Source organism: Sus scrofa, chromosome 10, assembly GCF_054392235.1.
Source record: "Sus scrofa isolate SSC_HxYL_T2T_F1_AM1 chromosome 10, Sscrofa_HxYL_maternal_Yorkshire_Landrace_v2.0, whole genome shotgun sequence".
NCBI lineage: Eukaryota > Metazoa > Chordata > Mammalia > Artiodactyla > Suidae > Sus > Sus scrofa.
In genome coordinates, this window is record NC_139392.1 from 7,989,228 (window position 1) to 8,233,020 (window position 243,793).

At 43.2% G+C, this 243,793-nt stretch overlaps 3 long non-coding RNA genes across 6 annotated transcripts in view; all 3 read right to left on the bottom strand.

The window, feature by feature from the left end:
* The window catches only part of LOC146398777 (uncharacterized), an 82,380-nt gene extending 70,270 nt beyond the window's left edge, over positions 1-12,110 (bottom strand). Inside the window, exon 1 of the long non-coding RNA XR_014817291.1 lies at positions 12,006-12,110. This is a non-coding gene — a long non-coding RNA (uncharacterized LOC146398777). The remainder of the gene's footprint in view (positions 1-12,005) is intronic.
* Positions 12,111-71,810: 59,700 nt separating this feature from the next.
* On the bottom strand, positions 71,811-79,505 carry LOC146398778 (uncharacterized). The gene is made up of 3 exons (XR_014817292.1): positions 78,535-79,505; positions 75,596-77,756; positions 71,811-75,139 (listed from the first exon to the last, which is right to left on the bottom strand). It is a non-coding gene; the product is annotated as an uncharacterized LOC146398778 (long non-coding RNA).
* A 9,108-nt stretch (positions 79,506-88,613) lies between these two features.
* Positions 88,614-238,237, bottom strand: LOC146398779 (uncharacterized). Of its 4 annotated transcripts, none has more exons than XR_014817279.1 (3): positions 237,981-238,237; positions 237,741-237,826; positions 88,614-89,170 (listed from the first exon to the last, which is right to left on the bottom strand). It is a non-coding gene; the product is annotated as an uncharacterized LOC146398779 (long non-coding RNA). The 4 variants fall into 4 exon arrangements; XR_014817282.1 differs by lacking the exon at positions 88,614-89,170 and adding an exon at positions 101,078-102,905; XR_014817280.1 differs by lacking the exon at positions 88,614-89,170 and adding an exon at positions 147,529-150,357.
* Positions 238,238-243,793: the final 5,556 nt, after the last annotated feature.

The window sequence follows — 243,793 nt, forward strand, 5'->3', positions numbered from 1 at the left end:
GCTGCACCAATTTACATTCCCACCAACAGTGCACAAGGCTTGCCTTTTCTCCACACCCTCGCCGTTGTTGGTCATTCATGCTCTTTGTGGTGACAGCCATTCTGACAGGTGTGAGGTGAGATCTCACCGTGGACCTCATTTGCATTTCCCTGATGATGACCGATGTCGAGTGTCTTTTCAGAGGCATGAAATGTCTTCACTGCCCATAAGCAGTCAAGCTTGCTATTACCTGAGGTAAAGCATGGAAATTAACAATCTTTTTCTCTATTGAACTTAAATAAAAAAAAAACTGGCTTCCCTGCTGTCTTCATGTTCTATGTGAAGAGTTTTCATTGTTCTTCTCTGGTTTTATGGTATATGAATGGGAATTTGGGAGCTGTATACTTATTCATACATAAATAAGTCTCTCCTGCTACAGTAGAAGATCCACTGGGGTGAAAATTCTTGCCTGTCTTGTTTTTAACACCCTCTCAAAATCCTAGAACAGACCCTGGCATGAAGTAAGTCCTCAATAAATATTTGCTTACTGAATAAATGAATGAATCGACCAGCCAATCAGTCAACCAATCAAGTACTTTAGGAAGCATTAGCTAGATGTCATCTTAAGCTTGACGTCCCATCTTACACTCTTCTCTTGAGTTGCCATCACATAGACTATAAACAAAGGAGTAATATGAATTACCCAGACAACTGGGATGTGGAGACAAATTTTACAATCACAAAGATGACAGCATTTTCTCTGAAACACCCAGGTTGACCATATTTAGTGTACAGATACTCATCAATGTTTTCCTGTACCGATTTTCTACTATTTTTGAACATACGTTGGATATGACTATTATAAACTATATATAAACTATATATATATAGTTTCAGGTGTGTGTGTGTATATATATATATATATATTTTTCCTTTTTGAGACCACACTCATGGCATATGAAGTTCCCAGGCTAGGGGTCGAATCAGAGGTGAAGTTGCTGGCCACAGCCACATGGGATCTGAGCCATGTCTGTGAGCAACACCACAGCTCACAGCAACACCAGATTCCCCAATCCACTAAGCAAGGCCAGGAATTGAACCCGCATCCTCATGGATACTAGTCAGATCAGTTTCTGTGGCGCCACAAACGGGACCTCCCAGTACACTCATGTTTTGCTTTAGAGGCTTCTAGAACGTCAACTCAAAAATGACCTTACACTGATTCACACTGAATACAGTGGGCATAGCCCAACATCATGCACTCTGAAACCCAAAGTGGTCTCTGCCTGTCCTCTAAGTCATTTCCACAGCCAGAGGTAACGCGGGAACAGACAGATCTTCCGGGAATGCTCTGTAGGTTAACAGAGGTTGGCTCTGTCTAATGGAAGAGGAGAAATAAGTTTAAAGCTAATGGATCTTCAAAGAAGCATCTTCCTTCCATTGCTCCTTGGAGACAGCACCTAACACATGAGAGAGGATGGCAGGCTGGAGGGCAGGCTGGGTCACCAGAGAGAATACGTGGACCGCTGTGCCGCAATGAGCATCTCATTAATTAGAATCGTCATACCTGCCCAGGTGAGTCACCCCTCATGAGACACTGTGATCAAGTCCCCTTCTAGCCTGTGGGCAATTCTGAAACAAGTGAGCCTGGCTACATTAATCATGGCCTTTTGTTCTTGATTTTCCCCCAAAATGTTTTGGCACTTCTTCATCAACTCTCTCCACCCAGGCAGGAATCCACTTTCTAAAATATAAAATTTAAAATACAAACCACCCCAAACTTATTATTTTTAAAGGTGACAAGTATCAAGCTTTGGATTGGATTGAAGAATTTAGAATCTGGCATTTATGGATGCCTAGATTAGGGGTCTGGAATGTTTTGTGTAATTTCTTGGTAGCCAGTCAATTCTGGTTTTATACAGACCCAGTGACCTTTCAAGCCCTGCAATGATGTACGTCGGAGAAAATCCTCTTTAGCCACAGCCCGTGCTGTCGAACCTGGTGTTTACGCCTCTGCCCAGCTCTCTGCGGTGTCCGCAGGTCTCTTCACTCAGCGCTGACCCCAGGACAAACCACGGGGTCAGCAGAGTCTGTCTGGACACCCCGGCAACCCCCGCCTCAGCCCTGATTCTTCCTTCCCCATTAGCCCAGACTCTCAGGACGTGTGGGTTGTCTGTCAAAACCAGCTCTCAAGACAGGATCAGAAGCACAGTCAAACTGCACAATTATTTGACAAATCAGAGTTTCGATGGGAGGTCTTTCAATGAATCGAAATGTCAAAAATGCCAAGTTGGCACTGAAATCGCTACACAGAATTTCTGTTTTCAGCAAATTTCACCCTCACCCTCCCAGGCCCGCTATCCCTCTGCTCCTCGCCTCGCTGGTGGGAGAGTCAGGTGTTTGTGTCTGTGTGTGTTTGGAGAGTGTGAAAGTGTGGTGTGTCTGTGTTTACATGTGTGTGTGTGCATGCGCGCGTGTACAGGTGTAGCATATGGGGGTTGTGTGCATGTGTCACATACTGTGACACAAAGCGAGGGCTTGTTAGACACCTGAAATCGCACCAGGTAGAGCCACCACCTTGCTCTGGTTTTCACATCCATCCTGAAAGACAGTAAAAAAAAGAGCTGCGTAATTCTCCACATTCGAGAAGAGACTGGAAGGGGGTAATGGAGTGATGCTCGTAATTCTTGAAGGCGACGTAGTTCTGTGCTTTCGCCCTCTTACACGCCCTGGTTTCCTTAAGCCATCAGGTCTGTGGCGTGTGTAAAACACAACAACAGTTTTGCTATCTAGTCTTTCCCTGAAATAGAAACTCGCTGCTCTCAGGAACATGCTCTCGAGCATCCTAGCTTGTTCCACACCTTCCAGGGGCGAATCTGGCCTCACCTGTCTAAAGCCATGTCTGAATTGTCCCCTGGACCAGGTGGCAGGTCCTTCCAATCGAGACCTGTGCTGCTGAGGGCCCGAGTGAATGTGTCACCAAGTGATTTCCACACAGTGTGTGTGTGCAGCACGGGAGCAGCAGAAACGCTGACACACCTACAGAGGGAACGAGGATGTCGCAGAAACTGGAGGAAGAGAAGGACTGGCAGCCTTGTCACTCAGTGTTCACCTCTGAAAAGCAGCAGCAGCCCTGCCTGCTGCCATGTGTAGGACTTTCTTATTAGGTGTCAGAGGCAACCCAACCCCTTCCAGAAGACAGAAACCATACTGAGAAGTAGCTATGAGACTTTTAACCAGTAACGGTAGGGACGGAAAATATGAGGCAGATGGCAGAGTGGAAAACACCCAGTAGGAAAAGCGTTGGAATAAAACCAACCTGGATTTAAATCTGGGGTCTTCCACGTACAGGAGGAATGACCTTAAGCAAAGGAGCGACCTTCTATTGGGCTCGGTTTCCTTATCTGGAAAATGGGCACAAGACATCTGCTTGATACAGCTGTTGGGAAAGACGCATGAGGTGATACTGTAAAGGACTGACCCAGACGCTTTTATTTAAAGCCCTCAATACAAGGTCGGGAAGTAATTATTACTGCACATCCACCATGAGTCCGCTAGAAACATTCCACGTGATTGTCCCTGCAGTGCTGGTTCTAACCTCTAGCATCGTCATCAGTTTTCATGAATTATCTGCTTTTTATCTGTCTTAACCTCTGCGACTTACTCATGCTGCTATCCCCAGCTCCTATGGTGCATCCTATGGTGCCTGAAATGTAATGAAAAAGGAGACACATTTTACTGGATGTTTATTCACTGCCAAGCCCTAAAGCACCTGACATTAATTTTTTAAAGTTCTCACAAGAATCCTATTTATTACTGTTATCTTCATTTTGATGATCTAGACTGTCCATTGTCACAGAGCTAATTTGGTGGGGGGCACAGCCATAGCAACGCAGGATCTAAGCCACCACATCTGTGACCTATGCCACAGCTTGTGGCAATGCCGGATCCTTAACCCACTGAGCGAGGAACCCACATCCTCCCGGACACCATGCCAGGATCTTAACCCACGGAGCCACAACAAGAACACTGAGAGCTGATACCGTTCAAAGTCTGGATTCTCAACTGGAGCACCTGGCTCCAGATCTCAGCTTTTGATCCTCACACAGTTACAATGCAGAAGAGAGAGAAAAGGAAAGGAAAGAAAATGCCAATGAGGTGGCAGGGTGCCACCCAGTGATAAAGCCTTTGAATAGCAGTGAAGGAACCGGAAGTCTGGGCAGATGTGAGCAAACTGCACTAAGAATAAGAGGGAAGAAGGCTCCAGAGAGAAAGGAGTGCCTGAGGCAGAAGTGCATTTCTCACCAAGACACTGAGTCCTCAGTAGGGGTGTCCCATTGCCAAGGACTGTCTGGTTTATTTAACTAGGTTACTGGGAATCTGTACCCAGATCCTAGACCCGTGATCAAAAGTAAGTTCAATACCTGTAACATCAAAGAAAAAAGTCTAAGTAATGACAGATGTTCCAGGTACGAATAATCAGCCACACGGCAACGATCCATTTGCTCCCGTGAAGCACACTAAGTAATGGATCTCATTTTTCTGATCGAAAGATTCATTAGCGCTCTTTGGCATGAAACTCAGGGGGGAATTAAATATATATTGATTAATAATTAATGAATAGGCGTGTGAGTGGATCAATAGAAACGAGGCAATGTGACCGTGGTGTAAAGTGATTAAACACAGAAATTCTCCACCTCTGCTGTGTTCGGGAAGGATTTCGCTGTTCTCTAGGTGGCGGCGGCGGGGGGGGGGGTTCTGCTCAGGTACAATCGAGAAGTTATTCTTTCAGCCCAAAGGCCAGAGGCTTATACGACTCTTCTAAGCACTGCAGTCTTGAAGGACTACTCCTCAGTGTTCAAAAGACTGGGAGCTCGAGAGAGGACAGACGACATCAAAACACAGAATCTGAAGCCAGAGAGGCCCCTCCTCGATGCTTTGTAGCCAAGGCAGGTGTTTAAGATGCAGTGTTCTTAAGAAACACGGTTCAACAGAGGAGATAAGGCTTAGGTGTTGTCAGTCACGTGGACCTCGCTACCCCGCGTCTCCATCGGGGTACAGCTGGCACAGCTGGCAGGACACCAGGAGACCCTGAATGGGGCAAGCAAAGCCTAAAGACCCTGACTGCAACACAGCAATTTCCTTCCCCATCCACGGGGCACTCACTTCCCCACCTCGAAGCACCCCTGGTCCACCTGAGTCGACGTCGCTCACTGCACCGGTGTGCACGCGGAATGCCATCACGGTCATGCCAACGTCTAGTCTTACCAGGTCAGCTTTCCACTGTCCAGCGTCTATTAAGGACCACACTGAAAAAGAACCTGAGCCGTGTAAGGGGACCCCAGAGAGTGATTTCTATCCAGGCCTGTGTGCCCGTGCACGGTACGTGATGCTCGTAGAGCCCTCTCCTCCGGTCCGCCCGTCCAGCCGTCCATCTGCACCGGTGTTCATGAGAACCTAGCACTTACCGTGTGTCTGACATGTGAAGCGTTTTTCCCCCCAAAGTTCACCTTCTGTCATGAATGTCAAAAACCCTGTCACACAATCATGACAGATAAAGAAAACAAGGCTCAGAGATGGGAGGTGCTTGGACTAACGTCATCCAGCAGGTCCGTGTGAATGTCAGCACGTGAAACCTCCAAAGACACCAACTGAACAAGCCTTCAGGGTACAGGGACTTTGTAAACATAGAAGGTCAAGTTCAGGGGCAAAACCTGGAGACGGTAAAGGGGAAGACGGAGAAGGAAAACCAGGCCAAGGCAATGTATCCTAGGTTGTTTCCTGATAAAACCGAGCCCAGGAAGAGAACACAGGGACGCTAGAGAAAGGCGTATGTAACATACACACAATTCCCCACCACCGAAACACCCAAGACCAAACAAGGCTTTAGAAAGAACCGGATTCCCATCCAGGGAGGATAAAGTCGCCCAGGATAATTTCAGATATGATACTTTAAAGGGGACAAAATTGAGAGCTAATAAGCAATGCTGTCACAAACTCAGTCCTTTAACTAACTAAACAAACAAGGAAAGGAAACTGGGACCTTTAATCTTTCTGTTAAATAAACTTGGAGGGGTTCCCGTTGTAGCTCAGTGGTTAACGAACCCGACTAGGATCCACGAGGTTGCAAGTTCGATCCCTGGTCTCACTCACTGGGTTAAGGATCTGGTGTTGCCGTGAGCTGTAGGTCGCAAATGTGGCTCAGATCCCACATTGCTGTGGCTGTGGTGTAGGCCAGCAGCTACAGTTCCCATTTGACCCCTAGCCTGGGAACCTCCTTATGCCACAGGTACGGCCCTAAAAACACAAAAACAAATAAATAAATAAACTTGAAGACAGACATATGTTTAACCTACCCTAAAAAGTTTACTTCTGGGTAGCTATCCAAGGATATACATTATAAAAATAGAATATTCTTTCCTGAATTAAAATGTTCAGCCTAACGTTATTTATAACTATTTATGAAGATTACATGCAAAATGTTTTTAACTAACATTGCCAGATAAAACAGAAGTTACCCAGTGAAATTTGAATTCCAGATAAGCAATACATTTTAAGTAAAAGTATTACGTCATGCAATATTCAAGACATATTTCTACTAAAAATTATATCCGGGGTATTCATCTGGAATCCAAATAGAGCATCTTGTACCTTCATTTGCTAAATCTGGTAACCTACTGAGTTGGAAAGAAAGCAAGACCCAACTTTATATACAGATACATTTCAGCTAGGTGTTTAAGAATGTAGCATTTGCTGTTTTCATGTTGTTTACTTTTTAAAACAATTCTCTTTACTCCCATTTATTTCTTTAATATGTTTTACTATGCAAACTTAAACAATGAAAAATTTCTTTTGGAGGAAGAAATCAAAGCCACCGGTATTTCTGAAAATTAGGATACACAAAGTAGCCGATACCTCTCCACAGGGAGCTTAGCTCATTGAGCAGGGTTTTTAATGATTTTTAGTACAGTTTGATAATTATTTAACAAGTATATATACATAGGTATAATATCTATAGATAGATAGGTTTGTGTGTGTATATATATATGCGTATGTATGTATTTTATTTTTAGATTTCCATAACCACTTTAGTCTACTGTTCTGTAAAATTAAAAAATATATACCTGGACTTTCTTGGCTTATTCAAGAAAGTAGGAGTAACCTTTTTTTTTTTTTTTTTTTTTTGTCTTTTTAGGGCAGCATTGTGGCACATGGAGGTTCCCAGACTGGGGGTCAAATCAGAGCTACAGCTTCCAGCCAACACCACAGTCACAGCAAACTACACCACAGCTCACAGCAACACTGGATCCTTAACCCACTGAGGGAGGCCAGGGATCAAACCCGCATCCTTATGGGCACTAGTCAGATTCACATCCACTGAGCCATGATGAGAAGTCCAGTCTTAGCAAATCTCTCTTTTTTTTTTTTTTTTTTTGGTCTTTTTGCCTTTTCTAGGGCCACTCCTGCGGCATATGGAGGTTCCCAGGCTAGGGGTTGAATCAGAGCTGTAGCCGCCAGCCTACTCCAGAGCCACAGCAACGTGGGATCCAAGCCGTGTCTGCATCCTGCACCACAGCTCACGGCAACGCCGGATCCTTAACCCACTGAGCAAGGCCAGGGACCAAACCCGCAACCTCATGGTTCCTAGTCGGATGCCTTAACCACTGCGCCACAACGGGAACTCCAGCAAATCTTAATATGTAAAAGACTCTGCTCACTGAAAAAAATATATATGTGTACGTGTGTGTGTACACTCACATGTGTACATGTGTGTATATATACATATGTGTATATGTGCACATACACGTATGTGTATACACACATATGGATATGTGTATATACATATTGAGATGTGTGTGCATGTGCATATATGCATATGTGTGTATACATATATGTGTGTATACACATATGTATAGATGTGTGTGTACATACACATGTACACACATGGGAGGGGAAAGAGAAGGCGAACAAACGACTGCTTATGCTTTAGAAATTCTAAATAGAAGCGTCTTTTGTGAGTTCTGACTCGGTGCTGCAGTGATGAGCACACAGAGGGGCAAGCACTTCTCAACCCCGGTCTTTGAAACTCCTGATTCGATTTTAGGCCAGTTCTCTACTTGCCACACGGAGGAAGAGAACAGCCTCTCAAACAAAAACAGCAGTAAGAGAAGCTGCCTCCCAGCCCACCTCTGGGCAACCAGCCCGCTCATGTGCAGTCTGTCCACATGCATGCCTGGCTCATTACAATCCCCTCTCCACACTGTGGCAGTCAAGGCCCTTCCAGACAATTCCATCATTCTCCACACAAAGACCTCTTCCCAACACAGCCTGCAATGAGGGTGACTCCCAGCCCCTTTGCCACCTGTGGTTCTGGGGTCTTCCCTGGGGAGAGCTCCCTTTACTCTCCAAAGTGGCCCGGTTTGGGGACTACACCTGTCCTCCTGCCTGAGTAAACCCCCCCCCGCCCCCTCTCCGAAGCACGTGCTCTGCCCCTTCCCACTCCTAGGCTAATGCCTCCTGAAAGCTCTTTCTCATTCGTCTTTTAGCTCAAGTATCACTTTGTAGGAGGTGGAGCCCTCCTACTATTGATTCCCTCCGCATAAGACACCTCTGCATTTATCACAGAGGTGTGCCACAGTTGTACAGAATTATGTGATTAAGGAGCACATTTCCTTTTAAGTTTTATGATAGTTGATGGACAACGTCCTGTCCATTTCCGCTGTACAGCAAAGTGACCCGGCCGTCCATGTATATATATATTCTTCTTCTCATATTATCTTCTATCATGTTGCATCACAAGTGACTGGATAGGAGGTCCCGTCGTGGTGCAGTGGTTAATGAATCCAACTAGGAACCATGAGGTTGCGGGTTCGATCCCTGGCCTTGCTCAGTGGGTTAAGGATCCGGCATTGCCGTGAGCTGTGGTGTAGGTTGCAGACGCGGCTCGGATCCTGCGTTGCTGTGGCTGTGGTGTAGGCTGGCGGCTACAGCTCTGATTCAACCCCTAGCCTGGGAACCTCCATATGCCGCAGGAGCAGCCCAAGAAATGGTAAAACAAAATCAAAAACAAAAACTAACAAAAAAAAACAAGTGACTGGATAGAGTTCCCTGGGCTGCACAGCAGGACCTCCTTGCTTATCCATGCTAAGTGTCATAGTTTGCATCTACTAACCCCAAACTCCCGTCCATCCCACTCCCTCCCCCTTGGCAACCGCAAGTCTGTTGTCCATGAGCAACCACATTTTCTATTATACTGTATATTCCATGGGTATAGAAACAGGTGGATTTCTTACCGTTAGTTTCTTTGTTTCACAAGTCAGCCTACCCAATACCCATAACTGTGCCTGGCACATAATTGGAGCTTCCTATTTGTAGAGCCAATGACTGAAGGAGCTTCACAAACCTGCTGAAAGAACACCCACAGCCTCACCTACTTCAGCATGCCCGCTTCAAGGTGAGGTTATACTGTGGGTCAGCAAAAGGTTTGTGATGAGAGTTCCCATTGTGGCTCAGCAGTAATGAATCCAACTAGCATCCATGAAGATGCGGGGTTCGGTCCCTGGGCTCAATCATTGGGTTAAGGATCCAGCATTGCTGTGAGCTTTGCTGTAGGTTTCAGATGCAACCTGGATCTGGTATTGCTGTGGCTCTGGTGTATACCAGCAGCTGCAGCTCCAATTTGACCCCTAACCTGCTAACTTCCATATGCCATAGGTGAGGCCCTAAAAGGACAAATAAATAAATAAATAAGTTTGTGATGTTGGTTTGACTCTTTTCTTCTGAGGTCATTGGCCAATGGTCCTGTTAAAAAAGAGACCACAGGCCCCTGATGGAGTGCCTTGGGCTAATTCCACATCATCAAACTGAGACGTAATCCCTAACCTAACTGCAGTTTCCATCCTCCGCCAGAAGCAGAATCATAGCGGGTTTTCTAAACTTTCTTGGCCAGCGGTAGCAAGGGAGTCCGCGTGTTAGACCCCTCCCATGAGCCAAAGAAAGATGAGGTAATCCACTCTCTCCTTGTCCCCACCCCTCCTGCTCCTAAAACTCTGCTATGGGGCTCCTTTCTAACCGCCAGATGGGGTGTTGCCCAACTCACAAGCCAACCATTAAATAAAGCCAATACGATCTTTCAAATATCCTCAGTTGGATGTTGGATATTTAACAGGACATAGTTCCTATATCCACTAATTCAAAACTGTTTGTGACAATAGATTATATTTTATTGTCTTAGCTTAGTACCTAGAATATACTGCTCAGGCAATGAGCAAGCTTATCTTGCTTTTTATGAACGCCTCTCACTTGGCCTCTCATCTTCATGATAGTTTGTCAGAGAATACAGCCCCCATAAGCCACCCTCTTTCCCCTGGCGCACCACTGAATCCTAGTTCTACAGGTAAATCTCTATTTAATATTTAATCATCACCCCAGGCTTCATGAGCATGTCTCTCCAAAGCACTTTTGTTTTAAATGAGGTCTGTGAGTGGTTGGTTTTGCTATCTTAGTGCCTTTTTTTTTTTTTTTTTTTTTTTTTTTTTTTGCTTTTTAGGGCCACGCCTGCAGCATATCGCAATTCCCAGGCTAGGGGTCCAATGGGAGCCGCAGCTGCCAGCCTACTTCACAGCCACAGCAATGCCAGACCCGAGCCCCCTCTGCAACCTACACTACAGCTCACATAACGCTGGATCCTTAACCCACTGAGTGAGGCCTGAGGTCAAACCCACACCTCATGGATACTCGTCAGGTTTGTAACCCGCTGAGCCCCGATGGGAACTCCTTGGTGCTCTATTTTTATGAGAGGATTCGGGAAGACTCAAACCCTGCTGCACTCACCACCTTCTCAGATTTCCTAGTTTGGGTGTGCACTTCCAATATCTAACTCTCCACAGAGCCAGTGCTGCATTTCCCATCTTATTCAGAGCCTTCCAAACTAGTCAGCCAAAACAAACTTTCTAAATAGGAGTTCCCATTGTGGCGCAGCAGAAATGAATCCGACTGGGAACCATGAGGTTGTGGGTTCAATCCCTGGCCTCGCTCAGAGGGTTAAGGATCCGGCGTTGCTGTGAGCTGTGGTGTAGGTTGCAAACTCGGCCTGGACCTGGTGTTGCTGTGGCTGTGGTGTAGGCTGGCAGTACAGCTCCGATGAGACCCCTAGCCTGGGAACCTCCATATGCTGCAGGTGCGGCCCTAAAACCAAAAAAATAAATAAATAAAAAGTAAAATAAAAAATAATAGGTATTATTGTTCTTTAATAGTATACATGTATGAGGTGCTGCATGAGACAGCCGGCCTGTTAAGGGCCTGGCATGTATTAACTCAGGTCTCTATCAAGAGGGCCATAAAAAAGCAACATGGAGCAGAGCATTCTCAAGCAATTAGCTTGGAACAAAGCAAAGTGATTACGAAAACACAGATCCTGTGCCGTGGGGGAAGAATGCCAAGTCCTTGGTTCAGAGACAGAGAGAAATCGGGCAAGGGAAGGGTTTTAGGTACATTCTGCTCTTCGGTCTCACGCCAGGTTTCAAGGTGGTTAACGATTGGCCTCTAACATCAATATTCTTTGACCCTCTGGACACAGGGACTGGATGATGACAACAAACAGGTCACTTCTCTTACAGCTCTGTTTTTAGACTAAAGCTCCCATCCCCAAAATTTCTGCCAAGTGGGTTGAAAAGCACTGTGCAAAGGCTGCTCCAGTTCCCTCTGGCACAGACCCAAGATTGCATCAAAAGCTTTTTCCATCAGAAATTGAGAATCTCCTCAAGGACCTTAAAGGGCTCGCTTTAAATGTGGGAATCCTTGTGAAGAAAAGGTACGCTAACCACTTCTCAAAAGGAATCCCAACGCTGAGTAAGTTCTGATTAAAAGTCTACACATACACAAACAATACAGTGACATCATGAATAACCGTATTTGTGACACATCTGTAAAGGATATAAAATGTATCCAACCCAAATGGACCGACTTTTATAAACCTCTTAGCTTTACTCTGCGATGAGTGAACACGGCAACTGTTATGAACTCACGCATATTTTCCTTTCTTGACCAGAGCCGTGGGCACTACTCTTGTTGAGGTTCTGATCAGATGAGTAAGTGTTACTCAAAACATATCTGCGTTTATTGGTTCGGTGCTGTTGGAGAGATGTACAAAGTGAAATCAGAATTAGGTATTGATCTCACAGTTAATTAACCTTCATCCTGAAGTCAGTGTCTCCCTAATTAACGATGTCCACGCTAATAAAGACATTCTCCGTAATAGATGTGTATTTGATTCCTCTACATTTTACTCTAGGGGAAGAACCTGGCAAGCTAAATTTCTTTTCTCCTGGTTTCAAAAACCACCCCTCGTCTCATTCCTCAAGTCACTCTTAAAATGTACAACTTCTTTCTGCACCGAAAGCTACATCTTCAGTGGGCTATGTATCACAGTCAGTAGTGCCCCAAGTTTAGTCCTTTTGACTTGTATTACTTTGCCCACACCTATAGCATGTGGAAGTTCATGCGCCAGGGATCAAGCCCAGACAGCAACACAGGCCACTGCAGTGACACCACCAGGTCCTTAACCTACTGCACCACAAGGGAATGCCCCTTCCGGTTTTCTTTTATGTAACAAATCATTTATTCTAAGAGAAACCTGGATTTTTACCCCGTTTTTCTGAAACACAATATAATTCATGAAATGTTATAATTTCCTTTTCTCTGCATCTCAAGAGCTTAAGATATCAAGGTTTCAAACATCGTATCCATAGATTTAATTTAAATTGGAGTTCCTGTCGTGGTGCAGCAGTTAATGAATCCGACTAGGAGCCATGAGGTTGCGGGTTCGATCCCTGGCCTTGCTCAGTGGATTGAGGATCCGGCATTGCCGTGAGCTGTGGTGTAGGTTGCAGGTGCGGCTCAGATCCTGCATTGCTGTGGCTCTGGTGTAGGCCGGTGGCTACAGCTCCGATTCGACCCCTAGCCTGGGAACCTCCATATGCCGCGGGAGCGGCCCAAGAAATGGCAAAAAGACAAAAAATAAAAAAATAAATTGCAGTGAGGAAAACTGTTACTAATTTTTGAATAACTATATTACATATGAAAATGTCCCAAACTATCTGTATTTCCGAGGCATGCAGCAAAACAGATAAGTTGAATGTCCTGCTAATTTTAACTGGTGGCTCTCAATGGACTTGAGCCAAAAAAAGAGAGAGAGAGAGATTAAGGATTTTTTTAAGATAATTATTATTCTCTTGTGGCAACTAATTCTTGATTTGGACCGGCTATGAAAGCCTGGAATCCGCCTTAGGTTACGGGATTTGGGCACACCTGGGTTTTTTAATAACAAAGATCATGGGTCACCGTGGATAACAGGTGTGTTCACAGCACTGAGAGGGATACAGAGAGAATGAACACAGGAAATCGCTTCCATCTATGTACCGCCGAGGACAGTCTGCGGAATCAGATGACTTTGGATTTCAGAGTTAATTCGTTTTCCTTCGGTAATCATTTGGTGCAAATGCAACTTGAAGCACATACAAAATTTTCTAGGGCTTTCGCTTATCAAGTCTTGCCCATTCAGAATGCCAGCATCGCTGCAGTCGCGTAGGCTACTTCACAGCCATATATCAACTTACAGTAATACCATAGTGGGCTATGAACCCGTTCAATGAAAATTCGTCAGAGAGCATACCACCTGTTAGTTTCTATAGCATTATATTCCAGAACTACAGCTACCACAGAGACATGATGATTTGAACTTGTATATTATCATTTGGTGACTGGGTAGGAATCTGAGGCTAAGAAAATGTCTTTACTTTAGCTCAGAGTGGATTTCTCTTCTCTCGTTTTTGAAGTTTGACTACCTTTGCTACATAGGTCTCAAAATATTCCTTGCCCCTGTGGGTACTTTAGAAATTCCCCTGTGTCGGCATTTCCGTCGTGGTGCAATGGAAACGAATCCAACTAGGAACCATGAGGTTGCGGGTTCAATCCCTGGCCTTGCTCAGTGGGTTAAGGATGCGGTGTTGCCCTCAGCTGTGGTGTAGGTCACAGACACAGCTTGGATCAGGCACTGCTGCAGCTGTGGCCAGCAGCTGTAGCTCCGATATGACCCCTAGCCTGGGAACCTCCATATGCTGCAGACGTGACCCCAAAAAGATAAAAGACAAAAAAAAAAGAGAAGAAATTCCCTTGTACCGAGTACATAAATCACTACCTCTTTATTCTCAAAATTCATCTTTTAAATAGACATTATATTTATATAGAGAGATTATACTATAAAAAGAGATATCCAAGTTAAGTAGAGACACTACACCAATCGGCTACATGTGCAAGTAGTTATTTGCCCCATTGCCGTGGTCAATGCCCAGTAACAGCTATTTATGTTCTTGCCTTCATCTTCCTTTTGGATTTCCCTGTTTTTAGCCCTTTTGAAGGGCATGTGACACCATCCAGGTTTTCAGATGATGGTCTTAATTATTATAGAGCTGACATACCAGATGTCTAGCTAAGCATTTTAAATTCATGTTCTTTCTTTTTAAACTATTACAAAGCCCCATAAAGTAGATGTAATTACTTGCTCTTTATAGATTAGGAAATTCAGGCTCTGTGCAGTCATTTAACTTGGCCGAGTTTTTGTAGGTTGGAGACACAGCAGAGGCAAAATAAAATTTTAGGTATCAGAGATGTCGAGGGGCTAGTTTCTGGAGTGTCAACACAGAAGAGCAGTATGTACACAGATTCTAGAGTCAAAGTGTCTGCATTCAAGCCCTGACTCCAATCCTTTCCTAGATTTGTGAGCCACTGACATTATTTAACCGCCCTAAGCTTCAGTGCTTTCATCATTGTAATAGGCATAATGATCACCGCTTTTTATTATGGTAGGTGATTCACAATGTGGTGCCAATTTCTGCTGCAAAGTGAGGCAGCCATACACGTGTATATACATTTCCTTTCTTATATTATCTTCCATAAAGGTCTCTCCAAAGAGACTGGATAGAGTCTGCCATGCTATATAGTAGGACCTCAATGCTTATCCATTCTAAATATAATAGGTTGTATCTACTAACTACAAACTCCCAGTCCATCCCACTCCCTCACCCCTCCCCTTTGGAAACCACAACATTCTTCTCCGTGTCTTTGAGTCTGTTTCTATTCTGTAGATAGGTTCATTTGTGCCATATTTTAGATGCCACATATAAGTGACATCATATGGTGTTTGTCTTTCTCTTTCTGACTGACTTCACTTAGAGACTCTCTAATTGCATCCGTGTTCCTGCAAATCACATTATTTCATTCTTTTTAATGGCTGAGTAGTATTCCATTGTGTGTGTGTATATATATATATATATATATATATATACCACATCCCCTTAATCCATTCATCTGATAATGGATATTTAGGGGTTTTTTCCATGGCTTGGCTATTGTGACTAGTGCTGATATGGACAAACTTATCTTTTGGATAAAATCCAATATCCGTTCATGATAAAAACTCTTACAAAAGTGGGTAAAGAGAGAACATACCTCAACATAATAAAAGCCATTTATGATAAACACACAACCAATTTAATACTCAGTGGGGAAAAGCTGAAAGCCTTCCCACTAAAACCTGAAACAAGACAAGTATGCCCACTCTTACCACTTTTATTCAATGTAGTATTGGAAGGTCTAGCCATAGCAATCACACAAACAAGAGAAATAAAAGAAAAGCAGTAAAATTGTCACTATATGCAAATGACACGATACTATGTAGAGAAATTCCTCAAGAATCCACACAGAAACTACTCAAATCGATCAACAAATTCAGCAAAGTAGCAGGATACAAGATTAACATTCAGAAATTGGTTGTGTTTCTGTATACTAACAATGAAATGTTATAAAACAAGTAAAACAATATATTTTATAATTGCACCCCCAAAAATTAAATACCTAGGAATAAACCTGAACAATGAGGTGAAAGTCCTATAATGCTGAGAACTATGAAACATTAATCAAGGAAATTAAAGAGGATTCAAAGAAGTGGAAAGATATTCCATTATTGTGGATTGGAAGAATTAATATTGTTAAAATGGCCATACTACCCAAAGCAATCAACAGATTTAATGTGACCTGTAACAAGTTACCCATGACATTTTTCACAGAACTAGAACAAATAATCAAAATTTTATATGGAACCACAAAAGACTCAGAATTGCCAAAGCAATCCTGGTTGGGGGGGGGGCGGACAAGCAGGAGGCATAACTTTCCCAGACTTCAGCCAATATTACAAAGCTACAATAATTAAGACAGTGTGGTACTGGTACAAAAACAGACATCAATGGAACAGAATAGAAGGCCCTGAAATAAACCAGACTCCTATGGTCAAGCAATCTTTAAAAAAGGGGACAAGAATACAAAATGGGGAAAAGAAAGTCTCTTCAGCAGGTGGTGCTGGCAAAACTGGACAGCTGCATGTAAATCAATGAAACGAAAACACACTCTCACACCAGGCACAAAGATCAACTCAAAATAGCTTGAAGACTTAAACAAAACACAATCAAAATCCTAGAAGAGAACATAGGCAATACATTCTCTGACATAAACCATACCAATGTTTCATTATGTCTCCCAAGGCAATAGAAATAAAAAGAAAATCAAACTACAAGCTTTTGCACAGCAAAGGAAACCATGCAATCAAACTTACAAGCTTTTGTACAGCAAAGGAAACCATAAAAAAAAAAAAAAAGACAACCTATGGATTGGGGAAAATAGTTGCAAGTGATCAACTGACAAGGATTCAATATCCAAAATATACAAACAACTCATAAAACTCAACAAAAAAACCCAATCAAAAATGAACAGAAGACCTAAACAGACATTTCTCCGAAGACACATGGACGGCAAGTAGGCACCCGAAAAAATGCTCAACATCATTAATTGTTAGAGAATGTAAATCCAAACTACAATGAGCTACCACTTCCTACTAGTTAGAATGGCCATTGTTTGTAAGTCTACACATACCAAATGCTAGAGAGGGTGTGGAGAAAAGGGAACCCTCCTCCACTGTTGGAATGCAACTTGGTACAACCACTACAGAGAACAATACGGAGTTTCCTCAGAAAATTGAATGTAGAATGGCCACATGATCCAGCAATCCCACTCCTGTGTGCATATCCAGATAATGATCGTTTTTGCCTCAAAAGATTATTTTAAGGATTTGATGAGCTGATGCATATAAAGGTCTTGGCATGGTGTCTGGCGTATGGAAAATTCTCAAAAACTTTAGTTATTAGTCACTAATGTATTCTCCCACTAAATTGATAGGAGAGGGTTATTTTCCCTATACGTTTTGACAAAAAAAAAAAATATATATAGAACTTCCAGATTGAATCTGACTTCAAATCTTCCTCCAGTTCACAGAAACATGGGCAGCAGCATGGCAAGCTCCTTCTGGCTCTTCATTAGTCCATCATTTTATAAGAGAGAAGCCACCAGCATCTAGACGACCCAAGAAAAAGAAACCACAGTAATCCAACCATCACTGAATTGAAAATCTGCTTTCAAAGATTAGCCGTGTAAAAAACTGGACTCCTGTCTTATTTTGTTTTTCAACTGCTATGTATTGTGTCTTTGCCACAGGAAAAGCACTTGGCTAAGTTCCTTTGATGTAGCATCTACTTCTCAGAATAACATCAGGAAGCAGAGATTTTTATTACCATGCAGCAGACATGGAGACGGAAGCCCAGGTGGTTGCTTCACTTTCTGAAGATAATGCAGCCGTTACCCCACAGGGCCTGATGCGAACCAGGTCTTCTTTGTGCCATACTTCAGTGTCTCCTCTTGAGTCAGCCTATGTCACATAGTAAACGTCTCTATCTTGGCCTTTAGTATTAGTTGATGTCATCTCTGAGTCTTAGGGTGGAAAAATAGACGCCACAATCGTCTATATATTAAATTAATCCATAACTACCTACTCGGTGGCTAATTAATAATACAGCTAAAACCAATAAGAAAATGATAATAAAGGGAGTTCCCTGGTGGCCTCGTGGTTAAGGACTCGGCATTGTCACTGATGTGGTTCGGGTTCAATCCCTGGCCCAGAAACTTCTGCATGCTATGGGTGCCAAAAAAAAAATGACAATGGAGAAGGCAATTTCATTCTGAATTTATTGACCTCGTGAGATAGAAGTTTTATGTTCATACTATTAAAGTTTCCAAAATCCTGTTCCCCAAATTCTCTAATGCCCCCTTCTTGGATAACAGTCAAAGCATGAAAGACTTGTAAAGGTACATTTATCTTCTGTTATGCAGTGACATATTTTATTCTAGATTAATCCACCTCCCTCTCTACCCAGCAATTTCTGCTCTCCCAAGTTATCCCTCCTGATCATCATGTGTTATGGATGATTTAGGACTTCCTTAAAATAACCGTGATAAAATTTTAGGTATAAAAGGGATTTTGGAGATCACATAATTTAAAATTTTTACTTTAAGGATGTTGAAGCTAAAATGCTGAAATCAGGAATGGGCTGATCAAAGTCACGGACGTGAGATATACCCAAATACAGAATTCAGTTTCCTGATGTAGACAACATTCCTTCACCAACTACTCAGAGAAGACAGTGTTAGACCTGTAAGGAATCTGTCTCCACAAAGGAATTTGCAATAGAAATTGAAAGAGGCGGGAGGACAAGATGGCGGAGGAGTAGGGGGACACGCTCGCCCTCTCCCACAAACACAACAAAAAAAGCACATCTACAGAAGAAATGACTCGCACAGAACAACAACCAATCGCTGGCAGAGGAACCTAAACTCCAATAACGGCAAGAAGTTCGTGACATTATTGGGCAGAACGGGAGAAAAGAGGAGAGTGAGAGAAGGTGAATCCGAGCGGGACGGGCGCTCCCGAAAGGGAACTGCGGAGGAGAAAGGGATCCCGCACCCTGGAAAGTCTCCTACCGGGGGAAAGATCAAACGAACCGGAGGAATCTCCAGATGCAGAGAAGAGTGTAGCAGTAAGTCGGAGTACGGAAAAACGATCAAGAACCCAACGGACCATCTGAACTACGGGCACAGTCACCAAAAATTGAGACGCCTGGGTGGGGGCTGGGCACCGAATCCTCGGCTCCAGAGGTTAGTCCCCGGGAAAGGGCCGGGGGACGCCTGGGTGGGGGCTGGGCACCAAGACCTCAGCTCTGAAGGTTGGTCCCCGAGAGGGGGCCGGGGGACGCCTGGGTTGGGGCTGGGCACCGAGACCTCGCCTCCGAAGGTTAGTCCCCAAGAAAGGGCCGGGGGGCGCCGCCTGGGTGGGGGCTGGGCACCGAGACCTCGGCTCCAGAGATTAGTCCCCGGGCTAGGGGGGCGGGGAAGAGCGGAAACTGCTTGGGAGGTCTCTAAACCATTTGACGGGGCAGAGACTGCCTGGGAGACTAGAAAACAAAGCTGTCGCAGAGGAAGGGAGCAATACTCTAGGGGCGGGGAAGTGGAAAGCCGCCTCAGAGGGAACCTGGGAGAAGAGCCTGGTCTGCGCCCGTGCTGGGGAGGGGAGAGAAGAAGGGGTGGGTCCCCATAGAATACCCCCCACGCCACAGCAAGCTTACAGGCCCGCTAGCTAGCAGAAAGCTGTGCTTCCCAGTGCATTCCCTCCCCCCACCCCCGCCACCCCCTACGCTCTCGCCAAACCTGGGGCTGCCTGCCATCCAGGAGGGCTGGCCTCAACAATTGCCTGAAGCCTACCACCGCAGGGGCTCTCCCTGCACAGGCCTGCTTGCCCTTTGGAGGGGCTACACTTCCACAGAGCAGCACCAAACACCACCAGCCCCCTAGAAAAGGCCTGCAGCCCAGAAAAGCTAGAACAAGCCTAGCCAGGCCGTGAATAGATCGACCTAATTCTCCGACGGTTTTTCTGAGACGGGCTCCCCCGGGGAGGAGCCTCTTGAGTCTCCAAGGGCCTTGCTACACGCCCAAGACCCCAGGGGGTGCTAAGACCTAGGGGACCAGCTGCATAGGACTGCCAGCTCCAGGCAGGACCCCCTGCAGCCCAGAAAAGCTGCAACAAGCCTGGCCGAATCGGGAAAAGATCTCAGACGGTCTTTCTGAGTCGGGCTGTCCTGGGGAGGAGCCTCTTGAGTCTCCAAGGGCCCTGCTACCCGCCCAAGACCCCAAGGGGTGCTGAGACCTAGTGGACCAGCTGCATAGGACTGCCAGCTCCAGGCAGGACCCCCTGCAGCCCAGAAAAGCTGCAACAAGCCTGGCGGAATCGGGAAAAGATCTCAGACGGTCTTTCTGAGTCGGGCTGTCCTGGGGAGGAGCCTCTTGAGCCTCCAAGGGCCCTGCTACCCGCCCAAGACCCCAGGGGGTGCTGAGACCTAGTGGACCAGCTGCATAGGACTGCCAGCTCCAGGCAGGACCCCCTGCAGCCCAGAAAAGCTGCAACAAGCCTGGCCGAATCGGGAAAAGATCTCAAACGGTCTTTCTGAATCGGGCTGCCCTGGGGAGGAGCCTCTTGAGTCTCCAAGGGCCCTGCTACCCGCCCAAGACCCCAAGGGGTGCTGAGACCTAGTGGACCAGCTGCATAGGACTGCCAGCTCCAGGCAGGACCCCCTGCAGCCCAGAAAAGCTGCAACAAGCCTGGCGGAATCGGGAAAAGATCTCAGACGGTCTTTCTGAGTCGGGCTGTCCTGGGGAGGAGCCTCTTGAGCCTCCAAGGGCCCTGCTACCCGCCCAAGACCCCAGGGGGTGCTGAGACCTAGTGGACCAGCTGCATAGGACTGCCAGCTCCAGGCAGGACCCCCTGCAGCCCAGAAAAGCTGCAACAAGCCTGGCCGAATCAGGAAAAGATCTCAAACGGTCTTTCTGAATCGGGCTGCCCTGGGGAGGAGCCTCTTGAGTCTCCAAGGGCCCTGCTACCCGCCCAAGACCCCAAGGGGTGCTGAGACCTAGTGGACCAGCTGCATAGGACTGCCAGCTCCAGGCAGGACCCCCTGCAGCCCAGAAAAGCTGCAACAAGCCTGGCCGAATTGGGAAAAGATCTCAGACGGTCTTTCTGAATCGGGCTGTTCTGGGGAGGAGCCTCTTGAGTCTCCAAAGGCCCTGCTACTCGCCCAAGACCCCAAGGGGTGCTGAGACCTAGTGGACCAGCTGCATAGGACTGCCAGCTCCAGGCAGGACCCCCTGCAGCCCAGAAAAGCTGCAACAAGCCTGGCGGAATCGGGAAAAGATCTCAGACGGTCTTTCTGAATCGGGCTGCCCTGGGGAGGAACCTCTTGAGTCTCCAAGGGCCCTGCTACCCGCCCAAGACCCCAGGGGGTGCTGAGAACCAAGTGAAATCTGCTACCATCGTGGGGTGGACCTCCCAGTCCTGTCTGCCCTCAGGAAGTCCTCCTTTGCTTCAAAGAAACACTGTTAGTCCCATCAACACTCCAGAAAAGCCACACTGCCTCAAAAAAAGATTGACCAACAACGACAGCCCTCAGGAAATATTCCACGGCAGTGACAAGGCAAACACTACCCGATAACGGAGAGTACAACTCCCTCAGGAGAAAGAAGACAACAAGCAAGATGAAGAAGCTGAGAAACCACCCCCAGTCAAACCAACAGGAGAACTCACCTAAAACAGTCAACAATGAAACTGATCTCTGCAGTCTGACAGACCTGGAGTTCAAAAGAGAAATAGTGAAAATACTGAAGGAATTAAGAGAAGATATGAACAGCAATGCAGATACCCTCAGAAAGGAGCTAGAAAATATAAGGAGGAGCCAAGAAAAACTAGAACATTCATTTGCAGAGATGCAAACTGAACTAGGGGCAGTAAAAACCAGAATGAATAATGCAGAAGAACGAATCAGTGATATGGAAGATAGAATAATGGAAATCACTCAATCTGGTCAACAGACAGAAAACCGAATCAAAAAACTGGAAAGCAATATAAGAGACCTATGGGATAATATAAAACGAGCCAATCTACGCATAATAGGAATTCCAGAAGGAGTAGAAAAAGATAAGGGAATGGAAAATATATTTGAAGAAATTATCGCTGGAAACTTCCCAAATCTAAAGGATACTGGATTCAAGATACAAGAAGCACAGAGGGCCCCAAACAAACTGAACCCAAACAGACCCACACCAAGACACATCATAATAAAAATGGCAAAAGTTAGTGATAAAGAGAGGATCCTAAAGGCAGCAAGAGAAAAACAGAATGTTACCTACAAGGGAACCCCCATAAGAATATCAGCTGATTTCTCTACAGAAACACTACAGGCCAGGAGGGAATGGCAAGAGATATTTAAAGTGCTCAAAGGAAAAAATATGCAACCTAGAATACTTTATCCAGCAAGAATATCATTTAAAATAGAAGGGGAAATAAAAATTTTTCCCAACAAACAAAAACTTAAAGAATACAGCAACACAAAACCCAGGTTAAAGGAAATATTGAAAGGGCTTCTCTAAACCAAAAGAAAGGAAGGAAAGGGAAGAAAAAAGAAAAAAAAAAAAAAAAAAGAAGAAGAAGAAGAGGAAGAACTAGGACAGAGGAAGATACAATCAGAGAGCAGTCATTCAAATAAGCCAGCATACAGATTTAATCATGAACATGCTTCAAACAAAATAAAATTAAAAAGAAAAAAATAAAAGAGTCATCAAAACCATAAAATGTGGGCAAGGGATGTTAGGAGGTAAATAATCCTTTTTGTTTGTATGTATGTCTCTCTTCTTAATTTTAATATAATAATGAAGTGTTTGAACTTACAGGACCATCAGGCTAAAACACACAATTATGGGAAGGGGTTAGCATACTTAAAAAACAGGGCAACCACAAGCCAAAACCAAATATTGCATTTGCAAAAAATGAAAAAAAAAACACTCAAGCAGATAATAACAGGAGACCATCCAACCAAAAAAAAAAAAAAAAAAAAAAAAAAAAAAAAAAAAAAAAAGAGAAAGGAAGAATGGAGAACCATAGAATCAACTGGAACACGAGGATCAAATGGCAATAAATAATCATCTATCAATTATCACCTTAAATGTCAATGGACTGAATGCCCCAATCAAAAGACACAGAATGGCTGAGTGGATAAAACGGCAAAAACCTTCAATATGCTGCCTACAAGAAACTCACCTTAGGACAAAAGATACATATAGATTGAAAGTGAAAGGCTGGGGAAAAGTATTTCATGCCAATAGACATGACAGAAAAGCAGGAGTTGCAACGCTCATATCAGACAAAATAGACTTTAAAACAAAAGACATAAAGAAAGACAAAGAAGGACACTATTTAATGATTAAGGGATCCATCCAAGGAGAGGATGTTACTATCATCAACATATATGCTCCAAATACAGGAGCACCCAGATACATACAACAAATATTAACAGACATAAAGGGAGATATTGATGAGAATACAATCATAGTAGGAGACCTAAATACCCCCCTCACATCAATGGACAGATCCTCTAGACAGAAAACCAATAAAGCAACAGAGATCCTAAAGGAAACAATAGAAAAGTTAGACTTAATTGATATCTTCAGGACACTACATCCAAAAAAATCAGAATACACATTCTTCTCAAATGCTCATGGAACATTCTCAAGAATTGACCACATATTGGGACATAAAGCGAATCTCAATAAATTTAGGAGCATAGAAATTATCTCAAGTATCTTCTCTGACCACAATGCCATGAAATTAGAAATCAACCATGGGAAAAGGAAAGAGAAAAAACCTACTCCATGGAGACTAAACAACATGCTACTAAAAAACCAATGGGTCAATGAGGAAATCAAGAAGGAAATTAAAAACTATCTTGAAACAAATGATAATGAAGACACAACCTCTCAAAATCTATGGGATGCTGCGAAAGCAGTGCTCAGAGGGAAATTTATAGCAATACAGGCCTTTCTCAAAAAAGAAGAAAGATCCCAAATTGACAACTTAACCCTCCACCTAAATGAATTAGAAAAAGAAGAACAAAGAAGTCCTAAAGTCAGCAGAAGGAAGGAAATTGTAAAGATCAAAGAAGAAATCAATAAAATAGAGACTCAAAAAACAATAGAGAAAATTAATAAAACCAAGAGCTGGTTCTTTGAAAAGGTGAACAAAATTGATAAACCCCTGGCCAGACTCACTAAAAAGAGGAGAGAAAGAACCCAAATCACCAAAATTATAAATGAAAAAGGAGAAATCACAACGGATACAGCAGAAATACAAAAAACCATAAGAGAATACTATGAACAACTATATGGCAATAAGTTTGACAATCTGGAAGAAATGGACAATTTTCTAGAATCTTACAGCCTGCCAAAACTGAATCAAGCAGAAACAGACCAACTGAACAGACCAATCACCAGAAATGAAATTGAAGAGGTCATAAAATCACTCCCTACAAATAAAAGCCCAGGACCAGATGGCTTCACAGGTGAATTCTATCAAACATATAAAGAGGAATTGGTGCCCATCCTCCTTAAACTCTTTCAAAAGGTTGAAGAAGAAGGAATACTCCCAAAGACATTCTATGAGGCCACCATCACCCTCATTCCAAAACCAGGCAGAGATACCACCAAAAAAGAAAACTATCGCCCAATATCATTGATGAATATAGATGCAAAAATTCTCAACAAAATCTTAGCCAACCGAATCCAACAACATATCAAAAAAATTATACACCATGACCAGGTTGGGTTCATCCCAGGTTCTCAAGGATGGTTCAACATACGCAAATCAATCAACATCATACACCACATTAACAAAAAAAAGGTCAAAAATCATATGATCATCTCAATAGATGCAGAAAAAGCATTTGACAAAGTTCAACATCCATTCATGATCAAGACCCTCGCCAAAGTGGGTATAGAGGGAACATTCCTGAATATAATCAAAGCCATTTATGATAAACCCACAGCAAATATAATCCTCAATGGGGAAAAACTGAAAGCCTTCTCACTCAAATCTGGAACAAGACAGGGATGCCCACTCTCACCACTGCTCTTCAACATCGTTTTGGAAGTCTTAGCCACAGCAATTAGACAAACAAAAGAAATCAAAGGCATCCATATAGGAAGAGAAGAGATCAAACTGTCACTGTATGCAGATGACATGATTCTATACCTAGAAAACCCTAAGGACTCAACCCCAAAACTCCTTGAACTGATTAATAAATTCAGCAAAGTGGCAGGATATAAGATTAACATTCAGAAGTCAGTTGCATTTCTGTATACCAGCAATGAAGCATTAGAAAAGGAATACAAAAATACGATACCTTTTAAAATTGTACCTCACAAAATCAAATACCTCGGAATACACCTAACCAAAGAGGTAAAGGACCTATATGCCGAGAACTATAAAACCTTAATCAAAGAAATCAAAGAAGATGTAAAAAAATGGAAAGATATTCCATGTTCCTGGATTGGAAAAATCAATATTGTGAAAATGGCCATCCTACCCAAAGCAATCTACAGATTCAATGCAATCCCTATCAAATTACCCATGACATTTTTCACAGAGCTAGAACAAACAATCCAAACATTTATATGGAACCACAAAAGACCGAGAATCGCCAAAGCAATCCTGAGAAACAAAAACCAAGCAGGAGGCATCACTCTCCCAGACTTCAAGAAATACTACAAAGCCACAGTCATCAAAACAGTGTGGTACTGGTATCAAAACAGACAGACAGACCAATGGAACAGAATAGAGAATCTGGAAATTAACCCTGACACCTATGGTCAATTAATCTTTGACAAGGGAGGCAAGAACATCAAATGGGAAAAGGAAAGTCTATTCAGCAAGTATTGCTGGGAAACCTGGACAGCTGTATGCAAAGCAATGAAACTAGAACACACCCTCACACCATGCACAAAAATAAACTCCAAATGGCTGAAAGACTTAAATATACGACAGGACACCATCAAACTCCTAGAAGAAAACATAGGCAAAACACTCTCTGACATCAACATCATGAATATTTTCTCAGGTCAGTCTCCCAAAGCAATAGAAATTAGAGCAAAAATAAACCCATGGGACCTCATCAAACTGAAAAGCTTTTGCACAGCAAAGGAAACCCAAAAGAAAACAAAAAGACAACTTACAGAATGGGAGAAAATAGTTTCAAATGATGCAACTGACAAGGGCTTAATCTCTAGAATATACAAGCAACTTATACAACTCAACAGCAAAAAAACCAATCAATCAATGGAAAAATGGGCAAAAGACCTGAATAGACATTTCTCCAAGGAAGATATACAGATGGCCAACAAACACATGAAAAAATGCTCAACATCGCTGATTATAAGAGAAATGCAAATCAAAACTACCATGAGATACCACCTCACACCAGTCAGAATGGCCATCATTAATAAATCCACAAATAACAAGTGCTGGAGGGGCTGTGGAGAAAAGGGAACCCTCCTGCACTGTTGGTGGGAATGTAAACTGGTACAGCCACTATGGAGAACAGTTTGGAGATACCTTAGAAATCTATACATAGAACTTCCATATGACCCTGCAATCCCACTCTTGGGCATCTATCCGGACAAAGCTCTACTTAAAAGAGACACATGCACCCGCATGTTCATTGCAGCACTATTCACAATAGCCAGGACATGGAAACAATCCAAATGTCCATCGACAGAGGATTGGATTCGGAAGATGTGGTATATATACACGATGGAATACTACTCAGCCATAAAAAAGGATGACATCATGCCATTTGCAGCAACATGGATGGAACTAGAGAATCTCATACTGAGTGAAATGAGCCAGAAAGACAAAGACAAATACCATATGACATCACTTATAACTGGAATCTAATATCCAGCACAAATGAACATCTCCTCAGAAAAGAAAATCAATCATGGACTTGGAGAAGAGACTTGTGGTTGCCTGATGGGAGGGGGAGGGAGTGGGAGGGATCGGGAGCTTGGGCTTATCAGACACAACTTAGAATAGATTTACAAGGAGATCCCGCTGAATAGCATTGATAACTATGTCTAGATACTCATGTTGCAACAGAAGAAATGGTGGGGGAAAAACTGTAATTGTAATGTATACATGTAAGGATAACCTGACCCCCTTGCTGTACAGTGGGAAAATAAAATTAAAAAAAAAAAAAAAAAAAAAAGAAATTGAAAGAAAAGACACACAATGGTAAACTCAGTTGTAACAAGCTCTCTATTACAGAATGTAGCCATAGTGATAAATGGATACATACGTGCATATGCTAAGAATGTAGTTCTGAGAGTAGAAATAACATATAAAAAATGATATGGGGAGTTCCCGCCTCACTCAGTGGGTTAAGGATCTGGCATTTCTGCAAGTTGCCACTCAGATCTGACATTGCTGTGGCTGTGGTGTAGGCTGGCAGGTGCAGCTCTGATTCGACCCCTAGCTTGGGAACTTCATGTGCTGTGGGTGTGGCTGTAAAAAGAAAAATGATATGGCATAAAGTAACAATCCAGCATCTATGATTATCCCAAAATATAAGAGAAAGGTTAAGTTGGGAAGTTCCCATTACAGCTCAGTGGTTAACGAATCTGATTAGCATCCATGAGGACATAGGTTCGATCCCTGGCCTCTCTCAGTGGGTTAAGGATCCGGTGCTGGCTTGAGCTCTGGTGTAGGTTGCAGATGTGGCTCGGATCCCGCATTGCTGTGGCTGTGGGGTAGGCTAGCAGCTGCAGCTCTGATTTGACCCCTAGCCTGGGAACCTCCATATGCCATGGGTGTGGCTCTAAAAAGAAAAAAAAAAAAAAAGGTTGGAGAAAAAAAAGAAATAGGGGATGATGGGTCCCTGTGCTTGGTGCACTTCTGTGAGGAAACCTGCTTCACGATCTGTGGCTAAAGCAGAGGTGGCATCAGCTCCCCCAGTCTAACGACACAGAGCAGAGGAGACCCTCCCCCTTGACTCCAACAAGGGCTTTTGTAGCAGCAAGATGCAAGGGTTGCCTTAGGATTTAGGAGGGAAAACCAGGATTATGACTTTGTGGCAATGCAGCGACTAATGTGCAGCCAGATAATTATTAGAACAAAGTGACAAGAAACAGTAAATGTCTCCATTACCAATAAATGTGCAAAACTGAGGGAAACGCCATCCTGGAGCGGCTCCATCATTTCAGCGTTCCCGTAAGTGTGGCCTCAAGATGTGCCCCTGAGCATCTCTCACCTCCTTTGACAGCCTGACATGCCTCCGCCATCAATTACTTCATCTGCACTATTCTTGAATCTCTCTTTTAACATCATCACCTTTCTGGGAAAAGTCTTTCATGTGTTTGTGATCCCTTTCAAGTGTGAAAGTAACCCTTATTCTAGTAATTAGAGATCAAATAAGGACATTGAAAGTTACGATATGCACATCCTTCAAAATGATTTAAACTTCAATCATCTCCCCTCTCAGCTTTTATCTTCTGAGGTTAGAGTCTTTTTTTTTTTTTTTTTTTTTTTGGTGCATCATTTTATGGAAACTGGTCAATTCCCATTTTATCAGCAACTCTATTGAGATGTCCATTATCTTTTTAAAATGTCATCATTTACTGGAAAACTACTAACATCTATGAAAATCCCTTTTGAGACAAAAGCATGTTAAAACCCCCAAGTAATAAGATGTCTAGAAAGATCCAAGATACCTACTTTTCCTGTTTTCTGTTTTGCTTTTGAATATTGGATAGGCAGCTAGCAAAGAGATGAAGCAGAGTAATAAGCCAGGCTGAAGCAGTGCCATCTGCTCATGTGAATGTTATTCTCATCCCAAAAGAATCAATTCATCCCCATATTGTCCTGATCACTCATTCTGCTGCTATAACACTGGTGACAAGTTCTCCTAGTACTTTATGAGTACCTATTAAATGAAAATTCATTTTGAAAAAAAAAACAAGAGGCAACATCGATGGTGGGTATGATACTGATAGGATTACTGCATATGGTAATATTAATTTCTGTTTAATGCAAAATTTCTATCAGGATTACTAATTCTATGTCTTTTATCTCAAATTAAAATACAGCACTGAGTAGGAGGAGTTCTCTGGCAACTCAGCAGATTAAGGATTCAGCATTGTCACTGCTGCGGCTCTTGTTACTGCTGTGATGCAGGTTTGATCCCTGGTCTGGGAAATTTTGCATGCAGCAGGTGTGGACAGATATAAAAAATATATACATATTTATACACACACACACACATATATATATATACATGTGTTACACATATCACACATATCATACAGTTTTGATTTAGTATCTGTATCTATGGCACTGAGATACAGAAAACTAATTTGTTACCAAAGGGGATAGCAGGGGGTAGGCGAGAAAGATAAATTAGGAGTTTGGGGATTAACATATAAATACTACTATACATAAAATAGGTAAACAACAAGGACTTCCTTGTATAGCACAGGGAACTATATTCAGTATCTTAAAATAATCTATAATGTAAAAGAATCTGAAAAAGAATATATATATATATATATATATACATACACACATATATAAAACACTGAATCACCTTGCTGTACAATTGAAACTAAGACAACACTGTAAATTAACTATACTTCAATAAAAAATAAAAAAAATTAGCACTGATTCTATCTAGTCTTGTCAGGGGTAATTAGGGAATAAGTAGGCAGAGCCAAAGGCCTGACACATTGTAGGTATTCTTTAAATACGTTTGGCTAAGTGATCGGTTTTACGCAAGCACAAGCCATTCATTACATGCATAATAAATAAAGTTTTATTTGAAGAATTAAACTACTAAGCACTTTAAACACTAGTCAGGGACATTACATTGGTCAAGAAAAGTCCCTATTCTCAAACTAAAGGTTAGCATTGGTGATGCTGAGAATATTTTTCTACTAGCTACTAACTGACCCAGTAGAGAGAGAAAACAACCAATTATCTGCATTTCATGGTGACCCATAGAGAAGATCCCATGGACCTTTAATGCTTGTTCTGCAGATCACTGCCTCTGGCCTAGGGACCACCTGGAAACCTCTCTTTAAAACATACCATCTGATTTTTGCTTTTTTTTGGTTTTGTTTTTTTTGTCTTTTGTTGTTGTTGCTATTTCTTGGGCCACTCCCGAGGCATATGGAGGTTCCCAGGCTAGGGGTTGAATCGGAGCTGTAGCTGCCAGCCTATGCCAGAGCCACAGCAACGCGGGATCCAAGCCGCGTCTGCAACCTACACCACAGCTCACGGCAACGCCGGATCGTTAACCCACTGAGCAAGGGCAGGGACCGAACCCGCAACCTCATGGTTCCTAGTCGGATTTGTTAACCACTGCGCCACGACGGGAACTCCCTGATTTTTGCTTTTTGATAAAACTTGATTACATGACCAAAGAAATTGTGACCAACGAATATTTTGATTGTTCTCCTGGTTCCTATGAGTTTTAACAAATGCCTCACTATGGAAACCTCATTAAACCTTTTCAGGACCCTTTCAGACATGTTTATTAAATGGTTCCAATACAGTTTTAGTTAAGTGTCTTCCAAAATGGAAAGTAATAAGTATTACTTTTGATCATTCATCAAAGCATTCAATAAACACATTACGTAGTAACAGTTTTAGTTAAATGTCTTCCAAAATAGAAAGTAATAAGTATTACTTTTGATCATTCATCAAAGCATTCAATAAACACATTACATAGTAACTACGTACCAGCTGCCCTGAGAAAGAATTCATTCGAGCCATGGTCATGACCGCTTTGTTCGTAATACCAAATATTTGGAAAAATAACTTTAAATATTACGCTGCTTAAATAAACACTAGTCAATAGAATCTGTGAAACCAGTAACATTTTAACATTTTTAGAAATGTTTACACCTAATAAATTGTTGGTTTTTAATTGGAATAGCTGAAACACTTCGGGTAGAATATGGTTGTTTTCCTTTATAATTCTAATGCCACATATGTAAAGAAAGCAAGACAGGCACCAAGGCTCGTTAGCAAAATGCATATATGTTCATGGATTAGAATTTAAAATCAAACAAAATGTTTAAAATTAAACAAAAAAAAATTTTTTTTTTTTTTGGTCTTTTAGGGGCGTACCCACCGCACATGGAGGTTCCCAGGCTAGGGGTCGAATCAGAGCTACAACTGCCAGCCTACACCACAGCCACAGCAATGCTGGATCCTCACCCCACCAAGCGAGGCCAGCGATCAAACCTGCATCCTCATGGATGCTCGTCAGACTCGTTTCTACTGAGCCACAGTGGGAACTCCCAAATGTTAAATGTAGTTATACGGTTAGTGCACGGCTTTATTGTTTTCACGGTTTACCCACATCTTTGAGGACTATGTATTTGGCATTTCGAATACCTCCAGCACTCAGCAGGGACAGAGTGATGAAGGGGTCACCAACCCGAGGCTCCCAGGGCTAAAGTCTTGAGAGTCCTTAAATGTACTAACCCCATGTTTTATTAGGATGTGGCAAGACGGACAGGAGTAAAAGGTGTGTGGACAAGGGGCCTGAAATCGTGTCTTAGTCCATAGACAGTACTCAGCACATAGACAACACGAGGTCAGCGATGAATGTATCTCAGCACATAAATAACACGAGGTCGGCGTATATATTCAGAAAATATCATCAAGACTATGAAAGGACCGAAGAAAGAGCCTGAGAGCTTACATTCTGTAATCAAAGTCTGGGAGGTGGATTCAAGGACCAACCAAACAACTCATTCCATAAATGGCTTACGACGACTTCTGCAATAAAACCAAAATCCATTTTACAATAAAAGATAGAGATGATTTCTGAGCAGTTACCCCCGGGGATCTGAATTCCATCCTCAGCCCTCCATAGGGACTGCATCAGGTCCTGTTAGATGAAACGCTTAATCTTTCCAAAGTGCCATCAATCAAAATACCTTGACAGTAATTATATGTTAGGTCCCTGAGGGAATTTATGGGGATGAACTTAAATTTCATTCCTTGCCAAAATGAATAGATCAGAAGAAAATCTGCAATAATTATTTCATGTAAAAGATAAAGAATGGAAGTTTTTTCCCAAGAGCATTTCAGTTAAAAGTAAAATTCAATTTTTCAGGATTTTCAAAGTTCATGTAAGATGCCATGTACCCTTAATCTTTTCTGTATTAGTTTTGGTATGAAAAATATAAGATGCTTTTCTGGCATAGGTAGAGGCAAGTCTTTGGGAGACTTCTTAAGTCAAATCAAAGGAAGATTTCCATTTTTTTTTTTTCTCTTCGATGTTAATTCAGGATTTCTAAAGTATGGTGCTTTTTGAAAATGGGAAAATCATGTATTATTCCTCTGCCACAATTAAATTTGTATTTAAAATCCAGTTAAACTAATATTAAGCATGTTTTGAAACAGTTTATTATAAAGAAAAAACATAATTGTAATAGTGTATTTTAAGCTTGTACAGGTGAACCAGAATTATATCACACAATGTGCAGATAACATATGTTAAAAATACAAACACTTTCAAGTATTCGCCTTGTAGTGATATTTTCAATTTGAAAATATGAATCCATCGGTTCTCTCTTGAATAGACTCCTAGATGTTTGGGATACGGTAGGGAACTATTTTAGATATATTTACTTCATTTTATTAAGGAATAACTTGAAATCTCTAGACACTGTCTTGCTCAAGACTACGTTACTATTAGTTTCATGGAATACTTGCCAATAAGAGATCCTCGAAAACAGGTGTCCCATCTGACACCCAATGGAGGAGAATAAAAGGCTGATGACTTGAGAAACCCACCTTAGCATCTGATTCCTTTCACTTGATGGTCTCTCGGGTGTCCTATTCACCGGCATCCTTGCAAGGAAGGAAAATGGGTTAAGGCAATCTTTTTTGTGCTCTTTAAATATGGTATATGCAAATGCATATGCAATTTTTTGTGTTTGATTTCATGTTTTCTATTGAAGTATAAGTGAGTTACAATATTGTGTTAGGTTCAGGTGTTCGGTAAAGTGATTTATACATATTTTTTTCAGATTCTTTTCCTTTATAGGTTATTACAAAATATTCCCTGTGGTATACAGTAGGTCCTTGTTGGTTATCTATTTTGTATATAGCCATATGTATATGTTAATTCCAAACTCCTAACTTACCCCTTCCGGGCATATGCAATCTTTAAAACAAAGCCCCTAAGGTTGGATATACTCCTCATTAAGACGGAAGAAAAAACCAAACACAACTCTTCAGCTCAATGTCTAAATTCCCAATGCCGGAGACACTACTCATTTCTGAAGGTCATCATCTCTGGTGAGTAAATAAAAGAAGGTTAAAAACGGTGGAGACCAAGCCAGAGAGGAAGGAAAGTAACTGGCGTAGGAAAGCCATCACGCCACGGCCAGGAAGACATAAGGAACCCATTATGTCTACTTTGAAGATCCATTCTCCCATGTGGAAACGTATCTTTCAAGTTAGGAATTTTTTAATTTATGGGGGAAAGAAAAAGTTCTCCTCTAAAAAATTTATCTGGAGTTCCCATCATGGCTCAGAGGTAATGAATCTGACCAGTATCCATGAGGACGTGGGTTCCATCCCCGGCCTCGCTCAGTGGGTTACGGATCCAGCATTGCCGTGAGCTGTGGTGTAGGTCACAGGTGTGCCTCGGATCCCGCGTTGCTGTGGTCGCGGTATAGGCTGGCGGCTACAGCTCTGATTCGGCCCCTACCCTGGGAAAGTCCATGTGGTGTGGGTATGGCCCTAAAATGACAAACTAAAAATAAAGCTAAAAAAGTTTGGTCTGTCTGGCCTCCAGTCACCACTTCATCCCTCTCATATTCAGAACAGATGCTCTCTCTTCCATGAGATTGCTCAGAGCTCTTGATTCGATTCCCTCTCTTTTTTTTTTTTTTTGTCTTTTTGCTATTTCTCGGGCCGCTCCTGCGGCATAAGGAGGTTCCCAGGCTAGGGGTCTAATCGGAGCTGTGGCCACCGGCCTACGCCAGAGCCACAGCAACACGGGATCCGAGCCACATCTGCAACCTGCACCACAGCTCACGGCAACGCCGGATCCTTAACCCACTGAGCAAGGGCAGGGACCAAACCCGCAACCTCATGCTTCCTAGTCGGATTCGTTAACCACTGCGCCACGACGGGAACTCCCAATTCCCTCTCTTTAGTGCACATGCCTTGCTCCTCTTTGGCCTCCTCCCTCTTTCTCCTGCACGTGTTTGTGTTACCTTGTACTTGAAGCTCTGAGTACGAACGGATACGTATACCATTCAGACATCAGGTCATCCAGAAATCCTCTCTCATTTTTCTACTTCTTTCCATCCCACTGCCACCTGTCGGGGGCACCCTTTCTAAAGGCCCTGGCCTCTGCCATGTTTATCTCAACCATCATACTTGGGTGGCCTTTAGAACGGTGTGGCAGTCTCCTCTGTTAGCCTGGACCTCCTAGAGTATAAGCATTGGCTTTTTCATCTTTGCTACATTAACACCCAGCTCAGTACCTGAAAGGTAGGAGGTAGGTAATATCTATTTGTTAAATCCATACCTGGAACGTCAACAAATCAGCCTCAAAAAGTACAAGACTGAGTTATAGGGGCTACCTGGGGGGAATTGAACAAACTCTACAAGACACGGGTGGAGGAAAAAATGTTCCCCCGAAGTCGTTTTCCTTGTACTGTCAGTGGTCCAAGTCTCTCCTATGGAATCAGGCATTCAAAAAGCAACAGTTATAATGCAAATATGTTGCCCATGAGGCATAATCTATCAATTCATTAACGCCCACTCTCACATAACAGAGCGCTTGCTTGAGTTCCAAGAAATGGGCCTCAAAATAACTAAAGTTTAGATGATAGAATTTACCCAAGCATAAGCTACTGCTCCAGGGGGAAAAAGTGATGGGAGACCACAGGGAGAGCTAAATACGAAAAAGCTGAACGGGGTGGGGAGGGAGCCGTGAAAACTAATGTCATCGATTTTCAGAGGGTGTCGCACCTCGGCTGTAGGGGAAGCAAATGAGCTTTTGAAATCATGAACGGAGAATGAGGACTACTCTCTTAGAAGGCCAAAGAAGGCTTAGGGGAAAGTGTAATAAAATTAAAAGGATAGGAGTTCCCACTGTGGCTCGGGGGGTTAAGAACCCGACTAGCCTCCATGAGGATGCCAGTCCGATCTCTGGCCTCACTTAGTGGATGAAGGATCCAGCTTTGCCACAAGCTGCAGCATAGGTCACAGATGCAGTTTGGAGCCAGTGTTTCTGTGGCTGTGGCAGAGGTCTCAGCTGACATTCTGAATTGACCTCCTAGGCTGGGAACTTCCATATATCACAGGTGCGAGTGTAAAAAGAAAAAAAAAATTTTTTTTGAAAGGAAAACAGAAGGCTGGCCCTAAAGCGCAATGCAGCCAATGGAAGCTTTTGATTTTCCTTCTGTCCTTTCTTGTCACCCTTTCATATCTGTTTCCTGCTGCAACGTACGTGATCACAGAACCAGTCCCAGCCTCTTGTCACTGAGTAGCCTGCATCTTCCGCTAACCTGCTGGAGGCCCCTTGCTCATGTCAGCCTTCTCGGCTTGCTGTGAATAATGCCGGAGTGTCAGCCTCGGGCTTCTGGGCTCCCTGCCAGCTCCTCACTCGTCCTTCTCCCCCTACGACAGCGAGGAGGACACAGTGGCTCTGCCATGACCCTGTCACTTTACTCGCCTTCATTTTGCTCTTCTGTCTTAAAGCATGCCATCAGATCAAAACAAAACCAAAGCAATTTCTTCATCAGTGGCTACCCTGTTTCTTCTCCACCTAAAAATGCCAAGTGAGCATGCTGTAGAAGGTAAGACTGCCCTTGACCCTAGAAATAATGTCCCTCCCTGCTGGGGTGAATATCTAGACACTAAAATGTGGCTTCAGCAAATATCACCAGCATTTTCTGTTCCTGCTCTTTGCCTGCCCTTCCAATACTCACTCTTTTGCGGATGCATGGCTTTCACTCTGGGAGAGCCAACATAAAATTTGAATCATAAAAATAAAAGTTGATTTTTGGCAACCCCTAAGGTAGCTATGGAGGCAAATCCAAGGACAAACTGAATGAATTAAATCCCAAGCTCCATCACCTATCAGCGAGCACAACCCACTAGCTTGTGAAACTCACGTCATTTAATTTCTCCAAGTCTTTGTTGCTTGACGCATAAAAAGGCATTAAAAATCAGGGGCCATCCTACAGCTGCAGGGATTGTTCTTTGGCAAATACCAAGGAGTCTGCACAGTGTGTGGCACAAGGTAAAGCCACAACACATGTAAACTGGCACAAGTGGATTCGTCACGGTATCAAAGGTCCATTCCAGTCCCAGCTCCGTGATGACTTAACATGTAAAATCTGGCATGTCTTCTAAGAGTCTAAACTGACATTGCCCCAAAGACCATTCATAGATCACCTATTTCTTTACAAAGGACTTCAAAGGAGTTGGCATATAGAATGTTGGAAGACATTCTGAATTTTTGGAAAAAAAGTTTGCAACTATTGAAGTATCAAGAGAAATGGAGCAAATAATAGAAACGCATAAATCTTTGCTTCCTTTCATTTGCATCTATATTCTAGTTTTCCAGGTGTACAATGAGAATAAAATAAAATTAAAATTAATTAAATCCTACAAGTCTTTTAAAAATATCTTCTATGTGATCATAGACCAAAACAATAAGTAAGAGACTTCATTCTATTCAGGGAGATTATGTCCAACATAAAAGGTTGATTTTTAAATCCTGGTAGGCATAGGCAACACGGAGCATAGTCTCCGAAGTCTATCTGAAATCCTTACTTCATCATTTGCCAGCTCTGTGATCTTGGAAATACTTTATCATCTTTCTTGGCCTCTATTTTCTCATCTGTAAGATGGGGATGATTAAAAACATACCAACAGATGGGTGACAACGGTTTAACTTATTATTTAGTTGATACTTTCAAAAGCCTTATAGGAATGAGTACAGGTAACAAATATCAATGGATACCATAAATTTAAATTATAAAATTAATACAAGCCAGCCTTTGAGAGGATGCTCTAGCAAAATAATAGGGAGGGATAATGGAAACAGAAGACACACATAGAAGAAAACACATGCTATCAAGACAGGACAGATCACGTGAGTCCCCAAATTTAATAAAATGTTTCATAACAAGTATATTACTAATATTCCCATAGTATAAAGGGACAGATAATTTAAAAGGTATCAGTAATTATATTTTATTTAGTATAAGTCTTAAAATCCAGTGACATGAGCTTGGAGCTAAAAACACTTGCCATTTTCGATTTCTGTGACCTTGACCAAAAGCTACTCAAACTGTTTTTCTGTTTCCTTGGTTGAGAAAAGGCAATAATAATACCTGTCTCGAAAAAAGATGGAGGGCGTTAGGTACATTAATTCATGGAAAGGGCTTTGTAGAAGATCTGGAGCATGGTAAGTATTCCGTAAATGTTATTACAGGGTATATTTTCACGCACCGTTACAGAACCGTATATAAATCACTGGAACCACAGCTTTCAGTTCAATTCATTAGCATCTGTCAAGCCGTAACATGATCTAATTAGTATAAACTCACTATCTTGCCATTATCTATCCTCTTGCCAAGGAAAATGGGTGTGATCTCAAAAGGTAAGCTACAATTTACAAGGTTAGGAAACCTGGAAAAGTTTTACTGCAAAAACTAAAATGTATACAATTAAACATATAAACGTATATGCTTATATTCGAACTTACCTATATATAACTTCCATAGATATGATACATAGCATATATGTATATATACAAACATCCTCATGTGCCCTTCAACAAGAGAAAAATAATGCGTTTTCTCGTTAAATTGGCCCTAGCTGGAACTAAAGAAATGCGTCATCCTTTTACAACATTGAAGAAGTACCAACATACGGTGTGCTCTTTGACAGACTTTTGATGTGCCCTCACTCCACAAATATTTTTTAGCATAGGAAGAGTTTCAGTAGAGCCCTTACCAAATCCTACTCTATCTTCCCAATGTACAAAGACATAAACGGCATCTGTAGAGTAACCATCCTATAATTTAATTTCCCATTTCTACTTCGCACACTTTTCCCAGTTGATGTTTCAGTACTCTAAAACCACCACCAGTGTAGGGGTTTGTAGGTAGATTACATCATTCTACCTAATAATCCTATGCATTTAAACTTACTGATGCCCTACTTGTGTCAGACACTAACTGGAAGGAGGAAGTGTAGCTTGGCATCCACTTCTCAAGGGAGAAAATACCTGAGCTGAGTCTTAACAAGTGATGGGGAAGAATTCTGAGACAACGTGTGAGGACATAAAGTAAGGCCTCAGTAACATTCAGCTTCAAGAGAAATAGTCCAACGTCACTCAATTGCAAGGAAGGGCAGCCAGTAAAATTGAGGGAATTAACAGGGTCTAGGTCACATGTGTCCCCATACCTACTAAAGAACTAGCCTTCTACTCTGCAAGAGACCAGGAGTCATCAAAACAATGACACTGAACTGGAGCAAAAGCATGAAGATCTAATGCACGTGTTACACAGAGATCACTGTGTTACGAAAACAGAGCACAGAAAGGGGTGGGAGGCAAAATCATAGAAACAGATAACACTTCCCGGTAGCAAGAGATCCTGCAAAAAATGAGCATCTTAACTAAAGCAGTGGCACCAAGGATGGAAAGAAGGGGATTGCTGCTGAGAAGGTTTGTAGAGGCGAGACACTGTTAGTTGGGATGTAAACTGGTGAAGCCACTGTGGAAAACAGTATGGAGGTTTCTCAAAAAACTTAGAATGCAAGTGCCGTATGACTCAGCTCTTCCACAGCTGGGCACACATCTGAAGAAACAAGCAAAACGAAACACTAATTTAAAAAGATACATACACTCCAATGCTCACAGCAGAACTATTCACAATTGTCAAGATACAGAAGCAACCTAAGTGTCCATCAACAGATGAACAGATAAAGAAGATGTGGTATACACACATACACACAATGGAATACCACTCGGCGATAAAAAAGAGTGAAATTTTGCCATTAGTAGCAACACGGATGGACTTGGAGGGACTATGCTAAGTGAAATAAGGCAAACAGAGAAAAACAATTCCTATACAATATCACTTATACGTTGAATCTAAAAAATACAAAAAAAAAAAAAAAGAAAAAAAACCCCTAGTGAATAGACCAAAAAGAAGCAGCTTCAAAAATATAGACAACAATGGATTTCTGCTCATGGCTCAGTGGTTTACGAATCCAACTAGGAACCATGAGAATGCAGGTTCGATTCCTGGCCTTGCTCAGTGGGTTAAGGATCCGGCATTGCTGTGAGCTGGGGTGTGGGTGGCAGACGCGGTGTGGATCCTGCATGGCTGTGGGGTAGGCCAGTAGCTACAACTTCCATTCAACCCCTACCTGGGCTGGGAACCTCCATGTGCCGCGAGTGTGCCCCTAAAATAAAAAGACAAAAAAAATAAAGTAAAATTGAAGGTATGGCTGGATGGCTAACAGTAAATCCGTGGTGGTAGGGCAGAGAGTCGAAAGACTTCAAGCTGGGGGTGGAGAGCGTCTCACTGTTCTCAACAGGGTAGAAGGTCAGAGAGGAAAAATGGCCTTTGGAAAGCGTGGGACCAGGTAAGCTCCTGTTTGGGACCTGGCGCAAGCCAAGGTCAGCAAAACTTACGGAAGGCGTGGGGAGGGAGCGAATCAAGCCACGCCCACTTGAAATATAAAAATGAAACATTTATAGAAAGAGAAACACAACGTTGCCCCCCAGAAAGGCATTGCCCGTGACGGCAGCCGCATTTACAGAGGTCCCCCTGTGTTTCTGAATTATCGTTTTTCTCTTTTCTCACTTAAAAGGATGACCTGCTGCACAATTATACATTTTTCTTTTTTATTTTTTTTTTTGCTAATGATGTTTTCTAGTTCATCTGATGGTAAAGCCTTCTGTGTCAAACCTACTATAAAGATTTCTTGCCAGACTCTCTCCTCTGTGTATCGAATATGAACAAAAAGCATTGAGGGGTTCCCGCAGAGGCTCAGTGGCAACAAACCCAACTAGTCTCCATGAGGACACACGTTCGATCCCTGGCCTCGCTCAGTGGGTTAAGGATCTGGCATTGCCATGAGCTGTGTGGTAGGTGGCAGATGCAGCTTGGATCCAGCATTACTGTGGCCGTGGGGGAGGCCAGCGGCTGTAGCTCTGATTCAGTGCTTAGTCTGGGAACATCCAGAAAAAAAAAGACAGAAAAAAAAAAAAAAAAGGCATTGAATTTTCTTACCAACCTTTCTGAACTCTGGTTATCACAGTGATACTGGGTCTGGGCGTTTCTCTGCTCCTTTTCACAGTGCATTACCTTTAAAATAACATCGAAGTCCCCATCTAGCTGTTTTCACATTTTATTTTCTTCTATCGCCAGCCAATGATTTGTTCGGCTCTCCAGACTCTCTTTGGGGAGTCCACTTTCACTGACAATAAGAGTTATTAAGATCTGTGTAGTTGATTTTTATCCTCCCTTAGATCTGTTTCCGCCCCTTGAGAAACTTTTTTCTGTGCACAACTCCAATTACTTTATATCTGTACTGTTCTTTCTTGAGGCCAAAATTTGATCTTGCTCCTTCTTAATCTCATATAATGGATGCTCAGATTCCTTTTTATTTTTCTGTCATGGTTACTCACAGATGTTTTCTAAGGATTTTATGACCTGAGATTAAAATCGACTTGCAAGTTTTAAATGTATACATCATTTCTGGAGAAATGTGGGGTTTTTTTGTGGTTGTTTAGATTCTTCCACCTTGGAGGTTTCCATCACAGCTTTTCCTTGGATGATGCTTTTACTCATATATAAAATTGTATTTCATAAACATATGTAGAATTTCATAGTCTTACTTATATAAATATCACAATTATAATTTTTAAATCTTTCTCCTTTCAATTGCTTTTTTTTAATATGAAAAAGAGATTAGGTTAGGTAATTCACAAAATTCTTCACATCTTAAAAAAATTCTCTCAGAATTCCCTTTGTGACTCAGCAAAACGAATCTGACTGTATCCATGAGGACACAGGTTCGACCCCTGGCCTCATTCAGTGGGTTGAGGATCTGGCATTGCCATGGGCTGTGGTGTAGGTTGCAGATGTGGCTTGGATCCTGCATTGCTGTGGCTGTGGTGTAGGCCAGTGGCTGCAGCTCCAATTCGGTCCCTAGCCTGGGAACCTTCACGTGCTATGGGCATGGCCCTAAAAAGACCAAAAAAAAAAAAAAACCTGTCATAAAAATTATTTCTAAATTTATCTTTTTCTTTTTTTTCAGCTACCCCCACAGTATATGGAAGCTCCCAGGCCAGGGATCAAATCTGAGCCAGAGCTGCAAAATACACCACAGCTGTGGCAACGCCGGATACTTAACCCACTGCACTAGCCTGGGGACTGAAATGGTGCCCCCACAGAGGTAAGACGGGTCATTAGCCCACTGCAACAAAGCAGGAATTTCTCCTAATTTTATCTAGGTATTTTTTAAATTGTTTTTTATTAGCATATAGTTGATTTATAATGTTGTGCCAATTTCTGCTGTACAGCAAAGTGACCCAGCCATGTATATAGATACACATCTGTATATACACACACACTCTCTCTTTTTCTTATGTTATCTTCCATCATGGTCTAGCCCCAGAGACGGCAGCAAGTTCCCTGGGCTGACGGTAGCACCTCGTCGCTTATCCATTTATCTTGATATCTAGATTCAGCCTCTTTTTCTGGAATAAGTCTTAGGAGAGTTAGCAATTTTCAGTCAGCTATGATTTGAAGGCTCCCCAGGCTTAAACATGCCCCCCCCCCCCCCGCCGGCTTGCCTTGACACCCCCTCTCTCCAAAACTGGCCTGAAATGCACACCATGACTGTGATTCCTCAGATAATAAGAGGTAACCTCACACCGCTGCCACTCCCGGAGCTCTAGACAGCAGGTTACGACCCGAGCCCCAGAGTGAGAGATGCCAGGCAGTCAGGCCTTCCAGGAGGAAGCAGGCATGCGCCTGGAGAGTGTGGATGGGAACACACCAAGGCTACAGGGACCAACTGAGCCCGTGTTAGAGGAAGTCCAGGCTTAGCCCCTCTCGTGGGTTACAGATAGGAGTATCTATGGAAGGTTTAAGTTCAATATTCTTTTGGCTGTTAACTTGTCGACCAAATTCTACAGAAATATAAAAACACATTGTCTTTTTCTAGAGGTCAAATCCTTTCCCCCTGAGACAAAAGGCAAGTATATTTAGCTCTTCTATTTAAATCGCACTTCAACAGATTAGGGAAAGGTTTTTTGGTTTTTTTTTTTTAATGTTCTAAGTTTGTAGTAGAACATCTACCCTCACTTTAATAACAGAGGTCTCATTTCAATGTAAAAAGAAACAAGGGCATTACATTCCCCCTTAGCAAAGAAATGAGCTTTAAAAAAACAAACAAACAAAAAAAAACAAAAACAAAAAACAAAAAAAAGGCAACCACTTTTGCAGTCAACAGCAGGGACACGCGTGCCCTTCCCCCAAAATATATTTCTGAGCATTGAAAGCCATGAATTATCCCACTGCAAAAGATAAACTTTTCAACCTAAACACACATAGAATATTCAAGACGCTAAGACAGTCCCCAAAAGAGGAAGTAAACAGCAACTGAACTACAGAACTCACTATTCTTGAATAAAGTTCTCTAAAAAAGCATTTTTTTTAATTTTCAGAGATAGGTTATTGCAGTAGTTAAATCGTCTTTTTGCCCTGACAGTATTAGTTAATCAGATATTTAGTCCATTAAAATCAATATTGAATTGTTTAAATACCTGCTATGAAATATCTGTTGTCCAGATTTGATCTTTAAACAAGGGAAAACACTATTTGTACCTCAGGCTTAAGATTTATAATCTAAAATACATAATATCAAGTATCTGTGTATTTCAATTCCTATGGAATTCCCAATATTCCCCAGTGCCTTCCTGTGTTGTATACACAACATTTTTTTGACTTAAAAACTGACTGAGGGCGTAACTGTCCACTCATGTTTAAAATATCAGTTTTGGAGTTCCCGTCGTGGCGCAGTGGTTAACGAATCCGACTAGGAACCATGAGGTTGCGGGTTCGGTCCCTGCCCTTGCTCAGTGGGTTAAGGATCCGGCGTTGCCGTGAGCTGTGGTGTAGGTTGCAGACACGGCTCGGATCCCGTGTTGCTGTGGCTCTGGCGTAGGCCGGTGGCTACAGCTCCGATTCGACCCCTAGCCTGGGAACCTCCATATGCCGTGGGAGCGGCCCAAGAAATAGCAACAATAACAACAACAACAAAAAATAAAAAATAAAAAATAAAATAAAATATCAGTTTTTCCCTTTTACATTAAAATTCATGCTTTCTAATGTTTTCTTTCCATACTCTAATGGTCAGCCTGCCTTCACCCAGAGGTCCAGCTACATTCTATGTACATGAGCTAACAAGTCTTTATTTTTACATCTATTATTACGGGAAGGAATAATCTTTGGTGGCAATTTTACTACATGTGCAATAATAATATACAGATTTGTATGCATTTCACAGATACTACTGAAATACAGACTTGTGCGCACACAGCTCTTCTTCTGAAGGGTGGCACTATTTGCTGGAGTGTTACCTACAAATTGCAGCATGTTTTCAAAGTCCCCTTTCCTTTGGTGAGTGACGTATCCTGGTGCTCACCTTACCTAGAAGTAACATTCTAAAGTCAGTGCATAAAATGAAAAATTATATCTAAACAAAATTTCTCTGAAAACTAGCGTAGAAAGTGGTTACATGAGAGAAAGATACACCTCATCAGTCACCCCAGTCTCTCAGTACTGGGTGAAATGGTTTAAAGTAGTTGGCATGTCTTTGAGAGAGAGGCTCTAAAAAGACGTTGTTTCTGCAAACTTGAGAACCACAGAGGATGCAGGGGAATGCTAATGGTCTCTCCACGAGAGGCTGGGGATCACAGCAACACCCCAACTCCCAAGCCGCACTCGCTCTGGGGAACGGACTCCTCAGATAACCCATTCTTCAGATGAGCATGTTTCCCGGTTCTCATTCTTTCCTTCTTCTCCCCACCTACAGCTATGAACCCCTGGATTTTGTAATTTAAATTTTATGTGACATTGACCCCACGAGACCTCCATGTGCCCTCACAGCTCTGAGTCCTAAGACATGTCAACACTTAGCTTGAGTTACGGAGGCTCTTCCTCTTGTGAATAACACACTATCTTGGCTCAGAAAACAGTCGTCTGCCTTGCCTATAAAGCATCCAGTTGCAGGGTCAGCTGCCGTGAGAGCCTGCACCCCACGACGGTGATGAATCTTTGGAGGCTGTGCTAGAGTGTGATTTCATTCTATCCCCTTGCACCTCTCTGCCTTCATCTTGTCAAGCTGCAGCTGCTGACAAATCCCACTGTCATCCTAGAGAATTCATTGTTGGCAAGACCTAAAGAGCTTGACAGCTGCGTGCCAAACACTCTCTAGACTGCATATCTAGCCATTCACAGGGAGGGATCATCCGCTTTGTCTTTCGGTTCCTTCTCGGAAGGATTTTATCTTAAGCCTCTGCAGGTCAGAGCAATATACACTTAAAAATAATGCATCGCCACCCATCGCCCCCACCCTGAACACACAGAGGAAGAACAAATTTAAGTGGTATTGTAGCAGAAAAGATCAAAATGTGAGGCTTTTAAATTGCCAGTGTGAATAAAGCACAGAGCAAACACAAAGTCATTTTATACTTCAATTTTGCTTTTCCATTTCTCTAAATGGCATTATTCCCTAGATATCCCAGTATTAGGACAGGTACTATTACACTCAGCATCAACTGGACTTGACCCACTTAGATTGCCACTTCCAGACAAGTTAATATCATTCGTAACCTAGACCCAAAACAATTGGTAATTCCAGAGAATAGAATTTTCTATAGCGCTAGGGCAGTCAGATATTGCTCTCCTTGGGATTCTAGGCTGGCATCTGTTCCCCTAACTCATAAAGATTGTCATGGACTCTCCTCCTCCCTCTAGGCCGGAAAAGATCTCTCAACAATTTTGCTTATAGAAAAAAATGTCTGATGACGGGGATTGCATTGAAAATGCAATTTGAAATTGTGATAATAAAGATGTAAAAATCATTCGTCTACATCCCTGGACACTCCCATCTTTCTCATCTCTAAAATAATACTGATCCTAAGCAGAAAATACTCTTTAGAGAATAACCAGACATGTCACTAAATATTTCATGAGTTTAAAAAACAGCAAAAGCTTAGAGCTTTGAGGTTGCAAGAAGTACACATGCAGTAAGTTTTTTATTTAATGCCATGTTTGAAGTTTACTCTTATATAGGCTAATCTCCTTAATTCTTCCAAAGTAAACTCTTGTGTTTTTTTCATTAAATTTTGCTGTGGGTAAATTAAAATTTTGTGTGATGCTATTCAGTAGTCTATGCCACCTGATTCACCACGTAGGTATAATACAGGGAAATATATACAGACACATGTAACATGTGACTGGAGAATTCTAATGAGGTATCTAAAACAAAAACTCCAGAATGTTAGAAGACCGCTAGTCATACTATTTGCATATTATTTGCATGCATAAGTTTTGCTATTCAAAAGAAAGATATTATAAAAGTAATAGATCTGATGAGGCTACTTTGGTTGCCAAAGAGGAAGAAGAAAGAGAAGACTGGGGAGTTCCCATCATGGCTCAGTGGTTAATGAACCCGACTAGCATCCATGAGGATGAGGGTTCTATCCCTGGCCTCGCTCAGTGGGTTAAGGATCTGGCATTGCCTTGACCTGTGTTGTAGGTCGCAGTAGCAGCTTGGATCCCATGTTGCTGTGGCTGCGGCCAGCAGCTGCAGTTCTGATTCAACCCCTAGCCTTGGAACCTCCATATGCTGTGGGTGCAGAGCTAACAAATAAAAGAGAGAAGAAGGGGAGGGGGTGGGGGGAGGAGAAGAAATAAGTGACGAATTCAGGTAATGGTAATAAGCATAACCAGAAGATAATAAGCAAACTGAGAACTCTCCAAAATGTGTAAGGCCTAATGCAGCCATTCTCAGGAATTTGGGAGGAAGATGGGAGCAAGAGAGAGGGCATGAATTGAGGGTTGCTACGACAACATTAGCAAGGAGTAAAGGTAGGGATTTCATTCTCATTTCGTACCACTAAGTTGATTAAATTACATTTATATTGGCTCCTTTCTTTCCCACTAAAAGTAACGTCCTTCTCGTACCTCCTGATCCCTAACACTTCAACATATCCAGGAAGCATTCTACATTTTTTTAGGTGCCACAAGCTCTCCTGAACCACCAGCTGTAGCTCCTAAAACTGACTGCCAAATTCCTACATGTTTTTACTCAAACTCCTATTGAAGAACGTCTGATTACTATACCTCATTAGGTAATTTAGATCACTGGTTTACTGTACAACCTACATGTTAGTTGTTCTTGGAGTAAGTGCCTCTTGTTGGTCTAATTAGCTGTGGCCATGGAATTCATGGGACATTCACCAAGACAGATCATATTCTGGGGCCTAAAACACACTTCAAAAATTAAACAGAATAAAAATCATACAATGTCTGCATTCAAATGACAGTGGAATTAAACGAGGAACCAATATTAGAAATATCTGGAAAATCTCCAAATAGTTGGATTTTAAACAATGTATTTTTAAATAACACATGAGGCAAAAAGAAATATCAAGATAAATTTTAAAATATTTTGAACTTATTAAAATGTATGGCCACGCACACAGTGGAGGCAATTTTAAGAGATATTTACAGCAAAGAATACACATATCAGAAAAGAAGATCTAAAATCAATAATAAATGCTTGTAAATTAAGAAACCAGAAGAGTATATTAAACTCAAAAGAAGAAATAATAAGAATTCAAGCATAAACATAGGAAACTGAACACAGAATCAATGAGAGAGCAAGGAGAGAAGCCAAGATGGTCAAGTAGAAGGACTGAGCTCAACTCGTCTCACAAACACACAAAAATCACAACTACCAATCTGTCTTCAGCTCACTTATGTTTTCTTCTGTCTCATTTATTCTGATATTTATTCTAGTTTTTTTTTCTTTTCAGTTGTATTTGTCCCCTCTCTTTGTTCTTTAAATCTTCCAGCTCTTTTAAAAATAATTCTTGTATCTTCTCAGTCTGTACCTCCATTCTTTTTCTCAAGTCTTGGATTGTCTTTACTGTCATTACTCTGAATGCTTTTTCAGGTAAATTGCCTATCTCCACTTCACTTAGTTGTTCTCTTGGGGTTCGTTCCTTTGTCTGGAGTATTTTTCTCTGCCATCACATTTTTGTTTACATTTCTGTGTTTGTGATCTCTTTCCACAGGCTGAAAGGTTATAATTCCTCTTAATTTCTGATGCTAGTCCCCTGGTGGTTTAAGTTAGTTCAGGGGCTTGTACAGGCTTTCTGGTGGGAGGGACTTCTGCTTGCCCACTGATGGGTACGGCTGGGTCTTGTCCCTCTGGTGAGCAGGGTGTGTTTACAGGAGACTGTGGGCTCAGGATAACTTTAGGAAATCTGTCTGCTGATGGGTGGTCTGTGTTCCCACCCTGTTGATTGTTTGGCCTAAGCATCCCAGCATTGGAGACTCCAATGAGCCCACAGTCTCCTGTAAACACTTCCCTAGAACAGAATAAAGAGAAAAGAATGAAGACAGTCTAGGAAGGCTCTGGAACAATATTCAGTGCACAAACATTCACATTATAGGGGTCCTAGAAGGAGAAGAGAGATAGAAAGGGCCTAAGAAAATATTTGAAGAGATAAAACCAAAAGCGTCCCTAACATGAGAAAGGAAACAGGCTCCAAAACCCAGGAAACCCAGAGAGCCCCATACAGCTTAACCCAAGGAAGACCATGCCAACCCACATATTAATTAAATTCACAAAAATTAAAGACAAAAAGAAAATCTTAAAAACAATATGTTAAAAGCAACAAATAACATACAAGGGAATTCCCATAAGGTTATCAGCAGATATTCACCAGAAACTCTGCAGGCCAGAAGGGAGCAGCACAATACATTTAAAATGATGAAAGGGAAAAAATTACCACCAAGAATATTCTACCCAGCAAGGTTCTCAATTCATATTCAACAAAGAAATAAAAAAAACTTTACAGACAGCTAAATTTAAGAGAATTCATGCCACCAAACCAGCTTTACAACAAATGCTAAAGGAATTTCCCCTGACAACACTAGAAACAAGAGCATTACAAATGGGAAAGCTCACCAATACAGGCAAACATGCATTAAGGATAAGAAATCATCTACACACAAATATGACATCAAAACAAGAAATCATGAGGAAATCCTTCGAGGCACAGCAGGGAAAGTGTCTGGTTCTCATTGCTACGGCTCTGGTTGCTTCTGTGACACGGGTTAAATCCTGGGCCCGGAAACTTCCACATGCTGTGGGTGCAACCCAAAAAAGAAAGAAAACAGCAAAACAAGGAGTATACAAGTGCAGGATATTGGAAATGAATTTGAAATTAAGAGACCAGCAATGTAAAACAATCTTGTACATATATAGACTGCTATGCCAAAACCTCATGGGAACTGCAAATTAAGAAAACTATAATAGATGCACATATAAATAAGAAAAAGCAATCCAAACACCACACCAAAGATAGTCAAAAGAGAAATGAAGGAAGAAAGGGAAAAAAAAGACCTAGAAAAACAATTCTAAAACATTTAACAAAATAGCATTAAGAGAGTACATATCAATAATTACCTATAATGTAAATGGAATAAATGTCCCAACAAAAAGAAATGGGCAGGCTAAATGGATACAAAAACAAGACATTTATACCTGTTGTCTATGGGAGATTCACTTTAGATCTAGAGACACATACAGAGTGAAAGTGGGGTTGTGGAAAAAAGGTATTCCATGCAAAAGGAAATCAAAAGAAAGCTGGAGGAGCAATACCCATAATAGACAAAATAGATGTTAAAATAAAGACCATCATAAGAGGCAAAGAAGGACATTACATAATGATCAATGGATCAACGAAAAAGATAAAATAATTGTACATATATATACACCAAATATAGGAGCACCTCAATGTTAAAAAAAAAGGCAAATGTTAACAACTAAAAAGAAGAAATTGATAGTAATGTGATAATAGTGGGGGAATTTAACACCCCACTAACTGCAATGGACAGAGCATCCAGATAGAAAATCAGTAAGAAAACACAGGTCTTAAAGGACACATTAGACCAGAAGGATTTAATAGACATTTATAGAACATGCCATCCAAAAGCAGCAGAATACACATTATTTTTCAAGTGCACATGGAACATTCTCCAGGATAGGTCACATTTTGGGCCACAAACCAAGGCTCACTAAATTTAAGAAAACTGACATCATATCAAGCATCTTTTCTCACCAAAATGCTATGAGATTAGAAATCAACCATCCCCCCCCAAAAAAAAAACTGCAAAAAACACAAACGTGGAGGCTAAACAATATGTTACTATACAAACAATGGATCACTGAGGAGGAAATCAAAAAATACCTAGAAATAAATGACAATGATAACACTACCATCTGCAACCTATAGGAAGCAGCAGAAGAACTTCTAAGAGGAAGGCTTATAGCCATACAATCTTACGTTGGGGAATAAGAAAAAATCTCAAGTAAATTTCGACCTAGTCGTACACCTAAAGCAACTACAGAAAAAAGAACAAACAAAACTCAAAGTCAGTAGAAGGAAAAAAATCATGAAGATCAGAGCAGAAATAAATAAAGTAGAAATGAAGAAAACGGTAAAAAAAGATCAATAAAACTAAAACCGGTTCTTTGAAAAGATCAATAAAATTGATATATCCTTAGCCAGGCTCATCAAAAAAAATGGATATGGCTCAAATCAATAAAATTAAAAAATAGGATAAGCAATGAGATCTGGCTGTATAGCACAGGGAACTATATCTAGTCACTTGTGATGGAGCATGATGAAAGATAATGTGAGAAAAAGAATATATATGAATGAATGACTAGGTCACTTTGCTGTATAGCAGCAATTGACAGAACACTGTAAATCAACTATAATAAAAATTTTTAAATTATGAATGAAAAAAGTTACAGTAGACACAAAGAAATACAAAGGATTGTAAGAGACTGCCACAAAAAAAACTATAATATGCCAATAAAATGAACAACCTAGAAGAAATGAACAAATTCTTAGAATGGCACAATCTTCCAAGACTGAACCACGAATAAATGCAAAATATGAACAGACCAATCAAAAATACTGAAATAGAACCATGATTTAAAAACTTTCAACAAACAAAATCTAAGACCAGATGACTTTACTGGCAAATACTATCAAACATTGAGAGAAAGAAAAGTTAACACCTAATCTTCTGAAACTATTTCAAAAACTGCAGAACAAGGAATGCTCCCAAAGTCATTCTATGAGGACAGCATTACCTTGATACCAAAACTAGACACAGATACCACCAAAAAGAGAGAAAATTACACGTCAATATCACTGATGAACAAAGACATAAAAATCCTCAACAAAATACTAGCAAACTGAATCCAACAGTACATTAAAAGGATCATACACCATGATCAAGTGGGATTTATCCCAGGGATGCCAGATTCTTTAGTATATGCAAATCAATCAGTGTGATACACCATATTAATAAGGTGAGGAATAAAAATCATACAATCCTCTCAACAGATGCAGAAAAAGTTTTTGACAAAGTTCAATGACTTATGATAAATAACTCTCCAGGAAGTGATCATACAGGGAAACTTCCTCAACATAATAAAGGCTATATGTGACAAACCCTCAGCTAACATCATATTTAATGGTGAGGGCTGAAAGTATCTCCTCTAAGATGAGAAACTAGATGAGGATGTCCACTCTTGCCATTTTTATTCAATATAGTTTTGTAAATCTTAGCCATGGCAATCAGAGGAGAAAAAAAAAAAGGAATCCAAATTGGAAAATGAGAAGTAAAGGTGTCACTATTTGCAGATGACAATTATACAGAGAAAATTCCAAAGATGGTACCAGAAAACCACTAGAGCTCATCAATAGAGTTCACAAAGCTGCAGGAGACAAAATTAATACATAAATCTCTTGCATTTCTATACACTAACAATAAAAGATCCGAAAGAAAAATTAAGGAAACAGTCCTATTTACCACTGCCTCAAAAAGAAAAAAATACCTAGGAATACACCCAGTTAAGAAGGCAAAAGATCTGTTTTCTGAAAACTATAGGACACAGATAAAAGAAATTGAAGATGATACAAGAGGACAAAAAACTATACCATGTTCTTGGATTGGAAGAATCAATATCGTCAAAATGACTATACCACCCAAGGCAAAAATTCAGTGCAATTCCCAACAAATTACCAAAGACATTATTCACAGAATTAGAATGAATAGTTTTTAAATTAATATGGAGGAGTTCCCGTTGTGGCACAGTGGAAAGGAATCCAACTGGGAACCATGAGGTTGCAGGTTCAATCCCTGGCCTCACTCAGTGGGTTAAGGATCTGGCATTGCTGTGAACTGTGGTGTAGATGGCAGATGCAGCTTGCATCTGGCTTTGCTGTGGCTGTGGTGTAGGCAGGTGGCTTCAGCTCCAATTTGACCCCTAGCCTGGGAACCTCCATATGCCACGGGTGCAGCCCCCCAAAAAAGACAAAAAATAATAATAAATTTATACGGAAACACACAAGATCCTGAATAGCCACAGCAATCTTGAGATGGGAAAATGGAGCTGGAGGAATCAGGCTCCCTGACGTCAGACTCTACTACAAAGTTATCAAAACAGTATAGTACCAGCACAAAAACCAAGATATTGATCAGTGGAACAGGACAGGAAAAGCCCAGAAGTAAATCCACATACCTACAGTCAATTAATTTATGACAAAGGAGGCAAGAATATACACAATGGAGAAAAGACAATCTCTTTAATACGTGCTGCTGAGAAAATTGGACAGCTACACGTAAAAGAATGAAATTAGAACATTCTCTAACACTATACACAAAAACAAACTCAAACTGAATTAAAGACCTAAATGTAATAGATACTCTAAGACTCTTAGAGGAAAACATAGGCGAACACTCTTTGACATAAATTGCAGCAACATTTTCTTGGATTTGTCTCCTAGAGTAATGGAAATAACAACAACAAAAAAACAAGAGACCTAAATAAACCTAAAAGCTTTTGAACAGCAAAGGAAACCATAAACAAAACAAAAAGACAATCTACAGAATGGGAGAATATATTTGCAAATGATGTGACCAACAAGAGATTAATCTCCAAAATATGCAAACAACTCAGGCAGCTCAATACCAAAAAACAAACAACCCAATCAAAAAAATGGGCGGAAGTTCTAAAAAGACATTTCTCCAAAGAAAACACACAGATGACCAAGAGGCACATGAAAAGATGCTCAGCATCACCAATTATTGGAGAAAGGCACATCAAAGCTACAATGAGATATCACCGCACACCAACCAGTATGGCCATCATCAAAAAGTCTAGAAACAATAAATGCTGGAGAGGGTGTGGAGAAAAGGGAACCCTCCTACAATTGTGGTTAAAATGTAATTGGTACAATCAATGCGGAGAACAGCATGGAGGTTCCTTCAAAACCTGGGTGGCATCCACAACCGAAAGTTGTGGCACAGCAGAAACGATCCGACTAGTTTCCATGAGGATGCAGGTTCCATTCCAGGCCCCGCTCAGCAGGACAGGGACCCTGCATTGCCATGAGTTGTGGTGTAGGTCGCAGATGCAGCGCGAATCTCGCGAATCTCACGTTGCTGTGTCTGTGGTATAGACTGGCAGCAGTAGCTCCAATTCGACCCCTAGCCTGGGAATTTCCATATGCCGCAGGTGTGGGCCTAAAAAGAAGAAGAAAAAAAAAGGATGATGTTTGTACAAAGAAAAGAAAACACATTTATTTACAAATATTGATGCTAAAATAACTGGTAAATAGATTTCAAAAGATACATAAGGTAATTCTTTTCAGTATCAATAGGCAAGAATGAGGGCAGAGTTGCCTGCACAGTGACCAAATTCATCATTAGCCATTTTACCATTTATTTATATTCTTTCTTCTCCACATTTTTTTCCTATCAACTGAAATTATAAAAACGGTGAATTGTATTAAAAAAAAAGACTAATTTGAAGTTTCATCTATTTAGACCAAATTTTAATCACTGAAAAATTATGCTGTACTTTTGCAAAAATAAATGGATATACTTGGCTTTTTATGATTTTTTATACACCAAGTTAATTCATTACTTTCTTCACATTGAAATAAAGGATTACTTGTCAAAGGATAACATGACATATGGAAAATCAAATACTTATAACATCTGAATGACACTGCACTAGATGTAAGTTAGTGTAAAAGGGTCAGATAGCAGCTTATTTTTTTTTTCCCAAAGAGGAATAGTCTCAATAAACAAGGCAAAACAAAGGTAAATATTTTTCCTTTACTATTTATTTTAATGATTGTTTCTGTAAATCAGAGAACTTTGAATCTGACAAGGAAACAAGATTGTTGGAGTGAAAATTAAATCTGACAGAAAAGTTTCCATTGTTTAAATTAGGAGTTCATTTTGTACATGAAATATACAGCATCAATGGTGAAATAAGTAATATTATCAGCTGTCTGCCTTCACTGAAAAGAACTTTCATGATCATTCCCCTTAGACGGCTGATCAGAGACCCTGAAATCAGCCATGTAAAGACACCACATGAACTCTAAGAAATAGACTATTATTTACCCTTTGAACCTCCAAAGAACACTTAAGATATTACTAGTCCCATAGGCAGCCCCCACTGGCAGCTGGGGACTTAAACGCTCTATCTGCTATTCTCTCCTACTGAGGGCACTTTAGTTTGTGAGACTGGAGCTATATGGTTTGCAAATTAATGGTCTAAAGAACTGAAACTCTGAAAGACTTGCCAAGGGAATTGAAGATGTAAATGATCATGTTTTATTCAAGCACAAAAATGAAAGACAAAAAAAAATGAGCTAAGTATTTTCTTGTAACATACATATTCTGTATACTGTTGTATTAGTCAATGCTTGTAAAAGACTCTAAAGAGTCCAATTCTTTTATTGTAGCCAAAAAGAAAAAGAAGAAACTTGGCTAAAGGGGAAATTTTTTCTCTTTATTATTTCTAAAAAAAGGTGTTGTACTTCGCATTAATGTATACACCATTTTCTTAGAATCAGGACATGCATACATGCTCCCTAGATAATATATGGGAGACAGAGTTGAGTAGGAACAAAGAGTCCATTCATGTTTTGAAAATGATGGATGAAAATGATAACTCAAAGAAAAAATGGGTAACCCATGTTTCTGCCCCTCACCTTTTCATATTTCCAAGTGGAAGGATTTAGTATGTGAACACTTATCATTTAAACACATCACTCTTCCACTTAAGTGCCATTTTCTCTTCCACAGGGCTAATGGGAATTAGCAGACCAACTGCTGGGATAAACTGGCTAAAGGCAGCCAGCGAAATCTTCTAAATTGAAGAGGCAGTGTGGAATATGCTGAGGCAGCCATAATTGGAGTTAGATCAGAATGAGGTATAGTCTAACAACCTGCATGAGGAGAGATGAGGCATCTCTTTACTGAAAAGAGAAGTTGTGTGTGTCTTCATTACTCAAATCCCTAGTTTGTATTTCCCGGAATTACCCATGAGGTAATCTCTACAACTGTCAAGATATTTGACCTGTGGATTCACAGTCTCAGTCATCAGTAAGGTACCTTTGCCAGTGCAACACCATTATGTACCTGCCAAAATACCCTCCCCTTTTTAATGTGAAAGATGCGCAATTTTATAATTTTAAAGTTACTTAACTATATTATAATAATTCATGCCAAGAGAGTAAATATACAAATGCACAGAGAAAGCAGGGCAACAGAACTCTGATCCAAAATGTATCCAACTATCTATTCCAGGATGGAGGAAAGGATTCCAGGCTGGGTTCAGAGACCCACTGGGCCCACTGAGCCAGACCTGCTCCAAAACACCACTGATCACCTGGCTTCCACAAGCCCCTACTCTGACTGCAGGGCCACGGTGATATTTTAGATCTCTAGGAATTAGTGTCCAACATTCCCCCAAAGTCTTAATTATTCCCTTTTTCCCAGTGTACCCTGGTAAAAGGCCATGGGTCCCTTTGGAGAAAGATGAAAAGGCAACATCCAAGGGGCAAGAATTAAGGGGACTGGGCTCCTTTTCATTCAGGGGACATGGGTCTGTACACTGGCTCAAATCTGAGAATTGACTGAGGGGCCATGACTCTCTTTTATGACTTACGTTAGACATACGTTAGACTTACGTTAGGCCACTTGGCCTAAAACTTCTGGTTCTACACATCAAGTGAGAATGCAGTAGGCTTCCTATTTATTTCACTTCTAGGAGCACCTTGATGAACCAGCCAGCACCATAGGTCTGTGCGAGCCAGGCTTCTCTGATCACTGCTTTGATTCTGCTATCCACGACCCACCTTGCCTTTGTAGGTTGCATGTTGCCAACTGCCCCTGCTAACTTGGATCCAATTATTAGGCATTAGGCTTCCCAATTCAGAAACTGCAGTTTCCACTGTGAGATCTGGTTACACACAAGAACAATCATGAGGCTCCTCAAAGATGTCGAGGTTCCCCTTGAAAATGGATTTCCCATGGTCACCATGAAAGCTATCGGTCTTCTGGATGCCTCAGTGTGCATGAGCAGGTCTTAAATGACAAACACATGCGAACATTCCAGTCCCTTTAAGGCTTCAAATCCCCTCCTCTCCATTAAACCAAGGTAGGTTGAGCATTTCCAATGGATTCACTGTGGACCACTTGTAATCCGTGCTTTAGTCAATTAGTCAAACTGACACAGCCCTCTGGAACTGAGTTGCCCCACAAAACACAGAATCCTTGCTCAGTGATCCCCTATCAGTAAATTCGACGCAACCCAACTTTATATTCCTTCCGCCATCATTCTCACTCTCGGATATCTATTCCCACAAAGATTCCCCGGATTGCTGTTTGTATAAATGAGAAAACTCAAGGAGTTATTTTGCAATACGGTCCATCTCCTATGCGCCACACTCTACACCTCACCTTGGGACATGGTGGAGTCTAGCTGTAGGTGTAGAAGCAAAGGTGGGTGACAGATGTGGGTCCTGAGGGGGACCTACTGTCTTGCACAGCAAATGCCTCAGGAGGGGCCGATACAGTTTCCTCAGGCAGGTGGGGTGTAGAGGTGGCTTCTGCCGGGAGCAGACTCTTCCATTGGCAAAGACGACTCATTAGAATTTAAGGGCCTAACGTCCCCAGTTTCAGTAGGGTCTCCCTACATGTTTCCATTACAATCTTCAGGATCCCAATCTGCCCCAATTCATGCCCTCATTCAGCAACTGACACCCCATGAAGCTGGAGTTCAAGATGCGTTTGGCCACTGAAAGGCTACAAGAGACGAGCGTCTTCTTTCAGGCACACAGAGAAGTATTTAGGTCATTTATGCATTGCTTAACTGGAAATTCAAGTCCCTTAGCTCATCCTTTCTTTTCCAACTTTCACTGCCACATTAGGAGAAAGCAGCCAGTCTCATGTTTGCCTGTTTGAGAAAAATATTCACAAGTATTGTACACGCAGATATCAAGACTCTTGCTTCTTATAAGCAGTCAATTAGGAGGACCCTATGGAGATACACAAAGTATCAACATCAAGGACCATCAGTGCTCTCTTTACCGCTGGAAATAGAGTCATTAAGTAGAACTCTTAAATCCAACCATATTACAGGGCCAGTTCCAGAGACACCAGACCCAATTCATCAAGTTCTCCTTAAAATTCAGTTCCTCTAAAATCAGTCTCAGTACCAAAATCGGTCTTAGGGTTCTCCGGGGTGGGGCGGGGGATGGAGGAATCAAGAAGACCCAGGAGAGCTAATGCATTGTTCCAGACAAAGTCTGAAGGCCTGAGAACCAAAAAAGCTTATGGTATAGTCCATTCCAGAGGCACACAGCCTCCATGTCCAGGAAGAGTCAAAGTTTCACTGCGCGGTATATCCAAAGGAAGGACAAAAACCTATGTCACAACTTGAATGAAGGCAGGAGGGGTTTCCAACTAGTCAGGTGAGGATCAGCCTTTTGAGCTATTCATGCCTTCGACTGATTGGACAAGGCTCACCATATTAGGGAGGGCAATCTTTTTTACTCAGTCTATTGACTTAAATGCTAAATTCAGTGAAAACTATTGCATTTGGAGTGGCTAAGCAATGAGATCCTGCTGTATAGCACAGAGCGCTGTATCTAATCACTTGTGAAGGAACACGATGGAGGATAATATGAGAAAAAGAATATATATATGTATGTATGTGTAACAGGGTCACTTTGCAATACAGCAGAAATTGATAGAATATTGTAAATCATCTATAATTAAAAAAATTAAAAATAAACAATAAATGCTAAATCTCCCAATATTCTCACAGAAACATCCAGAATGATGGTTGACCAAATACCTTGACACCCTGTGTCCCAGGTGAGTTGACACACAAAATTAACCATCAAAGTTATTCCAAGAGGACTATTCCAAGGAATGGTAGATGCAGTGTTTGGCCATAAATAAGGAAAAATTGTATAAAAGAGAAGAACTCTTTAAAAGTCGATGAGATTTGTTAGTTATATGCCTACAGCAATGTTAATGAATTCTAATGCGTTACTATCTCATAGGATATATCATCATTGAAGAAGTCTTGGTGAAGAACCAAATAATATATATATTTTTCAGTAGAACATGGTTTCAGTAGGAGGAGGAAAAAGTGTATCATTTTCTCAATATAAATAGAATTGACGGTATTCATAAAATAGCTAAATAATTTTTCATGTGGAGACAAAATTCCCTGTAACACATTCAGCCAAATGTTTCCACAAGATGTTTAAAGACGCTATTGGAAGGCAGCTTAATAACTCCTGGGTTAAATTTAGGGCTGCACCCGCAGCATATGGAGGTTTCTCAGGCTAGGCGTGGAATCAGAGCTGTAGCTTCTCGCCTACACCACGGCCACGCTAGATCTAAGCCGTGTCTGTGACTTACACCACAGCTCATGGCAACGCCAGATCCTTAACCCACCTAGTGAGGCCAGGGATCAAACCTGCAACCTCATGGATACTAGTTGGATTTGTTTCCAACCAGGAGGATGGATACTAGGTGGAAGCTGTACCACAATGGAAACTCCCAAAAAATGGTTTCTTTTTTTTTTTTGCTTTTTAGAGCTGCACCTCTGACATATGGAGGTTCCCAGGCTAGCTGTGGGATTGGAGCTTCAGCTGCTGAAAAAAAGTTCTCTTTAAGCAAGACTCTAAGGGCCTTTGGTGTCTCCCTTAGCCTTGTGAATCTTCACCAAGAAGATTTAATGAATACCTTTTTCCAACTGTATTGCCTGGTCTTTCTGTCATGGAGCATTTCACAGTTTAGTGTCCTGTGAAACACAAGGGCTTCTCTTGGGTATTTTAAGTTTGAAATGTTTCTAATGTTCCTTTCAATTTAAAGGATTAAAAATATCTCGTTATGTGATGAAATGGTTATAATAATAACATCTTATATAAGTATAGCGCTAATTAGTTTCCAAGTGTTCTCACCACAATTACAGCATTTTACCTTCACAGGATTTTTGTAAGGCAGGTATAATAATTCTCACACAAGAACAAGAATTTAGGACAGAGGCAATTTAAGAGACTTGTTCAAGGTCACACAGCTAGTTAGGAATAGAGGTTGGGGTTGGAGTTTTTTTCAGGATACCAAGGCAAAAACTCTTTTCCTGTAATTCAAATGTTTCTGCAGCATTTATTTCTGCATTTATACATTGACGTCTATTACATTACTTGCATATGGAGTAGATTAGTCACTTCTGAAGTCTAGACAGGAAAATGACTTTTAGCCTTCTAAGATAGGGGTTCTACTACTATTTTTACACACAGATGATGGTCAAGTTTCTGGAGTACTTGGGCCTCAGTTTCCTTGTTAGTAAATGGAGGTTAGAAAAAATTCCACCATCCCTTTTCAAAAACCCTAGGGTCAGATGAATTTCTCAGTGCAACTGACAAGGGCTTAACTCCACAATATATGAGCAACTCATGCAACTCAATGACATATTATCTGGGGTAATTCACTCTATGTTCCTTATATTATATGACAACTACAGCGGTATGCATAAAAAATACATTTTCCCCCCAGTGAAACATATAAATATTTACACTGACTAGGTTTAGTTGAAGACCAAAGATTAACCTCAGGTCAATTCAGCTCAGAATTTTATCACCAAGCATATTTTGCCATAAAATGAATGAAAACAGCTTTCGGTTACCAGAAGCTGTCCCAGTCAGTTTGCACTGCTAGGACAAAATACTATAGATCAAGTGGCTTGAAAACAATAGAAAAGTATTTCTCACACATTTGGATCATAGATATGCAGATCAGAGTGGTTCTGGTCAGAGTCCTGCCTGGGGCTGCGGGTCGATGACCTCTCCACGCACATCCTCCCAGGACAGAGAGCACAGAAAGGAAACGAGCTCTCGCCACCAACTCTTTGAAGGGCACGAATCACATTCACGAGGGGTCCACCCTCATGATCTCATCTAATTCGAGTTACCTGCTCAGAGCTCCCACCCCAATAGCATCACACAGAGTGGGTAGCATTTCAACATATGCGTTTTAAGAAGACACATTCAGTCCGTCACAAAGATTCCTGGATATCAGAACTATGATAACAGATATAAGCACCCACCCTAAGGACTGTTGCAAAAATACAAAGACATATGCACGTTAGAGCACGTAGGACAGTACCTGGAACACACTGAACCTCCAAGGCACAAAAAATGCCAGCTATTCATATCATTATTATGATTATGAACCAAAATTGCTTTCATTACATTCTTCATAATTACACTTCTTTAAAAACATCCCCAGCCAACATTTCTACATCATGAAATTTAGGAATGAGCAAAAATGCCTGACATCGCATTTTGTGAACTCATCTGGAACTTCCATGTATACATACCTTTTGGGGTAATTAACTTCGTATTAATGTATAAGAAAAGGGAAGTAGAGGAGTTCCCCTTGTGGCTCAGCAGGTAAAGAACCCAACTAGTATCCAGGAGGATGCAGGTTTGATCTGTGGCCTCCTCCTTGGGTTAAGGATCCAGCTATGCTGGATGTAGGATGCAGGATGCTGGATGCGTTCAGATCTGGTGTTGCTGTGTCTATGACGTACGCCAGCAGCTGCAGCTCCAATTTGGCCCCCAGCCTGGGACCTTCCATATGCCACAGGTGCAGCCCTAAAAAGACAAAAAAAAAAAAGAAGAAGAAAAGAAGAAAGAAAAAAAGAAAAAGGAAGTAGAAATCACAATGAAAAGAAGTCTCCAGTGAATGATAATCTTCAAGATGAGGAGTTTTATGGTCACACTACCCTGAATGTGCCCGATCTTATCTGATCTCAGAAGCTAAGCAGGGTCAGGCCTGGTTAGTACTTGGATGGGAGACCACTGGGTGTAACAGGTGCTACAGGCTTTAAAAAAAAAAAAATTCAAGATGATGACACAATACTAATTTAACTTCAAAAAAACTCATGCAATATATTTTCATCTTTTCTCATTATAAGAGGAAACACTAGGGAACATTCTTACTCAACTCTGTGCATTCTAGTGCACTGTCTAGCACAGAAGAACCAGATGCCTACTTATTGCATAAACAGATTAATGAGACATGAAGCCCCACTATCTTACAAAGCTAATAGGTACTCAGACTTTCAAAATAGTCCTCACTGCTCTTACAGAATTGAGTCCCAGAATCATACATCTCTCACAGGGCAGCATGATGCAAATTTACTCCTGAAATATGTGGGCTTTAAAAGCCTTTATTGCCGAATTGTTCACTCCCAGATAAAGCCTTGGAAATCATGAAATAGGATGTGTAATTTACTGCCCCGACGGGTTAGCTAATCCAAATGATAAGGAGTCAATGCTCATAGGCTGGGATAAATGGGACTTGACACAGGAGGATCAGGAAAAAGCAGCCATTTAGTTTTTTTTTGTTTGTTTGTTTTTGTTTTTGTTTTTTTTTTTTTTTTTGGCTTTTTGGGGCCACACCTGCAGCATATGGAAATTCCCAGGTTAGGGGTTGAATCTGAGCTGCAGCTGCTGACCTATACTATGCCACAGCCACACAGGATCTGAGCCACATCTGTGGCAATACTGGATCCTTAACCCACTGGGCAAGGCCAGGGATGGAACTATATCCTTGTGGATACTAGCTGGGTTTGCAACCCACTGAGCTACAACAGGAACTCACGAGAATATGTTTAAAAAGGTCTAATTTCAAAATATTCATTATAACAAAACCATATTTATTTTTTAAGAATAAACATTTAAATTACTGAAAGCAGAGAAAACAAATAGTGCTCACCCTTTTCATTGAAATTCAACTGCTATATATCAATAATACATATATTATACACATGTGTGTGGCGGGTGGTGAGTGGGTGGTGTATGAAAATCACACATGCAACTGGCTTGAAAATAGTTTTTTTGCTGAAACTGGTAAGTATTTACCTTATATTAGCTGCACTATTAATGCTTTTCTCATTAAAGATTTTCTCAGTATATAAAGAAGAGTAACCTTTGTTACTTTTGTTGGCAGTTTGTTCTTCTGTTTATTCATGACCTTTTCATTTGCAGTGGATCTTGATTTGCTTGTTTTCTCTTTACAGTAGCACCTCTGACATGTGGAAGTTCCCAGGCTAGGGGCTGCATTGGAGCCACATCTGTGACCTAGGATGCAGCTTGTGGCAATGCTGGATCCTTAACCCACTGATCCAGGCCAAGGATCACAGTTAAATGAGTTTGAGTTTGTCTGTGGCATTGGCAAATTCAAAAGTAATCTTGTCAAACAGAGAAGATCAAGGGCTACATATATTGAGCCATTCAATTAGGGCTTTTATAAAATAAAAAAAATAGAAATGAAACATTCAACAGTGGAAGTTGTGTCACGACCGAACTGCACTGCAGCCTTAAAACTGTTTTCAGGAGTTCCCGTCGTGGCGCAGTGGTTAACGAATCTGACTAGGAACCATGAGGTTGCGGGTTCGGTCCCTGCCCTTGCTCAGTGGGTTAAGGATCCGGCGTTGCCGTGAGCTGTGGTGTAGGTTGCAGACACGACTCGGATCCTGCGTTGCTGTGGCTCTGGCGTAGGCTGGCAGCTACAGCTCCAATTAGACCCCTAGCCTGGGAACCTCCATATGCCGCAGGAGCGGCCCAAGAAATAGCAAAAAAACAAACAAACAAAAAAAAAAACTGTTTTCATTTATTTTTTTCCTTTTACTGCCTCGCCTGACACATATGGAAGCTCCCAGGAGTCGAATGCAAGTTGCAGCTATGGCCCATGCCACAGCCCCAGAAACAGCAGGTCTGAGTCACATCCGTGACGCATGACACACCTTGCGGCAAGGCCAGATCCTTAACCCACGAAGCAAAGTCAGGGATAGAACCCGCCTCCTCACGGAGACTATACTGGGTCTTTAACCCACTGACCCACAACAGGAAGTCCAAGGCTACATTTCCAAAGATTGTTAAATAACCACTTGTCTATGTAATAAACTATTACGTGAAAAAGCAGACATAAGATTGTTAAATCAACAGGACGCACATGTATTTGCAAATACATAGACGAATGTTTAGAAGGCAAGTTATGCCCATGTTCAGGGTAGCTGCCTCTGGATGGACGAGAGGACATACGGAGTGTGCCCGCTCCTCTGCACTCACCAAACAAGCAGATTTTTATGTTTAGAGAAGTTCACAACTACAATATCCAAATCACATTCGTTCCTATGTAATATAAGCTAATCATGAGTTCCGTCCCTATGCAAATCATCAGAACTTTTAAGCCTACCGTCAATTGTGAACTATTCATTTTGCAGAAAAAAGCCAGAGAAGGAATGCGAGTGGGAGAGAGTGAGTTCTTATTCTACGAAGCCTTAGTCTCTGCACATTTACACAAACACACCCCAGAGGGGTCTCTCCCACTAAGTTAAGATTCTGAAGTGACTTTTTCTTTCAACAAATATTAAGAAATGCTGATCACTGCCTGGCTTTTGCGGTTTTCCTTTAATGAAGAAATAAAGCCCACAATGGAGAAGATAATTCTTCCGCTGAACAGGTATGTGATTCGCATCACATATGGAAGCTCTGTGTAATGAAGTGGAGCCTTTGTCTTTCTCTGCCTTCCAGAAAAAAAGAAAAACCATCACTTGGCCTGCTAAATGCTCACTTTAAATACTTTTGCTGATTTTTTTCGCAACAGAAGCCTACTGCCTAGAAAATCAATAGCAAAGACTAATAACAATCAATTTCTGAAAGTGGAGAGATTAAAAAATAATAGATTAAATAAGCAAAAAGATTTAAAGATCATGCCTGCTAAACCGAGGAACGTTTTTAGTTAAAGTCTGCGATGTTTTCATACGGGCTAATGCAGCATTACATCTGTACATTTCAACATACAGTGGACCCTTGAGCAGCACGGGTTTGAATTGTGCAGGTCCATTTACACATATATTTTTCTCACTAAATATAGTTAACACAGTACCAAACACAACTTCCTACAAAGACTCTCTTAAACTTGAAATAATTCCATTTTATAGGAGTTCCCGTGGTGGCTCAGTGGTTAACGAATCTTATCTCCATGAGGACGTGGGTTGGATCCCTGGCCTTGCTCAGTGGGTTATGGATCCAGCGTTGCTGTGAGCTGTGGTGTAGGGTCGCAAGACACAGCTCAGATCCCATGTTGCTGTGGCTGTGGTGTAGGCCGGTGGCTGCAGCTCTGATTCAACCCCGAGCCTGGGAACTTCCATATGCTGCAGGTGCAGCCCTAAAAAGACAAAAAGTAATAATAATTTCATTTTATAAAACTTGGATAGGAAGCAAAAGAGACCCTCTGAGTATCATTAAATGAGAAAGTATATCACTTGGCTCTTGAAATTTGTGAACCACTGGCCCACCTCAGAGATACTGTGGGTTTGATGCCAGACTGCAACCAAGCAGGGCTTTGCGGGGCTCCTGGAGACAAAAGCCTGCATCCCAAATTTCTTGTTCTTAGGAAATGGGCCTCATGTAGCCTCTATGGCCTTCTCTGAGTTCTAAGAGGCAGGTTCAGACAGCTGCTGATCAGGAAAGGGAGGGGAGGCAGAGACCAGGGAGGGACAGTCAGGAAACCACAGCACAGCCGTGGGGCAGGATCCTGGTTCCCCCTCAGAGGATGTACCTGATTATGTAGGCATCTAAGGAGGACTTTGAAATTGGACACCTTAGAGTCCTTCCTTGTGCTTCTCCTGGGTTTAACTGCACCCTAAACACAATCACCTATGAAAGCTGAAGATGAGGCACCCTGAACACACTTGCCTGGGGGTTAAAGATTATTAGCACGTGATGTTTTTAAGGAATGTTCCTAGTTTGTCCTCATCTCTGATTAAGATGCGCTTTTCGCAAGTACGGTTATTCTAGGCAATAACCCAAAAGACCAACAGCAGGATGAGGCCGAGATCTCTGACACGAGTGTCCAAGACTAAGATTCCCCCAGAGAAGAAAGTTTGTTTGCCCCAACCCTGATTCATATCTGAAACCCTTTTTTTCTCCTTTTGATCTATAACTTCCCCAAAAGAGGGTGTGGGTTTGATCCCAGGCCTTGCTCAGTGGGTTAAGGATCCGGCGTTGCCGTGAGCTGCACTGTAGGCTGGCAACTACAGCTCCAATTCGACCCCCTAGCCTGGGAACCTGGGAACCTCCATAGGCTGCCTGTGCAGCCTAAAAAGACACACAAAAAAATAATAAGATCAAAGAGGCCAAGCATTCTTATAGATCCTTCTTATCTTCAAAATTAATTCAACAATACTTTTCAGTGATTGTAAATAAATCAGCAACTGTCAAAGATGCAACAATCCATAGATGGAATCGACTCCCTCAAGGGTCATACAATCTAATTTCTTACATGTAAGTGTGGATTTTTTTTCCATTCAGTGCATCCACATAACGAAACATTCTGATTTCCTTATTAACAGGATTTGTTTTACTGAATCTCTTCATTTTATGTCCACACTTATCCTTAAAGACTAAATTTTCTTTGCTCCAGTCTCATGATCTTACCTCGAACTAATAAGCAATCCACTCCTAAGCTCATATACATGACGAATTAAACCATTTTGATAGTAATTCCTAGTAGTGGATCTACTTTAAAAGGAAGAAGAAAGGAAAGAAAGAAAAAAAAACAGAAAAAAAGCTGCTTTGAAAATTTGCAATTTGCAACAACATGGGTGGACCTGGAAGGTATTATGCTTAGTGGAATAAGTCAGATAGAGAAAGATAAATACTGCGTGGTACCAGTCACATGTGGAATCTAAAAAACAAAAGAGTTCCTGTCCTGGCATGGCAGGAACGAATCCAACTAGAAACCATGAGGTTGCGGGTTCGATCCCTGGCCTTGCTCAGTGGGTTAAGGATCCAGTGTTGCCATGTTGCCATCCGGTGTAGGCTACAGCTCTGATTGAACCCCTAGTCTGGAAACATCCATGTGCGGCAGGTGTAGACCTAAAAAGACAAAAACGTAAAATATTTTTTAAAAATAAATAAAAAATAAAACCAAGGCATAAATTAACAAAACAGAAACAGATTCACAAATATAGAGAAACACCTAGCGGTTACCAAGAGGAGGGGGCTGGGGGAGGGGCAAGAGCGAGGGAGATACTAAAAGGTACAACCTACTTATTTATAACATAAAGACAAGGATATGTTGTACTGCACAGGGAATACAGCCAATACTTCACTACTTTAAATGGAGTAAAACCTGCAAAAACACTGAATCACTGTGTTGTATACCTGAAACTAATACTGTAAATCAATTGCATTATATATATATATATTTTTTAAAGAAAGCTACTTAAAAATCCATGAGTTTCTATATGTACAAAAAGTAGCTATTTGGGACTTCCCGTTGTGGCTCAGTGGGTTAAGGACTTGACTAGTATCCATGAGGATCCGAGTTCGAGCCCTGGCCTCACTCAGTGGATTAAGGATCTGGCATTGCCAAGAAGGGTGTAAGTCAAAGATGGGGCTCGGACCCTGAGTTGCTGTGGCTGTGGTGTAGGCCAACAGCTGCAACTTTGATTCAACCTCTAGCAGGTGTGGCCCTGAAAATCAAAAAAAAAAAAAAAAAAAACCTCAAAAAGTAACTATTTGGAGCGTTTGAGTCTATTGTAAGTTTGTCACATACGCAAGTTTTACACTTGCCCTTCGGCTCTTATTCACAATTCCTTCCAGAACAAAAAGATGAGCTTTCTAAAACTATCCAATAACCACTCCATAGGCAAATTTTAAGGTTTTCTTGAAATTCTCTATCTCCAAAAAGTAAACCAAGAGCTCTTCGAAATTATTTTTAATTTATAATTAATGGATCATGTCATATGAAAAACAAGGTCATATTATAAAAACACACTTCAGACAGTTCAGCCATTCTTGTCACTCCTTTTCAGACCTTTCTTTCTCTTTAATATACTAACTCCATTAACGAATATCTATTACGAGATTTTCACCCCTGGTTCATGACGCTTTAGAATGCCCATCTTCTGCCCACATGAAGTGCACAGGCAAAGACCTAACAGCAAACTTTAGAATATTATGAGGTGCTACATGTAATGATGTTATCAACAGCATCCGTTTCCAATGGTCTTTCTGCTGGGATAAGAGACTCAGGGCACATTTGTCAAAATTACACATCAAATTATTTCACTCTGTCCTCCTCCTTTTTCACCACCCCCTCCTCCATTTCACACCTTCAGAGCACTTTCATTGCTCTTAGGTAGAGCCCACTGGGACTGCGAAGCCCTACCTAATATCACTCTGCTTATCACAGTAGAGATATCTCAAGCCACTCTCTGCCTTGCTCACTCATGCAGATACACGCTTCTCCATTTTGTACCTTCAACAGGACAAGGCCTCGCAGGCCTCATCAACTTTGGCCACTGGCTTTCTCTTATTGCCAGTTCAACGACGGTCTCCGCAGAGCAGCTGCTTCTTGGAGCCCTCTGGTGGTGCAGTGGGTTAAGGAGCTGGCCTTGTCACCGCAGCCTCAGAACATCCACATGCCCCAGGCACGCGCACACACACACACACACACACACACACACACACAAAATAAGGCGCACCTGCTGCTTCTTGACCATTAAATAAAGTAACCCCAAAGACCACCAGACACTCTTCATCATGTAACTCTTTATTCCCTTAAAATCTGTACCGTGGCAGGTAATTATGTTACCTACTTAACTGAGAGAGTTTATTGAGGGTTCCCTTACCTTGTCCCCTAAGTAGTTCTGCCTACTTTTGTATGAGGAAAAGGATCATTTCTATGTGGGAATTCGGCAAATGTGTGTGATTAACAAATGACCCAAAAAGTGAATACAATTTGAGAGAGAAGGTGAGTTGGGTGTGCAGTGGGGACACTAGACTGGATGATCTGAGGTCAGAGATTTACCGGAGAAGATAGCGTGGGGAGTGCCTGTCCTGGCGCAGTGGTTAATGGATCCGACTAGGAACCATGAGGTTGCGGGTTCCATCCCTGGCCTCGCTCAGTGGGTTAAGGATCCGGCGTTGCCGTGAGCTGTGGTGCGGGTTTCAGACACGGCTTGGATCCCACGTGGCTGTGGTGTAGGCCGGCAGCTGTAGCTCCGATTGGACCCGTAGCCTGGGAACCCCCATACACCGTGGGTGCAGCCCTACAAAGTAAAAAGAGAAAGAATGAAAGAAAGGAAAGAGGAAGGGAGGGAGGGAAGGAAGGAAAGAAAAAAGAAAATAGCTTGGATTGAGCCTGGAAAGACCAGCAGAAGTAGTTCATTAGTTCAAGACAATCCTGAGAAAGATCTTCCAGACTGTCTGGAAGGCCAAAAAAAAAAAAAAAAAAAAAAAAAATTTAAAAATAGCATGATGAAGTTTTAGGAACAAAAGAGAATCTCTAGCTCAATTTGGCAAGAGCATAAATTGCAAATTGTCGAGGGGTGGGTCTTGAGTTTTCTAATATAACTAAAGCAAGGGAATGAAAGCCCTGGTCTGCCATGGTAATGACTTGCAAAGTGTATTTACTTATAAAGTAGGTCAAAGTAAAGGACTTGCGTGGGGAAGTTAATTTTAAATAGAGCGCTCTGATGGCCATGTCTGGGATGCTTTCCCTGGTTTCCAGTTTAAGCCACTAGAGAGGTAATCCATGCCTTTCACTGAGACAGAAAATAAAGAGGACGTTGTACTGTGAGTGAAAGATAAGAGTTCTATTTTAGACTTATGTTTCAAAGTGACAAAGAAGTATAGGTTTCCAAAAGACAGAGAAACAGACAAGTCTTAAGACCTGAGCTAGACTGAGGTTGGAGGACATGCCAGTATTGGAACTAGTCACAAATACTCCAGCTCTTTTCACAGGAGATTACCCTTCCCGGTCCCATCGTTGTAAGGCAAGGCCATGTCGATGAAAAGTGATCAGCACTGATGTCACATCTGCAAAGATGCTTTAAGGGACAATATGTAATTTACTACTTCCTTGAGGGATCAGGAAGCATGCTGATGCCAGCTGATCAGTTGATTTAACCTTTATTGAGTCAAGACACGGAGATATTGGAGGCTAGCTTATCACTACAAAAAAACCTACTCTCTTATTATGAAAGACATTTCCTGTTATCCACTTAGGTGTGGTAATTAAAGTCATGAAAGCCAATGAGATGTCTGAGAATGTGTAAGAAAAGTATTCTAAGAACAAAGCCGACAGAATGCCATCACTTGATCAATCAATGAATGTCCTCAAATGTCACTAATTAGGAGCAGTTTAAAGAAAATTTAAGAGACCAGTGTCATAGAAGAAAAAAAGGGGGGGGATGGATTTTCAAAGGAGAGATACCCAATAGAATTAAACACAACTATTCAAATAAAGTAAGAACTGAAGAAGGACCCTTGAATCACTTGACCTTGGAGTCAGTGAGGACTTGAGTGGGAGAAGTCTTCTTGGAATTGCTTGAAGGTACAGAATAGTAGCTTTAGGATTAACCAAGAGGTAACAATTACTTTTAAGAAGACTTGCTACCAAGGGTAAGATATTTTCCATATAAGGAAGAATACTCTCAGAAAACTAAAAACAGAACTACCATTTGATCCAGGAATCCCACTGCTGGGCATCTATCCAGAGAAAACCATGACTTGCAAAGACACATGTACTCTGATGTTCACTGCAGCACTATTTACAATAGCCAAGACATGGAAACAACCTAAATGTCCAGCGACACAGGAGTGGATCAAGATGTGGTACATATACACAATGGAATATTACTCAGCCATTAAAAAGAACAAAATACCGGCATTTTTTGCAACATGGATGGACCTAGAAACTATCATGCTAAGTGAAGTCAGCCATACAACGAGACACCAATATCAAATGCTTTCACTGACATGGGGAATCTGAAAAAAGGACAGACTGAACTTCTTTGCAGAAGAGATGCTGACTCACAGACATTGAAAAACTTACGATCTCCAAAAGAGACAGTTTGGGGGGTGGGGGATGTGCTGGGGTTGTGGGAAAAAAAAAAGATATTTTCCATATAAGGAAGAATACTCAAATGATGAAAACAGTTTGAATTGATCATCTGAATTTCTTTTGTTTCATTCACCCTTTAATTGCATCAATAGACATGAATACTACTTGTAACAATAGCACATATTCAGTAACTCAAGTGGGTGGAAAATGTATACAATTCAAATGAAAATCAGTGTAAGTGACTTAGTCCAAAGCAGAATTTTTACATGAATTACTCCACTAAAACTCTATATAGATTCCATCAGAAGTACAGCCAATATATGAGGATAAAAGACTTGCTTATTTAGCATGGTGAAGTTGCCTATATCTACACATCTGCACATACATACATGTTATACCTGTGCTGATACTGAGAAGAATGACAACAGTTTGGCGAACTCTGTTTCATCCCAGTATCAAGCTTCTCTACCTTTCCGGAAGGCAGTAATACTTTATGGTGAAGAAAACATGTGCTCATGGTTATTCAATATTTCTCTTTTTTTTTTTTTTTTTTTGTCTTTTTTTTGCTATTTCTTTGGGCCGCTCCTGTGGCATATGGAAGTTCCCAGGCTAGGGGTCGAATCGGAGCTGTAGCCGTGGCCTACGCCAGAGCCACAGCAACACAGGATCCGAGCCTGCGACCTACACCACAGCTCACGGCAACGCCGGATCCCTAACCCACTGAGCGAGGCTAGGGATCGAACCCGCAACCACATGGTTCCTAGTCGGATTCGTTAACCACTGAGCCACGACGGGAACTCCTCAGTATTTCTCTTAAAGCTGACTTGTCCTACAAATTGAATTTGCCCAACAGGGAGGCCCATGTGTGTATTTTTCATATATAAAATGAATTACCATTTAGTAAAATACAGTATTATAGCCACATTTAGACAAAATTTTAAAATATTGGCTATTTTGGAGTTTCTGCTGCGGCACAGTGGGTTGGGGATCCCACATTGCCCCAACTACGTTTTGAATTAGTGATCCCAAATCTACTCTTCTTTAAAAGCAGGGACCCTTAATAACTGCTATCTTTTGCAGGAGTAATAGGTTCAAAAAAAAAAAAAAGCAAAGATTAAATAGCTCTGACTCAATAATTGAGATGATCAATTTATAGAAAGAAATGGATGGAGAATTTTCTGAGCCTCAGAAAATATTTTGTTGTCTTGTGCATGAGATACCATCCTGAATATCAATCGTATTTGGAAGCCGTTTATGTTGCTGTTAGGCTTAAAATGGAAATTTATGCAGCCATTAGAGAATTATTTGTGTCAAAATGTAGCGAATCGGAGATAATGCAAACCCAGGATATGCTTTTAGAGGGGACGAGACCCGCGCAGACTCACTGAAGCTGCTGGATGAAGCTCTGTGTGGTTATGGACCCTGTCTGTTAAGGCCGCTGTGATGAGAAATTTGATTATCTTTGCTAACAAGGATCCTGATAACAAAATCATCCTTTCTTAATCAGACGTTCTTCCCTTCCGGATATAATTAAAATTTGGTCCTTCCAAACTGGAAGCCACGATGGACTATCACACAAATGAGTTCATAAAATGAAGCTATAAAAGAAGGTATTTAATTGTTTTTAGTCACATAACACAGTTGCCCAAATAGCATTCCACTCCTAAAAATGTCAGAGCCATCCTCTTTGGATATGCCAACAAAGTGATGAAAAATTCGTACCATAAAGTCTGAATAATCATGCAAAATGTTAGAAGTTTTTCTCCAGCATTAACTCTGTTTATACAAGTGCTCTACACAGGAGATCTGAGCCCCAAAACCATTATTCTTATCATTATTATCTCAAGCAATGCTTCTTAAATTCTGGTTTGCAGGCCAGTGGAAGACGGAAAACTAATACAGTTCATGACAAGATCAGTATATTATTTGACAGTAAGTGTTTAGGTACTTTTATTGCAATATGGCATCACCAAGATGTCCAAGAAAGTCCTTTTCATTTTCTATGTTTTGATGGCTTTAAAAGACTTATTCTCCCGGGGGGAGAAAAAACATAGATAATTTGAGAAGTGCAGGGGTACTGCTTACTTCTGTATATTTAGGCAAATGATTTAATGGCATACACACACACAAGATACTCAGGGCGTTATGCGGTAATGAATACCAGCTAAGTTTTTAGTCATGGAAAAACCTAAGTATACACACGTTGAGTTTTAAACGACCTTGGAGACATTTACCACATAATTTCATTGATCCAATTCTAGGTTAGTGGACCCAAATTAGAGAGTTCAATCGCTTCTCTCTTTTATTCTCTTTTTGTTTCACTCTTTTTTTTTTTTTTTTTGAATATCCTAAAAGTAGCTGATAGTTAGCCTCTGACCATTTGGCTCCCATGCGTATCTACAGTTGACATTTATTAGTGACTTTATTTGATAGTGAGATAAGTTCTATTATTATTATTACAAAAATGTAATGCAACTAATAAAATGCTTGAGTGTGTTTCAGCTGAGATCCCACATTGATTGACACCCCGACTGGTACTGGTTCATGTTCCTAGTCTTAGGGCCGTCTCTTCAGGAAGTTAGTGATGCCTGGATTGTTTTGCATCAAACAGTTCAACTGCTCTCTGTGGATGAACTTACTAATGCTTAACTGGGAGAAACAGCTCTTCACATACATAGATGCTTATCCAACCTCCTCCACACAAGAGAATCATAAAGCTATTGGTTTGCTCAGAAAATGTCCATATACTATTATATGCACACTGCGGGAAGTGGGATGACTAGCCAAAAGGAACCTGCTGTGTGGCACTAGAAACTCTACCCAATAGTCAGTAATAATCCAAAAAACAATGTATACATGGAAGGATAACTTGATCCCCTTGCTGTACAGTGGGAAGAAAAATAATAATAATCCATATGAGAAAAGAATCTGAGGATTTTGGTAAATGCAAGTGACGTGCACTGGGGATTTGTATGATAAAGCTTGAAAATGCTGAGCCCTAGGAGTTAGGGAGGACAGGCACCAGCTTAGACAAAGATTAGAGCATTACACGTTTGTGCCACCATCTCAAAATTCTTCCTCCCATCTCAAGTAGTCAATATTTAATACATCTCATAGCCGCAGCCTGTGGAGCACGACGTATTTTTTATATCACGATTTTATTTTAACTCAATGAATTTTATTATATTTACACTGGTACCACCATCATCACAACCCAATTTTTTATTTCCCTCCCAGCACAACATATGTGGAACAGAAAAAAGTTTCAGGGAACAGGGCCACATAAACAGACGATGAAACATCCCCAGAATTCAAAGTGATGAGTGGCAAACCTTTGGCAAAGATACGGCCACTGAACACGTCCCCAGAAAAACTCAGTTCTCAAAGTGAACTTTCAGAAACTGCAAACCCAGGGCACTCTCTGCTGTAAGTAGAGAGAGTTCTGACCACACTGAGTTCAATCTCAGCCCGAACTGGGATGGTTACATGAGCATCGCCCCAGGCAATTTGAGCAGAACTATAAAATACAGACCACAGACGCTAGATGCGAAAGCTCTCACTGATTTTCCATTCCCTTCACAATTAACGAGTGCGAAATTATTTGCCAGAAATGCTCAAGAATATAATCCCAGGCCAGATCCCCTCTGGACTTCTTTTAAGCTTATATTGTTCAAATTCCGTTATCCATCCAGTCCTGTTCTGTTTGCTTATCTGCTTTGTTTTGTTTGGCCTTATGCTTGTCTGGGCCAGGCTATCCTCGGATTTTGTCAGGACTCATTAATATTGATAGAAAAAAAAATCAAAGAATCTTGAAGAGAAAATGTCAGGCAAATGATTTTATTTTCATCTTTGATGAGAAAGATGTTCACACCCACTTATTCATGGCCATTAGGACCATAAATTATTTCAAAGCTCTCAGAAAAGAATTTAGTGCTGAAAAAATAAAAAGTCACCCCGACAAGGGATTCCAAGTTCATGCATTTATTCTAAAGAAACGACTTGAAATTACGCAAGAAAAAAAAGGATTGATGGACACGCCACTGTGGCACAGTGGGTTCAGAATCCACCTGCAGTGGCTCAGGTCGCTGCTGGGGCATGGATTTGATCCCCAGCCTGGAGCAGTGGGTTAAAAGATCTGGCACTGACACAGCTGCGGCGTAGGTTACAGCTACATACGGTTCAGAGTCAGTCCCTGGCCTGGGAACTTCCATATGCCACAGGTGCAGCAAAAACAGAAGAAAGAAAGAAAGAAAAAAGAATTGCTGTTCAAGGGTATAAATTAAAAATAACCGCAACTTGTAACTATAGGGAAATGAAATGTGTACTCTTGACTGAATATGCAGACATCTAAGTAATATGCACCGAATTACAGCGTTAGATGAAAGGAACAAATGCTATTCTATACACATATAACCACAACGATATAAAAACAACGAAATGCATGAAGGATATGTAAGCAAATGTAACCTCTGCCTTCTTTGTAAGACTGTGAGTAACCTGCCATTTCCACAGTGTTGTATTTTCCACATTTTCTGCAATATGTATTATTATATAAACATAACTACATTTTAATTTTCAAATAATGAAAAGATCATCCCTTAGTTGATCCCAGAGAAGATCACATGGCAAGAACCTGAGAACTACTGTTATTCACAGGCAACTGTCAGGATAAGTATGAGCTAATCATGCTACCTGAGACGACTCAAACTAGCAGCCTTCTCTTGGTCTTTGGGGCTCCAAAAAGCATCAATAAAATGCAAATACATTATGCTGGTCCCTTAGCACACAGCCATTACGCCTCTGAAGCTATCAATGCTGCTATCCATGTCTAATTTGATTCCTCTATGAAGAGGAAGGCCCAGGAAAAAGGAGAGTTTGGAGAAACTGTGTCCTTTAATGCTAGGGTAGAAAAGAAACTTGGGAAGCATGAGACCTCGTTTCGGAAACCCAGTTAAGACACATATCACATACAGCTCTAGATACTATCAGCTGTTAGATCCGCTATCACCTCAGTGAGCATAACAAAATTTTATTACATTGTAATTTTTTTTCTTTTTTGGCAGTGGCATGCAGTGGCTTGATGTAGGATCTCAGTTCCCTGACGAAGGACTGCACCAAGGCCGCAGCTATCAAAGCACCAAATCCTAAAATTGGAAATGCTGCCAATTAAACCATGTCACAATGCTACCTGTAACTTGAAATTTGTATTTATTTTCTTCACTGTAAAAGCTGTAGTGGACTTTCTTAAATATATATCAGTTTCATTCGTATATACATACACATACATACACATATATATGTGTACATTTGTGTGTGTGTGTACATATACAGGAAAGTAGGAGCAAAATGAACTGATGAGAATGTTTCTAACATGACTTTCTGAATCCAACTCTTTTGACTAACTTTGCCATTCAGAGTCATTTCTGTCTGCGTTTTTCACACTATATCATTGAGTTGGCAATGAACCAATCTACCAAATTTTCCAAGTTTTGATGCTGTCACTTTCCTTTTTTTTTCCCTTGGTCTTTTTAGGGACGCACCTGCAGTACATGGAGGTTCCCAGGCTAGAGGTCCAATCGGAGCTGTAGCCAACAGCCTACACCACAACCACAGCATTTCGGGATCCAAGCTGTGTCTGTAGCCTACACCACAGCTCACAGCAATGTCGGATCCTTAACCCACTGAGTGAGGCCAGGGATTGAACCCACATCCTCATGGATGCTAGTCGGGTTTGTTAACTTCTGAGCCATGATGGGAGCTCCTGAAGTTGTCACTTTCTTAATCATATCAGAAGGTATCAATGTGAGACACACAATCCTTCCTCAAGTGGTTCTAAAATAGTCTGTGGGCTGAAACGCTGAGGGAGCATCATGGCCTACTTGGGAAAAACAAGCTTGCACCTACAGGGACAACTAAACCATGACAGCTAACCAGCCAGGGGTGAGTAGAAGCCTCCAGACATGATAAAGCACATCCCAATTTGGGGAGTTCTCGTTGTGTCTCAGCAGGTTATGAACCCGACTAGTGTCCATGAGGATGCAGGTTCCATCCCTGGACGTGCTCAGTGGGTTAAGGATCAGGCATTGCCATGAGCTGTGGTGTAGGTCACAGAGAGCGCTTGGAGCCCAAGTTGCTGTGGCAGTGGTGTAGGCTGGCAGCTGCAGCTGGGATTTGACCTCTAGTGATGCACATGCCACCCTAAAAAGCAAAAAAAAAAAAAAAAAAATCCCAATTTTGTATAAATTAAATTGCTTTTAAAAAATGCATCTCAGAATCTATGTAAATAAGGTAACAAGATAGTGGATCATACGCTGGGTGCTATGAGGCATTCTCTGGTTGAAGAATCCTCCTGGGAGGGGAGGATAAGAGCAGAAGGCAGTTTGTAGGGGAGGCAGCTTTGTGAGGAAGACTCATGTGGCCACTCACAGCCTAACATTAATTCTCCCACATGAGCGTAGCTGGTACTATGCTTCTCATTTTATAATAAGGAAAGATACCCAGTGTTTCACATATAGTTAAAAATGGACAGGACTAGAATTTCAGTCTTCTGATTTCTGGAACAATCTGTGTTGCTCTATCATCATGGACACATCCACTATAACAGATACAAGTTAATTAACATATGCAGATATGTTAATTGGATATGCATACTCCGTAGAAGGGATATCTGATTAGATACACATACAGTAACAATTCAAGCGATAGTACGTAACAACAATATCTAACACAGGGGTGTGCAATTAAACTTCATAGAATGTTTAATTATATATTTAAAAACCAATACTGTTAAAATGACCATCTTTCCTAAGACAATCTGTAGATTCAGTGCAATCTCTACCAAATTACTCATGGCATTTTTCACACAGCTAAAGTAATTTTTTTTTAATTTGTATGGAGACACAAAAGACCCCGAATAGACAAAACAATCTTGAAAAAGAAGAGAGCTGGAGGAATCCCTGACTTCAAACTATAATAATAAGTTACAGTTATCAAAACAATGTGGTCCTGGTACAAAAACAGACATGTAGATGTACCGAATAGGACAGAAAACCTGGAGATAAACCCACACACTTTTGGTCAATTAATCTACAACAAGGAGGCAAGAATATACAACAAAGAAAAGACAGTCTCCCCAACAAGTGGTGCTGGGAAAACTGGACAGCTATATGTAAAAGAATGAAATTAGATCATTCTCTTGTACCATACACAAAAATAAACTGAAAATGGATTAAAGGCTTAAATGTAAGAGCAAATACTATTAAACTACCAGAGGAAAACATAAGTAAAAAAACTCATTGACATGAATTGCAACAATATTTTCTTGGACTCGTCTCCTAGAAAAATGGAAATAAAAAAACAAAACAACAAAGAGGACCTAATTAAACTTAAAAGCTTTTACACAGCAAAGGAAACCATAAACAAAACAAAAAGACAACCTACAGAATGGGAGACTATATTTGCAAATGATGCAACCAATAGAAGACTCATCTCCAAAATATGCAAACAACTCATGCAGCTCAATTGTATACCAAAAAATAAAAATAAAAAATAAAAAAATGGAAGTTCTAAAACAACATTTCTCCAAACAAGACATACAGATGACCAACAGGCACATGAGAAGATGGTCAACATCAGTAATTATTAGAGGAAGAAAAATCAAAACTACAATGAGATGTCACCTCACACCAACCAGAATGACCATCATCAAAAAGTCTAGAAACATAAATGCTGGAGAGGATGTGGAGAAAAGGGCAGCCTCCTGCACCGTCAGCGGGAATGTAAATTGGTACAACCACTATGGAGAACAGTAGGGAGGCTCCTTAATAAACCAAAAATAGAGTTCCTATCTGATCCAGTGATCCCACTTTGGGGCATCTATCCAGAGAAAACTCTGATTCAAAAAGATACATGCACCCCAGTGTTTAATGCAGCACTATTCACAAGAGCCAACACATGGAATCAACCTAAATGTCCATCAGCGGATGAATGAAGAAAGAAGACGTGGTACATGTATACACAAAAAGAATCTTAAAAAACGTTTCCAATTAACTTAGTTACAAAACAAAAATAGACTTAGAGACCTAGAAAACAAACTTATGGTTACCAAAGGGGAAAGGATTAGGAGTTTGGTATTAAAATACACTCACTATTGTGTATAAAATAGATAACCAACAAAGACCGACTGTATAGCACAGGGAACTAAACTCAGTATCTTGTAATAACTTGTAATGGAGGAGTTCCCGTCGTGGCTTAGTGGTTAACGAATCCGGCTAGGAGCCATGAGGTTGCGGGTTTGATTCTTGGCCTTGCTCAGTGGGTTAAGGATCTGGCGTTGCCATGAGCTGTGGTGTGGGTCGCAGACGCGGCTCAGATCCTGAGTTGCTGTGGCTGTAGTGTAGGCTGGTGGCTACAGCTCCGATTCGACCCCTAGCCTGGGAACCTCCATATGCCATGGGTGTGGCGCTAGAAAAAACAAAAAGACGAGAAAAAAAGAAAAACCTGGTAACGGAAAATAAACTTAAAAAAATACACATATACATTTATATGTATATAAAACTGTACACATGAAAGTAAATATTCTAAGTCAACTATATATCAATAAAAATATATAATTTTTAATTAAATCAAAATTTAAAATGAATAAAAAAAATGTAATCATATCTACTTTGGCTACACTAGAGAGACAGTTATTCAAAATGCAAAGCCAATGCATACATTTTATATTACTAACCCCTGAAAGATGCATGCATTTTATCAGATCACTGTATAACTTCTACTTCTCCCTTTCACCCTTCCTTCTATAATACATTTTTTTTTTTTTGTCTTTTGTCTTTTTGAGGGCCGAGCCCGAGACATATGGAGGTTCCCAGGCTAGGGGTCTAATCGGAGCTGTTGCCACCAGCCTACGCCAGAGCCACAGCAACACCAGATCCGAGCTGAGTCTGCGACCAACACCACAGCTCTCAGCAATCCCAGATCCTTAACCCACTGAGCGTGGCCAGGGACCGAACCCGCAACCTCACGGTTCCTAGTTGGATTCGTTTCCACTGAGCCATGATGGGAGCTCCCTATTTTAGACTTTTTCATTCGATTTGTCCACGTTTGTATATTCTTGCTGCTCTTACTTGTTGCCCTCCTCTGTTGTTGGCTTGGCGGAGGGTTCGGTACTCACTATGACATCCTACTAATTAAGTTCAAGCCTGAAAACTCTGCCGACTTAAATTAGATGCCAATTTCGCTTTTGAGCCCTCTCTAGGTATTATGCCTTATATGATCCTGATATAATGACCTCCTCTTTGGCATTTTAAGCATTGGCTGCATTTGAATTTTAACACACATACTTAGCTGTCTACACGAGCATTTCTCTGTTGTAATCAATCACTATCATTGATTAGACTCTTTTTAACTTTCTCTTGAAATATAATAAGAATAGTGAAAGCACCTTACCAATATAATAAAATGTAATAATTATTTACCCTATGGGTGTAAATTATTTAGCATTCATTTTTTTTAATCTCAAGAAATGCAGTAGCATAAGAGAGCAGGAAGAGTATTAAGCTGCCTTGAGGTTAAGATTAAAATAAAGAATCTATAAGTTTAAAAATCAAATGACGGTGTCCTTTTCTTTGCTGTTAACTCCACTGATCTACCCATTATGCTGTTCTCTTTACAAAAAGTTGGGAGAAAAATAGCATTTGCATAGCTCTTTGGAAGATTAATAAGGCAAGGCTTGTTTCTTGTAATCAGGGGTTTTGCCAGCTTCCAGATCCATGTCAATAGCTTGTACAATTCTGCAACCATGAGTGGTGCTAGTAGAATATTTAATAAAGAAGGTCATATTCAGAATGTACTGTATTTTGCTTCTTCCTGACAACATGAATCGGATTACCCTGTGCAATTAAATATTTGCACAAAAGGAAGACGTGAATTCCTTGACAAGGAAGTTAAAGATTATGACAGTTAAAAGCTGCAATGGTGGCATGTGTTCTTTTTCTCTTGGCTGTCATTTGGTCAGGTGCTTTCATCAGGCAAGGACAACTAAAGCACATTTGTAAATTGAAGGGTTACCAACATGTGCACACAATAGGCTTGTGAAGCGCCATGAAGATGAGAACTAAACATTCGCATCCCTAGTAGATAAAAAAAAATAAATAAATATATAACAAGTGACAAACGAAATACATTTTTACTTCTGCTGTTCGGATTGTATGACTGTAACATTTTTTCCTAATAAAACCTGAAGTAAACATAATCACTGAATAAAAGATGAGTTAAGAATCTTGTTTTAAAGAAGTTATACTTAGGAAAAATTACCACTCTGCATCAACCTTCCTGAAAATTTTATTTTTATTCTCAAGAATAAGCAAAACCTATAGATTTTAATGAAAAAAAGAACTCCATTACCCCCTACTAGACACTGCCTTCATAGCAGAGATACAAAAGTAAATTTTGGTTGGCTAAGGAATGTAGTAGTTAGGATAATTGCATTTTTTTTTAACTCCAGGATACATTTCATCTTGAAATCTTCTCTCTGAATTAGTACTTCAGCTTCTGCTGAATATAAATTATCCTGCTCTTCCTTTTACCATGTATCATTTTCATCACAGCTGACTCTATCTGAACCCACACCTACAAGGATTGGTGATGATTTCAAAGATGTTTTTCAGAAAATCTCCATTAAAAACTGGCATGTCCTCTTTAAAACACTTCAACTTTCTTAGTGATGAAAAATAACAATACTAAAAAAAAAACAACAATTTGAGTGTTTCTTGGGTTTACTTATCCAGCCGATTAAAAATATAAATATTATATGTAAACAGACTATGTATCCTTGCTTCTTTGTAAGCATCTTAATTTCATCATCTAACCAATATCGTTTAGCTGTCTCTACCCCTCTTAGAATAACTTCTTACATCAAAAAGGACAAGAAATTCATCATTAAATACTAATAAAATGGAAAAGCACAGCTCAGTGTAAGCTCCCATTAACTGACCTAGATTTTGCATTAGGTGCACCCAAATTGTCATCCTGATAGTCGTTGTTTCATATAATTAAACGTAATTGTTTTCAGGTAGATTACATGACTATGAGACAAGAAATGCGGCTATTTAGAATGGCAGCTTAATTTACTAACAGTCATTTTTCATCAGTTCAAAGTTTCTGACATCTCATCCCTACATGGGACCATTCTGACTCCTTATGAGCGCCACGCCAGTCAAAAGGCTGGTGACAAAGGCTGACTATGGCAAGCGCGAAATTGACGCGTCTCCCACATAAAGCAGGCTTCTGCGCCCTCACTCGTGAAAAAGGTTTATTTTTTTCTGATCATCAATGATACTCTGCAGCTGCACATCTGTACCCTGCCTGGTCCCGACGCAAACCCTGAAAATGTTCGGAAAGTGAGAGGCACATCCAGCCCTAAGGAGGTGGCTGAGGATGGACTGGAAGACGTTGGAGAGCCGAGCCCAACACACTGGTACCATGTTGACGTCGCCATTAAAAAGCTGTGTGGCCTCAAGCAAGTTAAGCATCCTCTTTAAGCTTTTGTTTCCTCCCCTGCCAAAGAGAGGTAATACGAAGAGCCACCTCATGGGTCACTGTTCTGAAGCTCAGGCGAGATAACCCACCTGCCACAGAGGAAGCCTTCTGTATGTGCAGTGCTTGGGGTGGATACATTTCTTCCCCTCAAAGGCTTACAGTGTTGCAATAATAGGCTCCTCACTTGATTACATACCCCTTAGGGACATGCTACATGCCCTATTCACTGCAATACACTCCGATGTGGTTAACTCTCCGAGTCAACAGGATAGGTGACCTTCCTTTGGTGCTCATAGAGGAGGTGTGCCCTCCCACTGATGATAAGAAAATAGGGGTTATAGAGAGGAATGTGCAGCCATCAACCTGACCCTCCATTAAGTGGAAAGGAAATCGTACCTCCTCCCAGCCTCTCCCCTTTGGATCTGGGCTTTGGAGACTCCTCTCCATGCTCCTCAGGGACAACAAACACATCTCCTGGGGATGTGGAAGCAATCAGGAAACCAGGAAGGGAACAGCAAGGGGCTACAATTTTTTTTTTTTAGTTTAGAGCTGCACCTGCAGCCTATGGAAGCTCCCAGATTGGGGTGGTTGAATCAGAACTGTAACTGCAGGCCTACCCCAGTCATGGCAACACTGGATCTGAGCACCATCTGAGACCTACGCCGCAGCTTTCGGCAATGCCAGATCCCTAACCAACTGGGCGAGGCCAGGGATGGAAGCCACATCTTCACAGATACACCATCAAGTTCTTAATGTGCTGAGCAGCAATGGGAATAGGCTGGATACGCGTCGTTTCTAAAATCCCAAGAAGTTCAACAAGTATTGAAAGGACATCAAACTCGCCCTCAATTTTGAAGGGCATCTCAAATGGCCATTTAGACAATTCCCAGGTGTAGCATGGCCCTCAATTTTCACTGATCTTCTATCCCAACCTCCTGCACGCACATCTTACCAAAAAGCAGAATGTTTGCCCTCTCTTGCTCATCGGTTGCATGTGGCAAAAGAGCACAAATGTAATGAACCAGGGGACATTCTGTTGAATACCGAGATGTAAAGACAGCACTCAACCACATCGAGAAAGACCCCCCGTGAACTGACTTAGTCCTGAAGCAAGACAATGAAGGAGGACTTGTCTCTGCCATAGAAAGGCAAGATATTTCTGCTTTTCTTTCATGATAGGTATGAGGTAAGGACAAAGCATTTGGGGATTCATACACCAGCTGGGAGGGCTGCTGCCGAGCAGCTCCGGTAAAGATACCACATCTGGAACCACAGACACTGGCATTACTCTGATGAAGTCACTTTAAGATCGCATCATTCTCCCATCACCCTCCATGTCTCATGGTTCACGCACATTCACCTGGAAACAACTCAGTAAGTAGACAAGAGGAGATAAAAGGAAAAGCAGCCATGAAGTGATAATTGCTACAGGTGCGGGATGGGTACCTTGGGTTCACTATAATTTTCCCTGCTTCCATTTGTCTGAAATTTTCCATGAGAAAAATTTCAGAATTCACCACAAATGATTCCAGCAGTTCTGAGGGGGTATATACTGGGATCCAGCCCCCCTCTGCTACACTTAGTGTCTGCTCTTTGTTCTTTGAATTGCCAGGGGGGTCCAGCTCGTGCTCTAAGTGGCAAGAGGACACCGACACTGATGACAATGTCACATGCAGACGTGTGCCCTAAGGCTGCTGATGCCTGCTGTCCGGGCATCCTGGTACTGGAGATGACAATGACTAGACCAAGGACCAAGGGTACCATCCCTACAGAGCCTGGTACAACCTCTCGCTGGCCTCTAGTCACTGTTTCCTGCTGCCATACGCGTCCAATCAGCATGGTAGCCAAAGAGCTTATTTTTGACTTTCACTTTCCAGCCACCTCCCAAAAGACATCAACACCTCCCAGAGGACACTTGAGATGACGGTGACCTGCTTACGAGATTATCTGAAAGAGGGGTGCCCAACTACATTCCGAATAATGGTGTCATTTTCTCTGTGACATATTTCCACTTTCTTCGAACCCAGCTTGTGCTCGTCGGACTTGCACTCCCTCCTATATTTTCAATCCTATTACTGAAAAATACACTTCTGAAAATTTCTCTTTCTTCATCGACTAAAAATTACCCATAACACTATCCCAGACGCTATGTTATTTAAAAACTCTATTATAGAATAAAGGAAAGTAACAGATTTGTGTTTTAGTGTATTACACCATAAACGACTGTTATTTCAGACAGTATTTAGTTGGACTTTATTACAAATCATCTGGAAAAGCCTATAGGGAAGAACTTACTATAATTACTATAAATTACATTTGGTGAGCAAGGGTTTTGCTAGGTTTAAACTAATCACTCATTGAGAGTTCGTACCTTTGGAAAGATCACTAACTTATTCAGGCCACCAAGGTACCATTTAGTGTTTTTATTACTCCCTAGTCCCTGAAGCTAAACAGGCAATAAAAAAATCAACAAAGGCTTTCTTTCCCACTTATCTGCTATAAACGATTTTGCCTAGGTTTTTTTGTTTGTTTTTTTTAGCCATTACCTCAGGCAAATACAGAATCCAAATCTAATACTTAGATTTTTGTCTTGATGAAATGAACTTTAATTCTGATTAGCTCAGAACTGTCCAATATAACTCAACATTTGCACCTAAGCTTAGAGACCTTTGGACAGCGATTTTTTTTAATGAAAATTATACAAAAACAGAAAAATGGATTTGCTCTCTCCTCTGTGGCTTCATATATCTGAGAGTTCAATTCTCCCCAAGAATTACTTCAATATACTTCACACTCTTATTCCGACAATGTTATTTTTGTCTACTTTTTTCCAACATTTTTTGTGTTTACTTTTCTTAGTTTTTACTACACTTACATGGACCTTTAGTAGAGGGGCTCCATGTAATACTAAAATACCATTTTCATCAGCTTCTGGAAACAAGACTACAGCGGTAATCATAAGGTGTATGTCCTTTTAGCATGTGGAGCAACCCAAAGTCTCTGAGATAACAGAAATGGCCTCTGCACTGTCCAATATGGTACCCGCTAATCATTTATCGCTGTTGAGTTCTTGACATGTAACTACTGCAGCTGAGGAACCGAACTTTTCAATGTATTTCATTTTCATCAATTTCAACTGAAATGACCCCAAGTGGCTAGTGGCCACCATTGCTGGACAGCACAAGTATAGAACGTAAAAGAACAAAACTTCACATGGCGGCGATAACAGGCCTAAGAGCCCAGCTCTGACATCGACCTGCTAGGTGGTCTCCGGATGCAGATTCTGGGAGCCAAGAAGAACAGGGTTGGGACAGAACAGGGCTTCCTGAGAAACCTCAGGCTCTCCATCTCATGGCAACTGTGGCAGCCCATCCCTTTCTCGGTTGCCTAGTCTCCTGAATGGTCTTGGGGCCTCCCCCAGAAACTGTACCTGGCCTATGAAAGACATTGCCTGCACCGAATGACGCGTCATGCCCAGCGGCTTCCACACTTGTTTATATTCCAGTGGGCTGGGCAACTGAAGGGTCCTTGGTGCCATGACCTTCCCAGCAACAATAACAGCAAAATGGAAAGCTGATACCTACAGCTGAAAATTCAGACCCTTAAAAAAATGTTGCTTTTTCATCAAGACGAGAAAATCATTGTTTTCATAATTGGACTGACACAATGAGGGTTGCTTTTGGGGTTTTGGTCTGTTTTCTTTTGGCTCGTTTTTTTTCTTTTTTGCTGTAATAGCATAATTAATTCAGACTATTAACACATCTTTGGGGGGGGGTTACTAACTCCAGACAACAACCTTTCATTAAAGCTGTCCTCACCATAATTGCCACAAATGTTACTGTTATCGCCTCATGTCCAGGCCAGCTGTTGTTGAGACAATACTGAGGTTTCAGGTACATCAAATACATAGAACACAACGGAGTTCTGAGGACAAATGCCATTAGAAAGGCAAATATGCTGTGCAAATTGTAATGCCGTATCAAGGGTATATATTTCTTTAATAGATTTTGGCATGCTTCTTAGACTTATTTTGATAACTACTTACACACTGGGACAGTTTTGGGATATTAAGTATTTTTATATTTTAAAATCCCCAAATGTTTACACCACAAACATTGTGCAATCCTATGGTTATAACTGTAAAATTAATTTGGTGATTAAATAGTCAAGTTTAGCATAGTAATGGCAGGCACAAATTATAAATGCTCTCGTTAGCCTTCTCAATTGGTGCTTTATTAAACAGCAGGGAAAATCTGGACAAACTAACACAGCAAAGAAAAGCCAACAGAGACATGTGCCCTTGCTTCCTCTCCAGGCCTGACGGGACCAGGTATCCCCACAGGGCCCTTTTAAATGCACCTGTGTTTAAAGGGAAAACGGTAAAGAAAACTTGAGAGAAATAGAGACTCACCAACATGGAACGATTATGTTTGTAGTTGCCAAGACTTTACAACCAGATTTTACTTTTCTTAGCAATTATGTTTCTCTGTTTTATCAAAGCACAGTTGATTTACAATGTTGTGCCAACTTCTGCTCTTCAGCAAAATGACTCAGTCTCTCTCTCTCTCTCACACACACACACACATATATTCCCCTTCTTCTCCCTCTGAACATATGGAGCCAATGTTTGACACCTGATTTTTTAATTTTCTCTTCCCTTTCATTGGTAAACATCTTACATGGGTCAGACATGCCTCCCGTCGCTTTCCCCTACTTCCTGACCCCCAGCTGGAACCTTGGCCTCATCACCCAGCATCACCCTTCCTCTCCAAGGCCCCTTTGTCCCACATATAAGGGAATTCTATCGATCCGCTTTCTCCCTAACCGCTGTTTAAAAGAGAATCCTACGCTCCATCTCGGATGCCTTTGTATGGTGTTTATGATGAAACAGCATTCAGGGTCATTTTCTTGTCTAATTTAACCAGAAAGAGGAGTTGCCGCTACGTAACGGTTGTAATTCCTTTCTTTTAAAGTCCTCCTGTCCCAAGATTTTCTCTAAAAGAAGATGAGGGCCAAAAGAAAAACCCTTGGGCTGGCTTTGAGTTAGCTTTAGGGTAGCAAGCAAGCTTTCTGGACTCTTCCCTAGTAAGATGGTAGCCATGGGAACCTGGCTTCATCAAGGGAGAAAAGGGATTTCTCAGCACATTGGCTCTTGTGTATGATAACAAGTCCTCAGCCTGGATGAGGAGCTCACCGTGAGGTAGGGAGGTGGGCCCCAGCAGAAGAAGGGGGGGGGACAGAGAAAGAAGTGGGGAGAGAGAAGCCTGGGGCAGCAGAGCACAGTGGTTTAAATGATGCGCTAATCCCACCCCAACACGTGTTGGGCCCATGACCTTACCATTCTGAGATTCGGTCTCCTCATTATGAGCCCTGTTATTATCTAATAATAATGCCTGCCTCTGAAAGTCATTTTCTCCTAAGATGGTTGTCGGGATTAAAGGCTAAAGCCACTAAAAATAAAGCGCTTAAACAATGCCTGGGACACAGTCAATGCTCTGTAGTGTTCGTCAAATACGTGGATGTCTACTTCTATTTTTCTGAGCCTGATTCCTGCAGAAGGGAGGTATGTTAATGAGATGCCTCCCACTTAAGACTCTGGGGGACTAACTGCCTCCCACGCCAACCTGGACATGCAGGATGCCACTTGAGCGTCATCTTGGCGGTACCACATGACTGTCTCAGGGAGGGACTGAGGCTGGCTCCCTCCTTTGAGATGCTCTGGGCTCCAGACATGGTCAGCACCTGGAGAGCCACATACCCTCAAAGGAGGAGGCCTGGAAAGGCCCTGAGGTATGAGCCGGGCAGCTGGCTCCAGGAAGGTCACTACTCTGAGCGTTAAGCAAATCCCACCCAAGATCAGGATCCAAGCTGAGGGTCCACAGAACCAGCAAAAGCCAAGGAGAGGTGGCAAGAAAGATGACCAGCTAGGTCTTGACCCTTTTAAGAGAGAGAATAAATAGGTCACAAGTTACACTAGCCCCAAACTCACGGAGAAGGTAGAGCGGAGAGCCCAGGACCGGAGATCGGCAGGCACAGAATTAGAGAAGCTCAAGCTGAACACTGAGTGATGAGAACTCCCGGCCTTTTCCCTCTAATGCTGTCGGAATCTCAGAAGCACAACCATCCAGGCAGAAACTGGGAAACGCTTCCTTGGGGAATACAACCAGACCAAGATGAAACACCTAAATATATTGCCCAATCAATATACTCAACAAGAGATATACGAAGAGCCAATGGCTTGCTATTGGAAGAAAAAAAGCCTATTCAGAAAACTCCATAAAATCATATGGAAACACATCCCCCCCACACACACATATCTGTGAGTTCCAGTCACATTTTCCACACTCTTAATATGAGAAGACAAAAAGTAGGATCAAACTTTTTTTTTTTTTTTTTTTGCTTTTTAGGGCTGCACCTGCAGCATAGGGAAGTTCCCAGGATAGGGGTTAAATCAGAATTGCACCTGCCAGCCTACACTACAGCCACAACAATTCAGAATCCAAGCTACCTCTGCAACCTTCACAGCAATGCCAGATCCTTAACACCTAAGCAAGGCCAGGGATTGAGCCCACATCCTCATGGATGCTAGCTGGGTTCGTTACCACTGAGCCGTAATAGGAACCCCTCAAATGTCTTAAGAAAAGCCTGTAACATGTAAATCACAGACCATTCCAAACAAACAAGTAAATAAAAAACATAATCCATCTTAGAGGAAAAAGGCAGTACCTTCAAAAGTAAGAACGTTATTATCAGCACTATGCGGGAGATGAGAGATGATAATTTGGTCCTGGGGCAAGGCAGTGCAGAGATAACCATTCAGAGAATAGGAAAAAGCTTCTGAAATTTAAAAATATCATGGCAAGAGTTGCCCTTGTGGCTCAGCAGGCTAAGAACCTCACTAGGGAGGATGCAGGTTTGATCCCCGGCCTTGCTCAGTGGGTTAAGGATCCTGCATTGCCACAAGCTGCAGGATAGGTCTCAGATGCAATTCTGGTTATGGCAGCTGCAGTGCTGATTGAAGCCCTAGACTGGGAACTTCCATATGCTGTGGGTATGGCCCTAAAAGAGAGAGAGAGAGAGAGAGAAAGAGGAAGGAAAGAAAAAGAAAGGAAGGAAGGAAGGAAGGACAGACGGATGAAAGAACGAAAGAAAAGAGAGAAAGAAAAGTTTAAAATTCTAATAGGCTATTAAGAAGGTAAAATCAAGGAAAAATTCTCAGAAAGACAAGCAAAACATCAAAGAGGTGGAAGAAAGAGAGAACAAGGAGCTGTAGAAAAACAGAAAGAGACAATAAAGGGGAGGAATTATCAGAGAAGGAACATGGAAAATTTTGGCAGAACTAAGAAATATTAGCTGCCAGTTTGAATCCCTAGCACAGTGGATGGAAAGAGACCTATATATTGTGAGCTTTCTAAATGCTGACAGTAAAAAAGAGTTTACAAGTTATGGAAAGAGAGAGGGAAAAAAACACTCAGATTATATATAAAAAATCAAGAATCTAAATGACTGTATAGCATGAAAATCAAGACAGTGAAACGTCAAGTCATGAAGAAAATTCTACACCCAAAAAATAGTCAATAGCCAAATAATACTTTTAAACATTCAGCCTTTTTTTTTTTTTTTTTTTTTTTTTTTCCCTGAACTGGAGCTGCAGCTGCCGGCCTATGCCACAGCCACAGCAATGCCAGATCCGAGTCTCATCTGCAACCTACACCACAGCTCATGGCAACACCACATCCTTAACCCACTGATCGAGGCCAGAGATCGAACCCACCACCTCAGGGACACTAGTCACGTTCGTTACCGCTGAGCCACCGCGAGAATCCCCCCACACGCACAATCTTGAAAAATTTATCTCCCATGGATTCTTAATTTATTCAAATAGAGTGGATTTACAAGGTTGAGCCAATTTCTGTTGTACAGAAATATATACTTTTGAAATATTTTTGTCCATGATGGTCTCTCCCAGGAAATTGGCTATAGTTTCCTATGCTGTGTAGCAGGACCTCGTTGTTTGTCCGTATCCTAAAGGAAATAGGTTGCAGCTACTCACTCCAAAGTCCCAGTCCTTTCCATTTTCATGTCCTGCTGCCTGGATCAGCTGATAATGCTCATTTCTCCCTCAAAGCAAGTGGTCCTCTACGACCTGTGTGTTAGAAGAAAAAGTCAACCAGGGGAGCTCAGAAGCTGGAGACCTCACGTCGGTTCTGGACTTCCAACACCTGGCCCATCTTCTAGCACTGTCAGCTGACCCAATTCTGCTGAGCTATATGTTTTTTAGGACAATTGCATGTCTCCACGCACTGACTTTGCCACTGACTTGAGAGTCAAGAGCTTTAGTAAACTCTTGAAGAAGCTAAAGTCAGACTATGATCCAGATGCTCTTCTCAGCTGCTTTTCTGGACCCTTCTTTTAAGGGTGGTGCTGTGGTTATTCCCTTTTGCAACCCAGTTTGGCTTTGCCAAACATTTTTTAAAGTCTTGCTTATATCATTTAGGGATATGTACATAGAAGCACAACCAAGGAAAGAAAAAGAAGATGGGAATATGATTGGACCAGGGCACATGGGACCTCCTGACCTAATTCGATGATGGGTCTCTTATTCCAAGTAGAAAAGATGCCACATTCATGACTACTGCTATCAAATTGTAAACAGCATGCGCACACGGTACATATTAATAACGCAGAGCTCCTGATGTGGCTCAGCAGAAACGAATCCAACTAGTATCCATGAGGATGTGGGTTTGATCCCTGGCCTTGCTCGGTGGGTTAAAGATCCAACACTGCTGAGAGCTGTGATGTAGGTCACAGATGAGGCTCAGATCCTGTGTTGCTGTGGCTGAGGCATAGGCTGGCAGCTGCAGCTCTGATTCGACCCCTAGCCTGGGAACCTCCATATCCTGCAGGTGGGGCCCTAAAAAGCAAAAAAAAAAATAAAATAATATAAACAAAAATAAAGAAGTAAAGGGAAAAAATAAGGGAGGGAGGGAGAGAAAAAATAAGGGCAATGTGAATATTATCATTCATTCCTGCTTGGTTGGTTGGTAATATACATCCATTCACTATTTTTTATCTACAAATCGATTCTTGATCACCCTCCGTAGTTTCTTTTGTACATAAATCCCAATTTGCCAAGGACGCAACAACATCCTTCCTGCCTTTTAGAAATTTCACCCGGCTATATTTTGGTTCTGCTATTGAAATTTATATCAACCTGACTGAAGGCAGAGCAAAGGCATCTTTTAACATTTTGGTGAAAAGCATATGACATAATTTTGCCTTACAGGTTTATGTTTTCAAGAATGTGAATATATGGGAAGGTTTTACTAACTAGAGTTTCCATATGTATGAATTTAGTGTATCGACACAGTTAATTTTAAAGTATTTTTCAATGGATCCTTTTATACTTACTCTGAGAGAAGGAGAAAAATAACTCTAGTCAGAGCCAAATTTACCACTATAGATAGATAGATAGATAGATACACAGGATACCTATAATTTTTCTACAGTAAAAGTAGTTGGAACCTGGAGTTCCCATCGTGGCTCAGCGGGAACCAATCTGACTAGCATCCATGAGGACGCAGGTTTGATTCCTGGCCTCACTCAGTAGGTTAACGACCTGGCGTTGCCCTGAGCTGTGGTGTAGGTCACAAACTAAGCTCAGATCCTGTGCTGCTGTGCTGTGGAATAGGCCAGTGGCTATACCTCCGATTCCACTCCTAGTGTGGGAACCTCCATATGCCATGGTTGCGGCTCTAAAGAAGACAAAAAATTAAAAAAAAAAAAAGTAGTTGGTATCTACATTGATTTAAGTTTTGTTCAGAACATTGAAGCACTCCTCCTAAGTATTTTGAGAAATACTTGATATATCGGGGACTTCATTGGATTAAATGGGCTTCTTTAACTGCAAATATCCATGGAAATGAAACATGAACAGTTTAGTTAATGTAAGAGCAGCAGAATTGTGGGCAAATCTTATTAATCATTATTGTTTACTATTAACTGATACCCTAAGAGGCTCCGTATATTGTGCTAATCTTTTATTTCTAATCAATTCTCAAAATAAACTTCCAAGGCAGGAATTATCATCTTCTCTCTCAAAGGGAAGCCCGAAGTGCTTATAAGTTACCCGCTCACATCTTAAGAGCAGAACAAGGGTGGTTCATCAGATGGCATTGATTCTGAAGTCTCAGCTCTTTCCAGGAGAAGAGGAGGAAGCAGGGAAAAAGTGTCTTCAGCATGGTATGGGCCAGATTGGGGGCGACTATAAGGAGTTCAGTGAGCACCAGAGTCCTGTGTCTGGCAACATGGGGAGAAAAAACTTTGAGAAGGAGCAAGGGTAAAAAAGCAATTTAAAAAAAAATATTATAGTCGATTTACAGTGTTCCTTCGATTTCTGTTGTACAGCAAAGCGGCCCAGTCATACAGAGGTATATCCTTTTTTTAATACTACCTTCCATCATGTTCTAACCCACGAGATGGGACATAGTTCCCTGAGCTGTACAGCAGAATCCCATCATTTACCCACTCCAAATCTAAGTTTGCATCTTCTAACCCAAACGTCGCATCCATCCCACTCCCTCCCCCTCCGCAGGGACAAGTCTGCTCTCCGAGTCCATGACCAGCTTCTGTTGCGTAGGCGGGATCGTTTGTGCCGTATTTGGAATTCCACATTCCGTGTTATCATATGCTATTTGTCTTTCTCTGACTGACTTCACTTAGTTTGAGAATCTCTGGTTGCATCCATGGTGCTGTAAATGGCATTATTTTTCCTTTTTCTGGTCTTTTTAGGGCCACATCCACGGCATAGGGAGGTTCCCAGGCTAGGGGTCTAATCGGAGCTGTAGCCGCCGCCCTACACCAGAGCCACAGCAATGCCAGATCCGAGCTGTGTCTGCAACCTACACCACAGCTCACAGCAACGCCAGATCCTTCACCCACTGAACGAGGCCAGGGATCGAACCTGCAACCTCATGGCTCGTAGTCGGGTTCGTTTCCACTGAGCCACGACGGGAATGCCAATGGCATCATTTTTAAAAGTACACATCTTTGTCTACAATCATTCCTAGCTATAAAGATTGCAAGATGTTTTAATAGTATTTTTCTAAATACGAATCAATTCTGAACTACGGTGCTTTCGAACGCAGCGCCTTGAGGACACAGCCCTGCGGGGATGATGGAGAAGCTCGGAATTCGCTCATTTCACACCCCAGGCAGGCTTTCGACTCTTCCACCCAGCCCTGCCCATCGAAGCGCCAGTCAAATGGAACATCACCATTCGTACTTATGTAAAAGAAAGGTGCTCTGAAAAAACCCACACAGTCTCAGCCAGCTGCCCCATTTTTTATCTACTCAGGGATTCGTGTCCTATTACAGGCCCCACTGGATCAAGCTTCAGACTCTTCTTCCTTCCACGGGCACGTGGATGAGAAGATCTGGACTTCAAACGCGACTCTGTGTGCCCCACGGTGCCATTGGCTTTTCATCTGGGCTGTTTTCCACCAGTTCTACTTTGTATCTCTGCCCCTTGGTTCACTTCTCTGCAGGTATTTCGCTGCGTCATTTAGGGCTGACACTGGAGCATCCTCCTTAGCGAGTTCAGGGCGGCTAGAGTTCTGGAAAGCCTTTCCGAGCCTGCTTTTAAGGTAACATTCCTGCCAATGGACCAGTCAGTCCCTGTGCCAGTGACAGATGTGCGGCGGACGTCAGTGCCAGGCCTAGCTCTGCGTGATAAAATACTTCTTTTACGGACAGCGTGACACCATGTCTGAAAAATATGTCTGATAACAAAAGTTGATAGGTGCTTTCATGTTCAACTATCCTTAAATTTTTAGAACAGTCTCCTATAATATCACAAAATTCCCTCTATCCAGGGTGAAACAGGCGACAGAAGGGAGGGTCACGCAGTCACTTTCCACAAATGGCTTTGTCTGTAAGAAAGTGCTATTTTTCCAGCTTGATCTCCGCTTCACAGATACCCAGAAGGTATGAGCCACAAGATCACATATCCGTGACTCCGAGATGAATGCATGCGAGTCGCAATAATTAGTTGCAAACTATAGTGCCCTCTGAGAGAAACTGTTTAAACAAGTTAGTTAACCATTCTTTGAGATTATCAATCAAACAGTGATATGAACTGACCGAGACTCAAAGTGCTGTTGTGCAGTCAAGAAAACTTATGTCGTTACCAGACTATCTAGATTTTTTGTCTTCTGTGACCTTAGCAATGACTTGTTACCATTAGATTCATGTATGCAAATACTATCTGTATTAATTCAAACTGCAAAACACTGTGTACGTTTGTGTGGTCCAAGAGCAATGACAAATAGGAATAGCCCCAGGAAAATTTTGATAACCCCGCAAAGAATGGAAAGATGTAGCATTATAATGAAATGATTCTATTGAAGGATTCAGCGGGGGAAAAAAAAGTGTTTTGTTTTTTTAAAGTAGATCCGCATTATTTCTGACCTTCCACTCACTTTCTCCAACTTTCTCAACTTTAACAGCATCTGTAGTTAAGGACTGCAGGACATGGGGTCCAACAATCGCCTAGGTTCAAATACGGATTCTGTCCTACACTGGCTGGGACGTAAGCTTCTCAGTCTTTGCTTGAGGTGTGCTCACTGCTACAGGAGTGGGTACATGTATGTATGATACCTGTGTCAGCCTGTAGAGAAATAAATGTAGATTGTGTGTCACCCACGCAATCTACATGTATTTCTCTCTCTCTGCATGTTGACAACATGAGTTTATACCCATACGATGAATTGCACTCCAACACCATAAAGTTCTTTCTAGCTTTCCCCCTTTCATACTTGTACTTCCCTTCTCTAATGGTGCAAAGACAGCCTCCCACCATCTTCGGAAACGTACCGATTTGTTCAGTGCTCCTCTCTGAGGACTCTCTCCCGACTTGACCAGGGAGCCACGTCCACAGAACCTTCCCTCTTGCAGACCATACCCCCGCCAGATGACCAAGCCTTTCTGCACCCACGCCCTCCTTGAACAGACATAGTGGTTCTTCTTTTCACATCACGAGCTCCCTCGAGAAGTGGGTGCAAGCTACCTAGCCGTCCCTCAGAAAGCGCATGTCAGCAAACCCACACACAAAAATATACATATATACGATTTCAAGAGGCTCATGCCAAAGGTTTATGACATGGACTGATTAATTTCTCTGAGACTCAGTCTTTGCTGTTGAATAGCAGATTGGTAGTGTCCACACCCCCTCAAAAGCACTGATTTAAATAAGAGACCGTGTCTACTAGGCTTAGACGGCTGTGAGCAAAGTATAAATGGAGCTTATCCGAACCATCACCCCCCGGCAGTTCTCAAGCCACATGATGACCTTCCATCAGCAGCTATGCCCGTCCCTGTTCCAGGGACTTCGCTCCTGGATTCATTCACTACTATTCCTGCATCTCCGTTCCCTCTTCTCTAAAACGGTGATGACGACACCTATCATTCAGGGAAATGATAAAAATCAGAGATGGTCTAGGATGAGCCATGAGAATATAAAGTAGGTTCAAAAGTGATGACAGTCACTGACGTTTCTGTATCGTACCAGCATTTTCTTAGCTCTTCAGATTTGTGCGCTCCTTTTCTCTTGCTCTGAATGCATTTCTCTCGCTGGCTGGTCATTTCTCGCCCATTCTTCACCAGCCAGACCAGTCACACCTTATCCTCAACGTCCCTTTGGTCATCCCAGTGAGTGGTCCTCTTTGTGGTTCACCAGGCTTGTCTCTTCAACAGCCGACCCTCTGACAGACGTATCTTGACTTACTTCAATGGATCTGCCTTTGTAGAGGTTACCTATGAGCATCAACCATTCCCCCTGCAACATAATAGGTTTTAGGAAAGAGCAGCCCAAGGTGGGGGCCACTTTTATAACCATCACAGCTCATAGCCAGATTCACGAGGCGAATCCCAGGGCAAACTGAGCTTTGGAAGAGAGTGTCTCTCTAGGAATGAAGTTACATGTATGTTGTCTTCATACTGGAGGGGACATGGGATGGTACAATCGTGGGCTTTGTCAAACCGACTCAAATCCCGGCCTTGCCACTTCCTACCCCTGTGAACTTGGATGATACACAGTCTCCTTGAGGCTCGTGGTGCCATTTCGTAAACTCAGAATGAGAGACTTCCCCGAAATGATTTTATCAAAGATTAAATCAGAGATTCAACACAAAGAACTTGACAAATATAAGCTAACAAGACAGGCTCTTTCTCCCCCTTTGCCCTCAATTCATTTTTCTGACAATCATTTCTCTTTTCTCCTTAACTAGTTTAATACTTAGAGCTATACCAGATGTCTCTTTTAAAGTAACGTACAATATCTAATAATCTATATGATTTTACTCATTTTTTTATCCAAAATGACCTTGTGATGTTTAACCTTTAGAGAAAAATGTAAAATAATTCCTCAACAAAACCCAAAATAGGCATGTTTCTTCAAATGGATTACTTTTAATTTTATGAAAGGTAATAGCCAAATAACATATTTAATGTAATTCTTTTATATTCCTATTCAAGATTCTAAGAACAAATTGAGAGCATTTTTTAAAGATAACCATGGGCTTTATTAGATTCTATGATTATCACTATTAGTATTAGTATTGTAAGACCACTTGACATAAGATTCACCCTTAACAATTAACCTTTTTCAGCACAAAATACAGTATTACTAACAACAGGCACAATGTCATAGAGGAGATCTCTAGAACTTACTCAGCTTGCACAGCTGCAACTTTACCCTCTGAACAAATGCCCCATTTCCTCCTCCCTTGGCCCTTCATAAAAAGCATGCTGCTGTGTTCCTGTGGCTTGACTCTTTTATATACTTCATAAAAATGCAACTATCCAGTATGTGTCCTTTTGTACGTGGCGAAGTTCACTTAGCATAATAGAATACATGGCTGTTTATTAAAGCTTCATTATCAAAACCATCCTTTAGGAAACCTGGCATCAAATGCCCTAAGCTAGAATCAAGGTTGTAGCAGTTAACAGAGGGGTAATTTGAGGCACGTTACTGAAGCCCTCTGTGCCTCAGCCTCCTCATCTGTAAAATGGAAAGACAGCACCTGTCTACTTTATTCCTTCTAAGAGGGAAGGTTAATTTTTGCAAAGGGTTTCAAAGCGTGCACGCTACTGATTTAAACGCACCATATATAAAAATGAGCAAAATTTTTCAAAGAAAATGAAAAGCAAGTCCCCCTCACTATCAACCCACTGAAATGGTATGCTTTAATAATTTCTAAGCATTTAAATATCAAAATCATGTCTCCACAAACAACAGTAGAAACATTGAGGATATTCTGCTCCTGAATTGTACTGATACATGGCAGAGCGACCAGAACAACCAGGTTGCCCCACCTCTGCATAGGTCTTTGTTATATATTTATCACATTAAGCGAGATTAGCACAGTGTTCAGAACTGTGTCATCACAGCTACATGGTCACAGACTCAAACCTGAACCTTGGAGTTCTCTTGTAGCACAGTGGGTTAGGAATCTGGCATTGTCACTGCGGTGGCCAGACTCACTGCTGTGATGCAAATTCAAGCCCTGGCTCAGGAATTTCCACACGTGCTGTAGTTGTGGCAAAACAAACAAACAAAAAAAAAAAAAAAAAAAAAAAAAAAAAACACACTGACTTTAGATTTGAGTTTCAGGTTATGTCAAAAATCATTGAAACTGGATCAAGGAAGTAGAATTGTCTCAATTTGCAGTGAGGCCAATGGGCATGCATTTTGACCACTTTCTCTTATCTTTTCAATTGGTTGTCTCTGCGCTTTGCAGTTGCTGTCGTCTAAACACTTAAGAAGTGAATGTAATACTTTGTCTACCTTGCCATTCAGACGAACGATTGCGGTTTGACAATCTAAGATGAAAGACCTGTTCTGAGCACAAAGTTATTCCTACAGGATAAGAGCGTTTTCAAGGATGAACACAACGTACAATCTCAGGGCCATAAACTAGTTTCTGTTACCACTGCTTCCATGTGAGTGTTTATGTTTCAAAAGTATCTTGATCAAAAAACACATAATTTTTTAAAAATATAGGGCCGTTTATGTCCCCTTGAATGCCTTCTCAAGCTTTGGAGGCAGAGTTTATCAAAACTGTTTGCCTTGGAGAGGTGAGAATGACATTTCTAGACTAGCGGCTGCGTATTTAGGAATGGTGTGCCAGATCATCAAGCCTATAAATAAGAACTGCAAGCAGCTGGGACAGAACTGAATTCCTCTGGATAATTGGCTTATGCGTCTCCCAGGGAGAAGCACTCTGTCTAAAATAATGCTGACTGATGAGACAAGGCCTATCTTCTCATATAAACCATGTGTTTTCAAAGAAAAAAAAAATCCAGTGTCCAGAGACATTTTACATTTCATGACTGTGTGCTTTAAAATCCAATGGACCAGTGTCTTGAAACCCTGGCAAAAGGAGGGAGGATGTCAGGCTCTTTGTCACCCATCCCAGGTTCGTGTTTTGAAAACTGCATATTCCAGCAAGCACGACAGGACGTAAAATAAGCGGTTCCAGTAGAAAGGGCTCAATTAAGCGCATTTATAATCTGTCTGCCTTAGAGCTAATGACAGAGCTCTATTCAGGTTTAGCGCTGGGAATACCTTCCCCAGGCTTCCCTAGGATGTCTCCTGACACACGGGAAAATCATGAGTATATTAAGAAAGTCCTTGGGCAGATGCTGAAGGATGTGTCAGTCAACCTGAATGACCTGCGAAAGTGGCCTGATGGGGCCTCCGTCTTTTACAGAATCAACCATAAAGTCATGACAGGGGCCTCCGTCTTTTACAGAATCAACCATAAAGTCATGACATCAATTTCTGGTCCTGGTACAGTGGGGCAAAGACTCAACTGCTCTCTCACACGTACAGAAAAGAACAAAAGGGTACATCAGAAAATCATACCTAGTTGAGAGAACCCACCTCCTTTGAGAAAATCTGTTGCTCTAGTTACAAACTGTTCCTTTGTCTTTGGAATTACCACCACGTCACTAAACGCAGCATGCAGAACTTTTGAGAGCCTGAGATGCTCACCCTAAGACACAGTGACCACGGGATTTAACAGATCTAAATAATGAAGCCCAACAGGCAGAGCTGCAACATGGAACTAAGAGATGATACTAAAAACAGTCCTTTTTGGACCTAAGGCAAAAATTACAATTTATGACCAAGAATTTCTGCTTTTCAGCAAATTTTTTTTTTACCAGTTCTGAAGACATGGAACACGGAGTATAACATGCAATCTGAATTCCAATCATTCATTTATCAGCAAATAATTATTAAGTACCCAAAATACTCACTGTAATTAATCCTTACCCAAGTTAGCCATGAGCCATGTATACAAACAAGAAAAGAGCAAAAATGAGTGGCAAGCATTGTGACAGTCACTCTTTATTACCCTCGAGCATTTTAAAAAGCTGTCTGGTAACGCTCAGACCTCACCGTGTTGGTGAGAAAAAAAGTGAGGGTCAGAGGGGCTCCCTAACTTGTTCAATACCTGGAAGACAAATGAAGATCAGTGCGTTGCTGAGCTCTTTCACCTACCATGATGGCAAATAACCACACTTCGAGGGGAAATATCAGTTAAACTGAAATGGAGTTTTCACTAAAGAACAACCCCCCCTTGGCTGAGAAGGCAGCTGCAAGCCTTTCCAGCTGTTCTCATCACTATACCACCCTTCTTGTAATAATGTAACAACTGTGTACCCTGTATCCAAGCCAGCAGCCCTGCTAATCAGGTACCCAGCATTGCTTATCAGCTCCGCTGCTGTAACCTTGCCCGCTCAGTTTCTTAGGGAGGAACACTGTCTGCTTGGGGATGGGGGAGGTCCGGGATGCTTACATGGGAAAATCAAGACCTTGCAGTGTATAAAAGTTACTGAGAACAAAGACCTGGGGCTCAGACTCTGGAGGTGACTCCTCTGAGCCCGCACCGGTGCTGAATAAACCTTGCTTTTCCGTATCTCTGAGTGCTGTTTGTCTCCTTCCACTGCCACGGTTTTTGCGGTTTCCGCAAGAAAACTAAGGTTCACCAACCTGCTTTCAGTATTGAGAAACAGGAGAAGTCAGTCTTGGAGTTACCTATCCTTCTCTGCTTTAATCATCTTTTGAAAACAGAACAGTTCAAGGATATGAATGGCCCAGATTTAACTTTAAGCAATTGGTTCCATGGATCATTTTTTTTTTTTAAATTAAGCACAGACATTAAACCAACTTAAAATTTTAATGACTTTGTAGAGTCAGCTAAAAGGATTGTAATTACATTTTTACATAAACCGTTGTCACTTTGAAAAGTCATGGTTCTTAGAAATTCACTATTTAAAACTAACTCACAGAGTTCCCATTGTGGCTCAGTGGTAAGAAATCAGACTAAAACCCTCAAAAAAAAAAAAAAAAAAAAAAAAAAGAAGAGAGAGAGAAAATAGTCACATTGTCTTTTAGGAGATAAAATAGTCACTGTCTTTTGTTTCTGTAGTATGATGCTCTTTCCAACTTTTTAATATTTACATTGGGCTGTTGATCAAAAAGTTATCCAAAGGCTTCCATATTTCTTTATATTCTCAAGAAATCTGCACGTAGGAATTTGAAAGAATATAAAATGGGATACAAAAGAACTAGGGTCATGGCTAGAAGCAGCATATCCCACCCCCTCTTGTAGAGCGTGGGAACACAACAGGGGACCTCCTACTGCCCAACTCCTACTCTTCCAGATCCAGCAATGATTAGTGATTTCTTTTTTCTTTTGTCTTTTTAGGGCCGCACCCACGGCATATGGAGGTTCTCAGGCTGGGGATCAAATCAGAACTACGGCTGCCAGCCTACACCACAGTCACAACAACGTGGGATGGAAGCTGTCTGTGACCTACCCCACAGCTCACGCCAACACCAGATCCTTAACCTACTGAGCGAGGCCAGGGATGGAACCTGCGTCCTCGTGGATACCAGTCAGATTCGTTTCTGCTGAGCCACAGTGGGAACTCCCAGTATGTATTTTTTAGGTCAAGACAGGCAGCATAAAAATCTCACTACCGTGGACCTTATCTGGGAAAATATTTGATGACTTAGTTTCTCCCATAGGATGATCTTAAGGTTCTAAGTTAGGCCAAAGGGTGTAAAACTGTATGAAGCCAACAACAAATTTATTCTTCCTCTGTATGGTGGTGAAAGTGCTTAGTGCCATGTTTCCATTTTAGCAAACTTAGCATCTACCGAGTATATTCCAAAACGTACCTTAACTTCCAAACTAGGTAATGATGTTGACGTTAAATATTATATTTTGGTGGGTTGTTCAGATTGTGGCTTGTCATCCTTGGTCCAAGTTCCCATTTGTTATGCTTGCAGCCTAGGTGACAGTTTCTGTTTCTCATCAGACTCCACAAAGACTTTTCTAGCAAAAAACAACTCTTTCAATTTATAATGAAAAATATACTAGACTCAGAAAAATGAGTCCATCAGTGATTTTTTTTTTCTTTTGTCTTTTTGTTCTTTTGAGGGCTGCACCCACAGCATATGTAGGTTCCCAGGCTAGGGGTCCAATTGGAGCGGTTGCTGCCGGCCTACACCACAGCCACAGCAACGCCAGTTCTGAGCCGCATCTGCGACCTACACCACAGCTCATGGCAACGCCAGATGGTTAACCCACTAAGCAAGGCCAGGGGTCAAACCCACAACCTCATGGCTCCTAGTCGGATTCGTTTCTGCTGCGCTACAGTGAGAATTCCCCATCATTGATTTCTAATTTCCAAACTGTACTTTATATCTTTAAAAACAAAAACAAAAACAAAAAAAGAACCTTTATTTCAATCCTTCCTCAATCCAATAAGTCTAATTTAATTTTACGGCAGTGTGGCTCCTTGTAGCATGCATGTATGTATATTTCTATCTGAGGTGTTTTGCCCTTATTTCATCTTTTCTCTGAATCACATTATATTTTTTTTTTTACGAAGAAGAACATTGGATCCTGTCATCCTTCTAATGCTTAACCCAATATTCAACATGAGAGATCCAGGCATCTAATGACTATTCCTTGAGTCCTTTGGATTTAAAAAATACTTTCATTTCTAAAGCTCTAACAGAACATTTTCTTGTGATGGGAACCAAGAAAGCAGCAAAATCTAAAAGCACTTTTCTCGTGTTTAATTGGGGCAGAGCTTTATTCTACATGACAGGCAAATTATCTACTTCCCTTTTATTTTTGACCGAAAGAAAATAGATGGTGCCCGTCGGAGCGAGAGCACAGCACATTTTAACTCTCAGTAACCGTAATGAATTCTTGTGATTGAACTGATAGGTGATCAAGTTGAGTCACAGCAGCAGTTCCACCCTAGTTCTTCCACTTTCAATTGCTTCCCTAAATCTCCATTATCATCATTTAGCATTTTTTCTCCTTCTCTTGGGAAGCAATGAGGTTTGGGGGGGGACCAAAAATTAACAATAGCAGCATGTTTTATCCTAATAAAGGAAGTCTGCATTACAGAGGCACAAGTGCAGGAATGACAGGGACCAAACACACCCTCCATGTCAACAGCCAGCCTTCTTCTCTATTCTCTTTATGCAATAAGCCGAGCCTTCGCTACGGCTCCATCTCTCACGGTGCTGACACAGCCTGAGCAGTAGAAACGAAAAGCTCCAACAGCGCTGGCGCCTTCTATACCATGAGTACTTTAAGATGAAAAATGCAGTTTTATCTCAGCATGAGGCCCATGGAAATAACCAGTCTTATTCAAGGGAAGCTTCAAGAATTCTGTAATTGGAAGTTGCCCAATTGTGCATGGACCAACCGAACCTGCAAGTAGCACAAGTCAACTTCGTCAGTATTTCCCTTAAATAACGAAGTTTCAGTAAAGCAGCCAGGGCCTTGCCTTCATGCGTTATCATCTGTGATGCTCTGAATGTGTTCTGGCTTTTGCAAATGATGGTACATGTCAATAGCATTCTGGCAGATTCTGATTACAAAATCAGGCAGGCAGAAAAATTCGCTTATGGTTAAAGGAACCGCAAACGTTACAATCCTCGATCTTCAGCAAAACAATCATCATTTTCCCTACAGCTAACTTCTCCATCGTCGTGGCATGCATGTTTTTACAAGTTCATGTGTTTATGCTTTTGATTGATTTTTTTTTTTTTACCGGAGCAATGTTTCCTCAGCTATTTTAATTTACGCTGTACTTTCTGATTATTGAGATCTTGTCTGTTAAACTGATTACACTGGAAGAGCAAATTCACTTAAAAATGAGACCTACAACTTCCATAATTGCAGATGTTATATGAGTGCTATGACAACCATCAGCCATGATCCAGGGACGTGTGTATGACAAAAATTTCTTTGGGCTTTTGACAGATATCCCAGAGGGGGGAAAATAATAGAGTTTGCGGCATCGTTTCTCACAGTAGGATTCAGCCTTGCATCTACTTCTCTTTGATCTCCTTGACAAAACATAAATCTGGACTCTAGACTCAGAGACAACTTGCAAAGGAGAAGTTAATAAATGTTTGTATTCATGGCATGATATAATGTCTCTCCTTCAATTAACTGAGATTATCCTGAGGCTGTTATTTGTCTGGCAAACTTAGATTTCTTATGTATGTGTGTCCAGATTTCCAAATTTTTGCCATCTCGTGTCCGTTTTGAGGCCACTGGTCTAGGTCAACTCAACAGGGTGCTATCCAGTCCAGCACTATCACATGCATGTTCTTGAGCAAAAATTCCTCATTAGCGATTCAAATGTAGTATGCAGGCTAAAACCCTGGCAGGATTGTTCTTCCGCCCATCTGTCGTCATTATTTTGCCTGTTCACATTGTGATATGCCAAGATGAACCAAAGACAGAAGCCAGCAAAGAGGTCTGAACGAGGGATCTAGGCTTTAGGACATATAATCAAATTTATTTTTCGCTTACAAGGTATTTCTAACAAAGAGCAAATCAATGAGAACTGTTACTTAGTTGTTTTTTAAGGATTGATTTGCAAGAGTAAAAACTGTAAGCAATAAACATTAGCTTGGGGAGTTCCCGTCGTGGCTCAGCGGAAACAAAATGTGACTAGTATCCATGAGGACGCAGGTTCCATCCCTGGCCTCGCTCAGTGGGTTAAAGATCCAACATTGCCATGAGCTGTGGTACATGTTGCAGACGTGGCTCAGATCTGGTGTGGCTGTGGTGTAGGCCGGCAGCTATAGCTCCAATTTGACCCCTAGCCTGGGAACCTCCATATGTGGTGGGGGCAACCCTAAAAAGACCAAAAAAAAAAAAAATTAGGTTGGATTTTTTTTTACTTTGGTGAGGTTCATAGCACATGACCCAATTTACAACTTCTGTTTCCACGTCCTAGACTGTAGTACACAAGAACATTTGATAACCTGTCATTCATTAGAAATTGTGATGAGGAATCACTTAGGGACATTCGATTTTTATAAGAGAATGAGGAGAGTCCGAAGGAACCATGTTAGCACAGGGAGTTCATGTACAGAAGGTGAGAGATCCCTGTAAAGATGAGAACGTGGTAGAGAAAGTCAAAAACCTAAAGCCCAGGGATGGAACCAAATTAGGGAGCAAAAGGCGAATTCAGGGCTTCATTTCAGAGCAGGAGGAGAATAAGCTTGGAGTAACTTAGATGAATTTGCAAGAAGTCATTCCCGTTTTTGTACCTTCAACGCACTATCTTATATCATCTGACAGTAGCATTCCTGGGTAGGTAGCTAGATACCTATTTAATCTATCCAAACCTTATAAAATTCCAGAAAGACCACTGCTTCAGGCATCTACGATTCCACTGACTTAAATAATCTAGGGGAAAAAATTCTCCTTTCAGCATTTATCTGATGATTTGATACAACCTGCAAAATAAACTAAGTGCTGAGTACATGTAAAGTAGAAAGATGAAACTGCCACCACTTTTTTCCAGTTTTCGTACCATTAAGGCGAATTCATATAGCTCCAAATTGTGAGAAACTCCTTCCAAGGCATGGACACAAATTAACACGGATTCAAGAAGCAACATGGTTTACTTTCAAGAGTCAAAAAGATCATTCCACAAAGAATGATGGCCCGGTTGATTTTCTCCATCATTTCCCATCCCGCCTAAACACTGAATTCTCCCCTTTGATTTCCATAAAACTTTTACCAGGATTGGTTACTCTAAGCAAGAAAGACAAACTAGAGACAAAAATCAACTTTTTTCTAGAACCTCTTACCCTCAAATTTAATGGCAGACTAACGTTTTCTGCATATTGTGCTAAAACAGATGTTATGGACATACCCCAAATTGGAATGCTGAAATCCCCAAAGCGGTGATACGGGGAGGTGAGGCCTTTGGGAGGTGATTATGTCCAGAGTGGGGCCCTCACATATGAATTAGTGCCCTAATAGAAGAGACCCCCCAAGAGTACCCCTGTTCCTTTTGCCACATTAAAGTGCAGTCTGAAGATGGCATCTGTGAGCAGGGAAGCAGGTTCTCGCATGCCCCCAATCTGCCAGCACCCTCATCTTGGACTTCCCAGCCTCTCAAACTGTGAGAAATAAATTTCTACCATTTACAAGGCACTCCGTCTATACTTTTTGTTTGTTTTGTTTTGTTGCTTTTTAGGGCCACACCTGCGGGATATAGAAGTTCCCAGGCGAGGGGTCAGATTAGAGCTGCAGCTGCTGATCTACACCACAGCCACAGTAATACGGGCTCCAAGCCTCATTTGCAAACTACACCACAGCTCACGGTAATGCCAGATCCCTGACCCACTGAGCAAGGTCAGGGATCAAACCCACATCCTCATGGATACTAGTCAGATTCATTTCTGCTGCACCACATGGGAACTGCGAGTCCATGGTATTTTGACAGAAGCCTAAACAACTATCAAAGTAGATGATTTCAATGTGGGGAAACAAAGAGTCTCTGTATAGAGCTGAATCTTGGTGTGCTTTGTTTTTGTTGTAGTTTTATTTTATCCTGTACCTTTATAAACATTCTGAGAAGGCAGCCAGAGCCTTTATCAGACTGTCAAAAAGATCCAGGACATATAAAAGGTTAAGACGACAAATTCTGGAGGCTAGAGAGAGATTCTATTGGAGAATGCCAGAAACCTGGTATTTTAAGATGCTCACTTGATGCTAAAACAAGAAGGCACCCCACGTCAAACAAGCGCTCGAGTAGCAACTGATGGTATTTTCAGTCTGTTGTACTGGCATCAACAGAACAGATCACGGATGGCTAACACAGACGGAGTGCCATCTTTTTACACATGGGGCCCATAACTGAAATCAGTTTGCAACACACTGAAAACAAAGCAAAGCAACAGACAAGCAAGTAAAAATGGACGTTTAGTTCTAGGGTCACAATGGACCGCATCATACATAATCTGAGTACCCGAACTGCCGCTGAAAATACTCTCAGCGGCTTAATGGATCATTTTCAGATACTTGTAGCAGACAAACAGGTTAGGCAGGGAAATTATGGGCATTTACCCAACAAAGGGATTTATGCGTTGGAGACAAATTATAAGAAAGTTTCCTTGTTTGTGTTGTATGAATGGAATTAAAATCCATGCTCTGTGTTTCAGAGTAAATAGGGCTTTCATCTTTTATTTTATTGACACTTACAATTCCAACCTAAGAAATACCAATCCTCCCCCTCTTTTTTTTTTTTTTTTTTGATTTTTTGATTTTTAGGACTGCACCAGCGGCAGGCACATGGAGGTTCCCAGGCTAGGGGTGGAATCAGAGCTATAGCTGCCGGGCTCCGTCACAGCCACAGCAATGCACAATCTGAGCTGCATCTTTGACCTGCACCACAGCTCACCTCAACGCCGGATCCTTAACCCACTGAACAAGGCCAGGAATCCAAGAACCTGCATCTTCACGGATGCTAGACAGATTCGTTAACCACTGAGCCACGACGGGAACTCCTCAATCCACTTAGAATCTGTTCCCGGTTTGGTTTCTCTCAGGCAGCAATACTTATGCTTTCACGGCTTTAAAAAGACATCATTCTACTTCAACTTCTGAAGAGCTGGAATTCGTGTTTATCTTCCATTACAGGCAATGACTTCAATTTACAAACAAATTGAATGGAGATTCTTTTTCATTTCTTTTAACAGGAAAGATGTGCCCTTATTGTGTAAGTTTTGAATCTCCTAGAAAACTTTACCAAGGTCAACAATATTATGTAAAAATGTTATGCATAGGTCTTTTAAGGGTTTAAACCAACCTAAATAAGCTGTGCCCCCATCAAGGGTGAACTATTTTTATCACAAAACCTCTATAGTGCATTAGTCAGGTAATTACCTTTCTAATGGTTAGTAACTCTTCAGTGTGCCATTTGTCATGGCATTTATCCAATATGTTACTTCAGGTGGACAATTATGAGGGGAAAATAAAATGACAGATCTAAACTATCCTTAGAATAATTACATTGTCACATTTACAGGTAATGAGAAAATTTCCCAAGCTTTGAATAGAATCTAACGTAAACTGAAAAGCTTTTGTTTCTTGGGGGGCGGGGGGGGTTGAGCCAACTTTCTCAACAAACATTATTTTTGCAAGTGAAGTTTCACACAGCCAACAAATCACAAAGCCCATCCTGAGGATGTGTCTGGAAACATAAAATAAGAAAGCCAGGGTGAAATGATTGATTGCTGAACCTAGAAAAATAAAATATTCTGTCGGCCAGGCTTACTTAAAAGAAATATATGTATATGCAACCAAAATGAGTAGTAAGCAACGTTTCCCATTATGTGCAGTGAGAAACCTGTGAAAACGTGCTTTTCCAGAAATTAACCTCAAAATGCATGATTACTTTTGCAACTTCTTAGACATCTATATAGACAGGAGCCCCTCTACCCCTAAGAGTGTAGAAAGAAGGAAAAAATCACATCGCCCACGCAACGTGACAGCAGAAGATGAAAGCGCTTGTGAGAAATCACTGTGATGGGTCAAGGGTGTGCTGAGCGCTCACGTGACCAGCACACTGTCCGCTTTGTTCCCGGCGCCCAGGCCAAGAGCTCTGCGGCCATCACTTCCTCTCCCTTCTATTTATATTTTATCCCCAATCTTGCAACAAATCCTGACAGCCCTCCCATCACAATCTGTCACTCCATCTCCCGCCACCGAGGAATGGACCGCTGTTCCTGGAATTACTGGGACAGACGCCTGACTGGTCCTCCGGACGCTGCTTCCTTGACGGGGCGTCCCCAGTGCGCTGTCACCTGGGCAACCACAGCGCTATGGTGAAATGTGCAGACAATCAAGCGGCCCTCTTGCCGAGCCCCCCCTCGGTGTCATTCAGAGGAGATGTCGATGGCTTTAGAAGGACCTCAGTGACCCAGTAGGGTCTTGCACGCCCACACACCCTGCTTATCCCCCGCCCCCTACTAGTTGCCATCCCATCTGCTGCTGCTTGTGCCCTTGCTCACACTGCTCTGGCCACACTGATCCTGACGCTGTTCGTGGAACTCAAAAGGCCAAGTCTTATGCCAGGAACAGAGTCCCTGCGGTGCCCTTACCCAGAGCACTTTACGTTGTTTAGTCTTACTCTGTCCCCTCACTTTCTTGAGATCTTGATGGAAATGCCCCCTTCTCAGGACAGGCTTGCCTCGCGACCCCACTGAAGATGACAACGCTAACACCGCGTGACCTCTTCTCCCCAACACCCATTCATCTTCTTGATTTAATCATCTCCATAGCCCTTACCATCTACCCAACTTGATTTATCTATTATCTGTTTCTGCAGGTTAGAAAGATCCTTTGAAATAGAAATATTTGTCTGTGGTTCTCACTGTGGTTTATGTATCAACACCTAGACAGTGCCTTGCACAAGGGAGAAACTCTAGAATTATTTGCTGAATGAGTAACAATCGAGTTTCCATACCAAGAGAAGGCCAAACTTAATAAAGACACAAATATAAAGCGAGACTATATCAGGAAGAAAGGGGATGAGAAGCAGCAACAGGAAGGCGTGGAATTTATCAGTGCTCTCTGCCTTTTGAGAGACGCCTTTGCAAAGGATGTCCAGCCCCACAGGTACTATGGTGAATGAGATGGGTCAGGCGACCTTAGCATCATGTCATTAGCATTATTCTACTGACCCTTGTCCAGCTCCCACCTTTACCAGTCAACCTTCGTTTCCCCCAGCGGTCTGATCATATGGTTCATACATACAAGGGGATATTACTCAGCTATAAAAAAGAACAAAGTAGGAGTTCCCATCGTGGCTCAACGGCAACCAATCTGACTAGCATCCTTATTAAGGTTGCAGGTGCCATCCCTGGCCTTGCTCAGTGGGTTAGGAGCCGGCATTGCCATGAGCTCCGGTGTAGGTTGCTGATGTGGCTCAGATCCTGCATTGCTATGCCTGTGGCATGGGCCAGAAGCTGAAGCTCCAATTTTACCTGTAGCCTGGAAACCTCCATATGTCACAGCTGAGGCCCTAAAAAGACAAAAGACCAAAAAAAAGCCTCTGGGAGCAATATGGATGGACCTAGAAATGATCAGACTAAGTGAAGCAAGTCAGAGAAGGATAAATATCTTATGATGTCACTTATATGTGTCAACCAATAAAAATACAAAAGAACTTAATTCTCAAACAAAAACAAACCCACAGATTTCAAAATCAAACTGAATGTTTAGCAAAGGGGAATAAGTGGAGGAGAGAGGGACAAATAGGAGGATGGTATTAACACAGCCTCATTCTATGGTATGTAACTAACGTGGACCCCCTGCATGGCACAGGGAAATCTGCTCAATGCTCTGGAACAGGCCACATGAGAACGAAGAACGGATTATGCAAGTGAACAATTGATTCGCTTCATTGTACACCTGAAACTAACACAATACTGTACATCAACCATCCTCAGATACGATTTTTAAAAAATGAACCCATAGAGTAGGCTTATGATTCGGATGTGACTTCCTTTGTAACACCCACAGTGAGGGAATGCATTTGTCATGTGGACTCTGAGAAATGGATTTACAAGGCTAATGAGCACAATTCTTTTATTAGTTCCTTCCCTCAATACACCTCCGAATGCATGGTTGCCAACCATCGCGGTTTGCTCAGCACCCAGGGCAGCTCTCAAGATGTGAGATCGTCTGTGTTAAAACTGAAAACGTCCTGGGCAGACAGGTCGGGGTGCTCACCCCAGCCACCACCTGTCAGACAGAGTGATAAACGCCAAGAATGAGAAAGAACTGTACTGCATAGCACCTTCTCTGGTTATCTGAGAAGCCTCTTCATTGGGAGTTGATATTTCTTTGTCTCCAGCCTATTAGTCATGTTCAACAAATAGTTAAGTATGATGTCTAGGGAAGCATTTTGGACCTGGCAACTGAGCTCAAAATGAAAAAATTTAGAGACTAACTGAAGAAACAATACATTTGAAAAGGTTTGGTAAATTTAATCTGCTGTAACAAGGCCTTACTGAGCATATATTATTTATCAGATATGATACTAGATGCTGGTAACACATATTTTTTTTAATTTATTTTTGCTTTTGAGGGCCACACGTTTGGCATACAGAAGCTCCCAGGCTAGGGGTCAAATTGGAGCCGTAGTTCACAGCAATGCCAGATCCTGAGCCCACTGAGCGAGGCCAGGAATCGAACCTGCGCCCTCATGGATACTAGTCGGGTTCATAACCTGCCAAGCCACAAAGGGAACTCCATATATTTTAAATACGAACAGATCTTAACAGTCTCTGAACAGTTCCTGAGCTCCAGTTTAAATTCTGCTTGAGCCTTTTTTTTTTTCCAGGACATCTGCCCATCAGAACAGATTTATCACAGGGAAAAAAAAATAATGTTCCCATTAACTATGCAACTTACCCCCCAGCTTTGGGGGAGCTGGAAGAGGCTGATGATTCTCTGTTTTTCCTAGGATCCAACCAACGGGTCTAATTTCTCTCGTTTTAGGTGCATTCACAGACCTTTAATTGATGGCATCCATTTGTTTCCGAGAGAGGGAGAGTTCGGTTCTAAGCACGAAAGAGTTACATCACCTCCAGAGACACAATCTTGAATTATGGACACCAGCACAGCCAGGGCCATCCCAACCAAACATCACAACATCTGGTAGATGAAGGCGATTTATAAGGTTCAATTACCACCCAGGGTTCTGAGTGGCCTTTGATGAAAACCATCTCTCTTTCAGCACCACTAGCTCCCATTATTTTTGGTGAGGCAAGAGCCAAGGTGGAAACACAAGCGAGAACACCACACAGCTTTAGGCATCCCAACCTTTAAAGACCTGAAAACACCTTCTCAGCCACCAACCTACCACAGTAGGCTTCAGGGAGGAACTGCAGCTTTTCTTTAGATCTAGAGCCAAAGACGCTTAGGCAGACTTCCCTCAGAAACTCTTCATCCCCAGCCCAGGGGTAACAGTCTTTCAAGCTCATACAGTCGTAGCTGAACCACGATGCTTACCTCAAGCTTTCCTTCCGGTGTTTTTTCAAAATCCATTATCCCAGGAGTGGCGGTCACGGTTCCCTAAGCCTCCTGGGCAAAGGTTTCAGTTGGCAAACCTGGAGACCAGTCCCCATGCTAAAGCTAGCGTGCCACAGGCTTCATTGGACTCTCCAGGTGACAATGGGGCAGAGAGATACCAAGGTAACACTTTGAGGAGGAGGAAAGGATTTAAATACCATTTATGCTCAAATGAGCCCCTCCAACCAACAACACGATCAGGAGTGGAATTTTCATCACCGCTCTACTGATCAGAGTTTAAAGCAGAGGTCTCCTTCTGGATATGGCGAGGGGCTTCAGGCTTATCCTGACAAACTGATACTCACTCTGCCCATCCCTCAATCAGCTGTGCTTTTCCTCCAGTCCTGCTTCATTCTGATTAATGGAGCTTCCTTTGAATTACGGGACCTGGGAGTTTTTACCGGTTCCTGTATCTTCCTCACCACCTCCACTTAATTCCTCGCTGGCGAGCTTAGCCTGCCCCTCTAGAGCGATTTGGAAGACTGTCCTCTGAGGATGGGTTTACACTTACTTGCAATTCACTTTTTTTTTTCTTTTTATAGCCACACCTGCAGCATACGGAGGTTGCCAGGCTAGAGTCGAATCGGAGTTGCAGCTGCCAGCCTATGCCACAGTCACAGCAACGTGGGATCCCAGCCACATCTGTGACCTCCACCGTAGCTCCTGGCAACACTGGATCCTTAACCCACTGAGCGAGGCCAGGGATTGAACCTGCATCCTCATGGATGCTAGGAGGGTTCGTAACCCACTGAGCCACAATGGGAAGCAACATTTGTTAAACATCAGTCAACAGTGCAGAGATGATGCATAAGTTAACTTGGGCCCAGATAAGTAGACTTCACTGCCCAATCACCTCAATTCCTCCCGGAGATGCGCCAGAAGAGTGATGGTCAATTCCGGACACATGGAATTAAAAATCCACCAATAAGAGAAGCCCTGTGTTCTGTAGTCTTTGGCTACTGGAGGGGCCATGACAGCACATGAGTTCTCCGTGTGTCCACAGAAATAAATGTGCACTGCATCCCAATCAAATAACTCTGGGCTCTTTTTCCCAGTGCATCACCAGGTCTCTGGAGGTTTTAGCTCTGCATAGGGGCCCAAGACCAGCCCCCTATACTCACGCTACAACTCTGCCTTTGAAAGAGCTGTGACATCATTGCCTCCTATGCACGTCCACTGCCACTGCTTCAGTTCAGGCTCCCCGCCCCCCCATCCCATGGCAGGAACAAGTGTCCCAGCCATAGAAATGGAACCTGTGCCACAGCAGTGACAATGACGGATCCTTAACCCACTAGGCCACCAGGGAACTCTGAGTTCAGGTTCTGATCACTTCTGACGCATCAGCCTCATCCCGAACCGATCCATCGGCTACTCTGCTCATAGTTACCTTTCAAACGTGCAAACACGTTCATGGTGTTTTTGGGTTAAAAACACACCTGGCCGCATTGCCACATCAATTCCAAACACCTCACTGTGGTGCAAAAGATCATTTATGCCATGACCCTGCTGTTTTTTTCCCTCTGATGTTATTTCCCATCATTGTCCTTCCCCGTAAGCGCCCACCTCGCAGCTCCCCAGCTGCGCCAGGCTGTTTCGCTCCACGCCCACCTTCACAGGTGCTGTCCTCACCGCATGCCTTCGTTTCTCCAGAGCATGTATGCAAATGACTGTGTCTTTAAAGGCTGCCTTATGCCCAGTACTGCGCTAGGTGCCGAGGCTCCAAAGTCAGGTAAGACAGGAATTTTCCGCAGAGAATTTGCAATTTGGGAAAAGTCAAGCCTGTAAATCAACAGGTAGCGTACCAAGTGATACGTCTTTATTAAGGAGATTTATATATAAATGGTATTGTGGGAGTCCAGAGGAACAGCCACTAAAGGAGCCTATGGGGGGGGGTGCTGAAAACTTGCTGACATTTTTATTAGACCTTAAGGAATAACTGGAAGCTATTTATTAAGTGGAACTTGGGTTGCTATGCTCCCAGGTGAGGAGAAATCTCGAGCAGGTTCAAGTTCAGATGCCGGGTGCTTCGCTATTTAGGCGGCCATCCTCACTTCTGGGTACAAAGAAGTACCCTCTCCTCGTTTCGTGGCATTAGTGAATAGTCTAGACCTCTGAAAAGAGGGCTTTTCAGTTGGGATTTGGCAAAGCTTCGTTACACAATTGCCAAAAAAAAAAAAAAAAACCTTTGAGGAATGATCCATGGGCATCCCAGGAAGCACTTTCCTGAAAACAAAATCAAGTCATCAAAGATCGCTGGGTCTCATTGCTGAGTCTGCAGGAGCTACTTTGGCTCCTGCATGGAGAAGGGCAGGACTGCACTGTCTTCGTCAGTGTGAGCGGCTATCACAAAACACCAGCAACAGAAACGTGTCCTCACTATTCTGGTGGCTGGAAGCACAAGGTCAGGGTGCCAGCCTGGCCGCTTCCTCAAGCCCCCACCGCCTAAGACCTTCACCACGGGCATTTGGTTTCAACACGTGACCTGGGGGTGGGGAGGTTCACAAACATTCAGGCCCCAGCATGTGGGTTAGGACAAAAGCCATCACTTTACTCGCCCTGAGTACACATCCCTGTTCACCTGCTACCTACAGATCTTGACGCATTACCTTGGGCAGTTTCCAGCCTTCTCCAGCAATGAACCTTATCCGCTTTTCCTTGCAGCTACCCGCCCGAGCAATACCCATCAAACCTCCCTGGGGATGGTCACCTTTTTCTGAAAGCAAGCACATAATGATACTGGGAGGATGGATGGATGGATGGATGGATGGATGGATGGATGGATGGATGTTTGGATAGATGGTCCTCATACATGACTTACCACCTACAGGGTAATGTCTGTTCTACCTGATTCTGCTATACTAAGTCCTAATTATTCCTTGCATAATGAATAATTGACTGAATGAAAGAGGAAATTAATGGAGGAAATGTATATCAACTTTTATTAAAAGCTCCCTGTTTTACGGACCTTTCTTCCCCGCTGAGCATCTCTTACTCCTTTAAGACCCCGTTTAAAAAGCTCTGTAAACTCCTGACTCCCAACTGATTTGATCATTCCCTCCTCTAGGATAAAACCATCATTTGTATACAGTTATAACTGCAGTTATCATACTATTATTTCTCACAAGTCCCACTAGACTGTGGGCCAACAAGGACTGCAGCTCATGGAACTCAAAAGGCTCCCCATGCCATAGTCCTGCCAGCACAGGGCCATGCCATCAGCCTGACTTGGGGAGACCTTGTTCCAGATGGAAATTTACCCTCAATACGCAAAAGAATCAGAAACCTGCTTCCATTTCCCAACTATGACAATGGTCTCTTCTTAATCAGAGCATAATGAACTTAACTGCACCCGTCTTTTTTTTTTTTTTGGCCGCACCCAAAGCAGATCAAAGTTCCCAGGCCAGGGATCAAACCCTCGCCTCAGCAGCACCCCAAGCCACGGCAGTGACAATGCCAGGTCCTTCCCTTGCTGTGCCACAGCAGAAACTCCTTACTGTGGCTTTGACTCATGATCATCCTTTAGAACTGTGGCTGCAGACGTCTCCTGAAGTGTGGCGTCACGCTTTCTTGTGTGCTCCCCACTCATCTTCACTGCTCTCTCTCCTGCTTTGCCGTGTGTCACCACCTGGTTCTTCTTGTCAGCACATGGCCCATCCCCAAGTTTCTTCAAATGCGCTGCTTCTTATTATGAATCCAGAAAACTAATGTCATGGGATGGGGGGGGGGCGGGAGGCGGGGGGAGCACCTACATAAATAGACTTGGGAGGGACAGCTCAGGGGACTTTCTAACAAGTGAAGGACCCAACATGAAGAATTGCATCTCTGCTGTGCTAAGACTGCAAAACGAAAAAACTAACTACTCCTCAACCTCCAGTTTCCAACTCTTACTCTGGATGCGTGACATCCTTCTGACAAGTGAGGCTTGCCAAAGGACGCTGTGGTCCTGAATGCTACGGTAAACAAATTATAAATAATAAATAGACAAACATTAAAATGAACCCGTCCCCCAAACTCCCACTGATAAAACTGCTTAGGAAAAAACATTAATTCTTGGAAATTTTGGTAGTAGATACAATTGTCTTAAAGCCTTCCGTCTTTTGCCCAAATGTATGCAGTTAATGTACACCTACCATGGTAACTTTTCAGTGGGTGAGTGTGGGTGTACATGCTCGCAAGAGGCAAGGGCACATGTAATCAAGCAAACCTGTTGCTGCTTTACTGAGACAAGAATTAGGGGAAAAGAGCAGATGTGGGAAAGACGGAGCTCCAGTTGCAAGCTTGTATGCCTAGAAATTTTACAGCCTCCTTGCTATAAGAATTCATTAAACATTATTGGAAATTATCTTTTTACATCAAAGGAGACATTTGTTTCATGAACTGTTGAACTATGAGCCATTTAAGCTTATTAAGTTTTCTTAATTCCGATGAAATTAATTCAACTTGCAAGCAGCAAAAGGCGCAGATGTTTCGCCATAGATATTTTCAAATGTAAAACAGAATGGCACTTTACTGTCCGGCAAACATGTTCTAATTTTCACCACTGCGTAGTACCCATAAAAATCATATGGCATGATAAAAATTATTTGATTGCAGTGTACTTTAAAAACATTAACTAGTAATGTTTTCGTGTGTGGTTTTGCACATATTGAATTTTTTAAGAGGGGCTAAGCTACACAGATTTTCTCTAGAACTAAAAATTAAATCCTATTAGGCCAACTATAGACCTTGCTGTTTCTCATTAGCACAATTAAAAATAAATCTACTTGCGGTAGTTTAACTCTAAATGATTCATAATGTAACCCAATGTCAGCGTCTTCAAGGCTCGATGTTGCATCACTGTAATTTTCTAATTGCCATGTGTGATAAAGCAGAATTTCCTTGAAAATCAGGTGTGCATTGGTCAACAATCATATTCGCAAAAAACCAGTTGCCTAAATGTTGCTATAACACCTGAAGAAATTATAAAACAATCAGCAGGCATGTCAACAATCACTACTTGAATAAAGTTACCTTGCAGCTATCAGTTATTAAGAGGGAGACGTTATTTCTTATGATGATGATGATTTGCATATAACTCCAATACATGTTACTGAAAATTTTGTTATGATTCCTAGTTGTACTGGGTTTTTTTCTTTGTGTTTCAATAGCACACTGATATCATGTAATAGAATTTGTAATCCACTTCCCTTGTTTCCACAGAAAGCATTTCTTTTTCATTTAAAGCCTTGCTCTTCAAAGTATAATCCATGAACTTGAAGGACTAGCATAACCCACAGAATCTCAGGCCCCCTGGATCCCAATCTGCTCTTGAACAAGTCCCCCACTGACTTGAAAGCACACTGAAGGAGTTCCCTTGTGGCTCGGGGGTTAAGAACCCAACATAGTGTCCATAAGGATTCGGGGTTCGGTCCCTGGCCTCCCTCAGCAGGTTAAGGATCTGCAGCATGGGTCGCAGGTGCGGCTTGGAACTGGTGTTGCCATGGCTGTGGTATAAGCTGGCTGCTACAGCCCTGATTAGCCCCCCAGCCTAAAGAACCACTACTCTGGAGCAAGAACCACACCCACAGAGAATTGGAAGGTACAGTGTGAACATTTAATACTGAACCTGGGAACTGCTATAACTGACTTGTTTAATTAAAAGACATCGACAGATGATTGGATTAGGAAGATGTGGTATGTATACACCATGGAACACTACTCAGCCATAAAAAAGGATGACGTAATGCCATTTGCAGCAACATGGATGGAACTAGAGACTCTCATACTGAGTGAAATAAGTCAGAAAGACAAAGACAAATACCACATATCACTTATAACTGGAATCTAATATCCAGCACAAAGGAACATCTCCACAGAAAAGAAAATCATGCACTTGGAGAACAGACTCCGGGAGGAGAGGGAGGCAGTGGAAGGGATTGGGAGCATGGGGTTATCGGATGCAAACCATTGCCCTTGGAATGGATTTGCAATGAGATCCTGCTGTGCAGCATTGAGAACTATGTCCAGATACTTATACTGCAGCAGAACAAAGGGAGGAAAAAAAAAAGTATACATGTAAGTGTAACTTGGTCCCCATGCTATAGAGCAGAAAAAAATTTTTAAAATATATATATGTCTATGTCATCACAACCAGTTGGAATATATGCAGTGAGACACATTATTCTGAAATACGCATCGTTTCTCCCCCATTTCCACCCACACGGTGTCGGGGAGACCTCAGGCTATGATGCCAAGATGACAAAAAGAAAGCAACAGAAAGAAGGTGGCTGTTATTGTCACTGTTTGATGTTTGATCTTCCAACTAGACCAGAGAAGCGGGAAAATGAAAGTGAGTGAGGAGGGCACGCAGATGACAGCCACTGCCCCGTCTGGACACACCCGGCAGAGTCCCCCCAGCCTTTCCCCTTCCGGATGGGTGGCAGGGGACGGTGTGCTGTGCCATCTCGAGGAGGCAGGGCTGAGAGTCTGGACAGGGGCTGCAAGGACAGGAGCACACCCGAACACCTCTGGCTTTCAACACCCGGCAGTGGAATGAGGCCGAAACCTGCAGAACAGCCGAGAACCGGTCCTCCAGGGCCTGTTGGCTGGGAACCCCTCCATCCCCAGCTACCTGGAAACGACCCTACTAAGTCTGGCTCAGCAACATGCTCAACTTTTTCTTTCTTTTCTTTCTTTTTCTGGCTTTTTGAGGGCCGAATTCTCAGCATATGAAGGTTCCCAGGCTAGGGGTCGAATCAGCTGCAGCCAGGCCAGGGATCGAACCTGCACCCTCATGGACACTAGCTGGGTTCATTAACCACTGCGCCATGAAGGGAACTCCCAGATTTTTCTTCTTAATGGCCCAACATCCCCACACCACCACCAAAATCAAACAAATGTATTTAAAATAAATAAATAAATGAAATAAGGCGGCTGGGAGTTCCCATTGTGGCTCAGTGGAAACAAACCTGACTAGTATCCATGAGGATGCACGTTCAATCCCTGGGCCTTGCTCATTCACTGGGTTAAGGATCTGGCATTGCCGTAGCTATGGTGTAAGTCCCACACACAGCTCGGATCCTGCATTACTGTGGCTATGGTGGAGACAAGCAGCTACAGTTCCAATTCCATCCATAGCCTGGGAACTTCCACACACTATGGTCATGGCCCTAAAAAAGTCAAAAAAAAAAAAAAAAAAAAAAAAGAGGAGGATTCATCGTTTTAATACCCAGAGACGTGGACCATCAAAGCGGGCACAGAAGAGCCCCATAACCTGCGTCCTTGGGGGACTGGACAGTGTGTGTGATTACTATGGGCCAGTCAACGGGTACCACACTGCAATTCATACTGGCGACAACCATACAATGTAGGCAGCATTACCATTAGCCTCGTTTAGGGGACAAAAATGATGCTCAGAAAAATGAAGTCCCTTGCTAGCTCAAGAATACACAGAATTCAAATACAGCAAATGGCAGGCCCAAGATCTTGTGATCCCATAAAAATGCTTTTAACCTCTACAGTAGAGAAGGGAATCTTAAGAGAGAGAGGTACACATTTTTACTGGGAAATTATTATGCAGAAGGCTTATCCTATCACAACTTGGGAAGAAGGTAGAAATATGCTGAAAGAGGGACTCTGTGCTCAGGGACAGGGCCCCCCAACCAATAAGCCAGCATGGGAGTTCCCGTCATGGCTCAGCAGTTAGCGAACCCGACTAGCATCCCTGAGGACTCAGGTTCGATCCCTGGCCTCGCTCCGTGGGTTAAGGAAGACGTGGCTCAGATCCCACACTGCCATGGCTGTGGCGCAGCAATTGAACCCCTAGCCTGGGAACTTCCACATGCCACAGGTGTGGCCCTAAAAAAAGACAAAAAAAAAAAAAAAGGCCAGCATGTAGACAACTCCCAGGGTGGGACACAGCTTAGGACGGGGGGCTGCGGCACCCAACACTCAGCACTATTGGAGCCGAGAGTGACAGGTGTCGAGAGCGACGAGGATGGAGAGGTGGGGAGGAAGCGGTCTCGTCTGCAGCGTGTTAGATAATGTCAATTCTCAACATTTCAAAATAGCTACGAACAGAAGCCTTCTGCCCTGGAAAATAAAGCAGATAAAAACTGCTTCAAATAAAGGAACGGGGACTCCCTGTCATGGCACAGGAGAAGTGAATCTAACAAGTATCCATGAGGATGCCGCTTCGATCCCGGGTCTTAGTGGCCTGAGGCCCTGGCATTGCCATGAGCTGTGGTGTAGGTCGAAAACGTGGCTGGGATCCCATGTTGCTGTGGCTGTGGTGGAGGCCAGTGGCTGTAGCACTGCTTCAACCCCTAGCCTGGGAACTTCTATATGCCTCGGGTGCGGCCCTGAAAAGCAAGTTAATTAATTAATGCAACAGAGAAGCCGTTATAATTAGAACATTGTATTAGAGATGATCACAATGGAATACTACTCAGCCATAAAAAAGAATGACATAATGCCATTTGCAGCAACATAGATGGAACTAGAGAATCTCATCCTGAGTGAAATGAGCCAGAAAGACAAAGACAAATACCATATGATATCACTTATAACTGGAATCTAATACCCAGCACAAATGAACATCTCCTCAGAAAAGAAAATCATGGACTTGGAGAAGAGACTTGTGGCTGCCTGATGGGAGGGGGAGGGAGTGGGAGGGATCGGGAGCTTGGGCTTATCAGACACAACTTAGATTTACAAGGAGATCCTGCTGAATAGCATTGAGAACTTTGTCTAGATACTCATGTTGCAACAGAAGAAAGGCTGGGGGAAAAATGTAATTGTAATGTATACGTGTAAGGATAACCTGACCCCCTTGCTGTACAGTGGGAAAATAAAAATATATAAAAAAAATAAAAAAAATTAAAAAAAACATTGTATTAGAGATGAAAACACGAAAATATGGTTTCTATGCCACACAGTGTATAGACAATGTATCATTCATCACCAAGAAGTTTCATTATGTGACACTCCCATCGCACCCCTGCTTCTAAAGTAAATTATTCCATGGCTCGCTTACGACTTAGTGTATTACAGGATATGCTGGTTGGACATTCGGTGAGAAAACTAGATGTTCGATATATTTGAATAGATTTTTTTTTTTTCAGAAAAGGAGACATAAACGCCCATGAAATGGAAGATGACACCCAGCAGAAGGCTGAGTCATTTTTGACGGGGACGAGGAGGAAGGCAGAAGGAGAAAGAGAACAGAGTGGGAAGGGAAGGTACTGTCCTCAATCATTTATTTAAGGTTTAGAGACACATGAGTGACGGCTGCAGGCTTGATTTAACCCACAGCTAAGGACTTTTGGATACACACTCATCACCGGGCCATGCCTATTACCTGCAGCCTCTTTTAAGTTGCTTGATAATCCTAAGAGGGAAGAGATACCAGCTCCGAGTTCAGTGGGGAAAACTGACATCTGAAGAAAGATACAAGCTGTCCAGTCTCACAAACTTCCACTGGTTTGAGGACTCCCGGGTGTTTCTGGTGCCCAAGCGCATGCGTGTAACACAAGGCTCAACTCACCAGCGAGAAATCAAGGTCAATGTGGTACAGCTGTCCTTCCCTCCCACACAGCATCATCCGGCCCGCAAAGGATAGCAAAGGATATCCCCGAGGATGGCAAGCAGTTTGTGGAAAGGAGGATTAGCATCCCCTGCAGGTCCATTTACATCCGTTTAATTTTAATCGGCCTCACCTACCGACCAGATCTACTTAAATAGAAGAGCCCTGTAGACACACACTGAGTCTAACCCCAGTCCCTTCTCCTCCAAGTTAAGCCCATTTATTCCTCCTTTATCCTCAGGAGAAAGGGGAAATATCTGATAATCTTCTTTCTCTTAATAACACTGCCATACGTTTGAAAAATTACAATTTATAGCATCTCTTACACAAGAGGGGAAAAAACCCTCCCATCAGCCAGCCTCTTACTATGTATGTATTCACTTTTTATTGGATTTATAGTTATCTCTCCCCCGAAGAGCTCCGGGTTCTACGAGAGAACTTTTAAGCAGCCAACATGATTTCAGGATAATGAGCCTGACTCTGTCCCCCACAGAAAGCAAGCAGACTATTATAGACTTGACCAGAAAAGAACCACTGATTTGGAACAAGTCAAGCCCAACTTATAAAGGCAAAATGCCCAAAGAGGGGGTACTGCCAGTGAGAAGGGCAGGGCTAGGCGCAGAGCCAAAGGGGAGCGTTTTCTCAAAAAGGCCTCCATGTAAAAGCATCAGCTTTCCTTCCATGAAGTTCCTCTGTTGCCGTGAACCCAACACTGGATGCGCGGGTGCCCTGGTGGGAAGAGCAGGATTGGACGGGTGAAGCAAGAAGGCAGAAGCATTCTTATGCGAAGGGTGGGTCCTTCCATAGACAGAGAAGAGCTAAGAGTGAAAGGTGAGCGACCCATCCGGACTCTTCTACGGACCAGGGAACAACAGGAGATTGTAGGAAATCTTGACCTTGACGTTAATCCCACCCTTATCTGTGACTTCAGTACTTGAATCCATCGCCAAGAGACTATCGTCTCCTAACTTAAGAAAGAAAATCAATTATCACCAGTGAAGAACTTCGATTTTAGCATGGCTGTGGTCCAGCGAAGCATTTGGGCAACCCAGACACACGTTCTCCAGAGCCCTGGAATCTGTTTCATGGGATTCCTATGCCCTGAGGAAATGGAAGATCTTACCAGATTCAAGACCTTAAGCCCTTTATTACACATCCTGTGTTGCCCCCTGGGGAAGTCACGCCATAGTGGTTTCTGAAGCTGCCAGCTTAAGGGGCAGACCACCCATCAAATGGCCCGTGTCAATGAACACCAGGAAACAAAATTGATTGAGCTGATTTAACTCCTTAACAGGCAAATCTTGTCTAATAATCTCAGGGAGAATACTGTCACTGTTGGAAAGAATATTTGACAAAGCTCCTTGGAGTCGGACAATGGAGGTCGACCCCAAGTAATAAAAGACAGTCATACACCAGTCTTTTGGGAAGAGTGAGTCTTGTCTTAGGAGGACAAAGCATCAGAATTTCCAAAAATTCTGAGAATTTCCCTTCCCACCCTCATCCCAACAGAACCACATGAGGGTTAATTAAGCTCTAGACTCATAGAGACCTGACCTTGCTACTTCGCCATCACTTAGAAAGGCAGTCAACTCTTGGAGTCTTAGTTTTATCCTAAGGAAATGGGACTGGGAACCATGTCCGCTTTGTAAAATACTTGTGATCAAGAAAGACAAATCCCTTATGATATGACTTATATCTGGGATCTAATATTCAGCACAAATGAACCTTTCCACAGAAAAGAAAATCACAGACCTGGAGAACAGACTTGTGGTTGCTGACGGGGGGAGGGAGTGGGATGGACTGGGAATTTCGGGTTAATAGATGCAAACTATTGTCTTTGGAATGGATAAGCAATGAGCTCCTGCTGTAGAGCCCTGGGAACTATATCTAGCCACTTACGATGGAGCGTGATAATGTGAGAAAAAAGAATGCATGTATACATGTATGTGTAACGGGGTCAGCTTGCTGTATAGTAGGAAATTGGCAGAACACTGTAAACCAGCTGTAATGGAAAAAAAAAAAACAATTAAAAAATTTGCGATGATTCAACGAAACAATGCATATACAGGGGTCAATATAATGCATGATTACCTATCAACAGTCAATGAACACGAGTTTTTATCAGCATCATTATTAGATTATTTGAGATTCAGACTTTTATCTCTCAGGCCATAAAGAAATAACTGTACTTGACTTCTTACTGATGCCCTCTGCCCAAACCTCCTATTTTTTAAGTGCTTGATTTTCTCTTCTCAGCACTCATACTTAGTTTTTGTAATAATTAGTTTGTTTCAGTAATTATTTAAGTCTCCTGTGAGCACCAGGTGGACAGGTCCATATTGTTCATCCCGTATCACCAGCACAGCCAGGAACACCACCGATTCCAGAAGTCTGTTCAATGAGAGAACAAGGCTTGGCACACAGTATATAAATAAACCACATAGTACATAAATCTTCAATTTGATAGACAGGAACATAAACAAAATGCATGGGTCCAGAGAGTGGGCGGAAACAATTCCATTTCATGTGTCAGTGGCTATTCTTCTGCACGGGCCATTTCTTAGCCCGCGGGGGACAGGTGAGTGGCAGCTGCTTTATTACTGATTGAGAACTGCTTAATGAATTATGACTGCTTAGCATAACGGAGAGGTGAGTAAATTTGAAGAGGGCCAGGTTGATCAGCGGAGTGATTTAAATGCTAGAAAACAGGATTTAGGATGAGAGGCTAAGGGAATTGGGGTTATTTAGCCTGGAGAAGAGTATAGGAGGAGGTTATACAGCAGGCGAAGGCCAGCTGTTCTCCATTTCTAGAGACTAATCCATGTAATGAAACGCAGGAGGTGACGTGTTCAAGTAAATTCACCAAGGAACGGAGGATTTTTGAAATATACATTTATGTTATGACTTTGGGGAACTCTCAAATGTAAATGATACTCGAGAATTAGAGCTGAAAAAAAATCACAATCAAAATAGCTATAATTAGGTGTCTGGGAATACCTATGTGGGTTTAAATTTTAGCAAATATGAGTCACAACACACAATATCCAAACAAGCCTGAATACTTTGTCTATGGAGACTTCACTTAATAATTTTGTGGTCCATTATTTCCAAGATAATTGTTTAAAATCAGTAAAACTTTGGCCACAGTGTGCAGCAGCTTGATGTGGGATCTCAGGCCAGGGACTGAACCCTGGCCACAGCCAGGAAAGCACCGAGTCCTAACCACTAGACCACCAGGGAACTCCCAATTCAGCAGAATTTCGGTTTGGTTCTGATTCATCACAAGGTTTCCCCAGGAAATAAACTAATTGAGAACTTTATGGGTAAAAGACACATGCAAAATAATATCATAAAGTTTTACATAATCCTGATTCCGTATCAAAAGTATGAGAATTTGATGATTTAGAATAATCATTTTAGCTTTCATCTCCTTTATGTCATTTACAAAACATGTCAACTGTACCACATTATGACTCTGCACGAAAACTCCCACTTCGAAATGTACCATTTTCAGAATTTCTGAGTACAGAATTATTTTGCAACTTAAAAAAGACTCACATGGATAATTCAGAAGCCATATATTTAAACAAAATTTTTAGAGTTGAACAGACCTATGCTGGAAATGTACATTCTAATTTTACTTGAAGGATGAGTGTTTGCCTTAGTCATTTTCTTCCCAAAAATTTCTTTTCTCACTGATGATTTAGAGTTTGCGTGCAGAACAAAGTCACATTGTTAGATTTTTTAAAAAAAATAATTTTGCTCTCATAAACCAAGTGTGTACAGGATACAAGCACTACATGTGAGTTACTTCCATTTGTCACAATAGTCCTCCAAGAAAATGTTAGTTATTTTCTAGACAAAGAAACTTGTCTTTGACGACAGCACTAGAGGCTGGCATTACCAGCATTCTGTCCAAAGATGGAAGACTCTGGAATATATGCCTACCTACTTTCAAACGTTTATGAAAAATAACTGACTACACAGAAGAGCAACAGGAACCTGGAAATGTTTAAATAATACATTCTATTAACATGGGATTCAAATTTTAAGTCAAATCTTTATAGAGGAGTTCCCTATAAAGGCTCAGCAGAAACGAATCTGACTGGTATCCATGTGGATGTGGGTTTGATTCCTGGCCTTGCTCAGTGGGTTAAGGATCTAGTGTTGCCGTGAGCTGTGGTGTAGGTCGCAGATGCGGCTCGGATCCCGAGTTGCTGTGGCTGTGACATAGGCCGACAGCTACAGCTCCGATTAGACCCCTAGCCTGGGAACCTCCTTCCATATGCCACAGGTGCGGCCCTAAAAAGAAACAAAGAAAAAAAAAATTGTATAGAACTGGTAGAGACTAATGGTTAAGACTCTGAGCTTTGAAATTAGCTGGTGTGGAGTTCCCTGGTGGCCTAGCAGTTAAGAAGGCGACACTGTCACTGCTTCAGTCCTTGGCCTGGGAACTTCCATATGCCACAAGCACGGCCAAAAGAGAAACAAAGAAAGAAAGGAAGGAAGTTAGCTCTCCTGGGTTCAAATACTGGCTCCAAATGCTTGGCATCTCCAAACTAGCTTCGATTTTCTCTAAGATGGATTTGATGAGAGTAATGCCTATTTCTTCAAGCTGTTTTGGGGATGAAGCGAAATCCTAACAAAATGGCAGATGTATTATTAGTAGCTGCCCAGTGGCTGTTATGGGAGATGCTAACGTACACAGCTATTGCAAACACAGAAAGCCCAGCCTTCATCTTCGCATAGCACAGCAAGCGGTTCTGAGTTTCAAACTAGCACGCATGCCTCTGATATATCATTTTACCATTTCCGTTTCTGACGTTTTTCTACTTGCATTCGCGCTTTGCCACTGGAATGGAAGACAGTAGCTGTGCAGAATCCCACATCTTTTTCACGTGCTTTCCTTTGGGATGTTAACCGCCTCGGGGGAGGCTGCTGTTTAATAGTACATTCTCAGGAAAGCGTCTCTCTTAAATTAAGTTGTTTACATTTCAAATGCAATATGGTAAAATTCAAGTACACTGTCATTATTCCACTGCCTTAGGATTCATGCCTTCAGATTCTTTCAAAGGATGTTGTTTTTCCTCTTGTTTGCTGCCTAAATGGTCTTAACAGATGCATGAGCACCATCTCTTGGCAAACGTGAATCATGAACTTCATTTTTTTCCTAATGGCTCTCTTTCAACTCCTCTCCTGTGTGGTCCTTCTAAAAGGGACTCAAATGCAGAAAACAGCTACACTGCCCATTTTTCTTCAACGTGACTTTAGCTTTGAAGCAATGACCCAAGCACCTTCTTGAGTTTCTCCCACAGAAATACGAAAAAATAAATAGCAATGACCGTTTAATAACACAGTTTGTGGATCCAGAACCCTTGCACCTTTCCGCTCACAATACCCATCCATCCAAAACTGCCAGACACACATAAGGGCACTAACTTCCTGTATGTCATGGGCACCTGGATCTTACTGCGCAATTATCCAACATGCCACCACTAACCACTGGTGCTCTTTGGCACAGCAAACTCCCTTCTAGGGCTGCATGGATCCTGGCCCTCTGGCTTTCTCCATGGTGTGGGCCAGTGCCAGCTGGGACAATGCAACTGCTACTACTGTGACACTTCCTTTCTACTGGGACACTACGAAACCTTTTGCTCTTACTCTACCCCTGACTATTTAATATTTTAAAAATCAATATGCAAAACAAGAAAATCCTCAATTTGCATTTATTCAACTTCTAAGAGGCCTCGGAGTTGCACAAACATAATAGGGTCATTTCATTTTCTGTCTTTGGAGAGGCAATAAAATGGGGGAAAAAACTCTATGTTATACCTGTGTTTGCATGTAATGAAATATACTGAAGATGCTTTGTTCACTGGCAACAAATAAGAACTTTATATTTCTTGTTTTTAATGCTAAAATACTGTAGCAGTCCATGTGTGCATCACTGTTTCTAGGGGTACAAAATTTTCCCAAAGCTTGGAAGGTATGCATTGATTTTTAACGGGAAAAGGAAACACATGCGACACTAAATATCCCGCCCCTCCCCATCTCTGTTTTATCCTAATAGGAAGAAGGAAACATTTCAAAATGTATGCAGGAAGGAAGACCTAGCTCAACCTATTGTTCCTAAGAGGTTGTACTTAATACTGTATAAAGGCATTAACGGAACAGTATGAACTCAAAGAAGTCATACGTTCCTTCTACTTCCAAAGGGTATATTCACAAGTCAAAATATCACCTGGATTCAGAGAGATTTTACAGGATTATCTCAACCATGGGTCTTCAGTCAAGGTCTCCAGCTCCACTCCAAGTCAGCGATTTGTTTGCAGCAAGTTGACTGAGGAACAGAACTGGTACCACAACTCTGAGCCAACGGGGGAAGGAGGACTAGACAGAGGGAGCGACTGAGCAGTGATGCAGTTCAACAGAGGTCTGAGCCAGTCCCTGGGGGGAGCTTTGGAGCAGTGATGACTCCCCGGAGAGGTCCCAAATTTAGGCAAGGGACCTGGGCCTTTGTCTGGCTACTGAATGTGTGCTGCCCCCAGGCAGAGGGCCTAAGCGTGTACAAGGAAGCTCATTTGGACCAAGGGCAGGTCCCAGGACCCATGAGCAGCCAGTACTCCCAGCAGCCAGCAAGTGAATGCTTCTCACCTGGCAGCAACCTGGGCAATACCATTCAAGACCCCCGGAATCCCAATAGGAAGGGTAAGGGAGCGTGTCCTATTGTTTCTATGTTGAGACTTTTTCTTGTTTGGCTGCCCCAAGGCTTATGAAGTTCCCAGGTCAAAGATCAGATCCGAGCCACAGCTGCAACCTACACTGCAGCAGCGGCACCGGCACCACTGGATCCTTTAACCCCCTGGGTGGGGAATCAAATCTGTGTCCTGGGGCTGCAGAGATGCTCCTGATCCCATTGTGCCCCAGCAGCAACTCCTATTTTGAGTCTTAATTTTGTTCTTCCTAATTTGATATATCCAGTCCATCCTTCAAACTCAAATACCACTCGATAAAAGAAATTCTTAGAATGAAGTTCTAAGATTAGAGAGTTAAACTTACAGACTCTTGGGTCACAGTGACTTACCGATGACTGTGTCTTGAGCAGATCACTATATTTTTAAATGAACGAATAAAGTGCAGTGGCACCATTTCCAATGGCAGTCTCTTGGCATCATGGATTCCAAACCACGTGCCAAGGCACTGGAGACACTGCCACGAACTCCCTCGAGAACCATGAGCTGTTTTTAAAATTCCAAGGAATCACAACAAAATCTTGGACAGAATGTGAAATGCTACCTCGACATTTACAGCTGTGATTTCTGGGTTAACAACAACAACAACAGCAAAAAGCTATTAACCTACAAAAATCAGTATGGAATTAAAGGCAGGAGGCCAGGTCCAATCTAATCATAAGGTTGGAGAAGGTATGTACCTGACCAATACACACATCCCGCTAAGGACTAGTTGTGGTGAAAAAAGGTAACATCATTTTTCTTTTAAAGTAAAACCTATTCCTTTTTAAATGGCTATTGAGTTGTTAGGGCATCAATTTGTGTTGACACCTGCGAGCACTGTGAAACAATGACTTGAGTCACTAAAGGTGTCATGAACCAAGAAACTTTGGGAATGCTTGATTAACATTCAGAGTTCGGAGAATGATGTTTCCAGGTAGAAGAACCTACAGGTGTAATGGTCCCGCAGTGAGGAAACATCTGGAGTATTTAGATCAATGTCTGCTCAGTCCAAGACAACACCACTATGCACGTGCTGGACTGGCACAGATGATGTGACCGAGGCAGAGCCGGCCAGCTTTGAAGCACATTATAGACCTATTAATTCAATTTTATTCCCCAAAGGCAATAGCAGGGGTTTTAATGGGGGGGGGGGTAGAGTTACATTCTAAAAAGGTAATGCTGGCATCACTGTTAATAACACTACAGTGCTTTATAAACATTTGAGACACTTTCATGACCCAGGAGAGACATGACAAAAAGCTACGCCAACAAAAAGCTAAGACAACGTAAGTTTAGGTCGAAGGCAAAGGTCAGAATTTTGACATAGAATTAAGAAACACCAACCATCAAATCGCTATGAATTACAAACAAGAGAGAAATTCAAGAATGACTACCAGACCTTTGTCTTGTAGACCCTAAAGATCAGTCCAGGCCCCCCAAGAAAAGGAATGCAGGAGAGGAACCTACTTTCACACGAAGACACTGAGCTTCACTTTGGCCCATGGAGTAGTTAGGGAGAGCCTTCTGCCATAGCCATGCAGGATCTAGAGCTCCATGTAAGACCAAACAAGTGATGTGGTATGCCGTTCGAGTGGAAGAACAGAGCGGAGCAGAGAAGAGAAACAAGAGAAGAGGGGCTCACCTCTGGGATCGCGTTCAGCTGCAGGAAGAAAAAGGAAAAAACGCCCGAAGAATGGAAGGAAGGTACTACTGGGATGACTCTGCAGCATCATCAGGGACTCAAGCACCTGTTTCCTGCTCTCCTTCCTCAAGGTCAACTGAAGTCCCAAGGCGGTTGGTGGAGCTGCAATAAGCTCATCCATCAGAAAGAGAAAGAGAACATGCCCACGCTCTTTTAAAGAGAAACCATACCCCACGTGGCATTTCCGTCACTTACCACGGGCTGGAAGTAAGTCAGATGGAAGGTCCCCAATTTATTCACGTTTGCCTGGGATTTTCCTGGGCTTCTAACTGGAAGTCTCACAGCCCCTCCATCCCAGGCAAATCGGGAGAGTTGCTCAGCCTAGTCACATGATCACATCCCATGGCAAGAGAGGCCAAAACAAATAGTTAAGCTATTGAACAACAAACTCAGTTAAAAACAGGTTTTGTTGCAAAGGAAGACGGGAAAATGGACGAGTGACTGGCATTCAGGAAATGCGATAGATACGAGTAATCAAGCAGCAATGTCTGTAACGGGAAGTGAGCAAGACCTGGGGCTCATGGGTGCATAAGGCATGAATGTAGAAAGAGAAGGTCATTAAGGAAACTGAAAAGGCACCATTTAAAAGCACCTCAGTGGTAACAAACCCGACAAGTATCCATGAGGACGCAGGTTCAAGCCCTGGCCCTGCTCAGTGGGTTAAGGATACAGCATTGCATTGCAGGTTCCAGATGCTGCTCTGATCTGGCGTGGCTGTGGATATGGCACAGGCCAACAGCTGGAGCTCCGATTCCACTCCTAGCCTGGGAATTTCTATATGCCACTGGTTTGGCCCAAAAAAAAAAGAAAAAGAAAAAATAAATAAATAAAATGGAGAATGAAAGCAAGTGAAAGAAATTTCAGGAAAAGAACAAATTTCAGGAGGAAGTTTCTACCATCTAATCAAATGCTACAGATAAAGCCTGAAAAGCATCCCCCAGTTGTATTACAGCTAAAAAGTAATACAGCCATAAGGCTGGAGCGGGGGTGCTTTCGGTATCTCTCAAGAGAAGGGTTATCAAAAACTGCCAAGAACCACAGAAGAGGAAAGAGCCAATGAAAACCAACCCCACGTACATCCAACTGCCAACATCCGCACTATCTAACGCCAATTCTGAGAACAGGTGAGCTTCACATTTTTCCCAGCTTTGTTGAGTCATGATTGACATGTAACACTGTGTAGGTTTCAGGTGTACAATGTAATATGTACAGGTATGACACAGTAATTACCCCAATAAGCTTAGTTACCACCTCCACCGTCCCACACAATTACAATGTGTGTGTGTGTTGAGAACTTTTAAGGTCTACTCTCTTAGCAACTTCAAAATCCTCAAAACAGCATGTTTCACTCGAGTCATGATGCCGTACATGACACCCCAGAACCTCCTCTTATAACTGGAAGCACGTACCTTTTGACCGCTTTCGCCTCACACCTATGACGATGACTGGTGTCCCAAAGATAAGAGCTAAGAAGGGCTGGCAAGGATGTGGAGACAAAGGAACAGTTGCACTGTCGTGTGCAGTGAGTGGGGGGTATAAATTGGTGCAGCTGCTGTGGAAATGAGTATGGAAATTTAAATTCCACTTTTTTTTTTTTTTTTTTTTTGGTCTTTTTCAGGGCCAAACCTGCAGCATATGGAAGCTCCCAGGCTAGGGGTTGAATTGGCATTCCAGCTGCCAGCCACAGCCACCCGGAATCCAAGCTGCATCTATGACCTACACCCTAGCTCATGGCGACACCGGGTCCTTAACCCACTGAGCGGGGCCAGGGATCAAACCCACATCCTCATGGATCCTAATCAGGTTCGTTTCTGCTGAGTCACAACAGGAACTCCTTTTCTTTCTTTCTTTTTTTTTCCCCCCATATCTGAGACCACATTTGAAGGAAATGAAGTCAGATCTGGAAACCACATCTCCACTCCCACACTCCCTGAGGCTTGACTCCCAAGAGCCAAGACCTGGAAACAACCCAGCTGTGCCTCCGAGCTGACCCCACTGCTCCTATTTTAACTCTCTTGAGAACACGCGATTTCTTTGCCTGGGAAACCTGGTTTCCTCTGCCAGGGAGCCTCCTATCAGCCAGGTGCCCCCTCCTGGCTGCCCTTCTCCTCCTGGCAACCTCACAGACCACATCATCGGCGCCTGCGGTCAGCACAGCCAGCCCAGGGGAACATCTGGTCAGTGAAAAAGAAAGCACCCCAGCCTTCATTCCCAAGCTGTCCGAGGGACGACCACAGGGCTCTTGACACGACACAAAGACGCCGAGGGTGCGGGGTTTGATGGCCGATGAACACGCCTGCGCTGCAGAAAGCCCGACTCCCATCTCGCTCCGTTACTTCCGCGCGCAAAGCTTGTCTCACCAGGGTTTTCAGCGCTTGGCCACCCCGTGCGTCCTCCTTAGGTGCCAGCACCCCCGGCTCTCTCTTCCGTCTGGTCCGGCTCAGAGGTCAGGGCCCATCACCCCAGGCCCTTTTGTTCAGGCCTCTCCCTTCCCCTGGCCTCCTCCGGGCAAACCTCCTCCCTGGTAGCCCCTCAGCCCACAGATCCATCTCAGCACAAGAGCCCCCAGGGCGCTGCTCAAGGAACTCTCCTCGGACGCATTCCCACCCCTCACCCCACCACCCAGAGAGCGCCTCCCTTCTCAAAAATCAGGCCACTTCCTTCCTTCTCCTGCACTTGAAATTCAGCAGACCCCCCACCACCACCCACCGCCAGCTCACTGATCAAAGGGAAGCCCATCAATTAGGAACCACTTCAACCCCAGCCCAGCTACACAGCCTTGGTTGTCATGGAGAAGGTGGCTCCTCTGTGTCCCCAGGAGGGCCCTGAACTCTTTCCTGGGGCCCTCCTTCCTCTAGACTGTCAGCAGCCCTCTCCTGCACTCCACGGTTTTTCCCTCTTTTTCACTGGCACCTTCCCACACAAGAGCAGGCAAAAATCTCTTTGAACGGAAAAAAAAGAAAAATCCTGCTGTACCATATCACTTATATGTGGAATCTCAAATATGGCACAGATGAACCAGTCTACAGAACAGAAACAGACTCGCAGACGTGGAGAACGGCTTGCGGTTGTCAAGGGGGTGGGGGAGGGAGGGGACGGCCAGGGAATTTGGAGTCACTAGGTGCCAACTATGACACTTAGAATGGACAAGCAATGAGGCCCTACTGTGCGGCACAGGGAACTCAATCCAGCCTCTTGGGATAGACCATGATGGAAGAGATATGTCAGAAAGAATATATATATATATGACTGTGTCACTTTGCTGTACAGAAAATGACACAATATTGTAAACCAATTATATTTCAATTTTTTAAAAAATCCTCCCTTAATTCTTTTATTCTTCCCACTCCTTACAATCAAAAATCTCTAGAGTTTTTTTTTTTAACTCCCTGTCTCATTTACGTTCTTCCCAATCATTGCGGAATTTACCCCCACCTGGATTCTGTCCTTTGACGCCACGGAAATGACTCTCAGAAGGTCGCCCGTGCCCATCGCGTGACTGCTGCCCATGACCACGTTCTATACCCCTTTCCATTACACTGTGAAGCAGGACGTGGTAGGGCTCAAAAGCCAGAGTATCACCTATAAACTGAGGGCAATCAGGAAACTTACCTCCTGGTTTAGACTAGGAAATGAGAGAAATAATCCTTAGTAGAGTGTAGAGAAAAAACAGACATTAAATAAATATTAGCTTTTGGTTCATATTAGTTTTCTAATATTAAATAAATATTAAATATTAAATAAATTAAAGATTAGCTTTTGGTTCATATTAGTTTTCTAATATTAAATAAATATTAAATATTAAATAAATTAAAGATTAGCTTTTGGTTCATATTAGTTTTCTAATATTAAATAAATATTAAATATTAAATAAATTAAAGATTAGCTTGTGGTTCATATTAGTTTTCTAATATTAAATATTAAATAAATAAATATTAGCTTTTGGTTAATATTAGTTTTCTAACATTAAATAAATATTAAATTATTAAATATTAAATATATTAAGTAAATATTAACTTTGGGTTAATATTAGTTTTCTCTCTCCCCTTGATGGGGGACAATTCTCCAAGGATTTCTCACATTGTTGCACATCTTGGTGGGGGCTGGGGGGTGTTTTTATGCAATTGAGGCATATGGAGATTCCCAGGCTAGGAGTCCAATCAGAGCTGTCACTGTTGGGCTACATCACAGCTCACAGCAATGCTGGATCCTTAACCCATTGAGCAAGGCCAGGGATCGAACCTGCGTCCTCGTGGATCCTAGTCAGATTTGTTTCCACTGAGCCATGAAGGGAATTCCACCTTGTTGCACATCTTAAGAGCAGAGACACTGATAGCCTTTTGTCTTGGACTCTCTTTTCAAAGATTTTTGTACATGGTATCTTCTTGGAAGACAAAGACTTCCTCCAGACAGAGGGCATAGTATTCACTGCCCAGTACAATGAAGATAGTGTTTCCCAGGCAAAGATGAACAGTTTGCTTAGTGTCCAAGAGATGGCCAACTGGCTCATGAAACGATGTTCAATATCACTAGTTATTACAGAAACCCAAATCAAAACTACAATGAGGTATCATCTCACACCAGTTAGAACGGCCATCATCAAAAAGTCTACAAGCAATAAATGCTGGAGGTGGTGTCGAGAAAAGGGAACTCTCCCACACCGTTGGTGGGAATATAAACTGGTACAGCCAACTATGGAGAACAGTACACAAGTTCCTCAAAAACCTAAAACTAGAACTACCATATGATACTGCAATCCAACTCCTGGGCATATATGCAGAGAAAATTCTAATTCCAAAATATACATGCACCCCAGTGTTCACTGCAGCACCATTTACAACAGCCAAGACATAGCAGAAACCTAAATCATGAAGGTCCATCAACAGATGAAGGGATAAAGAAGATGTAGGGTATATATACATGTATGTGTATATTTCATATATAAATACATATACAATATGCACACACCACATATCTACACACAATGAAATAAATGTCACTCAGTCACAAAAAGAGAGAAATAATGCCATTTTCAGCTACACGGATGGACCTAGAGATTATATTAAGTGAAGCAAGTCAGACAAAAACAAATATCATATGATATCACTTATTTGTGGAATCTTAAAGAATAATACAAATGAACTTACTTGCAAAACAGAAATAGACTCACAGATGAAGAAGTCAAACTTATGGTTACCAAAGGGTATAGCACAGTGGAGGTGGAATAAATTAGGAGTTTGGGTTAACAAATACCTACTATTACATATAAAATAATCAACAAGGACTTACTGAATAGCACAGGGAACTATATTCAATATCTTATAATAACCTATAATGAAAAATAATATATATATTATCATGAATATAATAATGTATATATATAAATCACTTTGCTGTACACTTGAAACTAACACAACATTGTAAATTAACTATACTTCAAGAGGCTCAATGGTTACAAACCTGACTAGGATCCATGAAGATGCAAGTTCGATCCCTGGCCTCGCTCAGTGGGTTAAGGATCCAGCATTGCCATGAGCTGTGGTGTAGGTGGCAGATGTGGCTTGGATACCGCGTTGCTGTGGGATCCCATGTTATGCCAATTTCTGCTGTACAGCAATGTGACCCAGTCATACATATATATACATTCCCTTTCTTATATGATTTTCCATCATGGTCTATCCCAAGAGACCAGATATAGCTCCCTGTGCTATAGAGCCCAACCTCATTGCTTATCCATTCTAAATGTAATAGCTCAGAATCAACACCAAACTCCCCTTGCATCCCACTCCCTCCCCCTCAGCAACCACACATCTGTTCTCTCTGTGAGTCTGTCTGTGTTTGTAGATAGGTTCAATTGTGCCATATTTTAGATGCTGCCTTTTCTTTGAAGACTCTGCTTCTCAATCGTACTGTATACATCTGGGCTCTATTGATCACACCGTCCACCTCTCCTAGCCTCTCTCTTAACCCAGGCCATCGCCTGTGTTGTGCCTTCCTGGGGTTTCCAGGTGCCCAGTATTTAACTGGGTGATCCATTTCTACATTATCTCACTCAGGACAATCAAAATTCGATAATGCCTGCATACGTCCATTCCTCATCATTAAACAACATATTTCATGTGTGACTATCTGTTCTGATAATAAACCTAAACAGTAATAGATACTTTATGATTCATATATAAACTTTATGATTCACATATAAACAAAAGGTTATAATACTGCCCCAAATGAGTTTCCTATCAGTCTACATGGAAAAGTAGGAGCTGGTCTTTAGGGCAGCTGCTTCTCCTCTTCTGGAGTGGTTCATTGTGATGAGCTCTCTTGGTCACACACAGATATATGTCCTAAACTCAAAGTACATTAGGGGTTCAATGTCAAATACAGAAGAGTAACAAATAGGAGTTCCTTTCGTGGCTCAGCAGTTAACAAACCTGACTAGGAACCATGAGGTTACAAGTTCGATCCCCGGCCTTGCTCAGTGGGTGAAGGATCCGGCATCGCCATGAGCCGTGGTGTAGGTTGCAGACACGGCTCGGATCCCACGTTGCTGTGGCTCTGGCGTAGGCCGGCGGCTACAGCTCCGATTGGACCCCTAGACTAACAAGTAACATTATTTAAAGATGACGTGGAGGGGGGGAGTCTTCTGCTTCCAGGCGTCATGGATCAGCTGCTATCCGACTAATCCATCCACCAAAATGGAATAGAAGCGACAACAACAACAACAAAGCTACTGGAAGACATCAGAAAATAGCAAAAGACAGCTCAAGTGATCAAAATTTCAGGGATAAAAAATGAAATTCGTAGAAATAAATCAGTCATTCCCCAGGACTTCTGTCCTTAAAAGCGTGTGTTAGTTTGATGTGCTGGTCCTAGAGACACACAGTTTGGAAGGATCTCACTAGATTGAGGGGCGGGAAATGAATGAAGGGCCATAAGGCAGACAGAATTGGAGAATTCAAGATACTGGAGAAAAAAAAACTACAAATAAGTGAAACCAAGCATCTGAATGAAATTGCTCCTAGAAGCATCAGCCAATTCCTAATTTCACATGGATGAGGATACTTGAAAAAAAAAAAAAACAGAACAAACAAACAAAACCAGAAAGCACCTTAAAGAGAGCAAAAAGCTAGAGAAATATTAGCAATTTCCCAGGATTGGTCGTGGAGTTCAAGACCCCCGGATGAAGAAGGGTGATGACAGATACCTCAGGTGCTCAGTAAAGACCCATAAAGGGATCTTCCTACAATAAGGCAAACTCAGAATTAACCTATCTACAAAACAGCAAGAGACTCACAGACACAGAGAACAGACATGCAGTCGCCAGGGGGAAGAGGGCAAATTATCGCATTTAAAATGAATAGAAAATAAAGTTCTGCTGTAGAGCACAGGTGACTATATCCAGTCCCCTGGGATAGACATGCATGGAAAATTATATATATACATATTTATTTTAGGGCCACACCCATGGCACATGGAGGTTCCTGGGCTAGGGGTCTGATCAGAGCTGCAGCTGCCGGCCTGCACCACAGTCACAGCAAACACAGGACCCGAGCCACATCTGCGACCTACACCACAGCTCACGGCAACACCGTATCCTTAACCTAACTGAGAGAGGCCAGGGATTGAATCCACAACCTCATGGTTCCTAGTTAGATTCATTTCCATCGCACGACAACGGGAACTCTGAAAATGCTATTTTTTAAAGCAATGTATGCATATGTATGACTGAGTCACTATGCTGTACAGCAGAAATTGGTACAACACTGTAAAACAACTATACTTGAAAGAAATAAAAGGGACTTGATTTGAATAAAGGGGATCAGACCATCTTCTTTTTGCTTGAGAAAAAAATCAAATTCTCTCCCAAGATGGGAGTATTACCTGAGGACTCTAAAATTGTCAACACACTATGTCCACCATGCAATCAAAAATTACCAAGCATAAGCGGACTAAATGATCACAGTTAGAAAAGTAAATAGAAAATATACACCAGCTCAGAGGGAGCCTAGAAATTGAATTAGACGTGGACTTTAGAATAAATCTAAGAGTTTCCCGTCATGGCCTAAGGAGTTCCTGTCATGGTGCAGTGGAAACAAATCCAGCTAGGAACCATAGGTTGCAGGTTTGATCCCTGGCCTCACTCAGTGGGTTAAGGATCTGGCATTGCTGTGAGCTGGGGTGTAGGTCACAGATGCGGCTCGGATCTGATGCTGCTATGGCTGTGGCTCCGGCTGGACCCCTAGCCTGGGAACTCCATATGCTGCAGGTGCAGCCCTAAAAACGAAAAATAAATAAATAAAGAAATATATTCAAGCAAATAGAACTTAAAATAACTAATATGTGCCAGGAAAAAAAAAAAAATGAACCATTCCTTAGAGAACCAGAGTCTATAAAATAAAATTTAAAAAACCTAATAGAAATAACACGACTGAAAAAAAAAAAAAGAAATACCAGAAAGGATACAGGGTTAATAAACTGGATGAAAAAAAATTGAGAGAAATACATCTAAGCTCAAAGAGCTAAGCAGGTAGAAAATATCAGCAAGAGTTTAAGAAACCTACGAGACAGGGTGACCGGGTTTAACACACGTACAGTGGGAGTCCAGAAGGAGAGAAAAAGAATGGACAGATGCAATTTAAGAGAGTCTGCCTGAAACTCTTCATAAAGCTGGTAAAAGGCATCTAGTGTCAGATTTAAGAAGTCAGATGAACCCCAACAAGGATAATAATAAGAAAAACCACACTTTTCAAAAAAAATTGGGCAAAACATTTGCACAAACACATCCCAGAGAGCAGTGCATCCAAGGACCAAAAGGCACTTTCCCATGGCCACGCCCCCTAATGTTTTCCCTGGCTGATCTGCTCCCACCTGAGCTTCCCCCCAGCGCTTCTTATGTACCCATCTTAATAATATCCCCCTGGGCACACTCATAAGTTAATACATCTTAAGTATTTATTGAATAGGTTATTTTTTGAATCACTAAGGCAATTTAGTATGTAAAGAGTAAAAAAAAAAAATGATATTCTCTGCATCTATTAGAAGAGCGATATGGTTCAACCATTTAAGAGAGACAAACACAAAATCCATAAGTCATTGAGAAGCACAAAGGGTGACAGATGCCTGACATTAAAACCAAAGCAAAATAAAAGGGTATGAGTACAAAAAAAAAAAAAAATCAGATGAATCATTGCTTTAAAAATGAGTAAAAGACAAGACTGTCGATCGGGGTTTTAAGAGGAAAAGTGGACCGTTTGTCAGAAGCACAGATGATGTAACGTGGCAGGAGCAACACGTGAAGGGTCAAGGACCAACATACTGCTCCTCAGACACCAAGGTGACACAAGACACGGGGTAGAAAGAAACCCAGACGTGAAATACAAGAGAGTTCACAGTGCAGACAGTACCTGAATGAAAAAGAAAGTCGAGGTGAAAATAAATCCTGTATTGAAGGGTGAGACAGAGAATACGGGCAACTGTAGAAAGAAGAAAAACACTCATCTCAAGAGTGTCAAAGAATCAAAGCCGACTTGCCGGAAGAGAGACAAACGCTACGTGTCTGAGGTCTGACGAACCACCCGGGACAAAGGAACAAGGATGCTATTGACACAGCCTGGGCGGACGCGGAGATGGAGTGAAGTGGCTGAGATGCAGAAAGAGATTCAAGATAACCTTGCGGTAAATTAAAAGACCTCCACAAAAAACAGGTGAGGCGCAGAGGCAATCAATTGTCTGCAAAGAAAAATGCAGCCCTTGTACCGGCCCCAGGGAAACAGCTCAGCCAGCAGGAGGCCCACATTTCAGAAAATGTCATGTGCGCACAGTCAGAAGGGATCAGAGGACGCGTAGTGCACGCAGGGCAGGAACCCTGGGCGCCTAAGAGGCCCCGACATCAAACAACGCCCTGGACCCAAAGGCAGTAGAGATGACCCATCCACACAGGCAGAGAAGAGAGAAGGCGGCGGCAGAGGACATCACGAAACACAACAAAGCAAGTCCCAATCGGAGATGGCCAGGGCGCCCAAGGAACGGGTGACATGGAAAGAGGGGGAGGGATGCGGACGGTACAAAAGGAATTTCAGAAAAATCACAGCATTTAGGGGGAAAGGGGAGAGCTTTAAGTTGAAATAAGGAGGTCACATCAAGTGCAAAAGGCTCCATTAGATTCTAATGGCAGGAGAAAGTCAAAATGTCCTCAACACACAGAGACGGGGTGGGGCTCCCTGTAATTTAAGGCTGGGATGGCAAGTGCGGGGAGGGAGGGGGGTGCAGGGTGGGAAAAAGAAGGATCTCTCTGAAAAGATGCCAAAAGCGTAATGGACCCACATCATGGGCAGGGAAAAATAAAGCCAGCCAAGAATCGAAGCGGAATTAAATTTCATAAGCAAAGTGGATAAATACAGGCAAAAGAGGGGTGAGGCTCTGTAAACGTGGAAAAGTATTTTGTAATGTAAGCATTCCACAAAATAAACTTCAAATCCATGAAGAACAATAGATTATAGGAAAAAAGATGCAGTTTGGACCAGTGGACCATTTGTCAGGAGAGCTGGAAACACTCCATACACCTCATCGCATACCAAATTCCCTGCCAAGTAGGGCAAATATTCAAATACAAAAAAATAAAAAGCAATTAATATAAAATATTATGAAGGTTTATCTGGTCTCAGGTATAGAATGATTTGAGCACATATCAAAGTAAATCCATAAACTGACCCAATAAAGGGTTTGCATGTCAAGAATCACCATGAAGAAATATTAAAAGTTTACAGCCAACTAGGAAAACCACTTACAATCTAAAGGACAGAGAGTTACCAATTTTAATAGCAAAGGGTCTCTTTAAATATTTTCTTCTTATTTGATAAGAATAAGAAAAAAGATCATTAAGAACAAGCAGTTCACAAAAGGAAAATAAACAGCCAAGATTCCTTTTTAAAAGTTTAAAATTCATTATTATTTCAGGAAATATAAAGTTACAAAATGATAGCTTGTTACATGTATGGTTCAGAAAAGCAAAAGCAAAAACAAATTTGAGGTTAAACTCTGTAATATTAAGATCACATGAAAACAAGCATTCCCATATACCCCTGAGGCACAGGCAAACTAATATATGGTACTAGAAGACAGTTCAGCAAAACCTTTCAAAGCCTAGCAATTTAATACAATTCGATTCAGGAGAGGAATTTATCTCGAGTGAAAAAACAAGAAGGCGAAATAAAAAATTTCCCCAGCAAGGTTACCTGCAGAATTGTAAGAAAAAAAAACACTGGAAACTAATATTGAATAATCTAATTTGACCAAAGAAATCACTCAATAAACATGGGATGAAATATTGTCCTAGAATATTATCCTAATATATTAAAAATGAGGTAGTGAAAAATACATGACATGAAATGTAGACCACAATATACTACAGGCATGAAAATGTAAACACGTCATCTTGAGGACTTCATTAGAAAATACGTAAATAAGAAAAAAATTGCTTATAAGTATGTAATAAATAAGCATTATTTTAGTACGATGACATAATTTTAAAATGTTCTAGTAGAAGAGAACTCAATGTCTTAGAAAATATGAATTTGAAGATGTATATATTTATGAAGAAAAACAGACTGCACACACACACACGCACACCATAGTTAAATCCAGGGAACTGTATTGTATTCCAGGCACCTTTTGTGTGTGTGTCTTTTATCTTTTTAGGGCCACACCTGCTGCATACGGAGGTTCCCAGGCTAGGGGTTGAATAGGAGCTACAGCTGCCGGCCTACACCACAGCCACAGCAACGCCAGATCCAAGCCACATCTGTGACCTACACCACAGCTCATGGCAATGCCGGATCCTTAACCCACTGAGCGAGGCCAGGGATCAAACCCACAACCTCATGGTTCCTAGTCAGATTTGTTTCCACTGCCCCAGGACAGGAACTCCTATTCCGGGCACGTTAATGGATGATTTCTCCAAATTATTTATAAGAAATAAATATAATTTTCGTATTACTTTTGAAAAATATTTCTGAATAAGGACCTTTTTAAGGGACAATGATTATTAAATTGGTATTTGCAGAAAATCAAGGCACATGAGCTGCAAAAGCTGTCTTTGTGTGTGAATAATGGTATGGAAGAAGGAAGGTTACCCAGGGAAAGTAAAAATAATAAACAAGGCAGGTTAATATGGTTGTAAAGAGAAACAACGTTCGGGGGAACATTTCAAGAAAAGGAAACATAGAAAATGAAATAAGAGATCGAAGTTGATTTTACTGGGTTAACAGTGATGAACAGCCCTGCCCAAAAAAAGCAGGGGACAGGAGTCCATGCTTGCACTGTGCATAAAGATGACACATTAAAAGTTCTAGTGGGGGGGCAGTAAATGGAAGAATTTTAAAGTTGAGTAAAAAGATCACTTCTGATCATTTTTAACCTATACTACTGAACACTTCCCCTTTTAAAAAAAAAAAATCATTGTTTTGGAATTGCCTGGTGGCTTGGTGGTTAAGGACTCAGCATTGTCACTGCTGTGGTTCCAGGTAGATCCCTAGCCCAGAAATTTCTGCATGCCAAAGGTGCAACTAAAAAAAAAAATCATTGCTTTAAGGAGTTCCCATCGTGGCACAGTGGTTAACAAATCCAACTAGGAACCATGAGGTTTCGGGTTCGATCCCTGGCCTTGCTCAGTGGGTTGAGGATCTGGCGTTGCCATGAGCTGTGGTGTAGGTTGCAGACGCAGCTCGGATCCTGCGTTGCTGTGGCTGTGGTGTAGGCCAGCGGCTACAGCTCCGATTGGCCCCCTAGCCTGGGAACCTCCATATGCCGCAGGAGCGGCCCCAGAAAAGGCAAAAAGACAAAATTAAAATTAAAATTAAAAAATCATCGCTTTACGTGTGATGGCGGGTATAAAAGAAAGATTTTGAGAAAGAGAGAGAGAAGCATTCTGCCCTTGGGGTCTGCCAATCTAGCTGAAGAAACAAGAGACATAAATAAATGCAAATATAAGTGCATAAATAAATATGTAGATATTAGACAATATTGGGTTAATATCAAGTAAGTAGTATCAACCACGAGGAATCAAGCAGCTCAGAGCAAGGTGCATGAGCAAAGGGCTGGAATTATCCAGAAAGCTTTCCCAGAGAAAATGGGAGTCTGAATATCCCTTGGATGGTAGAAAGTGGGAAAAACAAGGTGACAAGGGACCTCAGGTGACTTGATGATGACATCACCATTCCTTTGCCACACAGGAAGAAACAGCACCTTTAGCCAAGGCACTTGAGAAACCCAACAACGCAGCTGTGAGCCCAGGCAATCTGCCTTCATCTATGTGGGCAAAGAGGAAGTGATATTTCTCCATCTTTCAAGTAAGGTTGGACTGCACAGAATCATGTCTAGCTCTGTAAATTCAGGATTCTTTTTTCTCTCTTTCTAGGGCTGCACCTGGAGGTTCCCAGGCTGGGGTCTAATGGTAGCTACAGCTGCCAGCCTACACCACAGCCACAGCAACACCAGGTCTGAGCCGCATCTGCGACCTACACCACAGCTCACGGCAACGCCAGACCCTTAACCCACTGAGGCCAGGGATCGAACCCGCAACCTCAGGGTTCCTGGTCGGATTCATTTCTGCTGCGCCATGAAAAGAACTCCTTTCATTTTTGGGTGTGTTTTTTTGTTTGTTTTTTATTTTTGGAAATCCAGGGTTTTACAACCACCCTGTCCTCCACTAGGGAGCCAACTTTAAAAAAAAATTAAAAAATAAAATATGGGGGGGGTCAACAAAATTAGACAGAGGGGCGCCAAAGGGAAGCAAAGTCAAGGCGAGGGTGGTGAACAAGCCAAGGTAAGATGCCTCTGACCGTCTCAGAGGGGACATTTCTGAGTGGGCAGAAAGGTACGCTTCTCTGTGTGCAGAAGCGCACTTTAAAAAAAATAGCGAAAAGCAACCCACAGTTCAAGCGGTGAGCATCTGATGTACCTCGTGTGTCTAAAGCACTCAACGAAGCAGCCAGATATCAGAGAACAGGCCTCAAGTACAGACAGAGGAAGCCAGCAGGTATTTAAAGAGCACCCACGTTCTCATGAGAATGAGTAAGAAATACAATGTCTTCAGAAAAATTGCTATATCAAAATCATCACAGACAGGAGGGAAATGTTTGCAAATGAGGATACCTGATGCTGTTGGGATAAACTGTGAATGCAGAAATACAAATGTCATGGGGCACAAGAGAGGAGAAAGCAAAGGAGGAAGGGAGACAGAGCCCCTGGGAGAAAGTCAGCAGCCCTCAAAGAAAAAAAATAGGTCACGCTCCTGGGGCCGTGAGAAATAAAGTGTGCATTTAGGGGACAGCTTCACAAGGCCGACGTTATGACATTTCAAATGCTTCACAAAGCCCTACCCCACCTGAATCTCCTCCTGTTTCTCACCTGCATCCGCTCATCCTCCCAGGCTGGAGCCTCTGAATTCCTGCTTCCACGACCTGCAGCATTCTTCACTTGGTTATAGCAACAAGGCTCATCCCCCCTCCCTAACTGAGACCTTCCCAGACATCTGTCAAAAGTGCACTATCTATGCACACACATACACACACACGTACATATGTACAGAGTCCTCGTTACTATTCCTTATTATGTTTTTTCCCCATAAACACTTAACAGCTATCAATACTGTAAACTGGATTTTGCTTATTCAGTCACTTTCTGTCTCCCCATCTGAGATGTAAGGTTTATGAGGCAGGAAATATTTCTTCCCTTCTGTATCATCTGGCCTCGAAGACTGCCTGCCCCCATGTGTGCTCTATAAATATCTGGAGATTGAAGGGGTATTAAAAATTTGAACAATATACTCGTTCAGTCTTCGAATAGAAAAAGACTGAGGGTTCCATGCCTTAAAAGTAAGGGGGGGAAATGACAATTAAGCACCGCACAAAAAGAGGATAATTCAGGAGTTCCTGTCGTGGCTCAGTGGTTAACGAATCCGACTGGGAACCATGAGGTTGCAGGTTCCATCCCTGGCCTCGCTCAGTGGGTTAAGGATTTAAGGATCCGGCGTTGCTGTGAGCTGTGGTGTAGGTCACAGAAGAGGCTCGGATCCCCGAGTTGCTGTGGCTCTAGTGTGGGCCGGTGGCTACAGCTCCAATTAGACCCCTAGCCTGGGAACCTCCATATGCTGCGGGTGCGGCCCCAGAAAAAAACAAAAAGGGGGGAAATAATTCAGTTGCTTACTTAGCTGAAAACTAAATGGATAAAAGCTGTTGTGGGAGTGAGGTTCCCACAAAGACAGTATTTAAGGAGAAAAACAATTCCGCTTACAGCACCAAGGGGCAAGAGGACAACTTTTTAGAGAGAGTTTCTACATGGGGAGAAAAGCTGCAATATTCCCAGATAGGATTATCATGAACTGAAGCCCACTGACCCAACACCTGACTGGGAGACGGAAAAGTTCATGAACATAGTTTACGGAGACCCAAGTGCCCAGCGAGAGAGGGCTGCATAAGAAAGACCTGGCACACGTATGCAGTGGAATATTACTCAGCCATAAAAAGAATGAAATGTTGCCATTTGCAGCAACATGGATGGACCTAGAGATTATCATACAAAGTGAAGTTAGAGAAAGACAAACATCCTATGATATTGCTTATATGTGGAATCTTTAAAATAAGATACAAATGAACTTATGTGAACAGAAATAGATTCACAGACATGGAAAACAAACTTAGAGTTATCAAAGGGGACAGGCGTGGGGAGGGATGGACGGAGGTTTGGGATTGGCACATGCGCACTGAGGGTCGTGGAAGGATTGGCCAGTGGGGACCTGGGGTCCATCACAGAGAACTCTACCCAATATTCTGTGATAGTCCATATGGGAAAAGAATCTGAAAATCAATGGATGTGCATATATATATATGTATGTGTGTGTGTATATACATCTTTGTTGTACAGCTGAAATTATCACAACCTTATAAAATCAACTCTATTTCAATATAACTAAAAAATAAAAAAAATAGGGGGAAAAAGCTATTGAGAAGAATTAAGAAAAAAAAACCTATGGAAACAGAGATGCCTAAGGCATACCACGGAGAAGGAAAAGTAAGACTTGTGGTTATCGAAGAAAAAACTCTAAGCAAGACCCTGAGAAAACCAACTAAATACGCTGAAGGTGAGAAGCATCCACGTCAGTACAGCCCTGCTGCCTTACACGGAGGGGCGAGCAAACCGATTTAAGGAAACTCTAGGGCCAGACTGTGTGGAACAAGGGGACAGAAGACAACCCAGCTCCACCCAAACAAGGCCCTTTAAGAAAAAAGTCAGAATAACTAGTTCATGAGGAACAGCCATATAATTTGTGCAACTTCGAGCCAAACAGAGCTGTCTCGTGTTCTGATAGACACAGAACAGCCATATGAAAAATTCACCCGTGTCTCCAAAGCTTAAAGATGAGATGACACTGCACACAGGTCAGCCCGCCGACCCGCGTCGTCTCCTTTTGATGAGCACAGGACTTGGCAGTAGGCCTTGCTCTTAGCAAGTTCACCACGTGTTTACTTCAGGCAATAATGAATATAAATGAAAAGGCAATTCATGGCCTCTGAGTTTCCTAAGAAATGCCACAACCACGCCTTGCTACTGGGATAGTGGCGATTACAAGAAACACTTGCAGGAGTCAAATCCACTTGCAAAGAGTCAGAGTCAAATCCACTTGCAAAGAGTCAAAGTCAAATCAACAGGATGTATGTCAGAAGAAAGCCATCCATCCCTCACCCGCGAGACACAGAAGCATCTATCGATCTCACAGAGCAGGAGAAGCGACGGGCTCTAACCTCCAAGCAAAAAAGATTGAGAGATGCTCGCCAGGAGGAAAGATGAGGCAGCCAGGGCGGCGCGGGAGGTGCAAAGGTGAACCCGGGCACAGAGGAGAGCGGCGCTGGGAGGACAGAAGGTGAAGGGCTGGCAGGCCTGCGCGGGGCCATATGCACCTGTGACCCATGGGGGACACACCACAGGCTTGGGCACGGGGGCGAGAAGATGACGCACGGGGGACGGCGTATAAAGATGCCGCATTTCCCGGGCAGGAAATTCGCGGCATCTGGATCACGCCGGGAACAGATGAAACAGATCAGCCGGGTGAGGGAGGTGCATCTGGTGTCCATAGAGGCTGGGGGGAGAGGGGGCAGTGAAGGATGAGGCAGAGGAACGGGCGCAGCTCATTAGTGCTTTGAGCAAGGACGCTGCTCGCGGGGACAGGGAAGGCAAAGGCAGTACTCCCGGGTCTCGCCAGGGGAAAGCGAGGCCCTCCGTGCTCACTGACAGATGGAAACGCTGTTAGGGACGCGCTGCTACCAATCAAGCCTTGAGGAATATGGCAAGAAGGCAAACACGAATGATTAAGCCAAGGGAAGCTGACATGGGCTGTGCATCGGTTACGCGTGTGTCACAGGGACGCCATGCCAGCTACGGGTTTCAAAAACATAAGATGCAAGACGAGAAAAAATAACCATGGGGCACACGATTCTTAAAAGTCTAGGCAAGAAAGTTCTGGAATGTACTAGAAGAAGGTTTGAAACATCTGCAGAACTTTGGCAGATAACTAAAAATACTTCAGTATCTAGGTAGAAAAAACAATACCCATGGGGTTTATGGGGGGGGGAGTGTGAAAATATGAACTTGAGAGTGAACAGATGGTACGTCCCACCTAAATATGAATGTTGTTGCTGTCTTCTAGGACACAGCGACCCAGATTCTACTTCAAGATTATATTTAAGATTTTTGAATAGGAAAAAATGTAAAATTGTCCGTGCATTCATATGTGAGTTTCGGGGAATTTATGGACTGTTGCCCAGACGATGGACCACTTACCCTGACAGCGCGCTTAGGCACATCTGAAACACAGACACAATCGCATGCCGAGAGTGGAAACACACCTGCTTAGTACAAAATAGCATAGATTCAGCTTTGGGAGTGTAAATAGAATGAGTCATGCTCTCTCCATGCGTCACCCCAAATTTGATTGTGTGGGTCAGTCCCTGGATCAGCAGACTATACTTGCAAGTCATTTCATGAGCTATGGCTGTGAACCACAACTTCTGCAGTCCCAGGATCGTCCCTGGATGCCTCTGGAATGAGAATCTGTGTTTCTTACGTAGAAAATACGGTGATGAGCTACAGAATAGGATGGCAGCAAGTTTAAGAGATCAAGCTTTCTGAGCCAACAGAACTCTGTGTTTCCACTACGAAGAAGGAAGAAGGCTGCTGTTCAGGATGTGCTTTCCTTTCGCCAGGGTTACGTGCCTCCATCAGTGGTAGCTCCTTCAGGGAGTCGGAGATCTGCTCATTGTCCCGCAGTCTCTTCCACTTGTGTCCCTGTCCAGTGGGGACCAAGCCTTTTCCTTTGCATCAGCACCACTGCCGTCACTGTTGCTCTGCCCCTCCAAGTTTCTCTTCTAGACCTCAGCGCCTTGCTGACCTGTGTTGCTACCGCTACCCTCAAATGCATCCCTTGCAGTGACCAGATCTTATGTGACAAAAATCATCCACCCACCCACTTACCCCTCCACCCCGCACCCCCACCTATCTGCCTCTAATGGTTTCTTCTCGCCTGCAATATAAAGTCTACACTCCTACTCAGAAGAATAGGCAAGATTTCACAGCGCCACCCCATCTGCCTTTCCATCCCATCTCTCGTAGCTCACCCACATCTACCTACCCGGCCAATGCTCCCGCAATGCTGAATTACTGTGAGTCATCACAGACCTCACTGCCTCATGCCTCAGGACTTTGCAGAGGCCATTCCACCCACGCTCCAGTCCCTTCCTTCCTTGTCTATCCAGTGACCTACTGTTTAACAGTGCTGTTTAAGGTTGCCTGTCTTTGGGAAATGCACCTTCATATCTTCAGTATCAATGATTTTTCTCCTGTCTGCTTATATACTTTAGCCTCTGTGCCTATCACACTGTAATTATTGTTAAGCATATGCCTTCCCTCCTTTACTGTGATTTTCTGGAAAGCAAAGACTGTGTCTTATGTATTTTTCTAATCTCAACATTTTGTAAAATGCTATGCATATTTATTTTGTGCCAATAAAACACAGATTAATTGGATAAATATAATCTGGGGAAAATGAGTATGCACTAAAAATACAAAGGAAGAAACATATCACAAAGAGCAGATGTTAAAAGAAAAATTAAACTATAGAAGTTAATTTGTCCTGACTCACAGACATTGAAAAACTTATGGTCTCCAGAGGAGACAGTTTGGGGGGTGGGGGGATGTGCCTGGGTTGTGGGATGGAAATCCTGTGAAATCAGATTGTTATGGTCATTATACAACTACAGATGTGATCAATTCATTTGAGTAATAAAAAAAATGGGAAACAAAGTTAATTTGTCCCAAGATAAAAACAGCAAAATGCAATCATTACCTATTAAAATGTGAGTACTGTGTCAAAACAGGAATCCATTGGTTTAAATACGGGCCCCAAACATCTAAACATCGTGCACAAAAATCTTGAAGACTGTGTGTGGGGAAATGACAGCTATGTAGATTTATCCTGAGCAACATATAATACCTCTGGGTTAGGAAGAGAAACAGCAATGGACTGCCAGAATAATAGAGGAGAGCGACGTGATTATAGACCGTGTGAGTGGGAGAATCGAATGCACTCTGCCTGATGTACCAAGTGGAAAGGAAGTTTTAGAAGGCAGCACAAGAACTGAGATGCTCCGAAGCTCTTAACCACACAAGGGTACATTCAGTAACCTCGAGCTGTAAGGAATAGCCCCCAACTGGAGACATGATATGAAACTGATGGATAACAGAAGTGATGCTAAGTTTTATTCAGCATGCGAAGAGAAATGGCAACCCCATCTGCTGAGTGGCGGGGGGTGCGGGGAGACCACATAACTTGGGACAAGAGAAAGGAAAGAAGGATCCTTTCAGACACTGAGAACAGAAAAGGGTTCTCGGAACGTGCAGAGGCGCCAAGGGAGACTGTGACGTGGGAAGATGAGGGCAAGAACTTGCCTGTGGGGCCCTAGCTCTAGTGCTAGTGGTGTGATAGACTAGCCTCTTGGTGGGAAGGTCCGGCTTCCGGAGCCAAAGGACGGATGGCCGGGAAGAAAGAACCGGCCACCAACCATGAAATGAGAGAGTCTAGACAGAGGAGCCGGGCAGAGAAGTTCTGGCCCTTGCTGAAAAACAAGAACACAGGCTGCTGGTGAAAAGTGTTTCAAAGAAGCCAAGGGATATAATACATAGGAACAAAGAAAACACTAGATCTGTAAAAGGAGAGGCTTTGATCTGGAGACACTGTGAGAAATCCAACCACCAAGGCATGAGAAAATCCGCAGCACCAGGCATATAAAAATAAAAAGGAAAGCATCCCTCTTCTAGACTGTCCGCCGGGAAGGAGGAAAGAAACTTTTTAGGCTCAGGAAACTCAACGCTCTTCTGAGAAAAGGAGGAAAACTTTTCAAAGAGAGTTTGAGAGCATAGGCGAGGTGGGAGTAAGACTCAGCCGTAAGAGAATACAAAGAGAAAACGGCTGTGACCTAACAGAGGAAGAAAGGAAATAACAGATGGGTCTGGAAAGTGACCTACAGAGTCTGAGCTGAAGGCGAGTTCTCAAAATCAGGTTTCTTGAGCACAGATGAGAAGCGAGAGGCAGCCGGTGGTGGATGAAGGCAGGGTAGCCAGAGGAAGAGAAAGAAAAGAGAGAGCCCTTCCTCCCTCCCCGGCTGGCCAGACTCGGGCACTCTACAGAGGACAAGCAAGACAGGACACCTTTGAAGAGAAATTAGAGATGAATATATTCAACAAGAAACTTTTAATTTGGGAGTATGCTATGCATAAAAAGAAGTTACAGTTTTTCTGTTGTTTGGATTTGATCCTAAAAGCCATGAGGTCTGCCACCGTTTTTATTTAGTGGATGGGAAAAGTTTCCTGCTGAACACAATTTCAATGGAGAGGGAGAAACCAAAATAAGCTTGCATTTTAATTCTATCCCCAACGCTGTGTATATTAAACATACCATTAAATCTGTTTAATTGGTTGGCATGGATTGGTATTTGTACATGGATAGCAAATGCATGTGCCCACCTACTCTGTGAAAAGGCCAAAACCTCAGCACCAGAGGAGATAAAACTAAGGACAAGATGCTGCACGTAGCTCTTAGGCATTTATGACCTGGGTGGTCCAAGGGGACGTGAAAAATGAAATTACCCACAAAGGGATGAAACGACTTCTGTGATAAAGCAATGTGAGCAAGATGACAATTTCGTGTAACAATTATTGTCAAATAATCCAAAGAAGAGTAGGACAGATGGACTTAGGGCCAAATTCCTCCAGTAGCCTGGACAGATGTTCGAAGAAAACAAAGTCCTGTTAGCTGAACCTGGAAGGAAAGCAGCATCTAATCTGACGGGGGGGGAGGGGAGCAGGGATTACGGACTCTGAAGACAAACACTCAAAGTAAAGGACAGAGCGGTAAAGGGTTAAACTCTGGGTGCGACTAAGAGAAAAAAATAACTTCGTAAATACCTGCGTCCCTAGACTGTATCAGAGATTGCAAGGCAGCGGCAGTTACGCCGATTCAAGTCCGCCTTCCCCTTCGACGGTGATCGGGGTTTGCCAGGAAAAACAGCAAAACCAGGACTGCTGTCCCAGCTCTCCCTGCTGGTGGGTGTGGTCCTTAAATACTGGGTGACTTTCGATGCTTCTGGCCTGAGGCTCTCAGAACGTGCATGTTCCTGCTCTGTGCTCACTGGACGTCAGGATGACAAGACCATCCCCGAGGGATCCTGAAAGCTGTGTCACCACCTGGAGCAGAGCTGTCACAGGGGAAGGCCCGACGACGGTAAAGCTTCGTGTTCTGTGCTGTTGTGACATGTGACAATTTGAGAGGGTCTGGGTGGGCCTTACTGCCAGTTCCCCATCAGCCCTGCTCCTATGCGGACAGTGTTGCTGCCACCAAATGACCCTCTTCAAGGGACCCGACTCAGTTCCCCCGTCACTGGGGAGTGGGTCTCCGTGCCCACCAGTCCACAGAATCATTCAAGCAGGACAATCATAGCCTCTCACTGGACCCAGGAGACACCCCCTCCTCTGGAGGCTACAAAGCCCGCATCCCATGTTCCCTGGTCATTCACACCATTCCCAGGTATGACCCCCCTCCCCCCATGTGGCCCTGTGTGTGCCGGGTGGTATCCCCCCCACTAGGACCCCAGCTCCTGTGACATGCAGGAGTCGCATCTGTCCGGTGTCAGGTGTGTATGTTTTCACCATCCCCATAACCCAAAAGCAAGAATCCCCCCTCTCAAGGAGTTCCTGTCATGGCTCAGCAGTGACGAGTATCCATGAGGATGTAGGTTCGATCCCTGGCCTCACTCAGAGGGTTAAGGATCCAGTGTTGCCACAAGCTGTGGTGTGTAGGTCGCAGACACAGCTTGGATCCCGCATTACTGTGGTGTAGGTTGGCAGCTGCAGCTCTGATTCAACCCCTAGCCTGGGAACTTCCAAATGCCACAGGTGTGGCCCTAACAAGACAAAAAAAAAAAAAAAAAAAGCAAAACAAAACAAAAAAAAAAAACACTCCTGTCATTAACAGGGTGAATGGGAAGCAATTAAAACATCTGCTTAAAAACAAGAAGCAAAAACTTCGGATTAGATCAACTGAGTCAACATCTCTGAGAAGGAAGTGACTGGGCATTGATTATTTCATAACACTTTCCCCAATGATTCCAATGTGCAAACCTGAACTTGAGAGCTACGGTCATAAAGGCAGGGGCTTGTCCTCTCTCTTGACCTTTACCCACTTAGGCTGTGCCAACAAGGACAAAGCTCAAAACGGTGGATTTGATCCTGATTCTATCACTGCCACTTACTGGGTCTTTAATAAGAGAGAAATTCATTTACACTGCCCCACACAACTAGCTATTTCATCCTTCAAAAAACGGTGCAGGAGTTCCTGTCGTGGCTCAGTGGAAATGAATCCGACTAGGAACCGTGAGGTTGCGGGTGAAAAGCTGTATCCACAAAACCATACAGAGTCATTAAAAGGATAACAGTTGGTACACACATATTTGATAATTACTATTATTATTATAATCACCTATTATAAATATGTCCTCAGCCTATTGCCTGGATAAACCTGAATAAATAGGACAGAAATTCTATCCAAAAAAAAAAAATCAAAATATCAACATTCTGTGTTTTTTCCTATCAAAATAGCAAGGATTACACAACAATGGAAATGCTTAATGCTGTGCAAGCAACGGGGGTGGCTGAATCATCTTCTCACTCTGATGATGCATAGCTAACGTGGCATAACCACTTTAGAACTTCGTCAGTTATTCTGCGGTGTTTTATAGGAGCAGAATGGAAGAAAATACACCAACACAATGGCTACTGCTTTGTAGCATGCAATACGTGAGCCTTATTTTTGTTCATCTAAAATTGGCTAGAATGTAACCCTCAAGCCCATAGGCAAATACTTACAGCCCAAAGCAGGAATTGATAGAATATCCTAAGACACATGGCTAAAATGCTCTGAGATGGAAAAATTGGGAAAGTTGTTTCCAATGAAAGTAATTGCATCAGGTCTCAGGGGATCCTGACATTTGTGCAAGTTAGAATTTAGACTATCAGAGAATGGATGGAGGACCACCTTTGGAGATAATGAGAAAAGCCTCAGGTACAGGGCAGGACAGAGCATAATCAGGCAACAGCAAGCCACCCCGTCTGTCTGCAAAGTGATAGAAAAAGACATTCTTTATGACGTCCCAAGTGACAAGTGGAAAACCATCAGCATGGAGACATAAGGCGATAGTTTAAAAAAAAAAAAAATCAACCTTCAGGCAAAATAGTGTGTAACTCCTTTTTTTTTTTAAGTCTTTAAAATCACAAGATTTCAAATAAAAAATTCCCACTTCGAGAACACCGAACCTGAAAGCTGGCCAGACCTGGCTGTGTCCCCTTGGAGTGAACGGCTTCCCCAGGGCATCAGCAGGCTCGGGTGCCCTCACACTGTGCCCACCTACAACTCCTGCTCTGCTCTTGACCTCTTCACCTGAGTGTGTGGCCCACAGGAGGACCTGAGACCCTGACGGCAGGAATGACCAAGATGTATTTCAAGACTACACTGTCTCTGTAAATGTCTTTAAAATGTCATGTGTGCGTTCTGTCATTTATACCAGGGGAGACCCCAGACCCCAAAGGGATGGCATGTCTTTACCCTGTGTGTCCTGTGTGTCTGGGCGGGAAAGGAGATTGCGGATTTGGTTTAAAGAATTCTTTTTTCAATGTTCTCCCTTAAATCAAAACCAATGCGACCGTTTTATTTCTCTCTTCTTTTCTCCATTCAAATATGATTTTTCTACCGAATCAAAAAACTGGAAAGCAATATAAGAGACCTATGGGATAATATAAAACGGGCCAATCTACGCATAATAGGAATTCCAGAAGGAGTAGAAAAAGATAAGGGAATGGAAAATATATTTGAAGAAATTATCGCTGGAAACTTCCCAAATCTAAAGGATACTGGATTCAAGATACAAGAAGCACAGAGGGCCCCAAACAAACTGAACCCAAACAGACCCACACCAAGACACATCATAATAAAAATGGCAAAAGTTAGTGATAAAGAGAGGATCCTAAAGGCAGCAAGAGAAAAACAGAATGTTACCTACAAGGGAACCCCCATAAGAATATCAGCTGATTTCTCTACAGAAACACTACAGGCCAGGAGGGAATGGCAAGAGATATTTAAAGTGCTCAAAGGAAAAAATATGCAACCTAGAATACTCTATCCAGCAAGAATATCATTTAAAATAGAAGGGGAAATAAAAATTTTTCCCAACAAACAAAAACTTAAAGAATACTGCAACACAAAACCCAGGTTAAAGGAAATATTGAAAGGGCTTCTCTAAACCAAAAAGAAAGGAAGGAAAGGGAAGAAAAAAGAAAAGAAAAAAAAAAAAAAGAAGAAGAAGAAGAAGAGGAAGAACTAGGACTGAGGAAGATGCAATCAGAGAGCAGTCACTCAAATAAGCCAGCATACAGATTTAATCATGAACATGCTTCAAACAAAATAAAATTAAAAAGAAAAAAATAAAAGAGTCATCAAAACCATAAAATGTGGGCAAGGGATGTTAGGAGGTAAATAATCCCTTTTGTTTGTATGTATGTCTCTCTTCTTAATTTTAATATAATAATGAAGTGTTTGAACTTACAGGACCATCAGGCTAAAACACACAATTATGGGAAGGGGTTAGCATACTTAAAAAACAGGGCAACCACAAGCCAAAACCAAATATTGCATTTGCAAAAAATGAAAAAAAAAAATACACTCAAGCAGATAATAACAGGAGACCATCCAACCAAAAAAAAAAAGAAGAATGGAAAACCATAGAATCAACTGGAACACGAGGATCAAATGGCAATAAATAATCATCTATCAATTATCACCTTAAATGTCAATGGACTGAATGCCCCAATCAAAAGACACAGAGTGGCTGAGTGGATAAAACGGCAAAAACCTTCAATATGCTGCCTACAAGAAACTCACCTTAGGACAAAAGATACATATAGATTGAAAGTGAAAGGCTGGGGAAAAGTATTTCATGCCAATAGACATGACAGAAAAGCAGGAGTTGCAACGCTCATATCAGACAAAATAGACTTTAAAACAAAAGACATAAAGAAAGACAAAGAAGGACACTATTTAATGATTAAGGGATCCATCCAAGGAGAGGATGTTACTATCATCAACATATATGCCCCAAACATAGGAGCACCCAGATACATACAACAAATATTAACAGACATAAAGGGAGATGTTGATGAGAATACAATCATAGTAGGAGACCTAAATACCCCCCTCACATCAATGGACAGATCCTCTAGACAGAAAACCAATAAAGCAACAGAGATCCTAAAGGAAACAATAGAAAAGTTAGACTTAATTGATATCTTCAGGACACTACATCCAAAAAAATCAGAATACACATTCTTCTCAAATGCTCATGGAACATTCTCAAGAATCGACCACATATTGGGACATAAAGCGAATCTCAATAAATTTAGGAGCATAGAAATTATCTCAAGTATCTTCTCTGACCACAATGCCATGAAATTAGAAATCAACCATGGGAAAAGGAAAGAGAAAAAACCTACTCCATGGAGACTAAACAACATGCTACTAAAAAACCAATGGGTCAATGAGGAAATCAAGAAGGAAATTAAAAACTATCTTGAAACAAATGATAATGAAGACACAACCTCTCAAAATCTATGGGATGCTGCGAAAGCAGTGCTCAGAGGGAAATTTATAGCAATCCAGGCCTTTCTCAAAAAAGAAGATCCCAAATTGACAACTTAACCCTCCACCTAAATGAATTAGAAAAAGAAGAACAAAGAAGTCCTAAAGTCAGCAGAAGGAAGGAAATTATAAAGATCAAAGAAGAAATCAATAAAATAGAGACTCAAAAAACAATAGAGAAAATTAATAAAACCAAGAGCTGGTTCTTTGAAAAGGTGAACAAAATTGATAAACCCCTGGCCAGACTCACTAAAAAGAGGAGAGAAAGAACCCAAATCACCAAAATTATAAATGAAAAAGGAGAAATCACAACGGATACAGCAGAAATACAAAAAACCATAAGAGAATACTATGAACAACTATATGGCAATAAGTTTGACAATCTGGAAGAAATGGACAATTTTCTAGAATCTTACAGCCTGCCAAAACTGAATCAAGCAGAAACAGACCAACTGAACAGACCGATCACTAGAAATGAAATTGAAGAGGTCATAAAATCACTCCCTACAAATAAAAGCCCAGGACCAGATGGCTTCACAGGTGAATTCTATCAAACATATAAAGAGGAATTGGTGCCCATCCTCCTTAAACTCTTTCAAAAGGTTGAAGAAGAAGGAATACTCCCAAAGACATTCTATGAGGCCACCATCACCCTCATTCCAAAACCAGACAGAGATACCACCAAAAAAGAAAACTATCGCCCAATATCATTGATGAATATAGATGCAAAAATTCTCAACAAAATCTTAGCCAACCGAATCCAACAACATATCAAAAAAATTATACACCATGACCAGGTTGGGTTCATCCCAGGTTCACAAGGATGGTTCAACATACGCAAATCAATCAACATCATACACCACATTAACAAAAAAAAAGTCAAAAATCATATGATCATCTCAATAGATGCAGAAAAAGCATTTGACAAAGTTCAACATCCATTCATGATCAAGACCCTCGCCAAAGTGGGTATAGAGGGAACATTCCTGAATATAATCAAAGCCATTTATGATAAACCCACAGCAAATATAATCCTCAATGGGGAAAAACTGAAAGCCTTCTCACTCAAATCTGGAACAAGACAGGGATGCCCACTCTCACCACTGCTCTTCAACATCGTTTTGGAAGTCTTAGCCACAGCAATTAGACAAACAAAAGAAATCAAAGGCATCCATATAGGAAGAGAAGAGATGAAACTGTCACTGTATGCAGATGACATGATTCTATACCTAGAAAACCCTAAGGACTCAACCCCAAAACTCCTTGAACTGATTAATAAATTCAGCAAAGTGGCAGGATATAAGATTAACATTCAGAAGTCAGTTGCATTTCTGTATACCAGCAATGAAACATTAGAAAAGGAATACAAAAATACGATACCTTTTAAAATTGTACCTCACAAAATCAAATACCTCGGAATACACCTAACCAAAGAGGTAAAGGACCTATATGCCGAGAACTATAAAACTTTAATCAAAGAAATCAAAGAAGATGTAAAAAAATGGAAAGATAGTCCATGTTCCTGGATTGGAAAAATCAATATTGTGAAAATGGCCATCCTACCCAAAGCAATCTACAGATTCAATGCAATCCCTATCAAATTACCCAGGACATTTTTCACAGAACTAGAACAAACAATCCAAACATTTATATGGAACCACAAAAGACCCAGAATCGCCAAAGCAATCCTGAGAAACAAAAACCAAGCAGGAGGCATCACTCTCCCAGACTTCAAGAAATATTACAAAGCCACAGTCATCAAAACAGTGTGGTACTGGTATCAAAACAGACAGACAGACCAATGGAACAGAATAGAGAATCTGGAAATTAACCCTGACACCTATGGTCAATTAATCTTTGACAAGGGAGGCAAGAACATAAAATGGGAAAAGGAAAGTCTATTCAGCAAGCATTGCTGGGAAACCTGGACAGCTGCATGCAAAGCAATGAAACTAGAACACACCCTCACACCATGCACAAAAATAAACTCCAAATGGCTGAAAGACTTAAATATACGACAGGACACCATCAAACTCCTAGAAGAAAACACAGGCAAAACACTCTCTGACATCAACATCATGAATATTGTCTCAGGTCAGTCTCCCAAAGCAATAGAAATGAGAGCAAAAATAAACCCATGGGACCTCATCAAACTGAAAAGCTTTTGCACAGCAAAGGAAACCCAAAAGAAAACAAAAAGACAACTTACAGAATGGGAGAAAATAGTTTCAAATGATGCAACTGACAAGGGCTTAATCTCTAGAATATATAAACAACTTATACAACTCAACAGCAAAAAAACCAATCAATCAATGGAAAAATGGGCAAAAGACCTGAATAGACGTTTCTCCAAAGAAGATATACAGATGGCCAACAAACACATGACAAAATGCTCAACATCGCTGATTATAAGAGAAATGCAAATCAAAACTACCATGAGATACCACCTCACACCAGTCAGAATGGCCATCATTAATAAATCCACAAATAACAAGTGCTGGAGGGGCTGTGGAGAAAAGGGAACCCTCCTGCACTGTTGGTGGGAATGTCAACTGGTACAGCCACTATGGAGAACAGTTTGGAGATACCTTAGAAATCTATCCATAGAACTTCCATATGACCCTGCAATCCCACTCTTGGGCATCTATCCGGACAAAGCTCTACTTAAAAGAGACACATGCAGCCGCATGTTCATTGCAGCACTATTCACAATAGCCAGGACATGGAAACAATCCAAATGTCCATCGACAGATGATTGGATTCGGAAGATGTGGTATATATACACGATGGAATACTACTCAGCCATAAAAAAGGATGACATCATGCCATTTGCAGCAACATGGATGGAACTAGAGAATCTCATACTGAGTGAAATGAGCCAGAAAGACAAAGACAAATACCATATGACATCACTTATAACTGGAATCTAATATCCAGCACAAATGAACATCTCCTCAGAAAAGAAAATCAATCATGGACTTGGAGAAGAGACTTGTGGTTGCCTGATGGGAGGGGGAGGGAGTGGGAGGGATCGGGAGCTTGGGCTTATCAGTCACAACGTAGAATAGATTTACAAGGAGATCCCGCTGAATAGCATTGAGAACTATGTCTAGATACTCATGTTGCAACAGAAGAAATGGTGGGGGAAAAACTGTAATTATAATGTATACATGTAAGGATAACCTGACCCCCTTGCTGTACAGTGGGAAAATAAAATTAAAAAAAAAAAAAAAAAAAAAAAAAACAAAAAACAAATATGATTTTTCTGTCCCTTCTTTCAAACAATAGTGCAAGGAAACATGGCCTGTTCTGAAGAGTATTAAGTTCTTTTAGAGGTTTAATTAGTATTTATGACCTTGGCTTCATCCTTTTCTTAGTCCATAATGCTACTATTTTCTGACATGTATGAGATTCCTGTGTTTCCTAATACTCTTTAATGCCATTCATTTCTTTGTGGTCTTGAGCTCTTTAAAGAATTTTTTTCCATTTTCATTTTGAACAGAGATCTTCTTGGAGTCTCTCAAGGGAGTTCATCTAGAAGAGAGTCCCCCTGAGATTTTATGGGTTATCTCTAGTAGAATGGCCGTCGTTAACAAGTCTACACACAGCCAACACTGGGGAGGGTGTGGAGAAGAGAGAACCGCCTCCACTGTTGGTGGGAACGTAAACTGGTACAACCACTATGGAAAACAGTAGGGAGGTTTCTCAGAAAACTAAATATAGAACTGCTGTATGATCCAACAATCCCACTCCTGGGCACATCTCTGGGCAAATCTTTCATTCAAAAAGACACAAGCACCCCTATGTTCATTGCAGCACTATTCACAATACCCAAGACAGGCAAACACCCTAAATGTCCATCAACAGATGAATGGATTAAGAACATGTGGTGCACATATACAATGGAATACTACTCAGCCATAAAAAAGAAAAAATGCCATTTGCAGCCAACATGGATGCAACTAGAGAGTCTCATACTAAGTGAGGTCAAGGGAGAAAGAAAAAGACAAATTCCTTATCATATCATTTGCATGTGGAAGCTAAAATATGGCACAAATGAACCTATCTACAAAATGGAAACAGACTCACAGACAGAAGAGACTTGTGGTTGCTAAGGCGGAGGGGATGAACTGGGGGTTTGGAGCTAGTAGATATAACTAGCAGATTTATTTACTTATTTATTTTGTCTTTTTGCCTTTTCTAGGACCGCTCCCTTGGCATATGGAGGTTCCCAGGCTAGGGGTGGAATTGGAGCTGTAGCCGCCAGCCTATGCCAGAGCCAGAGCCACGTGGGATCTGAGCCATGTCTGCAACACAGCTCACGGCAACGCCAGATCCTTAACCCACTGAGCAAGGCCAGGGATTGAACCTGCAACCTCATGGTTCCTCGTCAGATTCGTTAACCACTGCGCCATGAAAGGAACTCCAAACTATCGCATTTAGAATGGTTAAGCAATGAGGTTCTACCATACAGCTCAGAAGACTATATCCAACCTCCTGGGATAGACCGTGATGGAAAAGAATATTTTACAAGTTTATGTATAAAGTTCCCGTTGTGGATCAGTGATAATAAATACCCAACTAGAATCCATGAGGACATGGGCTGGATCCCTGGCCCTGCTCAGTGGGTTAAGGATCTGGCATTGCCATGAGCTGTGGTGCAGGTCGCAGACACGATTTGACCCCTATCCTGGGAACCTCCACATGCCATGGATGCAGCCCTAAGAGACAAAGAGAAAAAGCGTATGTATGTATAAATATACACATGTGTGCATATATATGGCTTAGTCACTTTTTGTACAGCAGAAATTGGCACACCATGGTAAATCAACTGTCATTTTAAAAATCAAAATCAAACAAACATGTGGCATGAAATCACTATCAGTGGCATTCCTTTGTACATGCTGTACTTTTTTTTTTTAATAATCACACATGCACCAGAGTGTCAGTGTAAAAGCTGAGATTCTTCTATCAAAATTCGGCTCTGATCCACGATACCTTCGTTGTTTGTTTTTTTTTTTTTAAATCTGAAGCTATAGGAAAGCCCAGAAAATAATCAAATGAATGTGGAGATTTCCATCCCCCTAGATGGACTACTGGCGACTGGCCTTCTTTATCTGCCATTCTTGGTGAAACCCGTGAAACAGCGACAATCAAGCTGCAGTGCCCTTTCGGGACCACAACTCCTTCCCCGCGTGATCTCGTTTTCTTTGATCTAAGACGCTGGTTTGGTGCCAGGAGTGAATCTCTTTCAGCCAGAGATGAATCTTCCCTCCTCCCTCCCCCAGAAACATAGAGAAAGCGTTCCTCTCAAACTACGTTTGCAACTGCCTTGCTAAGGTCTGCTGAAAACCCGAACCGTCTTTAAACATATCGGTTTATAATGGTTTCAGTTGTTCTCATGGCCCATCAGGACTTCATCATAATCTGTTAGCAATGTCACCAACACTCCATCTGAAGTATGATTTAGAAAGCAGCGTCCCCGAAGCCAGGCCGCTCAAGGCCTTCAAGTCGTCCCTTGCTTTTCTCATGAAATGTTTTTTTAAGATTTCAAAATAGGTTCCAGAGACCTTCTCCACAGAAAGCACAAGAACCCATAAGTATTCTTTAAGTCTCACACCCGTCGACACATTCTTTTACTCCTATCCACGGCCTTGGCACATCTGTGAAGAGCCAAGCTTCATCTCTGCATCCCCGGTGATCTATTCGGCTTTGGGGAAAAGATTTTTCAAGTATTTAACTTTCATGCTTCCGGCCCATCCTGCATTTGTGGTTTCTGGGAGAATATGCAACAAATATCCTGTTCTCTCCATACTCCCCTGCTATTAGCTTCTAAAACTTTTCTCCTGACTCTGAGGTCCAGCTGCTGTTTCACTTGCAAGAATATTTTCTCTTTGCTGGTGTGAAGGGGATGGTAGTGGGGCCTACTTAAATAGCCATAAGCTAGATCCTTAGATCCAGCAGGATTTCTACAGACTTGGGATGTCTGGTTATGGACAGATAAACATCAACGTATGTCAAGTTATAAAATATCACATCAGGAGTTCCCATCATGGCTCAGTGGTTAACGAATCCGACTAGGAACCATGAGGTTGCGGGTTCGATCCCTGGCCTTGCTCAGTGGGTTAAGGATCCAGTGTTGCTTAGAGCTGTGGTGTAGGCCGGCAGCTATAGCTCCGATTCAGACCCCAGCCTGGGAACTTCCATATGCCACGGGCGCGGCCCTAGAAAAGGCAAAAAAAAAAAAAAAACAGAAAAATAGAACATCACATCAATATTTTTTTTTAGAGGCCACACCTCTAGCATATGGAGTTCCCCGGCCAGGGATTGCATCCAAGCAGTACCTCGACCTATGCCACCGCTGCAGCAGTGCCGGATCCTTTAACCCACTGTGCTGGGCTGGGGATCAAACCTGCACCTCTGCCGATACCCGAGCCACTGCAGTCAGATTCTTAACCTGCTGTGGCACAGCGAGAACGCCCTTGCTTTTGTTTTTTATATAAAGTCTATGTTTCAATGAGTCTCATCATTATTCAGCCTGGGGAACCAGCATCAGTATTTATATGACAGTCACAGCTTCACATACACAAACAAATACACTGGGATTTGGGGTTCTATGTGTAAATAAATCAAAGCTGGGATGACTACCATTCTCGTTAAATGGGTCAAATACTCCTATATATATATATCATGTTATGCAAATATACATATACACATTAAGAGGCAGAACTGCAAAAACAATCCATATTCTCACGTAGTTTGTTGCATGAGAACATGACTGCTGAAACTGCGAAAATGAAGTGAGATTAAACAGTTAAAATTATCTACAGCTTGAAACACAAATCTGATCCTTGAACACAGGTCTGATCCTTGAGGGCGCCCCGTTCCAGACCCAGCCTGCACTTCTGCAATCACCTCCCACGTGACCGCACACCGCTGGTTAAGGAGCCTTTTGTCATTGTTCAGTTATAATCCTTAGATTGAACGGTCTTCTGGAAGAAAAAGGCCTGGTTCAGGAGTTCTCATTGTGGTGTGGCAGAAACAAATCCAACTAGTATCCATGAGGATGTGGGTTCGATCCCTGGCCTCGCTCAGTGGGTTAAGGATCCGGTGTTGCCATAAGCTGTGGTGTAGGTCACAGATTCAGCTCAGATCCCACGTTGCTGTTTCTGTGGTGCAGGCCGGGAGCTGTAGCTCTAATTCAACCCCTAGCCTGGGAACTTTCATATACCGTAGGTTTGGTCCTAAAAAGCAAAACAAAACAAAACAAAAAACGGCCTGGTTTGGCATATTTTGACATAAGAGCTACCAAGCCAAGTTTTTGCACGGGGTCCCTAACAAAGTCACACAACCTCATGTCCAACCTACTCAGTTCAGCTTTCCAGACGTTTCTGGGTTACTCCTCCTAAGACCCCAAAGGGCAGCAGCTTGCAGTGCCCCCAGTAGCAGATTACGGCGCTCTTACTCAGCATCTTCTGGAGGAAGAGCACTTTGTACCACTGATCTACACCCGCTCCCAAACCCTCCTGGCTCCAGGAGAGTCAGGGACCACACTAGGAGGATTCCTGTGTCACAGACAACACGTACCTCCCCGCGTCACCCCTGCTGTGCTCTGTCCCAACTTCTTCCACCATGCGGCTTATAACTCACACCCCCACATCTGTCACTGCACCTGCGGACACAGCTGCCCATCTCTCTCCTTACTGAGGTGTCCCAGTCTCTGCTACCCTCCCCATGGGCCCCAGCCTGGCCGGATGACAAAGGCCTTGGCTCGGAGTCACCAATTTGCAGGACAAGGGTAGAGCGATGAGGCGAGTTGCTGCAGCTCCCTGGCCACCACAGCATAAGCTCAGGTTTCCAGCTTCCTAAGCTGGGGAACCTGCCACTCCTGCTGCGCTTCCTCTGGCAGGCCACATCGGTGTGGACATGCTCGAGGAAAGCCCCTCTGGCGCTCAGAGCAGTGCCTGGAGTCCCCTCTAACCAGACCCCGTGCTCCTCTCCCCACGGCCACCTCTCCACTAAGGCCAAGAATCTAGCCTTGATGGCTCCAGTCACTTTCACAGAAACCGAAAGGCCAATACACCACCAGCATTGCCAGCTAGCGAGCACCCCTCTGTTCCCAAAGATGGGAAACCCTGTCACCCCCCACAGGGCTCCTAACACACTCATTCAACTCCAGGCGCCTCGAGTTACTGCTGCTCACAGCTATCACATTCTTAGAGGCCACATCTTATTTTAATGGTGCATCAAACCGTATTTTCAGTCAATTCTGTTTCCTAGTGGGTCACCTTCACAGGCCCTCCTCTGTCTTTCTGCTCATGAGCACGTTCGCCTTTGTCTCCATTTTTCTGACGCTGAAAAGATGCTGAGTTGAGTGGTCCATACACAATAGCTTTGGAGCCCTGGGAAAGGACACTCACTACATGCAATGCGAAAACACCATTGCCAGGTTTTTTGTCTATTATTCTGAAGACACAGCCTTCACTTTAGGCAGTGCTTGGGGTTTCCTGCATCAGAAAACGGACTTTCTCCCACGAAATACAGCATTGTGTTTTTCCCATTATTTTACCATGACGGCTGTCTGGTCCCATTTTAAAACCAACTGTGCCCTTCTCTAGTCCACGTGTGACGTCTACTCTTTTCAAATCTCATTGTATAAAAAAGATAACCATAAATCCTATAAAAGGTAACCTGTATGGAAAAGGTAAAACAGACCACCTTAGGCACTGGCCCATTTTAAATCATATCACACTAATTAGTGTGGAAGAATTTTCTACATCCTCTTTTTATTTCTCCATCATAATAGAATCTGACATTTAAAATTTAAAAAAAAAATTGTGCACCATGATGCCTTGTCAAAGATTCTGCCAACCAAGTCAAATAGTGTTCACACTAAGTGACAGGATTCAAATACGTTACCGCACATTTTCAGGGGGCAACGAAGGAAAGGGAGGTGTGAATAGAGAAGGGTAAGGATTTTTTTAATTATGCATTAGCGTATATACTGTTCCCTGAGCTTATTTTCCCAAGAATATAAGCTAGTTTCAAGCAATTATTTGTTATCACATTTTTATGCATGAGTTACCAAAGCATCAGAGTTTTCCAGCACCAAAGCAATGCCCAACAGCATGCCATGCCATGCCGTGCCCAACTGGTCCCTCAAGAGCCTAGAAGGGCCCCAGGTTATCTCAGAGTATATAACCTAAATCAGTTTCAAAAGGAGCAAAATCTTTTTTTAAAAAATGAAAGCGTAGAAGATACAAACACCACTTTGGCCCTGTCTCCCTGTGATGTAACATCCGGGTCCAGCTCATGCTGCTGCATGGAGAGCATATAGTTAATACTCAGAACCTCGCTGGTATCGCTTGAGGTTTTCTTAAGGTCTCAAAATTTACTAAAATGGGTTTTACAATTTTTAAATGTGCAAAGGTATTCAGGAGCTGCCAAGGGAAAGTTTTACGTAAGGGCGATCTCAGCGTACAACGAAGACAGAAGAGAGGAAGGCGAGTCCTGAGCGAGAGAAGCATGAATTTCGTGGAGGAAGGTGGACGGATGTGGCCCTTAACCCACTGAGCAAGGCCAGGGATCGAACCTGCAACCTCATGGTTCCTCGTCAGATTCGTTAACCACTGCGCCACGATGGGAACTCCCCATTCACGATTTTTAAACCTCTCTCAGAAAAATAAGAAGAGAAGGGAACTTCTTCAGTCTGTTAAAGGGCATCTATACCTAGCAGTCAGCAGAGACATATTTAGCAGTCAGTGTACAAGAGACATTATCCACATGCAACATAATGGTATTTCAATGTGCTAGCAACAAATAATTGGAACATAGTATCTAATATTATATATACTTTACAGTAACATTTTAAAAAACTTCTACAGCAAAAACTAGGAACATAGCAGAGAAAAACTGAGCAAGATCAAGAAAGTTCCCATGGGGAGCAACAGGTTAAGGATCCGGTGTGGCTGTGGCTGTGGCACAGGTCCGATTCCTGGCTCGGGAACTTCCACATGCTGTGGGTGCAGCAAAAACAAAAGCAAACAAAAAAACTTGAATAAGATAGAAATAAATATATTCATTCAGTGCTCATGCACTAAACAACACTATGCTTTTAAGATGCTCATTCTTTTCCAAAGTTGTCTACAGATTTAATACAATCAAAACACCAGCACGCTTTTTTAGCAACTGACAAGTAGATTCTCAAACTGATATGGAACCTCCATATGCTGTAGAAGACGCCCAAGAAATGGCAAAAAGACAAAAAAAAAAAATCTAGATCTTGCTTTGCAAAACAAGAACAGAGTTGGAGAACTCGCTCCACCCCCCGATGTGAAGAGTTGCTGTAAAACAGTCATCAAGACAGTCTGGGATGCTCCTGAAGATGGAGCAGAATGGAAAGCCCATAAAGAGAGCCACACATCTAACCTCAGCTGGAATGCGAGAAAGACAACAAAACAATTCAATAGGGAAGGTAATACCTGCTAAACAAAAAGGTCTGAAATAAATATCCCAATGTGAAGAAAAGGAAACTTGACCCTTCTTTATGCAACACAAAAAGCACTCAGCACAGACCATGAACCTCAACATAAATTGCAGAACAATAAACCTTCTGAAAACCACTTCACAGCCTTGAAGTTGACAAAGAGTACTTTAAATAAGACTGTAGAAGAACTAACCATAAAAGAAAAAACCCACAAGTTAGAAAAAAAAAAAAAACAAAAAAAAAAAAACAAACAAAAAAAACTTACAACAGCTATCTGACCAAGGATACAAACACAAAATACATGGAGAATTTTCTTGCATTAACAGTTTTTTTAAAGTGGAAAAAAAAAAAGTAAGCAAAATTCTTAAACAAGAAGATAAACAAACGGCCACTAGGGCCCAAAAAGATGCTTAAGACCATGAGTCATCAAGGAAATGAAAAGTAAAACCTCAAGGAGGTACCATTTCACACCCTGTAGAATGGCTAAAATCAAGTCATATTATCAAATTTGCTGAGACTATGGAGCAACCAGAACTCCCACATACTGCTCCTGGTAGACACAGAAAATGGAAAAATGTCAAATGCTTTAGGAGGTTTAAACACACACCTCCCCTATGATCCAGAAACCCCCAATCCTAGTTATTTACTGAAAAGATGTGAAAATATATATCCACGGAAGTATCTGTTGAAGAATGTTCTAAGAAGCTTTATTCGTCATAGCCAGAGGTTTGAACAACCCAAATGTTTACATCTAGACAAATTAAAAGGAGCTAACCACAGATACAGAGTATAACACAGGAAAATGTCAAAGAAAAAAAAATAGGTTGAGTTAAAGAAGCCTGGCAAAAAAAGCACGTAATACATGGCTATAATTATATGAAGTCTAAGAACATCTAAGACAACAGAAATTACAAAGAGTTCTTCTGGGGTCAAGAGGGGTGCAGACTGACTGCAAAGGGGAACTTTGTGGAATAATGGACCAGTTTTACATATTGTTTCAGGCAGTGGTTACATGAAGATATGCCATTGTCAAAACACGACAGACCGAGTATGTAAGGTTACTACACACAAATAATACCTGCATTTTAAAAGCAATTTATGTGTAATATATAAAGAAAAATAGTACAGAGTTCATTGAGCTTTGTATAAAGTTCTTCACACAGTTCTAGATACATAATAAAGTCATAGCTTAGCACAGTGGCTGCCTAAACTCATAACCAAAACATTTTATGATGATGTTATCTTAGAAATGGTGCCTTGGAGTTCCCGTCGTGGCTCAGCAGTAATCAACCCAACTAGGATCCATGAGGATGCGGGTTTGATCCCTGGCCTTGCTCAGTGGGTTAAGGCATTTCTGTGGGCTGCTGGGTAGGGTGCAGACACAGCTCAGATCCCACGTTGCTATGGCTATAGTGTAGACCAGCAGCTTCACTCCAATTCGACCCCTAGCCTGGGAACGTCCATGTGCCATGGATGCAGCCCTAAAAAAAAAAAAAAGAAAGAAAGAAAAAGAAACAGTGCCTTATTTCAAGAAGTAAGCTTGTCTTATGTAATAAAAACCAACCAACCAACCCACAAGCCACTAAAGGAAGGACAGAGGTGAGAAGCCCAGTGACCATCCACAGTCTCCTGCACAAGTTACGTGGTCTCTTGTGTAACGAGATTGTCACCCCGACTTGTACACGACTTGTTGTCAAGTGGAAATAAGAGGTCGAAGTCACTCCAAGTGTTATGAAAACTTTCGGTCCTGGAAAAAAATGCTGGGAATCATCAAGAGGAACCACCACCCAAGAGAGCACATCGGGGGAGAAACCGCAGTTGTGTCTCTTTCCATGCTGGGCGGGTTGTAAGGGGCCTGAGGAAAGAGGAGTTAAGGCATTGTCGTTCAAAGATTCAGCTGAGGTTTGCAATCCAGCCGGACGTGCTTTATCCCGGATGGACATCTTTCATCTGCTCCTGCCATCGGCGCAGGGCACGCTGTAGGAGAGACCACGCTCCCAGCCAGCCTCTTGGATGAACAGGGAAATTCACTCTCTACCAAGGAGGCAAGCTGCAGGAAGAAACAGGCCCATCCGGGCTTCTGACTGTGCCAGATACAGCTTTCCACTGAGGACAACTGAGGAAATTACACTTTTTGGTGAACTTGCTCCTTTCCGTTTTTATCACCTCCCTCGTCCTCACCAAGACCTAGAACCCTGCCACGTTTGGCTGTTATAACCTGGGCCATTTGTGGCTTTTATGAATACATAGTATACATTAAATTGCCTTTTATTTTCTTCAATAAATCACAAAAAGTAACCCTTTGTATATTTGCAATTTAAAAAAAAAACTTTTTTATTTTTAAGTTTATGGCTGCACCCACAGCATAGGGAAATCCCCAGGCCAGGAATGAAATCTGTGCTGCAGCTGAGAACTATGCCGCAGCTGCGGCAACACTGGATGCTTTTCACCCACTGCGCTGGGCAGGGGATCAAACCCGTGCCTCTGCGTGACCTGAGCCACTGCAGTCGGATTCTTAGCCCACTCACAGTGAGAAGTGCATTTTTTTTCCAATAGCAACGATATCCAGTTTATTCACCACCTTTACTGCCCTTCCAATCATCAAGAGAGGTTTGCCTTGGAGAGTGAGCTATCCTTGTATGATGAAATTTTGACGAGAATTTTAGATTTTCTTTTATCCAAGTTTACCTTAAGATTTTATTCAACTATCATTTATTACTACTCTGAAATATACAAAACTAGGATAACTGTTTACAAAATACGATGCTTAAAAAAAAAAAGTGTTGGTGGAGTTCCCGTCGTGGCGCAGTGGTTAACGAATCCGACTAGGAACCATGAGGTTGCGGGTTCGGTCCCTGCCCTTGCTCAGTGGGTTAACGATCCGGCGTTGCCGTGAGCTGTGGTGTAGGTTGCAGACGCGGCTCGGATCCCATGTGCTGCGGCTCTGGCGTAGGCCTGTGGCTACAGCTCCAATTCGACCCCTAGCCTGGGAACCTCCATATGCCGCGGGAGCGGCCCAAAGAAATAGCAAAAAGACAAAAAAAAAAAAAAAGTGTTGGTGATACACAACACTCTTTTAATGGAGATTGCCACAGAGAATGACCTGGGAACAAATAGGGAGAAAGGGAGGAAGAAAGGACGGACCAGTTGGGTAAAAAGAACTGTGGGAAAGCAAGCTGGGGCAATGGACTTCTCCATCTCCCTCTCCACAAGCAAAGACGGCACGATGGGATCAGCGGAAGAGAGGCTGGAGAGAGATGAGCTCCAGGAGAGAGATTGTTACAACCAGCCACCTGTTTATACGTCAAGGTAGAAATAACAGCAGGCACAAGACAAGTACCTGGAATTTGTCTTCTGCAGACATGCTACATAACAGTAACTGCAGGGCAGAGAGGGGCTAAGTGCTGCCCGGGCAAAGGACCAAGAGGTCACATACTTCCCAGCCTCGGGGTCAGGGAGATGCCAACTCCGCATGAGCAGAAAAACCTTTCTGGGTCAGAAAGGGAGGGGGCACCAGGCCATCCTAAGTCCTGTTAGCTGTCCCATAACCCTTTGCTCTGGAATCCATCTTGGCCAAAAGATGCACACACATGCTGGGGAAGGCCCTGGATCCAGTCCAGTGTGAGAAATACAACCAGGTAATTAGCCAAAGAAAACAAAGGCCCAGAAGAACTGCCTGATATAATGTGATTTAAACTACCTCTCTGGTGAGCTCTTCATTCAGGGAGATGCCCACACCCACACTCCTCCTTAGGGTGTGTATCCGGCTTTGCCTTTTTTTTTTTTTTTTTTTTGTCTTTTTGGCATTTCTTGGGCCGCTCCGGCGGCATATGGAGGTTCCCAGGCTAGGGGTCTAATCGGAGCTGTAGCCTCCAGCCTACACCACAGCCACAGTGACAAGGGATCCAAGCCATGTCTGCGACCCACACCACAGCTCACGGCAACGCCGGATCGTTAACCCACTGAGCAAGGGCAGGGATCGAACCCGCAACCTCATGGTTCCTAGTCGGATTCGTTAACCACTGCGCCACGACGGGAACTCCCGGCTTTGCTTCTGCCTTAGATAAACAGACCACCTCTCTGAAGGCTCTCCCGCATGGTGTGCTGTGTTTCTCACAATACATTTTGTGCCTGTTTTTACAGTCTTTGCCTCCTTAGGACATTCTTACTTTCAACAGGGGGCAAGAATCAGGGCAATTCTGCCTTTTAGCCTCTAGCCAGTCTAGTGGCAAGGATGCCTGGTTTTCACCCAGGCTGCCCAGGTTCAATTCCTGAGCAGAAAATTAAGACTTTGCTTCTCCCCAACACTCAAAGCTATCTCTCAGAAATCAGCATCTCTGCAGCTCCAGGATGCAGTTTTGATTCCCCCCAAGCCCCCGGGTCCAGCACAGTGGGTTAAAGGATCCAGCATAGGTCCCAACTGCAGATTGGATCTATCCCTGGCCCAGGAACACCATATTAAAGAAAAAAAATATGCAAAGGGCTACTACACACATGAGGTGTTGGGACAGGCCCTTTAACAAAGGACTTCAGTGAGTTTGAACATGGAAACTTTTCTTTAAAATGAAATACTCATTAATATCATACTTGAAAAAAATAAAAAATTATAGTCATAATAATATCACACTTGGGGAAATGCTAAGTCATCATTTTACATGGACTTGAATTTGTGCTACTTTGCAACTCTGTAAATGATCCTAAAGCTTTATTTGCAAGAGGACACTTGGAAGTCGGTCCCATCACAAATTTCACTATTCCTTTTGCAGCAGCAACTAATTCGTCATTGGATTCTCACTTTCCTGGAATTTATTCCCCAGGGCCAGAAAGAGCAAAAAAGAGCCAAGAACAGATACAGAGGGGAAAACAATGATTGCCCTAATTGGGGAATTAAGAGGTGTCGGGGCCTTGGTGAGTTCCGTCACCAACACGGAAGGGAAAGTGATGTTTAAAGACAGAAAGGGCCCCCTGCCTTTGGACACCATTAGCCTTCGAGAAAGGAAATGCGGGTTTTCTCTGAGCTTTGTGTGACCTTGAGCAAGAAGCTGCACTTTATCCTCGCGGGCCATGTGCAACACAGAGTTGCTAATACCTGCCCTGGCCATCTGGATCTGCAATGCGGAAAAACATCCGGGAAAGGGTCTGTTTAAACGTGTCTCGAAAAACGCAAAACGCTGTCAAATGTGGGCTGTGATTAAGGTATAAATTTCAAAGGCAGAGGAGCTGGCCACCGTGTAGAGAGGGGCAGACACCAGGAATGGCTGACAATTATCCCAGGAAGGACATAATTGCTGCTCAGGGTCTCGCACGGGCTTTGGCTCAACCCTTTGGGACGGTGGCAGAGATGTCTCATTTGGAGGCTGCCGAAATGGCCAGCAGAAAAGAAATGTACTGTTTTCCTTTTTTTTCAGGACTAAACCAATCAGAAAAGTGACCCCAACCTTCCAAGGGTACCAAGAAATTCAAAAGGGAGAAATATAAGTCAATCTCAGAGAAGCTCAAAGAATGCGCATTTCCGAGAGACCTAAAGGCTTTTTCCTGGGTGAACCTTATCATCCATCCACACGGGTGAAACCTGAAGACACGGTGATATTTCCAATAAACGCAGGTTACATATATTGGGATGTAGTTGCATTTAGGTAACTCCGGCATCAGGGCTCTAGGTATTGCCAATCTTTCAACACAAGGACAATAATCTTTTTGTAATATTCACACGCAAATGGCTAATAAAAACCACCCTAAATATCCTGAGAGCTGCAGGAGTTGGGTTTTTCTTCATCCTTTTGCATTCGAATTCCCTTCTTGGGATGAATTTTCTCTGTTATTGCTCTGGTCCCTTCAACCTCCAAAGGACAATCTCTACACGATGCAGCCCTCAGCTGAAAGTGAATATGCAGTAGGAGAACTCAATGGGAATTGCTTCATGGCAGATAAATTTAAATGTGATATAGACAGTCCAGCCTCAGACATCTCCCTGAAAACGTCCACTTTCTTAGAAATTTCTTTTAGAAATTTCTCCTCTCTGGGCCACTAGGAACCCTTGCTCTTCCTGCCGTCCCCAAGGGTCTCCCAGAAAGGAAGTGAACAATGTGTGAATGACAAATGTTGCCTGCCACATCAGTAAACCAAGGATGCTTCAGCCATCGAGCCATCCCGGGGCAGCCACTCCCACAAGTGGGCCCTGGGGGAACTCAGGATGGAAACGGGACCCCCACCATCCAGCCAGCAGCCACTGTAGCCATCCCCAAGGGTGCACCCTGAGAAGACTCGGGACCATCAAGCACGGCATCCTGGCGCCATAGCTTAGGCGCTTATGTCAGCAATGATTTCAATGAGCCCGGATTTCTGCACCTTCCCAGACACAGAAAAGCACCCAATTCTGTGACTTGAGACGTCTGGTTTTCTTTAATTAACGGTAATCTTGTGATATTGCGCCCACCTGGTTTTTGTTACAAAACTATACATCCTGGCTTCCCTTCTCTCTTCTGAACAACCCCTCAGAGCTAGGTGAGAGGCTGACTCCTGACCTTGAAGTCCTCAAAAAGTCTGCCAAATAAAATGCCATTCTCAACATTTAGGTCGTGCATTTTTTTCCTGTCAACACATCTGTATTGTGAGCACTGAGAATTATAATCTCCTATCATTTAAAACAAAGAAAGGTACAATTATAAATATAATAAACTGCACTAAGTTATCAAAAATTATAAAATTACTTTTCAAAAAAATGAATAAAAACAAAGAAGGATTATAGGCAGGAGGAAGATACAGTTTAAATATTAACTTGATTTTTCTCTCTCAGAAGAGAGACGAAAATGGCAGAATGGAGATGACAAGACGATACTATTGCCTCCACCTTCTGAAGCTTAGGGATGAGCTAAGAGTAAATTAAAGGGTAAAATCCTGGAAGAATCAGACTTTGTTATTCCCAGACTAAAGATCAAACCCATGGCCAGAGCAGTGATGCCAGATCCTTAACCTGCTGAGCCACCAGGGAACTCCAGAAATGTTTTTTTTCCTATGGAGTAAAATTAAATTTTCTTATGATTTTCATGTGGACAAGAAAGAATTGAATGTTCTTTGTGTAATGAGGTAAATAAGTTCTGTGTAAAGCTGGGTAGTTGGTAAACGTGTGTTTGTTTTAATATTCATATATACGTACACATATTCTATTTTGATTCATTTAAAATTCCTTTTTTAAAATGCCAAGCCTAAAAAAATACATGCACCCAGAAGTTCCTGGCAGCACTATTCACAATAGCCAAGACATGGAAACACAACCTAAAGGTCCATTGACAGGTGAATGCATAAAAAAGTGACATAAATACACAATGGAATGCCACTTGCAGCAACGTGGATGCAACTAGAGATTCTCACACTCAGTGAAGTAAGTCAGAAAGAGAAGGACAAATACCCTAAGATACCACATATATGTGAAATGTAAAATATGGCACGGATGAACCTACCTACAGAACAGAAACAGACAGACATGGAGAACCCTTATGGTTGTCAAGGGGGGGGGGATGGACGGGGAATTTGGGGTTAATAGACGCAAACTATTACTTTTAGAAGGGATAAGCAATGAGGTCCCACTATCCCACCACTTGTGATAGAACATGACGGAACACAGAAAAAGTGTGTGTGTGTATATATATATAGTGACTAGGTCACTGCTGTACAGCAGATTACACAGCATTGTAAATCAACTGTAATAAAAAAAATTTTTTTAAGTCAATCCATTTTCCCCACCCCCCAAAAAACCTGAAAGCTCAAAATATTTCAATAAATCCTACCTAGTTCCATTTTTTATTATAAACATTTCTAAAAGTATGGAAGGAAAAATGGCTCTAGAAGGCGGTTTGCTCAGAAGATCTGTTTTGTTTCTGCAGAAGGAGCAGCTTGGCCAAGCTTCGCATCTCAGTGGACTCTGGCTGCATTAAGGAGTGAAGCGGGGAGCCCAAGTTCTCATATAAACTCATAAACTAAGAAACAGTGACCTTGAAAAAGCTGGAGTTCCCGTCGTGGCGCAGTGGTTAACGAATCCGACTAGGAACCATGAGGTTGCGGGTTCGGTCCCTGCCCTTGCTCAGTGGGTTAACGATCCGGCGTTGCCGTGAGCTATGGTGTAGGTTGCAGACGCGGCTCGGATCCCGCGTTGCTGTGGTTCTGGCGTAGGCCGGTGGCTACAGCTCCGATTCAACCCCTAGCCTGGGAACGTCTATATGCTGCGGGAGCGGCCCAAGAAATAGCAACAACAACAACAACAAAAGACAAAAAAAAAAAAAAAAAAAAAAAAAAAAAAAAAGCCCTTTCTCTGAAATGTATTTGTGAAGCCAGGACTATATTTTCAAACTGGGAGGGATGGCCAGATTCAAATTCTTATTTTATTGAAAAAGAAACTGAAGATGGAACAGCTAAAAGAACGTGCCCAAGATTGCTGCTGTTTTGATCACAAAGCCTCAGGTGGAACCCAGCTCCCAGGCTGCCTGTGGTCTGGCTACTGAAGAAACCCCTCCCCCGTCGACCTATACAGGATTTTTAGGATAACATGCAAGTGAAATGTAAAAGCACCTGCAGGATTAGCATTCCTTGGCTTGGAAGAAGGGTTGTTACTTCCTGCCTAACCGCAGGGTCAACTGGAGATTCACTTGTTTGGTTTTCTGCCCTTTCCCCGCATCTAGGTTTGGAATTAAGTCAGGATTAACACTTGTTTGTTTCAAAGCTCAATTTAGTCCCTTTTCTCTGGTCAACAGTGACATCTGGTGGACACCTTAAAAAATGTCTGCCCTTGCTTACAGCTCTTGACAGTTGTAGGATTACTTAAGTCTTCAAGCATCACAGAGCAAGTGCAAGATAAACATTAGAGAGACCTGGTCCTTACCATGGTACGGGAGAGCAAGAAAAAAGGAAGATGATTATAAAATAAAGGATTTTTTTTTCTTTGTCCATCCGTGGCATGGGGAAGTTCCAGGGCCAGGAATTGAACCTTGGCCACAGCAGTGACCGAACCCACAGCAGTGACAATGCTGGATCTTTAACCCACTGAGCCACCAGGGAACTCCCTAAAATAAGTTTTAATAATGGTCAGAAGAGTTTCCAAGTAGCTAGAAACCAACAAAGGAAATTTTTAACAGACTGCAGATATCTCCCTGGTAGTTCACTACTTCCCAACACTGTATGTTTCATTTATGGAATAAAATGAAAGGTCTATTTTATACCTTTTATATATTTCATCATTGCTAAAGAAGTAGCAATGGTGGAAAAACCAAAACCAGAACAAAAGAGCAATAACCACCATAATAATGAAATCTAATACCTAGTCTTGAGGTTCAAAAAGTTTAACCACATGTGAAAATAAAGAAGATTTAGATGCAGATGTGAAAGAACGATCCAGATTAAGACAGGGAAGGTTCCTCAGGTGGGCAGTTGGTGAGCGCTTTCTGAGAACTACAGAGAATGGAGGAGAGGGATGAAGTTCCTGAGCTCATCAGGCTCAGGGCGCCACCCCATGGTTTCCAAGGAGACGGGACTCCTTCCCAGAATGAGCCCCACCCACGTCTCGGCAGAGATGCCACAGAGTCCTGCAGGTACTCTTCTGCACTAGCCGTTAAGGAAGCAGCAGGATGTTTCCCTACCCACAGGACCACACAAGACCACACGCCTGACAGGTCAGGGGAGCAGGACCAAGAAGACAATGACACGGGCTGTCTCCGTGGACGTCACCATGGACTGAGGGCATCAAGGACCAGACAGTCCCCCTTTTCTTACCCCCGGCCATAGTGCAAAATAAACTGTGATGGTTCATTTTACGTGTCAGTTTGGCAAGGTCAAAGTGGCCAGATATTTGCTTCCTTATTCCAGAGGTTTCTAGGAAGGTTTTTTTTTAGATGAAATTAATATTTAAATCAGTAGACTTTGAGTAGGTTATCGTCCATAATATGTATAGGCTTCTGCAATCAGTTAATAGATAAAACTAAAGTTCCCGAAAGAGAGAGCTGTCTGAGAGCAGGCTGTCTTCAGACTTGAACTACATCTGGTCCCTGGGTCCCAGCCTGTCAGCCTACCCTGTGATTTTAAACTCGTACCTCCACAATCACATGAACCAGTTCCTAAGAAATTTCCTCTGGCGAATAGAGATAGAAATTCACACACATACGTGGGACTTCAAGGCCTCTCCAAGGAGATACACCTCAAAAACCCTACGGCTGAGATAAGAATTACCAGGCCCTTATCACCCCACTTGCCTCACTGTACTTGTTACAATGTTCCGAAGGATGCCTCCCTCGCCCTGCCAGCAACTTGGCCTACTCTTTCCCGCCCCATACTAGGAAGGGTACGTGGCCCACTGCTAAACTCCCCCCCCCATGGGAGGCTTACACACCCCCCAACCAACCAGCAAGGGTATTGGAAGACCCGATTCTTCCTCCATCAATCAGCAGGTCAGCAGGTGTATGGTAAGACTTCTCCTGGCCCTCCTTTGTCTCTGGGCCGTACCAATAAACACAACCACGCGCCCAGGGTCAGCTCTGCCCGATTACCAGGAAGGCCGCCCTCTGGGCTAAGTGTCTCTTGCCTCAATAAACTTGTCTTTTCTGTACCTTACTTTGAATGTGGAAAATTCTTTTTCCACCCGCGTGCAGAGACCACAACAACACATACACACACACGCAGACACACACCCCCTTCCTCTCTCTTTTCTGGTGAGCCTTTCCTAACACGTAAACCCCTAAGATTAGACACAACCTGGGAGAAAGTATTTATTCACGTTAGGAAAGAGGTTAATGGACAGTAAGTGCTACTGCTGGTGGAACGGCAGCTCTCAATAGGAATGACATTGTTACGGAAAAATAAATTTTCGTACATTTAGGACTATACGTTGAGGTGCTACATCAAGGAGGAAAGAAGAGTTGTGGGTAAATGTGCTTTTACGCTGGAATAATTGAATCCAGGGCAGAACAGTCAAGGGCCTGTTATTTTTAACCTTCTTTCCTAACACAGACTTGTCAGAGTCACCAGCAGTGTTGTTTTCAAAAACTGTTTAAATGTCATTTTTTATTCAAGGAAATATACAAGACTGTCACATAAATTTCTAATACTTGAACAGAAAAATTCTCTTGGAGTTCCTGTTGTGGCACAGTGGTTAACGAATCCAACTAGGAACCATGAGGTTGTGGGTTTGATCCCTGGCCTCGCTCAGTGGGTTAAGGATCCGGCATTGCCATGAGCTGTGGTGTAGGTCGAAGACGCAGCTCGGATCTGGTGTTGTTGTGGCTCTGGCTCTGGCAGGTGGCTACAGCTCCAATTAGACCCCTAGCCTGGGAACCTCCATATGCGGCCCTATAAAATACAAAAAAAAAAAAAGAGAGAGAGAAATTCTCTTAAACTGTCCATCAGAGTTGACTATCACACATCTTAATTTATCACAAAATAGCAACTTTCAGAGTGCACTGTAACCAAATATAGGAGACTTGCTTTTTTCTAATGAGAGAATAAGCTCGTTATTACTTTGATGAGAAAATTCTCATATGAGAAGTTTATTCTTCCCACACAGCAGTTGACTCACACAAGAATAAATAGTATTTTTACAACAACTTTTAATTCATCTGTGCTTTACTTTTACATTTTGTATTACCAACTTGTCCTGCTATCTCTACTTTGGTTTGTTCCTGGTTTTTTTTCCTTCATTAATTTTTGACACAACTCAGAAATGACATTCCTCAAATAAAATGTTTCAAATATCCTTCCACGGATGATTCAAAGATGTTAACCCTAAAGGCATGTTTAATTCACATGCAAATCTTGTGTTTACCAGAGGAGAGCTTATATTAGCTTTTAAAATGGAAAAGTATCTTTATCAGCTGACAGCCCCTGAGAGGTAGATAGAATACACCTGTTTGGTGCATCTACCTGGGAATGAATCAAGGGAACAGGTTTGGCCCGTGGAATGTTTGAGCAGTGAGCTACCTAAACAAACAAGTCCATAGCAATGCTTGGGCTCTTGCACCCAAAGTCACAACCTGGGCTGACAAAGAGGGGTTGTTAAAGGGTCTCAGGGATCTCTCTGCCAGAGTTAATGTAACACGTCTCAACACTTCAGAAGTGTTGCACGGATCCTTTTGAAATCATTTACTGCAGAAAATTTTAGGCATTTTTCTTTTTATCTACTGAGAAAAAGTGACAAGATATTACACCATCTCAGAGATTGAATAACAGTCATTCTTTCAACCACTTTCGTATCCTTTATGCCCATCTGTCCCGATATCCAAAAGTCTTTATCTTTTTATTTTGAGAAACCACACTTTAAAGACTTTTTTAAAAAAAGAGAGTTACCGCTACCTAGTCTATAAAAATACTAATTTAGGTTTGACACCCATATGCCATAAATGCCTCCACATCCATATGCTGTGCATAAGACTCAGGACAGACATGTTCAAAGTTTTCATGGTTCTATTGTTTGGGGTTTTCAGAAGCTGTTTTAGTCTTCTTAGTTATCTCGGTTCTTGTTTAATTTTTAGAATGTATGAAATCCATCATTGAATATGCCACAGAAGCCAGCAGATTCCTCTCCCAGCTTAATCCCAGATGAGGTCAAACAGCTCTCATCAGGTGTCTCTCCCCACTCAGGGTCACTCAGAAGTGAAGTCCTGGTACTGGAGTCAGATCTTCGGAGCCCTCTTCCCCAAATTGCAAACTGTCTTCCCTGGATGCCCAAAGCAAAAATGAGGGCCACATCACCTCGTCTCAACAGACAACCTGTGTTTTGCTATTCCTTCGCAGAAAGGAGCGCCCTGGAAGGTACTACCCTTTATGGTGGGTTCTAGACACAGGGGTCCATGTTCTAACCATGTCTGGCAGGCACTGTATCACACTCTATTTTCCTTCTAATTCTTGGTAATATGCAGCCACATGAATGCTCTGTTTTGCTTTGGTTTGGGGTTCCCCCCCCATCATCCTCAAATAAAGCCTAAGATAACTATGTCCAAAAGTCCAGGTCTCATGGCCCATTCCCGAATTTTTCCTCTTCCTTTTTTTTTTTTTTTTTTTTTTTGGTCTTTTAGAGCTGCACCCACAGCATATGGAAGTTCTCAGGCTAGGAGTCGAATCAGAGCTATAGCCACCAGCCTACACCACAGCCACACCAAATCCAAGCCTCATCTGTGACCTATACCACAGCCCACGGCAACAGCGCATCCTTAACTCACTGGTTGAGGCCAGGAATTGAACCCTCATTCTCTTGGATACTAGTCAGGTTCACTACCACTGAGCCACAGTGGGAGCTCCCTGAACTTTTTCATGGGAACAATTTTAGCTACATAAGTGTTCAGTAAAATGACACTTCCATTTAAAGACTCGCCCAAATTATTAGCAAAGTGCTACCAATACCTAGAAATCGGATAATAAAGTGAAGACAGACAAACTTTAACTGTAAACTCCCTCGCTGAGCAGCTGAGACCGGCGTGGGCCAGCACGTCATCCCAGCCTAGTACTCCAAGGACCAAAGAGTTGGTTAAGAGAGGTACCATTCAGAAAGCCGCCTCACGTCTGTCTTCAAGTCTCCTTCCTATTATTCGGGTTCTTAGAATAACATCTTCCCCTTCGAAGGCAAGCCTGAAGGGCTGATACGGGTGGAAGTCCTCGCCTTCATCCCAGCATCACACACAGGAGGACTCGGCAGGGTCAGGAGGCACAGGGCACACCTTGGGCCAGATGCTTCCCTCCGAGGATCCCGCCCTAAGGAGGACACTGGGGAGGAGGCTACGTGAGCAGCTTGCTGGAGGAGGGGATGAGGAGAGAGCGCCTCGCCAGAGCTGAGAACTGAGTTCAGGTCTTGTGATGTTTATCCAAGCCTTGGATCCTCATTCTGGAGAGAAAAGGGTACAACCCGACCAAAGCAAGATGCTCGCCCTGAACTAGTCATTTTCTATATGTAGTTATGATCTTGAAAGGAGAGCTGTGGCATTCCCCTCGTGGCTCAATGATAATGAATCCCACTAGTATCCATGAAGACGCGGGTTTGATCCTGGCCACACTCAGTGGGTTAAGGATCTGGCGTTGTCGTGAGCTGTGGTGTAGGTTACAGACGCAGCTTGGATCTGGCATTGCTATGGCTGTAGTTTATGCCAACAGCTACAGCTCCGACTTCACACCTAGCCTGGGAACTTCCACATGCCACAGGTGCAGCCCTAAAACTCAAAAAAAAAAAAAAAAAAGAGAGAGAGAAAGGAGAGCTGTGTGTCCAGTACATTTTTAATATCCCTTATTAGTGGAAACAGCTACTAAGTATGTTTCATAGCTATACATCCGTGACTTGGGGGTACACACTGAAATTAGCAACTGAACAATTGAGGGGAGTTACCTGGTAGTCTAGTGGTTAGGATTCCAGACTATTAGCCCTCTAGCCCAGGGTTCAATCCCTAGCCTGGGAACTGAGATCCCACATCAAGCCACTGCATACCATGGCAAACAAAAGAGAAGGCGGAGTTCCCATCATGGCACAGTGGTTAACAAATCCGACTAGGAACCATGAGGTTGCGGGTTCGATCCCTGACCTTGCTCAGTGGGTTAAGGATCTGGCATTTGCCCTGAGCTGTGGTGTAGGTCACAGACGCAGCTCGGATCTGGTGTTGCTATAGCTGTGGTGTAGGTCAGCAGCTGCAGCTCCCATTCGACCCCTATCCTGGGAACCTCCATATGCCACGGGTACAGGCCTAGAAAAGACAAAAAAAGACCAAAAAAAAAAGAGAAGAAAACAGTCAAAAAGAGAAAGGAACTGAACAATTCAAGTCAAATAACCTCATGACATCATAAAACTGGTTTAAGGCATATAAGATGGATGCAAAGAAATTGAAAAGATTCATACTTCAGAATACGAAAAAAAAATTTTTTTTTTTTTGGACAGAGAAAGGTTTACTACAAAGACCAAGCAAGAAGAATGGAGAGCTCATGCTCAAAAAGCCTGGTCTCCCAGAATATGAAAACTCTTGGAGAAATGACCAAGGAGCTCCAGGGTGGGTAAAATGAGTAGGTCCCCAACCCCACTGTGGGGCCGGGTGGCGGGAGGCTCTTGAGGGCAATGGGTGTATTTGAAAATGAAACGATATGCAAACAAGCCATTCCTAACCATGCCAAGGATACTTTCAGGAAATAGTCAAGCTGGAAATAGTAACTGTCCTGCCCCAAAGCATAAAGGTCCACAAAACGCTTTACCCGACACTCAGCTATCCATAGCGTGTATTTTAAGAGGGCACACTGGCAGAGAATGCGCCTCATTTCATATTTTACCAACCAGTATGTTATCAACATGGGTGACAGCTTATCTAATGGGACGTTGTTTTCTTAATGGCTTCCTTTATTTCTTGATTCATCAATTCATTTATTTGGATCCTTAGTGCTATCATTTCAAGTTCACTTCCAGAGGTCCCGTTGCGGCTCAGCAGGTTAAGAAGCCACCTAGTACTCATGATGAGGCAGGTTCGATCCCTGGCCTCTCTCAGTGGGTTAAGGATTGGGCACTGTCGCAAGCTTCGGTGTACGTCACAGAAGCGGCTCGGATCTGGCGTTGCTGTGGCTGTGGTGTAGGCCAGCGGCGATGGCTCCAATTCAACCCCTAGTCTGGGGAACTTCATATGCTGAGGCTGCAGCCCAAATAAATAAATAAAGAACTTCTTACTGGGAGTTTGGGCTTAGTGATGGCAAACTCTTACATTTATTTGTTTTTTTTTTTTTTTTTTTTTTTTTTTTTTTGTTGTTGCTATTTCTTGCGCCGCTCCCGCAGCATATGGAGGTTCCCAGGCTAGGGGTTGAATCGGAGCTGTAGCCACCGGCCTACGCCAGAGCCACAGCAACGCGGGATCCAAGCCGCGTCTGCAACCTACACCACAGCTCATGGCAACGCCGGATCGTCAACCCACTGAGCAAGGGCAGGGACCGAACCCGCGACCTCATGGTTCCTAGTCGGATTCGTTAACCACTGCGCCATGATGGGAACTCCTGAAACTCTTACATTTAGAATGGATAAGCAATGAGGTCCCACCCTACAGCAGAGGAAACTATATCCGATCTCCTGGGCTAGAACATGGGGAAGGTAATATGAGAAAAAGGATGTGTCTGTATGACCGGGTTGACTGGGTCACTTTGCTGTTCAGTTAAAAGTGGCACAACACTGTACACCAACCATATTTTACAGTTTCTTTTTACATCGACCTCCTGCTTTCCACCTCCAGAATGGGATGCTTCCTTTTACTTTGCAGCACAATCCCCGTGTTATGGGAAGGGCCCATCAAGTGGTCCCTTGTCATGACGGGGACGAAAACTAGGTCCTTGACCTTCACTGTGGCATGGGGATGGGAAATGTTGCCTTGATGGTCACGTCAGCCACCTGAGAGGATTCCTGAGACCAAGGATTCCTTGCACCAAGTTGCCCCCCACCCCCGCCTGGTGGTGGCGGCAGCACCAGACCTGGCTCAGAGCCAAGCCAGCTCCCACAGCATCGGCACTTGCAGCCCTGGCACAGCCGATGCTTCCTGCTCTCCCGCTGACAGCCGTGGATGAGACACGTGCAAGACTGAGTCTTGAACCTAAGTAAGCAGACCTGGTGGGATCTGGGAAATGTGGGCTGTGGGAAACCCCACCTTATGAAAAGGTTACTCGAATTTCAACAATAAAGCCAATAAGGTCTTGTTTTGTACTTCAAGCAAGTGAAAGAGAACATGCTGGTTCTTTGTTGACATGTATCATTGCAAAATCATTTGGAGCATGGAATTGTAGCAGACACTGGCATGTATATAAGGCTTGGCTAACATGGGCCTGCCTTCTAATAGTTCTGTATGTACCTATGTATAGCCACGCGTACGCATATATACACAGCATGTGCATATCGGCTCTATATACACATATATGTATGCACATGCTTCATCCTCACGACAACACAGCGATGTGGTAGAGACACGGCACAGAAGAAAAAGCAACGTCAGATGTGCTCCATGTCCGTCCGCCCCACATGGCCAGCCCTGGCCCTGACCTTCTCTCCCCCTGGATGGAAGGTCAAGAGCCACACCAGGAAACCAGAGACACACGAGCAGACGCACTTGTTGCCTTCAAATGGAGGAAGCCTCTCTCGGCTTAAGAGAGAACGGATGGCTCGGGCTGCGAGAACCCGGCCCTGTATCAGTACTTCCTTCTCCCCACCGGCTAAGTTAAGTCTGCAGAGAGACTCAAAGTTTAGTCTCAGTCACATCCAGGGTTTTGTTTAAATTAGAGGGATAAATAATCAGATGTTGGCAGACATGAGTAATGCTCTCTTCGAAAATTTAATCTTTCCAGGCTTTGCTAAAGAAACTTCAGGGCAAATTGATGACCGTAAAGATTCATATTTATTAATCTAGGGGGATTTCTTTCTCGTTCTGGAATGATAATAGTTATTTGAGTTACAGCTCGATAATGAAGACTACTGAATCAGGGAGACCCCCTCATGGTTACCACGCATTAATCACTTTTATAATTAAAAATAGATTTCCCAGCTCAGTCTATTTTTCTTATGTAAAGAATATCAATCAGAATAAAAACTTTCTGGATAACTACTAGGAGGCATTGTTTTTAACGAATGATTGAGGAAAGGGGAAGTCCAATCAACTGGGCAACACCACATACATCCTAGAGATAGAAATATTTATGGAATATGTATTTATACAGAATTGTGTAATACGAAACCTAATGATAAACTATTCCATAAACGGCAATGCCTTCACTTCTATTCGTATCAATTGTGTGCACTGGCTGAGAAAATTCAAATGCCAAACCTTCTAAACTAAAAATAGTCCCCCCCCCCACCTCCAGGAGAGAACCAAGTTCAACATCTTAGTGACTGTAGCTTTCCACGCTTTCCCCACGCACACACTCGGAAATAGATCTTGCTCGCCCAAACACCCACGAAATTTACATCCTAAGAGGCCTGTTATTCTGGAAATAATCAAAGACTACCCACATGAGAACAAACAGGTTATTTATTTGGAGGCTGCTCCAGCAAGGGATCCAGCTGCCCTCACTTGCCTCTGGAAGGCAGGATCGTGGGGCAAAGAAAGTTTCAGGTGTGCTCTGCCTAGAGCTGACTGGCATCCCTGAGTTCCGGGCAGGCTAACTCCCAGCTGGGCAGATTACGTGACTGGTTAAGGGAATAGACTTGGCTTTCTCTGGATAGTTCAGTCGCAAGTAGGGGTGCAATGATAACGGGGGGGGGGGGGAGATCTGGCACCTGCTGATCAAGGCCTCATTGTTCTGGAGCCATTTGCTGTGCCAGTTCTGCTTTGGCTTTCCTAGCTGGTTCAATCTCCCCGAGCTGCAAAATTTGAAAGTCAGAATTCTATTGTCATACATGGCCTGGCCACTGTATATTTGTATATTCAGGTCCTCACTATCCATGATTTGGATGTAACTTGGATTTTTTCTTTTCTAATAATAGGTGCAATTAATACTGATAACGTTATGTTTAATGGCTGGATATTATTCATTTCATAGATATGTTAAACCCGCCTACGCATCTACAGATATGCTCTATTACTAATCCTCTTTTATGCCATTTGCAGCATTTCAGATTGTATTTTAACAATGATGAAATAAGCTTCCTTGGAGATAAGTATAAGTGGATAAATGTAGATTTTTTTTTTTTTTTTTTTTTTTTTTAGGGCTATACCCGCGGCATAGGGAGGTTCCCAGGCTAGGGGTCAAATCAGAGCAGTTGCTGCCAGCCTACACCAGAGCCACAGCCACGTCAGATCTGAACCGCATCTGCAACCCACACCACAGCTCACAGCAATGCCAGATCCTTAACCCACTGAGCGAGGCCAGTGATCGAACCCGCAACCCCACGGTTCCTAGTTAGATTTGCTTCTGCGGTGCCACAATGGAAACTCCTATCCACTTACAGTTTAAATATAAATTTCCAGAGTATGGTCTGATGTTTACATACATATACTTACACATATTGAATTTGAACACAGAATGCTAAACTGCTCTTCAGTTCAAACACTTCCCTCCCTAAGTGGATAAAAGGACTGATAACATTAATATAGACATTTTTAAAAATTGCTGACTCTACAGATGGCAGACTTGCATTGACTTAAGAGGTTGAACGTGTCATGTATTTATTGACCGTCCGTATGTTTCTTTTCTCAATTGTCGGCCCAGGTTACTTGCCTCTATTTTTACTGGTATTATCTATTTTTCTTTTGATGTGTGAGCTTTTTTTTTTTTTTTATGCTGGGAAAGTTTTCCAACTTCTCATTAGTCGGTTAATTTTTAAACAGTGGTGTGTTTTATTTCTCCTGCGTGAAGTGCTTACTTCTCACGGTGTCTGGAAGGTTACTGAGATTTTACGCCTATATATATTAAGGGTTATGACCAGATGGCACTGCTGTCTTGGGAAGTAGTGAAAGCCGTTAGATCTGAAAAGCTGACCTGTGCCTCTACTGTCGAGATTAGAGAGTAAATTCTTCTGGGGGAGGAGAAGGGAGTGTGATGGACTGGGAGTTTGTGATTAGTAGATGCCAACTATTGTATCTGGAGGGGATGAGCAGTGAGATCCTGCTGTACAGCACAGGGAACTGTATCTGATCACTTGGAATGGAGAATCATGTGAATGAAAGAATGCATATATATATGTGTGTGTGTAACTTGGTCACTTTGCTGTACAGCAGAAATTGACAAAACATTGTAAATCAACTATCATAGAAAAAAAAAACTTTTTTAAAAAAGAGTTAACTCATTTACAAGAACAAGACGACTCTTTCCCAAATTACTCATTAAAGGGAACCAGCGTTAGTCTTTGAATAATAAACACCCCCAAACTGAAGCAGTGCTTTATCACCTACCCACGCAGGTGACATTCTTTGCACACTCCACGTCAAGTATTTTCTCAGTTTAATTTATAATCCTTTACTTATCATTATAGAAGCCCAGTGAACACTAACCTCTCAGGCTTTCTTTCCAGCTCTGGCTGAGAGGCTCTTAATTAGCAATTTGACTTAGACAAGGATGGAGGCTGAGCAACCTGCTGTGAATGAGCCGGGTGACAGGGGCCAGCGGTTTCTCCTCCCACGGGGCATGGTCTCCGGCCGAGCTGCTCAGCATCCTCACTCTCCACTCACCATAGACCCTGCTCACCTGTCTTCCCGCTGCTAACTCACCACGCCCCAAAACTGTTTCAGCACCTTTCCAAGTGACTACAGACACTACAAATGAGACAAAAAGTTCCCTGGGCGCTTCATTCCATTACCAGAAATTCTGATTTAATTGATCAGAAGGGAAACACCACCATCAGTATTTTTTTTTTTTTTAAGTTCTCCAGGGAGTTCCCATGGTGGCTTAGCAGGTTAAGAATCCAACCACTATCCATGAGGATGGGGGTTCCATCCAGCATTGCCTCAAACTGTAACAAAGACCCCAGATGCGGCTTGGGTCTGTTGTGGCTGTGGCTATGGCACAGGCTCCAACTGGAGCCCCAATTCGACCCCTAGCCCAGGAACTTCCATGTGCCACAGGTGCAGCCCTAAAAATTTCTTTAATTAAAAAACATAAAAAATTTTTAAAGTTCTTCAGCGAATTCAATGTCCATCTAGAGTTAAGAATCATGTTTATTCATTTTTCCCTCCTCTGTTATCCAAAGGCCATTTATATATTACACAATTTATCTTACACCACAGACCTATTATCAAGTGATTCCAACCATGAGTTAGGTTGCTAAGATTATCTTTCAAAATATTCTCTTACCTTTTGAGAGTAATTTTAAACTTGAAATGAAAATAGCTTGTAATGATGCAACAAACTTTTCTTTCAATATTCAACCCTGATCATTGGACTAACTTCACACTCAGTCTGAGGCTCAGAAAAATAAATATTATATCTAAAAGGGATCCTAGATGTTATCTAATTATATTTTCCATTTCATATATACTAAATCTGAGACCCAGAATAAGTAAGTGCTTTTTCTCAATGCTATACAGCCATGAAGTATTAGATTTAGTCCTGTAATGTCAACATGTACTATTTTCATTATCAAATACAGCGCAGGAAATAGAACAAAAACTTTGCAATCAAAAAAGGGAAGGCGAGGAGGAAGTGGGACAACTGGGAGTTTGGAGTTGGTAGATGCAAAATAATACATTTAGAATAGATAAGCAATGAGGTCCTACTGCACAGCACAGGGAACTAGAGCCAATCCCTCTTGAAGATAGTTTGAGAAAAAGAATGTATAGGAGTTCCCGTCGTGGCGCAGTGGTTAACGAACCCGACAAGGAACCATGAGGTTACGGGTTCGATCCCTGGCCTTGCTCAGTGGGTTAAGGATCCAGCACTGCTGTGAGCTGTGGTGCAGGTCGCAGACACGGCTCAGATCTGGCGTTGCTGTGGCTGTGGCATAGGCCGGTGGCTACAGCTCTGATTAGACCCCGAGCCTGGGAACCTCCATATGCCTCGGGTGCGGCCCTAGAAAAAGGTCAAAAAAAAAAAAAGAGCTTTTTACACTTTGCCTCCTCGGACAAGATACACAATCTTTCCACAATAAGATCATTTTTCTCAGTAACCATGATATGTGATCTGTATCAACACATCACTTACCTGCTAGGGGTCAATCCTCATGTCTGAGATTGTCATGAACTTCAGCAATGAAGCAAAATATGTATTAGCATGTTGTTTTTAATTGGAGAATAGTTGGTTTACAATGTTGTGCCAATTTCTGCTGTACAGCAAAGTGATTCGGCCATCCATATATACACATTCTTTTTCTCATATTATCTTCCACCATGTTCTATCCTAAGAGATGGGATATAGTTCCTTGTGCTGTACAGCAGGACTTCATTTCTTATCCTTTCTAAATGTCATAGTTTGCATCTGCTAACCCCAAATTCCCCATCCATCCCACTCCCTCCTCCTCCCCATGGGCAACCACAAACTGTTCTGAGTCTGTTTTACAGATAAGTTCATTTGTGATATTATATGCTCTGTCCTTCTCTTTATGACTTCAGTTAGTATGAGAATCTCTAGTTGCATCCATGTTGTTGAAAATGGCCTAATTTCATTTTTAATGGCTGAGTAGTAGTCCATTGTATATACATACTCTATCTTCTTAATCTATTCACCTGCTGATGGACATTTAGGCTATTTCCATGTCTTGGCTATTGTGAAGAGTGCTGCCAGGAACACAGAGGTGCATGTACCTTTTTGAATTATAGTTTTGTCCAGATATATGCCCAAGAGTGGGACTGCCGGACCATATGGTAATTCTACATTCAGTTTTCTGAAGAACCTCCATGCTGTTTTCCATAGTGGTTGCAAGAAGTTTTTTTTAATGTTAAAGAAATGCTCAAAAAATTTACATTTTACTAAAAGAAACAATATTTCAATTTAAAATTTCCTTTTCAAGGAAAAATGATATTTATAATCACTCCTTAAGTACTGAATAATATCAAGAAAGGTAGAATTTATAATTGATAGAATGTGTCATTTCTCACATCATACCCTACGAATATTTGCTGTGCCCTGAAACAAATATATATATATAAGGAATCACATCATGTAATGCCTTGTTGCCTACAGAGTCATTCATAGCTTACTGAAATAGGACTTTAGTAACTACTCTTGCCATTTTAAGGTATATTAACCTACTCCAGTAATTGCGAGCTAATGGTAAAAACAGGATCTTATTACTAAAAGCAAGCCAGAAATAAGGACTCTCTCCATTCTGGTGCCAAACTCTACTCTCTGACGAGGTCAGTATAGTTTATTAGGCAAATGCCAAGAATTGATATTGTCACATGATGCTAAAAAGACGTATAGCTTGAAATGACTTTACTGGCCAATTCCCAAGAGACTCCAGGGCAGGATCTCATTACAAGAACGAGTGGGGGGAGTGTGTGTGTGTGCATGAGACGTGCCCCAGGGCATTTTTATCTGTTTGAGTCTTTCAGCCTAAGAATGTGCTCTTCGTGGAAGACTTTCAGTTTTTCTTTCCTTCATCAATAGTCCACTTCTTTCCAAAAAAGCACCTACTGAGTGAGCCCCTCTGCATTCATAGCTATGGTTTCTATGGATGCGGAGGGGGGGGTGAATATCCGACCATTAGCATGTTTCTAATAGACAAGCCTTCGTTCCCCTTTGTCTCCACTTTTCTAGGTCTGTCTGTCTGACTTATTTTAACTCCTCCGTTAACTTATACCTCGTCTCATTCCCAAGAGAATTCGAGGCAGCTGCAATTCCCTATACGCACAGCTTTCTGGGGATCCCGTATTTATACAATGTCTTTCTGCCTCCGTCTCCCCATCTTCCCCCCGCCTCATTCCAAGACACCAGCAACCCCATGTTTAAACATCGGTGTTTCTTTTTTCCTACCCGTCATTAACAACTTCGTCTCATTACTCATCGCATCAACCTCCCCACAGTCCTCTCGGCAGTTCTGCCATCTGTTCTCAAAAATGTGACTAACCTTTTAGTGACTGCAGGGGACACCTCAGCACTCCCCACTGAGTCTCAAATGTGTCATTAAATAATCTTCTCAGAAGTGTGCTTCTTCAACTTCCGATCACAGCCTCTGTTCTCCAACTAGTGGAGGACCTACTGCCCACGTCTGTTCCTAAAGCAGACCTGTCGCTGCGGGGGTGGGGGGGTGCTTGTGGGACAGGAAAAAATGGGGCATCATTGCAGGTGCTGGTTTGCTTTTGCTTTACTTAAAGAGGATACCTGCAGTGAGTGCTGATTAAGAGAGTAAGCAAAGCCGAGCTGCAGGCTTATTCAACGCTGAGATCTGCGCATCCTGTAACACTGAAGCGTGAACCAGATTTTCTGATAATACACAGTAAGGAATTGAGATAAAAGCATCAGACTGACCAAAACCCTCTCTCATGAGCTATGGGAATAAGATCTCTGAGGGGAAAAAAAAAGATGGGGAAAGCATTTTATTCTATTTCCTTATTTTTATTTGTCCTCATCCACCTCTTCAACAGTCAAGATGAAAAACAGGTCACCACAGGGCCCCTGGTGTTGCCTTTTTCTAAACATGCTGACTTCCACCCACCTCCTTCCCCCTGCTCCTAATCCCTGGAGCCACCACTCTTTCTTCCTTACTTCCAAAATGTTATCATTTCCAAAATGTTCTATCTAATACTTACAGAATCATGGCAAGTTGCAAAGATAGTACAGAGCAGAATCAAGTGTACATTTTACTTAAGTATCAAGCAAGCCCACAAAACTGACATTTTATAGTGCATAGTTCTGTGCCATTTTTCTTACATGTGTAGATTTTTTTTATTAATGATTTTTATGTTTTCCATTAGAGCTGATTTACAGTGTTCTGTCAATTTTCTAACATGTGCAGATTTTGTATGCAATCATTATTGCTGATTATGGTTGAGAATTATAAAAATAAAGAAGGAAAGAAAGAAGGAAGGAAAGAAAGAAGGAAGGAAAGGAAAGGAAGAAAAAGAAAGAAAATTGGAGTGTGAAATATCCCCGGAGAAAAACCCCAATAAGTATTTTTAAATATCATAGTGATTAAAAAAAAAAGACGGGGAAAGAGGGGTGAATACTTTTAAAAACAGCCTCAGCTTCAGTCTCCTCCTCCTACAGAATTCCTTTTGATTACAGAGAGCATGAGGCAGCACGTTACAGAGACAGTAAATTATTTGGCATTTCTTTCATAGAGAAGTAGATTCTCCATCTCCTCTCCTTTCATCTAGCCTGACCTCAATGGCTAGTTTCACCAGGACAAGGCAGTGAAGAGACTTCTGAGCCTAGGATACAATAAATAGGCTTTCGTTTCCTCTGAGCTTCCTTGGAGGGTTGTCTGGGAAAGCACTTGGCCACCCCCGTAAGCCATTAGACTCCCCTGAGACCACGGTGCTGGAAAGGCCACAGGAAAAGTGCTGGAAAACCACCTCACCTGAGCCCATCTTCCCAGCCTCCTACCCAGGTGGCAGGCAGGTCAATGAAGCCACAGTCCATCTGCCAGCTGAATACCTTAGTATTATTATTATTCCTTAGAATAATCTCCATGAACGGATGCACAGAGAATGCAGGAAACAGCCACCTACCTGAGCCTGCCTGAATTGCTGACACAGTCGTAAGAGACAATAAGACAGTCACTTTAGCCAACTGCAGAAATAAGTTGCTGAAGCATCTTTACTCTTCTACCTGGGTGCTCTCTCTGTCCCAGACTTGTAAGTAGAATTTCAACTCCTTTTTTGATTTCCAAACAACACAAGCATTTTAACACTCATGCATCTAACTTATCCTCCTATGCACAATCCTGGTGTGTGTGAGAGAGAAAGACAGAGATGCAGGAAAAGAAAATATGGGAATTTCTGCTGTGGCTTGATGGGCTTGGCAGCATCTCTGCGGCTCCAGGACACAGGTTCAACCCACGGCCAGGCATGGGGGGGGGGGCGCTCAAAGGACCGAGTGTTGTCGCAGCTGAGGCTTAGGTCACAGCTGTGGCTCAGATCTGATCCCCGGCCTGGGGACTCCATATGCCTCAGAGTGGCCAAAAAATAAAAATTAAAAAAAAAATTAAAAAAAAAAAAAAGATTCATGGTTTAAAAAAAAAAAAAAAGGAGTTCCTGTCATGGCTCAGTGGTTAACGAATCCAACTAGAACGATGAGGTTGTGGGTTCCATCCCTGGCCTTACTCAGGGGGTTAAGGATCCGGCATTGCCATGAGCTGTGGTGTGGTCGCAGATGCAGCTCAGATCCTGTGTTGCTGTGGCTGTGGCGTGGCCAGCAGCTACAGCTGATGAGACCCCTAGCCTGGGAACCTCCATATGCCGTGGGCAAGGCCCTTAGAAAAAGGCAAAAAGACAAAATAAATAAATACATAAATTTAATTAAATTTTTTTTTAAAAATGAAGATAGATATTAGCCCCACTCCAAACACCTAGCATCGTTTATGCTTATGACTTTTTCAACACCAAGTTCTATGAAAGACCCACTTAGTCCACCGGCACCTGGGGGCTACGTTTCACGTATTCATCTCCCTACTCACTGCTCTTTACAGTCTACACTCGTTGCTTCAGGACTCTGTGTTAACTGGTTCCTCCTAGCGGAGTGACCAAATAAAAATTGGGTACTTTGGAAGCAACGTGGAAAAAATTTCACCCTAAGGAGTCAAGACGATAAGTACTTGCTCATCGATGGACTGAGCCTTGCACACTCAGATCTCCCTCCGTACATTTTTGTCCTTCTCTGTCCATGTTTCGGGAGCAGAGCAGCAGAGCCCAAGATCGCCGTGGTAATGGACAGCGGCAGGGTCCGGCCACGTTTCACCACCGGAGATTACACCCTGCGACTGAAACCTCAGGTCATTTCCAGAAAGGAACCCCTAGAGGTTTCTTTCCAAACACGGTACGGTTTGGTTTTAATAACGGACAACAGGAAGGAAAAGAGCTGGAGGCCAAGCTGACCCCATGGCCATCTGCTCCCACTCACATCCACTCCCGGGGCAGACATGCATTTCTCCAGCAATGGGCACAATTTGTTGTGGGGAAAATAAATCTCCTTCCTTTCAGGCCTCAGAAACCCAGGGCTCCATAATAGATGCCCCCGAGAACACCATTCGAATGTACTATTATGGAGGTGTGCTTTAGGGGGTGACATTCAAGGGGGCCCCTCGAACTGCTCAAGCCAGAAGGACGTCTTCCCCCTGTGTTTCTCCCCCATCCCATCCTCTTCTCTCCGTCCCCCCTCATTCCCTTTTGAGATAAGCCCATGGCTCTCACCTTGTGCTCAGAGAACTGCCTCCGTTCTCCACTTCAGCAGGTCCCAACTACTTTGGAGCTGACTGGGCTAACTTTCCCGGTCAAAATCACTGGGAGAAAAAGCTCAGTCAGTAGTCCGGAAACTTCCTTTTCAGTGCAAAGCACCCCAGCTGCCACTTATCTAGCAGAGGGTGAGGGGGCGGATTCTGGAGCTGCTAGCTTTAGGAAGTACTTTAGTTTTAAGAAGTAAGACAGTCAAGACATGGAGGCAACCTCAATGTCCATCGACAGAGGCATGATAAAGAAGGTGTGGTACATATGCACAATGGAATATTACTCAGCCTTAAAAAAGGATGAGATGATGCCAACTGCAGCAACATGGATGGACCTAGAAATTATCATACTAAGTGAGGTTAGATAGTGAAAGACACAGGTCATGTGATACCACTGATACGCAGAATCTTTTAAAAAAGGATTCAACTGAATGCTTCTGCAGAACAGAAACAGACTCACAGACTTTGAAAAACGTATGGTTACCCAAGTGGACAGGCTGAGAGGGGAAAGGATGGACCGGGGGTTTGGGATTGGCATACGCCACGGAAGTACATGGAGCAACTGGCCAACAGGGACCTGCTGTTTAATACAGGGAACTCTAGCCAATGCTCTATGATAATCTCTGGGGCAAAGAATCTGAAAGAGAATGGTTATGTGTGTATGTATCACCGAATCACTATTGCACAGCAGAAATTATCACAACCTTTTAAATCAACTATATTTCAATAAAACTTTTTTTTAAAAAAAAGTAATATAGTTTTTTTAAAAAAAGGTCATTATGATTGGCTCTAACCCCATCTGCCTCATGGCCAGTTCCAGACCACTGCAATAAAGTGGGCATCACAATATATGAGTCACCAATTTTTTCATTTCCCAGTGCATACAAGTTATATTCACACTAGACTATAGCCTATTGCGTGTGCAATGGCACTGTGTCTAAACAAACAATGCACGTATCTTCATTAAAAAAATAATTTAGGAGTTCCCGTCGTGGCGCAGTGGTTGGCAAATCTGACTAGGAACCATAAGGTTGCAGGTTCGATCCCTGCCCTTGCTCAGTGGGTTGACGATCCGGCATTGCCATGAGCTGTGGTGTGGGCTGCAGATGCAGCTCGGATCCCGCGTTGCTGTGGCTCTGGTGTAGGCGGGTGGCTACAGCTCCGATTCGACCCCTAGCCTGGGAACCTCCATATGCCGACGCACAAAGACCAAAAATAATAATAATAATTTAAAGCTGGAGTTCCCATTGCAGCTCAGTGGTTAGCAAACCCGACTCGCATCCATGAGGTTGCAAGTTCAATCCATGGCCTGATGTAGTGGGTTAAGGATCCGGCGTTGCCATGAGCTGTGGTGTAGGTCGCAGACGTGGCTTGGATCCTGCGTGGCTGTGGCTGTGGTGTAGGCCAGCAGCTGTAGCTCCCCTTAGACCCCCAGCCTGGGAACCTCCATGTGCCATCAGTGCAGCCCTAAAAAAAAAAGACAAAAACAAGTCCTTTATTGCTGAAAAATGCTAACCATCATCTCAGCCTTCAGGGATCATAGCAGTAACATCAAAGACCATTGATCTTGGACCACCTCAACGCAGGTCAGAGTGCAAAGGGTTGAAATATTTCACCAATTCCCAAACTGTGAAAGAGACACAAAGGAAGCCAATACTGGAAAAGTGGTGCCAAGCTTGCTTTACACAGTGTTGCCACACACCCTGAATTTGTAAAAAACACACTATCTGCCAAGAGCACTGAAGCCAGGTATGCCTGCATTTTGTTCTAACAGCCCAAGAAAAGTAAAACAGGGTCTAAGGAAAGAAAATACCCTTTCTAAAGTTGAGATCTCTTATAGATGCCTCACGTGGAAGGAAAAAAAAAAAATCTAAGAATGAATATAACAGGAGTTTCATATTTTTTGGTCCTAATCAACCAATTTCAAGAAAGGGACCAACATGTTCATCAAGAGCCAGACTTTCTTGCTCTGGAAACTGCAAGGTTTCAATCGTATAAAGCCCATCGGTCTTATAAACAGAATGTTGCCTTTGTCTTCTCTCTCCTCTCCCAGGAGGATGGTTTACGTACACATTCTGTCCCTCTGATGAGACCTACCCCAAACACGTTAGGCCCTCCACTCGGGCCCACAGCAGACACTTTGTCCAAGGGCTCGGATTCTTAAGCCTTTGTCCTTCAGCTCCCACCTAGCACCCCAGCAAAGCCTTGGGAACACTTCTCTAAACTGACTGGCACTGCTCAGGTGACAAGATTTAATTATGTATAATGATGCTGAAGGTTAAACCTGAATTCTGGAATCCTCCTAATCAACCTCCCTAGGAATGCCTGCACCTTCGTCTCATATAAAATTCTCTATTGCAGCCAATTCAAACAAAAGCTTTGCTCAGTTTCGATGAATCCTAAAAGCCTCTTGTATTTTCATATGTCCATATACCTTACCTAGCCCCTTTTTTTTTTTAATCTTATCTTTTTTAGGGCCACACCCACAGCATATGGAGGTTCCCAGGCTAGGGGTTGAATTGGAGCTGTAGCCACTGGTCTATACCACAGCTACAGCAACACCAGATCTGAGCCTCATCTGTGACCTATACCACAGATCCAGGCAATGCCGGATCCTTAACCCACTGAGGGAGGCCAGGGATCGAACCTGCATCCTCATAGAGACTAGTCAGATTCGTCTCCTTTGAACTTCTATTACTTTATTAAGCCTTTTTTTTTCTTTGTACAGTTGCACATGAGGCATGTGGAAGTTCCCAGGCTAGGGGTTGAATGGGAGCTTCAGGTACAGGCCTGCGCCACACCAGACTGAGATGCATCGGTGACCCATGCTGAACCTTGTGGCAATGCCAGAGCCTTAACCCGGTGAGCGAGACCAGGGATGGAGCGGGCATCCTCACCATCAGTGCATCAGTGTCCTTAAACCCCCTTGAGCCACAACAGGAACTCCTCTATTAAGCTTTTTTTTTAGAAGTGTTCATCATGTGCCATCTTCTGGTCCAATTTGCCCAGGAACAACCTGTGCATATTTTTCTTGATGAATCTTTCAGTCTAAAAAGAAAGCATCTATCTATAACTCCTTTAACATAGCAGCTTATTCTCACAAAACCTCAAATGGCTGAGCTGTTATCAACATCCTCCAGGGAGCTTCATCTCTGGCCAGCCGTAAGCCAAGCTCTACTGAAAATGTGCATGTAATTGGCAAGCCCTTATCTGCTGGGAAGGGACACTGCCATCTCTGTCCCTAGGATTAGGAACTGCTTTTAGTTTTCCCTTTTTAGCAGAACAAACAGTGAACTTTGAATAACCTCATGTACCTCAGAACTCGGCTTCAAATTGGGTCATCATTAATTTAGCCAGGTGGCCAAAAAGTGCACGGTGAATTTTAGTCTATACAAACTTCGATATCAAAGTCTAACGTAAAAATATAAGATGGTACAAGTAAGATTGCACGATTGTTTTCCTCATCACAAGAAATGCCATAATTTTAGCCAGAGTTTCTCCCACATCTCTTGCCACTTGGTATCGGCTCATCTAAATTCTATTTCTGGGTATTAAATTCAGGATTAAGAGAGAGGAAGAAAACGAGTTCCCTATGACTCAGTGGGTTAGGAACCTGACACCATGAGGATGCAGGTTTGATCCCCGGTCTTGCTCAGCAGGTTAAGGATCCAGCGTTGCTGCAAGCTGCAGCATAGGTTGCACATGCAACTCAGATCCCACGTTGCTGTGGCCGTGGGGTAGGCCAGCAACTGCAGCTCTGATTCAGCCCCTAGCCCGGGAACTTTCACGTGCTGCAGGTGCAGTCATGAAAAAAAGAGAGAGAAGAACAAAGGGGGAAAGGGGGGAGTCAGTGCCTTAGTAGCTGTCACCACAGGGAGCTTAAGGCAGGAAACTCAAAAACACTAAGAACTGTCCAACCCTAACCCACAACAGATAGGTCCTGCCCGGATAGTTCTCTCAATAGGGAAACCTCATGATTCACACACACCAAGCTTAGTTTTATCAACACATCCAGTAAATGGAGGGAGAGTAGAAAATTCTAGTTGGTGGGCTGAGTCCTAGCAGGGAAGGCTGTATAGGACCCGTCACCTCTGGCAGGTCTCCTGGCCTGCAGGGTACCAAGAAAACCCTGGTTACTGCTGACCCTGACTGGCCAGCGACTGCAGCTTCCTTTCAAAGAATCATGCTCTCCACGTAGCAATCCCAGGGACAGCCTGAGAGAGGAGGCTGCCTGCTGCTATGGTCCTGGCAGACCAAGAGACACCCTGAAAGAGCAGGTGGGTCAAATATTCGCCCGGAATAGGCACCCACGGTTCAGTCATGTAGTTATCCCTGTTGTAAGAGTGAGAGTCCAAGCATTATTTCACTGCTCATTACTGTACCCTTCCTTCAAATGCCCTATTAAATGCCTCTTCTCCTGCCTCAATATGTATAGCCTCCAAATAATGATAGATTTTTGTGCTCTCCCACCTGGCCTCGAGTAACTGCTCAGCGCTGATCTAATGCCTTTCAATAGTCAAGTGTACATCACCTTCCTTGTCCATGAACTTTGAATGGATTTATAAAACTATGAACTCACACAGGGCATACAAATGACGAGCATCTGACATGCCTAACTGGCCAAACACCTGTCTTTCAGCTTTCGTCTCCTTGCTTCTGATAGAACTGAGGAGGCATCCCTAGCCACCTGGTGAGCCTCGCCCTTCCCAACATGAACTAAGACTGTTTTCATCAGTCCACTCTTTAAAGCCTTGGAGGCACTGACAGAGTCATAAAGCAGTTCCTCCTGGAAATGTTACGTATTTTGTCTTCCAAAGGATCCGGCGGAATCTATTTGGCAACAGGGCAGCTGCAGTGTCAACTCCTTGGTCACAGCTGGGACTCTCCCAGAAACTGTCCAAGTAGCAGGTTGTCAAGACAGCTGTCGAAGATGCCCCTGCGGCCGCCATTCATCCTCCTGCTCTGGTTTTCCAGCACAATCAAAGTGTCAGCAATTCCCATCACCCCCGAGATCACACCATGACAAAGACCTGATATTCCAATAAACGAGGCCTGGGGTCCATCTATTTCAAAGACTAAAACTGGCCACCACTTGGAATCTACTGGCTATTTTCATCAGCCGGGATTCATGGATGCTTGGGAAGCCAACAGTGGGCAATTACTCTTGATTGTCACAGATTTATCCTGGAACTGGGACTGGGTGGGCAGGCAGTGAATAGCGGCCCCAGTAGCTACAGCCATGCCACTCCAATGTTTGTGTTAGCTTTCCTCTATTTTCCTGAAGGATATATTAAATACACATCAGTTGAGCTAACAGCCGCCAAGAAACTTTGCCTCGAAACAGCAGCCTAAGCAGAACTATTGAAATGACTAAAATAGGCTTTAGAAATGACTGCCTCAAATCCATTCACATATGGAATTGGAAAACTGAAACCAGCGAGGGATTTCCAGAGGCTACATCATGAATTAAATGCCAGAGGCAGAGCTCAAAGTCCCCAATTAACTTGTACTTTATTTTAGTGCATAAGTGAGTATACACCTCCCACAAAAAATAACCTTCTCTCACAGCACCACAGATCTGGAAAGCTTCTGTGCTGTTCTTTTTTTTTTTTCCCTTCTGTTTTCTTTTAAAGGAGACCCTGGATTGTGATGATCATTGCACAACTACAAATGCAATAAATTCATTGAGTAATTAAATAAATAAATGAGACCCAAAAAATTTTAAGTGAAGGTATTTTTAAAATATCCCTGTAGGCGCACCAAAAAAATAAAGAAGGATTACTACAAAGAATAGCCCTATCTCCTGTCTCCCATGAGAGGTGTCTCAGGCTTGGGAGTACAGCAAGTTTTATGAGGTGGATAGAGAGATTAGACAGCTAACGCTTTGGCTCCTTCCAACAGAAGGAATTTTGGAGAAAGAAAGTTGCCATATCACAGTAGGGGAGGCTGTCAAATGCCTCAGAGTTGTTTGTAAAACTTCTGCAGTAGATCTTCTGATGGCTCGCTACATTTACCTCTTAGGCAGCGATGAAAATCTCTCTCTGGTATGAACTGAAGTTCAAGTGAACTGTGCATGAAATTGGCTATTAGAGACTCAGGTTGCAAATGGAGTCTCTCAATCTAGAACCCATGAGAAAAGGGGTCATTGATTCTTTCGTTGTTGATTTTCCTGTATATCATTTCTCCTTCATTATAAACATTTTCAGACTTAAATAAGCAGAAGATGGGCTCAATAAAGCATTCAAGAGTCAAGTGTACTCTCTCCCAATATCCCATTCATTCCGTAATTGATCTCCAAACTTTGAGATTGTTCAAAGCTTTTCCCTTCGAGTGTGTATATAAAATATTGAAAATCAATATATTGTCGTCAGGGTTTGCAGTGGTATAAAGATATTTGGAAGCTTAAAAGGAACAACATGACCTGTCTGTGTCTGCGATGCAAATCTAACAATTTTTAATGTTTTGCAGGCTGACAATCCTTCAGTCAGACGAAAATGAACCCAAACTTGTCAAGCTAAGGGCCACATTGCTTCTCCCTCAGATGTCACACAGCTGAAGAGGGACAAGATTTCAAAAGCTAGGCATCAGCTATGGCATCAGCTATGGCTGGCTGCCTTATTTCATTAAATGGGTGGTTTTAAATGTATATTGCAAGTCATTTCAAGGTGTTCTATCATTTGTTTGGTCTTCTCCCTTGAAAGCCATCCGTGGGAAGCTCAGTTTTTCCAATCCCACCGTCAGCTATTATAGGCAGAACTTTCTTGGCGAAGGCGCTTTCCGTGTCCTCCAAAGGGCTCTTTTGGGGAGAAGCCTGAAAAGCTCAACCTTGGCTTCCCACGGCGAACCATGTCGCTGCGGGGATGCGGTCACAATTTCTACACATGGAGTGTGTTCCTGTGAGCCCGTCTGAGGCTCAGACGGACACATTTTCTAAAGGAAACTGGCTATTCATGTTCTTGTGTACACTCGGCCTTTCTGCCCTATGTCCTTACACACAATTCAGGATGCCTCCAGCAGGTGAGCGGCCTCAGCATCTGGACCTGGAGGCTATCTTGATTCCGAGAAGTTCTTCCTCTAAAGGGCATGTGAGAACTTGGCCGCTGACTCTGACCTTTCCCGTGCCCGCAGGTGTCTCTGTGTACCTCCTAAGAGTCCCCTGTCATCTTGATGTCTCCGTCTTCCCTCTATCCCTGGTGCAGGAATCCAGACGTTGCTCCATCAAATGTCAACATCTACGCGGGAACACCTTGCTTTACGGGCCCTTTGCTTTATCATGCGAGGCGTGCAGTAGCATTGCAATTTGTTTGCTTTTTGTTGGGGGGTCTTTGGGGGGTTTTTTGTTTTGTTTTGTTCAGACTGAAGGTTTGTGGCCACCCTGTGTCAAGCAAAGTCTCTCAGCACCATCTTTCTAAGAGCATTTGCTCCCATCATGTCTTGGGGTCACATCCTGGCATTCTTGCAACTTTTCAGACATTTTTCATTACTGTTCCTTTGTTACAGCGACCGGGGATCAGTCATCTTTGACGTTCCTATTGTAATTGGTTGGGAGAAATGTGTGTCTTCTGACTGCTCCACCGACCGGTCATTCCCCCATTTCTCTCTCTCCCCTTGGGCCTCCCTGAGACACAACCACATTGAAATTAGACCAATTAATAACCCTATAATGGGCTCCAAGAGGTCAAGTGAAAGCAAGAGTTGCACATCTCTCAAATCAAAAGCTAGAAACGATCTAGCTTCGTGGGGAAGGCAAATCGAAAACTGAGATCGGCTGAAACTCGGCTTCTTGCACCAAAAAGCCAAGTTGTGAAGGCCACGGAAATGCTCTGGAAGGAAATTACCAGAGCTACCCCAGTGAACACACACATGCTCAGAAAGCAGAGCAGCCTTAGTGCCGAGAGGGAGAAGTTTGAGCGGCCTGATGAGGTCAAACCAGTCCCAACATCCCTTTAAGGGCAAAGCCTTGAGCCAGAGCCAGGCTCCCACCCTCCTCAGTTCTATGGAGGCTGCTGAGAGAGGGGAGGAAGCTCCAGAAGGCGGAAGCTAACAGAGCTCAGTTCATGAGATTTTAGGAGAGAAACTGCTCCGTAACATCCAAGGACAAGGTGAAGCAGCCAGGGTTAATATGGAAGCTGCAGCAACTTATGCAGAAGCTCTCAGTAAGTGTGTGTTTGTTTGTTTGTTTTTTGAGAGAAGCCGGGGATTGAACCCGCAACCTCATGGTTCCTCGTTGGATTCATTAACCACTGAGCCACAGTGGGAACTCCCTCGATGAGCTCTTTAATGAAGGCGGCTACACCACACCATAGATTTTTCCATGCAGATCAAATAGTCCTACACTGGGAATGCCATCTATGACTTTCATAACAAGAAATGAGAAGTCAATGCCTGCCTTCAAAGCTTCAAAGGATAGGCTGATTCTCTTGTCAGGGGCTAATGCAGCTGGTGACCTGCAGTTAAGGGCAACGCTCATGCACCATTCTGAAAATTCTAGAACCCTTAAGAACTATGCTCAACCTACTCTGCCTGTGCCCTATAAATGGAACAATAGCACATCTGTTTACAACATGGTTTACTGAATAGTTTAAGCCCTCTATTAACACCCACTGCTCAAGAAACAAGAAGATTCCTTTCAAAATATTACTGCTCATTGGCAATGCACCTGGTCACGCAAGAGCTCTGATGGAGACAGATAATTAGATTAATATTGTCTTCATGGCTGCTCACACAACATCCCTCCTGCAGCCCCTGTTTCAAGAAGTCATTTCACCTTTCAAGTCTTATTATTTTTATTGTTCTTGTTGTCTCTTTGGGGCTGCACCCATGGCATACGGAAGTTCTCAGGTTAGGGGTCAAGTCAGAGCTGCAGCTGACGGTCTACACCACAGCCACAGCAACTTGGGATCTAAGCCTCTAACCGACATGGCAGCTCACAGCAATGCTGGATCTCTAACCACTGAGCAAGGCCAGGAATTGAACCCGAGTCCTCATGGATACTAGTTGGGTTCGTTACCGCTGAGCCACAACGGGAACTCCCTCAATTCTTATTATTGAAGAAATACATTTTGCCAGGGATAGCGGTTTCTCCTATGGATCCGAGCCAAGTAAATTGAAAAGCTTCCAGAAGGAATTCACTATTCTAAATGCCATTAAGAACATTCACGATTCATGGAAAGAGGTCAAAATGTCAACATTAACAGGACTTTGGAAGAAGTTGATTCCAGCCCTAATGGATCACTCTGAGAAGTTCAAGACTTCAGTGGAGGAAGTAACTATAGATTATGGTAGAAATAGAAAGAGAATTAGAAGTGGAGCCTCAAGTGACTGAATTGCTGTCATTTCATTATAAAACCTTAACAGACAAGGAGCTGCTTCTTACGGACAAGCAGAAGGGGTTTCTTAAGATGGAATCTACTCCTGGTGAAGATGCAGTGAAGGTGGTTGCACTGACAACCAACAATTAGAATATTATATGGGAGTTCCCGTCGTGGCGCAGTGATTAACGAATCCGACTAGGAACCATGAGGTTGCGTGTTCGGTCCCTGCCCTTGCTCAGTGGGTTAACGATCCGGCGTTGCCGTGAGCTGTGGTGTACGTTGCAGACGCGGCTCAGATCCCACGTTGCTGTGGCTCTGGCGTAGGCTGGTGGCTACAGCTCTGATTCAACCCCTAGCCTGGGAACCTCCATATGCCACGGGAGCGGCCCAAGAAATAGCAAAAAGACCAAAAAAAAAAAAAAAGAATATTATATGGACTTAGCTGATAAAACAGCAGAATCTGAGAGGTTTGACTGCAGTTTTGAAAGTAGTTCTACTGTGGGTAAAATGCTGTCCAACAGCATTGCATACTACAGAGAAATCATTCATGAAAGCAAAAGTCCATTGATGCAGTCAACTTCATTGCTGTCTTATGTTAAGAAATTGCCACAGGCACCCCAGCCTTCAGCAACCAGCACCCTGTAATCCAGCAGCCATCGACACCAGGCAAAGACCCTCCACCAACCAAAAGACAGCTTGCTAAAGGCTCACATGGTAGCATTTTTCAACAAGAGTATTCTCTAAGGTACGTACATTTTTTAAGATATGTTATTGCCTACTTAACAGACTACATTACAGTATAAACCTAACTTTTCTATGCACGAGGAAAACAACAAATTCTTGTCAATCTGTTTGTCCCCCCCCCCCCCCCCGCCAGGGCTGCACCTGCAGCATATGGAGGTTCCCAGGCTAGGGGTCAAATCAGAGCTGCAGCTGCCGGCCTCCACCACAGCCACAGCCATGCCAGATCCAAGCCATGTCTGTGACCTACACCAGAGCTCACGCAATGCCAGATCCCTAACCCACTGAGCGAGGCCAGAGAGCGAGCCTGCATCCTCATGGCTACTAGTTGGGTTTGTCACCTGCTGAGCTTCAACGGGAACTCCCTGAACATTTTTTCTCATTTGAGGAGATGTACTCAGTTTATCTGGATCAGTTTTATTCATGGTTTTAAAAATATTACCTAGCAGTTGCATTTTGAAAAGCTCTTTTTTATGCTGTGATTGTCCATTGGATGGCATCCAGTTCTTACTTAACAGATGCAATAGCTTCTCTTACCAAAAGGATAAGAAGACAAATTATAGGACTTTTACTTTTTTCTTAAGTTTCCCATTTCCTCAATTGCCTACTTAATCTTTTTTTATTGTTTTATTTGGGCTCTATCTTTCACGTTAAAGAATTTTCTCAAATACTTGCAGATCTCTCTGCCCTAACATTTATGAGGTTTTTTGTTTTTGCTTTTTAGGGCCGCACTGTGGCATATGGAGGTTCCCAGGCCAGGGGTCGAATCGGAGCTATAGCCGCTGGCCTACGCCACAGCAGCAGCAACACAGGAGCTGAGCCTCATCTGCGACTTACACCACAGCTCATGGCAATGTCAGATCCTTAACCACTGAGCAAGGCCAGGGATCAAACCTGCAACCTCATGGGTCCTAGTCGGATTCCTTAACCACTGCGCCACAATGGGAACTCCTGCCCTAACATTTACAGAGCAGGCTACCACACTTTATTAGTTCCTTAAACTTGCCTGCATCTCTGCAAATAGTCCCTTCTTGTAATTCTTTTCAACGATCTCCGTGGCTGTTTTATCTGTCCCACCATACTAGCCAGTACACACTGTCAGCTTTCTGCTGTCTCCCATCCTCTCCAGACCCAGCGCGCTCAAACTATACATGGACTCAATCAGTTAGATCACAAGGCAAAATATTTTTTAGCCAAAGTTATTTCACCTGTTGACCTAACACACATAGTGCATATGTGAATTTTTCTGGAAAGGGGCCATAGCTCCCAGAGCCCCAAAAGGATTTATCATCGAAATACACTTAGAAGTGATTCTCTTTAACCTTCATTGATCTTCATGAAACAATACACTGGACACTGCAGTAGCTCATCTCTGGTGACCAAGAAACATAGTATGTAATGAAAGTACCACAACTTTTTTTTTTTAAGAGATGCTGATTCTATTTTAGAGATATAAAAAAAAAACACTGATATCAAAGCCTTTTTAAAGTGTTATGTTGAAACACAAATTTTAAGTATCGTTTCTTGCATAATAATTATCACTAATCATGAACTTTATTAGATCCATTTAACTATTTCCAAAATAGCATTCTACATGTCACCAAGTATTTTATTCTGTTTATAAACTAGCTCTCCTTTTGCCAAAGTTTAGATGCCTGTGATTTTAAGGATATGCAGAAATGTTCATTGGAACACAAAGCTTTTTTGTGCATAAATCATGGGTTTTCTGGATACGGCTTCACCCTTTTCAATTATTTTTAAATATACAAACAAAGGATTTCAGTAATTATATTTGAATACTTATAAATGAGTGGCAGAACATAACAAGTCAGAAGAAAAAATATTGAAGGCCTCAGACAAACCCCCCCCCCCCAAAAAATACTGAAGGCCTACGTTATAGCCTGGGATAATTAGAGTAGCAGCTCACTATACAAAATAGCATGAAACAAAATTCAAAACTAATAGACGACGTCTCCCGAGCATATTGTTTTTAATAATTGAACAGGAAAACAGATATTCAAGATTTTTCAAAGTGACATTAGTAAGAGCTACTGAAAAGGCAATACTTCCTTTTGCAGAACTGACTTAATTTTCTTCCTGTCTCGCTGTGCCTAACATCCTCCATAATTATTGAGGACAGGCAATTTATACTGAGTGATGGGGCAGCTTAACTTTTAGGATACAGGCTGATTCCTCTTCCTCGAACGTACAAAGCTAAGAACAAAATAAAGAATTAGGTATTTCTGGATATGTGGGACCTTATCATTGTATAATATACTGTTTCCTTTATTATTCCCTTTTTAATTACCATGTTAAACATTTTTTTTATTACTTTAGCTGATAGATGCTTTACCTATTTTTCAGCCTGCATTAATGTACCAGCCACGCTGCACTGCGTTTCTTATGCCGCCCAAGATTTTATCAGGACCTGATTCTACCCAATTCTTACTCCCCAAACTCTTCCCACAGCTCTCCAGTCTAGTTTATCCACCCCACCCGCCCTTAAAACCATAGCTTTTGCTGTTTGTATCATTCATCAGCTCACTGTCAAGCAGTTACCTTGTGGTAAAACCATCACCTGTGATGGCAGCGGTGACGTGACGGGACAAAAAGGACATAAAGGACAAAGTCTGTTCAACTGGACATTTCACAATAGACTCTGCCTCACTGCTGTGTAACATTACAACTTGGGCAAGCCACTGAACTTCACTGAATTTCAATTTGCCAGTTTGTCAGGGAGGAGGGTCATACCTGAACTTCTTTCCTTAGGATCTCTGAAGGTTAAATGAGGCAGTGGGGAAAAAAAAAATTTCAAAACTGTCCAGGGCTATGTTATCTTAAGGCGTTCTCTTCTAATGCAGAGGTGCTAACCGCTAACAACTATTAAACACGTGTATATTGCACACTAAACCCTTTCTACTGTCTTATTTCAGCATTAGGAAAGCCTATGAAGTGAGAACTATTATTCCATCCGTTTTACAGATGAAGCGTCCACAGTACATAGAAGTTGGGAGATTATTCACGATCACACCATTAGGAAGTAATAGAATCAGGCTCTGAACCCAGGCAGCCTGGCTCCCGAGGCCATTCCGTTCTGCTGAATACGGCTCCATTGCCTCCCACGAAACCAAGAGATTATGAATGCTTTCGAGGAGGTACCATGTTCTAGATGAGCAATTCTATCACACACCAGATAATCATACCTCCACACCCGTCTTAAAAACCACGTGTTCTTGGAGCTCCCGTCGTGGGGCCAGCGGAAATGAATCCGACTAGGAACCATGAGGTCGAAGGTTCGATCCCTGACCTCGCTCCCTGGGTTAAAGATCCGGTGTTGCCATGAGCTGGGGTGTAGGTCGCAGACGTGGCTCAGATCTGGCGTGGCTGTGACTGCGGGGTAGGCCGGCAGCCGTAGCTCTGATTCAGCCCTTAGCCTGGGAACCTCCATGTGCCATAGGTGTAGCTCTAAAATGACAAAAGACAAAAAAAATAAAATTTAAAATGTCACGTGTTCTGGAACCATCAGAAACAACCCAGACAGCACTCTCAAATTACTTCCCTTGGGATGAAACGCTCCTTGGAATTCATACTTTCTCCAACCCCTCCCGACTAATAAGAATTATTCTAACTGCAGATTGCTCCCAGTACAGAAATGACTTAAGCTCTTCTGCCAAGGGCCTCTCAGTGATTTCCTTGCAAAACTTGTCCACGAGGATTCGGCACCTTGCCACCGGGGCGCCCTCTAGATAGAACCCGTTTCTTTCCTTCAGGCTCAGGCCTAAAACCAGTCATGTTCTACAAACTCTCATTCTACAAATCGTCTCCCATTTCTTCCTACTTCTTTCTCCCTAGGAATTACATCAGGACGGTCATGTTAAGACAAATCAAGAAAGAACGGCTAGGAGTTCCCGTCGTGGCGCAGCGGTTAACGAATCCGACTAGGAACCATGAGGTTGCGGGTTTGGTCCCTGCCCTTGCTCAGTGGGTTAACGATCCGGCGTTGCCGTGAGCTGTGGTGTAGGTTGCAGATGCGGCTCGGATCCCGAGTTGCTGTGGCTCTGGCGTAGGCCGGTGGCTACAGCTCCGATTGGACCCCTAGCCTGGGAACCTCCATATGCCGCAGGAGCGGCCCAAGAAATAGCAACAACAACAACAAAAAGACAAAAAAAAAGAAAAAAGAAAGGAAGGCTATAGTTTAGCTGTCATTCTCATGGATGGCATAAAGTCTTCCTAAAAAGATCTATGAAAAAAAAAATCAAGAACTTACTTTTATGTGTATATAAAATCAAATTTATAAATATAAGACAAGCCTAAGAATTCACGTGCAAAACAGACTTATCTTTACTGGCTGTGTGTCACGTCTATAGCTTCCCGTATACATTTTTTTTTCATTTCTTAAGATTATCAGTGACTGCGATTTCCATAAGCACTCCTTAAGGTAAATTTCTGAGCCGAGTAAGCAGAGATGGTATCTAATGCATTGGTCATTTTATTGGACATATTTCCATCAATGAACCTTGAAGGGGTCCATCAATATTAACAGCCGACTGAGTGATCGCTCAGTGTCAGGTATTTGCATTATCTCATTTGAATCTCAAAATTACGCCATGAACTAGATGTCACTGCTGTGTCCCACCGTATACAGAGAAGAATGAGGCTTATTGAGGTTAAAGAATATCCATGGAAGAGCCAGAATTTGAGCCTAGTCCCGAATCCATCAACAAGCACTTTGACCACCACGTCTCCCCAAAAGACACCGCATCACCCCAACTAGGTACGTTCCCACGTCCTAGTTTCCTAACCAGCATTCGAGCAGATAACTTCCTTTCCTACAGGGAAGCCGTTCTGAACCCAGAGCACACCTGCACGTGGATAGCAGTCTTCCCCCCCAATACTGGAACACATTAATACACTGCTAAGGCTCATTTCAAACCCATAAAGTTGCAAATTATATTTCACATAATTAGTAAAGCAGAAGCAAAGGTATTAGATGTGATCTTAACTTTAAGAATATCATTATGTCATTATTCTAGGAGGCGGCTCCAACAAGACATTCCTGCGATTTACATCCCAGAGCTTCTGCCTGTTTTCCTCGAGGCGTTTCACGGTATCTGGGCTTATGTTTAGGTCTTTAATCCACTTCGAGTTTATTTTGTGCATGGCGTTACAGAGTGTTCTATTTTCATTCCTGTACATGCAGCTCCCCCTTGGAGTTTGGGGTTAGTAAATGCAAACTGTTACACGTAGGACAGCTAAGCAATGAGGTCCCACTGTACAGCACAGGGCACTCCATCCAGTCTCAGGGGATAGAGCGTGATGGAAGATCATGTGACAAAAACAATGGACATGTATGTGTGACTGGGTCATGTGGCTGGACAGCAGAAATTGGCACAGCATTGTAAATCAACTATCATTTTTAAAAAAAAGAATAGGAGTTATCATCGTGGTTCAGTGGTTAGCGAATCCGACAAGGAACCATGAGGTTGTGGGTTCGATCCCTGGCCTTGCTCAGTGGGTTAAGGATCCGGCATTGCTGTGAGCTGTGGTGTAGGTTGCAGACTCATTTGGATCTCGCGTCGCTGTGACTCTGGCATAGGCCAGTGTCTACAGCTCTAATCGACCCCTAGGCTGGGAACCTCCGTATGCTGCAGGAGTGGCCCAAGAAATAGCAAATAAATAAATAAATAAGAATATAATGAGCTCTTTTCAGTGGAAAACGATCTCTGAGGACCGCTTAGGTTGGATGAATGCTCAGGTCCACCTCAGCCGTCCTCTGTCCTCTGCTTTGACTGGGAAGGACCCTATTATTCCCTTTCCTTAACAACCAAGAAGCGGTCTGGTTCCTGCCCTCCCTCTGCCATCCTGGGCTGCTTGTCGCAGGGCCTTCAAGGGGCCGAGCTGCTCACATCTGCAGAGTGGAGTGAGCCTTACACAGCCTACCTTTTAAGAAGGGGTTTCAGTAAGAATGCCTGTGCAAAGGTCGGTGGACAAATAAATCCCTAGCAATTGACGAACATAAAAAAGTTTCATCTTAAAAATCAGCAGGGAGTGTCCTTACAGACAAGCTGCCACTGCCTGTGCACACAGCCATTCCGTCCAGGAATCAACCAAAAACGGCTTTTCAAGAAACATCAACTCTTGGAGTTCCTGTCGTGGCACAGTGGAAACGAATTCGACTAGGAACCATGCGGTTGCGGGTTCGATTCCTGGCCTCGCTCCGTGGGTTAAGGATTTGGTGCTTCCATGAGCTGTGGTCCAGGTTGCAGACGCAGCGCAGATCTGGCATTGCTGTGGCTGTGGTGTAGACCGGCGGCTTCAGCTCCGATTGGACCTCTAGCCTGGGAACCTCCATATGCCGAGGGTGTGGCCCTAGAAAGCAAAAAGCACAAACCAAAACGAAAAAGAAACATCAACGCTGATATTTAATGCAGTCAAGTTTAAGTATTTTTCACATGCTCTTGTCAAGCTGCTTTCCCATTTTTCTCCAACGTTCTCTTCTCTTTTTACTCACAGTGTAAGCACTTGCTTACAGTTTAAAATACAAGCTGCATGAAAAAAGTAGGGACTTTGTTGCTTTTTATTTGCTGATGTACCGGTAGCAACGAGTGAAGCGTCCACCTCGCGGTCGCTCAAAAACCCTTCTGAATTCACCGTGCGAATTACCTGTGCAGAATGTAACGCAATCCAGTGCTCACTGCCGCAGAAATCAAAGTTGCTGTGTACATGGTTTATCACACTGCATGCCAGATACACAGCCAGATGATTTTTGTACACTGCTTTATAAAGTATTATGAAATCCTAAAAAGATGGTGACTTTCAGGGGGAAAAAAGTTATTCTGTATGGCCACGTTACGTAACTTTCAGAGTCCATTTTTAAGAGCTGAAATAATGAATAATTGCAGTAACTGCCATTTATGGAATATTCCAGAGTAGATGTTTTTGCAAGTCTTTCAACACAAGAAGGCATTATTCTTAAAGATGAGGCAATCAAGACACCGTGAATAAGAGCTTAAAGCCAATGACTCATAAACCCACCTTGTTCACCCCACATTGATCCAGCACTTTCTCAGTCCCTCAGTTCCCTGGGTCCCCTCTTCCATCTGCTATAGCTTTCTTTTTGTTGGGGGTGGGCGCACTCTTGCAGCACATAGAGGCTCCCAGGCTAGGGGTCGAATTGGAACTGCAGCTGCTGGCCGACACCACAGCCGCAGCCACAGCAAATCTGAGCTATGTCTGCGACCTACACTGCAGCTTGCAGCAAGACCCGATCCTTAATCCACCGAGTGAAGCCAGGAACCAAACTGCACCCATAGGTGCTAAGTTGGGTTTGTTACTGCTGAGCCACAGCGGGAACTCCTACTATAGCGATCTCTTCACTTGTCTTTCGTCAAGTCCACAGGAGGCCAGGACACCAACAGGAACTCGTGAATTTTTTTGAAAATGAACAGTTTTTCGTTGTTGTTTTTCTTTTGTCTTTTCTAGGGCTGCACCCACAGCATATGGAGGTTCCCAGGCTAGGGGTCCAATCGGAGCTACAGCTGCCGGCCTACACCACAGCCACAGCAATGCCAGGTCCGAGTCCAGTCTGTGACCCACACCACAGCTCACGGCAACGCCAGATCCTTAACCCACTGAGCAAGACCAGGGATCGAGCCCGCAACCTCATGGTTCCTCGTCAGATTCATTAACCGCTGAGCCATGACAGGAACTCTGAAAACGAACAGTTTTACCCAGTATGTGCCACCTCCCAAACAACTAGGACTGTGATTCCCGTCATGCCAGTGGGATACACAGACTATGCAAGAGTGTTCAGACACACTAAGAGAACAGACCTGTGGTTGCCAAGCAGGGAGGGAGAGGGAGTGGGATGGACGGGGCGTTTGGGGTTGGTAGATACAGACTCTTCCGTGAAGAATGGATAAGCCATGAGGTCCTACTGCAGAGCACGGGGACCTCTACCCAGTCTCTCGGGCTAGATCATGACGGAGGGTAATTCAAGAAACGGTATGCATATAGAGGTATGTCTGCGTCGTTTTGCTGTACAGCAAAAATTGTCACAACGCCGTAAATCAATACTTCAATAAAAGAAATAAGGAGTTCCCGTCGTGGCGCAGTGGTTAACGAATCCGACTAGGAACAATGAGGTTGCAGGTTCGGTCCCTGCCCTTGCTCAGTGGGTTAAGGATCCAGCGTTGCTGTGAGCTGTGGTGTAGGTTGCAGACGTGGCTCAGATCCCGCGTTGCTGTGGCTCTGGTGTAGGCCAGGGGCTACAGCTCTGATTGGACCCCTAGCCTGGGAACCTCCATATGCCGCAGGAGCGGCCCAAGAAATAGCAAAAAGACCAAAAAAAAAAAAAAGAGAAAGAAATAAGAGATATCTCAGACTTCAGACTTCATGGTTTATTAAAAAAAAAAAAAAAACGGTCTTTAGGACTTTTCCCAACATCAAGAGGCCTACAACAGGAAGGGGCTCGGTGATCAAACATTGCAGAGATGATGAGAAAACAAATTTTCTTTCAGAGCAGGACCTCTCAGTGCCATGATTTAATATGCAATATAATTCTTGTAAAAACGTAACTAGCTTTTCTCCAAATTTATTTCACCATGGAGGCTCCTTTGAGAGTCGTTATCATTTAGCTTATAGTAGATGATGGAGACGCGTGTCTGGCCTGCCCGACTACAGTAGTTTTTTAATAAAAAAAAATGTTTTCCCCCATAAAAAGTATCAGCCAAACACTGTGTGATTAAATTTGAGGGCATCGTGTCCCTGCTCTGGTATGTGACAGCAGGGGTGGAAACATCACTGCCTCTTTTTTAAATGTCTCATGTGGATGCAAAGTTTTTTTTAAATCAAACTTAATGAAAAATAAGCTCCTGAGTGGAACACCCCAGGATACGATGAGACCCTGCAGATCATACCAATAAAAACCATCTCCCTGCAAACACGTTGCAACGCGAAGGCATTTCCTACTCAAAACGTATGTTAAGTACGTAAAGGGAACACGGTCCTGCTGAGGAATAATTTCCAATGAGTGACCAAGTCATACAACTTATTTGGCAAAATTACTGCCATTATTACTAATAAAATTCGCCTCTTGCTGAAATGCAGAGGTGCTGCAATGGTCCCCGTGCCAATTACACATGATCCTTAAATTACATAGTGAAACTTGGCGAAATGATGCCAAGATGTCATCAGAAGGAATCATGAGGTGAGCAATTTTCAGAGCTCCATTTAATTCAATATCTTTTCAACTGTGTCTTCCCGGATAATAATTACATTGAGGAATTGGTTTGATGGACGCGGCGGAAACCACCCTGCCTCGCCAGCCACGCTTTTGACGTTTGAACGGCACGGGACATGACACCATTTGTAATAAGTCCAATTATGAGGAGAGCAGGTATTTCTTTAATTCTAGTAAAAGTACTATCCAAAGTCAAAGGGCCTTCTTTCCAGAACTTAGTGTCACAGAGTATATATAGATGTCGTGATGTTTCAGGGCCCTCTGTGTATGGGGTTGGGCAGAAAGATCACAGGCTGTGGAGGGGAACAGAGGTTGACTATCTCAACGTGTCCCTTACAATCTCGGCGACATGAGCCCGGATGCTTAGCTGATGTTGCTTCTTTACACCCAAAACAACAACTCTGAGCCAGCTCGACAGAAGTGTGGGACGATGCAACGGCTCACATCATCTGCAAGCCTCACACCGGGTACCCCACACACCTGTGTGCAATAGTGTCAGGAGACCACTCTCTATGGGCCTGGCACATGTTCACACACCTAAAATGACAGCGTTTATTCCAGACCATCTTTACAAGACTGGTGGTAGAGCCAACCAGCCTTGAAAAAGAGACAGAGTATTTTCCAGTGGGATGCAGTGCCTCGCTGTCTCCCGATGAACAGAGTAGAAACACAGCCTCTCTTGGGGGGAAGGATGGGGAGGTTTGTCAACAGCCCCGGTACAATGCTGGGCATTTCCCGGACTCCGCGCTCCTGCCGGGGGCACAGACCGACTGTCCAGCCCCCCAAAGTGCATGCGGCATCCCCGCCCCACCGCCACCAAAGGGCAGGGGGCGTCCAGGCGCAGAGGATGCCCTGGCAGCCTTCCGTGCCACCCCCCCGCACAGCCTTCCTCACGCCCCCGGCAGCCTTGCTGGTGCATCCTGCACCCATGCACCAGACGGGGGCTAAGGCGCTGACTCTAACACGGGGGGACATGTCAGCTCCCTCACAGTTTGTGACACCTGCCCAAATCCAGGCGCTCAACACACAAAGGTCTTACTTCCCGCCAGTCTGAATTACCCTGGGCGGGGGGTTTGTTTTTCTTTTGTGGTTTTCATTCCGGGCATATGCAGCACGTCCGCACATCAGTGGTTCTGCTTCATGCGTCAACTCTGTGTGGTCAGGGAAGCGTCGGTTAAACAGAGGACCCTGCCGTGTGTTTGCCTAATAAGCACCACCTAACCTCTCCCGTCTCCTGCTCAGGTCTCTCCTTCACTCAGTCAACAGTGTGGGGGGAAAAAGACTTGGAGAGAAAATTCAGGCGCTTGACTTAACCAGGGTCACCTCACATTGTTGTATTTTGGAGCTTTTTGGGGTTTTGTCTTTTTGCCTTTTCTAGGGCCACTCCCACGGCATATGGAGGTTCCCAGGCTAGGGGTCGAATCGGAGCTGTAGCCACCGGCCTACACCACAGTCACAGCAATGTGGGATCCGAGCCACATCTGCGACCTACACCACAGCTCACAGCAACGCCGGATCCTTAACCCACTGAGCAAGGCCAGGGATCAAACCTGCAACCTCATGGTTCCGAGTCGGATTCGTTAACCACTGAGCCACAACAGGAACTCTTTTTCTTCTTGTTTTTTGTTTTGTTGTTGTTGTTGTTGTTGTAAAGTAAGACAATTAGGGATGAAAACCCATCACTCAATCCACTGGCAAATTGAGCAAAATATGCAAATCTGCCTTCAACTAGCCATTGCGATGAAGCAAAGCTGTGTTTGGGGTAGCTTTTCCCTTAAAGAGAATCTGGATAAAAACTGTTACTGGGAAACAACTTATACATACTGGGGGCAAGAGGGGGCCCTTCTGTCAGGAATTTATGTGGTTATGAAGGGAACCCTCTATTTCACGGTATTATCATCACCAATACGACCATTTTAAAATAAATTTCAAGGAGAAACAGTCTACATACGATCCTCCTTCACATAAGGGTTTTTTCTGCCTGGTAGGTTTTGTGGCTTTAAAACTAACCAATAGCCCAATCCCCGTCTTCATTCCTTCAGGGGATTGAAGAACCTCTATCTGTGTCACACCCAGGACCAGAGATTCCAATCAGAGCACAGCAATTCTTTCATTAGCGTGTGAGTGATGCCACTGTCCTGCATTCAGGGCTGCCTTGGGCATGAACTAGAACAAGCTTGGTATGTATGGGGGCCAGGTATTCAAGGAGCTGCAAGCATACCCTGCAGCCCGCCACTCTCGACCTGCTAAATAAAGCAGCCTCTTTAACACCTAAGTTCTCACCTACTGCCCCTTCCCCCAAGTATTCGAAAAATGCTAAGATTCAATGAGTTTGGGTAACTTCGAAGAGATAATGCGTTGCAGTTCAGCCGGAAGATAACATCCCAAATGTACTAGAGCAACTGTCTGAATTTTTCTCCAGGTTCAAGTGTGAAGGAGAAACAGGTGCAACTTAAGAAATTAGCAGTATTCCCACCGTGGCGCAGCGGAAACGAATCCGACTAGGAACCGCGAGGTTGAAGGTACAATTCCTGGCCTCGCTCAGTGGGTTAAGGATCTGCCATTGCCGTGAACTGTGGGGTAGGTCACAGATGTGGCTCAGAACCTGAGTTGATGTGGCTGTGGTGTAGGCCGGCAGCTGGAGCTCTGATTCAACCCCTAGCCTGGGAACCTCCACATGCTGCTAGGGAAGCCCTAAAAAGTAAAAACAAAACAAAAAAAGCAAAAGAAAGTAACAGGCAAGGCCTGGAATCAAGACGGCAGAGGAGGAAGACATGCCTCTCACCTTCTCCCACAAATTCATCAAAAGAAAAATCTATGTGTAGAATGATTCTCACTCAACATTGACTGCATGCTGGCCTCAGACCTCCAAAAAACGATTCAGAAAACCTCCATGTAACTGGCTAGAACAAAAGGGGGAAGAAGAAAAAAAAGAGAGAGAAGAAAGCAAAGGGAATCAGGATGGGACCAGTGCTCCTGAGAGGGAGCTGTGCAAGAAGCAAGGCATCGGCACACTAGGAGGCCACCCAACTGATGGGAAGACGGGCCAGGCCAGAGGGCAAGCCTCAAAGCATCAGAGAAAAGGGCAGCAGCTGGACCGAGGAGGGCAAAACAGAGAGACACTCACAGACTATTGGTACCACCACCTGGTGCACCCCCAGCCTGAGACGCAGGGGCAGCGGCTGGGCGCTGAGACTCAGGCTTCAGAGGTCAGTTCCAGGGAGGGGACTAGGGCTGGCTTTGTACAAACAGCCTGAGGGGGCTACGGAGCAGTGCGCCACGGCCCAGGAAGTGTCGGGGGAGGCCCGGGTCTGCGGAGAAGCAAGGCACCATTGTTGGGGAGTGTGAGGCTAGGGGACAGGGAGTGGGAGGGGGAGGGAGGGGGGCAGGACCACCACATCAACTCCTTTCTCTGCACCCATGCACGCGCACACACACACACGCAGGCTCTCAGGCAGCAGGGCACCCCTCGTGTGAGCTATGGGGGTGGGTGCAAGTCATCTCAGCCATCTCAGACTCCAGAGGTGGGCACAGCCCGCCACTGCCTGCTGCCCCCAACAATATCACTGTCACTGCTGAGAGCCCAGGGAATGGGGGACACCTGCCCCCTCTGGGGGGTTGTTGCCGTTGCAAGGGCCTTGCAACCAGACACAACCCAGCACCTCCACCTTGTCATGAGTCACCACCACCGCCAAGGGCCTGGTGATCAGGCGTCACCTGCAGGCACCACCCATTGCCCCCACCTCCCTGGAAGCATGCACAGGCCACACACCCCACACCCCCTACCAAGGGGATGACAGCTTAAACACACCGAGGAAAGAGACAGCAAGCATCCGAACCAAGAGCAGCCCTCACGTCAAGAAAAAAGTAAACCCACACAAGCTACCCAGGGATGGTCCTGCCTGTAAGTAGATCTCTAAGACTGCAGTAGTAGTTGTTGCCCTAAACTCAGTGTTACAAAAATGTAAAGCAAAATGAAGAGGCACCAGAACCATTCCCAATAAAAGGACAGGATAATTCCCCCCAAGGAGCGAACAATGCAACAGACCTCTGCAGGCTCACGGGCATCAAGTTCATAAAGGAAATGGGCAGCACAGTATTTCTAAAAAAAGGAGCCAGAAACTACATGGAGGAGCCCGGAAAAATCAGCAAATTCATTTGCTCAGACAAAAATTGAGCTAAAACCAATGAACAGCAGAATGAAGAATGCAGAAGAATGAGCAAGTGACTCAGAAGATAGAATTATCAGAAGAGCAGGCTGAACACCAAATGGGAAAAAAAAAAAAAGAAAACAGGTAAGAGGATAACATAAAGTGTGCCAATCTACACCTAACAGGGATCCCAGAAGGAATGAGAGAGAGAAAAGGAGATTAAAAATACTTTTGAAGAAATTATGGCTGCAAATTTCCCAAATCTCAAGAAGGAACCAGACATCCAGATTCAGGAAGCACAGAGGGTTCCAAAAACAACGAACCAAAACAGACATACACAAAGACATATTAAAATGAAAATGGCCAAAGTTAGAGGATTCTAAAGGCAGCAAGAGAAAAATAAAGAGAGTTAATTACAAGGGAACTCCCTTAAGGCTATCAGCTGATTTCTCTACAGAAACACTGTAAGCCGGAAGGGAGGGGCAAGATATATTCAAAGTTCTAAAAGGGAAGATATGAGAATACTCTACCCAGCAAGATTATCATTTACAATAGTAGGAGAAAGAGAGAATTTCTCAGACCTAAACTAAAAGAAGACGGCAATACTACACCAACCCTAAAAGAAATGTGGAAAGGTCTCCTCCAAATAGGAATAAATAAGAAGATATAGGATGGAAGAAATCGCAATTGGAAAGTAAACACTTAAATAAGCCAGTATACTGATCAAAAAAATGATTATTGCTTTCACAAATATATACAACACAAGGAAGAGCAAAAGGATAAATATGACGTAAAAAAGACAAAAATCACAAAATGGGGGGAAGGAGAGGAAGAAAGCCCAGGCTTTTTTAGAATGTGATTTTTTTTGGTTTTTTGGGTTTTTTTTTTTTTTTTTTTTTTGTCTTTTTGCCTTTTCTAGGGCTGCTCCTGTAATATATGGAGGGTCCCAGGCTAGGGGTCTAATCGGAGCTACAGCTGCAGGCCTACACCAGAGCCACAGCAACGCAGGATCCCAGCCACGTCTGCAACCCACACCACAGCTCACGGCAACGCCAGATACTTAACCCACTGAGCGATGCCAGGGATCGAACCTGCAACCTCATGGTTCCTAGTCAGATTTGTTAACCACTGAGCCACAACGGGAACCCCTAGAATGTGTTTGAAGTTAAATGACTCATATTCTAAAGCGAGAAAACATAGGAAGAAGTTAACATACTTAAAAAAAGGGCAATCACAAATCTAAACTAAACAACACATTCACAAAAACCAACGAGAAGACAACACAAGCAAAAAAAAAAAAAAAAGGAACTCATCAAACCACAAAAAGGAAAAAGAACAAAGAAGAAACATAGACTGAACTGGAAAACATGTTTAAAATGGCAATAAATACACATGTATCAATCATTACCTGAATGCTCTCATCAAAAGATATAAAGTGACAAACTAGATTAAAAAACAGCAAACTACAATATGCTTCCTACAGAAGATCCATCTTAGAGCAAAGGACACACAGATGACAAGTGCGGGGATGTCCTGCACTGTTGGTGGGAATGTAAAGCTGGTACAACTACTATGGAGAATAGTATGGAGGTTCCTTAGAAAACTATACATAAAACTACCATATGACCCAGCAATCCCCCTCTTGGGCATATATACGGACAAAACTTTCCTTAAAAAAGACACATGCACCCCACACCTTCCTTGCAGCACTATTCACAATAGTCAAGACATGGAAACAACCCAAATGTCCACCAATGGATGATTGAATTAGGAAGACATGAAATATATACACAAGGGAATACTACTCAGCCATAAAAAATAACAAAATAATGACATTTGCAGCAACATGGATGGAACTAGAGACTCTCATACTGAGTGAAATAAGTCACAAAGAGATGGACATATACCATATGATATCACTTATTTCTGGAATTTAACATACAGCACAAGTGAAACTTTCCACAGAAGAGAAAATCATGGACTTGGAGAAGAGACTTGTGGTTGCTGTGGGGATGGAGTGGGATGGACGGGGTGCTTGGGGTTAATAGAGCCGACTATTGCCTTCGGAATGGATTAGCTATGAGATCCTGCTGTGTAGCACTGGGAACTGTGTCTGGTCAGTTATGATAGAGCCTGATAGTGTGAGAAGGGAGAAGGTACACATGTACGTGTGACTGGGTCACTGTGCTGTACAGCAGAAAACTGACAGCACACTGTAAACCAGCTATAATGGAAAAAATAAAAATCATTATATAAAAAAATAAAATAAAACACTTATAAAGAAAGCAAAAAAAATGAGGGGATGGAAAAAGATATTGCATGCAAATGAAAGTGACAAGAAAGAGGGAGTCACAATACTCCTACCAGAAAAAATAGACTTTAAAACAAATACCTTAAAGATAAAGGTCTCTTCTCTTTCTTTATAGAAAGGTCAAGGAAACTAATAATAAAAGGATAAATTCAAAAAGAGGGTATTATACTTATTAACCTATATGCCCCAAAATAGAAGCACTCAAATACATAAAACAAAAACTAACAAACATAAAAGGAGAAATTGATGGAAATAATAATAATAGGAGACTTTCACACCCCCATCACATCAAAGGACAGATCTTCTAGATAGAAAACCAATAAGGCAACAGGGATCCTAAATGATAAAATAGAACAGTTAGACCTCATTGACATTTTCAGGACATCCAAAAAAACTCAGAATATGCATTCTTTTCAAGTGCACATGGAACATTCTCAAGGACTAACCATACAGTGGGGCACAAAAGAAACCTCAACCAATTTAACAAGAGTATGGAAATTACTTCAAGCATCTTCTCTGACTTCAATGGCATGAAACTAGAAATCAACCACAGGAAAAGAAATGAGCAAAAAATGACTACCTGGAGACTAAACAACATGCTACTAAAAAACAAATGGGACAAGTAGGCAAACAAAAAGGAAATTAAAAAATCCCTTGTGACAAATGAAAACTCAACCACACAAAAATCTATGGGATGCTATAAAAGCAGTTTTTAGAGGCAAGTTCTTAGCAATACAGTCCTTCCTCAAAAAAGAAAAAAAAATCTCAAATCAACAACCCAACCTACCTCCTAAAAGAATTAGAAAAACAAAAACTAAACTCAGCAGAAAGGAAAAAAAAATAATAAAGATCAGCAAGGAAATAAATAGAGTTTAAAAAGACAATGAAAAAAAAAAAATCAATAAAACCAAGAGCTGGTTCTTTGAAAGAGTAAGCAAAATTGACAAACCTCTGATCAGCCTCATCACAAAGAGAGAAACCCCAAATAAACACAGTAAGAACTGAAACAGGAGAAATTGCAAATGGATACTGCAGAAATACAAAAAAAGCGTAAAAGAATACTATGAATAATGACACACCAGTAAGTTTTACAACCTAAAAGAAATGGACAACTTTGTAGAAACAAACGGCTCACCAAAAACAAAGAAGCAACAGATTATTTAAATAGACTGATCACTAGGATTAAAATTGATTATTTAGTTGGGGGGGTTTAAAAAAAAAAAAAAAAAAACCTCCCTACAAGAGTTTCCACTATGGTGCAGTACAGGAGTTTAAGAATCTAACTGCAATAGCTCAGGTCGCTGGGGAGGTGCAGGTTTGATCCCTGGCCCAGGACAGTGGTGGGTTAAAGGGGAATCTGGAAGAGGGGGGCAGATTTCCAGGAACGACTTCCCCATTCCTTTTTAAATTTGTATTGAAGTACAGTTGCTTTGCAGTGCTGTGCTGAATAAATTAACGGACATTGCAAAAAGGTCTTCTTTCCGTTCCAGCTGCAGTCATGTCTGCCTGCGACGCTGAGCACAGAAGCAGCACCTTTAGTTCAGGAGCCTGTCCGAGTACAATGCACAGGCCGGGGATGTCAAAGCAGAGATGCGCCAAGTCTGGGTCCTTCGCTTTTTTCTCTTTTCGGTCTTTTTAGGGCTGCACCCACGGCACATGGAAGTTCCCAGGCTAGAGCTCGAATCAGAGCTACAGCCGCCAGCTTATGCCACAGTCACAGCCACAGCAAGGAGGGATCCGAGCCCCACCTGTGACCTACACCACAGCTCATGGCAATGCTGGGTCCTTAACCCACTGAGCGAGACCAGGGGTCCAACCTGAATCCCCAGGGTCACTAGTCGGGTTCCTTACCACTAAGCCACAACAGGAACTCCCTGGGTCCTTAGCTATGAAATAAACCAAACTGCCTGACCAATGACCTTTTCGCAATGTGATGTATTTCTTTTTGAGCTTCCAACTGAAAATATCATTGACAAGATGCTGTCCAGGGCCCCCTGATGTCTGATTGTGCAAATTCGGCTGCCCCATGGGTTTTCAATAATACAATAGGGAAGAATGAGATGGAAGTTGATTAGAAAATATTAAAGGTTGACTTCAATTCTAAGATTCTCCGCTTAATATGTAATTCTACATGTATCACTATTTTTCGATTTTCTTCTTTTTATAGCCATACCTATGGCATACGCAAGTTTCCAGGCGAGGGGTCAAAACAGAGCTGCAACTGCAGGCCTGCACCACACTCACAGCAACACCAGATCTGAGCCACACCTACAACCGGCACCGCAGCTTGCCCCAACACCAGATCCTTAACCCACTGAGTGCGGCCAGGGATCGAACCCTCATCCTCAGAGACAATGTTGGGCCCTTAACCTGCTGAGCCACAATGAGAACTCCCGTGTCACTGTTTTTAATGAGGGGGTTAACTGTAAAAAGAGGCAGAATGAGAAAAAAATCCACCTTCTTGAGTATGTGTTGCATAGAGACAAGTATCTACTCTCAATTCTCACAGCCATTTCATAAGGTAGGCTTATTGATCCCATTTTATAGATTAGGAAAAAGGTAAAAGAGCTCAAGCAACCTGCCCAAGATCACACGGCTCAAGAGGCAACAGAGGAAGATTTAACCTCCATCGGCCTTTCTCCAACATCTCTGCTTTTTCCGATAAAACATCCAAAGACATGCTCCCTTCGTCGTATCTGGAGAGCCAGACGCATAAATGAGGAGAATGAGATCAGCAAAGACTGCAGCAACAAAACGCGTGAGCCAGGAGTTGGTGCTTCGAGTAGCTGATTCTGCCTCCGCAGGACTGGACCTCAACTGACATCTTGTGAAAAGGCAAGTAAGTTGCCTTCCAGTGTTACGTGGCCTTCTGCACATACATTTGAAGATAAAAACGGTATGGGTTTGGATCACAAGTAATAATTCACGGCGATTCTAAGCACAACTCGAAATAACATGCAGACAGTTTTCTTTAATTCTCCTTATTACGTAAGGCTGTGGGCCTCTGAGTTGAGGCTTTTGATTCGGCACTGGGACATCAGAGTGGGGCCAGCGGGCAACAGGGAGGGTTTTGCCTTTTGCTTTCCCTCCTGGAGCCACAGAACATCCCTGGCCGCTCCATGAAATCGTGGGAGAAGAGGCCTTCCCATTGCGGCTCAAGGGCGTTAAGACCCCAACACAGAGTCCACGGGGTCGAAGGTTCGATCCCTGGCCTCGCTCAATGAGTTAAGGATCCGGTGTTGCCATGAGCCATGTAGAGGTCGCAGATGCAGCTCAGATCCAGTGTGGCCATGGCTGCATGGCGTAGGCCCCAGCTGCAGCTCGGATGGGACCCCGAGGCCGGAAACTTCCATGTGCTGCAGCTGGGGCCATAAAAAGAAAAAACAGAACTGAACCATCCTGAGGGAAGAAACCTATCCTGCCTCTGAGGGCCATTTCTGCGTTCATGGAACCGCCACATCTGGAGGGTGAATTCAAGCAGTGCCCGAGGAGATGGAGGGCACAACCCACCTCTGCCTCCTGCCGGGTCCCCCCAGCCTTGCAGCCTATACAAAGGATGCAATGGAGGTTCGAAAAGCTCAAAACACTCCATAGAACTGGGGTGCGGATAGAATGGGAAAAAAAATTTTGACCAAATAAAACATGGCTTTTGGTGCAGACTTTCATTATGGCTATAACCAGTCTACAGGGTCAAACAAAGTCTAAATATTAGTGAGTTTGACGAAGACGTATCTGAAATGCATTTTTCCTCTATTATGGGATGTAGAAACTTCTCCATGGAGCTATAAAAAAATGAAACACGTTCATGATTCTGTACTGTGAAATTTTAAGTAGAAAAGACTGGGGCAGTAAAATTGCATCTAGAGCTCATTTAGAATTTTTTTTTTTTTTAATGACGACACATTAGAAGTGTTTTATGTAAAGAAAATTAGAGGTAGCTATTCTGTAGAACAGAGTGCCCCCACCCTCTGGACATTGTCTTTTTTGTTTTTTGTTTTTTTTGTCTTTTGTCTTTTTTGTTGTTGTTGTTGTTGTTGCTATTTCTTGGGCCACTCCCTCGGCATATGGAGGTTCCCAGGCTAGGGGTCGAATCGGAGCTGTAGCCACCGGCCTACGCCAGAGCCACAGCAACGCGGGATCCGAGCCGCGTCTGCGACCTACACCACAGCTCACGGCAACGCCGGATCCTTAACCCACCGAGCAAGGGCAGGGATCGAACCCACAACCTCATGGTTCCTAGTCGGATTCGTTAACCACTGCGCCACGACGGGAACTCCTGGACATTGTCTTGATGCTTGTCACCGTGAGTGCTGGGACATTGTGCATTTTGACACTTATACACTGTCCTCTTTCATTAGCCAAAGTGTTCAGTTTGTGTATGTCTTATTTTGCCAAAAACTGTTCACTTATCTGATGGGTGTCAATAGGTCATTTTTAAAAACACCAAAACAGGAGTTCCCATGGTGGCTCAGCGGAAATGAACCTGACTAGGATCCGTGAGGATGCAGGTTCAATCCCTGGCCTTGCTGAGTGGGTTAAGGACCTGGCGTTACCATAAGCTGTGGTGTAGGTTGCACACGCGGCTCGGATCTAGCATTGGCTGTGGCGTAGGCTGGCAGCTGCAGCTCCGATCTGACCCCTAGCCTAGCAACTTCCATATGCTTCAGGTGTGGACCTTTAAAAAAATAACCCACAATTCTTAGACTCTGCACAGCAACAAATTCAACTCTCTAATGCATAAGCACTCTACTAAATGCTTTCTTATAGTCATGGGTTTTTTATTTTTTGGATTTTCTTAAATTTATTTTGCTGAAATAGAGTTGATTTGCAATGTTGTGTGAATTGCTACTGTAAAGCAAAGTAACTCCGTTATACACATAGATTCCTTTTCATATTCCATTCTGGCTTATCACAGGATAATGAATATCTGACCAAGTTCTATACAGTAGGACCTCATTGTTTAATCGAAACTTGGAAGAGAATGGACAAAGTTAATCCTAACCTTTATTTTCCAGAATTCCAAACAACTAAATCGCATAGCTGCTAAAAACAAAAGAGTCAGTTACTGATGTTTGCTCACATTTTGCCTTGCAATGATTTTTTTTTTTTTTTTTAAACACAAATGCCTGAGGCTAGTGGAGAGAATCGCGTATTATCAATCCATCAGCAGGGCCTATTATTTGAGTATCTACTACAGTGTATATACTCAATAGCGCCCTAACTGATTGATCAGAGCTTTGGTTCCATTAACAAGCATCAGTGACTAATATTTCCTATCATTTTTTTTTTTTCTGCTAAGGAAATAATGACATCTCAACTTAGAAATACTGCTTAAATTGAATACAGGTGTAAAAGAACATAAAATGCTGATGTATCACTTTAGTAAGTTTCAGATTGGAGGACTGTCAAAAATCTGGTAGGAATAAGTTGCCACTGGGGAAGTCACCTTTGAGATGTGTGGCATAGCTAATTGAGTAGAAAATACTCTGATAGGCTTCATCCTGCTCGTTTTGCTCATCACATGTGCTGTGATAGGATCAAAGCTCAGCTGTGTTTGAATATGCATACCTCAAAAATGAAGTTCATAAATTCAGTCCACTAGATAAAATGAATCATTAAATGTGAAGTCGCTGACATTTAAATTGGGGCGCAGTGACAGAATCTTTTCTTTTTCATGATTAGAGCAAACTACTGAGCTGATGATTTAAAAATACAGTTTTTAAAACTCACAAATTGGCACATTTACATGTTAAAAGCCAGTGAACTGGAGCTCATGGTATCTGCCAAAGACACAAGAGTCTATGGTGCCTTAGAAACACCTCCACTCGTGTGCTGGCAACCCAAAACACAGCCCAAAGGAAAAGTGACTCATTAAAGCGGCAGCAGAAGGAGAGAAGAGCTGCTGGTTAACTGCTGGACACAGGTGATTGTGGAAACGCCATAGGGACGCCTTGGGTCTGTTACAGCGCCCCCTGCTGGCCCCCGTCCTATCAACAGTGTGGGTGGGGCGGCAGGCAGGTGGGTTCTGATGAAGGCACCAAACATTTTTATATAAATAGTATTTAAAGGTACACTGAGGAGTTTTCAAAGTAAATTTTTCCCCTGAATTACGGCACTAAACAAGCTAATAACTTTATCTCACCTCACAGTGTAATCCCGAAAATGCTTAGTGGGAGGAAATTTGTCGTTCATGTGCAAACTTGAAGCAAGTAGGAAAGAAATCCATGCAAGTAAATGTAACTAAGTTTACAGTGTATAATCTTTTGCTAGCCTCTTCTAAAAAATCAGCCTGTCTACCTAAAACATTAGCATGTTTCCTAGTATAAAGTTATAGCAAGAGCATACATAGGCTTTTTATTACTATAGCTTCATTGTAAAAAAATGGAAAAAAAAACTGTTTTACAAGTTTGCTCAAGGGCTGAGTATAACGAATGTGTAAAATGTGTTTTCAAAGTTCTGGTTTAAAGGATATATATTATAACTAAAATAAGTTAAGCTGCTAAGGCTCTCATTCTATTTTGAAAGGGTATTAAATATAGTACAAGGGCATCCCTCCTTTTTTAGTAAGCCCAAACATTAACTAACAATCTCAAAAAAATGATTCATTTGGCCTTTATAAATTTTTGGAAACTCTTAAGATCTAATGCTGTGTACTTTTTATGAAAATCTGCCCCCCAGTGGACATTTTATGCAAAGGCAGCTTCTTACTGAATGCCTTGATGGAGGAGAGGCTTCAGACAGGTGTTTTTAGCCTACCTTTTAACAGTTCTGTTCTAAATGGCAACCAAGTAACCCAGTAGCTAGAGAGATACAAAGTGGCAGGGGAAAAAAAAGCTTCAAGGCTTAACAAATGAACATAAAATACTTCTGTGGCCATCAACATCCATGTATTTCACAATTTGGCAACCAGGTAGTGTTAAGAATCCGACTGTAAGAAGAGTGTCTACGTAAAATCTACATCCTCATGTAGCAACGACCTTATTTGAAAAATGGAGATAGGATCGATCGTATCCTCCTCACAGCGCTGTTGCCAAGCCAGACGAGCCAATCCAAGAAAAGCTCTACAACTGCCATTAGCAGCAAAGTGCTCAATTGTCACTGGCCCTATGAGGTCAATGACTTTCAACTGGGTAAGCAAAGGCCCTTGTAGGGCTCATCAGAACTCCCTGAGAACCTCCAAGCCACTTCCTCCCTTCAGCATCTCTGGGGGCTGATGCTGCCATTGCCCTTTCTTCCTTCTCTGAGACGCACACACTCAACCCACCCCAAAGCTCCTTACCAAATCAACAAAAATGGGTTGAGACACGTGCGTCACGGCCAACAACTTGATCGGAACCCTCATCTAAATAATAAAGAGCCCCCACTGCCCTCAATGCATAGGTGCATTAAAATAAAAGGCGGGACACTTTGTAAACTCGGCAGAGAGAGTGAATAGGTTCATAATGCTGCTGTAACAAATTACCACAAACTCAAGGGCTTAAACTAGCTTCAATTTCATCTCCCGGTCCTAAGACCGAAATGGGGCTTAGAGACCTAAAACCCAGGTGTTGGTAGTGAAACCAAGCAGGGCCCTGTGGGCTCCTGGGCACTCAAGCCTTTCTGGTGCCCCCATGTCTTGCTGTTCAGGGAATAAACTTCAGCTTCCAGGACCTTCCCTGAGTTCCAAAGAACAGGTTCAAACAGGTGCCAGTCAGGGAAGAGAGGGGATGGGATTCAGAGACCAGAGAGCAGCAGTCAGTCAAGAAACAAGAGCACAGCTTTGGGGCAGAGCCCTGGCTCCTCCTCAAGGAATATAGGTAACAGTATCTCTGAGCTCTTCTGCAGAACTAACCACCCCCTCAACAAATGCAAGATGTTAATGAAGCTGCCTTTATTCAGAAAGAAGACCCCCAGGCCACCAAACACCAGCTTTGAAAACAACGCAAGCTTGCCTCTGCCCTGATCCTTACCTGTGGCCCTATTTTTCACTCCCAAATTATAAAACCACCTCCCAATCTCTCCCAAAGGGGGCAGTCTTTGAGGCATTAGCCTGCTGTGACCCTCCTTTGCTATAGAAAGCTCTTTGTTCTTCTTCGCCCAAAACCGTCTCCACGTTTATCCTCTCGGCACCGTGAGCAGAAGCCAGGTCCTGGCAATGGTAGAGAAGGGTTTCTTCTTGGAAGCCTAGGAGAGGATGGGTTTCCTGGCCTTTTGCAGCTCCTAGAGGTGGTCTGCAGGCCAGCGGCTCTTCGGAGGAGACCACCCACCCCTCAGCAGGAAGCCTTTTCCTGTCCCTTCAGCAGAGACTCTACTGTAACTAACTTTTCAACCCCATGCTCCGCCCACTCTGGTCCAAACACACCTTTCCAACCTTTTGATCACACAGTGCCAGGCCTCACCTGCTGCTTCTCTCCGAAGATCAAAGAAGTGGAAACAAAGACTAAGTAATGAATAATCCCCGACCCAACTCTGAACAAGGTAACTTCTAGAGGAAGATCAGGAGGAGGGAGGATTCCATAAGCTGCAAGGAAGGGGGGTGGGGTGCAGCGACAACGCTGAACATCCAGCTCTACGATGAGCTGCAATTACTTCCCTCCTTCCCTTTAAAAGCCTTCATGGCCTGAGTTCCCCATGTGGCACAGCAGAAACGAACCTGACCAGCATCCACAAAGATGCGGGTTCAATCCCTGGCCTCGCTCAGTGGCTTGGGGATCCGGTGCTGTGGTGAGCTGTGGTGTTGGTCACAGATGCAGCTCAGATCCCACGTGGCTGTGGCACAGGCCAGCAGCTGCAGCTCCCATCTGACCCCTCGCCTGGGAGCCTCCGTATGCCTCGGGCGTGGCAATCAAGCAATCCATCAATCCACAAATGCCGTCAAGGCCGAACAGAATCTTCGGAGGTGGTTTATGGGGGACACGGAGCCCACCATCTCCCCAGATGGCCAGCACGCTGATTCAAGGCAGCGTTCCCTTCCACCATTTGTGGGTACCGCGTTTGTAAGCAGCGAGCAGCAGCCCGATTCTATAACCTGCCTATTTTGACTCGGGGGTTATTCCTCGTCTTCAGAGATGCCAAGCCCATCACTCTGACCTGGCTCTGCCTGCATGTCTTCCATCTCTCCTGCCTCCCTCTTTCAACCCCATCTACCAACTCTCTTTTGCCCTGTGAGGTAACATGCTCACAGGGTCCAGGGGTTAGAGGCGGACACCTGTGCGGAACCATTATTCCACCTGCCCTGGGGGCAAACTCTTCCCCAGGAAGAGGCCATCTGGATGCCTGGGAAACAGCACACAACAGAAATCATCAATAGTTAAGCTCACACCCACAAGTAGCTAGAGGGAAAGCAACCGACAACTTGGCGCTCAAAATACCGTAAGAGTTTATTTCAAAGCTTTCCGTAAACCCATGGGGTAAGGTCGAACCCCCTTGGACCACTCTCAGCTGTGTGACTTGGGAAATTTAAAAAGCCTCTCTGAGCTTTGGTTTTTCTCAACTGTAAAAAAAAATGGGTTCATGAATATATGTAGAAGGCATATCGGATTCCCTGATCATTACCAAAATGAATTGTTTGGTAATAACTGGATTCAGAATGATTTAAACATTGATTTTTTTTCTTCAATTTCCAGGGAGCAACGTGAGTCCACATTAAAATCATCATTTGTCTCAGGTTCTTACTTTCTGTTTGTGTTGGTCTTTGTCCCTCTAATTGCAAGGCAGTGCCACGGGGTCAAATGAGCCCAGAAGAGTCCCCATAGTATTACTAAGACTGTTAATAGCTAACAAGCAGTGAGTGCCTCAAATTAAGCCAAATGCTATTCTAAATGTTTTACAGCTTTCGTCTATTTTAATTCCCACCATGACCCTCCTGGCACATAGGTCGTCATTGTCAGGATCTTGGCAGCATCCTTCTCATACTAAGGCTTCTGACTCACTGGCATGTTACACAAAACTGAATTGTCCATCAAAGGAAAAAAAGATTGGACTGAAATGGAATGTAATACAATTTCAGGAAGCGTCTGAAATCACCATCCAAAATGAGCAGCTGAGAGAGTTGTGTTAACGTCAATCCATGCCTGCATCATCCGCCTTCCAGTAAAATGTATTATTTTTAACCATTTCACATTTTTGCGGGCAGAAGCCCCAAAGTTAGGAAGATCACCTCAAGTTCAGCCTTCACAGCCAGAGCATGTGTTTAGAGCAGCTTTTGTTTCCTCTCTTTCTCTGCCCTAGACTTGCAGTCAGAGGCTGCTTCTGTTTAGTCGATAAAAGTGCTGTTGTGTTCATGAGTTGGCTTGTCTCTGTGGAGCCACTGGTTAGACTCTGGCCCCATGCAGCAGGACTAAGGATTCAGCATTGCTGCAGCTGTGGCATAAGTTGCAGTGCCAGCTCAGATTCTATCCCCGGCCAGGGGACTTCCATATGATGCAGTTGCAGCAGGAAAAAATAATAATTAAAATAATACAGTATCCACCAAAAAAAAAAAAAAAAAAAAAAGTGCTGTTGGCTTCCAGGTTGGTCATCCTGCCTAAGTGCTGCTGCTCCTGAATTGAGTAAAACAGAGACAGGAATTGGCAAGTCTGTTGTCTGACAAGTAAAGCAGAGTTAGGGAGAAAAACTCCAGCCTAAATGCCACCAACAGGGAGGAACCCAACGAGCATCTCATACGTCTTGCAAGATGAACTAGAAATTCAGACCTGTATTGTATACCCGTGAACACATCAAAAAAGAGGGAAAAAAAAAAAGGAAAATTTTTTTTCTTTTCTTCTTAGGGCTGCACTTGCAGCATATGGAGTTTCCTGGGCTAGGGATCTAATCAGAGCTGCAGGTCTACACCACAGCCACTCCCACTCAGGATCTGAGCTGCGTCACCTGTGACCTACACCACAGCTCACAGCAACACCGGATCCCTAACCCACTGAGGAAGGCCAGGGATCGAACCTGCATCCTCATGGATACTAGTCCAGTTTATTGCCACTGAGCCACGACAGGAACTCCCATACTTTCTCTTGAGGGAGTGCTTAAAACCCAAGTGAACTGGAAAGATATCAGTATTCTCGGAAGACAAGTAAACGTGATTATTTTTAACATGGGAATTATCACTAACCCAGCAAGGATGGCAGAAAATGGCCCTAGCATTACAAACTTTTTCATTAATGTGATAAAAAAAAGGGTTCAAAGCATGGTGCCAAGGACGATTAATGAACAGGAATTAAAATGAACCCTCATCAATGCTAAAATTAAAAAAATATATCTATCAAGAAATTTGAAGGCACCTCCCAGAGTTAAAAAGACCATGAAGAGCAAGAAGAGAACATGACCCTTCAACATCCTCCGCTTTATGTCAATGACAAAAGCAAGGCAGCTGGAAGAGCCATCTACACCTGCCGGCAAAATAATTATCAGACTGAGATGTGACTTTAGTGTCACTGAATGCCCCAAGTGACTCAAACTGAGTCCTAAAAGTACAGTAGCTGTGACGTCTAAGACTCCATCGTTCTCCTGCCCTCCAGGTGGGACAGGGGCGGGCCAACCGGGGGCACCTACACAGCTCCTCGGGGAAAAGAAACATCCCAGCAGACTGACAGTCATCTATTTCACCAGAAACCCTTACCTGGGAGGCAAGGCGTTTAGCCCCTGTTTTGTGAGCAGCATTTTAGGGCTGATCACAATAACAGGTGGTTGAACTATCAGCCTTTCCCTGTGTATTACAGTCTAAACATCACCCCGAGGAATGATTTCAAATGAAAGGTGCCATCCTTCGCCCATCCATAGTTTTGCTTATTTAGTTTAATGAGCTTACATACCCTTTCCTACAGCGTGCCCATCCATAGTTTTGCTTATTTAGTTTAATGAGCTTACATACCCTTTCCTACAGCGTCAAATACTGGGAACCAATTTACCCAGGAGAGGAGAAGGCAGACTTTCAAGCTCTGAAACCACAGTGCGAGGGAAGCTGACCCTCCCAGTATGTCTCCTACCCACTGGCTTCACTTAGTTCTACCCTTAGCAGGATTAAAAAAATAAATAATAAATAAAATCTTAAAAAAAAGTCTTTTTGTTCCTGCATAAGATAAACAGTATAAACTGTAAGTTCTCCTGAAAGGGACACACCAAGGACTTAAAATGCTACTCCGGGAGTGCCCATCGTGGCTCAGTGGTTAACGAATCCAACTAGGAACCATGAGGTTTCGGGTTCAATCCCTGGCCTCACTCAGTGGGTTCAGGATCTGGCATTCCTGTGGCTATGGTGTAGGCTGGCAGCTACAGGTCTGATTAGACCCCTAGCCTGGGAACCTCCATGTGTCACGGGTGCAGCCCTAGAAAAGACAAAAAGACAAAAAAAAAAAAAAAAAAAAAAAAAAAAAAAGCTACTCCATTATAACCAACTCGTACTAATTAGCCTCTTTGGGGGTTCACATATTTTGAGGGCCACAGAACAGAGCCCAAGAGCCCTGGGGTTATAGGAGGGAAATGGATAGTAGGAAAGAGAGTAGAGAGAAAAAGAGGAGAACAGCAAATGACCGTATTCAAGCGTCACCTATGGCCCAATGCCTCCTAAACTAGTTCCATGACTTCAGATCCACTTGTTTGGGGTTTTGTTTTTGGCTTTTGATCTAAGAATGAAGTGGTTGTGTCCGGAGTGTCACTGTTGACATGGAGAAAGTGGCATCCGGAGTCACTGCTGACACCTCTGGTCAAGTCCTAAGCAGCTCAGCTCCTGAGCAGCACCGATGGGCACCTACAGACAAGAACAGGTGCAGGTGCAGCTGTGGCTGGGGGACATTTAAGCTTCAAATGCCCAGAGGTTGGATGCTCCTGGATTTGCTCATGTGAAGAGTTCTGAGGACCTTGGGGCTTTAACTCCTGCCTGGACAAGGCAACCCTTAGCCAGTTAGGGGCAAAAGTCATGCACTGGCCCCAGGAGATTATCTTGCCAGCCCTGGTATCTTCCTGCCCTCACAATGTGCCCTAGCAGGGACTTTCATTTCTGCATTGGCGTCTGGACATCGGCTCGCCAGAAGCACATCTCAACCAAAAAATTGGACTTTGTTCCTTCCATCTTCCCCTCACCTGGAACAGCTGAGTAACTAATTTATTATTGGTTTGAAGTGTGTGATTTCTTTAGTGCCTTATTGAGAGAGATCCTCTATGCTACTGGCTCGTGACCTCAGTATAATCCCAACAGTGAGCCTATGTTTTGGCAGCTTATGGCACAGAAAACCCACGGCACAGACAGTCCCTGTCTCTGAATATCACCTGCCACCCCAAACAAAACAAATACCATTGGATTTAAAACACATCTGAAACATGTATGGGTAAAAACTTGAATTAGGACCCAGAACACCAGCGTTCCCATCCTGGCTCAGCGGTAATGAACTTGACTAGTTATCTGTGAGGACGCAGATTCAATCCCTTGCCTCGATCAGTGGCTTAAGGATCCCACATTGCGTGAGCTGTGGTGTAGGTCGCAGACAGGGCTCGGATCTGGCGTTGCTGGGGCTGTGGCGCAGGCTGGTGGCTACAGCTCCGATTTGACCCCTAGCCTGGGAACCTCCATATGCCGTGGGTGTGGCCCTAAAAGAAAAAAACCCAAAAAAATAGTAATAAATAACACTCATCAAGCAGTTACTGTGGATCCGGTGTTTTTCTAGGCACTCTACACATTTATTTAATCTTCTCAGCAACCCTATGAAATGCTCCTATGACGAACCTGCTTTTTAGCTGATGGAATTGAAACATGAAGAGGAACCTGCCCTAGTTCACACACCTGATGATAGAACAGGGTTTTGAATCCAGGTGTTCTGGAGCTTCTAGGGCCACACCCATGGCATATGGAGGTTCTCAGGCTAGGGGCTGAATTGGAGCTGCAGTAGCTGGCCTACAACACTGCCACAGCGACGCCAGATCTGAGCTGTGTATACCACAGCTCATGGCAACACTGGATCCTTAACCTACTGAGTGAGACCAGGGATTGAACCCACGTCCTCATGGATGCAGTCCAGTTTGTTAACCACTGAGCCATGACAGGAACTCCTGTTTATTACTATTTTTGTTATTACTCAACACATCAATTATTTCGAGTTTATTGTGGTTATTTTGGAGGCATGATTGATCAATAATAAAAAGAGTTTCTCATGCACCCCCATGTTCATTGCAGCACTATTCACAATTGCCAAGACATGGGTGCAACCTAAATGTCCATTGACAGAGGAGTGGATAAAAATGTGGTACATATATATATGCAGTGGACTATTATGCAGCCACTAAAAAGAATGAAGTATTTCCATTTGCAGGAACATAGATGGACAGATTATCATACTAGGTCAGAGAAAAACAATTATGATACCAACCTAGATGTGGAATCTAAAAAAAATACAAATGAACTTATAAACAAAATAGAAACAGGCTAACACCCCTAGAAAACGAATTTATGCTCACCAAAGGGAAAAGGGGGGCAGGGATAAATTGGGAATTTGGGATTAACAGATATAGACTACTATATATAAAATAAACAAGGTCTTACTCTATAGCACAAGGAACTGTAGTCAGTATCTTGTAATAACCTGTGACGTAAAAGACTCTGAAAAGAATTTATATATGTATAAATCACTTTGCTCTACAACTGAAACATTGTAAATGAACCATATGTCAATAAAAATTTTTAATTGAGGGAGTTCCTGCTGTGGCACAGTGGGTTAAGAACCTGACTGCAGCAGCTTGAGTTGCTGTGAAGGAGTGCTGGCCTGCACAGTGTGTTAGAGGCTTCAGCCTTATCATTCACAAGTCTACAAATAACAAATGCTGGACAGGATGTGGAAAAAAGGGAACCCTCCTTTACTGTTGGTGGGAATATAAATTGGTACAACCACTATGGAAAACAGTATGGAGGTTCCTCAGAAAACTAAATATAGAACTACCATATGATCCGGCAATCCCACTCCTGGGCATACACCCCTACAAAACCTTCATTCCAAAAGCTACATGCACCCCTGTGTTCACTGCAGCACTATTCACAACAGCCAAGACATATAAACACCCTACATGTCCATCAACACATGAATGGATTAAGAAGATGTGGTGTGTGTATTTATTATACACACACACACAGGGGAATACTACTCAGCCATAAAAAGGAACAACATAATACTATTTGCAGTAACATGGATGCAACTAGAGATTCTCATGCTATGTAAATTAGAAAGAAAAAGACAAATACCATATGCTATCACTTACATGTGGAATCTAAAACATGGCACAAATGAACCAATCTATGAAACAAAAACAGACTCGGGGACATGGAAAACACACTTGTGGTTGCCAAGGGAGAGGCACTGGGAGGGAGTGAGATAGATGGGGAATTTGGGGTTCATAGATGCAAACGATTCCATTCAGAATGGATAAGAAATGAGGTCCTGCTGTACAGCACAGGGAACTATGCACAATCTCTGGGCATAGACCACGATGGGAGAGAGTATGAGAAAAGCAGTGGAGATGCATGTATGACTCGGTCATTATGCTGTAGAGCAGAAATTGACAATACTGTAAAGGAGCCAGTCTTGCTGCAGCTGTGGGTGTGACCATTAAATTTTTTAAAAAGGAAGAACTTACAATAAACATCTCTCTAGGGAGTTCTTTTAGTCATGTTAAATAGCACTAGTATGAGTAGGCATAAAATGTGAACCTTAAAATTGTTTTCCTTTAAACATTTGTTCTACTGGCTGCCGAGGTTATGCCAACTATACGTGGAGGCTGTTTACTGATCAAAAAGATGTTAATCTAATCACACATTTCCAGGAAGCTGGAAAATAATGACCCTATGTCATGAGGCATTTTAAAATTTATTTTATTAAGACTTACAAATATGGGTACATGAGTCGTTAAAGAACTTTTGTCTTTTCTATGTAAGGTTTATTTGTAATATCCTTCTATAAATTGGAAAATGTAAATGATGATTCTAGAGTTTGGTCCTGCTTGCATCATTCATTCCAACATAATTGAATGTTAAAATAAGAGGATGAAGTACTTAGAGAATGAATTCCGATTCACTGAATTTAGAGCTGAAAGGGACCCTGGCAATAATACACACCCCAATCCAGAAAAGCCACGTGTCGTGGGTAAGGCACAGCACCTCCCAGAAGAGGAAACAGTCCTTCTTACACAGGACTTACAGGACTCTTTGTAGTATTTATTTTTGCCTTTGGTTTGTTTGGTTTTTTAGGGCCACGCCTGCAGCATATGGAAGTTTCCAGGCTAGGGGTCCAATCAGAGCTACAGCCACCAGCCTACACCACAGCTCATGGCAACGCTGGATCCTTAACCCACTGAGCAAGGCCAGGGATCAAACCTGCTTCCTCGTGGATACCAGTCAGATTCGTTTCCACGGAGCCATGACAGGAGCCCCTTTCACCCCTTTCCCCTGCTTTATTGTCCTTCAAAGCATGTCAGTGATGTCACGTTTCTCTATGGGAGACAAGCTGGCTGGTTCGTTCACGTCCCATGGGCCCCGCCAGCATGTACACCTCAGGAGAGTCCATTTCTCCTGTTCACATGACACTCGAAATACTCAGGGGGCCCCTGGCATAGTTTGGAACATGAACCCCACATCCTAGGGAGGGATCCACAGCTCAGCTTTCTGGGATCAGCCCTCAAAGTTGTGGAATCCAAGAGACAGAGCATCTTTCTCCAGGCCCCCACATTCTAGGGATGATGCAGGGGGGCCGTCTGGGGCGAGATCTTTGCCAACTGAAGGGGAAACATGGGACACGTTCCCAGCCAAGACAAGAACCAAAGACCTAGAGGGGGAGAAAGTTCCCGATACCCTGTTTCACATGCAGGGGAGGCACATTTTTAGCCCGTTTCAGGGTTTGGCTGGAATGCTTTAACAGAAAGACAGATGAACAAGAGCGGACAGCAAGCTATGTAGGCACAGTGCGCAGAAGCAACCCAGAGAAAGAGCGATTCAACATGTGGCTCCGATTCCAGTTTACACCCCACTTCAACACAGAACAATGCATTGTAGACCAATGACAAAGCACAGCCGTGTCAGGCTTCCCAGGGGAGCAAACTAAAGGGGGTGAATAAGTGGGAGAAACCAGCAAAGGAAGGTTTGTTTGCAGATCCCTCTAGAAGGACTCTGAACTGCTCAGACTGTCTCCAGTAAAAGAAGACCTTATTTCCAGCCCTTAGGCAGAAGAAGGGAGGGGTGTTTCTGGGTTTGCTGCTTCTTATCGCCTTCCGCTGAAAATAATTTTAGGTCAAAGAGGAAGATTTTGGGGTGATATTCAGGTTTCCTTCACACCTCTGATCCGACCAAACCTGAAACATGATTCATTCCCAGTTGCACAAACCCTGAAATTGATTTGCTTCCTTTATGTAAATTCTGTTCCGGTCATTTGCAACTCAAAGAGCCTCAAACAGGGGAAGTTTTAGGAAAAGACCAACTGCAGATCTCACTGTGATACTTGGGCAGATGTAGTTTGTAGATTGCTCCTGATTGTCCTTAGGCTTTTTAATTACAAGGGAACACAATCAAAAGAAGAGGCACTTATTAATCACCAGACCGACTTATTTACTACTCAGGCAATGCCTGGAAAAATCAATTTATTGCAAATGTTTCCCACAGGTTTGCAGATTTTAGGCAATTAACAAAAGCTGCTGTAATTCACACAAAGAACATTCATTGTGTTGCCAATAACTCATCTTGAAAAACTAGGCCCTGATGGTGTCGACTTTTGGGAGCAGTTGAAAACAGCAGAGCAGGACAGGCACTATTTCCAAGAACACCCAGTACTGTGGAAGCTGACAACGGTGCAGCATCTAGAGGCTGTCAGGGTCATGTGGGGTGTATGTCTATGATAGATGTACGAGTTGGGTCCTTGCTACCTCGACACGATGAAATGGATCTGGGAAAACAGCACATCTTGCAGGAAATGAACACGTTTAAAAAAAAAGAAAAACTCAGCCACACTTGAATGAGCCTGGCTCTGCACAGGTATCAAGGCTGGGCCCTCTTACCCTCACAGGGAGCTTCCTCAGCCCACCCGAGCAGTCAGATCTCTAACGCCAAGCCTCAGGCCACCTCTCCAGCAGCCAGGACACCCGCATGTCTGTCCTTGGAAATGATCAGCCGAGTATGTCCCATGAAAATGGGCAAGGCAGGACGGCATCCCCAAGCTCTGCCTGCAAGGGCAATATGCCCACTGGTGTGGGTCAGGGCTTCAAACTAGGGAGATGCCCTGTTCCCCCAGGATGCAGCTCCTGTGACCTGACCCCTCCTGACTCTTGCCCAGTTCCAGGTCTCTGGCTGCCCTGCACTGCCTGGCACATGCACGGGCAGCACACACCTTTCCAGAGGCATTGCGCAACGGGATCCCAACTCTTATATTACCTCAACGGAGGTGGGAGCCAACGCCTTCAAATGGCTTCAAAGGGGCAGCTGCAAACGGGCTGTAATTAGACCTTATGCTGTTCTAGATTCCCCGGCTTCCCTAACCACCCTGCACGCACATGCCCAGTTTGCACGCCTTCCGCTGGCCTTGGGTAGCCAAGGTCCTCCAAGCCCCAAACACCAGAACAGCACCCAGGATGCACCCACACCACAAAAGTCACTTAGAAGCAGCAGCTGCAAACCGAAGACCTGTTCCGGCTCTCTGGCCACCCTGCACTGCGCGCACACGCAGCGCACACCTGTTCGGCGGATTTTAGGCTGCAGGGGCCCTCCAGGCCAGCAGGAAAAGGGCCTGCCCCCAAATGTACATGTTCTCCTCTGTAAGGGAGCTTACACCCAGAAAATAACTCTTAAGCAGAAGCAACAAATTGCCCACAGTCATCCCGACCAGGACTTGCTGCCTGATCAGGTCCCAGGCTGCTCCAGCAACCAGTGTCTAAGGGAATATCAGGGCCAGCCAGGAGGATCCCAACACACAAGCAGGAGGTCCGCTTCCGAGGGAATAGTCCCTACGGGTAAATTAGGTCTTGAGATTAGACAAACCTTCTCTCTCAAGGGATTGCTCCTGGGATCCAGCACTTCTCTGCCGTTTCCGGCTGCTGGTCCCTGGCTTCAACTGCAAAGCAGGCTCATGCACAGTGTGCGCCCCGACGGCCTTCCTCGGCGCATGTGGGCCGAATTTAGGCCTGCGGAGCCAAGTCCCCGCCCACACCTGCACAGCCCGCAGGGTGGAGGTGCCCCCTCCTCCACCCCCACCCCCCCCCTCATACTCAGGCAGCAGATGCAAACTAACAACCCTAAGTCCCCATTTGGGCTTGTTGCCTGAAAGGCTCCCTGGTGTCTCCGAACAGGGTAGACCATGCCCAGCACGCCCGTCCCAGCCCTTTCAGCTCACAACCTTGCGTTATGCTTCCGGGGAAACACTGGGTAGGTTAGGTTTCTCCCACATCTGCTCAGTTCCAAGGCCCTGGGTAGCCTGAACTGAGCTGCAAACGCCTGTGCAGAGGCACCCAAGCCCTTCAGGCCTGTGGAGTGAAGGCCCGCCCCGCCCTGGCGAAGAAGTCGAGTTTCCTTGCGGTTTGCTTTCAGCAGGAGTAGCTCCATTGTATAGGTTGGAGCTTGTGGTCACGCATGCGCCTTACTCCCCAGAGCTGGCTCCAGAGACCCCGCTTCTCCGTTCCTTTGCTGGGCTCCACGTTCCAGCTGGCAGAACTGCTCTGCACGCATATGGGCAGTACACACCCCTTCTGCAGGCGTTTGGGCACCCCGGGCCCAGGGCTTCTAAAGCCAGTGCCGTCCCAAACCCCAGCATTGCCTCTGGAGTGGAAGGAGCCCACCCACCTACTGAAAATCACTACGAAGTGGAAAAGGCAAACTAGCAACCATTTCTCCTCTTGTCTCCCAAGAGCCTTTCCTGGACTCTTTTTCTCGCTTCTTGCACCTTCTAACCCCAACCCCTCTGCCCTTCCCGTGCATCCGCAAAACTTACCCAGTTGGCGGTGGGTTCTTGGGCAGCGGAGCCGCGTCCGGGCGCCAAACGCCAGCATAGCCTCCACGGTGAAGGACGCCCGCACCCTGAAAATCATTGAGGCTGCAGCTGCAAACCGAAGGCCGACAATCCCCACTTGGACTTGCTGCCAGATCAACGCCTGGCTTCTCCAGGAACCCAAGGCTCCAAAAAGTCTCTTATGGGGCAAAGCTTGGCAAGCCTGAAAAGGAAGTCGAGTACCTGTGCGTTTTGCCAGGAGAGGGAAGATTCCCCACTGGATAAGTGAGGGCTTCCATTTACTCAGGCAGTTTGTCTCCAGAAGCCTGCTCCTGGGACCTGGCTTCGCCCCACGACTGTGTCAAGTCTCCACGTACGTGAGCCCTACGCAGCCCTTCACAAGGCCTTGAACCCCAGAGTTCTGCAGAATTCTGAGCAAGGTTCTGGCTCGAAACTCTTGCAAAGCCTCCACCCGAACATCAGCCTGAGGCGTCCGAGGCAAATTGGCGATCTTCAGTTCCCATTTGAACCTGCAGCCTGATTGGGTCCCGGGCTTCTCCCAGCAGCCCGTGCTTGCTCCCGGCAGTCTCTGGAATACCTGGCCAGGTGTTTTCTGTGGAGCCAAAACAGGATCCACCTGCTCTGCCTCAAGGATGATGATGCGCTTTCGTGTAGATGAGGGTTTGGGATTAGGCAGAAGCCCTGTTCCCCGGATATTCTGCTCCTGTGAGCCAGCGTCTCCAGTCCCCAAAGACTCGTCAGCCCACCAGTGTGCCCTGGCAATGAAGTGGACTAAACTTGCATTTTGCCTTCAGGGGGATTATTCCCCGTGGAGAAGGTCAGGGTTTGTGATTACAGAGCTCCTCAGGCTGCAAGACCTGGGGCTCGACCTCTCCAGCTCCCTGGCTGGGCTGATCCGCGCTGGGCGCGCCTGCGCAGTACGCACCACTTCTGCAGGCCTTTTGCCGACCCCGAATTCCAAGCCTTTGGATACAAGTCCACGCTTGAAAAGCTTGCATAGCCTTCAGGATGAGAGGGCCCACTCTGAGGTGGCAGTGGCAAATTCCCCCCAGGCCCCATTCGGACCTGCTTGTGATTGGATCCCAGGCTTCCCCAGGAAACAAGACTCCCAGGTGTTACTCCCTGGAGAATATTCCAGTCAACCAAGACAGTCGAGTGACCTTGCATTTTGCCTTTAAGGGGAAAATTCCCTATTAGTTTAGGCCTGCTGTTAGTCTTTCCCCTTGAACCCATGGTGCCCGCTACTGTGACCCGGGTTCTCCAATTCCAGGACCCTGGCTCCCCACAGCTGTGCTGCGCCTCCCCAGGGCGCATGCGCATTAGGCATCCCTTCAGCACGCCCTGGACAGACCGAGCCCTCCAGGCCCCCAACACCTCCAGACCCCCAACACTTGCGGACCCAGCCCTCCAGGCTTTCCAGGCCCCAACGCCTGCACCTACACAGGGTCCCCAGCTTTTCCAACAGAGTTCTTGAGAGTTTCTTATTGGAGAATATATCGACCAGCCCTCTAGGCCCCGTCCTGGCAAGGCAGTGTAATGACCCTCTGTTTGCTGCAGGAGGAATAATCCCTATATGGTAGTTCAGACCCTGTGGTTAAGGTTGGGATACTCCAACCAGCCTGACCCCAACCCACCCTGGCAAGGTAATCTAGTTCCTGCAAGCGTTAGGGTGGCTTAGGCCTTGGAATTGGCAGATGGCTTCTTCTCCAGTGCCCTACTCAGCTGACCTAGCTTCTGACCAGTGTCCTGTCCCAGAACCCTGGCCTCACCAGCATGCAGAGTATGACCCTGCAGGCCTTGGTCAGCTGAGGCCTGCCCACTGCTGTGGGGCCACGCCAGCCTCACTAGGTGGGGTGTCCTGCTGGAAGGAGCCACCCTGGCGATATGATCTGATACCTGAGCTGCAGAGGTGGCAGCAGGCAATTCCCATTTGATTTTGCTGCTGGCTGTGCCCTGGGCCTCTCCAAGAACCAGAATTCCGAGGTGTCTGTCATCCAGGATGCCAGGGTTCCCCCATGCAAGAGTACCTAGTCCCCAAGTTCTCTGTCTTCAGGGAGGTGGCTCCCGAGGGTTCATACAAGTGCAAGAGCTTTTCATTGGAGGGGTCCCTCAGCAGTGAGTCTGAGGCTGGGACCCGGGACCCTTTGCTGTGGTGACTGGTGTTCTTGCACCTGGACAAGGGTCTCCTCGAGCAACAAAATACAAGCTGTAAAGTTGGGGCAAATTATAGACAACAAAATACAAAAAGACTGAAAATCCACCCCGACCCCCACCCGGAATAAGGAATCAGCTGGTGCCCCTCTGGCAAGCAGAGCAAAGGAAACCTTTGCTTGTTTTTCTCCTCACTGTTGCAACACCCTCACAGTAAAGCCTTGCCTGAATTTCTTCTCTGGTCTCTTATCAATTTCTATTGATTAAGGAAGGCCAAATGAAATACCAGCATTTTTAGCAACATGGTTGGCCCTAGAAATTATCATGCTAAGTGAAGTCAGCCAGACAATGAGACGCCAACATCAAATGCTTTCACTGACATGTGGAATCTGAAAAAAGGACAGAATGAACTTCTTTGCAGAACAGATATTGACTCACAGACTTTGAAAAACTTAGGGTCTCCAAGGGAGGCCGTTTGGGGGGTGGGGGGATGCACTGGGGGTGTGGGATGGAAATCCTATAAAATTGGATTGTGATGATCATTGTACAACTACAAACGCAATAAATTCATTGAGTAATAAATAAATAAATAAAAAGGAAGGCCAAGAACCCCCCGTGGTAATAAGACTACCCCCCCCCAGCAGCTGTGCGAATCCATTGTACTGGTTCCATTTCAGGGGAGGAAGGGGAACGGCCAGCTGCTTTCTCTGGTTTAGCCTTTTGCTTTCACCATTGAGGTAGGAGGTAGATGGGCCTCTGGACTGAAAACAGCTGGGACTTGTTAGGCCAAGTAAACTGGGCCTTATTTTTCTTTGAAACTTCAAGGAAAAAGTTAATTGTAGGAGCTGAGCTCTGCTGGAATAGAAGGATAAGACGACCGCTCCAGTGGTCAAGGAGGGCTCCCAATTACACATGCGCAGTAAGACTGCTAGGCGTCAGAAAGGGAGGGGGCGCCAGGCCACAGTAAGTCCTGATCCCGCCCCGGCATCCTTTGCTCTGGAATCCATCTTTGTCAAAAGAGGCGCCCGCATGTGGCGGAGGGTCCTGTGTCCAGTCGGGTGTGCGAATTACAAGGAGATGGTTGGCTAAAGGTCAACACGGGCCGGAAGAACGGTCCTGCAGAAGGGACGCGAATCCCTTCCCCGGCGCGCTGCTCTTTGAGGGGCTCGCTCTCGCCCGCACCGCTCTTCAGGGTGCCTGTTCCTGCTTTGCTTCTGACGCCAATAAACCCCTTCTCCGCGAGCTCTCCCACGTGTGGTACTGTGACTCTCACAATACACTTGACCCCTGTTTTCGGGCTTGGCCTCCTTGAAACATGCTTGCTTTCAACAGGAGTAAGAATCAGGGTAATTCTGCTTCTAGCCTCTAGTTAGTCTAGCGGCCAGGATTCCTGGGTGTGTGTGTGTCTGTCTGTCTGTCTTTTTGCCATTTCTAGGGCCGATCCTGCAACATGTGGAGGCTCCCAGGCTAGCGGTCTAATTGGCCACTGGCCTACGCCAGAGCCACAGCTATGCCAGATCCGAATCTGCGACCTACACCACAGCTCACGACAACACCGGATCCTTAACCCACTGAGCGAGGCCAGGGATCAAACCTGCAACCTCATGGTTCCTAGTCGGCATTGTTAACCACGGAGCCACGACGGGAACTCCAGATTCCTGGTTTTTAACCAGGCTGCCCAGGTTCAATTCCTGAGCAGAAAATTAAGATCTGACTCCAAGCCATCACTCACTGCTGTCTCTCTGAGATCACTCTCACAAGAAGTGATTAAAGGCTTGATTGCTACCTTCATCCTGGCACATTTTTATAATCCGCGGATGCCCGGCAGCTCAGCTTCCTCCGACTCAGCTGCACTCTGCACACCTGGTTTTCCTATGTTCCAGGTTAACCTTCCAGCACAGCCCACAGGGTCTGCGTAGTGAGTTTTGCTTTTCTCTGCAGCCTCAGCACATAAGACACTCTCCCCACTCCATAGTCCAGTTAAGTAGGCTTTCTCTCGGGTCCCTGGTGCTCTTTCCAAACCCAGAATGTAAATTCTAAAGTAGATTTTTCAGGTTGAGATTGGAAACATTTTGGAAGAAAACATGCTTGGGCCAGGCTGGGGAGTGAGGGTAGCAAAGAAAAACGCCTCCTAACCCGAGAGAGGAGCCTCCATTCATGAGAACTGTAAGTCTTGGGGAAAGGGGGGGTGGTGCGGGGAGGGCAGAGCCAGGCTTCAATTATTTTTATGTATTTATTTTTGTCTTTTTAGGGCTGCACCCGCGGCATATGGAGGTTCCCAAGCTAGGGGTGTAATCAGAGCTGTACACCAGCCTACACCACAGCCACAGCAACACCAGATCCGCGTCTGCAACCTACACCGCAGCGCAAGTTGATGCTGGATCCTTAACCCACTGAGCGAGGCCAGGGATTGAACCCACAACCTCATGGTTCCTAGTTGAATTTGAATCTGCTGCGCCACAACGGGAACTCCTTTATTTAATTATTTATTTTTTATTTTTTGGTCTCGGGCTTCCATTAAAGCAAGTTGGTAGAGAGCTGTTTCAAAAAGCTAAAGGATCTGCCTCTTTGTTTTAAATGGAATGCAGCGCAGGAAGCAATATGGCAGGGATTTTGATGGAAACAACAGAGGAAAAATTGATCAATTTGTAACTGAGCCAGACCCTCTGGGACCTTCCCCGGGCAGGCCCTTCCCCCACATCCTCTGCTGTAGGTCCTCTCTGAACAAAACCTGTGCCTTGTTGGAGGTTTTCAGGAACCTTGTGACCTGACCTCTGAGGACAGCTGCAAGAACAAAGGACTCTGCACCAAGAAGTTTGCAGTAACCAACCACAACCCTCCCTCACCTTGCTTTCAACAATGTTTTGCAATTTTGGTTCTGGGCGTTCCAGGTATTTTGGGGATATGAGCCACCCATCGCCATGCATGGCCCTGCGCTAAACCTTCCTCTGGTCCAAACGCTGCCATGTCAGTTTCTTTGGCCTCCCTGTGCGCAGGGCACTCAGACTTGTGCTAATAACATGAAAATTCAGAGTAATATTGTTAGTAGTCAGAAATCTCATTTCTCTTTGTTAGCACTTACACAACTGAAAGTTGGAGTTCCTGTCTTGACTCACTGGTTAACAAACCCGACTAGCATGCATGAGGACGTGGGTTCAATCCCTGGCCTTGCTCAGTGGGTTAGGGATCTGGCATTGCTGTGAGCTGTGTGTAGGTTGCAGACGTAGCTTGGATCCCTCATGCTGTGGCTGTGGTGTAGGCTGGTGGCTACAGCTCCGATTCGACCCCTAGCCTGGGAACCTCCATATGCCACAGCTGCGGCCCTAGAAAAAGACCAAAAGACAAAAACAATGGCAAGTTAATAGTTTTATGCAATTATTTGGCGGCTAGTTCTTACACCCACCTCTTTAGCAAAATTGTAAATGAGCAGGGGTGGTAAACATGTCATTATCCTTTTTTGGCCCCAAATGCTACATGCTGGGCACAGAGAAAATGCTCTATAAATACTTTTTTCTTTTTTTGCCTTTTTTAGGGCTGCTCCCACGGCATATGGAGGTTCCCGGGCTAGGGGTCCAATCGGAGGTACAGCTGCCAGCCTATGCCAGAACCACAGCAATGCGGGATCCGAGCCGCATCTTCGACCTACACCACAGCTCACGGCAACGCTGGATCCTCAACCCACTGAGCGGGGCCAGGGATCGAACCTGGGATCTCATGGTTCCTCGTCAGATTCGTTAACCACTGAGCCAGGACGGGAACTCCTATAAATACTTTTTGAATGAGGAAGAATGACAGACAAGAAGATGGGTACTTAGGCTCCCATTTTTCCAGAAGGCTGTTTTCATAGGACTGCACACTGGCCTTGACAGGCCACACTCAAGTAT